This window comes from Ochotona princeps, chromosome 3 (assembly GCF_030435755.1).
Source record: "Ochotona princeps isolate mOchPri1 chromosome 3, mOchPri1.hap1, whole genome shotgun sequence".
Lineage (NCBI taxonomy): Eukaryota > Metazoa > Chordata > Mammalia > Lagomorpha > Ochotonidae > Ochotona > Ochotona princeps.
The window spans coordinates 30,979,875-31,267,577 of record NC_080834.1 but is presented as its reverse complement, the minus strand read 5'-3'; the positions used below and the strand labels follow the sequence as shown (position 1 = coordinate 31,267,577).

The 287,703-nt window shown below is 50.5% G+C and overlaps 2 protein-coding genes across 4 annotated transcripts; one reads left to right on the top strand and one right to left on the bottom strand.

Annotated features, from left to right (window-relative positions):
* The first annotated feature begins 51,782 nt into the window (after positions 1-51,782).
* On the top strand, positions 51,783-92,557 carry SIM2 (SIM bHLH transcription factor 2). Its single transcript, XM_004594188.3, has 11 exons — positions 51,783-52,000; positions 58,356-58,438; positions 61,140-61,229; positions 68,125-68,233; positions 70,980-71,065; positions 73,864-74,063; positions 79,311-79,417; positions 87,618-87,765; positions 88,689-88,857; positions 89,817-90,225; positions 92,103-92,557. The coding sequence occupies exons 1-11, from the start codon at positions 51,826-51,828 to the stop codon at positions 92,555-92,557; spliced, it is 2,031 nt and encodes a 676-aa protein (XP_004594245.2). The 5' UTR covers positions 51,783-51,825.
* A 5,343-nt stretch (positions 92,558-97,900) lies between these two features.
* Positions 97,901-279,572, bottom strand: HLCS (holocarboxylase synthetase). Of its 3 annotated transcripts, none has more exons than XM_058661643.1 (11): positions 279,339-279,572; positions 263,960-264,097; positions 251,281-251,443; positions 247,902-248,845; positions 243,598-243,780; positions 218,852-219,123; positions 108,317-108,384; positions 106,327-106,487; positions 103,221-103,335; positions 99,228-99,441; positions 97,901-98,114 (listed from the first exon to the last, which is right to left on the bottom strand). In XM_058661643.1, the coding sequence occupies exons 3-11, from the start codon at positions 251,378-251,380 to the stop codon at positions 97,943-97,945; spliced, it is 2,229 nt and encodes a 742-aa protein (XP_058517626.1). In that variant the 5' UTR covers positions 251,381-251,443; positions 263,960-264,097; positions 279,339-279,572; the 3' UTR covers positions 97,901-97,942. The 3 variants fall into 3 exon arrangements, with proteins under 3 accessions (XP_058517626.1, XP_058517624.1, XP_058517625.1); XM_058661641.1 differs by lacking the exon at positions 279,339-279,572 and adding an exon at positions 269,053-269,307; XM_058661642.1 differs by lacking the exons at positions 263,960-264,097; positions 279,339-279,572 and adding an exon at positions 269,053-269,307.
* Positions 279,573-287,703: the final 8,131 nt, after the last annotated feature.

Here is a 287,703-nt window from a genome sequence, read left to right as displayed (position 1 = left end):
TGCTGTCTCAGGTAGTCTATTTCTTAACTTCCTTTAGCGACATATTTTCCTTTTTTAATGATGTATTTATTTTTATTTGAAAGCTAAGTTTTCAGAGAGAAAAGAAGACAGAGAGCGCGGGCGGGGGGGAGAGATCTTCCATCCTCTGGTTCACTCCCCAAATGGCCTCAATAGCTAGAACTTGGCAGGTCGGAAGCTGGAAGCCTGAAGTTTCTTCCAGGCTGACATGCAGGCACAGGGGCCCAAGGACTTGGACCATCCTCCACTGCTTTCCCAGGGGCATTAGCAGAGAGCTGGATCAGAAGTGGAGCAGCCTAGACTCAAATCAGCAATGCTGGCATCATATGCAGAGGTTTAACGCTATGCCTCAACACTGGCCCATACTTTTTCCTTCCAAAGCATTGGAAACTTCAGTTGCCGTTCATACTTGTACACTGAAAACATGGTGGGTTAGTGCAGGTGCTGTTTTCTCTGTTATTCCATGTGTCTGACTCTGCTTGGATGGGCTAATTGAAAATTATGAGCCGTTCATTTGCTTTCTGTTGTCTTTATTCTTGTCACTCATCATTCACCCTTGGCTACCAGACATGCACCCATCCAATAACCCCACCAAGATTTCCCCTCCCACAGGGTGAGCCAGCCCCTATGGGGCTCTGCCAGGTCTTTCCCAGCAAGGGGACAAATGCTCAAGGAAACTTGCTTGATGCCTGCTTATCACATTGTCCAGGTGCCCAGTGGAACCCCATGGCCTGTTGCTCATCCACCACAGGGATGAGAATTTTGCTTGCCACTCCAAACAGCAATCCTGGGCACCAAGCATGCTGCTCCGCTCAGCCAACAGCGCCTTCAGAACAACAGCAAACAGCCAGCAACAGGAGAAGGGACGTGATGGCACAGGTGCTCTCCAGTGAAACGCTGCTTACATTTTACACAGTGGGAAAGCAGGGATGTTTTGAGTTCTGTGCAACCAGGGAATTCAAATGTGTGCTAGCTCCATGTCTGGCTGATCAGTTCTCCAGCTGAGCTTGAGCCAAAGTCTGGACGAAGAGTTGTATCTGGGCCTTACTTTGTCCTCCCAGCACTGTTAACTGCCAGATTTCTTGGACCCAATTCTCTGTTGGTGCTAAATTTCCCCCACTTGCTCATGAAAATTCAGCTTTGCTGTAGCTCTTCTGGGTGCCAAGCAGTCAGCTCGGTTCCTCCCTGCAGTGGGGGAGCCACGGGTCTCTGTCTTGTGCACCTGTAGGAGTTTCTGCAGGTGCCACACACTGATCTGCCAGGGGTGAGAACTGGGCATCGGCAGGTCGGTTCCTTCCTGAGGTCTCAGGGGAGGACACCACCACCTGGCTGGTGATGGCTGGCAGCTCTTGGGTGCCCAGCTGGAACCCCCGGGATTCAGTCTCCAGCCACCTTCCCCTAAGACAGCTCTGTGTTGCCCTCAATGAGGGGGTCTGCTCTGTATGTGTCTCCCTCCCGCTCTCCTCCTGTGACTTACACCCTCGTCACACTTGCAAAGACCATATGTCCTATCAGGTCATGGTCACAGGCATCAGGCATGAAGACTTAAGACTTAATCACACCTGTGGGGAGACCTCATTCAATCCACGACTGCTCATGAAGAAAGGGGAGAAATCCGAGCAGACTTGGAACAAAGCAGGAGGTTGACTCCATGATTGAAAAGTCCCCCACCGAAGGAAAGCCTGACAGCTTCCAGACTGAGTTTTGCCAAACTTCAAAGAAATTTTTTCTTCTTCATTTATTCTAATCAGAAAAGGAGCTTCTCTCTGCTTGTTCCCTCCCCAAAGCCCCTCAGAGTAGGAAGTGAGAACTTGGTCTGGGTCTCTTGTGCAGAACGGGGGGTGCCTTGGACCTGCTGCCGCTCAGGGTCTGCCTTAGTCGGAAGCTGGAAGCAGGAGCGAGGCCAGACCGGATCCTCTCACCTGGGACACAAGCACCCTAATCAGTGCCTTAGCTGCTAGGCCAGACACCTGCTCCCCACAAAACATGTGTCATAGAACTAACGCCAGTTCTTCCGCTTTTCTTTTTTAACAATTTATTTTCTTTATTTGAAAGGCAGAGAGAGGGAGAGAGATCTTCCATCTGCCGATTCACTCCTTCAGATGGTTGCAACAGCCAGGGCTGGACCAGGCCAAAGTCAAGAGCCAGAAATTTTATCTGCGTCTCCCATGGGACCCAAGCATATGAGCCATCTTCTGCTGCTTTCCCAGGAACATTAGCAGAGTGCCGGATGGGAAGTGGAGCAGCCAGGACGCCAGTGGGTGCTCATGTGGGATGCTGTTGTTGCTGTCATCACCCAAATCATTCAAACTCTTCTAAAAAAATGGAAAAGAACATTTCCAAATTCATTTTAAGATGCCAGCACTACCCAGACACCAAAGCCAGAAAAAGGCATTTGGGAACAAATATTATAGGTTAGAATTCTTAACAAACATAGGTGTGAAAATCCTCAGGAAAGTCTCACAGACCAGATACGCTCGGCACCATCCAGCAGAGTGTACCCCCACATGTGAGGATGGCTTGACATCAGATCCACAAACACACAACTTTATAATTAAGAGATATTCCACATGAATAGCATGTGAGACAAAAACCCTGTGATCATCTCAACTGGTGAAAAAAAAAAAACACTTAGCAAAATTCAACATCACTCAAGAAATGAGACCCAGAAGGAATATACCACAGCAAGAGTAAGATCGCTATGACAACCCACACCCTGCAGTGATGAAAACCACCTACTAGGTCCTTCAAGCACTGGTCTGGCTTTATCACAGCAAGTGGAGGTCCAGGACTGCTGGGGGAAAAAAGGCAACAAATTCACAGCCCATACCTGTGCATATAATTTCTAATTAAGACATCTGAGGGATAGCTCTGCTGAGCTCCACCAAAGGAACTTGCTTTTATGGGCCCCAAAGAGGCCCCAGAAGCTCAGCATTCAGTCCAAGCCCCATATCTCCATCAGCCTGAAGGTCCCCAGGCCACAGATCTTGCAGGGTCCTCCATGACACAGGGCATTGTTCCAAGGACCCAGTTGAAGGCAAATCATGGCTCTCCACAGCAGCTTGAAATGATCGAGAGAAAATTATGTGTCTCCTAGAATGTGAGCTGACCTGGGGCTCTCCAGGGATCAAGCATTAGCACCCATAGTGCCAGGCAGCCAAGGCTACAGGGCACTGGACTTGTTCCAATAATGCTTCCCACTGCACAGGTGTGGGAAAAGCATCTCCATGCATTGGTTTTTGGGGAAATGCAGAAATGAAGCAAGGCACTAAAACTGACCCAAGGCAGTGAACGGGAAGAAGAAGGAAAGGGGCTAAGAGGGAGAAGAAACATTCCACTGTGCCTCCTAAGTCCCCCCGATCTGTTGAGATTTGTAACTCAAGAAAGCCCTAAAATGAAACACAAATCACAAAGTGACCAAGAGTCGTAATCCGCATTCCTAAAGAGGTTGCCTTTTCCGGTCGTGAAAAACGAATCAGACTGTAAATATATAATATCTCTTTCCTTCGGTGCCACTTCTTTCATTGCTTTCTTAAAATATTACAAAGCAAACAAATCCTGCATTCTAATCCATTATCGCCCAGTTCCATATCTAATCAACTTGAAGTCAAAGCCATATGGACAGTGCAAACATGAAAAAAAAGAAGTCCTTCTAAGATAAGCAAACAGGAAACCAGAGGCTGCTGATGATGAAACTGATAGCCCCGTGGTAATCTGAGCAGTAAAATCACTAAAACCCTTCCTGCACCATAAACAGAGCTTTTGGGGACCAGTCTCGGCTTCCCTCCCTGGTGGTTTGCTCGTCGGCTGCAATAGTCAATGCATATCATCGTCTAGCTTGGTCTTGCCCCATGGTGTCGGAGTGGTAGCACATGCACCCAGCTTTGCAGGCTCTCCCGGCACCAGGCGCTCCCACCTGCTCACTGAATGCTGTGTGGTCCATCCAGCCTGCAGTCCCGGGTTGATGGCTGCACTTGATTTCTCAGTGTCAGCAGAAAACACAGGGTGTGTCTAGAACAGGCTGCCAGCTCCGACACCAGCCACATATTGCAATGCCTTGTCCTGGTACTACCTTGTGTGCTGAAGGGTGGCCAGTTGTGCCTGCAGCTGATACATCCTGGAGCCAGGAGCATCGCCCCTCTCATCAAAGATGCCTCTGGATATTGCCAAGTGGCCCCTAGTGAGAAGCCCTGAGCTGGAAGAAATCTTGACAGTGAAGAGCCCAAATTACATAGCTTTTGCTGGGACGTTTGTTGTGACCCTTGGAACTGAGCCTCACTCTTCCCACAAGGCTTGAGGAACTCATATGAACTCTGCAACATGGCTTTTCCCTCACAGAATAGGAGAACATGCAGTTTCAAGCCCATAAGCTTATTCGAAGGAAACTCATTGAATGCATGAACTCAGTGAAGAAATGTACCAGGCACCAAGGTCCCAGGGCTCGCTGCCTTGTCATTGCCACAGCAACCCACCTTCTCTGCTTTTCACCCAGCTGTGTCAATGCCCTGTAGGAGGCGGCACATGGGCTCCTTCCATCTCATGGCAAAGCCAGTGCCTTATTGGCTAACGAGAATCCTGTTTGTACTGGAAATAGGTGACCTGAATTGGCACAGTTAATCAGATTGTCTCATCAGTTAAGATCAGATACTTCCCCTCAAGAGTACAGAACTGATACCAAGCACAGAGGAACATGGAGGAAGAGGGAGGGATGGCCACACCAAACCACCTGCCACAGGCACAGTCTGGTCCTGCTCACCGCCAGGAACAAGCGGTCCAAGCATAGGTCACACAGCTCACAGCTTTGTCCTGCCCCATCTGACCACCCTTGAGCCTCAGGTGCCCTTGCTGTCTCTCCTTGTGTGGGCTGACTGTCACCAATCCTGACCCTCAAGGTGTCACCCTTCCCTGGAGACATCAGGACTTTCCTGGGAGGGACAGGTGTGGTGAAAGGGATCTCAGTGGATGAGACCTTTGGAAATTATTTCTTATGGCCAAACACCGGGTTAGCAGGTTTTCTAAAAACAGACCAAAAAACCCTCCTCCACCGTTTGTTAAGTCAATCTCAAGCCCCACTCTCCATTCTCTGCAACCTAACAGTGCCTGTTCCCATGAGCTACCCCACATCTGGTACCTAGGAATGTCCCAGGCTCTCCTTAGTGCGGGGTATTCACTTTTCCACCCTCACCCTCTGGCCCCATGGCTGGGAAGAGACAAGACCAGAAGCCCTGGTGGACACAAGCCAGGGTCCTATGGCCAAGGCTCTTTGTGTCCAACACTTGGAGGCTAGCAGCTGCACCTATGGGAGGGTTGGCATCTCGAGTCTTGGTTCTAGGGGATGCCCGCTTCCCTTATCTGGGCACCATAGAGATGATCCCGTTGATATGATCAATGATAACACTCTCAAGCAAACCTGCCTTGTCCCCCCGAAACCAGGCAGTGTTGGAGGGAAAAGCTTCCTGACCACACTCAAGTTCCCAGAGTTACAGCTTCCTCACCTCCTGGGTAGACTTTGGCAGGTGAGCCTTGCTGAGCCTCAGTTTACTCATCTGGAAAGTGGGCATGATGCTACCTAGCTCATGAAACCATTGGGAATGAAAAGTGATCACGAGTGCATGGTGCCGAGAGTGTTGGCAAGCAGGCAAGCATGAGCTTCCCTGTGCTGCTCCCCCCCGTCCCCTGCCACCTCTGCTCCAAGGTCACATCATCAGCTTCTTCCCTGAGGTGGCTCCTCATGCCGAGGCCAACCATGCACACAGGTAACTTGAACATCTGTTTCTCAGGGACTTGTTCCTGTTGAACCAACTCCCCAGCCCAAGCTCCCAGCTGCCTGGCTGGCAGCCCCACCTCTGGGCACACAATGGCCCTGGACAGCTGGGCCTGGGGCAGAGCTCCTCCCACCCTCTAGACCACCCAGAGGGGCTGCTTTGCTGCACTAAGTGCTCCCAGGCCTTGGACAAGCACCCTGTCCTAAGCCACCCTTCAATGTGGCAAACTCTATTCCTCTAGCACGAAGGTGCCTGTGCACATCCAAGCTGTTAGTTGTGCTGCTGGTGAACTCTTGTAGCTTCCAACCACAGGACCCTCATTGTCTCTTGTGAAGGGTTCCACATAGATGGGGCTGCTGGGCTCCACACAGTCACTCAAGCCCCTGGCCCCAGTCCTTGCGCTGTTTCCCCGTCCCCCGGTCTTCCTCATCCTGCACAGCTGAAGTGGAATGACCACCAAGACTGCATTCCAGCAGGGGTTTGGGAGGGAGACTATGGAGAGAATGAGACCTGGGCTGAGGTCTGCACTCACTGGGATTGAGTCCCAGGACCACACCTCATTGCAAGACAGGCAGAAGGGAGTTGCTTCCTCCACCAGCCTTCTCAGATTGCTGAGCGCTGAGTCTGGCTGCAGTCTTGGGTGGTAGGGACCAGCAGTATCATCATCCCTGGGCTACAACCTTGGGGGGGCACACCCCACACAGCAGGTGGCTCAGCCACTGGCACCTGGAGATGGGACCCTCAGCAGCAGATGGGAGGAACTCCTGGCTTGGTTTCTTTCATCCAAGGGGGAAGGGTGTGGCGATGGCCTCACACAGTCCTAAAGCCTTGTGTCCTGCGTTATTTCAATCCCCTGGAAAATAAATGAAACCGATCTAAGCCATTGATGGACTGTTAATTCCTGGACACCCTCAGCCAAAGTTAGAAGCACCACATGTTGGGACTGGCACTGTGGCTGTCTACAGTGCCAGCATCCCATACAGGAGCTTCTTCAAGTGCTGGCTGCACCATTAAAAAAAATGCAAATGAAACAACACCAACAAAAAAATCAGCAAATCCTGAGGGTTATGAAAGCTGGGTTCCTATGCATGACTGCCTGTCAGCGATGATCAACAAGCCTCGCGCACAGGAGCACCCTAACCATACGTACCCAACAGGCCTTGCGGCGAGCCCTTCTGCCCCGCAGCTATTGGCTCAGCCTTCAGCCACATCACCCTTGTGATCAATCCTTGTGCCTGGGGATGATTGTTTCAAAATGCCTTACACAATCCTCAAGTCTGTCTTCACAAGCTTACGCGTCTTGGAATTAAAGCCTATTTGTTTTGGAGCATAATGTTTTGAAATCCATGTAGTTTTGTTTTCATTTTCCATGAAAATGATTTATTTTGCCCCAAAGACATCATTTTAATTCCATCCTTCAAGGATGTTTTGAAATATCCTCCCATAAATTTATTGATGTGGACCCGAATATAGCACTATATACTAACAGAGATTCGGGCACTGTTGGAAATGTCACTGGATAACACGGTATTCGTCAGTTACAGACAGCAAGGATGAAAGATGTGAAAGAACCAGAAGGTGGATCCAGCACAATAGCTCAATGGTTTAATCCACACCTTGGGATCCCACATGGGCGCTAGTTCATATCCCGGCTGTTCCACTTCCTATCCGGCTCCCTGCCTGAGGCCTAAGAAAACAACAGGAGATGTCCCAGAGCGTTGGGACCCTGCACCCACGTGGGAGACCCAGAAGAGGAAGTTCCTGGTTTTGGATCAATTGAACTCCTCTGGCCTTTGCGGCCATTTGGGACTGACCCAGATGATAAAAGATCTTTCTGTCTCTCCTTCTCTCTGTAAATATGAACTTCCTTTCCAGTAAAAACAAATAACTCTTTAAAAAAAAAAAAAAGGAAAAGAAACAGAAAGCAGGAAAGCATGTGTGCTGCGGAGCAAAATGATAGAAGCGTTAGTTGCAGAAAGGTAACAAAAACAAATGTAAAACACAAGATAGTGTCACCACAGCGACAACTGCCATTTCACACGAAGCAGTGTGATTTACCTTCTTATTCCTGAAGCTGAACTGCGATCTTACAAAGGCAGTTATAGTAACTAATGAGCAAGGCATTGTATCTAGGAAAATTATACCTCCAACAGGCTTTCTGAAACATTTTAAAATTCTTTTGTATCATCATTCTCACTGGCAGTAAAAAACTAAAAAACTAAAAAAAAAAAAAAAAAAAAAAAACCAGTTATCTGTATGATTAAAACTTTGCCAAGTATCGTCAAGAATGTTTTATGTCTGTCTACTGACTCAACACAAGAACCTCTTACGCTGAGCAGCCTGCAGCATCATTTAAGTTAGTAATAAACACAGCATCTGTCGGACACATTGTGTAATAAATACATAAATAACATACCTCTTTAATGATGCTTGCTTAAAGGAAACATTCCTTTTTTAGTCTGAATAACCAAGCTCAGCTTTCTGTGGTTTTATGTTTCTATGCTTGCATATTGCATTTTCTGAAAACTGTAATAAACCTAAATTTTTACTGAAAGAATGAAAACATCCCTTTGCCACAACCTGCTTGGATCTACTCAGTTTGTTACAGCGCATGTGCTCCTATTGCAATGTTATGCTGTGCCAAGTATGCCCATTCTTCTTTGAAAAAAGCCTCTGATTGTTATCTATCCTGACTGTAGACGGTGCGTGTGCAGATGTGGAGTGCTTACACAGCAAAGCTCGGGCCTGGCAGGACCAGGAAAACATGGACAGCGCCAAGCAGGAAGTGGCATTCGTTCTCTCTGTCAGCATTTCCTCGGCACCTAAGTGCCCACACCTGTGCCGGGTGCCAAGGAAAACCCAGCAGGATCCTGCCTCCTGGAGGGAGTCTGGGCGGCATGAGTCATATTTATTTTGGATTTTGTAGTCATCACCATGTCCTGGTCCTTGAGCAGAAACTCCTTGATGATTTCTGATCACGTGTTAGCGAGCGAGACGAGCAGAGAAAGTGCGTGAGCGAACTGGCTCCCAACACAGCCAAAAGAAAACTTTTTAAACACCGAACACATCTCCAGCAGCTGCCTCGAATGCATCGCTTGGGAAGACGAACAGCTCATTTCCCCCAGGGAGCCATACGGGATTGTTTTTCAGTGTTGCAAAACCATCAACAATGATCCCCACCTCCGTGTATAAAACCCCGCCGTAATCGCTAACGCGTGTTTCTGCTTCTTGATCAGAAAAGAAAAACAAAACACAGACCTGAGAGATCATTTCATTAAACCCGAGAGGATGCGGAGGCTCAGCTTACAGACTTTATCGGCATATCTGATGGCATTTACAATCCGATGGCATGTGTGGCTGCACACAGCGCTTGCTTCCCACCAGTCTGGCTGCGGGGGATCATAGCAGCAGGGTGGGGGCAGGCAGAGGGGCAGGTTCAGGAGGGACCTTGCAGTAAGACATGGAAGAGTTGAGTAGAAAGCCCTTCATGGTCACAATGCCATAGAAACAGCAGCAGCCCTGGACGAAGTCTGCACTAAAGGACCTCCTCCTTCTGAGGCTGGGGTTACACCAGCCCAGGCTGGATAGAGTCCTCCATGCGGCATCATGGAGGGAACTCCAGGAACAATCGCTGGCTTGCCTTTCCCTTCACCTGCCAGAACCCCCAATCCCTATTTTATTTCTCTCACTTACTGTTTGCATAACTCTATGGGGTCAAAACTCTATACACGGCATGGATGGCTCTTATAAGGAGTTATTCGAATATCCCACTCTGGACCCACCTGCATTCCTTCTTCCTCACATCTCAGGAAATTCGCACCGGCCTAGCCATCTACCAATCATCAATCATCCCTAGGCATTCACCAGCAGGCACCAATCCCCTGGAGCCTGCCCTCAAACCTTCCCAATCCTGCCTCCCCACACCTTGTGGGTCTACCTGAACATAAGGGGCCCCAGGTGCCTCCATCTTCCCTTTTTACCAGCCACCCCCGCTGCTCTCCCACCACCCATCCTGTTCCTGCCCTGCTGGAATAAACCTCCTAAGATACCTCGTTGTGTCTGGTGTTTCCAGCTCACGGTAAAGAACTAGGTTGCGGGAATTAGCTGCACATAATAATATTGTAATATCATATGGAACTAGAACACTAACTTGTTTTAAATAACTAACAACTCCAAAAGCTCAAACATCTCCAGCCATCTGACTCCAGAGCCGTGAGCTTGATCCTGGTTCCCAACAGGCGCTCTGTGTTGCACTGCAGTAGGCTCTGTGTGCTCCCCGGCACGTGTCTCCTGTGTACCTCACTCTGCCCAGCGGCAGATGCAGGGTATAGAGCACGAGGGAGGAGACTGTGCCGTTGGGTCATTCCTCTGCCAAAGAAACATATCCTTTGTTGTGTGTCTGAAATCAGGCATACAATCAGCAAAACTTCCTGCTCATGGGGGACCCAGAGGATAAGGCCAAGGCAAGTTCTTGTAGAGGCCACCCTCTCTGTAGGCCTGCAGCGAACTACCCTTCAAGCATCAGAGGGAAGAGCCCTTACCCACAGAACTCTAGAACACGAGGTCCATCTTTCACTGCTTTTTCCAAGTGCATTAGCAGGAAGTAGAGCAGCTGGGACTCAAACTGGTATCCATGTGAGATGTCGCTATGCCACAACGTCAGTATCCCACCCCTCCCCATTACTTGCAATCTGAAAAGACACGATTTCACCTTTCAGTCTCATCTGGACATCTTGTAAGGTAATTTCATTTTCAAAAATAAAGCTTCTAGAGAATCAAGATGGCAGAATAGGGTAAGGACACATTTTAATGGACAGAGAAACATTTAATCAGGATGAAGCAGAGAGGACACATTCCACAAAATAGGAAAGGACAGAATAACAGCAGAGGGGCACATGGAGACTGACAGACACAGGAAAGCAACAAAAACAATGATGTGGTGTTGCAATGACTGGTATTCCAGCAGCATTCAGCTAATGGCGATCTGAACTCCACCAGCAGCCAGAATGCCACCAGCAACCAGGTGGGAAGGGACTTTCACTGGGAGCTTAGGAGGTGAACCCAGACAAAGAACTGTCCATCCTGCTGGTCTGTTTGATTTCACCAGGAGTAGAGACAGAGTGGCAGATCCCAGGTGGGCAGTGTGAGAAACAGGGTGCATTTCACAGCCCAGTCAGCCCCCTACAACCAAATTGGGCACCATTTTGCTTAGGAGGCAAAGGCAAGGGAAAGGACTGAGCATAAACTGAGCTGGGAGTGAACTCATTTCTGACTCAGTGAACTGCAGCAACACAGTATTCTATAGGTTCCACCCAAGACAGGTCTGGGTAGCCCTCAGACCAGATGACCAGCAGATCGAGAACTGTAGTAGGGGCACATCAGGTGCCATTTTGTACACTGTGGCAAAAGTTTAGGCCTGCAGGGACAACAGTGAGCTGCGGTTGTGCTGAGCTCGTGAGAACTCACTGAGTTCCGTGGACTGCACTGGTCCCACGGGAAAATAATACTGACTGTGGCATCGTATGGTCTAAATAGGTCTGTGTGGCACCCAGACCTAACTACCAACAGGTTCCAGCAAGATAACCACCACCAACAACCTAGCTATATAGGACACCTGGTGTCTCCCTAATCCTGGGACATGCTCCAGCTGGAAGGGGAAAAAGGTTGCAGAGACAAGAGTGCAACCTCAGCATGATAGCACAGGAGGTAGAGACTGGCAAGCCAGGAGCTGGGACTACAGAGACCAAGGTGGAAATCTAACATAAGAACCCAGACCTGGAACTTGCTGGAGGGAGTGGCACAATTGGCTGCAAACAAAGAGCTGTGTACCAAGCACAATAAGTAAAATTGAACTGTAGACCTGTGGGTGACACAGCTCAGAAACCTGCCCCAAGGAGAAGAATCTGATAACTAGAAGTACAATGACCAAGAGCAAAAGAAGACACACAGGCAAAAGAAATATTACTATAGACTCCCCTGCAAAGGAGCAAAAGCCTATGCCAACCTCAGAGTTCACTGAGGAAGACATCGAGAAAACAGGAGACACAGAATTCAGAAAACCCATTATAAAGCTTCTGATCAACAATGAGAAGCACATACAAGAGTTCAAAGAATATGTTACACAAGAGATAGCAGCAATAAAGCAAATCAAGGCTGATATATCAGAAATTAAGAACACAGTAGAGCAAATTAAAAGTACAGCGGGGGCCCGGCGGCTTGGCCTAGCGGCTAAAGTCCTCGCCTTGAACGCCCCGGGATCCCATATGGGCGCCGGTTCTAATCCCGGCTGCTCCACTTCCCATCCAGCTCCCTGCTTGTGGCCTGGGAAAGCAGTCGAGGACGGCCCAAAGCTTTGGGACCCTGCACCCGCATGGGAGACCCGGAAGAGGTTCCGGGTTCCCGGCTTCGGATCAGCGTGCACCGGCCCGTTGCAGCTCACTTGGGGAGTGAAACATCGGATGGAAGATCTTCCTCTCTGTCTCTCCTCCTCTGTGTGTATCCAGCTTTCCAATAATAATAATAATAATAAAAATCTTGAAAAAAAAAAAGTACAGTGGAGAGTCTCCAAAATAGAATGAAGCAAGCAGAAGAAAGAATCTCAGAATTGGAAGATATTTCCTGTCACCAGGGGGAAGCAGACAAAAAGCCAGAAGTAGAGCTGGATCAAGGCAAAAAAAAGTATTCAAGAATTGAAAGACATTATTAAGAGGCCTAATATAAGAGTTACGGGAGTCCCAGAAGGTGCAGAAAGAGAAACTGGTTTTACAGATATATTTAATAAAATAATAAGGGAAAATTTCCCTAATCTAGAGAAAGAATTGGGAAACAACATCCAGGAGGGGCACAGAACTCCCAACAAGCTTGATCAAAAACGATCTTCACCAAGACACATGATCATCAAGCACTCTTCAATCGAACATAAGGAAAAGATCCTTAAATGTGCACATGAAAAATAATCAACTGACATATAAAGCAATGCCAATTAAACTCACAGGAGATCTCTCACAGGAAACTCTACAGGCCAGAAGAGAATGGAGTGACATATTCCAGATTCTAAAAGAAAAAAATTGTCGGCCCAGGATAATACATCCAGCAAAGCTTTCTTTTGTCTGAAAATGAAATAAAATTCTTCCACAGCAAAGAAAAGTTAAAAGAATTTGCCTCTTCCAAACCTGCCCTACAAATGATACTTTAAGACGTTCTCTGACAGAGAAGAGGAATAGCACCCAACAAAACCAAAGGCAAATGTGAAGAACATCCCAGTAAAATGACAACAGAAGACTAAATCAATGAACAACCCATTGCTAACATGACAGGACCAAATTATCATTCATACATATTAATACTGAATGTAAATGGCTTAAGCTGAATCAAACGTCATAGATTAGTAGACTGAATTAAAAAACAAAACACATCTATTTGTTGTCTAGAAGAGACACACTTCACCAACAAAGATCAGCGGAAGCTGTATCGCATGAATTGTGATGTTATTGTTTTTGTTAGTTTCATCTCTTCAAAACAGTTTCTTGTGATTAAATAATTCAATGACTCAGATCACACAGTAGCATCATTTTCTTCAAGAAGGTTCTTGATTTTCTTTTTCATTTCTTCAGTGACATTCAGTAGCGTGTTATTTAACTTCATGGTGTTGTTAATTTCTTTTTTCTTCCTGATGTTGATTTTGTTTTGTGGCTTTTCATTTAAGGGGGTATATAATAGCTGTGTAATGGAGACTAGTAACATGTTATTTAACTTCCTGGCACTGTAAATTTCTAGTTTTCTTCCTGTTGTTGATATTGTATTGTGACATTCATTTAAGGGGATGTACAGTAACTGTGAAATGGAGACTAACATATCCAGATGTGAGGATACAATGTAGTATGCCTCTCCACTTCCAGACAATGAAACTGTTTACTCTATCTTGACAATAGGATGCTGGACTCTCTGCTATTGTCCATGCCCGCAATGAAGGACATATGACTGTGTATGAAGAACTATACTTCAGTAATGATATAGAGGAACTGGTGGGGGAATTGGGGAGGGGATAAGGGAAATCCCAGGAGCCTGTGGAACTGTATCAGAAAATGATAATAATAATCAATAAATAAAAGATTTTTTTTAAAGATCAAGAAAAAAATAAAGTTCCTTTCCCACATCACACAGACACATTTCTGGATTTGAGAATAATTTTTTAAAGAAAGTGCAATGGTTTGGATGTGGGCTGATAGTTCCCAAATGTTTCCTGTGCTGAAATCTGATCCATATTGAGAGATAGCAAGAGGCAAGGGCTCCCACCCACAAGGGTGCTTACACGTGGGTGCTTTGGGTTTTGTTCCTGCCAGAGAGAGAGGCTCGAGTGTTTTCAAGATTGTACTTCACCCCTCAGAGTGCTTCAAACACATGAAATGGGGACTGGAATTGTGGCATAACAAGTGGAGCCACCACTTGCAGTGCCCACACCCCACGAGAGGCCGGTTCCAGTCCCCGCCGCTCCACTTGTGATGCAGCATCCTTGTGGATGGCAGAAGTTGGCCCCACGGCTTGAGTCCCCGCCACCTGTACTGGAGACTCAAATGTAATTCCTGGCTCTTGGCTTCGGTCCAGACCAGTCCTGGTGGTTGAGGGCATTTGGGGAGTGAACCCGTGGATAGAGATTACCTTTCTCTATGTCACTCTGCCTTTCACATGAATAAAAGCAATACATTTTTTAAAAGTAGAAACAATGGAAAAATAAATAAGGAAAATTTGGCCCACAAAAAAAAGAAAAAGAAAAAAATGAGTGAGTCCTTTGGGAGTGTAAAGTTAAGTTGCTGTGTTTGTCTCCTGGTGGCTTCGTAGGTGTGGGGCAGAGATGGATGCTCACCTGCCCTGGGCTGCCCTGGGCTGCCTTGGGACCCTGCCAGCCAGGAGCCACAACAATGCACAGGCCTCCAAACCTAAAGAATCATCTGTCAAACCAGACTAGCCTGTCTCAGGGCGGGCATGGTGGCACAGCAAGTTAAGCCAGCACCTGCGGTGCCAATGCAGGCATCCCATTTCTACTGATAGAGAGACTGAGACAGGCAGCAGAACTTTAAATACTGGCCTGATTCCTGTGGTGAAGTGCTTCACACCAAGACAAACAAATTCTAATACAACAGCTACACCTCTTCCCTAACTGCAAGCTTGGTGCCTTTAAATTTGGACTATACTTTGGGCCCAGCGTGGTAGCCTAGTGGCTAAAAGTCCTCGCCTTACATGCACCGGGATCCCATAAGGGCACTGGTTCATGTCCCAGCTGCTCCACTTCCCATCCAGCTCCCTGCTTGTGGCCTGGAAAAGCAGTCAGAGACGGCCCAAAGCCTTGGGATCCTGCACCCATGTGGGAGACCCGGAAGAGGTTCCTGGTTCCCGGCTTTGGATTAGCTTAGCTCTAGCTGTTGCAGCCACTTGGGGAGTGAATCAGCAAATGGAAGATCTTTCTGTCTCTCCTCCTCTCCGTAAGTCTGGCTTTCCAATAAAATAAATAATTCTTTTAAAAAATCTGGACTATGCTTTATATACTGGATATTTCTATTTTAGGAAGAAAAACATTTTTGTTTCATAAAACTATTTGTATGGTTGTAAGGTTTTTTTCCAGAACTTACAAGTACTCAGAAAAGATACGAGTAAAGAATTAGGGGGCAGAATTGGCTTACTCATCAAATGATGTTTTAATATTTCTAAATGAGAAGATTGTCTCACTTTCAACACTAAACATGGGAGATGTTTCACAGCGAATTTATATGGAAAGATCAATGTTAAGTTGTGTATGGTTCTGTATGGTTACACATTTCTGTGTATGAAGCAGATTTGATCTTTGCTTTCTGAAATTTACCTACTTTATAGTTGTATTAAAAATATATATTATTTCAGGGATGCTTTGTTGACATAGCAGGCTAATTCTCTGCTTGCAAGCACTGGCTTCAAATATGGGACCAGTTCAAATCCCAGCTGCCCCACTCCCCATCTCACTCCTTGCCACTGGCATCAGATATGGGACCAGTTCAAGTCCCAGCTGCCCCACTCCCCATCTCACTCCTTGCCACTGGCATCAGATATGGGGACCAGTTCAAGTCCCAGCTGCCCCACTCCCCATCTCACTCCTTGCCACTGGCATCAGATATGGGACCAGTTCAAGTCCCAGCTGCCCCACTCCCCATCTCACTCCTTGCCACTGGCATCAGATATGGGACCAGTTCAAGTCCCAGCTGCCCCACTCCCCATCTCACTCCTTGCCACTGGCATCAGATATGGGACCAGTTCAAGTCCCAGCTGCCCCACTCCCCATCTCACTCCTTGCCACTGGCATCAGATATGGGGACCAGTTCAAGTCCCAGCTGCCCCACTCCCCATCTCACTCCTTGCCACTGGCATCAGATATGGGACCAGTTCAAGTCCCAGCTGCCCCACTCCCCATCTCACTCCTTGCCACTGGCATCAAATATGGGACCAGTTCAAGTCCCAGCTGCCCCACTCCCCATCTCACTCCTTGCCACTGGCATCAGATATGGGGACCAGTTCAAGTCCCAGCTGCCCCACTCCCCATCTCACTCCTTGCCACTGGCATCAGATATGGGACCAGTTCAAGTCCCAGCTGCCCCACTCCCCATCTCACTCCTTGCCACTGGCATCAAATATGGGACCAGTTCAAGTCCCAGCTGCCCCACTCCCCATCTCACTCCTTGCCACTGGCATCAGATATGGGGACCAGTTCAAGTCCCAGCTGCCCCACTCCCCATCTCACTCCTTGCCACTGGCATCAGATATGGGACCAGTTCAAGTCCCAGCTGCCCCACTCCCCATCTCACTCCTTGCCACTGGCTTCAAATATGGGACCAGTTCAAGTCCCAGCTGCCCCACTCCCCATCTCACTCCTTGCCACTGGCATCAGATATGGGGACCAGTTCAAGTCCCAGCTGCCCCACTCCCCATCTCACTCCTTCTTACAGACTGAAAAAGCAGTCGAGATTGGTCCAAGTCCTTGGAGCCCTTTGTCCACGTGGGAGACCCAGAAGAAGCTCCTGGCTCCTAGCTTCAGATCAGTAGAGTGAACCAACAGATAGGAGATAGCTCTTCCTGCCTCTCCTCTCTATATAAAAATTTGCCTTTCAGGGCCTGGCATAGTAGCCTAGCAGCTAAAGTCCTCGCCTTGCAAGCACTGGGATCCCATATGCGCACCAGTTCGTATCCCAACTGCCCCACTTCCTATCCAGCTCCCTGCCTGTGGCCTGGCAAAGCAGTCCAGGACAACCCAAAGCCTTGGAACCCTGCACCTGCGTGTGAGACCTGGAAGAGCTCCTGGCTCCTGGCTTCGGCTCAATGTAACACCAGCTGTTGTGGTCACTTGAGGAGCGAATCAGCGGACAGAAGATTTTCCTCTCTGTTTTTCTTCCTCGCTGTACATCTGATGTTCCAATGAAACAAATATATTTTTATTTTAAAATCTGCCTTTCAAATAAAACAAATAAATTTTTAAAATTTATGTAGCTATAACTTCATACCTTAAAAACTGTTTAAAATGTGATAAACAGAGCTTTGCACATAGTGAAGACAAAGTAATGTGAAAATAATAGAGTCTGAGGTATTTTTTCATGTCATAAATGGTCTGCTTTGATGACGTGCCTTTGATTTAATGTGGTTCACTTTGAGGATACTTTGTGAAAATGCTTGAAAAACTTGCAGATATGATTTTCCATTGAACCAGTCACTTTCTACAGCAAAAAAGAAAAGAAAACCCAAGGCCAGAGTTGTGGCACAGCACGTTCAGCTGCTGCTGAGTGAGTCAAGCCCCAGTGTCCCCTATGCTGCTGTCAGCACCTTGCAAGGCTTGTGTCTTCCAAGAGACGGCATTCTGCTATCACCCTTCTAGAGTGAAAGAAAGTTCTAGGACAGCCACCAAGAGGACTACAATGGACCAGTATTTCAGCCTTGTGCCGCACAGCTTGCATTCTGCCTGGCTCATGAAGGAGCCCTGGCACTTAATGACTTCCTGCTCTCCCAGGCTGGAGGTAGGGCGGGAAGTGGTGTTGTTCCCAGCTAGTCCTTCCCTAGGAAGGTTTCCTTCTTTGGGCTTCCCTGGCCTGCAGAGCAGCCCTGGCCTGGCCAGTGTGAAACCTCCCCTGATGTACTGACCAGACGCATTTTCAGGTGACATCTCAGGTTGAAGAATGCCTTCCCACCCAGCTAAGGCAAACCCATGTTATGAGCAACAGGTAGAGTGGGGCTGCAACTTCCACTTTTCCCAGGACAAGTTATTTTCTCTACTCAAAGACTTGGGTGCAGAAATGATTCTGTTACGCTTGAATGCCCCAATGTTGCTTTGCCCAGGGTGTGAGTTCCAGGGCCCTGTCCTTCCATATGAGTCCGACCTGCTGCTGGTGAACTGCCCTGGCTGCTCAGACCTCCTCAGTGACAGTGGCTCTCTTCCCCCTGCCATCCAGTGCCTTCTGTATTTCTGGCCCTGGGATGTAGACTTTTGCATCCAGAACTGTCCCATATCAGCTTGCTCAAGCACATCACCAAAACTGGGATTCATCGCAGGCGATATTGTCAACATTCAGGGAAATGCATCTTTGAGAAGTTGAGATTTCTGGCCTCTACAAACGATGCCAGTGACAACACAGAAAGCATAAACGCGGTCGCTCATCCTGTGCACACTCTGTATTTGTCCTCATCAGTCAGGAGAGAACAGCCCCGTATCACTGGCTCCCAACACGAGGTTGCAGTCCTGATCGATATCCGGCATTAGTGAGCTGACTGTGTGCACAATTACCTTTGGCTCTCGGTATAGTTTGGTGGGAGAGCAGTTGTGTTGCTGTCTGTGCCTCATAAATGTTGGGTCTGTGTGACTCAGTGGTAAATACCTTGACCGTGTGTCCCTGTCTGGTAAACAGGTATGCTGGGCTAAACTCAGATCATTCAGACTGTAAGATTTGCTTATTTCCAGTAAAGGAAAATGAAAACAAGGTGATGACTTGGACGGACAGCACAGGAAATCTTCCAATTTGCATTTCCTTGGCACACACAAGACCCCTGTTACCAGAACACAGCCATCTGATTCATTTGCTTCGGTCGTAGGCCATCCCACTTCCACCTCCTTTTGGCACAGAAAAAAAAAAACACACACACACACACACACACACATTCACAGTTTTTGGATACTTTCCTTGGCTCACTCCCAGCCCACCTCCACCTGTACCCCTCAATGTCTTTTCCCTGCCCTAGACTCAAAGTGCTAACATCTGCGATCTGCAATGTCTGGCCCACGAATCACATGGTCTGCTCATCATTCACTGGGTAATATATACGGGACATGTCCCATCATCTGTCCCAGCCCCTTCCTCTCAGAACAAACTATGAGGCCCAAGTCTACACACCCAAAGGGACACTGGATTTGGTGGAGACTCTTACCCCAAGTTACAAAGTTTGTCTTCCAGAGACTGTAGTTCAGGGTTTAGTCATGTCAGAATCAGATTTCAAGTCCCTCCTTCTTGCAGAGGTTGTGGGCTTTGTACTCTGCCAGTCTGGTGTCCAATTAGATCAAGGGAGACTCCCAGAGAGTGATAGGAGTTGGGTTTGTCAGGGAGCGAAGACACCCAAACAGGGGTCACAAAGATGGATGGATCTTGGTGGCAAAGCATTTGGCACTTAGCTGGAACTACATGGGGCACACATGGAGCCACCTGCCTTGTGCTGGTCCATGAATCACATGGTCCTCCCATCTCTGAGCTGCCCTGTTCTCTTCTTTCCAACAAATGTCCCCCTTTCTGCTTCGTTTTCCCTCCAAAACTTTCCTCCACTTCCACTGACAGCTGTGATCTGAATCCACAACACATGGACATTTCTTCACCTTAGCCCCAGGGCCATCCCGCCACCTGCACACCTGACACCTGACAGGGTGTTTTTGCCATCAAGTGGAGCCCAGAGGTCTTTTCAAAGGTTATCTCTCTTAGCATACACTGGACAGTCTGGGGACAGTTGCACTGGGAGCTTCCTTATTCATGAGCCCTCACGCTCCTGCTGTTGCTGGGTGACAGCTCCTGGCCCAGGGCCTCCACTGGATCTATTTACAGTTGTCTGCCAAGTGCATCTTTAAACAGAGGGACCCTGACTTGCAGACACATCTTCAGAATATTACTGAGTAATTTGCTAAAATGTTAATAGCTTCTGTCACTATGAATTGATCTTGATGTCAACTATTCTTGGAGTAAGGAATAAAGTTGTGTTGTCAAATTCTATCTTTGTGCTGTGCCAAGTGAGCCAAGTCGGGTGTGAAGAAGGAGTGGGGAAATATGGTACGTGGGGTCCTGCAGTTGAAGAGGAGCAAAGGAAATCTATCAGCCCCCTGATGAGAGGGATGAAGGTGGGCAAAACTGAGCATAAACCCAATACAAAGCGTGATTGGATACTATCCCCCAGGGTGTGTCTAGCTACGTCAGTCAACAATGATGATTCTGATCAATATCAATATCCTGGCTTCCCCAGGTATCCTTGGCAGTGTTCTTTGAGGGGTGTGTGTGTGTGTGTGTGTGTGTGTTAGTCCAGGTTGACAGAAGGCAACGTGGGGGCAGCCATCTTGGATTTCCTAAGACTGAAGTCCAGGGTTCACTTCCTCTGCTTCTGACCACTTCTTTTCCACCTCTGTGACCCTTGAACTCATCAACACGGTGCTTCCTGCTGTTCCCTTTGCCTGCAAAGCTCTTCCAGCCTCAGCTGTCCCACCTTCTTGTCCTCCTGCAGTCCCTTGCCTAATGTCCCACCCTGAAACAATCCCCAGCCGACCTCTGCCAAGCCCTTCCTTGGTGCAGACCTTGGTGTTTTCCCAGGCCACATCCTGCCGCAGTCATCCATGCTGTTTGTTGATCTGTATCTGCAGTTCTGCCCTTCAAGGCAGACAAGCAGAGACGTCTGTCACTTCCACCTTCTCTCACACCTGTCATTCTTCTCTGCGGCCCCAGCACCTACATTCATGGTTGTACATTGTAGACACTCAATAAACAGATAAATGGGAAAAATCAAGCTGAAAAAGACTGTTTCCCACTCGAAAAAATAACAGAGGAAGCTCTAGGAAGAGAAAGCCCCCCCAGAAACATCTCCTACTCAAAAGATGGAGCAGAGGAGACCACCTGTGGGGATGCTCATTTGGATCCCCAGCGACTGCCAGGGGCTCAACTCCACAAGGGAAAATCCAGCACACAGGTCTGGGGCTCAGGACCTGCACGCCAGGGAGGAAGGGCACACTCAAGCCCTAAGTCAACGTTTGCAGAGCAAACCCCATCTCCCTCTCAGGTCAGGGCCAAGTCCTGTTAGGAGCAGTATCATTCCGCCCGTCTGCCTGCCTGGCTCTGGCACTCTGATATGCCATCAATGGACCCATTCAGACAGAGCCCCGTTTTGCAGATTATTCTCAATAAACATTCACCATCCGAGCCATAATAGCCCTTTCAAAGGCTCCTGCTCAGAGTGTGTGCTGACAACAGAGTGCCTTGTGTGTTTTCCATGGGGCAGCACACTGGCCTGCCTGTTGACACACAGCATATATATTTATAAATATTTATCACCCAGTCGGGCTGACATTCTCAAAGTGCTGCAGTTGAACAAGACCTGGGCTTTTTTTTTTCTGTCTCCCAAGCTGAGAGGCCAGACAAGGTTAATTAATCCAATTTTGCCTAATAATGTGCAGCGTAATGATCTCCATGCCCGGTTTATTTGTCAAGGGGACGGGAGTCTGGGCGGGGCTCTGAGTGAAGGTCAAGATGACTCAAAGAGGAGGGGTCTTATGACTCCAGGCTTGCTCCCAAGGCAGCCTGGGCTGAAGACACCATGCCCACAGCTCCTCTTGGAGGGCATGGAAGAGAAGCTAGTTCCCCATGAGGCCCAGGCTGTGGGCTTGGATTGTGCCGGGGTAATCGGGAACTAGGAGTGGAAGGGGCTTCTTGTCTGAGTCCATCCCTCTCCCTGCCCAAGGCCGCGGGAGCCGCCCTGTTAGAAGCAGCCTTTCAATGCTCCTTGAGGAACTGGACTGGGACCCTTGGCTCTTGGTGCTCTGGCCATACCAGAAGGCTCGCACCAGGAGACAGAGTAGGGCAAATGTTGGGTCTGACTGGAATTGGCCAATGACAACATATGGTGTGGATAAAGGGCTGAGACAAGGGTGCCCACAACTGGACACCCCTGGGCTCTGAAGACTGCCTTACTACCCTGATCTCTCTTGAAGGTCCCAACAAGGCCTCCTGTTTCGTGCACTTTGAATCATTTCAGCCTCTTAGTCTGATCCTTGAAGACAGGAGGCTGCTACTCTGGGACATCTTGAGAGGGGAGGTCTTCAAGTCACATCTGAGTTCCCCAAGTGAATTCCCCACCTCCCCTGCTCAACTCTACTCAGCTGCAGATTGGGATTCCCCTTTGCCTCAGAATGAAGGATGTCTCCACGTCCCCTGCCATGGCTCTCACTGTTGTAGAATCTTCACCATCCCCAGATGCCTCCCAGGTGACTGGTCCAAGCCCAGCCCGCCTTGTCACCCCTGGGCTTGTTCTCTCTGACACTGTCTTCCACTCTATTCACTTTTCATCCCCACCTCTGCACCTATATTAGATCTTCGCAACTATAGCAGAATACTTGAGGAAGCTACCTGGATAAAGAAAAGAGGTTTCTCTAGCTCGGAGTTCAGTAGGTTCACAGTCCAAGAGCAGGTGGGCTCTATTGGCTGGGCTCTAGTGACAGTGTCCTTCCTGGAGACAGGGAGCATGTTTGTGTGTCATTTCTCCACCTCTGCTTATGAAGCCATCAGGACCAAGCGATGGAGAGCTCAGTTTAACAACTTAATCCAGTCTAGCCTCTTTCCAAAGACTACCTCTGAACACCATCATTGGATCAAAGTTTTGCTCTCTCACAAACTCCTGAGTTAGGAGAGGAGAATTGGAACACACATTCAAACCATGGCACTGCCATAAGTATGCCTGGGCTGCCAAATATCAATCAAAGCCCTTTAAACAAAAACCCAAGTGGCAAAGTGAATCTACTTTCAAAAATTAGGTGTAGACCAAAGCCAGTTTAGATTTTAAGGTGCATTTTCTTTGGATTACCTGTGTGCCGCAGAAGCTTGTCAATACCTAGGGCTTACCACTAATGGTGTTAGACTCATAATGGCTGCATTTCTCAAAACACCCTCTCACAATGGATTGGTGCCCGCCTGGATGTTCACTGTACCACAGGTTCACCCCTCGGACTATACAGCCAAGAGTCTGAGAGTGTAAATCACAGCTTTGTCACCTTGGAGCTGCCTGACCTTGGGCAAGTTACCTAATCAGCTCTGAAACAGGGATCATAAACTCACCCCACAGCATGGAAATGAATACTAGGTAAGGTCATTTAGGACAGCAGCTAGTGGAGGGCCAGCTCACAGTCAATTCTCAACAAATCTTTGTTGAATCAAAGTGAGTGACAGCATAAAATATAGAAATGTAGTTTACCATGGGATTCAAAAATATCATGATGGTGCTAGAGCTCGTGGGGCGAAGAAGCAGGAGTGAACATGTGATTATACCCAAAACTATTGAGGCAAAGATGTCCCCTCACTTGGACACCCTGCACTTCTTAGGTTCTCAGATCTCTGTTTCATTCCAGGTCTGCAGTGCCCCTGATTACAGATGCATGGAATTCTCCACCTGTCATTTGTCCTCAGAAGCCCTGAACCCCTGAGGCACCCATTGACATATCAGTGGACTTGGGCATTGGGCATGCTAAATGGAGCCCTTCGATTTTGCCCTACCTGCTTCCTGGGCCCTTATCTGGTGGCTCTGCCTTGGGGCTAGACCAACTTCCTTAGGTCCCTGCGATTCTACTGCTTGAATGCAGCCAGCTCCATGTCCAGAGCCCCTGACTCCTCCTAGTCCTTATGGGCACAGATGAAATCCACAGCTTGGGCTCTGGCTTCTCCCAGGCTAGGGAAGGAGCTGCATGAGGAGCTGATACAAAGGGAGTCAGCTCCCCAAACAGTGGATGGGGGACACAGGAGCTTGGAGGACTCCAGGTGAATTAATGCCTTTTCCCTTTCTCCCTCCAATGGCCCAGTCTCCCATACAGTTGCTCCAGGCTGGAGATTTTGCCCAGAGCTGACCAAGTGCATCACTGAGCAAGGCCCTCTACCTGTGTCACCTGCTGTATTGCTTCTTCCTCTTTCTGTCACTCTCACAGCCCTGAGTTAGCACCTCCCAAATAAGGCATTTACTGTTAACCCTTGCCTCAGCCTCTATTTGTTAAGAAACCAAGTTACTTGAAAGATGCACAAAGCAAATGAAAGGGAGGAAAGGGCTTTCTGAAGGAGGACCGTGTTTAAAAAAAAAAAAAAAGGCCTGGATCAGCAGTGGGACATAGCAGAAGTCCACTACCTGCAGGGCCAGCATCCGTGTGGACATCAGTTGCATTCCCTGTTTATCCACTTCCCATCCAGCTCCTACTATCCCTGGGAAAGCAGTAGAAGATGGCCCAGGAGCTTGGGCCTCTGTACCCACATGGGAAACCTGGATGAAGCTTTTGACTCTTGGCTTCAGCTTGGCTCAGCCCTCGCCATTGTGGCCATTTTGGGAGTGAATCAACAGATGGAAGATTTCTCTTTCTCTCTCTCTGTTAACTCTGAGTTTCAAATAAATTAACTAAATATGTAAAAAGAATGAAAAAAAGGCAAGATCATCCAGCCATTTGGTACATCCCCTTATATTCCCTGATGAGTAGGTCATGCCAGCTGTCCCCTTAGAGCCCGGGAAGGGAACCGAATACCTGTCACATCCTGAGTGCTGTGTGCAGCCCACACTGCAGCCCAGCGGGGCCTGCGTCAGCCTCTCTGGGTCTTCTTCAGGAGCTCTGAGTCCAGCCCAGAGAACCCGAGCAAGGGCAGGGTCTCGGAGCAGCTTCTCGTCTTAACCTTGTGCTGGATTTTAGCCATGAATGCATAACAGTCTGCTCTAGAGTAACAGTGAGAATGGGGGGTAGGGACCTGCGGCTTGGACAGGCAGGAGGTCTCCAGGCACACCTGCGTTTCTGACTCTCAGCTGGGCAAATTCCCAGCAGGGGCTCGTGGGACCACAAACATGCCACGCTCTTTGTCCACTTTGCCCACCTTCAGCAGCCAATCCTGAAGACAGAACACACCCCTAAGGTTTGCATCACATCTGATCATTTCACACCACCTCCCTCCCTCCACTTTTTTTTTAAAGGAATTGTGAAGCTTAGTCACAAACCACGCAAGCCCCACATCTCTCTCTAAGTTAAACTGTATGAAATTGCCGAATCTGTGAGGTCAGAGGAGACTGGAGGGGTCACAGTTACAGTTAGACAACCAAGGTCCACAGATTGGAGGAGCTACAGGGCTTGACAAGGTACCAACTAGAGGGATCCAGGCAGAAAGTCAAAGGAAAGAAGCAGGACATCAGTATGTCCTCCAGCTGTGCCAACCGCAGCCGCTCGTCCCTGTGAGGGGCTCAGCGGAGTGTTGTTTTGAGGTCTGGGTTCAGAACATGCAGTGCCTTTGAGAGCGACTTTTGAACAAGTCTTTGCCGACTGATGGACAAGTGCGGAGGTCAACAGCAGGCTACAGTGCTGCGGGAGGAGAGACGCAGCCGGGTTGTCTAACTGCTTGCAGGGCGTAGGCCACCATGACTTCCAATCTGGACTAATCCATCAGGTGACCTTGAAAGAGGTCTTGCTGCCATGAAAAGGAGGATAATATTTATTCCATGCAAGGTAGTGTTAAGGCAGGCCAAGTGTGATGAATGACCGCAGCTTCCCAGGAAGGAAGACGACATCATAAATACTCATTAGAACAGCCATCCCTGACTTCCCAGGAAAAATGCCTTTTAGAAAAAGGAAGGAAGGAGAGAGAAATTCCTCCAAAAAAGTGTCTCCTGGGACTGCCTTGTGTGCTGTGGGCTTCATACGGGGCGAATGAACAAATGGACAGGACTTGGTAGGAAAACTTAGATGGACTCATTGTTCTGACTTCAGTTAGTTTCATGTCCCAACTGTCAAATGCTCACAGTTCTCTATGAATATACTTGGTGCCAAAACTTGCAGGCAATTATACAATAGAAATAATGGTTAAAAATTTCATGAGGATGGGTCATAGCCAGTTAAACCCCTGCCTGAAATGCTGGCATACTTATATGAGTGCTGGTTCGAGTCCCAGCTGCTCCCTAGTAATGCACCTAGGAAAGAGAGTGGGAGATGGCCCGAGTGCTTGGGCTCCTGCCAAGCAGGGAGACCGGGATGGAGTTCCTGGCTCCTGGCTCCATCTTGGTCATTGTGGCTATTTGGGGGAGTAACTTAGCTAATGGACAATCTCTCTATTTCTTTTTCTGTAACTCAGCCTTTCAAACAAATCTATGAAAAAAAAAACTTCATGGCAAAGTGTGCTATGGAAAAAACAACGTGGAGGATTTCAAGCTTTTTTGAATTAAAATAAACCTAGTTTATGATTTCACTTTCTGTTTTTTTGAAGTCCCCTAGTGTTGTTCCCTCAGCGTCTCACAACCTCAAGCAGAGACTTGTACGCTTGCGTGAATCACCCCGCAGCTTGAGGACTCTGACCCTCCATCCTGGGATGCTCCTGGGCATCATCTGGAAAGCCCCTTCCAGGAATTTTCTAGATGGATTTGGCCTGATCCCTCCACCTCTGCTGGATTTGTTCACTGCATCTCCTCAACAGGCAACAGTTGACAATGCGGTGCCCGGGGGTATGTGGGGCTCCTGGTACTGGCAGCCCAAAGGAAGGAACACATTGGGTTGGGAAAGGGCTGACCATGCTCATGTGGACCAACTCCCTGGGGGCTGATAACTGACCCTGGGGCGAATGACACGTTGTATGCCTTCCTATCCCAGCAGTAATTGAATACATGTGAACCCCTGCACGGGTGACCCTGGAGTGTGCCACACACCTGCAAGTAGTGAGGTTCAATTAATATGTCACCACCAGTAACAGCGGCTACCAGTGAGACACGCCAGTTGGCTGCTGGGGACAAAGTGGAGGACCATATGCAGCCAGCCTGAAGGGAGGACCCACGAGCCCAGGGCTAGTGCTCACAGCCTAGCTCCTCCCTGAAGATGCACCTGCTTTTAATTACGCCCTGCGGTCATACCTGGATCTTTGTTCATCTTTCAGCTGAAGAACTAGATCTGCGCTAACTATGCCAGGAGAGACATTGAGAGGAGACAACAAGGAGACATTATATAAAGATGAGAACTTGAGCACCCTCTGATGGGAGAGACTCTTGGAGGTGGGTGGGGGATGCAGGATACAGATGACACAATCTACTACTTTATTCTTCCGCTCCTCCCTTGAGGTCTATGCTGTGCTCCCTGTGGCTGGGGCACTGCAACCGACACCTGGCCAACTCTGTCCCAACTCTGTGTTCTGAGGAACACAGCACTGGAGGCGTGGTGTGGAGGGGAGTCCAAGGCAGCCTCAGTCTGCAGTCTGGGACCAGGCGTCCTCTCAACTGAAAGAGGAGCCGGAGGGAGCCAGGACTGGGGAAGAAAGAATGTAGGGAGGAAGGCCAAGAGCCTGGGAGGCCAGAGAAAAAAAGGAGCTGCTGGGGCAGTTGGGGGTTGCAGGCAGGAGTGGCTCAAAAGCCAGTCAGGAATTTGGGCTTCTGATTTTTTATATATTTTTAAAAATTTATTTAAAAGACAAAATGATAGCGAGGGGCAGACAGACATAGAGCTCTTCCGTTCACTGGTTCACTACCCAGATGTACACAACAGCCAGCAGTAGGTGACGTCAGACACCAGGAGCCCCATCCTGCTTTCCCACACGGCGGCAGGAGCCCGGCACTTGGGCCATCGTCCACTGCCTTTCCAGGTGCACGGCAGGAAGCTGGTGCTGAGATGTGGGCTGAGGGCGCCCCAAGAGGCAGCCTAACCTGCTGCCACACCACCACTACTTGGGTTTTGCCATTTTCATACACTTTTTCCAGCATCAATAACCTTCCCGTTCCTAAAACACAGAATCCAAAAGAATAGTTACAACTGTGGCATGCTCTGGAAGGAAAGAAAAGAAAGTAGAGATAGCTTTCTATATACATGCCATTTAATTAATCCATGGACCCTCACAGCACTCTCTGAATGAGTGGGCATACACCAGAGTGGAGGAAAACGCAGACACACAAAGTGTGACAGCCTGATCCGCCTGGCCACTGTCATGTCTGTGTCCCCCCAGACCTCGTTCACAGCTGTGTGGTTTTGTCCACATCCCTTGGCTAGCCTCCTCTGCCTTGGAGACCAGGCTCGGCTGGTAGGGCGGTAGGGCCCATCTGGTCATATTTCAGTTAGAACAGGCACCTGTTGATCCCTACGTTCTCCTGACATCCCAATCAACCCAGACAGCCAAGGACCAAGGAACACGCCCACAAGGACAAGGTCAGAAGAAGTGGTAGAAGGTAAGAAAATGCCACAACCTTCAGAAGAAGACAAGTAGATGGTGTCCTACTCTTGAGAAGAAAAAAGGAACCCTGCCTGCTGCAGTAAGGCAGAGGGAGGGGTGAGGTGGTGGGGGTGGGTGTTTACAGCAAACAAAGTGACTCCTGCCAGAGAAGCCTGGAAAGGGACATCCCTCGGCCCACATAGACTCAGGGTCCTGGACACAGCTCAGAGTAGGAAGGCACAGGAGGCAGACCCCTAGCCCATCTCAGGGCACCTGCTAGGGCAACTTGAACCCAAGCTGCAATTTGTAACTTGGCCGCTTGCAAGACTCAATAAGCTGGGGCTCTCCTCACATCTGCCTGCACCTGCCACATGCATACCTTTCTTACCTTAGCTGGAGATGGGTAGGACCTGAGAGCTTTCCTCTCTTGTCTTCCGGCTGGTGTGAGCCCCTGCGGGAAGGTGTGCTGCTTGTCCCGACATCTAGTACAAGGGCAGTGCATGGGCCCTCCAGGCCTCGTTTGGTCCAGGCACCTGCTGTTGCTCCCCGCAGGACACTCACACCTCACTCCATTGGCAAGAGGCTGGGCCACGTTGCCTTGCTGGCCAAGGAAATGCAATGGGAATGGATGTGTGACACTTCTGAGCTGAAGCTCCAGAGCTTTTGCTTAACTTGGCCATGGCCATTCGCCCTTTCTTCCCTCTCTATCATGAGACCAGCTCATCCTGGATGGATGCTGGGCCTTGCTCCTTCAAGCCCCCACTGCTGGTGCCCTGTGGGAAGCAGCTATGCTGTCTTCAGGAGCAGCCTAGACAGCTGCCTTTGGGGATCTCCTAAGGATGCTTGTCCATGTGTGTACCAATCCCTAGCTGTCAGCCAGAGCTGGAGCGAGAAGTATGTATGTGGGGAGGGGGACGGGCGGATACCCATTTCTGTGGCTTGATAAATGAAGAACCAACTTGGGTACCTGGAAGGAATGCTCCATCTTGCCAGTATCAAAGTCTGAATTCAGTGAGTACCCAATGTAATCATTGCTAGATTGGGGGTGTGGGAAGCAACATCCATCATATACCTGTTATCCACTGTGCCCCAGGGAGCCAGTCTTTGCAGAGGAAACGCCCCCACCTCCCCCACAACCACTGCCCTGCACCGGAACTCTGCACACCCCCTCACCGAGTTCTCCCTGATTCACTGTGGAAGCAGTGTGCGCCTCCTGGAGATGACTGCACAGGCCCTGCCCAGGCTTGGCCCAGCTTGGCCCAGCCAGTCACTCCAGGCACTGGTGGCCAGCCACCAGTCCTACAACGCTGAGAACTGCACATGCGCAGTGAGTATGAGCTCCCACTGACCGTGGGGCAGAGGATGAAGGCTGATTTCTAGTCTTCCATACATTGGCCTCCACTAGGACACATAGCCGTTCGCCAAGAGCCAAGCGTGAGGCATCCACAAATTGAACAGCACTTGAGAAAAAGTCGGGCATCCGTAGTGATTGTGTTGTTACGCTGCTCTTCCTGTCCTCATTCCCTAAACTATGTACAGAGCATTTACGCTGCCTTCAGCCTGCTGAGTGACAGGTGATTTAAAGCACACACAGGATGTGCACCCAGGCCGCATGCAAACAGGACAGTGCTTCCTAAAACAGACTGGGTCGGTTATCCTTGGGGGAGTATCTTGGAGCTCCTGGCTGTATTAACCTTGCCAAGACCAGAGAAACTGCAGCCCTTGTCATCTAAAATATGGTCCCTTTGAAGTAAGTCTTCATATAATTCATGGTTCTCAGGTCAGTTACAAGCGTACGTCTTGGATGATTCCGGGAGCTTCCACTCCCTGTCTGTCCACTCTGGACAATGCTTCCCAGCATCGCTGATAACTTCTCTGCCCACTTAAAGCCCTCCCTGGAGGATAGCACTGTGGTGTATCAGACCAAGCCTCTGCCTGCAGCACCAGCATCCCATATAGCCACCAGTTCACGTCCCAGCTGCTCCACTTCCCATCCAGATCCCTGTTTGTGGCTTGGGAAAGCAGCAGAGGATGGCCCAAGTGCATGGGCCCCTGCACCCACACTGGATTCCTGGAAGAAGCTCCCAGTTCTTGGCTTTATATCAGTCCAGCTTTGGCTGTTGTGCCTATTTGGGAACCAATGGATGGGGAGATCTCTGTCTCTCTCTTAATGTAATTTTTCCTTTCAAAAAAATTAAATTTTTTAAAAAAATGACTAAAAAATTTTCATCCCTGTTTTGGCTCCCAGTCCATCTCACAGCCAACATCCACAAGGACCCCTCACCCCTCAGCTCTGAGCCCAAGAGAGTGGCACTGTGACCAGCCACTCACCCAGACCCCATTGGGTTGGGGACATCCAGGACCCCGCTCACTGTTGGGCGTGTTGTCTGCTTTCTCTCACACCCTTCTTTACATTCTGTGTCTTGTCTGAATCAAAAGGACCAGCACCTCATGCCTGGCTTTGTAGACTGAACAGGTAAAGCTCCCCAAAGCATGACTGTGTGCATGTGGGAGACACCTGCACACCCCGGCCCCAGCCTCCATCCAACTGAATTCCACCTTCACTCTACTTCAGCTCTCTTCTCTCCTGTAAGTCCTTCCCTCTGCTCACCGTGTCCAAAAAGAGTAACGTTCCACGTGTCTACTTCATCCAAGAATCATTTATTCCCTCTTCTAAATTCTCTATTCCTGATAGAGGACTAAGGAGGACTTCTCTTGACGATGTCTGATGAATGTGGAAGGAGAAGAGGCATTTGACCCCCCAAGGAGAACCAAGTTGGGTACGGAAGAGAAATGATACAGAGGAGGGCTCAAAGCTGCCCTCAGATCCAAGGTTTCCAGATGCACACATGCATGGATTAAACCAACCATGGACAGAAACTGTTTGGAGGGGCTAGCATTGTAGCACCACGAATTTAGCTGCTGCTTGTCACCCTGCCTGCTCACGGCAGAGTACTGGTTTTGAGTTCCAGCTGCCCTGCTTCTGATCCAGTTTCCTACTAAAGTCCCTGGGGAGGCAGTGGAGGCTGGCAGATGCTTAGGCTCCCACCACCCACATGGGAGACGAGGGTGAAGTTCTTGGCACTTGTCCTCAGCCTAGCCTAAGCCTGGATACTGAGGCCTTTTTGAACAGTGAATCAGCAATTGGACAATCTCTCTCTCTCTCTTCTCCCTACCTCCCTTTTGCTCACTCTTGCTCTAACCTTTAAAATAATATTTGAGAAAAACATGTGCCCAAATGAACGTGTACAGTTCATTATTCCCTAAGTAATGCAACATAACAACCTTGCACACCACACATTGTATCAGTTATTATTGGCAAGAGTCATGGAAGTAGCAGAGGAAATCAGAGAATTGAACAAGTGGGAAAGAGCTGGCAGGCCCTACACAGCAACATAAGCATGCCAGTTAAAATCCTGGGGTCCTGGTAGAGTGCATGTGCTTGGGACGAAGAAGGCTCCATGGTATCTTCATCTTTGAGAACCTACCAGCCAAAGAAAAAAAAAGTTGGCCTGGCCTCTAGCCTACAGCCTCAGAAGTGCTTGAGCCACATGTTGATGCCTGGAATCCATTCAACACTGCCTGCTCCTAGTCCCAGTCCCCTGCCAGCTCCCCCAGAAGTGGCCCAAGAGAGGACTCCACCATTCCCACCGTTACAAAGCCCCATCTCAGCCTCCCCATGGGTAGGGACCAAGCATAGCCTCTAGGATCCTGTTAAGACAAAGCCTGCAGCAGCTCTGGCACCCAGGGCTGACCTGACCCAGCCTAGGAAGGTTCTAGCAACTGGGAATCAATTTTGCTAACCATGCTAACTGTGCCCTGGAGATCAACTATTTGTCCTTGCTCTCTACTCGGCCTGTTGCAAGCAATAAGGTTCACCATAGATTGCCCCAGAAGTCACAAATGACCACACACACACACACGTACACACACACACACACACACACCATCACGGGGCAGCTGTGGCCACCAGAAGTGATATCCCACTTTTCTCCCTTCCTCATTCTTCTTCTCTCACTTCCCTTTCTGCTTTGCTCTGGCTTTCCTGGGGTGTACCTCCCACCTACCCTCCACCCCCAGCACCCCAGTTCATCCCATCAGCTTTGTTGCAGGCTGTTTGCTGGGACACAGGACCAGGAGGAGGCTGTGTCCCTGCTCTGAGTTCACAGATGCTCTGGAAACATCAGCCAGTGTGTTGGTTCCCATGGTGTTGTCCCAAACTATCGCACATTGATGGCTTCAAACAACAGAGTCTGCTCTCCCATAGGAGGTGCCAGCAGGCAGCATCCCCTCAGGCTGCTGGTAGCTCCTGCCCATCCTCCAAATTTCCAGACATTTCTTGTTTGGTGTCTGCCTCAGTCCAGTCTCACCTCCATCTTTACGACACCTCCAACTCTGTATTCCTGTTCAACACCCTATGCCACCTCCGCCTTGACAAGAGCACAGGGACAGCACTGCGAACTCTCCCCCCCCCCCACCCCATGCACACAGTAATCCAGGGTGACCAGCCTGCCCCCTCCAATGAATCCTACAGCTGAAACACCATTTGTCCAAATTAGTTTTGTCCACCAGCTCCCAGGGATTTGAGGCCTGGCCACAGGTGGCCTAAGGGAGATGGGCACTTTGGCATCTACCTGCCCACCTCCCAGGAACACCGTCCAGCAGGAAGCAAGAAAAAAGAAGCATTGGTGACCCTGTCTCTAACTCCACCACAGCCCGTGGAGAGGGGAAGGCACAGGGTCAAGTGCTTATGTTTCCACTTCCGGTGGCCTCCGAGGTCCCGAGGGATCCGACCTTTCATCTTCCTGTCAACGTGAGTTACTCCTTCCTTGAGAGAGAGAGAAAAAAGGAGGAATCCAGCCCTGCCAAGGGGGAAACAATCCATTTCTGGGAGGGTCACACTGGTGGCGTGCCCAGCCCTTGCCCACCTGGCCTCGTCCTGCCTACCACCAGTTCATTTCAGCTCCTGGAGCCCTAAGGGCCCTGACCTAGCCACAGTTGGGGTGGGGGTGTCAGTGTCGCTCTTGTGTAAAACCCCCTGTGAGCCACAGCCTTGGAGGGTTCATTTCCCACTGAAGGGCTGGGAAAGCCCTGTTGGGAATGTGAATACCCATGAATGTATACCAGTTTGCAGGAGTTTAGGAAGAGGGCTTTGCATCAGCTTCTTTCATGAGTACAAACAAATCCAGGACTAATTACAGCGTTCCTTCCAATGGACACCTCTCTCTGGTCAGACTGTGCAGGTACTGGCCTCTGAACCCTTCAAGCAGATCAATAGGAGCCAGAACGGCTCATAAATCCCCCATAGCCTTCCCCGCTGACTCCACAAAGCCTTAGTTAATATCCAAAATCCTGCAATCACAGCTCCCTGCCCCTGGACCTCACACTAGCCCTGAACTCTTTAACTGCACTTTTATTTATGCATTTATCTTAGTGTTTTATTTGTAACAATGTTTTTCATTTATTGATTTGAAAGGCGATGTGATAGAGACAGGGAGAGACAGAGAAATATGAGATTTTCCATTTACTCGTTCATACCCCAAAAGGCTACAACATCCCAGTCTGGGCCAAGCTGAAGCCTGGAGCCAGCACTCCACCTGTGTCTCCCAAGTACTCATATGATTCACACTGTTTGCCCAGGTGCATCTGCAAGGAGTTGGATCAGAAGTGGAGCAGTGGATTCATAGCGGTGCCCATAGGGGGTGCCAGATCGCAAGTGTAGGCTTCACCCACAACATCACGGGAGCCTCAACTCTAACATTCTGGAAGAATGATATGAAGTTGTAGTCATTTACAATGGTAGCCCAAGGGAGCAAACACAGAACTTTGGTACTTGGTGTTGTAGAATAAGAATTATTCAAAATCATCATCATCATCGCTCCCCACAACTAGAGGTTTAGATTTTAGGATTTTTTTTGAAAGGCAAAGTCAGGGAGACAGCGAGATCTTCCATACACTGATTCACTCCCCAAAAGTCTGTAACTGCCAGGGATGGGCCAGAAGCCACAAACTTCTGGGTCTCCCACCCGGGTGACGTGGGTCCAACTACCTGGACTATCTTTCTTTGGTTTCTTGGGCATATTAACAGGGAGCTGGACTGGAAGCAGAGCACCAGTATAGGAGCTGCCGCCCATTTTGGATGGTGATGTTACAAACGGCAGCTTAGCTTGTTGCACCACAGTGCCAGTCCCATAAACATAATGTCTTTACTAGAAAAGATAAGTTGGATATCCAAACAGAATCGATTTACAACACTCTGAATAGTTTGCTCATGTGTTATTATCAAGTATTTGCTGAGTAGTTGCTCTCAACCAGGAAGGGTAGTATATCAGCAATACTGTAGTAACTGAGATTACCCCATGCAAGGGGCTACGCAGGATAGTAAGTACATCTAGTTAGTGATTTTTTTTCTAATTTGTATTTTTTTTATTTCATTGTTGATGTTTACATAGTTGAGAAAGATACATGCCCGTGTGAACCACTGATTAGGTTGGGAAGGGTCCAGGATTAGGGGGAAATGGATGAGACCCTTGTTTCCACATTACTTTTTCTTCTTCCTGTATCTAGGGGAAGGTGAAGGAGAATGGGAGAAACCACACCCAGCATCCTAACCACATTAGTACTCATGGATGGGGAATGGCCACCTGATGTCATTCCAGGGTCCCCGATCTGGAGTATGCTCTGAGGGTTCTGCTCAAGTGGTTCCAATAGTTCTGAAATGCTATTGATTTCATTGCTTCAAGGATGAGAAAATCCTTCAAAGGTCCACTGGCTGACATAGTCCACTTTAGAGTCTCCATTTGCCCAGATATTTGCTGTCAATGCTTGGATGGGATAGTTGCCCAACTTGTTCTGCCTTCCATTATCTGTTACGGTATTACATGTCCTCTGCAAGCCCCAGTGGACTGCCATAACCCCCATGTGCATTTGGGTATGCTGTCCACGGCTCCATCTAAGCCACTGAGGAGGCCCAGCTCTAACACGAACTCTCCACGGTCAGACCATGGATCTTGCAATTTTCCCCACAGTCGGAGTTCTGAATCCAGTGATTCAGTTGGAGGCAGGTCCCCAAAGAAACCTCGTCTGAAGTGACCGCAGATCTGAGTCCAGTGCATGCTAGCCAGTACAGTGTCCAGCTCAGTCCATCACCCACATTAGCGTACGCACACAGGGATGGCAGCAGTTGCTGGGTCAGTTCTGTCTCCAGTTGCATCTCTTACTCAAACCAATGGATGCTGCAGCCCAGCCAACCCTGCCCACCACAGAACACCAGTGGGAACTGCAGCCCAGTTGGGAGCAACTCCAATAACCCCACCAGGCCCTCTTTCCTGCTCTGGTTCCTGTGCTTGTCGATAAGAATTAACACCCTTTTAAAGGATCTTTAAATAAAACCAAACAAAACATCAAACTGATTAAAAACTGAATTTTAAAAATTATAAAAACAGGAGCCTGGTGCCTATAGTGTTAGCATCCCATAGAAGCACTGGTTCAAGTTTTAGCTGCCTCACTTCCATCCAGCTCTCTGCTAGTATATCTGAAAAGGCAGTGACAGATGACCCAAGGACTTGGTCCCCTACCACCCATGTGGGAGACCCAGATGCAGTTCCTGGCTCCTGGCTTTGATCTAGCCCAGACCTGGAATTCGGGGAGTGGATTAACAGCTGGAGAATTGATCTCCATCTTTGTTCTCACTGTGTGTCCCTCTGCCTTTCAATAAATCATATATATATATATATATATATATATATATATATATATATATATGATAGTAAGGGTAGGGGTCCAGCATGATGGCTCAATTGGCTAATTCTCTAGCTCTGGCAATCCCATATGGGTGGCAGTTAGTGCTCTACTTCCCATCCAGCTCCCTGCTTGTGGCCTGGGAAAGCAGCAGAGGATGGCCCAAAGCCTTGGGACCCTGTACCCACATGGGAGACCTGGAAGAAGTTCCTGGCTCCTACCTTCTTATCAGCTCAGCTCAGTCATTGTGGCCACTGTGGGAGTGAACTAACGGACAGAAGATTTTTCTGTCTCCTGTCTCTCTATAGATCTGCCTCTGCAATAAAAATAAATCTTCAAAAAAATTAGTGAGGGAAGACTGAAGAGATAGCTGTGCAGAAAGTCACGACAAACAAGAGTCCTTCCTTGCAGATTTCCTAAGTACATTGAAGATGTGTTGCACCAAATGAAAAAAAGAAATAATTTAAGTTGAAAGAGAGACATGGAGAAGAGGGATGGAGGGGGAGAGAGAGAGAGAAAGAGAGAGAGAGAGAGAAACACTTAGAAACTACAAAATACCTGAGCCCCAGGAGAATCTAATGAGGAATGGGGCTGTGATGTCAGCATCCCATAGGAACATTGGTTCAAGTCCTGGCTGCTTCATTTCCAATCCAGCTTCCTGCTAATGGCAGCAAAGGATGGCCCAAGACCTCAAGAAACTTCTGGCTTTGGATAGGCCAAGCTCTGACTCTAGTAGCTATTTGGAGAGTGAACCAGCAAATGGAAGATGTCTCTCTCCTTATATCTCTCTGTAATTCTTTCAAATAAAAAATAAATCTCTCTCCAAAAAGAAAGAGGAGAGGAGGGAGGAGGGAGGAGGCAGGAGGCAGGAAGGAAGGCAGGAAGGCAGGAAGGCAGGAAGGCAGGAAGGAAGGAAGGAAGGAAGGAAGGAAGGAAGGAAGGAAAGAGAGGAAGAGAGAGAGAGAGAGAAAGAAGGAAAGAAAGAGAAGGAGGGAGAGAAAAAGAGCAAGAAAACCCTTTAATGAAATCCAACCATTCCCTTTGAGCGTTTCTGTATTACCTTCACAAAAGCCGTTGTTTCCTTTCTCTATTTCCCACCATCATTTCTAAATCAATTCAGGTGGAATGCCATAAAGGTGTCCTGGTGCTGGCAGGCCATCAGGTCTAACTGGGCCCTCGGCAGTGGACATATCAGGAGCAGGTGTGACACAGCACACATTATACAAACTCAGATGCACAACAGACAAGGACTCCTGGGTCAGGAGCAAAACTTAGCCCATCTTAGGATGGTACACCACCCTTGTAGGCATCCTGGGTCTGTGCCCAGCCACTCCTGGGCAGCTGCCAACTACAGCCCTCTTCCACGCTCAGCACAGAATTCCATGCCCTCCCGAGCCACAAGGAAGGGACCTGTACAGAGCTGTGGAAACCCCTATGGGGACACATTTCTTAATTTAGATATTTGAGAGTCAACTCAGGTCTCAGCTCAAGATTTGTTTTGTTTTATGGTTATTGTTGTAGCCTGTTAGCATTTGATGTTAATGAGTCAGAATCCTGTTAAATGCATGGCCTCAGGGAAAACATGGCAGATAAAGCATATTGCTCCTATTTCTTGAAGATCAGCTCAGGAGTCCTCCATACATGTCAGAGCAGTGAGGCCTCTGAGAGTGAAGTCCCTGGCTGTGGCTCCTGCTCCATCTGACCCGAGAAACTCACCAAGGGCATCTGCCACCCAATGCTAAAATTAGCACTTCCCGGGGCTTGCCAGGGAGCTCTGAGAGCTCAGCAGGAATTTTCCACGCTCAGGTGACAGGTCAACTGTCCCTGGCCTTGCCACAGAAGGGGAAAAAAAGAACCCCTTGCCTTGTTTCCAGCAGTCTGGCCACACACACAGCCGTCCTGGCCCTAGGGGACAACACTACTATGATCACGTTCACTCGATAAATATGAGTTGATCACCTGCATTATGCCTGGTCTAGGAGTGGAGTGCTAGGAGTAAAAAAATGCACAAGACAGACAAGAGCAAGTGCCCACAACCGGACACCTTAGGCCTCCCAGACTTGCTGGCCATGTGGCATGGAGATCCCAGACCCTGGAAGTTGGCATTCTGCCTCCCGGGCACTCAGAGATGGGTTAAATTCCCAACTCCCCTTGTCATCGCCTTGTGGCTTGAGGCTGCAGCAACTTAGAAATGATCAGAAAGGAAGAGAGGCGAGTAGGCTGAGACAGCAAGAAGAGCAGAGGGGAAACCAGATGGCCATCCTGTCTTCCCTTCTTCAAACAGGGTTGACCATCCTGCAACAGGATCAGACCACACAGGCAAGCCTCAGGTGGGCAGCGGGGGGAATCTCCCAGCAGCTCCTGCAGGATGCAAAATGCTTCCAGCACCCAGTAGGACAAGTTTTAATGTGAAACTACATGAAGGCAAAAATTTAATGACTTGGAGCTGGTGTTGCAGCGGGTAAAGCCACTGCCTAGGAAACCAGCATCCCATGTGAATACTGCTTCGTGTCCTGACTGCTTCCTGCTAACACCTGGGAAAAGCAGCAGAGCATGGCCCAATGGCTCAAGTGTTTTGCCCACATGGGATGCATGGAAGAAGTGCGTGGCTGTTGGCTTCTGCCTGGCCCAGCCCCTGCTACTGAAGTCATCTTGGGGAATGAACCAGTGGATGCAAAATTTCTTTCCGTCTTTCTCTCTGTAATTCTTTCAGGTAAATGAATAAATCTTTAAGAAAAGAAAAACAGAATGAGGCATTGATGTACAGATTACAACATGAATGAGCCTTGGGAACATTAGGCTAACCAAAAGAGGCCGTTGCAAAATACCACAGCCTACAAGATTCTCCCAGCTAAGGAGAACCAAAAGACTCAGTCAAAAGACTATTGGAACTCATAAGAGACTTTGGCAAAGTAGCAGGATACAAAATTAATGAACACAAATCAATGGCACTAGTGTATACAAATAATTCCACCGCTGAGAAAGAAATTGTAAGTACAGTTCCCTTTAAAATAGAGGAAAGGAATCTTAAATACCTAGGAATTAAGTTAACTAAAGATGTGAAAGACCTCTATGATGAAAACTATAAATCATTTAAAAAAGAAATAGAAGAAGACCTTAAAAAATAGAGAACCTTACCATGTTCTTGGATTGGCAGGACCAACATTATCAAAATGGCCATATTACCGAAAGCAATATATAGATTCAACGCAATCCCAATCAAAATCCCAGCAACATTCTTCTCAGAAATAGAAAAGATGATACAGAAGTTCATCTGGAATCACAAAAGACCATGAATAGCTAAAGCTGTCTTGAAAAATAGAAATCAAACCGGAGGAATCACAATTCCAGACCTCAAGACATACTATAGAGCAGTGGTTATCAAAAACAGTCTGGTACTGGTACAGAAACAGAGAAGAAGATCAGTGGAACAGAATAGAAACACCAGAAGGGAATCCACACATGTATAGTCAACTAGTCTTTGACAAGAAAACAGAAAACAATCCAGGTAAAAAACCGGGTCTATTCAATAAAAGCTGTTGGGACAACTGGATAGCAGCTTGCAGAATAAAGAAGCAGGATCCGCACCTGTCGCACTATACAAAAATCAGCTCTAAATGGATCAAGGACTTAAACCTACACCCAGAAACCATTAAACTACTAAAGGAAAACATAGGAAGCACACTCCAAGATATAAGAACAGGGAAAGACTTTTTAGAAAAGACGCCTAAAGCAACGGCGAGCAAATCCAAAATGAACAAATGGGACTATATCAAACTAAAAAGTTTCTGTACAGCAAAGGAAACAATTAAAAAAGTGAAGAAGCAACCAACAGAATGGGAGAAAATTTTTGCATTCTACACAAGTGACAGGGGACTAATATCTAGGATCTACAAAGAGCTTCAGAAACCCAGGGATAGTGAAAAAACAAACCCTGTAGCAAAATGGGCAAAGGAAATGAACAGACATTTCTCAAAAGAACAGATTCAAATGGCTAACAAACATATAAAAAGATGCTCAGGCTCCCTAGCCATCAGAGAGATACAAATGCAAACCACCTTGAGGTACCACCTAACTCCTGTGAGACTGGCCTACCTTCAGAATTCGAAAAACAACACATACTGGCTTGGATGTGGGGAGAAAGGTACCCTCCTTCACTGCTGGTGGGAGTGTAGGCTAGTACAATCATTGTGGAAATCCATATTAGAGAGTGCTTGGAAAATTGCAAATAAACCTGCCATATGACCCAGCAATCCCACTCTTAGGAATATACCCAACAGAAGTAAAATCTGCATATGAGAAGGGAATCTGTAATCCTATATTTACAGCAGCACAATCTACAACAGCAATGACATGGAAACGAACCAGATGTGCGTCTAAGGAAGAATGGTTAAAAAAACTGTGGTACATCTACTCAATGGAATATTATTCAGCTGTCAAGAAGAACGATATTATTCTATTTAAAACCAGGTGGTCCCAACTAGAAACCATTATGCTCAGCGAAATGAGTCAATCACAAAAGAATAAATACCATATATTCTCTCTCATTTAAGGAAGCCAACATGGAAAGGGTAACTCTAATAGTCCAATCTATACTGTTTTTTTGAGCGTCTGTTGGCTGTTTTGGCAGTGTCTCAGATGTTTTGATGTCTTTATGTCGGTTTGTTTGTTTCCAAATAATTTCTTTTCTCTAGTGGAGTTCATCAAGTGCCCATGGAGTATGCAATGGCAACATAGTTCCTAAGAGACTTCTGTGTTTCCTTTTAGTTAAGCATGTGCTGCTACTCAGTGGCACATTACTTAATCAAGGTGCTACAATTTGTTGTTGATGTTGTTGCTGTTGTTACTCATGCTGTGATTGATGTGGCTGTTATGAAATGATGTCAATCCGAAAAACAGTTAAAAAAAATGTTCTAGATATGAGAAAAAAAATGTCTTTGGTATTTTGAGATTGCAATAAGCTTGTAAATTGCTTTAAGTACGATGGGTATTTTGATGATATTAATATTTTCAATACATAGGAATTTGATTTTAACAGATAATTTTGTACTATGAATGTTTACTGTTAGTACCAGGTGTGAAATATGGCTTTTTGTTATTGTTATACTTTTGTTTTCAAAAGATTAATTTTTCTGGCCGAAAGTCTTAATTATTTTAGAGGTAATCTGTGACTACTTTGCCATGTGTGTGTTTTTCCTTTCTTCCTGCGTGTTCCATGAGGAAGATATTCTGACTTTGTAGATGAAACATGCTTATGCTTTATTGTACAAGAAGTCTTATGTTTTTAAAGCAAATAAAGGTGTTTAAAAAAAAAGATTTTATGGATACAAAAATCCAGAAAAGGCAAACTTGCAGAAACAGGAAGTGGACAAGTGGCCGGTTAAGCTGGAGGTGAGGCCCCCAGGGGTCTGGGGGCTCAGAGTGGATCCTAGCTGCTCGAGTGAACTGCATGCTTCCTTTTCTGTAAGCGTGCTAGAACCTTTCCTACTGACATTTATCGATCCCCTTCGAGCTAAAATGTGCAAGTTCCTTAGAAGGTGAGATGACTCAGTAGCTAAATCCTCACCTTGTAAGTGCCAGGATCCCATATGAGTGCAGGTTCATGTTCCAGCTGCTCCAACTCCTTGCTTGTGGTCTGGAAAAGCAGAAGAAAATGGCCCCAAACCTTGGGACCTTGCAGCTGCGTGGGAGACCCAAAAGAGGCTCCTAGCTTCAGATCAGGTCAGCTCCGGCCATTGCAGTCACTGGGGGAGTAAACCAGCAGATGCAAGATCTTTCTCTCTGTCTCTCCTTCTCTCTGTAAATTTGCCATTCCGATAAAAATCAATGAATATTTAAAAAAAGACAACAACGACAGCTACTATACCCACTGTTCAGGCAACAAAACGGAAAATTAGAGGTCAACCCTAGCTCTGGCGCCTAAGCCTGTGTCTTTAGCCGTTATTCAATTGCCCAGAAAGACCTTCCATGTACAGGGCACATTGGCTCAGAGGACAAATAAGCAGAGGAAGAATCAAAAGCTACGACCCATCCAGGACCCCCAATGCACGGAGCAGGCCACATTCTCAAAGTCGCTGTCAGTGCTGGGGACGTCTCAGAGGCAGAAGCTGGCCTGAGCCACACGAGTGCCTGGCTGGGCGCCTGGCACACTGCAGTCCCTCCGTGAATGTTTCCAAAATGAGTCACACCGTGTGTGGGAGGAGGAGTGCGTGCAGGCTCCACACAGGCGCACTCCTCCCACGGGGCCCTCAGAACAAGCAGCTTCCAAGTTTCCCCAGCTCTGCAGGGCACCTGCAGCTGGCAACCTTCCCTCTGGTTTACTCAGCCACCTTCACACTCTGGGTGAGTCCCCGCCCCTTGTTATGGTTAAGGAGAATAAGTGTGCGGACGGACTGTGCTGCATCTAGGATTTTAGGCAGGTAAACGGGAATGAATGCTTTTATAGCAAGAGCAACTGGTTCCATCTGGATTAAAAACTGCTCTACTAAACAGTGATTTTCTACATTAAATTGCCACTAATATATAAGACTTTGCCTTCAGTGCTAGCATTCCATATGGGCATTGGTTTGAGTCCCTGCAGCTCTACTCCCTATCCAAGTGCCTGCTTATGGCCTGGGAAAACAATGAAGGATGGTCCCTGCACCCACACCGGTGACCCGGAAGAAATTCCTAGCTCGTGGCTGCTGGCTTCAGCCCAGCCCAGTTTGGGCTGTTGTGGAAATCTGAGGACAAACCAGTGCATGGGAGATCCTCACCTCTGTCTCTTCTTCTCTCTCTCTGTAACTCTGCCTTCCGAATAAAAAATAAATAAATAAATCTTTAGAAAAAGAAAGGAAAAAGAACTATGCACAGGTTTCCAAAACTCTTGTACCAAAATAAGTTCACCTTCTATTTTCTAGCAACATTTTGAAGTTGCCTTGCGGTGTTGCCACGACTGATGGCCAAGGCATGTAAGGCTGTGACCCCATTGTCCCTGGAGGCTGCAGGAACCAGCACAGGACGCCAAGCAGCCTTCATAAGCCTTGCCCTGCTGCTCTCCCCACACCAACACAACCACCTGCCGTAGGCCTTGGCATCTCTTGCCCTGGGACCTCCACTGCCATGCCCTACACGCTTCAGGAAGTGCAGGGAGTATGATCTTGGCAAGTCACCATGAAGGTGTGACAGACCCTACTGCATGTAAGAGGCGGGTCTGCCTGCCAGGCAGCCATTCGCTCAGACTATCTCAGCAAGAGGATTCCTCGGGATTTCCCTAAACTGAAAAATAAAAAGTTAGTAAAGACACTCCCTTAGGGCCAATGCCATGACATACAATAAGCCAGGCTTATGATTGCAGTGCCAGCATCCTATATGGGCACTAGTTCATATCCCAGCTGCTCCTCTTCCCATCCAGCTCTCTGTTTATGGCCTGGGAAAGCAGTGGAGGATGGCCCAAGTCTGTGAGCCCCTGTGTCCACCAGAGACCCGAAAGAAACTCCTGGCTCCTGGTTTCGTATTGGCTTGGCCCTGGCCACTGTGGCCACTTGGGGAGTGAACCAGTGGATGGAAGCTCTCTCTGTTTCTCTTCTTTCTATAACTCTGCCTTCCAAAAAAAAAAAACCTTTTTTTTTAAGATTTATTCATTTTTATTACAGCCAGATATACACAGAGGAGGAGAGACAGAGAGGAAGATCTTCCGTCCAATGATTCACTCCCCAAGTGAGCTGCAACGGCCGGTGCTGCGCTGATCCGATGCTGAGAACCTGGAATCTCTTCCGGGTCGGGTCTCCCACGCGGGTGCAATGTCCCAAATCCTTGGGCCGTCCTCAACTGCTTTCCCAGGCCACAAGCAGGGAGCTGGACGGGAAGTGGAGCTGCCGGGATTAGAACCGGCGCCCATATGGGATCCCGGGGCTTTCAAGGCGAGGACTTTAGTCGCTAGGCCACACCGCCGGGCCCCCCCAAAAAAATCTTTTTTTAAAATTATTTAATGCCATCTTACCTATCCCTCGGACTTTTTCAAAATGCAAGCGTAACTTGCAATTCAACACAGAAGCTTCCTGTGAGGAGTACACATTTTTGATTTTTTTGTTGTTGTTATTTCTATCACACAAGCTATTTTTAAATTGATGAAGTGATACAAGGTTCTCCTGGCACCGTCAGCGGAAGGCTGGGAGGCAGTGCTACCCAGGCAGGTCATACTGATTTCATTTATTCCACATGGCCTGAAAGCATGTTTGAACAAAACATGCCATAATTTTTCTGGAGATTTCTAATGAATCATTTTTTTAATTATGAATAATGTTTTTCAGAAGACACTCCTGAGAAATTTTGCCCAAGGTTTCCTTGACAACCATCACATAAAACATCTCCAGCACAGCCACTTCCAGAAACCAGCTTAGAGCTCGGATTCCTAAGGCAACCATCCCTCAGGGTAGCTCAGGACCCACACATGCAGGAAAGACCGGCACGAAAGGACAAGGTCTTCACTGTCTAATCCTTGTTCCAAGGGTTCGTGCACAAACATACATTCGTCAGCTCCTCTTGGAAAATTCGTTCTTTCCTGGTCTTGGGACGTTTCTCTGTGTTGAAGATTCAGTCCAGGTACCACAGGAAAGCACTGCTGTCCCACGCCTCAACTGGGGCCACTCAGAAATGTAAACGCTTGTACGAGAGGACGGCTATGAATTTCCATTGCTGGTCACTTCCGGAAAGTTTAGCAAAGTCAGACCCATTTCGGAAGGTCCGGTGGATGGGGTTAGCCCTGGAGGTAGGCGTCTGTCCCCCACCTCCACTCCTTCCTAAATCAGTTTCTCCAAAACTAATGACGTACCCCTGGAGCTCGTTAGGGACATCAATAACTCCTTTCGTTGAAGCGATCTTTATGTCGCTCACAAAGGGAGGAATTTTCTGGCTAATTACCTTAAGTAGACTGCAATAAACACGAACATTATTCTTGAACGGGTAATCACGTCGGGGATCGTCCCTCCCAGCCCCATCCCCACACTATGTACACCAGAGTTTCGTACAACTCACAAACTTGTCCAAACTGTTTAACACCCACTGGAGCCTTCGCAGTCCGGCCGCAGCGTAGAGCAATCCGTAAACTGGAAAAGGGGTCTGGCTCTCCAAGACGGGTTGGGTCCGCCTCCGCTTGGGGGCACCTGCGGTTCTTTGCCTCTGCCCTGCGTTGTGCCCAGTCCAAAGTTAGATTTCCCAATAAACTATTCTGTTATCCACCTGCTCCTTGCATCCGTTCTCACGGGCTGGCGAACCGGGAAAACCGCCTAAAATTAACTGCGAAGTGGATACCAGCTCTCCCTCATTACAATACAGCGATTTAATTGGCTTCGGTCGTGGGGACCGCGCAGCGCTCGCCTAGTCCCTCTCAGCCTTGAGCACCGGGGTTCCCCCACCACCATCACCTCCCCCCAGAGAAGAAGAAAGAGACGGGAAGAGTCCGCGCGCTCGGGCCGAGCGATGAAGGCGCCCGAGGGTTCGCCCCACCTGGCTTGAAAGCAGCCCGAGCGTAGCACCAACAGTTTCCGTAAGGTAAAGTAGTTCTGTGTGTACACCCGCAGGCTGGCAGGAGCGGTGCCACGTATGCAAAGAACTCGAGGATTTGGTTGGGACCAAATATTTTTCGTAAACAGAACAGATGAAATTTGAAATTAATCAGCGAGCCATCATCAACGAGTTGACGCCTTTTTTCCCCCTGGGAGAAATTCTCCTGAACGGAGGACAAGGACGGATCTTTTCAATGTATGTGGCTTCACCCGAAAACGCGCTCCTGTCCAGGTCTCCCGGCTCGCTGGGTCTTCCGCGGGCATCAGAAGGGCACAGAGAGGCGAGGGGTGGTGGAGGCTCCAATCACCGGGAACCGCGCGCGGAGTCTCCCCGACGACGGCGGCGCCTCCAGCGAGAACTGCGGCTCCGGGCTGTCACCCCGCGCCCGAGCCGGGGGACAGCTCAGGGCCCAGTGCGGAAGCCAAGACGTAAGCACTGGTTTCTGATTCCCTCCAGACACCCAAACCGGTCCTGTCGTCTCCCGTCCGTGCACGCGGGTTCCCAGCTCTGTCTGGGTCCCCATTTCCCGCGTGGAAAGAATCTGCGAAGCAGAAGACAAACGAGAGCAAAGCAGCCTAGGATGCAAGGGCGAGCGGCAGACGGGCAGGGGCTGATGCGCTCATCTGGGCCCAGATCCACGCACGGGAACGCCACAGCCGCAGGTGTTCCGCACCCCACGCTCCTCACGCATCTGGAGCCACTCCCCAAGTCCACTGAGCGCGCCTCCTCCTACCCCCCCCCCCCGTCCGCATTGCGCCCCTTTCCACCAAAATCCCCCAGCTGCGTTTTTAACCACGCGGGAGGTCCGGGAACCCAGCGTGAACCCCAAGTGACACAGGCTCCGAAATAATCTTCATTCGGATCTGGGAGTCCCAAGCCGCGTTCTGCCAAATTAAGCAGACCTCTGGCGTCGGGAAAGCCTGGCCCTCCGACCTCTGAAGCCCGCGGATTGGCCTGTAACTCTTTTAAGTCCACTCGAAGAGGCCTTCGCGAGCAGGTGCAGTCCCCACCGCGGTTCGGACATGAAGTCCGGCCTTTCCCGAGTCCCGCAGGGAGGAACCTGAGTCCCGGGGAGGGTAGGGCCGCTAGACTGTGAGGGTTTCGCTCCTGGGAGCGGTGAATGCGTCCGCAGACACAAACCTCTGTCACGCCGGTCCCTGAAATAAAATCGCAAAAAATAAACGCTCACTCAAAACGGGAGGATACCCACGCCCCAGCCTGGGGCAGTCGCTCGCACCCAGCCAGGCCTTGCTGGTCGGCCCGAACTGGCCCGCCCTCCGGCAACTTTCTTTTCCAATCTGCAAGTATTCGTGCGCCTCTTTTCCCAACCGGGAGACTCCATACTAATGCCATGTTTGGACCCCAAGCCCCGGGGAACCGAACCCTACGTTATGGTCAGCCCTGTATAAAGGATTGGCTAAGAAAAAAAAAAAAAGAAAGAAAGAAAGAAAAGAAGCTGATGTTCATGCTTTCTTGGCGATGCAAACTTTTTTTTCTCTCTGGCGGATAAGTTTGGTTTTGTTTCTTAAAAGCAACTGCTGGGCTGCTGGGCCATTTCAGTAATATTCCTGAACGAATCTGTTTTGGGGATTCTAGGTGGCACTCCACGAATATGGCCACTGGAGAAATTGTGCGAGGTGGGCCTGCCCTCTGCCTGCAACCAGAGCTCTGGGTCTCCCCATGACCCCCTGGGGGGCTCTGGGGAACTTCTAAAATTTTTCTTTCTTTTTCAGATGAAGCCAGGGAGCATCTGCCCGGCCCTGGAGTTTATGCCCAGGTCCCCGTGGGGCTGGGTCCAGGGGATGAAGGTGGGTGGGAGGGGGAGAGGGGACTGCCATGTAGGAGGGTCACTGTGGGTTTGTGTGCCTCTTGGCACCTTGCCCAAGCCTGGGGGGCCAAAAGCAGAAGAGGGAATTGCTCCTGCTCCCTGAGGTTAAATTAAAAGCAAGGTCCCCACTCTCCAGGTCCTTGCAGGTGACTGTCGCTACCAGAGGCTGTTTTTGTTTCACTAAGTGCATCTTCTGCCGGGAGGGGCGAAGCAGGCAGCGGCCACCTCACTCATCAGACACTACCCTTACCTCCTGGCTGCCAAAGCCAAGTTCCCCAAGATAACTGCCAAACAGTAGCATCCTTCCTGGGATCCCAGAGAGCACCCTTTTCTGCAGGTACCACAGGAGGTGGAATAACCCCCCTACCCATCTGTCTCCATGGGGGGGGCTGAGCTGGGGATGGGGGGAACTCCAAGGACCTGGGCCCTGAACCCAGATACATTGGCGGGGGGACCCCAAGAAGAAAGCCAGACTGGTTCTCTGACTGACCTCAAAGCCAACACTTTGTTCAAAGGAGATGTTTCCCCTTACTTTTGAAAACCAAAGGAGAAATAAACTTTGCCCTATTACTTGGGCTGGGGCAAGCAGAGTGACTCCAGAACGGGTTATTAGGAAATGGCTCGGGACACCTCCCATTATGGTTCCATGCCGAGTGGTTCACGTGTGGCCCTCCTCAAGGCCCTCTCTGAACATAGCAGTAACCCCAGGGGACAAGGGGCTCATTGCCTTGGCTCAGTCCAAGTCTCCCATACTTAGTGCAGGGCGCCGGCAGCGTTTTCTGCAGTAGCCACTGCCTGCGTAGATGAGGGCTTTTAGGTCAAATAGTTTGAACCACTGCAACAGGCGATGTTACACGTAGCCTCTGCCAGGAGGGTTGTGTGTGTTGGGGGGGGGGGGTGTTGAAGCGCAAAGCTTCTGAATCCAGGACCAGGCCTGGAGGGAGAGGGGAGCTCTCCGCGCCACCCGCCCCCAATCCTTAGTGGCGAGGTCTGAGAACTGTTACAGTAGCTCCCAGGTGGACCAAGGGCGCCCACTCACGTGATCTCCCGCCCAACTCGGTTTCCGCAGCAGCCCGGCCTCAGCTGGTCGCCTGAGCGCGCGGGGCGTTGGAAACGGAAACCGGAGCAGATGCGGGACAATCAGAGCCCGCCCCTTTCCTCCTGGGGCTTGAATTTCTTCCAGATTCTTGGTCTCGTGGAAAATTCCCAGGACGTGGCGGGGGTGGGGTGGAGTATGGTTCTCTCGGCGAACAGGCCGAGCACCCAAGTTCCAGACCTCCACCACCCGCCCCTTGGTCCCACTCACCCTCTGCCTGCGCCCAACCTCCCTCCCTTCAGGCCGCGACGTGAACCGCCTTTTTTTGGAGGGTGGGGGGTGTGGTGTCCAGGGGCCCAGGAGTCCTCTGCTTGCGTTTGTGCCCCTGCCATGGACCCCACGAACTGCGTGCGTCCAGAGCAGAGGGCCACGCGTGGCAGGTGTCCCAGCCTGCGGTCACCGCAGCTGCCCCTGGTCACTCCGAGGAGCCCTTTCCGGATACTTCTCTGTTCACAAGACTTTCAGACTTCGTTCTAGGTGTGCCACACTCGGCCTGGGTCCCGCTCTGGGGACCGCAGGCTCTCCCTCCCCAAGGCACGTCGTTCCGCCTAAACTTCTCATGGACTTCACCACTTTGCGCACCTGAGGAGATTCGCACTGGGAACGCTGTCCCACAGCTGTGGGGCGCGTGGAATGCGGAGTGAGAAAGAATGTTTAGTGGAACCGGACAGGCTTGGGGCCTGTAGATGCCCCACACTGCTCCGCTTCGCCTTTTCAAGCTCCGCTTTCCTCCCTCCCAGAGCACACGGTTTGACCAAGGTTCGCAGATGCGGAACGGCAGCGACCGCGTCTAGGCAGACCAGGCCACCGAGCTGCTAGGCGCTTTCCTATCCCATGGGGGGGGGGGGCATTTGGTTTTGGGGAAAAGTTTCCACCCTGCTGATTTGTCGGCTCTCTCCCACTCACTCCCACTTGGCCGTGTTTCCATGATCTGGGTAATCCCTTTTCAAGCCTGGGCGGAATCCTCCGGGTCCCCAATGGAGGGCGGGAGGAAGAGAAGCCTTAACCCACACAACACGGCTCGGATTTGGCGGTGGGGTGGGAGTGGGGATGACTGCTGCGGCGGGGTCCCTTTCGTACCTTCAGCCCCAGGCTGCGCCCTCTCGACCAAGCCCGGATAGAGAAACCTGCCCAGCGCGGGGTTCTGGGCGCAGGGTCACCCTCAACGCCCTGGGCTTGGACACTGCGCACCCACGTCGCTCCAAGGAGCGCACTGGGGGGAAACACAAAGGAGCGCCAGGATTCGAAAACCCAAGGGGAAGTGTGGGTTCCTCTGCACCCACACGGAATCGCGGTCAAGACCGCGAGCGTTGGTGGTGCGGTAGGTTTGGCGGGACGCGAGGGACGGGAGGGTGTGAGCGCCGACGGGTTGGCTCACACTGCCAAGTCCCTGGAGCGGGTCTTCAACCGCCTCCTCCTCCCGTAGTGCTTGCAGGCTCCTGGCTTTCAAAGGGGCCCCTGGGGGAAGCGGGTAGCGCCTGCTGCGACAGACGCGGTGGTGGGAACCGGGCCTTCCCGGTGCGGAGGAGTGGGGCGGTGCAAGGCCAGGAGTGGTGCAGCCGGCTCCTCCCGCGCCCAAGGAGAACGAGGGGGCGCCGCAAGCGTAAACCGCGGGGCTGGTTCCTCTGCCCGAGCTACCTCCGTCCGTGTGGCTGCCTCCAGGTTCGCCGCTCCACGGCGGCCCGCCTACATGAAATCACCCCGAAATAACTAGCTCGTCCCTGGCCCAGGGCGCCCAGGGCGCCCGAAGAGCCAGCGTCCACACCGCGTCGCACGAGTTCAGACTCCTGGAAAGGGTAGGTGTTTGGTGACCAGCGCCTTGGTAGGGGTGGGCGGAGGAATCGGGTCTGTATCTATGTTGGGGGCTCCAATCACGTCCAGGGTGACCTGGAGGAAGACAGCGCACCGGGATGCGGGTGCGTTTACAACGGTGCTCCCCTTTCATCCAGTCGCCTGGGACCCGCCAACACCGGCCGGGTGAGGCTGGCTCTGCAACGCTCGCCCCAAAGTGCCGCCGCAGTGGGCCGGGGCTGCGCAGCCCGTGCTGAGGAGAGGCCCCGCCGCCAGCCTCGCTTCCCGACCCCTCCCTCCTTCCGCCCGGCCCGCGCGCCCTCGCGGCCTCCCTCCCAGGAAGGCGCCGGTCGCCTTTGCTCCAGGTTAGAAGGAGAAAAGAGGGCAGACGGGTCACATCGGAGCCTCGCGCGCCTTTCTGTATTTGTGTCTGTGTGTGCGCGCGCGTGTGTGTGTTGCTGGGAGTGGGATCTCTTTCCCTCCCTCCTCCCGCCTCCGGATCTCGGGCCTACGACTTGGGGACCGCCAGAGCGCTGGACCCCCCGCACGCTCGAAGGACTGGGTCCTCCCGGGACAGGGCACTTGGCTGGCTGGTCGCGCCGCCTGCTCTCGGCCGAGCCCTCCGGTGACCTGCCCGCGAAGCCACGGAGGCGGCTTGGACACCCCTCCCTCCCAGCTCCCTCCATCGCTCCTCCCCGCGCCCGGCCCAGCGTCCAGGGCCCGGGTCCCCGCGACGCGCCGGCCGCACTCACCGCGACTTCCCCGCGCCCGGGAGCGCGCGGGTCTTTCCCGGGTGACTCCCTGGGGGCAGCGAGGCGAAGGCGCGCCCGCGACTACGGGGCCGCGGCGGGGTCGGAGGCCAGATCGCCGCCCCCACCCCACCCCGCCCCCGCCCGGGCCGCGGTCCCTCCCCCTGCCTGGCCCCCCTTCCCGCCCCGCGCCGGGGCGGCCCCGTGCTCCGCCCGAAGGCGGGTCCGGCATAAACAAACGCCGCTCGGTCGCACGTGGACGGCGAAGCGGCAGCGCCTGGCCCCAGACCGCGGGCTCCGCGCGGCGCGTCTGCAAGCCCCCGGAGCGGCCCGGGAGAGCAGGAGAGCGCGCCGGGGCCGGGCTCCAGCCGGCCCGCGCCCTGCTCCCCTTGGCGCGCCTCCCGCTCCATGGCTCCGCGGCCGCCGCCGCCCCTGCGGCCCTCAGGTCCGGAGGGGCCTCGCGGCAGCGGGTGCGAATCCTCGGCGAAGGACTAAACGCCGCCACCTCCTCCTCGTCCTCAGGAAAGCCGAAACAGTGGGACGCTGGGAGCGGGCAGAAGACAGCGGGGAGCAGGGCTCTCTCGGTCGCCGCGGGCCAGCCCAGCCCAGGGCCGCGGCAGGCGGAGCGCCGGGCGGCGCCGCTGCTTTGCGCCGAGCCCCAGGGCTGGCGGCTGCGGAGAGGAGCCTCGCAGTGTCCGGGACCGACCCGCGCACCTGCCCGCGGCGCCGGCGCTCCGGAATCCCCTGGCTCTGCGAGGAGTCCTTTTCGGCGTCCCCGCCCGCCGCTGCAGCCCGAGCGGGGGGCTCCGCGGGCCTGCAGCGCGGCCGGGTCTAATATGCCCAGAGCCGAGGCGCGATGAAGGAGAAGTCCAAGAATGCGGCCAAGACCAGGAGGGAGAAGGAAAATGGCGAGTTCTACGAGCTGGCCAAGCTGCTCCCGCTGCCTTCGGCCATTACCTCGCAGCTGGACAAAGCGTCCATCATCCGACTCACCACAAGCTATCTAAAGATGCGCGCCGTCTTCCCCGAAGGTGAGGCCGCAGGTGGGAGCCTGGGGAGCTGGCGGCCTAGGCGCGCGCGGGAAGAAGCAGCCAGCTACTGGGGCAAGCCTGGCGGGGTTGGGGCTTCAACCCAGACCCCGAGAGAGGAGTCAGCACAGACAGGGCTTCGGCCATCCAGGGTCCGGTAGTAGCAAACCAAGAATTGTCCCAGCGACAACGGCCAGTTAGCTGGTCCGTTTCGGATTCTTTCTTTCTTCCTTCCTTCCTTCCTTCCTTCCTTCCTTCCTTCCTTCCTTCCTTCCTTCCTTTCTTTCTTTCTTTCTTCCCTCCTTCCTTCCTTCCTTCCTTCCTTTCTTCCTTCTTTCCTTTCTTTCCTCCTTCCTTCCTTCCTTCCTTCCTTTCTTTCTTCCCTCCTTCCTTCCTTCCTTCCTTCTTTCCTTTTCTATATCCTTCCCTTCCTTCCCCTTTTTTCTTTCCCTTTCCTCTTCTCCCTTCTGCATCTTCCCTTCCTCTTTCTCTGCCAGTCCACTCTGCCTTTCTCTCTCTCCATCTTTCCTTCTCTCCCCACCTCCTACTGAAATGCCCCTTTTACATTTTTCTCTCCTCCTTTATCCCGAACAGTCCCGCTTTTCTGGAGATACTTTCCTTTGGCCGCTCCGCACGCGCGCTCGGCTGCCCGGGAGGCACACGGACATTGCAGGCCTCGCGGCCGAGCAGAGCGCTCTCGGTGTCTTTTTGCTGTCTGCCGCCTCGGGCCGGGTCTCGGGAGATCCGGGTAGGACGGTCGGCACTTGGTGAGCTCCGATACAACCGGCAAGGGGGCGGTGGGACAGGCTTAACTGGGGGGCAGGCTCGGGTTGTCTGCTGTTACGATCCAAGAAGTGCTAAGGGGGTAGGGCGCGTGAAAGGAAAAGCGAAATGTGGAACTGCACACCAGCAGGCCTGCGGAACGCTCCGGGACACCTGGGCCCAACTGCCCAGCTGCCGAGAGGGCAAGGAAAGGGAGACAGCTCCCGTTCTGCGCGTCCGCGGCACAGGTGACAGGTGTCCCTGGACCACAGGGTGCCTCTACTGAAGCCGGCCTGGACCAGGCGCTCGACCTTTTGCATTCTCCACCAAACCAAGCCTGTCCCTCGCGGCCGGCTCTGCGCTTCTCACCGCCTTCCTAGTGGAGCACCGAGGGCCTGCGGCTGAGCCTTGGCCTCAGAGTCGAGCGCCGCCGACAGCGGTGTCACCCGGCCTCCCGCAGCTCGCGGGACGCTCGTCCTTGCCTTCCTCTCCGGGAACTCCCGCGTAGTTTTCAGCTTTCCTGCTCAGGTGGGCAGAGGAAGGCCCCTGCTGCAGCCCCTTAGGAAGCAGCGCTGATTCTTCTCTGGCTAACTTCTCAGTGGAAATTACCGGAGAATTCAGTTCTGCGCGAACCGAGGAGTGGTTTCGCTTAACTGGCTGGCTTACCGCATGGTACAAAGCAGCTGTGGAAATAGGACAGCGCTTGTAATCCTACCTTGTTTGAAACTAAAAGGATAGGAAGAAACAATCAGGAGATGAAGTGATTCCTTACCAATGATTTAAAAGAAAAAATACACTAATTCGTTGAAAGAAGGGGCCTGTGCAAAGGCTGGTAATTGTGACCCATTTCTTGTTTGGGGGATCTTCAGGAGAGCCTACTGCTTGCCTTCAACCAACATTTAACTCGGACCTGTGCCTGCTGGCTCTGGTTCCAGTCAGTAGTTGTTTGGGCCAGGGTGGCTGGGGCAGTGTGGCAGTACAAGCATGCAGTTGGGGTCCAGACCTTGAGCTGCTGGCACCTGCTTGGTGTTCCCGAGTGGGCCACCGTTGTTACCTGAGGGCTGGCACTTTGGAGGGGTCTGGAGGGAGCCGCTTCATTCTGCAATTTCGGGGATGGCCCGTAACACCAAAATTGATCTGAACCGTTTGGAATCCTGGGTGGCAGGATGTGGTCCTGGAGGGGATGAAACCAGGCTGGGGTTGGGGAGGTAGTTTTAAGAACCTGGGTTACAGCTCTCGGGCAACACCGAGGACGAAAGAGCAGAACCCTGGACAAAGACACATTTAAAAACCACTTTAGGACTGCAGGAGTCAGAAAACACCCAGTTCCAAGAAGTCAGCACAGTCAACAGGCTAACGTCCTGCGACCTGAGAACTGGGGTCTGAGTGGGGTAGCCTTTGCCAAGGTCCCACAGCCAGGACAAGGGCAGGCCACTCGCCAGCCCCCACCCCATGGCTCCTCAGACCCCCAGCTCTCCAGAGAGAATCAGATGGATGGAGAGAGAGACATCTGCTCCAGGCAGGGGCTGGTCCTGAGCCACGGTGGACACGCTTGTACACAGGTCCTCTGCTTCCGGCTGCTTTCAAATGCTACTGCCTGCTCCTTATTTATTAAATAGACTCCTGAGTACCTCTGGGAGCCTGCACAGGCTGCGCTATGATCAAGTTGTGGTGCAGGTGGAAGTCTGTGGCCTTGGCTTCCCGTGAGCTCCCTCCCCCGGCAGGGCTAAGGACTCGGCTCTGAAAAGCCTGCGGGCTGCTTTCTGGGATTCTCCCCTTCTACAGCGAAGGAAACACGGGGAGTGGATGAGACCTCTTTGGAGCTAGAACCTCAGATTGAAAATGTGTTTGTGGAGCATGGTGGGAAGTAGAGCAAACAAGGTCTGGGCACCCTCAGGGAGATGGGATTCAGGACTTTAATCAACGAGTGACAGGCAGACGCCCCATCCCTGCACACACCTGGGCACTGTAGGGGGTTGAGGCCTGCTGGCTTAGAAATTGTCTCCCCCGAATTAAAGCAATTTGATTTGAAGGATTTGGAGTAAGGAGAAACTAGCCCCACACAGAAATCTAAGTTTTTACATTTTTACAAAACGTGAAACGCCTTCAACCCTGTCTCTCCACCTCTACTTTGAAGAGCGCAAGTTTGTCTCTCTCTTCTCCCCGCGCCCCCACCAAATCGGGGAAGCAAAGACAGTCGCCGGTCTTGGCGTGCTGGTTTTAGAGGGAAGGGTGCTCCCTGGACCCTCGCAGGGCCTTGGCAGGGCGCAGGGCGCAGGGCGCAGCCGGAGTGCAGGCCGGAGCCACGTCCGCGAGTCTGTGTGCGCTGTGCTCCAGGGGCTGGTCGCTGTCGGGCGGCTGCGTGTCACACTGCGGAAGGCTTGGGCATTCGGCGCTGGCGATCGCCGAGGCCCCGCCGATTGTCAGAGCGAGTGCAGCAGGGCCTGTGGGAGGCCTTCGGGCGTTACTTCACCGCCGCCCAGAAGTGCGCGGTGGGAGCCGCAGAACAGTGACCGAGTTCGGACTCCCGCATCCGTAGGAGAGCGTAAACCGCGGGAGAGCCTGGAAAAGTGGAGGAGGAGACCCGGCCGCAAACGTGGCCGGAGGAGCAGCTTGGGCCCCGGCCCAAGCAGGTGGTCGCTCTCTGAATTGGGTCCCGACCTGCTCTTGTGTGTGGGACGAAGAGGGCCACGCAGCCCAGCCGTCTACCACATCTCCGCCTCCTTGACTTGAGGAAGGTTTCGTGTCCAGGGGTGAGCCCGAAACCCTCGTGGAGATCCCCCCGAGACTGGCTTCCTCGCCTCCTCGCGCGCTGAGGGTGGAGGTGGGAGTTAAATCGGACTTGGAAGGCTGGAGAGGGAGGGTGTGGTGGGAAAGTAAGAAAATGCATTTGCGCATTTATGTAGTCTTCAAACGACCCCATTCACAAGGTTGCCCTCCCCCCCCCCCCCCCCCCCCCCCCCCCCCCCGCTCCCAGGCTCCTGCCTGGCTGGAGCTCAGACTGCGGACTGGACTGGCTGGCTCCAGCACCGAGAAGTGAGACACCCACCCCTCGCCGCCCTGCAGCCCCTGTCCATCCCCTCCACACACACACACTCTCGCACGTCGTGGGTCCTAAATGTTTCAGCCTCCGTGCGCCCTGTTCCCGGTCCTCCTAGTCCTCCCCTCAGGTGATTTCTCCAGGTGGCCTTGAGAGACAGGCCAGTGGGTGTTCCTAGCCAACTCCAGGCCCAGGTCACCACCCCGCCCAAGGTTCTAGTCGTGTGGTTTGTGTCTGGAGGCACCTGCTGGGGGCTGGGGGGGGGTGGTTAACTGGGTTTCCTGTACCAGACCAGAGTTGTTCAAGAGCTGTTTGTTGATTGACTAATGGAGAGCATACAGAAAGGAGGGACCCCACTGAAGCAGTTTTGGGGACACTGAGCAGAATGCATATACTCCCAAAAGGCTGGGGTTCAGGGAGGGAAAGGGAGTGCTGGGTAGAGGGTGGGGGACCGTATGGGCTGGGCTGCTTTCTCCCCGACTCCAGAGTCTCCATCTTGTCTTGTGCCTGTGTGTGGAGGGGGGAGGGGGATGTCCAGCCTGGATTTTGTCCCCTCTTTTTTATCTCAAAGAAATAAGGTGCTTTGTGAGGCCCAGCTGGGGGCCACCGGCTCATCCGCTTTTGGGCAGTGTGGCTCACTTTACCGAATTGAAACAACTCCTTCGCCTGCAAACTCACTTTTATGTAGCCGCTGCCTTCAGCCCAGATTCAATTTTTATGGGCTCAGGAAAAGGCCCTCGTCCACAGTGGTTTCTAATGGAAGAGCTGGCAGAGCCCCCGGCAAAGCTGAGGTGATGGGGGGGAGGCAGGGAAACTGCCCCCGCGGGGGGCCCCTTTGGATAGGGGCGAGCGGCCAAAGCTTCGCCAGCGGGGTGTGGGGAGAGGATGCTGGAAAAGGGACCCCATGGCGAGGGTGTTTAAACAACGCGGAACCGCTCGGATTTGAGTGCCGTGCAGGTCGTCCCGCGCGCCCGACGCGCGATGCGCTTTGGCCGGTGAAACCAGGGGTGGCTTCACGGGAGCCTTCCCACTCAGTTCTCCCAAATCGTTCTGCCAGAACTGGGCGCCAGGGCACCGCGGGGGCAAGAGCAAGTTTGCGTGGTCCCGAGCCTGGCCCGACCCCGGAGCCGCCCACCCGCCTTCACCTGGGAAGGCAGAGGGGCAGAGGGTGCATTTGTACACGTTAAGGGGGGAGGGGAGTAGAATGCTTGAATCCTTAATAAATTGTTTCTTCACCGAAGCTCTAGCAATTTAATTTTCTCTCCCTGGTCAAACGGAGTCACCGCCACCAGGCTGCCCGCCGGGGTGTAGCTGAGGCAGGACCTGGGCTTGAGGGCGCTGGGCGCGGTGGATCGAGTGGGATGGTTGAGTTGTGCTGGGATTTCTGAGACCCCCTCCAGCCGTGGGGGAGGCCGAGCAGCCTGGAACCATGAGCTGCTGTGGAAACTAGCCACTTCCCGTGGGGCGACCAGGACAAGAGAGGGAGGAAGACTGGAGGTCCCTGCGCCCTCCGTGGTCCTGCAGTTTCTGGGAAGGGTAGTAAGGGTCTTCCCCTCCCGTCGCGCGGGGTGCGTTTTTCACCTCCTAACTGGGAGGTCTCCAACCAGGGAGACTCTCCCGGGGTCGGTCCCGGGAGATTCCCGGTTCGCCCCGGCTGGCCCGGCTCCGCGCTCGCTCCGCAGTCGGAGCCTGCGGGCCCACAGCTGGGAGCCGGGGCCTGCCGACCGCTCCCGGCCCGCGAGGCTGGGCTCGGGGGCGGCCGGCAGCCTTTTGCAGCTCTGTTTCGGCTCAGAGCTAGCAGCGAGCATAGCCACCACTGCGTGACTTGCCCAACCCCTAGTGGCAGGGCCGCTGGGCTGAGGGCGCACGGAGAGGGAGCGAGGGTGGCCCCAGGGCAGGTGATGAGGAGGGGTCAGCCAGGGAGCGAGGAACTAAAGGACCACCGATTGTATGAGAGCAGACACCACCAGTCCCCCTGAAGTGTGCGCTTTGCTCTGGAGGACGGATTGGGGATTTGCTGGCAGCAGGGCCCTCTGGGGAGTCCCTCGTGAGCTGTCGGGTTGGAAAGCGGCGGGCGCTCCCGGAGATCGCTCGGGAAAAGTGTTTGGAGCCGGAAAAACCGCCGCCAGTGCAGCTGACGCTGTGTGGCCGCGGGGGAGGAAGGGAGGGAGTGAAAGGAGGGGTCCTTGGGGAAATTGTTAGGGGTCTAATCAGTATCCCCTTTTGGCTGAGAGGATGGCCGATTTCAAAGCAGATTGGATTACTCTGTGGCATTTCCAATAAAAGTGCAATTTCAGAGCCGGGGAACACGTGGGCGAACCTCTGGAGCTGTGGACCCGGCGGGTTCCGCGTGCGCACCCTGGCACCCTGGATAAGGCAGGGTTTCCTCCTCTGGCATTTTTTTTTCCTTGTAGCTGAGGGCTGGGGGCGAGGCGAGAACGCCAGCGGCAGTCTGGGGAGATCTTCGAAGCTAGGGTAGCGGTGGGGATGAAGGGTGGGAAGGGTGCGGGGGTCCTGGACGCTGCTGTTCACTGGTTTGCTTTATTCCTTGTGCAGGTCTAGGAGACGCGTGGGGCCAGCCCAGCCGCGCCGGACCCCTGGACAGCGTCGCCAAGGAGCTGGGATCGCACTTGTTGCAGGTAGAGCCTCGCGGGCGCGAAGCACTGGGGCCTCCCTGTCAGTGTTGTCACTCTCTCCCCGCCTCCAGTGTCCCACCCTCCAAGGGACTCCAGGCAAATCCGAGGCTGCAGAGGTCGCCTGGGGTCAAGGGGAGGGAGGGGGTCGTAGCGCCTAGAGAGATGGGACTGGTCATCACGCTCTACGCCGGAGGTACTGCCGTGCTCTAGCACTATACCAACCCTGCGTCTCCCGCTAGGATCTGGGGACTTAGCCCACCCTAGACGTAGGGCTAATGACGTCCTTGGACGTGGCCAGTTCCCCCCACCCCCGGCCTCACTTTGCCCTAGCTGCGTCCACCAGCGCTGGAGTAGGAATGGGAAGGCTCCAAGCCACGGCATCCGCTCTAAGCGTTGGGCAGCTGTGTCTGCTCGCCTTGGTTCCAGGATCAAAAGACTACATCCGTAATAGGATCTTTAACAGTTGGTTGCCACAGGCCAGATTGCTTTCAAATCTCAGTCGTGGCGTCTCTGCATCGCTCACCTCGGGTGGGTTCTAGGTGGAGCTGTAACTCTGTTCCCCCACCCCCACACACCCCCCCCCCCCCCGGGGAGGAAGTTGAGGTACAAGGAGCTTAAGGAACTTGGGTGTGCAGACTGGTTAACCCTAGCGGCTGACGCCCGAACTCGGCCTCTGGGCTCGTTTGGTTCTGGCAGGGCTGGAGCTCGGGCGCTGCGCCCCCTGCCCAGGGGCTGCCAGCTGAAAGCGCAGCTTGGGCACTGGGCGTGCACTTGGGGCTGGGGACGGCTGCGAGCGCGCGTGTGCACACACACCGGGCCACTTCCAGGTTGACCGGCGGCTGTCGCTGGCCAGATTCACAGAGTCGGTCCTAAAGTGCGTCCTAGAGCCTCTTGAAGGCCCCCATTCATCCCCCCTCCTCCTTCCCTCGTTCGTCTCTGCCACCAAAAAATGCCTGCCCAGAGCTAGTTTGCATTTCGTCCTTCTCGTTGTGTTTGCTCTAAAAGCCAGGGAGAAAAAAAATAACCTGGCTGAGGGACGCGGTCAGCCCGGCGAGGGACACCTCAGAAAAGTAGATCTTTGCAAATCTCTCGTGTGCCCCAGCGCCCCTGTGGGATTTCGTTTAGAACGTGCTTGCGCGGTGTGGCAGCCTTGCGGGGAAGAGCGCGCCAGCATTTTGCGTGTTTCTTTACTCTTTGCGAGTGAAGCTACTAAGCTCGGGGACCCCAAAGTGCTGCTGAAATCCTGACCAGCAGCGCCCTCAGTCCCCCACTGCACCTTAGACTCATTAATTTGGGAGCGGTAGCGGGCACGCGCGAGGATAGTCAGCTGGAGCTAGGAAGACACCCTGGCCTTCTCCGTTAAGAATAGTATTTTGGGGGTTGCTGCGGGCAACCTTAAGAATCTAACTATGATTTTTGAAAATCCTTCACTCCTTGCCCTAGATAGTGTAAAACATGTATTCCGTGAACTCTGAATCAGTAACGATTCTGGAATAAAAAGAGTAGGCCGAATGTGCCAGAAGGTTTTCAACCTTAGAAATGGCTGAATAGTTTGTTTCTGAAAAGCACAAGTTTGGTACAGAGAAGTAGCTCCTATTGGCGCAGGAAGCAACCCGAAAGTAAGACTTATCGGCGGGTAGAGAAAGGTAGCAAGGGATCGTTTTCTTGGCAGAGAATTTTTGTAATAAAAGTGTTGGCAGCGGCCAAAAGTCAGGTATCTTTCAAGTTTCACTTCCACTACTTTTTTTAATGCCCCCCTCCAACGTCAGGCAAGGGACTGTTTGAAAAACCAAAGGTGATCTGGATTCAATTATATGCTGTAAAAATAGAATTTGTGGCCAGAAATTAATTTGGAATATTTTTATGGGGGCAGCATTGTGGGCTGTACTGGTCTTTCACCGACTTTCCTGTGGTTCTGGAGTTTAAAAAAAAAATAAAAACGAATGGATAAATAAGGGTTACCTTTTCCAACATTATTTGATCGGTTTTGTCCTTGCCGTCCTGTAACCACTACCTTTTTATTTGTCCTCCTGACCCCTTATAATTTCGCTCCGTGTTTTTAAGCTGACACAAGCAACACTCACAGCTAAATTGGGATAGCGTTCCGTATTCAGAAGTGGCTTCCTTGAATTTGGCAAAGGTTATTTGATCTATTAGACATTCAGAATAATTAATTCTGTAGACACAAGCCTGGTTAAAAAAAAAAACCAAGTTTCCTGTTATAGTTCCTGGGGAGTGATAGGGTTCAGACTTTATTATGAAAAAGTAACTAGGGGGTAACTAGAAAACTGTGGCAAATAAAGCCTTCATCCTAGTGGTCCAAATGATTGCCAGTTATGCCATAAAATGGTCCGTAGAGTGGCCGATCTCTCCCTAAGTGCCATAGAACTCCGGATTTGTGCTAAGTGCTGAAATAACCTCAAACAATAAAGCTACTACATTTCAAGGAAGCATGAGAGGAATTCTCAAATGCTTTGCGTGAAGTGTGTGTGTGTGTGTGTGTGCACGCGCACACCCTATGCTCTGAAAGCCTTAGAGAGCCTGGCCTGGGAATTAAACCTCGAGTGTCTTTCTTAGGGTGCCCTTTGGGGTTGAAGGAACGTGTGTGTTCTTTATTGTGGGATTCACTCCTCGGCAGATTCACCACCAGGTTTAACTGCAGTGGGAGCACTGGGCTCTTACCTTGTGCTTTGTCTGTTGGCAGACTTTGGATGGATTTGTTTTCGTCGTCGCATCCGATGGCAAAATCATGTACATCTCCGAAACGGCTTCTGTGCACTTAGGCTTGTCCCAGGTAGGTGCCACCTGCTCTCGGGGTTGGACCTGGAACAGTCAAGGAAGTGGTGGTGTGTCTCCACAGCCTTCCCTAGCTGGAAGGTGAGTCTGTTCTAACAATGGAAGATAATCCAGAATTGCCAGATCTGCTTAGGGTGTCTCCCTGAGGGTGTGTGTGTGTGTGTGTGTGTGTGTGTGTGTGGTGGGGGGTGTTATTCTCAATGTGTGCCTTGCTTTTTCCTTTTGGGGTTCAGGATCAGTATATTTTTGTGGCATTCGTGTCCGACACACCTGGGCTACTTGCTTAATGTTAGGTGCCCCCTGGAAAGAGCTCTTCCAAGGGAGACTTGGCCATCTGTGCACACTGGCTGCTCTGCCGGGTGCTTTCTTGCCTAGCTGTGCAATGAAAGGTAAGTTGATGTAGCCGTGGATTTTATACAGAGTGCCTTGGGGAGAGCCCAGGGGGAGTGGGAGATTTACGAGTGTTCCTGTGGAATTCAGGGTCGTTTTGCTGGAGTTGTTCCAGTTCAGCGGTCGTTTCAGTAAAGCATTTTATATGCTTGTGATCGAAAGCCATAAACCCCGGTTTCCTACTGTTTTTGCCCAGCAAGGTTCTGGTTCCTTTAAAATATCTAAAGATGACCGAATATCCCGGATTGAGGAAACTGGAGTTGGTCCGTTCCCTGAGTGGAAAGTGAACCTAATTTTTACCCATCAAGCCAAGAGTTTTAGAAGAGGAATTGGCTGCCGCCAGGGCCCCCCAGTGGCCCATCCGCACAGCGGGGAGCCTAGTGGATGGTTCGCATTCTAAAAGTCACCTGACTGTTTCTTTATGTTCTGTGATGTTTCCCCCACAACTGAAGACACCGGGGAGTTAGTGAAAGATGCCAGGAGCAGCTGCAGGCTGGCATCTGCCTAGTCTGCCTTGTGCCTGCTTTCTGGTATGGCTAAAAGCGAGAAAACTTGCCAGTGAATATGGCGGCTGGAAGATTTGCACTGAAAACCAAAATTACCAAATTTGGAAATCTGCATTGGATATATTCTTTGTTTTCCTCTTGCCAGTGCCATTTTTTAAAAAAAAATCTTATCATTTGTTTACAATTTTAAGTGCCTTGTCCATGTGGATTTGTAAACCCCTATGAAATGAATCCGGTAGGAAAGCTGTTTGGATATTTCTCTTCTCGCCTCCTCCTCCTGCTGCTGTTAGCAAACCGGATCGCACAGATATAGTCCATGGGGTTTGGCCTTCACACCTGCATGACTCATGGTCATGGGGGTAGAGTTGTAGGATGGGAAATGCTGTTGAGAATATGAAATTCACTGTGTCCACGATTTTCTTTTTTAATTTCCATCTTGCCCTATTTGGAAGGTGTCTAGCCTTCTTCAGTTCTACCCAAGCTGGTTTTTATTCTTGAGCTGACACATGAATGAATGACCGGGGTTGTTTGTTGCCTTTTTGTTTTTGGTTTATAAACCCTTGGATAGCCTTATGATGATGTCAGTAACACAATGCAATGTTGTGCATACCTTTAAGATCCCTGGTCAGAACATGGCTAAAGTATGTAAAGTCAGTCATGCTGAGTATTTAATGTAGATCTGAGCTCCCTAGCAGACCAAGCAAAAAAACCCCACTCTGCTGTATGGTTTTTGTTGTCTAGTAGGGTAGACACTGAACCTTCCAGAAGCATCACTGCAACAAAAAGATAATGCTTGCCAAATTGGGGATAATGGTGAGAAATGTACCCAAGTGCCCACATGACCACACACAAACTGGGCAGCACTGTAGCTTGATACAGCAAAGGTGCACAGAGACTCTGGTGGACACCTCTGAGGGCTGCCTGGTCACTGGGATAGCCCAGCAGGTCCTTAAAGCCCACTGACACATGCCGAGGCAGCCTTGCTGGTTTGGCCAGGCTGCTCAATGAGCATACTATGCTTGTCTCTGTCATTCTGCCCGTCCCCCCACCCTGCCAGTTTTGAGGGGAACAGTAGGATGGCTTGATTAGGAACACAATAAGTGTTGGCTAGGTGACAGAAAATGCCTCCCCCCATGACAACTGTCCAGCAGAAACGCAGGCATCATGGCAAGTTAGAGTATTCTGTTCGCTTGTGCTCATCATGCAGAAATAAAGCCTGGTGTCACCCATGCCACTGTGCCCAAGGAAGTAGAGAGTTCCCTGAGAGAAGGATAAGGCAGCTGATTGCATGGAACAGTGCTTGCTTCCCCTGGATGCTCGTTGGCATCAGCCCGTAACTACAAAAACACTTTCTCATGTTGGAGTCCCTTAGAATGTCTGGGAGCGTTTGGCGGTGAGCTGGTTAAAGAAGCAGCAACAGACTTTCGTATGGTTCGCTTGTCTTGAAGAGTGAATGCAGCATGTTGAGTAGGTGAGCCACTGGTCCTTGGGTTGTTTATATATTTTTTTGGCATATGTGCTGCCGAAGCGAGCACTGTGACTACTTTTGATAGAAGTACAGAGTCTTAAGCTAATAGAGCAAACATGGAAATGTGATGAAAATGGAGCATTTATTTATTAAAAAAATCACTGGAGAGAAAAGTGTTCATGAAAAAGAGCCATCTTTGGAACAGGTTTTCTGATGTCGGTGGTGGCGGCACTGGCCTACGCATGCGAGGTGTTCTCTGTTGTAAGAACTTTCCATCACTCTCCATGACATCATCTCAGGAGGGGCCAGTTTCTCTTGGTGAGTCAGGGTGAAGCTGCTTGTTAGAGGATCGCAGGGAACCTAAGCCTTGAGGTCTGCCAGCAAAGTCATAGCGTGGTAGTTTCTGTTTCATTTTGTTTGGGGTCTGAACTATCTTGCTGAAGTGTCTGAAGGTGTAAAAGTGTTTCTTTATGTGTTATAAGCCCAACTAGTGGGAAGCTTTTTATTAACTTTAAATATGTATTTATGGTATTTATTTGAAAGACAGAGAGAGAGAAGGGGGGACAGAGATGATCCGTCCAGGTTGCTGGTTCAGGTACAGACTGCTAGGCTTCTGCTTCCTGCTGGTGCGCTGGGGAAAGCAGCTCAAGATGGCACACGGGCCCCTGCATGTGGGAGACCTGGAAGAAGTTCCTGGCTCCTGGCTTCGGCCTGTCCCTGCCCTGATCATTGTGTTGAGGAATGACCCAAGAGATGGAAGATCTTTCTCTTTTTGTCTCTCCCTTTCTCCTTGGAATTCTGCCTTTGAAACAAATAAAATAAATCTTTTAAAAAGAGGGATTATCCACTGGCTCACCCCCAAATGCCCACAACGGCCATGGGTGGGTCAGACAGAACCCAGAAGCCAGCAGCTTCATCAGGGGTTCAAGTGCTTGGGCCATCCTCTGCTGCTTTTCCATGTACATTAACATGGAGCTGGATTGGAAGTAGAGTAGCTGGGACAGAAAGCAGCACCCATATGGGATGCTGGCATCAAAAATGGCAGCTTTACCAGCCCAGCTACTCCACAATGTAGGCACCTTTCCTTTTTATTTTGCTCAAGTGTTAGAATAAGACACCTACTTCATACCTACTTCATATGAGTTTATTAGTTTATTTTTGCTTTTAAAGTAGGAAACAAATGATCATTGCTATCTAATTTTTATACTTAAAAATTCACAAACCACAAAATTCAAATTGATTCCTTAAGTCGGAGCCCAAGTGTTAGGAAATAAAGGTGTGTGGTCCCCAATTTCTATTTGACGTATGCATACCCATATGAGTACACACACGTGCTGCCCCTCCAAAACGGCCCAAGCTGTTGGAGAGGGAAGAGCTGGAGAAAGACGCTGTACCCAGGCCCGTTTGCTTACTGATTTCACTCCATGTCTTCTGATCAGCACAGTTATTTGACATCTGAGGAAGGGAAGTACAAAGTCCTGAAGATCTGCTGTATGGGGAACTTCAAAAAGTTCATGGAAAAATCAATCAAAATGTTTGTTACGGTGCAGAATATTTTGAAACCTGTGCGTGTTTTTTTCATGATAAGCATTTTCCATAAGCATTTTGTTAATCCCTTGAATATCTAGACTTCCAAAAATACTTACACCAAAAATGAAAGTATCTTCTAATTACATCTGCCATAGACTTTTTTTTTAAAGTGCCTTATATATTTTTACATATCCTCAAAGTTCCAATTTCCTTACCAAAGTTGCAACCATGGCACAGCATTTAAGTAGCCGATATACATTTTAAAAATAGATACAGATAGAGATGCAATTGCTGTTTCTGAGATGCGTAAAGAAAAAAGTGACATTTGAGATTCTGCAGAAAAAAATAGAACAAGCATAGACAAGGAGACAGCACTTCTGGGAGCCACTGCCGACTTATCCTTTGCACTTTTGAAATCAATAGGAAGGACAGCGCTTTCTGTGTTGACGTAACTTGAACCCTGAAACTCAAACCCACCTTCTTCTAAAACGCTTAATTTATCGTACTCAGAAAAACACCCCAAACAGAAGAGCATGCAGTTTCTGAGTGCTCAGTGACTCTGTCCTTCCACACAGAATATATCCATTTAGTGCTGTATTTATCATCTGGAATTTTCTTGGCAGGAGGAAAAGCCATTCAGCAAAACATAAAAAAGCTCTTAGGAGCAAAGTCATTCATTTTGTAGTTAGCGGGGTTTCGCAAATACTAAAATATCACATCGAAGGTCTGTTTGAATAAGGCCTGGAGAGTTTTACAGTGACAACCATAATTTAAAATAAAAAAAAAAGTTTTTCGGTGAGGCAATCCCATACATGGATAGAAATGTACACACAGAGTGCACCCGGTCAGTCCTGTTGAGCACTGGCTGATCATCCCACCTCCTTTTACGCAGCTTTGGGGGCTCTCCCCCCTTTTGAAAGCTGCCCTCCCCAGCACGCTCAAAGTCTGGTCTTTTCATTCGTCTCGTGTCCTGGTTGCCTGCGACAGAATGGCCACTTTGAAAACACCACCGCTCCGTGGGGACTGAAATGTAGATGATTCAGCTCTGATAGGTACGCATGCGTGCCAGTCTAGCTGGCGTATGTGCGGGCACGCCTAAAAGTGCGTGAAAGAAATGGAATTAGAACAGATGTTTATTCTCACTCAGAAACCTTGAAATCCACGCCAGTGTTTTAATCAAACACATTTCCAGAAAGTTTTCAAAAGATCCCCGCTTGCATGAGAGTGTAGATATTTTTGTATCACAATCAATTTGTCTTTTAATTCTATTTTTGTATGACTTTTTGGATATGCCCTGGTGAGATGAGAACTCTCAAAGGACATCACTTGCCTGCTTTTTTTTTTTTTTTCACTGAAAAGCAATTTCTAGCAAATTGGAATGATTATTCTATGAATCTGTGGAGAAGAGAGAATGATTGGCTCATTTTCTTTTTTTCTGTTTTTTTTTTTTTTCCAATTTTCCATTTTGTGCTCTTCCTTCCTTCCTTTCTCTCTCTCTCTCTCTTCCTTCTTCCCTCCCTCCCTTCCTTCCTTTCTTGTTTTCTTTCCTGTTAAAATCGGTGGCTTCTGAAGCCAGCTCATACCTGTTGCCCTTCATCACACCCATTTTCCTGATGCTTCCTTCAGGAGAAACGAGGAGCCCAAAAGACTGCCTTCAGTGAGGCTGGCAATCTAAGCCACTAAGAAGTAATAGGCTTCAAAGAAGACTAATTGCTTTAAAAAAGATTTTTAAATTTTTACTGGAAAGGCAGATTTACAGAGAGAAACAGAAAGATCTTCCATCCGCAGCTTCACTTCCCCAAGTGGCCGCAACAGCCAGAGCTAAGCTGATCCAAAGCCTGGAGCCAGGAGCTTCTTCCAGGTCTCCCGTGCTGGTGCAGGGTCCCAAGGCTTTGGGCCGTCCTCGACTGCTTTCCCAGGCCACAAGCAGGGAGCTGGATGGGAAGTGGAGCAGCTGGGACATGAACAGAGCCTATATAGGATCCCAGCACCACAGGGTGGAGGGTTAGCTTGTTCAGTCCTGGTGCCGGCTCTTGAGAAGACGTTTTTATCCGTTATTTTTAATGTACTAAGGTGACGACTCCTGTCAGATGCTGGAGTCCAGCTAAGCCCTGGGGGTTCAGTAGGTAGTAGGTGGTAGAATTTTAGTCACTGGATTCTGTCTGTTCTGGTTGCATGCTATTGGAAAGACACATTCTATGAATAATGCAGAAAATGGAGCGGTGACAGTCATTTGGTGGGCCAGCAGTGTCATTTTATTCAGAGAAAGGAGGGCCACGCATGCGTATTCACCTACCGGAAGAATCAGGGGTTGGAGTAGCAGGGGCCGCTCCCTCTAGGACTCTGTGGTTCTGCTCTGGGAGAGCTGGGTTGGGACCGTGCCTGGGACTGCTGGGCTGTGCCAGGTGGCACTGTGAGGGCTGCCCCTGTCCTGGATGACCTTGTGTGTCCCTTGCCTGTGGCCACCACTCTCCAATGAAACCTCTGCTGCGACACACACTTAGCAAGGACCAACAGTGGCCAGGGGTGGGACACTTCGCACAGCCTGCTCATGCTGTCTGAGATCACCCTGTGACACACTGGACTTGGGGGACCATCACTGAGAGACAGGGATCATCACTGCTCCTGGGGTCCCATTAATGATGGTAGCTCTAACAACATATGCTTTGGTGGTAGTGATGACTTCTAGAACATTCTGTGCCAAGGTGGCTGAGAGGTGTGCTTGAGACCTGTGGCCTCCTGTCATGTTGGGGAGGGCCTGCCAGGACCTTGGGTGGAAGGTCAACCGTGGCATCTTCCAGTCACCTGTTCCTGCTCTGTTCTTTCTGCAAGGTGCAGCAGTGTCCAGAGCTCCGTGGTGTGGTGCGGGGCATTGTCAAAGGTGTGGTATACAAGCCGAGCTCTGTGGGGAGCAGAGCTAGGACACACCTTGCCCACCTGCAGCCAGTCCTGGAGCTGCAAGTGACATTTCTGTCCTTTCTTCTCCCCTACCACGGCAGGTGGAGCTCACAGGCAACAGTATCTATGAGTACATCCACCCCTCCGACCACGACGAGATGACGGCTGTCCTCACGGCCCACCAGCCTCTCCACCATCACCTGCTCCAAGGTATTTCCTCCTGGCCCAGAGCAACCAGAAAGACTACAAGCACTTGTTCTTGAACTTGACCCGAGGGCTTCCCATGCCTGCCAAGGGGCTGAGGTCTGAGGAGGACTGCCCAGCTCAGGACAGTCCTGCAAACACTAGGCTTGGCTTTGAAGCCTCTTACCATCCTTCTCCACCCCCTGCCCCCATTTCACACTAGGTGGGAGGCAGACGTGACCCAAAGCTGTTCCCCTAATGGGCTCTTGATTTAAAAAATTGGGGTATCATATTCCGGGGATAGGATCCCTGACAGGTGTGCAATTACTCGGGTCAAATTCCATCCAGAATATCCAAGCTGAAATTCAGTGCTTCCCCTGCTCATGGCTGTGGACCATAAACCATCCTGAATGACCAGTCCCTGTGGTCCTGCCAGCCACAAGCATCACGGGCACTTCCTCTCACATGGAGACTATTGTGGCCATTTAAACCTAGTGTTTAGGCCTGTGGCTGCGTCAGGATTTGAGGAGTTTCTGAGACCTGCTTCTGAATCATCTTCTTTAGTAAGAAAGACCAAATTTCTATCCATGTCATGACATGTGCAAGTAGCTGGAAAATTAGTTTGCAACATCAGCAGGTTTTGTTTTTTTTTGGTGTGAGTGGTTGTTTTAAAGGTTATTTATTCATTTTAAAGTCACAGAGAAAGAGGAAGAGAGAAAAAGGCAGGCAGTCCAACTACCGGATCACTCCCCAAGTATCTGTGTCAACCTGGGCTGGGCTGGGCCGAAGCCAGCCGTGCCCAACTCCCTCCAGGGCCTGCCATGTGGGTGGCAGGGACCCAAGGGCTGAGGCGTCCTCTGCTGCTTTCCCAGGCGCATTAGCAGGGAGCTGGATGGGAAGTGGAGCAGCCGGGTCTGGAACTGCTGTGTGTGTTGTATTTTGCACATATAACATTATACTGTCTGTGGGGTTTCCATCCTGGCACAAATCAGTGAAGAAGCCTTAGTTATTTCAGATGACACTGTAAATTACAGTTGCCTGGGGAGTGTCCTCCAGAGGCCGTGGCTGCCTCATGCCCCGTAGCCTCTCCTGCGGGCAGCAGGCACCTGAATGCATACTTTGGCTGCAGTGCCCAGCTTGGCTAACAATCTCCAGTATAACACAGTGCAAAGAGGGCCTTTCTTTTCTTTTAAAATTTCATTTATTGATTGATTGGAAAGGCTGAGTCACAGAGAGAGGAGAGACACACAGAGAAAATTTCCTATCTTCTGGTTCACTCCCCAGATTGCTGAGACAGCCAGAGCTTGATCAAGCTGAAGCCAGGAACCCAGAGCTGCCTCTGTGCCTCCCACAGCAGTGCAGGGACTCAAGCACTTGGGCCATCCTCGGCTGCTTTCCCCTGCACACCTGCAGTAGCTGGATTAGAAGCGGAACAGCCAGGACATGACACCAGTGCCCATGTGGGATGCTGGCATTCGGGGTGGAGGCGTAACTTACTATGCACAACACCAGCCACCAAAGAAGACATTAGGAGTGACTGACACTAGGCTAGTTTGGGCTGCCTCCTGGGAGAGTCATTCTAAGGCCAGGAGGAGAGACTGTCATTGTCACACCTGTAAACAGGTGCAGTTCTGTGTCGCCAGGTCTGGCTATCAGGATAAGTCTTGAAGTGTAATGGTTCGCTGAGATGAGGTGCAGGTTGCAGGGTAGCCATGGCTGGGGACTCAGTGCGTTATGTCTCTCTTATTCTTCAACCTGCACCATGCTGCACCTTAGGGCAGTCTACATTCTCCTGTCTGCCCTGGTTTTGCTTTCCTTTTCCCAAGTCCTAACCTAAGCCAAGGTAGCTGGGAAGATCACATGACCTCCCAGCCTCAGGTCCTTTGAGCTGTCAGCTGGAGCTCATGTGCAGCACAAGAGGGGAGAAGTCAGGGTGGCAATGTTGGGGTTCCCTCCCAGCGCTCCCATAGCTGGACAAGGGATCCCCTAATTCTATCATACTTACACACTCACAGGTTTATTGTCTTGTGGTACCTGAACAAACTTCCCACGTTTTATGGCAAATGGATGAGACCTCAGCAGTCTCCAAAACTGGATGGGTCATGAACTCAGGATGGTTTTAGGCCACATTCAGGGCTGACCTGGAAATGCTTCCAGCAGGTGGCCTGCTGTTGGGAGAGTTGTGGCTACAACATGGTGGCCGCCACAGTCAGGGCAGGAAGCCGGCTCTGCAGGTAATTCCCTGCCTGCCACAGGGCACTGCCCTTGGAGAGCGAGCTGCCAGTGCCGGTGCAACAATTCTTTAAAGGTTGATTTATTAACCTGCGCCGAATGGCTGTTTATTTGGATCAGAGCGCCCCTGAGCTGGCCCCAAGGTGTGCGCCCTGCTTTGTTGGGGCCTGAAACGTTTCTTAGGGGACTCATTTACATCTACAGTGGGGCTTGCAAGTGCTGCCTTAGGATGAGTCCGATGCTTCCAGCCTTCATGGTGGCCAGGCGGTTATCCTGGGTGGTGGAAGTGTACCTCCGTGGGGCTGTTTCCAGCCACCTCCTTGGGACCCTGGAAAGCCACGCCAGGCCAGGATCACTCTTTCCCCTAGTCCCCTCCCGACCTCAGTCCCAGGCAGGTAGATCTGTTTTCTGGGGCCAGGGTCTAGGCACCCTGGGCGGTCCCTGGCTGCAGAGCTGGCCCTGGGAATTCCTGGATGACCTAGGGAACCGAAGGCAGGGGTGCAACTGGTGGTTGCCAATCTAAGCTCGCTCTTGCTTTCAGAGTATGAGATAGAGAGGTCGTTCTTCCTCCGGATGAAGTGTGTCTTGGCAAAAAGAAATGCGGGCCTGACGTGCAGCGGATACAAGGTAGGTGGAGTGGCCGGTGGAGCGAGGAGGGAGGACTGAGGCAGGGCCTCTTGCTGTGTGCTGTTCATTCTGCTTTCTGCTGGAGATCAGAAGGCAGGGCCCCAACCTGCCCTGCCCATTAGGTCAAACTTCCTAGTCACACCGCTCATCAGGTTCTTGAGGTCACCATGGACCTTCAAAAGGCAATTCCAAAAGGATCAGCTGACCAGCTGCTCTGTGGCTTATTGAGAATGCATGTCTGTGGCCAAATCCTAGGCCCGGGGGCAGCATTTGGAGCCCCAAGATGCTGCTGTGATCCCCAGTGGCCCCCAGTTCCAGGCTCATGATGGTGCTGGGCTTGGCAGTGACCCCAGAGCTGCCCCAGGTACAGAGCCTCCCCTGCAGGTTCTCACCTGGTCCACCTGGAGCCACAGCAGCCCTTCCAAGTCCTTCCACTTCTTGCTATGAAAGCAATTTCATGTATTGGAAAGGCAAATAGAAAGAGATCTTCCATCTACTAGATTACTCCCCAAGTACTTGCAACAGCCAGGGCTGGGTCAGGCTGGAGCCAGGAGCTCCATCCTGGTCTCCCATGTGCAAAGACCCAAGTCTTTGGGCATTACAGGCTGCTCTCAACATGTGCATTAGCAGGAAGCTGACACTGGAAGCAGAGCCAGAACTTGGATGGGATGCAGGGGATGTCTTAACAACTGCACCATTGCCCTGCCCTGTAGTCTGGGCCCGGAGCCGGCGGAGGCAAAGGATGGCAGTAGGATGACCTCTGGGCCCAGGCTGCATGCCTCTGCCTTTCTGGCTCCTTCCAGAATCCACGGGGAGGGCTGGGCTTCAGCGTCAGTCGGCTGCTCCCACAGCACAGGGCAGCTCCCCAGCTGCCTCTCTGCAGCCTTTGCTGTCCCTTCCCTGCTTGGGATTCCCTGTCCCTTCTCCAGGGCACTCCAGTGCTGTCCCCTACTTCCAGAGAGAGGACTTCTGCCTGCAGCCCTGGAGCTGAGGGCTGCTAGGAACTGTCTAGGAGTGTTTGTCCCTGAGAAGGGAGGCAGAGGGTGTGAAGAGGGGCCACTGTGCTGCTTCTGCTCTGTTGTCCCCTGTTCCCGACACTCTGGCTTCTCTGAGCCCCACAGTTCTAGGCCTCCCTTCCTCCAACATCTCTCCATCCCCCAGTCTGATTTCCCTCCCCCACCTTTTTTTTAAAGATGTATTTATTTTTATTGGAAAGACAGTTTTATAAAGAGAAGGAAAGACAGAGAAGATCTTCTATCTGCTGGTTCACTTCTCAAATGGCCACAATAGTTGGAGCTGAGCTGATGTGAGGCAAGGAGCCCAGGAGCTTCTTCCAGGTTTCCCAAATGGGTGTAGAGTCCCAAGGTTTTGGGCCATCCTGCACTGCTTTCCCAGGCCACAAGCAGGGAGCTGGAAGGGAAGTGGAGCAGTCGGGGCATGAACCAGGGCCCATAGGGGAGCCTGCACTTCAACGGGGAGGATTAGCCAATTAAGCCATTGCACTGTCATCCTCCCTTTGACCTTGACTTCGCTGCTCTGTTATCCCAGACTCTGAGGAGTGCATTTTTTTCTCACTGTCCCAAGCTCTCAGGTTCTCTGGACCAGAGTGGGGAGCACACTCACCCCAACCCCACGATGGCCCTGCATCTGCCAAGACACTCGAGTCTTGACTTGTTCCTGCCACTTGTTAACCTAATTGTTGCCTAATTGTAAGCTAAACATGCCACCTCATCCTCAGTTACTTCATCCATCAGAGGGGAGAATGGACTAGAAGGATTTTAGGGCTAGAGTCTATGACCACATGCACGAATGTCAGCAGAAGAGTGTTGGAGAATTTAAGGCTGAAATTCCAGCCTCTTGCCATCACGGCTGCCGGGATGTTCCTGACCGCACTTGTGTCGTCACTTCCAATCACGAAGCTTAAGGCCTTGCAGGTGTTTCTGAGTGATGCAGGAATATGTGTGTTTCCTCCCATGTGGCTTTTGGTTAAAACAAGCAGAAGTGCATCTGTACAGCCATTCTGGCTTATGGCTTGTAAAGAGAAGCTGCCGTCTTGAAGTGTTGAGTCAATATATAAAAAATATAAATATGTTTAAAATGAAAACATTTCAAAATCAAACTCTGAATCCACTGGCTCGGCAGAGCATGCCAAGTGACACAGGTGTCCAAGTCGATCCCGGGCTGATGTTCTGGTGCAGTGAGTTAAGCCACTACTTGTGAGGATGTCACCCCAGATCAGAATGTTGTCTCAAGTCCCAGCTACTCCACTTCCAGTCCAGCTCCCTGCTGATGCATCCTGGGAAGGCAGAGGATGTTGGTGCAAGTACAGGGGCCCCTGCGACCCATATGGGAGACAAGGATGGAGTTCTAGGGTCTTAGCTTCAGTCTCGGCTGTTGTAGCTACTTGGGGATTGAACCAGGAGATAGGTGATGACTGCTCACTTTTCAAGCAGATCCTCACAGTAAATCTTAAAAAAAAAAAATCACTCACACTGGACGGTGGGAGGCATTGTAGTCAGTGCAATTCCTTCGTTGTGTTTCTGCTCACATCACAGCAGAGTCCACTGTGCAGGAAGCCATCATGCATTAGCCCTAATTTGTAGAGTTACTTGTGCATGGCCAATTGGATTGCACAACCGTAGTATTTCATTACATCTGATTAGTGAATGGGGCATGTATCAGCAGAGGCAGGACTGCGGAATATTCCAGCACCTTGGAGAGAAAAAATGAGCCAGCAGGAGGAGGTGCCAATCTAAGACCCAGGCTGCTGGCATTGACCTTGCCCTTTGCTCTCCCAGGTCATCCACTGCAGTGGCTACTTGAAGATCAGACAGTACATGCTGGACATGACCCTGTATGACTCCTGCTACCAGATTGTAGGGCTGGTGGCCGTGGGCCAGTCGCTGCCACCCAGTGCCATCACCGAGATCAAGCTGCACTCTAACATGTTCATGTTCAGGGCCAGCCTCGACTTGAAGCTCATCTTCCTGGATTCCAGGTGGGTTTGGCTGAGGTAGGGTCTGGAAGAGGCCGGCAGTGGAACTTGGCCCCTGAGAGCTGTGGTGGGAAGACAAACCAAAACAAGGCACTAGTCACACGAGGAAGTTGCATTAGAAAGGCCAGAGGCCAACACTGTGCCACAGTGAGCTAAGCCTCCATTTACAGTGCCAGCATCCCATTGTGGAGTGGTGGTTCATGCCCCAAGCTGCTCTGCTTCTGATCCAGCTTGCTGCTAATGCATCTTGGAATCAGCAGAAGATGATCCATGTACCTGGGTTCTGGCCACCCAGGTGGGAGACGCAGATGAAGCTCCTGGCTCCTGGCTTCAGCCTGGCCCAGCCTTGGCTGTTGTGGCATTTGGTGGGGGGAGTGAATCATTGCAGTAAGATCTCTCTCTTTCACACATATACACACATTCTCTCCTTTTCAAATAAATACATGGATATTTTTAAAACGCGGTTTTAGTGCACAGCTCCCACCTGCTGATCGCCCTAGCTGGGCCAGAGCTGACGCTGGGAGCCAGGATCTCCATCTACGTCTCCCATTGGAGTAGCAGCGGCCAGTGACTTGAGCTGTCGTGGCCACCTCCTGGCATACATACTGACAGGTCGCTGGAATGAGCTGCAGAGGTAGGACTCGAACCCAGACACTCTGATACAGATGTGGGCATCTTTGACCAGTAGGCCAAATGCCCACCCATGCTGTCAGCATTCTGTCTCCTTTTTCTATCAAGCTGGGACGCCTTTGATACCAAGAAAAAGTTTTCATGCAGAGAGAGCAGTGTGTGAGTAGGGGTGGCGGGACACCTTGCCACTGCGGCTGGTGTGAGGCCCTTGTTGCTGGGCTGGGGTCGGGCTCCATCTGCATCTGGGCCGGGAGAATGGGCTTCGGACAGATGTGTGGCAGCATGCTAGCTAGGCCTGGGAGAGGATCTGCTGGGGAGGCCTTCACTACCGTGGCTGGGGTTTCCCTCTGGGCAGGCCTGGGGCTTCACAAGTGATCTTTTTTAATGGCCAGATAATAGCCACATATGTTAAAGAGGTGCTGTGTGATGTTGTGATCTACGGACAGTTGACCCGTGTCGACTGACCAACCTCGTATCAGACACATCGGGACTGAACTGAATAGATCTTTTCTTGTCAACGTTCCCTAAGTTTCACAATTCCCCAATTATTTGCTGAGGTTTTATGTTGCCTTAGATATTTTAAACCATCTAGGGAACATTTAAAGCATATAGGTTCTTTTCAAAAATCAAATGCATGCATTTATCTGAAAGGCAGAGAGCCAGGCAGACATTTTTCATTAGCTGGTTCACTCCCCTGCACCCCCAAAACCTACAACAACCAGGACTGAGTCAGGCTGAGGGCAGGAGCCAGGGCCTGGAGCAGGCCTCCTATGGGGCAGCACGGACCTGCTGCTCGAGCCATCATGGCTGCCTTCCCACTTGCATACCAGCAGGAAGTTAGCATGGGAAGAGGAGCCAGGTATTCAACCCAAGCACCCTGATGTGGGAGACTAGGGTCCCATGTTGGCAGGTTAATGTGCTGAGCCACAACACCTGCCCTACACCCCCAATCACTGAGCAAGACCGTGCAGAGGAAGGTGAAGGCACAAATCCCCTGAGGTCACGGTCACTGCACCGCAGAGCTGCTCAAAGGCAGACAAAAGACAGGCCTGGCCTTGCAAAGTGGCACTTGCCCTCCTAGAAACTCCAAGCCAAGAGCGAGTCAGTCCAAGTGCAACCGTTTGGGTGGTGGCGGGCTGGGGGTGGGTGGGGCTGCTGCCCGGGACTGGTGGGCAGGGGTGGCCAGCCAGGCAACTTGCGTCAGAGCCCGGGTGTGCGGTCACAGGGGATGCACTCCTGACACAGGAGCCACTTCTGGAAGTCGCCTGGAAGGAAGTGAGCTGTCCACGGCCATTGCTGAAGAAAAGTGGGGAGGGGCCAGCTGGGCTCTCCCTTTTGTCATCTCCTAGTGTTTTTCTGATGGTTCTACAAAACCCCCTTGGGGACCCCAAAGTCAAGGCCTCCCCAGAGGTCAGAGGAGGTTTGTTGGAGTTGTTGGGTGCGAATGGCATTGAAATGAGGCGGGTCTTTGCAGCTGAGAGAGGAGGCCAGCTCACCCTGGGCTGCTGCCCACAGGGCGCCTCACATGCATCTTTCCCGCTGTACCCCACATGAGGGCAGGAAGGAAGAAGGGTGATGATCTTGAAGGAAGCCTCTGTCTCCCCCAGAAGTCTGCATCTCTCTACTAGGACTTGGAAGCTTCTAGAAAAGCTGTAGGGGAGTTTACAGAACTTGTCACACAGCAGAGGCATGAAGGTGGCCAGAAGCATGCTGGAGTGTTGTCTGGCACCCAGTGGTCTTCAGTCTGTGTGGCTGCGATGTTCTCAAAAGGCCATTGGACCAAGGGATCAGGGGCCCTGGGTTGGTTCTACAAAGCCCCCTTGGGGGCTCAGAGCAGAGCAGTGGTCAAGTGTGATGGGGACATGTTGAGGACATGTTGGCTTTTTGGGCCTGACCCCAGGAGCTGCGGGGAGGGGTTGGCAGGAGCGAGGCTGGTGGCCCCACAGCCAGCTCGGTGACAGATACAGCTAAAACCTAACCTGAAATTGGGCTCCTAGGAGCTTTGCGGTATTTCACTTTGAAACTGGAGCTGGCGCTTGTGCTAAGGATGGGTGAACCGCCTGTGTCTGGGGCTTGGCAGGTCCATGGGACCCGTCTTCAGACAGTAGAGGTCTGCGGAAAAAGAAATGATGGCGTCCCGCCAAAGCCTTCCCTTTCCCTTTAATTTTTAAAGCCAGCGGGTACTTAGAGAAATAGAATCCGCACATGTTCCTGACTCGTTCACACATGTGGGTCTGTCACTCTGCCGCTCATGTCAGGAGGGCCTGGGATGTGGCTTGCCTGCCCATCACGCACATGCCCGCGTCCCTCTATCTTGGGAAGACAGCAGAGGGCTCAATTTCTTCCCCACCCCTGCCCTGGACCGGTCCCTTGGCTGCTCCTTGAGCCCTGACTGAGTCTGCCAGGCAAGTTCCCCTCCCCATGCCCACCTCGAGTTTCCTACCCCTTCTTCCCGGACAAGAACTCTCTGGGGACACCATTCTAGGGAAACATGGAGCCCTCAGAGACTTACAACGCAAAGCTGGAGCAGAATGTGACAGAGGGAAGCAGGCTAAAGAATGAAAGTGGGGTCAAGTTTCCCTGTTTGATTGACAGCCACTGTTTCATATCCTGGTCAGCAGAACCCCCAGTTGCAATCATGCCCCACTGCAGGCTGATTACTCAGCCAACTCATCTCTCTGGATGAACCCTCTTTAGGTCTCTCTTTCATCCGCTGTTGGGTATCTGTCACCAGGAAGATCAACTCCGCCTCTTCCCAGGGTGTGGGCCCCTAGCCACGATGCCCATGGCCCTGGAGGCCACACTCATGGCACCTGCAGCTTTCACCCATGGACCGAGTGGCCCTAAGCCTGCTGACGGTGTGGTCCAGGATGCCCAGGAGGGCCACTTTGCTTCAAAGAGCCAAGGGGGGAAATTAATATGCCTGGGGCTCGAGGAGAATAAAGAGGGACTGTGTCACTTAAGCCCTGGGAAAATGTTCCCACTGTCAGGGGAGAGCTGGAGGTTTACCTTGTAGTCAGGGCATTTGGGAGTCTCCCTGGGGGGCCTGGTCTATGTTTCCCTTGATCCCGGGCTTAAAGAGCTCCAGTGAGGCCCTAATTCCCCTTAGCTGGAATCACCCAGCCGCCAGTGTCCAGAGCCCAGCTGTGCTAATTAACAGCATCCGGTGTGGAAGGGATTGGAGCGCTCTCTCACACAATAGCCAAGATGTGGAAGTGAGCCAAGCATCGCTCAACATGGGAATTGCACAAGTACAGTTGCGAACACGACACTGACAGACGATAACATGGCGCCCCTCCCAGGCCAGAGGCCAGATCGCAAGGGCCACAGACCTTACCCTCTGCTCAGGAGGTGGCCAAAGCCAAAATCTTAGGCAAAGAAAGTAGAATAGCACTTTCCAGAAGCAGGGGAAGTTAGTGTTCAGTGGGCTTGAGGTCTGTTTTTCTTCTTAAAGATTTATTTATTTGGGGCTGGTGCAATGGCTCAGTTGGCTAATCTTCACCTCTAAGGGTGGCATCCCATATGGGTGCTGGTTCATGTCCTGGCTGCTCCACTTCCAATTCACCTCTGTACTTGTGACCTGGGAAAGGCAGTGGAGAATGGCCCAAGTCCTTGGGACCCTGCACCCATGTGGGAAACCTGGAAGAAGTTCCTGGCTCCTGGCTTCGGGTTGGCTCAACTCCGGCCATTGCAGTTATTTGGGGAGTGATTTCTCTCTTTGCTTCTCTTTGTAAATCTGCCTTTCCAATGAAAATAAATAAATCTTTAAAAATTATTTATTTGAAAGGCAGAATTACAGAAAAAGAGGGAGATACAGAAAGAGAGAAATCTTCTGTCTGATGATTCACTTACCAGATGACCGAAGACATGAGCCTGGAACAGTACACCATCTCCTGCATGCTGGGCGGGGACTCAAGAACTTGGGCCATCTTCCATTGCTGCCCAGACACATCAGCAGGAGCTGGACTGCAAACAGAGAAGCTGGGACCCACACTTGTGCTCATATGCGATGCCGGGTTGGCAGGCTTAACCCGTTGGCCTTTGAGAGCAGTCCCTGGGCATGGGGCTTCTGTGTGACATCAGAAAAAGTGTGGAAAAGGTGGTGGCCATGATTGCCTTACTGTGTAAGCAGAGTCACCGCCCCTGAACTGCACCCACAGTGATGGTTAAAACAGTATGTTCCGATTCATGCCTGTGTTTTACCAGAATAGTTTGTAAACAGAGTTTGCCCAGGGCTGTGCGCCACAAAAAGATAATTCTCCCTCTCTGGGGAAACTTTCTCCCAGCATCGATTTCCAAGCTCGCTCTTGAGCGTCTCCCGGCTAAGCTTGACCTTGAATGAGGCTGCAGTTTGAAGCCATCCCAAACACACTTTTAGCCAGCGGTTTCAGAAGAACATTCCTGCTCGCGAATAGCACTACATCCTGGCCCGGGCTGGAGTTCAAAGACTTTCTTCTTGTTAAGAAAGAAAAAAAAAAAGATCATTCTCGACTTCCAAAATCAACATCCCTCCACCCCACGAGCCTTTTAGCACTTGATTAGTTGGCAAAACCAATATTAGTTTAAATGAAAAGTAATCTGCAGAGCCATGTGACTCACAGAGCCGCCGTCCTCCCCCAGGGTCACCGAGCTGACCGGCTACGAGCCACAGGACCTCATCGAAAAGACGCTGTACCACCACGTGCACGGCTGCGATGCCTTCCACCTGCGCTACGCACACCACCTCTGTGAGTAGCGCCCCCTGCCGGCCGGGGAGCGAGTTCTGGATGGGGAGGTGGTGCCGGGCTGTGGTCACTTCCCTGCTAGAATCCTCACGCAGGCAGGGACTACCTCAGATGCAGCAAAACATCCCATTGTGCCGTACAGCTCTGCGGTGCCAACCGCTGGGTTAGGCGTGCTGGAGCCACACTGTTGGCCTGGCCATCGGGCATGGACTGGGGTGTCACAATTGCTCTGCTGTCCCCAGTGCCACTGGCAGAGACCTGAGACCACCTAGGTTTTGGGCTGGGCTTTGGAGCTTGCAGTCCCCTGTGTCCCCCACTAACTGGTCTCAGAACCCCGGGGATCCGGCTTGGCAGGAGTCCCCGTCTTCCCCAGGAGGTCTGGCTGAGTCTGAGCAGGCTTCAGGTGCCGCTGGGAGGAGAGAAGGCAGGCCCAGGCTCCCGTGGGACATGCAGCAAAGGTCAGAGTGCTGAGGTTCTGGGTGGGACACAGCTTTCTGTTCCACGTGGGCTGGGACTGGCGAAGCCGGGAACACAGGAAGCAGTGCCATGGACACAGAGGGTCCCAGGGGACCCCAGCCAGGCTTGGCAGAGTTCATTGTGGCTTGAAGATCCCCTTCCCCCCTCCCACCCTCATGGGCCCCAGATCTGCCGTCTCTCTTCAGGATTCTGTAGGTGTGTCAGGAGGGTGTGGCAGCAGGCATGGTCTCAGAAAATGGGGAGTGTCTCAGCCAGCATTTTGGGACTGTAACAGAATGCCCAAGGCAGGCTGAGCTTGTCAAGGAAAGGGCTTGTTTGGTCCCTCCTCTGGGAGGAATCACAGCCCAGGATGGGACAGGCTGCCCACTGGTTTGGCCCCTCCAGATGGCCTTTTGCTGGCAGGGTCCCCAGTTGGCGTGTGTGGCAGTATGTCTCCTTCCAAAGCCACCTGAACTCAGGCACATGCACCTCACCCCAAAGACCTCATGCAAACCATTTGGGTCCTGAGGGCCTCCCCAGCAGACACTGTAAACAGACTGAGATCCCACCCTCTTCATGCTGTTAACTGCAGCTTCTGGGGACCAAATCCAATTCCTGGCTGGAAGTTTGTATGCACCTGCGGGGCGCAGGGGAGAGGGGTAGATTTGTTTCCCATGTTCTGGCCATGGGGCCAGCATTACGGCCACAAGGGGCCCTGAACAGTCACCTGTCCTCCCCCTTACCCCCTCACCCCCCAAAAAACTAGCCATGAGTGACTCAGAGCTGGTACTCACCCTCCTTGCCAAAGCAGCACTCTCACAAGGGAAAATGAGGGGGTAGGCTGTGTGACTTTTAGGGAGTCGGGCTTTGGGCCTCACTGTCCTCCCCAAGAACATGCCTGGGGCAAGGAGGTCCCCCCTTCCAGGCCTTCTGCTCCTGGTATGGTAGGAGCCAGGGAAGAGGCAGAGCCCCCAGAGGGAGTGTGGTCTAGTGGCTGCTGCTCTGGGCAGCTGGCAAATGTGCAGTGCTCCAGAGAGAAGCCCAGGTATTCGTGACCTCAGCTGAAGATGGTGCCGCCCCTGGCTTCTTCCTGCAGCTGGTCACGGTGGACAATACCCGTGCCAGGCCCCAGGAGGGCAAGCAGGTTCGTGCAGGTATAGGCTGCTGGAGGCCGAGTCAGGGTGAACCTCCCCATAGCCTCCTTTAGTTTGTTCACCTCCTTGGTGAAGACCACCTGGACCCCCAGTCCCATCTGCCATCTCTTGCATGTAGAGACCCCGCTCTGGGGAGGTGCCCCCTCCCCGTCCGGGGGGTCAACAGCTACATCCTCCCAGCAGGCTCATCCCTAGGAGAGCCAAGAACAGGCCGTCCTCCCCTCTGTGTTTCCAGCTGGGTGCCCATGGCTGTCTCTCTTCTGAGGACAGGTGTCCACCTGCTCCTGGGACCCCAGAGCCCGACCCGAGTGGCTTGTGTGCATGCTGCCAGGCAGCGCTGAGCCACCGTGTCAGAACCAAGCAGCGTAGCTCAAGCTGCAGCCACAGACATGGTTCTCTCTGGTTCTGGGGGCCTGGGCTCCCGTTCCCAGGCAGGAGGTGGGTGTGGGGGCTGGGCTGTATCCCCTGAGGCTGTTCCCCTCTGCACGTGTCCTTGACCCCTCTTCCTGCCAGGGCCACAGGCTGTATTAGATTAGGGTCCCCCATACTCAATTTAAATTGGTTCTTTACAAGCATTAGCTCCAATCAGAGGCATATCCTGGGGAACTGGGGCCTTTGGAACATGGACTGGGGTGGGGGCGGTGCCCAAATCAGCTCATGGCAGGGATCTTCTGTATTATACATTTGTTTATCTGAAAGACACGGTGACAGAGAGAAGAGAGATCTTTCATCACCTCCCACAGGGCTGTAACAGCTAGGGCCAGACCAAAGCCAGGAGCCAGGAACTCCGTCCTGGTCTCCCGTGTGGGGTGGCAGGGAACCAGGGACTTGAGCTGCCTCCCAGGTGCAGGGACTCGAACCAGGCACTGACAGGGAGACTGTACTTCAATGCCTGCCCTAGGTTCATTCTTTAATATCCAGAGTCTTCCACTGGCCTGCCTAAGATAGGTGACGAGTTAAAAGACGGGAACGGGCTGTAGGAAATGTGGTGTTCTGGTGGCAAAAAGGAGGGCCGCTAGGCCGGGCTCTGCATCCCAGCCTACGACCCCGTGAGATCCCCCGGAGTCCATGTGGCCGCCTGCCTGGCACTCAGGCCCTTCAGTCCTGCCACCTGCAGGCTGCCCAAGAACTTGGCTGCCTCCCTTGCACCCACCACAGGTGGCCCTCCTGTGAGATGGACAGACACCCCCAGGTTAGCAGCTGATGAGGCCTTGGAGCACAGGGCACAGGCCGGGGCAAGGCAAGCTCACCATCATGTCATCTGGCTGCATTTTCACAATGGAGCCATGGCCATGGGCTTTGCGCAGGTCTTGTTGGGCATCCAGCAGGGCTCTGGTGGGCGTTCCTGGCGCTGGAGTGGATTCCATGCCTTCTTCAGGATGTGTCCTAACTGGAAATGTGGGCCATGGGCTGCAATGCCAGCATGGCCCCCAGAGGACAAAACTGTGGCCTTCCAGAAGGGCGGCCTTAGGCAGGGTGAGCTGTTCCTAGGATTCCTGAGGGCAGTCGATGCTGGGACGCCTTGGCCCAAGGAGGATCCGCATGTGCCTCTGGCTGGCATGGGCCCAGGCCTCCCTTAGCAGGGGAGTGGTCCCTGCTACACCTGGCCCAGGTGAGCCTGGAGGGTCAGTGTTGTGGCGTGGTAGGTTAAACCGTCGCATGCAGCACAGGTATCTCACAGGGCGTGGATTTGTCAGTGTCTCAATTCTCCACTTGCCCTCCAGTTTCCTGCTAATGTGCCTGAACAAACAGTAAAAGATGGTCCATGTGTTTGGATGTCAGCCTGGCCCAGCCCAGCCATTGCGGCCATTTAGGGAATGAATTACAGATGGATAATCTGTGTCTCTCTCTCTCTCTCCCCCTCTCTCGGTGACTGCCTTTTACATAAATAAAAATAACAAACCTTTAAATAAAAGAAAAGAAGAAAGCCCAGATCCTCAAAACAAGGGCTTCTGCACCCTGCTTCTGTACCCCGACCCCAGCTCTTTCTCTGTCCACTGCTCTTGGCGGCTAGGGCAGGCCCCTGAGAAGCCACCCACAGCCCCGGGGGCCTGGGGACGGCAGCTGGGCCTCCCTCAGCTCCCACCCTGCTGCAGGTGTTGGGAAGCTTCTGGCCCACAGGTGGGCAGGTGAGCTGGCAAAGCTTGCACCCTCCTGCCCTGAAGGTGGTGAGAACCGGCAGAGCCCAACCCCCCACTAAGTGCACAGGTGGGGTGGGGTCAGAGTCGGGAAAGCTGGCCGTGTGTCAAGGGACCCCGGATGGACTGCTCGTGTCCCTCTGGTTTGGAAGAAGCGTGATGTCCACGTGCTGTTCTTGCTAAGTGGTAGCAGGGGCCACCACTTGAGACTTCACCCACTGCCTCGGTGGGAAGCTGGAGACAGGAGCCAGAGCACTCCGCCCTGGGACATAGACATCTCAACTGGCATCCAGCCCTGGGTAGTTTATAAAGAAGCAGAGTTTATGCGGCTTAGGTGCTGGAAGCTGGGTTGTCCAATGTCAGGGTGCTGGCATCTGGGGAGCACATCCTTGCTGTGTTGCGAAGTGGCCGAGGCACCTCATGGTGAGACAGAGAATGTGCCAGCTCAGGTCTCTTTCTGTCAGAGCTACTGACAGTATCTTGGGGACTATCTCCCCAAAGACCCCATCTCCAAATACTATTGAGATAGGAATTCGGGGGTGAAGGTCACAGATGTGAAATTTTGGGGGACACCTTGAGACTGTGGTGCTACCGGAGGTACTCTGAATTATAACACCAAGCCACCCCTGAGCATGTCCGTGGGCACTTTCCAGTGCAGCTGTGGGGGCAGGGCCGAGGCCATGCCATTGAACATCGTGACATCGAATGCCCATGGTGTTTTCGAAGCTTGGGGCGGGAGATTGGAGTGACGGTTCAGGAGCTGCCAGACACAGCTGCTGCCCGTGCTTGGTCCTGGGTGGAATTGGATGATGAAGTGTGGCTCCTACTTCTCTCGACTTGTCCTTGCCTGTGGTTGCCTGGGAAACTGTGCGCAATGAATCAGGAAATGACAGCATGCATGACCCAGTCCCCGGAAGCAGGTTTAAGACAGTTATGGATGTAGAGTGTCCCTTCTGCTCTGTATGCAAGGGGGCTCGGTGGGTCAGCCTGCCCCTCAGTGGGTCCATGTCACTGTGGAGCCCTTGCCCATCCTGCCCTAGGCACTGGCCATGGGGGGATGCTCCTGGGAGATGCAGGTGTATCGGGAACCCCAGAAGGAGCTGGATGTCCAGCTTTAGTGTCACCAGCTGCGTTCACGCCGAGGCCTCGCCTGGCAGAAGAGACGGGGCCTGAGCCAGCACTTTTGCTCCCTCTGGGGTGATAGACCCTCTCAGGGCTGCTGGAGTGGAAGTTTCCCCACAGTTGAGATCAGATTAAGGGAAGGGTTCTTCCTGCTTCCTCCAGCTCTCTGTGGCCACAGATGCCTCTGGCATAAAGCTCCCTCATTTGCACCCCAGTGGCTTCCTCCCCTTTGCATCTTTGTCTCTGGGGGACACTTGTTCCTGCATTTAGGGCCCAGTTGGGTGACACCAGCTGGCCTCAGCTTAGGATCCTTGACTTGATGAAGTTGTTCAGACCAGCGGTGGGTTCTGAGGGTTAGAACGTCAGGCGAATCTTTGAGGAGGACACCATTTCTTCAGCCCGTGCCAGGCAACACCGACATCCTTTTGTCCTTTACAATGTGTCACATAATGCAATGTAATTAATAATAATCTAAAAAATCTGTAACAGAAACCAGAGAGCTGAGCTAAGGTCCAGAACCCACCTTCCTCCCTGGAGTTGGCCTCCAGAGGCATTGCAGGGGAGCAGGGCAGGCTGTCTGCTCTTCCGAATGGTACCCAAAGCACCTCAGTGTTGTCAAAGGGGGCTGGGTGGGGAGCTTTTGGCGCAGCAGTGAAGAGGCCTGGGTCCCCTATCAGAGTGCTTGGGTTCAATTCCCAGGGTTGGCTCCAGGTTCCAGCTTGCTGCTACTGCAGACTCTGGTAGACAGCAGGTGAGGGCTCAGGTCGCTGGGTCCCTGCCACGTGCAGGGGAGACCTGGGGGGAGTCCCTGCTGTCCTGGCCCAGCCCTCACCATTGTATACCTTTGGGGACTGAACCAGTGGGTAGGCGCTCTGTCTCTGCCTCTTGAGTAAGTCCTTTACAGTTCCTAAACATTGTTTTTCAAAACAAGTTTGTGGGAAATGGAATTGAAAGATGAATTTATTTGTGTGCACAAAAAGCCTGACGTGCATGCAGTCTGTTCGCAGGGTGCATGTCCATGAAACTTTTTGCATATCTTCTCATATCATATGGAGCCAGAATTTTTGTCCCAAAGTGTCATGGCCTCAGACAGTCAGGATCGAGGCTTTGGTAGTAAGAAGGAGCCACCTTGAAGCCAGGACCATCCCGGTCTGGGTGGTCGGAGGTGATGATGATGCTGGAGATGGGTGCACGTCGCGGTGCCGAGGGGCAGGGCCTCTCGGCCTTGTCCTCCCTGTCAGTGCCCGGAGAAGGACCTTGCCCCACAGCTCTGCAGCCAGTTAGAGAAGGCAGGCCGCCGGCACAAGTGCAACACAGCACAGAACGTTATGAGTCAGTGTCTAGGATTCCGGCTTGCATTGCTAGGGGGTCTCCTGCCACGGGTCACGGAGAAGGGGAAATGAAAAGTTGGGTTGCCTGTGTCTGTCTGGTCCCCTGTCTGAGCTGTCATCACAGCGGAGTCTCCAAGAAAGTCGCTCCACATTTTTTTTTCTCTTTTTTCTTTGTGTGTGTGTTATTTGACTCGAAATGTTTGGGATACACTGGATTTATTTTGTACAGCTTAAGATAGTCACAGAGAGGTTGCAGGAATGTCACAAGTAACAAGAGAATGCTTAAAGGATAAGATAAGGAAAAGGGAAAGTGTAGGGTCACTTTGTCAGGGGCTTGGCAAACCCTGCCAGGCCCCGATTTCTGATCTTCCCTGGGGTTTCTGTTGAAGACAGTATACGTGGCATCTTGGTAAATCCACATGGGGCTGGCCTACCTGATCTTGTTACATCTCTCCATCATTTTGGAGCCACCAACATGTGAACTGTATTGCTCTGAGCCTCCCTCCACCTCCGTAGCCAGCTAGAGAACTTTCTGGAAGCCGCTGCTCTTTCTTCCACAGAGAACCACTGGCTGGGGGCCCTCGGTCCTTCAGATTTGTTGGCCCAGTCTCATAGTGACGTCATCATAATAGTAAGATGGGGCCAAGTAAGTGAATGAGTCAGGTTTTCATTAAACTCACTTCGTGTACAGCGTTGGAGGCCCAAGTCCAAGGCCGTGCAGCCCCACTGGTCTGCCCTCTGGCGAGGGCAGTAGATGACATTGGCCGGCCATGTACGTGATCACAGCTCATGCCAGGAAGCCTGGGGGGTGGCTGATGAGTCCCAACTCTGCAGGTTACACAAGGGCAACATTCCCAGGGCTCCAAGGGATTCCAGGGCCACCCACTGGACCCGGTCTTCTTCAGGTGCCAACCCCTCCCAGTAGCACTACCCTGGGAGTGGGGGGACATCCACTTTCCAAACCGCTTCAGTGTGGAGCAGTGAGAGCTTAGAGCTTGTTGTTGTTAAAAATGCAAACCTCAAAAGGAGAAGCATAGTTCCTCTCTTTCCTCCTGCCCCGTTCACCTCTTCAGCATGAATCCTGTTTGTGCCGTGATTCTGTTAGATGTGGGTCAGGAAACAGCTGGCCTGCACGCTGTCCACAAGAAGCCGCCTCCCCAGAGGCAGGTTGGGGATGGTCGTGGGCATCTGAGCTGTACCCCTCAGGGCCGTGCGGCCTGTCTGCTTCCCAGCCCCTATGCCAAGGAATATATCTCTCCTTGTAAGACTCAAACCCTGATGGGAACACCGAGCCTCCCCAGCCTGCCTCTGACTGCAGCAGCTCCCTTCTCTGAAGTCTGAGTCAATCTTGGTAACTTGCAGAGCACCGATTCCTGGAGTGCAGTCCCTGGATCCCAGGGATCCGAGCCATGCATTGTTGTGGAGAAGGAACACGCTGATCCCTTAGCACAGCCACCCAGGCTTAGTCAGCATCATCTGCCAGTATGGAAACAGATGAAGTCATCCAAAGGGGCCATTTGAACCATCCTCTGCTGGTTTCTCAGGTGCATTAGCCAGGGAGGAAGCTGGATCACTCTTGAACCAGAACCTATATGGGATGCCAGAGCTGCAGGTAGTGGCTTAACGGGCTATGCCAGCTCCACTCTCACTTAAATAACAATATTACTCACGCCATTGCTCAGTGGGAGTTTGGGGGATGAAAATTCTGTAGTGTCATTTTGGAAACTAACAAGCAAACTTCACTCTGCCAAGAACAGGTGTTGAGTTGGGGCACATGGTCCTCCCAGAAAGCAGTGAGTTGGAGTTCCCAACAGAGCCCTGGAGGTTGTGAGCAGAGTTGGTGTGTTTGTATGTGTGTGTGTGTGAGTGTGTGTGTGAGAGAGAGAGACACAGAGAGAGAGAGAGAGAGCATGCGTATGTGTCAGGCTCTCACAGGTAATGGTGACAGAGGGTAGGCCTGGAGGCGGGGCTGGCCATGTCATCCTGTCCCTTGTGCTTGCAGTGCTGGTGAAGGGCCAGGTGACCACCAAATACTACCGGCTGCTCTCCAAGCTGGGCGGCTGGGTGTGGGTGCAGAGCTACGCCACGGTCGTGCACAACAGCCGCTCGTCGCGGCCCCACTGCATCGTGAGTGTCAATTATGTCCTCACGTAAGTCAGCCGCATTTGTTTCTCTCCTTGTCTCTCCTGCTCCCCGCCCCGCCTCGTCCCTCCTTGCACCTCGCCAACAAGCACCGTCTCTCTCTTCCTCTCTCTTCTCTCTCCAAATTGTCCATATGTCTCTTGTGTTGTTTCTACTTGAACAATCCATCCTTTCTCTGTGCTTAGTGGTGAGGGCCGAGTGTTAATCTGAAACGGGCGGGTGAGGAAGGAGGGACCCAGCACAGAACCCCAGTGAGGGACATGGGGGTCGGGGACAGGTGGGAGACACCCCCATTTTGAACAGGTGCACATCAGGAACACACGTAAGCTGTTCCTGTTCATTAGGATCACTAGGGCATCCTTGCCATTCAGGTCAGAGGAAATCTTCCATTAAGCGTGTGGCAAATAATAATGAATATCTGGTCCCCTAAAAAACTGGAAAGTCAAGTTCAGTCAGGAGGACGTTTTAAGGCCAGGAGAGCAACAGCACACCCACATCTGTCTGGGGAGCATCTCTCTCCAAATCGTCCAACAGAACACAGGAAATGTGTGTTGCAAAAAAAAAAAAAAAAAAAAAAAACCCGGCATGGATTTCCAAGTTTTGAATACCAAAATGAACTGAACTTTTCGTTATACTCTCCTGGCACCCCAGTTTGGGCTGGTGCTTTTTGCATTAAGAAGGAGCAGTACTGAGTCCTCTCCATCCCGCCGAGCATGTTTTGGGGTCACTGGCGCAGGAAGCTTTCATATCCATGGGGAACTGGCCTTTCCTCAGATGCCCCTCCACAGCCTCCGTCCTGTCATCCAGTCCCAGCCCCTCCAGGGGGCTGACAGTGCACCTGCTCAGGGGATGCTGCAAGGGGAGCCACCCTCCTGGTCACTGGCACCTGCTGCACCTGCTGGCGATGACTCGCCGCGCTCTTGCCTTCCAGGGATATCGAATACAAGGAACTCCAACTGTCCCTGGACCAGGTGTCCACATCCAAGTCCCAGGACTCCTGGAGGACCGCCTTGTCTACCTCACAAGAAACTAGGAAATTAGTGAAACCCAAAAACACGAAGATGAAGACGAAGCTGAGAACAAACCCTTACCCTTCACAGGTAATACACACTTGCGCGCACACACACACACACAAACACACAGCAAGGGTGTCACGAGAAGCCAGACACACTGCTGGGCTCAGGCTCAGGACCTGGGCATGTTACAGCAGGGGCCTCCCAACCCGGGGCAGGAGGACTGTGCAGTGAAGGAAGGCCCTCAGGGATGTCTGTTTGCCTGCATTGACAGAGCCTGGGGCAGGCAGCTATCAGGTAGACCGCTCTGTAACAGGGAAACACACAGGATACCGAGTACCTGAACCATGCCCTGCAGCTGCCCAGGGTGTGCAGGGAGCCAGGTCATGGGTAGAACCAGAGCTAGAGCTCCTGGCACTCAGACATGGATTGTGGACCTGTAACTACTAGGCCAGAGGTCTACTCCTAATAGTATTTTAAAAAAGAGATTTATTTATTTTTATTTTAAAGGCAGACTGACAAAGAAGGAAAGACAGAGAGAGAGAGAGAGAGAGAGAGAGAGAGAGAGAGAGAGAGAGAGAGAGAGAGACATTCCATGTGCTGGTTCACTCCCCAAATGCCTGGAGCTGAGCTGATCTGAAGCCAGGTGCCAGGAGCTTCTTTCTGGGTCTCCACATGGGCATAGAGTCCCAAGGCTTTGGGCCGTCCTCGACTGCTTTCCCAGGCCACAGGCAGGGAGCTGGATGGGAAGTAGGGCAGCGGGGACATGAACTGGCTCCCATTTGGGGATACCAGCGCCACAGGTGGAGGATTAGCCTGTTAACATCACTGTGTTCTCCTGATAGCATTTTTAAAATGAGAACCTTCTCTCTCCTTTAAGTAGTTTGGGAGCTCTTGGCAATGACACTATGTAGCCCAGGGCTTCTGCGCTTGTCCCAGGGTGGGGGCGATGTGGGCCTGGGCCCCTTGCGGTGAGATCTCACCAGGCTGAAGGCAGTGTGCTTTGGCCCCTGGGCTTTCCTGTCACTGTCCTCTTTGCCTTGCAGCAGTACAGCCCATTCCAAATGGACAAACTGGAATGCAGCCCCCTGGGAAGCTGGCGAGTCAGCCCCCCAGCTGGCACCGCGGCTGCCCCGGATCAGCAGCTGCATTCGGAAAGCAACGAGCTGCTGTATGCGCCCTCCTACAGCCTGCCCTTCTCCTACCGCTATGGCCCCTTCCCCCTGGACTCACACGTCTTCAGTGGCAAACAGCCCATGCTGCCAGCCAAGTTCAGGCAGCCCCAGGGAGCCCCGTGTGAGGTGGCACGCTTCTTCCTGAGTGCGCTGCCGGCTGGTGGCGAGTGCCAGTGGCATTATGCCAACCCCCTCATGCCTGGCAGCCCATCTCCAGCCAAGGGCCTCTCGGAGCCACCCCTGAACACCACCCGGCATAGCCTAGTGCCAAGCTACGAAGGTGGGTCTGTTGGGTGTGCATGTGGGGGTGGAGTGGGGCAGCCAGAATAGAAGAAGTGCGTGCTTCAGGAAACTGTTTCTTTGTTGCTAAGCAGGGCTTGTGCTAAGCATGCCTGCTCCCCATGCTAGCATGGTAGGCACCCATGAAAGTACCAGGGGGCCCAGCAGCATTCAATACACAGGTGTGTGCGCATACCAGGCAAATGCAGGAGGCCCAGGCTGGCTGCCCATCTGAGCATCCGGGGGAAAGGGGTGGGGCAGAAATGCTACTTGCCAGCCCAGGGCCAAGGATGTGAAAACTCAGGTCAGTTTCGCCATCTGTCAAGTGGGATCCTGGTGCTCCGGCCCAGCACACTGGGTCAGGGCTGGCTCACAGCCTGCTAGCCCAACCACAGCCAGGCACAGCCTTGGAGCTTTCTCCCCCTGGTGGTGGGCACGTCCCCTGTGGAGGTGACATGGGTTGCTCAGGGCACAGACTACTGCTTGCTCCTTACCAGTGCAGGTGGAAGGTGAGGATTGAGGGTGAAGCTGCTTAAAACAAATTCATGTTTGCATTCAGCCCTCACTGCCCCCTGGAGTGCAGACAAAGGTAGTGCAAATGTCCTGTGGGCAGCAGGGAGACACACACTGGACAGGATGACATACTCTCCTGGGCAGAGTTGCACCATCCCCGAGGGGAGGAGGGCTCCCTGGAGTCAGTCTCCTCTCCTCCCCTCCCCTCCCCTCCCCTCCCCTCCCCTCCCCTCTCCTTTTCTCCTCCTCCCCTCCTCTCCCCTCCCCTCCTCTCCCCTCCCCTCCCTTCTCCTTTCCTCCCCCTCCTCTCCCCTCCCCTCCCCTCTCCTTTCCTCCCCCTCCTCTCCTTTCCACTCCCCTCCCCTTCCCTCCCCTCCCCTCCTCTCCCCTCCCCTCCTCTCCCCTTCCCTCCCCTCTCCTCTCCTTTCCTCCCCCTCCTCTCCTCTCCCCTCCCCTCTAATTCTCTTCTTGTTTTCTCTGCACATCCTCCACATCTCACTCTGTTCTAATCTGAGCGGAGGGATCCCTCACTGGAGAAGCCCAAGGCTTTCCAAAAGAGGCAGCCAGGGCTGCTGACCTGCACGAGCCCCAGGTGCCTGTTTCATGCCCCTGACGCCCACGGGTCCCATGGGGGGGACACATCCGGACATGCAAGGAAAGAAAAACCAAGCCAAATGACAAGGCTGACAATCCTGCTGGCTCCACGGCGGCTGGCATTTTTCTTTGGGAATGAGCTACACGAAATTTTGATATTTTTTTTGTTGCCATTTTGAAAAAGTTAACAGGTTATTAATCACTTGCTTGTCACACTTGGTTTAAAAAAAAATGCACCTTTGAGGTCCATTATGAACCATTTGCCAGCCTTTGGGTATTGGAGGAAGTGGGGGTAGAGGGGGAGGGGAAAGGAAAAGAGAAAAAAACATAGTTTTTAAAAATGAAGGAAGCAAAGGTTTGTTGTGACCACAGCAGTACTAGGAGAGCTGGCTTGCGGCATGTAACTGGGGGGAGGGGACAGAGTCCCTTTCATTGGGGGATTCCCACGAGGGATGCAGACAGGGGCCATCTCCTTCTAGGGCACTTGTGTCCCCCTGCGCGGCCTGGCTGATGCTGCAGGTGTGCCCAGACGGCGCAAACTGGTCTTTTTAAACAGTAGCGCCACGTGGGACTAGCTGGAAAAGAGTGGCATCCAATCAAGGACCTCTTGGGCAAGCGTCCCAGCTGCTGCCCTGTCCTTTCTCAGCGTGGCTGCCGCACGGATCAGAATGGGAAGGTGAAGGGAGGGTGGGGATCTGGGGGTGGCGCTGTTCTGGGGCGCGCCCCTCCCTCTCTCGGTGCCCGTGTCTAACGTGTCGCTTGTCCCCGCAGCGCCCGCAGCCGCCACAGCACGCAGGTTCGCTGAGGACACCGCGCCGCCGCTGCCCCCGCCGCCGCCGCCCAGCTTCCCGAGCTGCGGGCACTACCGCGAGGAGCCCGGGCTGGGCCCGGCCAAGGTCGCCCGCCAGGCCGCCGTGGCCCGTGACGGCGCCCGGGGGCTGCGTGCGCCCGAGTGCTGTGCGCCCATGGCCCCCGAGCCCCCGGGCGCGCCGGCGCAGCTGCCCCTAGTGCTGCTCAACTACCACCGCGTGCTGGCGCGGCGCGGGCCGTTGGGAAACGCCGCGGACCCGGTGCCCGGCCCGGCCGGCGGCCCTGACACCGAGGCGGGGGCGGCGGGTACAGCGAGTGGGCTGCGGCCCCGGCTCCCCAGCCCCGCCGGCCCGCCGCCCGGCGCGCCTCGGCCGCACTACCTGGGCGCCTCGGTCATCATCACCAACGGCAGGTGACCCGCCGGGCTGCAGGGCCGCCCGCGGGGAGAAGCCCTAGGCCAGGCCTGCGCAGCAGGTTGAGGAGGGGCGAGCTGCATATGCACGATATAATTTAATTTATACAGAGACGACTATTTTAATAAGACCCTGCAGCCGACTTTAGATTTATTTTTTTTTTTCCTTTTTTAGCCGTCGATGCTGGGAGAGCACTGGGGTTGGCCTCCTCCCTGACCTGGTCACCTGGCCTGGTCTAAAGCCCTGTCCTGAGGGGGTTGTTGAGAGGCCCTAACCCACCCTTCAGGGCCCCTTTTCCATTCTTGGGTAAAGGCAGGATTTGGTGATGCCAGGTTCCACCCATAGACAACACCACTGTCTTTAAAAGTCACTCAGAAGCCACATGCTTACTCTCCCCACCCCTTGTACAAAACTAGGTATGGGGGGGTGACATGCAATTCCGCTGTGTGCCCGTGAGCTTTGGGGTGCACCCCAACTCCATTAACCAGCTCTTACTTCCCTCCCAACCCCTGTAAGCTCTGGGGTAACACCAACACTAGCACCTTCCAAAAATCCCGAAGAGACATCAAATGCTATCAGATACATAACGTTAGAGATACTTGATGCAGCGAATGATCCTGCCTAGCTGGACTCTGCACACCCCCTCCATGACCCACACAGACCTGTAGCTCACCGAGGCTGGTGTTGGCTGCAAGGGCTGTTACAAATGTGGTGACGTTGCAAGTGCAATATGAAAACCGGAAACTGGCTCACCTGCGTCTTGTGGGAGAAACCAAACGTGCTTCTGGGACGTGATGACAACCATGCAGACACTGCAAGCCTTCTCTGTATTTGATGCCCAGCAAGAGCACTTCCTGCAGACATGTCAGATGCAGAACCGGTCCCCGGGAGCTCCTTTACCAGGCACCGGCAGGGTTTTAGAAAATAAACGTCCATTTGTTTTTATGGCTTTTTTTTTCTTGAAGATGTGATGGAGAACAACTTTCAAAATGCTTCAAAGCCCTCAAACTGAGTTAAACTTTCCACTTTGCTGAATGGCGAGCCCCTCCCCCCTCCGTTTTTTAAATGTATCATCTTAGAATCAAAGCATACCTGACCCCAAGCATGCTCAACCTGTGAGCTGACCCGGGGCGTGTCACCAGCGGGGACCTGACCCTCACTGGGTTCCTGTAGGGTGCCAGCCGGACAGCTCCTGGGGGGCATCATCATTTTTTTTTTTTATTCCACACGTCTAGTGATTGAACTGGCTTTCTGGAAGGTGTGGGTTTGATGACGCAGGCGGGTCTAGTCTGTGTTCACCCCCAGGCTGGATTTAGTAGAAAAAACATCACGGAGGCTTTCGGAAGCAGCTTAAGAACCAGGGGCTCTGCTATGGGGGGTCGGCGATAGAAATAGGCACCATGAAAAGTACACACCTCGCCGGTGAGCGCGCCCTTGTCGAAACTGACAGGGTGAGTTTTCACCACCTAGAACCTGAAGGCTGATTCCCTGGGAAGCTGGAGCATGGCCAGCCAGCCAGGGCCCTGGGGCACCAGGAGCCGTTCCCATGGCAACCTCATATTGGCATGTCCATCTCTTAAGAGCGTACACAGCAAAGCTGGGATATTGTTTCTTGACTTCTGTGAGGGGGCTCAGGCAGGGAAAGGGGAAGCATTTTAATACCTATGCCTTCTCTTTCACACACACACACACAAAGAAAAAAAGTAGTGAGCCCTAACATGTACCATGTTGACAAAAATGCCAGATCAAATGGATTTGAGGAATCGGCTCAATTCAAGACCGGCTCAGCCCTCCCAGGGAAAGGAATTCCTTTATGTGTTTGGAAGCCCATTTCCAAAAAAGCCATTCCATTCATACCTTTGTAGAGAAGTGAGCAGCCTGGGGGAGCGCCTGCTTCTTCCAGCACCTGCCCAAACCCACTCCACCTCCAGCCTCCTCCTTTTTATTGTTTTAGAAGTCCCATCACCCCTGCCTGCCTCCCTAGGGTGGCAGTGGGGCACTGGGGTGTGGGAGGTGTGTTGCATAGTCAGCCTACGGGATCTGTGCAAGCTGGTGGGGTAGACTGGGCGTGGGGGTGTTGGCACCGATGGCTTGGAAGTCTCAAGAATGATAGCTGCTCCAGCTCACAGAAGGTTTATCCACAATGCCTTCTCCCAGCTCTCCCCCAACCTACAACATACTTTTTTGGGAGAAAAAAAAAAAGTTTCCATAAACTCAAACACCGTAAAAGAACAGAATCACAAAGCTATTAGATCAAATTTATTTTTGATCTCCTTGAAAAGGAATTTTTTTTAACTTTTTGCTAATTTTCCATCCTTTGGAGTAATACAATTTCTCTTTTGTAAGACGCTTGCTACCTTTGCTGAAAGTACATCAAAGATAAACACGAGCTCTTCAGTACTCAGAGATACGTATTCCTGACTATGTAAGACAATATTTATTTTGTAAAAATATGTTTAAATATGAATTAAAAAATACTGTAACCCTGAACCGTGAGTTGCATGTTTTTCACCAGTGAAACTCGTGGTTCATCCACCAAGGAGCCCACGCTGGAGGACATGGTGAAGTTTATTCAGTTGACTTGCTTTTTTAAAGGCATTGGTTCAAAGTGAGTTTCCCCCTCCTCCATCCCAAGATGATTTTTTGAAAAAAACTGAAAATGTAAAAAGGGTTACACTTCCTGGTATTTCAAACTGCATAGTAACCACTATGAATAACGACTCCCAGACAGAGGGGCACATACACACACACCTTTGCATTCTATGTACCCCACTAGGGTTAGGGGTGTCCATGCTGTGTGTGTCAGGGGGCAAGAAATGATTCTCCCACCCCTTCCTGGCGCCTCCACCCTCACCTGCGCCTGTGTCCCTACATGCAGGTGCTGCGTGAGAAGCCCACCAAGAAGGTTGCAGGACATACAAATCCTTCTTACTCCAACCCCTTATCGTGCCCCATGGCAGACTCCTAAAACTGCTCCAGAAGTGCCCAGTTGTCACTGTGGCCAGCGTGGGGGGGGCACTTTCTATGCATCCCCCCTGGAGCCAGCCAGCCCCAGCCCAGCAAGGAGAGGCACCTTCTCTTTTACAGAGCTTGGGGGTGGGGGCAGATGGCAGCATGCCACTTCCAGCCAGGGTTTTGGATGGCCACACAGGTCCCCAGAGAAGTGGTCACATTTCAGAGAATTGGAATACGCAGGGTTTTTGTTAAGACATTCAAGCTCCATAAGACCCCAGATGGCAGGGACTTGGTGGGGGCATCCCTGCCTTCAGTTGTGGTGGTGGGGGGGCAGTGTTGGGGATGGGTAGCAGGTAGAACAGTTTCCCCAAGTGGTCAGAAAAGGGCCTGGCTTTGGTCGGTCCCAGCAGAGCAGGAGTCCAGGGTCTGGTCTGTGGGCACCAGGACATCTGCTTCTGCTCTGTTCCATGTCCCTGCAGGCGTCGGGGGTGCCCTGCCACCTCGCAGAGGCCTTGCGCAGTGCCTGTGTCCCGATGCCGCTGCACTTTGTTAGTTTTCGCTGACAAAAAGGAAATGAAATGATAACATTTCCCCCTCCATCAAGCAGAACTGTCCAGAATAGAACTTCAGTTTAAAAACAAAGCCACGGCATGGTTCATGTTATGACAGTGTGAGGACCGAAACCCATGCCCTTAGGCCCCTGTGGTGTCCTGCAGTCGCCCTCTCTGGGTGGGCCCCTTGGGCCGTTTCTTTTGTGGGGGGACTTTTATTTAAACTTGGTCCTCATTCTGAAAGAGGGTGTTTAGGAGAGAGTGACTGACTTTTTCCTTTTTTGGGGAGAAATACCATTCTAACTGAAGTCTTACTTGCCGAAGTTCTTTTGAAGATACATTTCCAAGAAACGCAGGTTGGTTTGGTGTACCACTCGTGTTGTGTTTTTCCTTCCTTCCTATGGGGCTGGCGGAAGGTAGATTTTATATTGCAAACCACAAGTTCCTGGAACCGGCTGGGCTGGCTCAGACCTGGATAAAGATGCTGCTGGTTTACAATGCGGGGATGTTGTTCAAAGCTGAGCGCGCCCTGTCAAGCTTTCTTTGCACTCATTTCAGGATTGGGGTTGGCAGGAAGGCAGGGGAGTGGACAAAACAGACAAACAAACAAACAAATGAAAAAACTGGCCTTTTAAGGCTGCAAAGTAATGGGCCGGCTCTCAAATTTAACAGAGATAGGAGCTGCGTGGAGAAAGCATGGGGAACATCTGGAAATGGCAAATGGTTATCAAAGGCTTGCTTTCTTTGTTCTGCCAGGGAGACTTGTAGCGCATCAGAATTTGAACGTCATCGCTTAAAGCTACACACACACACGCTTACACAGAGGTGTTTACACACACAACCCTCCTCCATACAGAAGATGTTTGGTGTGAACATCATTTTTCTTTCTTTGCCATGTAGGGAAAAGCAAGGCAAAAAAAAAAAATGCTTGCAAATATAACACTAAGGATCGTGCCTTCCGGGTGCTACACCTTTTGGGTGTTGTACCGCCTGGCTGGGAGGCCCCACGTGTCGGAGGGAGCGTGAACCTGGAAGCTCCCAGCAGCCCAGTGTGTGGGCAGGAGAGCCAGCCTTCACCAGCATCGTCCCCATCTCTGCCCGGGCACACGGCACCCCGTTAGTGCACTCAGGCCCATGACCCTGAGCCCAGCCCTACAGAACACACAGTGAATCTGCACACTGACCAAGCAGCACTCACAGCATAGGGCCTGAGGGGTCAGCTGAGTTCACTGCATGGTCACTGCCACGGTTGCTCGCTGCAGGTGTCCAGGGACCGCAGTGCTGGGCAGAGGGGAGGTCCTAGAGGTCTGGCCTCTTGCTTCCGCTCTTGCCACAATAACACCCATTAAGCATCTCTGCATGTGCGTGTAGGACAGTAGCCTCTCTCTAGAGGCCGAACCACAGGGAACCTCCACCCCTCTCACCAGTGGCCTGCACCCAAGCGTGGTTTCGTGACTATTTCTTAGTGATCTAGCAGTCGGTCTCCACTCCTGGGAAACCCCTGTCTGACCCCATCCTGAAAACTCCTCCTGACCCCAAGCACAGGCTTAGGCTGGGAAAGTTGGGGGGACTCTGCCCACGCGGGATCTTCATTTGTCAACTCTGTATCTGCACGCATCTGCAAATATCCACACCAATGGCAACATCACAACAATCCTAAGGACACAGGGGAAAAAAAAGAAAGCTCCAGAGTCCACAAAGAAATTGGAGGATTAAAAACAAAACTAAAATAAACAAATCCATCCGAATTAGTTTTCCAGGTTCACTGAGGTGAGCAGCACACTTGCAGTGTGTTGGAGCTTCCTGGCTCATGCACCAGTGAGGAAGGACGCCTGGTCCGGGGCGGCCAGTGCCGGGGATAATGAGGCTCCGGTCCCTGTGGCTACTGGCCTTTGGGCACGAGCAGGTTCCGCAGCATGTCAAAGGAGTTGCCATCCGGGTGCACACTGACCACCTCTCCGTCCTCCCTGAGCACCTGGAGGAAGCCGGAGTCATCCAGGCCCACGATGGAAACCTCAGGCCCCTCGGCGCTTCCAAGACGCACCTGCTGGCCACTAGAAATGCAGGGAAGCCAGCGGTTACTGGAGCTTGTCACGAGCAGAAACAGGCCTGAGGTCCCCCGCCCCCACCCTGGCCCGGCACTCCGCCCTGCAGGGACGGCCTCTGCAACAGCCGCAGCCACCACCCAGGTGCCAGGGATGCCCACGTCTGCCTTGTCTTCCCAACCCCACCCCGCCACTCCCCGGCAACTCAAGAAATGTGGGGGTGTCTCCAGGCCTTTCCCTTGGGACTAGGGGAGAAAGAGGCCTCATGGAAAAAGAGATCTCATCTCCTAGGATGAGGCCAGGTGGCACGGGTCGCAAGAGGGCCTCACTGGGTGTTTCGTCCCATGAACAGTTCTACAGCACAGGACTTCACCAATGTTGATTCTGAAGAATTCCACATCTACAGGAACGCTGGATGAACCAAATTTCCTTCACATCTGTTGGTACCAAAGGCCATTTTCCATATTTGCTCCCTGTCTGCATTCACACACACACATATACACATGTACACATCATGACCACACACACGTGACCACAAGCATACACATAAACTTGCACACATGAGTATACAACATGCAACCATGCACAGTGCACACACACATGCACACACTTGTATACACATGCCAGGAGCACACATGTGGACAAACACACTGGAGTACACAGGGGCACACCCCCTCACCCACATGCACACACACACATACACGTTTCTGAAGGCTGCTCCGTGCCAGCATGGTGAACTCAGGAGCTGAAGCCTCCTGCACGCTGGGGACAAGGGCCACCTCCTGGGAAGCTGTCTGTGCCACGACCCTGAGGAGGCACATCCTTGAGGCGGCAGCAATGGCCGAGCTCATCCGCAGGCCACGGTCAGCCTCTACTCCCCCGTTCCATGACTAGCCTCATGGCCACTCCCGGCCACCTCCGGGAGCTGATTCTGGCTCACACATGACATTCCAGTGTCCTCAGCCTTCTCTCCTCTCCAACAGTCCTCCCGGCCTTCTGTTTCAGGACTAGGTTCTCACACTTCAGCTGCCGGAGAGTCTCTGAGGCTCTCAGAAGGCAGAAAGGGCTGGGTTTTGATAATACTCTGGGTCTGATAGGGGATGACGCTGAGCCAACACTGACCTGTGCACCCAGTATTTGTAGTAGACAGGAAGCACGCCGCTGGGCCCCTGGGCCTGGAACGTGTCCACCAGCGTCTCCAGCGCCGTCAAGGCTCTGGCGATGAGGACGTCGGCTCGTAAGGGCTTCAGCGCTGCCTGATGCTGCCTGTTGTACTCGGCCACGAGGTCATTGATGCATATGGTGGGGTTGCTGTTCGTTACATTAAAGCCACAGCCTGGACGACAAAAACCAGACGACACCAAAGTGAGCTGATCCAGAGAGCAGGTCTGTCATCACACATTGCTCCCCCACCACCACTGTGGAGGAAGTTACACTTATTATCTTACTACCCCATGCCCTCATTTTAAGTAATTTTTTAAAGATCATTTTATTTTGAAAGGCAGAGTGACAGAGTGAGAGGGAAAAATAGAGAAAGAGAGAGAGAGGTAAGTTGTTTCATTCCCTAAATGCCTGTCAACAGTCAGGGCTGGGCCAGGTCCAGCCTGGGACTGCATCTGGGGTCCCCCTCCCCTATACAGGGGACAAGAGGCCCAAGCACTTGGGTCCCAGGCACCTTAGCAAGGAGCTGGATCCGAGGCAGAGCAGCTGGGACTCAGACCAGCCCTCAACGGGACATTGGCAGTGCAGGCAGCAGCCGTCAGCTAGCGGTGCCGCAGACCACTCCATCACCCCAGAACTGTCCTCTCTGGCCACCTAGAGATGAGCGTATCTCTGAGGCCGTCTTCCTCCCTGTCCTTCCATGATTCTTTTTGTTCAAGCAAGGAGCTTCTGAAGCTGGCTACAGACAAAGGAGAATGCCACACTCCATCACCCCAGAACTGTCCTCTCTGGCCACCTAGAGATGAGCGTATCTCTGAGGCCGTCTTCCTCCCTGTCCTTCCATGATTCTTTTTGTTCAAGCAAGGAGCTTCTGAAGCTGGCTACAGACAAAGGAGAATGCCACACTCCATCACCCCAGAACTGTCCTCTCTGGCCACCTAGAGATGAGCGTATCTCTGAGGCCGTCTTCCTCCCTGTCCTTCCATGATTCTTTTTGTTCAAGCAAGGAGCTTCTGAAGCTGGCTACAGACAAAGGAGAATGCCACACTTCGATGTAGTTCCAGAGGAAGCCAATGACAGGCCGAGACCTCTGTAACATTGCTTCTGAAAACAGCTGCCCTTCAAGCCCAGGCTGCAGCTCTGCACTGAACCCACAGAAAATACCATCTCTGGTTTCTTTTTCACTTGAACACAGGCTCAACACTCGTATATTTTGTTCAGGTCTAAAAGAGAAAAGTCTGGATTCCCAGATTTCAACCCTTTGGTCATGGCCTAACCTCAGACACATCTTTTAATCTTCCCCCCTCTTGGAAGTCCCTGGGGCTGAGGTTACACCGCTGGCCAGGAGCCAGACACAGAGTGTGTGTTATCAGGGCCAGAGGCTGCATCAGCTGCTTTGTGCGGAGCGGGAGACCAAATCCCAGCACTCTCACAGAGAGAACTTAATGTCTGCAAGGGAGCCAGACCTCAGCTTCCAGAAGGGGCCCTGGGCCAACCTCAAAGAGGGCCTGGGGGAGTAATGCATGACTGCAAGAACAGGCGATGAGGTAGCTGTGGGGGGCGCCTCTGAGGACCAACTGCCAGCTCCCTTGCAACCACGCCCTGGGCAAGGGTAGCTGTCTTGCCCTAAATGTTCTGCTTTTCTGCAGTGGGGAGGGGAAGATGGCTTGACCTCAGATTTCTTTTGTTTAGAGCAGATTCATTGCTAAGACGCTAAGCATGGCAATGATGTCTACAAAAGCCAGTACTGTAGTCATGGGGCAGGACGTGGCATAATTGGCCGGGTGTTCATGTAAGCTACAGTTGCAATAATTGCAGCTGCCTGCTGAAGGAGAGGCATTCAGCACTAGAGGGCTGAAAGCTGTTCTTTGCATTCAGAAAATGCGAGGTCCTGAGGTGGGTGTGCGGAACAGGACGGATCCCACAGGAGGGTGCCTTGGTTCAGGTTCCAGACTCAGCTCTGCCTCTCACCCAGCTTCCGGCCAATGAACATCCCAGCAAGCAGATGACGGCGCAAGTACTTGGGTCCCGCCACTCATGTGGAAGACCCACTTGAGTTCTTAGCTCCTGGCGTTGGCCCAGCCTGCTCCACTTCCAATATAGCTCCCTGTTAATGCACCTGGCAAGGCAGTGCAAGAAGGCCCAGCTGACATGAGGTCAACTCCGGTCTGGGAGCTGCAGCCATGTGGGGAGTGAATCATGAAAGAGCTCTCTGTGCTTCTGTGCTTGTGTCTCTACCTTTCAAACAATAAAATTTCAAACAATAAAATTAAAATAGCCAGAAAGAAAATGGCAAGTCCTGGGGGAAGAGTGAATTTGACCATCGTCAGCAAAGACCTTGTCCTTCCCAGCTGCCGGGGGCACCTCTGTTGGCAACTCTGACTCCAAGTAGTCCCGACAGCCTTCACCTTTGATGAAAGCTATGGGTTCTCCCTGCAGGGTCATGTTTCATTTCCCTGGTGTTAATGAAATTCTTGAGCTTACTGAAGCCATTGGTGCGGACCCTCGTAGGAGTGTCTGCCTGCAGAGGTGCCAGTGCCCGTCTACACACAGCGGGCAGGCCTGCAGGGGTGGGGAGTGGCTTGCCTGGAAGGAAATGTCCAGTTGGGAACAGAACTGCCTGTACTGCATACACCCGGCACACTTGCTACTCTCTGGCAGACACTTCTGACACACAGTCATGCTCTGTCTACCCACTGCTCACTGCTGAATGCCAGTGGAGACTACTGGACTCCAAGATCTCTGGAAGGGCCTCTGAATCCCTCTCTGTGCCTCATCTTGATGAGCTGTGGAGCAACAGGGATTCTGTGGGCTGGAATTGTGGAGCAGCGGACTAGACCAATACTTGCAGTGCTGGCATCCCATATGGGCGCTGGTTTAAGTTCAGGCTGCTCCACTTTCAATCCAGCTCCCTGCTAATGCACCTGGGAAAGCTGTGGAAGATGGACCTGCTACCCATGAGTCCCTGCTACTCATGCAAACACCTGGATGAAGCTTCTGGCTCTCAGCCGCAGGCTGGCCTAGCCTTGGCTATTCGGGTCATTTGGGGAGTGAACCAGCAGATGGAAGATCTCTGTCTCCATCTCTCTCTAACTCTGCCTTTCAAATAAATAAACACTAAAAAAAGAAAACAGAGATTCTGTACCTAGGCTTGACTATCCAGAAGTTCCTTCTGAAGGTTATAAAGAAAGCAATTTTTCATGGCCCAGGAAGGTAAAACAAACAATGCAAGACCACTGGAGAACTAGCTTAGAAACCAACTTTCTTACAACAGAACGGTGTATTCCATGTGTATTTCACCATTTCCAGCGTAAAGAGAAGCAGGCACATGGAAGGCTTCTGCGATGCCGATTCTGTGGTTTCTGGGACGGTAGACAGGACAGGCTAAACACCCTTGAAGCAATTTCAGCCAGTCCCGTTCCCTTTGAAAACTTGTCATGCGCTAGAAACCACAGAGGAAAAGACAATCCGTGTGATCCTCTGCTCCTCCCAATTTAAGTGGACACGGATCCCTTTCATCCTGGCTTTAAAAATCTAAAAATACCAGGGCCAGTGCTGACACAGTAGGCTTAGCTTTCATTCATGGCATCGACATCCCATATGGGTGCCGGTTCACAGCCTGCTGTTCCACTTCCTATCCAGTTCCCTACTTGTGGCCTGGGAAAGCAGTGGAGCACGGCCAAATGCTTGGGCCCCTGTACCATGTGGAAGACCTGGAAGAAGCTCCTGGCTTCTGGCTTTGGATTGGCCCAGCTCCAATTTGGGGAGTGAACCAGTGGATGGACGATCTCTCTCTCTCCCTCTTTCTCTCTCTCTCTCTCTCTCTCTCTCTCCTTCTCTCTCTCTCTCTCCTTCTCTCTCTCTCTCTCCTTCTCCCTGTAATTCACCTTTCAAATAAAAATAATTCTTAAAAAAAATATATAAAAGTACTGAGGGTAAGGCTTTGAAACTCACCAATGAGTATATAGAACATTTCTCCCAGGAGCACTGAGTTAACCAGAACTCCGCCGATCTTCATGAGGTCACTGTAGTAAATATCGTTGGGCCACTTCACTCGCAGGTTGATATCCTAAAGGAAGGTGTGCACATTACTTTACAGTCACAGGACTCGAGAGAAGCAGGCCACGGCACTGGCTATGTAGATGATGGTCTTGAAACAGATAGGACATGGACCTTGTCTTTTCCTTTAGACACTGAATCTGTGCGACACCCCGATATTAAAGCACTTGTTGGGGGATCAGAAAAGGAAGCCCTAAAGAACCCATTCAGCATAAATCCTGGAACCTCTCACCACCCCCATCCCTGTCTTTCATCATCAAATACATTTTCTGTTTTGTTCGTGAACGACCTCAAGGTCAACCAACGTAGGTGATCTACTACATCCGGTGGGGATCATTCACTGTGGGCGTCGTGATCGGCCGGGGAAGAGCAATGCTTCCAGTGTGTTTTTCAAACAGGCCCCAAATTCACCACCAGCCTTCAAAGTCTTCTGTACGACCCAGCTATCCCACTCCTGGAAATATACCCAAAGGAAGTGAAACCTGCAAATCAGAAAGTGACCTGCAGCCTTATATTTATAGCAGTACAATCTACAATAGTGAAGACATGGAAAAATCCAGATGCCTACTGAAAGAGAAATGGATACAGAAACTCCAGTATATATGCTCTGTGGAATAATACACAGCCATTAAAAAGCACAAAATGCTTCCACTTGTAGGAAAATGGTCCCAACTAGACTATTAAGCTCAGTGAAACAAGCCAATCCCAAAAGAACAAACATCATGTGTTCATTCTGATATAAGGCAACCCTCATGCAAAATACAGGATCAATAGATATTTAAGTAAACATGTATATACACATATTCATCTAGAGGAACTGTGCAGTGGAGACTAGCATACTGAGAAGTGAAGATATGTTGCAGTATGCATCTCTACTCTGAGTGAAGGAAAACTCCCAAGGAAACTGTTAAATACACCTTGACAACAGAATACCAGGCTTCCCACCACTGTCAGTGCACGTAAATGCAGGATGATGAACTGCTGCTGGAGGACTATACTATGTAATGCTAAAGGAGGAAACAGTGGGCAGAGGTGGAAGGGGGATTTCTGTGCCTATGGAGCTGCAGCGTGAAAAAGAAAAAAGCAGATGGAGTCGCCTTGAGCAGAATGCCCTGGAGATCGAGTTGTTAGAGAAAGCTGTTCTCACAAAGCCACCAAGAGACAACATGGGTGATGGCCATGAACTGATCCATGACCTCTACCTCTGCATCCTGAAGGACTGGGGGGTGACGGGGAGCTGTGCCTGGACTCCAGGCAAAGTGCAACCGATGCTGCCTTGACCAGAGAGACCTCTGCCTGCCCCTGTCACTGTAAAGTTGGGATAAACACACTGGGTCAGACCAAGGGGGTGCCTGGGGCTACTGCCACGCAGGGCCATATCCAGCAGAAGGAAGCCCCCCTACAGAGGCCCTCTGCGCCACAAAGCTTGGAGACCAGAGAAGAGCCAGTGGCCTCCACACCCCTGGTGCTGGCTTCCTGCGCTGTGGCTGGACTCAGCATTCACTTGCCTCTCCATGCTGGCCTCCCTGGGCCTTGCACTGACCCCGGGGATTGGTTCTAGCATCTCCCTAGGGAAAGAAGAGGAAGACACTGAAGCTTGCAGAGGTCATGTGGCACATAGCCTGAAGCTGCACAACTTGTAAGTAGCAGAATTAGGATTCAGAGCTGAACTTTTGGGAGCTGGTGTCTGGCTCCAGTGGCAAAGCCACCAGTCGGGATGCCAGCAAGTCCCAGTTGGGCTCTTGCTTCCAGCTTTCTACAAATGCACCCCTTGGGAAATAGGGTTGATGGGTCAAGTACTCGGGTCCCTGCCACCCACAGGTAGGAGACCTGGCTGAAGTTCCTGGCTCCCAGCTTCCACCCCCATCACTGCAGGCATCTCTGGAGTAAGGCAGCAGCTGGTGGACTGTGTCTCTCAAATACAAATACTTCCTCTACCTGGGCCAGCGAGAGTATACAGCTGCTCTATGCAGCTGCCAGCCCGGGGACGGCGGTCCTGGGCCAGGACAGGAAAGCTCCAGAAGACGAGCAGAGCAGAATACACAGAATGTTGGACGCTCACAGTGGCCCCTCAGGGATGAGGGACTTTCTGTCTCTTTTCTGTCTGGGATGGGGCCATCCTCTACTGTTTTCCTAGGTCATAAGCAGGGAGCTGGATGGGAAGCAGAGCAGCCAGGACATGAGCCAGTCCCCATGCGGGATCCCAGCACTGGCAAGGGGAGTATTTAGCCAATGGAGACGTTGCACTGGGCCCTTCCCTTGACAGTAAAGCAGTCAGCAGTGACAACATTGCAGACACACCCTTCCTTACAGTTGGGGAAGAGGGTCCTAAACCAACCTGGGTGTTGAATTTGGTCAACCATTGATAAAGGATGGCTCACTCTGCTAAGCAGAGACTACAAGCTGTAGGGAAGGTCAGGAACGGGAAAGACTCTTAGGGCCATGAAATAAACATTTTTAACAGAAAATACAAATAGCTGAAATTTCATCTAACACTTTGGTGTTGTGGTGTTATGTCGGAGGGAGGTTGCTCCATTTCTAACCCAGCTCCCTGCTAATGTGCCTGGGAGAGCAGTGGCACGTGGCTCAAGTGACTGAGCCCCTGCCACCCACATGGGAGACCCAGATGAAGTTCCAGGGCCCTTGGCTTCAGCCTAGCCCAGCCTTGGCTGCTGTAGCCATTTGAGCAGTGAACCAGCGGTTGTAGGAGCCTTTTATCTGTTTCTCAGCCTTTCTCTGTGTCACTCCACCTTCGGCTAAAATAAATACAATGTTTCACTTTTTTTAAGTGTGTCCTTATTAGGATGCTTGGGAAACAATAGGCCATGGGTATCTACTGAGCCCGAGGCAGGCAGTTCCACCCAGGATGTTTCTATAGCTGCAAGAGCACCTGCTAACCAGATTTAGCAGGGGCAGGTGGAAGAGGTTCAATTCCATCCCGCGACCCTTGCCAGCACAAGTTCTACCTGTAAGGAGTCAGGTATGGTCCCATTACACCCACCTGGTACTCGGGGATGGTCCTGACGGCCTCCACCACAGCCAGCGACATCAGATGCTGCACGAACGGGATCCTCTGGCCCAGCAGGGACCTCAGCGGGACGGAGAGCAGCAATGTGCAGAGGGCGCACCCCACGGGGCTCAGCCAGGCATTCTGTCCCCGCCCTGCAACACAGCTCCTCTTGGGACTTCTGGCTTCTCCGGGGACACCCTCACACAGGGCTGCAGTCAAGCACCCGTCAGTCCTCCTCCCCAACCGGAGCCCGCCTATACGTCTTACAATGAGTGCGAATCTGCCAGAAAGTTCCCCGTCAGGTGTAGGATGTCCCATCTTTTCAGCCTACCATTTTGGCTGTCATGATTTAACATCTTCCAGCCCGTGTGAATAACCTGTTAAAGCTTCAGTGCCCACCACGGGGTGGTGCGGGCAGCAACAGAGCGGCTGGGGAACCTCCAGTGAAACCACACCAACCCTGGGGAAAGTTCTGGGAATCACATTTTAAAAGTGCATCTCCCAGCGAATCTACTTAAAAACCAGTCGCATACCTTAGATGGAGAAACTGGTACATGAGCTACATTCCAGTAAAAGTGGATTCCACGCCCTGCTAGTGCACACTCTGGGTGACAGCAGGGGGTGGCCCAAGGACCCGGGCTCCTGCCACCCACATCGGAGCCCTGGATGGCACTCCTGGCTCCTGGTTTTGGCCTGGCCCAGCCCCAGCTATTTCTAGCATTTGGCAAGTAAACCAGTGGATGGAAGATTTCTCTCTCTCCTTTCTTTTTTTTTTTTTTTTGTTTTGTTTTGTTTTGTTTCAGTTTCTGTGCCTTCCAAATTAAAAATAAAAATAAATAAATGGAAAAGGAGTTTTTCTAAAAGATCCCTCACAATAACTCTGGGTTGTTCCTTTTTCTTTTTTTTTTTTTAGAGAGAAAAACCCGTATTCATGCTGGGAAGAGCATTTTTTTTTTGTAAAGATTTATTCATTTTTATTACAGCCAGATATACACAGAGGAGGAGAGACAGAGAGGAAGATCTTCTGTCCGATGAGTCACTCCCCAAGTGAGCCGCAACGGGCCGATGCGTGCCGATCCGAAGCCAGGAACCTGGAACCTCTTCCGGGTCTCCCACGCGGGTGCAGTGTCCCAATGCATTGGGCCGTCCTCCACTGCTTTCCCAAGCTACAAGCAGGGAGCTGGATGGGAAGTGGAGCTGCCGGGATTAGAACCGGCGCCCATATGGGATCCCGGGGCTTTCAGAGCAAGGACTTTAGCTGCTAGGCCACGCCGCCGGGCCCTGTTCCTTTTTCTTGAAATAGAATTCGAGGAAACAAAATGATGGAAAGGAGAGGTACCATTCACTGAGATCTACACTGAGACCCAGACTTCCAATAAAATAAGTCTCTTTTTTCTCTTTCATGTTCCAAAGAAGGAACTGTGAAACAGTAGCTTCCTTATTTCTTTGCTTCCTTTAAGAAAACCACAGGGATCTCTAAGAGCTAAAAGTCCATTTGGGTGGGCCTGGTGCTACTGGCCAAGGGCTGGCAGGGGCAGCAGGCAGCCGGCCACTGGGCCACGGCAGGTCCCCCTGTACACAGGCCGAAAAAGGCCCGGCCTTTGGTGGGTTATGGGAGGGCATGCAGGGGTGTAATCCCTGGGTGGGGCTCTGCCTTCTTCAATCCGTGGGCGGGCACGGGTCAGGTGCACAGAGACTCCACATGGCTAGGCCGGGGACTGACTGGTCAGAGGCCCCTCTCAGAGAACTTCCTGAAGACAGCAAAGGCCCTGGCACACAGTCACCATCCGGGAACTACAAAGCCCAGCATGTAGGTAGGCGAGGAGAGTCCTCCAGGGCCGGTATCAAATGACTGACAGGCACTCTAGCTTAAAAAATGCCCCCCCCCCCGCAATGTGCTGAGGCTAACCCTTCTGCCATAGACTGCACACGAGGGCCACAGATTCCAGGAAGGAAAAACTGACAACAAGCAACAACTGACCTCTGCCCTGGGTTTGCCGGGCTGCGATGGCTATTAAACCCATCTCCTGCGGCATCTCGAACATCAACCTGCAAATGGAGGGGGAGAAAAACCAGTCAGCCAAAACTGCCAGGGGACGGAGACAAGCAAGGGTGTGCAGAGGGGGGCTGGGGTGGGCGAGCATCTGTAAGGCTGTTTCTGGTGAAGCGCCAGCTTCCGGCTTCTGTCACAGGAGTCTGTACCTCCTGGGGACCTCTGTGGCGAGAATCGCTGCAAAGCAGTGAGTCAGAAAGGCAGGACAGGTACAGAGCCTGACTGTTTTCCCTGCGGCCAGGTTAGTGGACGTTTTTACCGGACACATTCTCAAGGTACCCTGCCACTGCGCCGCACCCTTGCCATGGCCCTGTGCACCTGTGCGCCTTCTTCCAGTGACAACTCAGCTGTGGCTGACATTTGTCCCTACTTACGGTCGGTCACATTTCTGCTCCAGTGCGGAAATCCAACCACTGCAGAAGTTTCTGATTACTCAGAAAGCCAATATGGTGGGCATAAAGCTGTTTAAAAGACACACTATCCCTTGAGAACTAATTATGCTTTCACTCTCGTAAATAAATCCACACCTTCCAAGAACCATGGAGAAGCCCGGAATCATTGGAGGCTGCACGCCTGCGCCCCCCCTTTTTAAATGGTCTCATTTCAAAGAACACAAACTTCCCTTTGGGGGATAGGCCGAGACGCCAGCTCCATCTCCATTAAGTTCCTTCCAATGCAGGCATGATACCCCAAACCCTCCCTTGGCCCTGCCTGCAACTTCCCCTGCACGGATTCCAACTCCTTGCGAGCACAGCATGCTCTGCGCTCTGGGCGGGTCCTAATCGGGGACCGAGCACACGCAGCCCACAGCACTACTGATTAAACACAGCCCAAACCAGATCAGCTCATTTGTCAGTGCAGCTAGAGAGGCCGCTCGCAAAACAAACTTGGAAGGGGAGCAGCAGGACCTCCAGCTTAAGACAACCCCAAGGTCATGGGCTGGGCTGGGCTGGGTACAGCAGCTGCCTCCACATCCAGCAGCCCTGGCTGCTGCAGGGCAGGCACCGGGCGCTGGGCTGGGGCGAGCCGACTGCGTGCCAGTCCCGCTTCCATTGCACATGAAATACAGTCCAGGACATATTTCTCTTGGACACCATGAATAACTCATTGAGACGGGGTGTGCCCATATGCTGCCGGGTTCCCGGAATAAAGTGTCCTTTTCTTATGCCCGCTGGCAGCAAGTCGTAAGAAAGATTCTTTGTCCATGCTCGGGCGTTTACATTGTCTTCTAGGAATGCTTGCCTTCTGGGGGCTGTGGGAGGAGAATACAGGGGGAAACACACACACACACACACACACACACACACACACACACGTTGTGCACAGATTCCAGGACATCTAGAATGTTTTTAAAGTAAACCATGAGACGGTCGATAGAGGCTGCAGCCAGGGACAGTGACGACGTGAGCAGGTGGGCAACAATGTGGGGCAGAGGTTGGTTCTAAAACCAAACAGACTTGGGGCCCAGTGCGATAGTGTAGTGGTTAAGGTCCTCACCTTGCACGTGCCAGGACCCCATATGGGCGCTGGTTCTAATCCCGGCAGCTCCACTTCCCATCCAGCTCCCTGCTTGGGCCTGGGAATGCAGTCGAGGACAGCCCAAAGCCTTTGGACCCTGCACCCATGTGGGAGACCCGGAAGAGCTCCTGGCTCCTGGCTTCAGACTGGCTTGGTTCCAGCCACTGTGGTCACTTGGGGAGTGAATCATCGGATAGAAGATCTCCCTCTCTGTCTCTTTTCCTCTCTGTATATCTGCCTTTCCAATTAAAAAAAAAACTAAACAAAAACAACCCGACTTGGAGAGCAAGGGAATGATGACAGGAACCTGAGTGCTGAGCCGCCACTCCCTCGGTGGAACCTGAGTGCTGAGCCGCCACTCCCTTGGTGGCGGAAGCTCCCAGGGCAGACTGCACAGTGGACGGGAGTCGGCAGCAAGCTTCCGCAGGGAAAATTGGGCGAGGAAGATGAATGGGCATGTTTATTTGAGATCACTGGGGGCTGTGCCATATTGGTCTGCGCCATTTTAGGTGACTCCGGGGCCACCAACAAAGATGTACTGAGGGCCTCTGGCAAAGCTGGCGACTTGGAGAACCAGGCCACCGCCCCGGGTCTGCTGTTCACTAAAGGGAGATACTGGGCATGCCTTTTCACCCTGGGGTGAAGGCTTCTCACACCAGAAAGAGAACTCAGCAGTTCGCCTCCCACTCATTCCGACTCATCCTGGGCATCAGCCAAGAGAAGTTGGTGGGAAAATATGAACGAGCAAAAACTTGTAAATTCTGGTCCAGTCTGGTGTCCACTCTGGGGAGTCGTACTGCGCGCCAAGAGGCAGCGTTTATCAGCACGTCCTCGAAAGAATTTCGGAAAGAGCCCGGATGTTCAACAGGGGAATTCTTTAATGTGAGATGCTACACGCAGCTGGTCGGGGGTAAGCTGTAGTCACTGGAAATGACCCAACACACTGAAAATGATACAATACGCAGTGAACATAATAAAAGAGAGAGAACGAGAGAGCAAGGATATAAGCTACCAGAGGTCTCATTCCAGCAGCATAAAATTCACTGAAGGAGGGAGGGAAATTTGACAACCTGTTAACAGTAGCCATAGTGGGGGTGATTCTTTTGTTGGTTTGTTTGTTTTAAACTTCCACCATGATTGGTTTCCTACTGATTTAAAAGTTACTTTTCAATTGTTGAGGGGAGAGGTAAGAAGCATGGTTATCACCTGTCGATGTAGTACGTAGCTATTCGTTAATATTTCTAAGTCCAAAAGATCTGTTTTAGGAAGAAGGCAGCAGGTTACCGGCAGCACCTGTTCTAGAGCAACTGCTGAGCGAGAGCCACCTGGACAGTCACTGGCGAGGAGACACTCACCTCTTCGTGTTCACGCCACTGGGGACTTGGAAACCTTGTGCTTTCTGACCTAGTGCCTGCACCTCTAGACCTGCACCCTCAGGAGTATATGCAGACAGGGAAATAAAACAATTTTGGAACTTAACCTCTTGCAACAGCATTACTCAGACATGGTAGTAAACCAGAAATAATCAAAATGTTCCAAAATACAAGAGTGAAAAAAAAAATCATAGCATCCTCACATGAAACTGTGTCACACCACTCGCCAGTGACGATTAGGTGATTTCATCAGGATGTTAAAAAAAAAAATCCTACATCCAACTTGATTTCAACAGTGCTTTAAAATCAAATTTTAGCAAATCTTAGGAAAAGGGCTGAAACACTGGCATATATCTCAGGGAGTAGAAGTATTTGAAAACTACAGAAAAATACAAAGTAGAAAATGAGGGAGCTTCAGCAAGTTTATGGCAAGAAGGACATCCGTCTGGTAAGGTCACGGGCATCAGGTGCCAACCTGCACAGGTCCCTTCCCTCTCTTAGCACTCGGAGAAGACATGCACTCTCGGGCTTCCCCTCAAGTTTTCCACATGTGAAAAAGAAACCACACCTGGGGGCTGGAGGATGAGGCAGAAGGGGAATACAGGCAGAAAGCTTCCTGCTGCTCTAAAGGCAAACCGGAGCTTGAGTGTCTGTGTCCACAATGGCACACACTGCTGTGTAGTTCAAAGGGAAATGGCCTTCATTGCAAAACTACGTTTTAAAAAAGATTTCTTTTTATTTGGAAGACAGATTACAGAGAAAAGGAGAGCCAGAGAGATCTTCCACTGCTAGTCCACTCCCCAAATGGCCATAATGGCTGGAGCTGGGTTGATCTGAAGCCAGGAGCCAGGAGCCAGGAACCTCTTCCAGCTCTCCCACGTAGGCGGGTGCAGGGGCCCTAGATCTTGGGCTGCCGTCTACTGTTTTCCCAGGCTACAAGTAGGGAGGTGGATCAGAAATGGAGCAGCCAGGACATGAACCAACACCCACTATGGGTTGCTGGTGCCAGAGGAAAGAGACTTAGTCTTCTACACCCTGGTACAGTCCCTAAACAATAATTTTTTCAAAGAAGTATTCCAGGGGCTGGTGTGATAACTCAGCTGCCTAACCCTTTGCCCGCCAGCACCAGCATTCCATATGGGCATCACTAAAAGTTCCAGCCACTCCATTTTTGATCCAGTTCCCTGTTTATGGACCAAGAAAGCAGCAGAGGATGACCCAAAGCCTTGGGACCCAGCATTCACTTGGGAGACCCAAAAGAAGCTCCTGACTCCTGGCTTTGGATCGGCTTAGCTCCAGGCATCGTGATCACTTGGGGAGTGAACCAATAGATGGAAGATCTGTTTCTCCTTCCCTCTGCAAATCTGCCTTTCCAATAAAAATAGATAAATCTTTATAAAAATGTATTTCACTGTGAACACCAACCATTATATAAGGGTAGGACTCTAAAAAAGGCTTAACTGTCAAAATATGCTGTTGTACAAACAATGCCTTCCTCTAACAATACAATTGATGCTTCTGTAAACCTACGGGAGCTGGGACAGAAGGCAGACTGAGATTTCTGCCTCAGCATTGCTGTGTGGACTGGAGCGAGGCACATGGGCATGTGCAAACAGGGGTGTGGCCTGGGACAGAGCAGGGCTGCCCTCTGACCAGCTGGCAGCCCAGGCAGCAGGTTCCACTGAGGGACCCTGGGCACTAGGATTACTGGCAGCCAAGGAGTGGGTTCCCAAGGAAGCTCTGGAACAGCATGACAGGATGGAGACCATGACTGGGAGCCAGACCCCGTGTGAGTGCTGATGGGAGCGAGGGACTCCGTCTCGCACTCTCTCCTGGGTCCCCCGAAAAATGGAACATTGGATGCAGAGGTGGTAGACAGGAAAAAGGCTGTGCACAGCGGCCTTTGTCAGGCAGCCCTTAGAGCCTTCACTGCCCGGAGACCATTGCCTCCTTCGGGGGATAAAGGGAGTGGCGGGGGGCAGTTGGAGGGCAGGAGGAAGAAAGGGGAGGAATGGGTGTGTTTTAAAACTCTAGAAATTCCAGATACAACTCTCTCCTCTCTAATTCTATCCTAATCTCTAAACACAGAGGGCAGAGAACTAAAAAACAAAACAAAATCTATAAAAAAAACCCTATAAAAGCTATAAAAAACACTATCCATCGGGGATACCCAATCTTATGTTTTAATTCTAGGGTCTCCGAACCCACTTAGCAAAGGTGTGAGCAGCTGGCTGGACCAGCCTTTCTGTTGATACTGGCGGGAGAAACACAGGCACACGATTAACCAGTTTTGCTGATTCTTCCACTGGGTTCTGGATTTAAACATTGAAGGTGCATTGAGCCCATCAAAACCCATTCTTGCAGCATGCCAGATTATATCGCCCTTTCCTTTCTTGGTGTATAGCAGGGGGAGCTTTCAGTCTAACGGGAACTTGGGCTGTGCAAGAGGCAAGACCAGAGTTCCTTCTGCATCCCCTGGACTCAGAATCCCATTGCACGTATGTGGAAGGATGCCTGGGGGTCAGGTCCTCCCAGGATACACCTGTCTGATTCCCTTGCATCCCACCCACTCACAGATTTTCTTGCTTTCTCCCTAACCCCCTCATCACAATCACATCCACTCTACAGTCACACCATCCCACTGCTCACAATCCCAGCTTTTAGAATGAGGTACTGTCTAGTAGATCAAGTGTTTCTTGATGTAGTTCTGTAGTATTCAATCAAGATGACACCTGAGCACCAGTCCTGGGCATCTGAGTATCCGTTGTCCTCTACCTTCCTCTGGTGTCACCAGGCAAGGACGTCTGCATACCCTGAATGGTACCAGCTCCCTTGGCAACAATGCTGCTGGTCCTAGGTCCTTGCCTCTAGTGCCTTCCACAGTGAGCCCCAGCCATCCCTCCCTGTAACAGAATGCAACCGCAGCCCGACCCCTCCCTGGTGGTCTCAGGAGTTCAAGATCATCAAACTCATCAATATGTCCACCATCTCCAGCTGGATGCGAAGGGACTCCCGTGCAGAATACCCACAGGCCACCTGTCCATCACGGCTGCTGCTGAGAATTGCTGCTGTCATTTCGGAGGACAAACATCGGCTCCTCTGGATGCAGTGGCGAGCAGACACCTGGGAGCCATCTTCCTCCAGGCAACAGGTCACAGCAATAGGGCCCAGTGGGTCACCTGAAAGTGATGCTGAGCTCCTGTGCACACGTGGCACTCGGCCACACACATGGTCTCACCAGAGCCTTATCAAGGTGAGGAGCACTTCCCACTCACTCACCCCTTCCCCTCTCTCCCTGGCCTTTCCTGTAGTTTTACATTTCACAGGTTACTGTACAGATTTTACTCTTTTTAAACATTTGTCAGCTACTTTAACGTAAAGATCTTTCTTGGCTTTCAAGTGACACAAACATTAGCCGTAGGCCAACTCCGGTTCTAACAAAACTTAGACACTGATCTATGATTTAATTCATAGAATGTATTCCAACTCCATGCACTGTCTTCATAGCACTCCTTGGAGTAAAACAGCTTTTCTGCTACCAAATCTCACTCAGGATCCTGGGCCTCCTCTCCTGTAATTCAGTTCTTCAGTCTTTCGTGGTGTAAACAATCAGATTCAGCTTTGCACTTTTAGTGGTATGCATAGAAACGACGCTGTGTTTTTTCCCCATGCCTGGTATCAGGAGGAGCCAGCTGGTGCCTGTCTCAAGACGGGTGCTGGGAGTTTGGAACCGCTTGGTTTGGTGGCAAGTGCCAGGTCTGTCCACCACTGTTTGTAGTTAGCAAGAACATGTTGAAAGATAAATACGCTTCTGATAAAGTTTAACTCACTAGGGACTCCTAGTATCCACCTATGATTCTTGCTTGAATCCACTGCTTCAATCCAACAGTGAGTTTTCTGATTCCCTTAGTTCTTCTGCTTCTACCTGCTGGGATCTCCTGAAAAGAAGAGCTTTTTCCGTCCTCTCCTTGGCCCTACTTACTCATCTTTGAACTTATACATGGTGAGGGACTTACATGTTCTTCTTTTATTCAACACATCGGACCTCTTCCCACCGCTGATTTTGACAATGAGATGGTCCCAAATCTGGCAAGATAGAGCCTATCAGTTAACACGTCCCCGTCACCACTTCTGAGACGGGCCCAGGTTCACCTTCACCTTTCTCAGCCCCAGCCACAAGATTAGCTGCTTCTTCAAGGAACTCTGGTTCCTTTGGTGGGCAATACTCTTTAGAGCAAACTTGGTCCTCAGGGTCGGAAAATATGTGCATGAGTGTGTGTGTCTCTACACATTTCCAAGTCTACCTACCTACCCACCCATCTTAAAAACCACAAGTTCTTTGAAAACTCCTCCTCTCACCCAGCATCCCAGGGGTCACTTTAGTCTTCTCCTTTCTGTATTCATAATTTCTTTCTCCAACAGGGAGGCCCCTGGTTTCCATCACCACGTGTATCTCTGCTTTTCTGCTCAACTCTCTAACACAGGGAAAGGGGCCTCTGAACTGCTGAGCTATCCTACTGTGAAAAATCAACATGCTCAGACTGCGGTTCAGTCTTTGCTTCTGGTTCTTTCTCGCCCTTCACACGAGGGAGCATCAGGAAGAACTGTGCCTCAGTGTCCCCTGGGTTGCCTTTTCCCCTTCACTTCAGCATGGCTCTGCCATTTGTGCGAAATAGGTCAGTGTCAGTGCACTGTGGTGTCCCATTTTAGACCCCTCCTTCCTCCATCTTTGTTGTTGCTGTTGTTTTAAAGGAGGTTCTGGCAGTCAGAACTCTGAGGAGTGCCACCTGCCCCGGCCCTCCCTCGACCTGCTTGTCCTAGTCCTCACTCTCTCCTACAAAGCACTCACATCTCATCTGTTTCAGGCTTATTCCTCTTGTGTTTTTTATTCTCACCTTCTCAATGGAACCTTGCCATTTTGTAGTCTCCCCTGCCTCTCCCTCCCTCGCTCCCCTGTAAGCTCAGAGCCCCCTCCTCCCTCCCTGCAGCTGGGCAGTGCTGTGTGTGCGCATGTGGAAGCTCCTGCTGCTACCCTCCTAAGCATGGGCACTCACAGGGACCAGCACCCTTCTAGGTGCACTGTGCTGAAGCACTCAACAAGGTTCGTGTTCACGGTACATTGTGTAATGTTCAGATCATGGTAAGCATATCTCTCCTAAACACCTCAATGTATACATATTATACATATTATATAAAAATATAGTGGGGCTGGCATGATGGTTCAACAGGCTAATTCTCTACCTGCAAGCACCAGTATCCCAAATGGGTACCAGTTTTACTTCTGGCTGCTTCACTTTCGATCCAAGTCCCTGCTTGTGGCCTGGAAAAGCAGCAGAGAATGGCCCAAAATCTTGGAACCCTGCATCCACATGGGAGACCCAGAAGAAGCTCCTGGCTCCTGGCTTTGGATCAGCTCAGCTCCAGGCATTGTGGCCATTTGGGGAGTGAACTAGTGGATGGAAGATCTTTCTCTTCTTCTCTCTGCAAATCTGTCCTTCCAATTAAAATAATCTTCAAAAAACTAAAACTACAAAAATGTACTATACATTCTCGTTATCCACAGTTCCCGTGCTACACGCCAGAATACCACAGCTGCCTTTTCCCATCTAATTGTACCGTGGTCCCTGTCAGCTTATCCCCTCACCCAGCCTTCCCTTCTGCCAGGTCTCTGGCAACCACCACTGTGCCACTGCTATGAGCCCACCTTTGTTTGATTCTACATGACAGACAACACACAGCATTTGCCTTTCTGTGCCCGCCTTCCCTCTCAACATGCCTGCTTCTGGATTCACTCCAGAGCAGGGCATTTCACTCCTTTTTGATGACTGGGTGGTTTTCCAGTCTTGCATGTGACCCCATTTTTTATTCATTCATCAGTGGAGGGACTCTGAGGCCGCCCACATCCTTGGCCTTCGTGAACAGCGTTGAAACACACATGGATATGCAGATGTTGCGCCCCCCAGTGGCTCTGCTGCACCAAGGACTCATTCTATTTTAAATGCTTAGATTTGGAGGCACCTCCAAATTGTTTTCCACAATGGTGGTACCCCACGTACACGTCACCCATAATGTGCGGGGATTCCCATTTCATCACATTCCCAGTGGTCATTTGAAAGCTGAAATGCCACCAAGTCTTCTTCTAACACACATCTGTGTTAGGTTGATGGTCCTGGAGGTCACAAGGGTTTTTTTCTCTGGAAAGTTCTGGACATTTGTTCCCACCCACCAATAAGTTAAACATTGCAATATCTGCTGGGGCATGCAGCAGATCGGCCACTTCCCCGCCTGGTACACGCTCTATTCCACATGTGCCCAGCTCTCCCCTACGAAACTGGCACAACAGCAGAAGCTTCTCCTACCCACGAGGCCACGGGACTGCTGGCACATCTGGGTAATGAATTTCTTCCTCTAGAAGAAGGAAGGCCCTCTGTTTCCACTCCTGGTGCCTGGCTGCTTCAGGGTAATTACAGGGAAGAATTAGCTGCTGGGCCAGCTGGCCCCAGGTACTGCTCTTCCTTTTTCCTGCCCCCAGCCTCTCTCCCCAGCCTTCCCTGCACCCTCTCTCCCCACGTGCCAGGGGTTGGCCTGCAGAAGCTTAGCACCAGCTTAACTCTTCACTCTGTGGGACAAGGGGCCTCTTTCTTCCATGCAGGGCTTGGCTCCACGAGACGTGGGGTTTATAACGGCCCCCATGAACTAAACCAGGGTTGGAATCCAATCCGCCAAGATTTTCCTTCTCCTCCCTTCCAATTCCACTTTCCACTCATCTCTCCTAACTCTGAGGTGAAGATGCTCGTCTCCTGCTTCGCTCCTGCATCCTTGTACTCATTACACATTCCCTAAGGTTGGCCAGGCGCCCTGCATGTCATCCACAAGCAGTCTGCTGGAACCTCCTTTACTTCCCAGTCCATGTGGGGTGGCTGACAACTGCAGGACGAGGTGAGGTCCAAGTGGAGAAGTGGAGATGTGCACATCCAAGGCCTTAGGCCAGGCACCATGGGGATGCTCTGGTGGGAGCCCTGCCCCCTCTGATGGAATGTTGGGCCCAGTCCTCAGCAGCCCACTGGCTCAATCCCAGCTCTGTGTTCTGGAAAGTACTACCTCCTCCCTGGCCCTGCGCATGACCTGGCAGAGCTGGTGTGTGGGGTAGCCCGCCAGCCTGCCCTCACTTGCGCACCTCCCCTTTGGCTTAGCTGGATTCTGGATGTCGGCTCAGCATGATGGTGGGGGGCTGCAGCTTGGCCCCTTCCCCCGCAGAACCCCTCAGGGAGGGGACCGGGCAGTGAGGAAGGAAACTTTGCCCTTTCCTGGGGTTTTCTGGAACATTTTCCGCCCTGGACTCTTTGTCTTCACCCTGCCCTCTCCTCCTCCTTTGCAGAAAAAAGTGAGTTCTTCCCACTGGTTCCTGTTGGAGAGCGTCTACTGCTCTCTTACTTTGCCTGACATCTTATAATCAACCTTCTGTCACTGTTTCTATATGCTTTGCTATTGAAACTTTTTAAACTTTTTTTTAAATCTAAAAAACACCATACCATACCGCCAAAGGTGTCAGGAAACACGCTCAAATAAGGACAGGCTCCCAAAGCTGCGCTGCCAACAAAATGCCAGTAAAATCCGAAACCCCAGGCTCAGACACACTGGGAAAGTTCCAAAACTTAAAACTCACAGAACTTCTTTATTCCAGTAAATCAGCTTCCCTGCGAATACCATCAAAATCCCGGGCCCTTAATGAGTGAGGGAATATCAGAGGAAGGGGAGGAGAGGAAAGGATTTGGACGAACACAAAATTTAATTTAAAAACTATTATGAGAACTTTAATTTCCTCCTCACCCCTCCCACAAAATACATAAATCTTTTCCATGCATTTTCTTTGTTTCATTTTTTTTTCCCCAAAAAAGCATGTGAAACAGCAACAGAGTGAGTCGATGGGACAGTTTTTTTTTTTTTTTTCATAACAAATACTTATCTATCGGAGTCCTGACTCTTACAAAGCCACATCAGTCACGTGGGAGAAGTCAGCCTGACCAAGCTGCATTCTCACGGAACCACTAAAGGGATGACCAAACCAGGGAGAAGAGACAGAGGGCAGAACAGGCTGCTCCAGGCACCCCCTCCCAGCCGCAAAACAGAAGGGTCAGGGGTCAGGGCTCAGTGTTCACCCCTTGAGCACGGTGGGTAGTGCGCAGCAACCCCCACACTTCATGAGAGATGTGAATTGACATTCGGGCAATAAAGTCAGTCTCAGGGATCCCAACCTCAATTCCTCTCCACACTTTAGTGGGACAGAGCAGGGCCAAGGGGCACGGAACAAAGCCCTGCTGAAGGGTGATGCTCAGGTTTTCTTCCGTGTGTGTGTGTGTGTGTGTGTGTGTGTGTGTGTACATGCATGTGTCAGTATGCCCTGCCCAGCATGGCACCTTCTGATGTGATGTTGTCGTATGTCCATGGCAGGTGTTCACAGTGGCATGAGGTACATAACTCCTTAGCCTTGTCAGCTGGTACCGATCTCTTGGGGGAGAAGAGCAGGCAGCCACTCCAACTCTAGTGTAACCACCATGGGGCAACGCCTTGCTTTTCCTGACCAGCAAGGAGCTTCCAATTCAAGGAACACTGCACAGCCCAGGCACACAGAAAGCCCAGCGGGGGCATGTGTGTGTGTGGGGGGGGGGTGTGGGCTGTCACCTTCTGCGCTTGGAGATGGAACTCCGCCACATGCCCGTAAGAGTGCATGGCTGGACCAAGAGGGGGCAAGTGGCTGCAGTGGCCATCTGACCTCCGCAGGTTGCTTTCCTCCTGTCTTTCCACCCTCTCACTGGGTCCCTTCTGGGAGAGGACACGGTCACTCCACAGGCTACCTGTGTCCCGCTGGTCTGTGAGCTACTCTGCTCATAGAACATTCTGGACAAAAGAGGCTTCCTCTCTCTCCCTCTTCCCTCCTAGGGCTGTTGGCAATCAGGGAGACATGAAAAGAGCAGGTAGAGCTACCATGACTGCGAGAATTCCCAACTGTCGCTACTGACCCTGGGCCGCCCCGCTGACGTCCAGGCCAAAAACAGGCACAGCCACCCAAAGACTGTAGGTTCTCCCAGGGGAAGGCTGCTGCCTTGCGAATTCTTTTTTTAAAAAGACTTATTTATTTCTTTGAAAGGGAGAGAAAGATCGCTCCTCTATCTGCTGGTTTATTTCTCACTTGTCTATAGCTGACCAGAGCTAGGCTAAGGCTGAACCCTGGGACCAGGCATTTCATCCGGGTCTCCCTCATGGGCGGAGAGGCACAAACACCAGACCATCCTCTTCTGCTCTCCCCAGACCGTTAGCCGGGAGCTGGACAGGAAGTGGCGCAGCTGGGACTTGAACAGGCACCCAAACAGGATGCTGGTGTTGTGGGCGTTGGCTTTACCTGTGAGGCCACCACATGCGCTCTCCCCTTCCCTCCCTCACTCCCCGCACCCCAGCTGTCACCTCTTGATCTCCTTGGCTTTCCCATCCCTCCACTTGGGTCACTGCTCTCTGCATTTCTATTTCTCTAGCCCCACACCACTCCCTCGGGGCCTCTCCAAAGCCCCTGTTAACTCCCTGAGGCACGTGGGCTTCATGATGCTACCCTGTACACAGGCCCTTTCTGCACCCAGGTGAGGCGCTTGGAGGGTGTCTCGTAGGAACACAGGCCACAGCGCGCAGGGCCCAGCTGGTGGGTAGACAGGGGGCCTCGATGGATTCCCAGCCTGGCTGAGGCACTGTAACATGGATGTTAGCAATCTCCCGGAATCCAGGTTACCGCGTGTGCTCGTGGAAAATAAAAAAACTCAAGCTGCCTGGAACTTCTCATAACGGTTTTTTACGATGAGCATTAAAAATGCAAAGAGGAAGATTAAAGAGCCTGCTCTGGGGCAGGCCTGTAATGAGTGGGCAGCGGGGAGGAGGGGCAGGCCTTGCAGGCTGGTCCGCCGGGGGAGGTGTTCATGTGCTGCATTACAGTTGGATATTATTATATGAAATGAGTGTGTTATTAAAAGGATCCTGAAGTTATAAAAACTCAAAGGGACTTTGGGTGAGGATGAATAACTTCTTTGGTAAGGATGAATAAATGGTGTTTTCTATGGACTGAGCCAGGGAGAGGGAGAGGATGAGGAGTGGCGGATCATGCTGCCGCTCTCCCGTTGCCAGTAGCCAGTTACCTCCGTGGGTGGGTGGGTGGGTGGGAAAGCAGCAATTGGGGGCGTGTCCTTTGAGACATTCCTGGTGGGTAGGAGTCCCTCTTGGTAGCAACCACGTCCTTCAATCATCCCTTTAGAACAAAGCCCCACACAGGCCCATTGTGCATGGCCACGGAAGCCATATGATGTGCCTCCTGCTGCTTCTTCAGTGGGGTACACCACCTCATCCATCTAAGATGACATTAACATCAGTGACCAGGAAACTGTAGCCTGGAGTGGGAGTTTGTGGCTCGGTGGTTAATCTATCACCCAGGACTTCAAGATCCTACATTAGAGTGTGGGGTCAGGTCTTGGCTGCTCTGTTTCTGATCTAGCTTCCTGCCAATGTAGCTGGCGAGGCAGTAGAGGATGGCCCAAGTACTTGCGCTCCTGCCAGGAGTTTCCACGTGGGAGACCTGGATGACATTCTAGCTCCTGGCTTCAGCCTGGACCAGCACCTGCTATCACTGGCACGTGGGGAGTGAACCAGAAAATAGATCATCTGTTTGTTTCTCCCTTTCTCTCTGTTGTTCTACCCTTCAAATAAATACAGAAGTATATCTTTGACATTAAAAATTACCTGATAGGTAGAGAAACAGGTGTTTTTGTTGTTGTTTTTGTTTTCTTCTGTTTTTAATGCAGGCCTGCAGCTAGCATGGCGGCACAGCAGGATAAGCTGTGGCTTGTGTGGCCAGCATTCCATACCAGAGCACTGGTTAGAGTTCAGGCTGCTCCACTGCTGACCCATTTTCCTATCAGCACATATGGAAAGGTAGTGGAAGATGGCCCAAGCACTTGGCCCTCGGTCACCCATGTGGGAGACCAGGACGCAGCCCGAGGCTCCTGGCTTGGTCACTGGGCCCATGGGGACTGAACCATCAGCTAGAGTGCTCCTTCTCTGTCACTCTGCCTTGCAAATTCTTCTTTTTCTTTAAAAAATGCAATTATACATCTTCCAAATATGCTCAATTAATTTAAATTGTTCTAATGTATAACCTCAGGCTTGATTTACACACAGAATTTAAACATTTTTTCTGTAATGTCTTGCTGGTGCCCATAAGCTACAGATTTCACTTTAATCTCTATCAAGACAATCACCATTTTTAAAGTAGTGAGGACTAAATTGTTTCCTTTACCACGTTCAGAAGGTTTTCAGATATGAATTTTTTTAAATGATGCTGGCTTTATATCACAGTATGGAGAACACTGTCACTATTAAGTTGTAAGATTTTTTGTGTTAATTATTCCTCTTTTTACAGTAGCGAGTCTCAGCACTGCTGTCTTGCTACAGTCTTCCTGCTGGTGAACAATTTGGCATTAAGGAACAAGATACAACATGATTCCCTACAGCCCTTCCTGATGTATCTGATCACTTCTCAGGGTGGATGTCTAGATGGATTAGCAAGTCAGGGATAGGAGCTGCTTACAACCCCTGGTGCCTACTAGAAACCACTTTTCAAAAAACATGTTTCTAACTGACATTCCCAGCTGCATTTGAACCACGTTAGAAAGCACTTATTCCATTATGTGCTTGATCACACAGCGTACTATCACTAGACAATTTTGTTTGTTTGCTACTTAAAAAAAAAAAAAAAACAGATTTAATCTTGTTAACTCAAAAGATAGAGTGACAGAGCCAGATCTTGTATCTGCTGGTTCACTCCCTAAATGGCTGCAATGACCAGGGCTGGGCCAGGCCCGAGCGAGGACCCTTGAAGTCCATCTGGGACCCCAGTGTTTGGGCTGTCCTCTGCTGCTTGCTCAGGTACCTGAGCAGGGAGCTGGACTGGAAGTGAAGCAGCCGTGATGCTGGTGTCACAGGTGGTAGCTTACCCACTGTGCCACAATGCCAGCCCCTGCTGGCTGTTTTAGTGGGTAAAGACAGTGGTCCCCAAACTGTGAAGTGGGGCTGAGTGACACTATTGTGGCGTCTACATTCAGACCAAAGATGTAACACAGCATGCCTCTGGGTGCCTGTCTCGGGGCCATGGGCTCCTGCCTATCCCAGTAGGATCTCAGATGGCAGGGGGCTTCTGTCCATTAGGGTCTCACTCCCATCCCCTACAAAGCGCTGCAGTTGCTGGAAGTAGGAGGCGACAGGATTTTGCTGCTTCCTCCAGTTAAAAAGATTACGCAGCGGGCAGCACCTGCTTCAGCTGTTCTGTTCACCAGCCTCACCGATCTGTCCTGACAAGCACTGGCATGGCTTCTGATCCCTGGGTAAGCAAAGAGTCTGGGTGTTAGGCAATGGGGCTTCGTAAACAGAATCAAAGGACGTATCTCACGGAGGCATGCCTTGAGTGAGCTTGTGTGTGGCGGTATGCTGGGTCAGATATGCCTTATCTTCATAATGGGAAAGAAGCAAATAGCAAAGTATGGGCAAGTCCGAAGCACCCTGCATACCTTGGGGTGCCCGCAAACACTCTCAACTGGGACCGGCATTGTGGTACAATAGGCTAAGTTGCTGCTGGCATCCCCTATAAATACTGGTTCAAGTCCTGGCTGCTCTACTGCCAGTTAAGCTCCTTGCTGAAGCACCCGAGGAAGCAGCAGAATGTGGCCCCAGTACTTAGACCCCTGAATTCATGGTGGAGTCCTGGATGGGGTTCCAGGGTCCTTGGCTTCAATCCGGCCTGCCCAGCCCTGGTTATTGCGCTCATTTAGGAAGTGACCCAGGGAATGGAAGATCTGTTTTTCCCTCTTCCTGACTCTGACAACTCTCAATTGCTTAAAAAAAAAATCAAACATGTACCAAGTAGCACAAAAGCATAAAGAAGCCCCACTTGGGCTGCCAGTGACCCTGATGGGCTAAAGGCAGGACCCCCTGGCCCCTCACAGAGCCCAGGATACCCCGCTCACCCAGCAGCCAGCACGTCTCTGACACGCAGCTTTCAGCTCCTGGGAGAGGCCTCTCCACCAACTGCTAAATCCTGCTGTGCTGGCCAAGAGGCAGGAACCCCAAATGAAAAAACACCAAGGGTGTGTTTTGTAGAAGCAATACATCACACGTGGAAAAAAATGAACCCTTTTGTGGGACTGCTGGAACATTCGGGGCCAGAGCGAGAGAGAAGAAACCGCTTTCCCTCCCGGGAGGAAGCAGTTTGACCTCACCTGTGACTTCTCTCTTACGGTGTGGACTTTTCTCACCCCATTAAATGTAAGCGGCTCTAGGTGGGTTTGCGCTGCGTGAGAGAAATAGAGTGATGGGGAACATGGCAGACAGGTGGGCGGGGGCCACACTGTGGACACTGACGTGGCAGGCAGGCTCTGGGGAGCTGCTGTGTGCGCTAGACGTGCAGGGTTACCTGCCTGGCTTCAGGAACACTGCACTCCCATCACACATCCCCACACCAGCCCCTCCCCTCCAACCCCAAGGCACAGGAAGAAAAGCCACAGAATGAAACCAGGACTGGAGTCCGCTTTGGAGACCACCACAGACCACAGCAAGCACAGCTGAAAAGCCACGGGGATGAGGCACTGTCCATAGTCAGGGCACTTGCAATGTGGTCACGCAAAGAAGTAAAGGACCATCTCAGCCTGGTCCCTGGGTTCTCCTGGCCCTTAACCGGTTGCCAATGCGAAGGGAAAGCTGTGCAGGTGCCCTGGGGATGGCACCTGGCACCGAGCCCTGGGAGATAGGCAGACCATTCCTGTGTCACACAGCAAGAGCCCACTTGGCTACCCATGTGACAAGGGATGGCCGCCACCTGCTTAATGCTTGTGGAGTGGCGGGCCCAGTGGAAGCAGCAGGTGCGAGCACTTGAAACTGACATTAGACTGCATCTGGACCTGTGAAACAGCATGGGCGGAGGGGTGGAGGAAGACCATCTGTGGCCGACTTTATTGCCCCAGGCCTGAGGCTGCTGCTTGGAGACTTCAATCCCAGGACAGTGCTCCCAGGAGAGGGGTCTATTAGTGTCCACTTGAGGATGAGAAGCACCTGCTCATAGAACCAAGTCACTGGTCCAGGGCCACACAGCTGGCAAGCGAGCAAGCGAGCAAGAGGCATGCTTTGCACACACAGGAAACTGCTGCCTCGTGAGGACACCACCACCAGGCTGTCTCATCCTGGAACCACAGGCCTGCTAGAATGCATGGTGCCTCCTGGATCAGCAGCTGAGCAGGGCAACAGGAAGACACAGGGAATAGCTCTGGGATGGCTGCTTGGACAGCGGAGAAGACATCCATCATGGTGCCCACATCCGGTATCAGAGCACCAGAGTCCAAGTTCCAGCGACGACTCCAGTTCTAGCTTCCTGCTATCGCACACCTTGGAAGGCAGCGGTGACGGCTCAAGGTCAGGTCTCTGCTGCCTGCACCAGAGACCCGGATTGAGTTCCATCTAGGCTCCTGGCTTTGGCCAGATGCAGCCCAGGTTGGTGTGGTCACTTAAGGAATGAGGTCTCTGTTTTTCTCTCTCAAATAAAATGAAAACAAAGTTTTCTTTCTGAAAAAAAAAAAAGTCAAAAATCTATCTACACCTTACTTTACCGCTTGCCATTCTCATTTGGTCTCATGTTTCTCTGGCAGTCTGGTGCCGTCCAGGTTAAATACCCGCTGTGGGAACTGCGTCTGTGGTCATCCAGAACCAGGTCTGCAGGTGCACTATGCCAAGGCCTCAATGTTTGCCTTCCCACACTCAGAGGCAAGGATTTAATCTCTGAAGTTGCATGTTAATGTATTAAGAGGGTGGAAACTTAATCCAACTGCTGTTTTTTTTCTTAAAGGATTTATTTATTTATTTCAAAGGCAGAGTTACGGAGACAGCTCAATCTGCCCCTGATTCACTCTCTAAATGGCCAAAGCAAGGGATCCAGGAATGTCTTCTGGGTCTCCCACATGGGTGGCAGGAGACAAAGGACTTGGGCCATCATGCGACTGACCCCCCAGAGAGAGTCTTGTGCAAACATATGAACCCTGTCTCCCGCCGTGTGGTGCTAGCCCAGGACAGTGCCAGCCAGAAGCCAGTACCAGATGTGAGCCCTCAACTCTGTGCCTCCAGATTTGTGAGCCAAAGTCAACGCCTTTCCTTGGGCAGCCTGCCTCATCTCGCTGCTCAACAATGCAGACTGACTGCTGTAGACCCCTGGCCTCCTAAACTTCCGTCCCAGATTCAAAGTCCCAGCCTCAAGTTGAGCGAGTTCCCGCTAACAGCAGAAATCCTGAGCTTACTTAGGGAGGTCAAAGATTAATATTAGATGGGTCCAAATCCCAGAAGCTGTACTTGGATCTGGCTCCCAGCTAATGTGCCTGAGAAAACAGCACAAGATGGCTCAATTCCTACGTGGGTCCATGAGGTGAGGAAAAGCCCTGGGTGTCGGCAGGCCACTGAAAGGGTTCTAAGCTGTCTGTTTATTGGTTTTTATTTATGTGTCTGAAAGCAGAGAGAGTGTGGGCAAGTGCTTCTACCCATGAGTTCACTCCCCAGATGCTCACAACAGCTGAGGCTGGGCCAGGCCAAACCAAGAGCCCAGAATCCATCCGCGTCTCCCACGCGTCTCAAGCACTTGAGCCATCACCTGCTACACTACAGGGTGTGCATTAGCAGGAAGTCTGACCCAAAGTGGAGCTGGGACTCAAACCCAGAGATGTAATGAGATATGTGGACATCCCAGACACCCATGCCAGGGCTCCAGGGCTTACCATGAGTGATCAGAGGATGTGCTGAACCATTCTAAATGGTGGGATGATATAACTCACTTACATCTTAGAGACTCACAGTTGAGAGTAACAGATGCGGGGCCTTGCTGTTCCCAGTGTCTAGAACATTCCTCTTGGCCATGTCCACAGCATACCCTCTCGCCTGCTGTCCTCTGAGCTGAGGATTTATCAGAATGGTCTCCCTGGCCCTCTGACTCTCATCCCTCTCTGTCCCCTTCCTCTGCTTTATTTCGTCCCCACTGCATTGACACGTGTTGCCTTTACCTGAGGACCAGGCCCTGTGTCTGCTCACACACTCACCCTCACACACACCACATTGCAGGTGAGAAAGCAGCTATCTGGGCCCAGGTGGGAGCGCAGATGGCTGGAGCAGTGGGTACACTCTGTATTTGAACCTGAGACCTGCAGGATTCAACCACAGACTGGGCTCCCAAGGGAAGGACCAGGTCAAGCACCAGTCCTGCACAAGCAGAGGTTGGGGCTGGGCAGGCTGGAGGGCGACACCTGGTGTTGGGGCTGGGGAAAGACATGCCTACCAGGGCAAGGGAGCCTGCTGAGGTCTGCAGAGGAGACAGGGAGTAGAGACGGTGTTTGGAGCCTCCAGGTCAGCTAGGCGACTGGTCACATGAAGCCTGACTTTGCTTTCTGCCTTTAGGATCCCAGGTAAAAACTTCAGAAGTTTGGGGCCGGTATGGTGACTTAACAGGCCAATCTTCCACCTGGCAGTGCTGGTATCCCATATGGGCACAGGTTTTAGTCCTGGCTGCTCCACTTCCCCTCCACCTCCCAGCTTGGGGAGCAGAGGGTGACTCAAAGTCTTGGGCCCCTGTACCCCACATGGAAGATCCAGAAGCTCCTTGCTCCTGGCTTCGGACTGGCTCAGCTTCAGAGCCATTGCGGCCATTTGGAGAGTGAGCCAGTGGATCGAACACCTTTCTTTCTGACTCTTCCTCTCTGTGAATCTGTCTTTCCAACAAAAATAAAAATAGATCTTTTTAAAAATTTCAGAAGCCCACCTGCTGGCCACCATCATGTCTCAACAGGACACTCAAGCTGCAGAGTGGGAAGGGCCTCTCCCCATGCTGAGACCCCAGGCAGCAGCAAGACCATGGAGGGCAGAAGGGACGGAGCAGGGGCAAAGAACACCAAGGAACCCTCCTGAGTGGCTCAGGCCTCTCAACACTCCCTGAATGCATCCAAAGGGGCCAAAGGGAGTCAACAATGACACCACGCCCCTTCCAAACACGGAGCCTGTGACACAGCTGAACCAGATCTCGACCTTGATGCCATCCCTACCACCTAGCACAGGGGAAGCATTGTGTAAACGCCTGATGAGTGAATAACTGTCCACATTTCTAAACGGAACTAGAAAATTGGGAGCCATGCCCGCTTTCAGCTCCAAATACGCTAAATGATCATCTCCCCAGGGAGAGGCATCTGCCGGCCCCAGGCAATGTGCCTCTCTGAGTCGAGGAAAGACAGCCTCCTGCTACAGGAAGTGAGTTCCGAGCAGCTGTGGCCAAGTACAGCTCCCCTGGTGCAGGACAGGAGGCCCTGGATTGGACCTCCAACCCCATGCACGTAAAAGGTCCACAAATCCAAATAAACATCACATGGACGAGCAAATAAATATTCATTAGAAATTAACCGGACAGTTAATTTAGGTCACTCACTGGAAGGAAGAAAAACATTGAGCCCAGAAATGTCCCTTTCTAGTTTAGGGGGCTAATTAAGGACAAGGTTTTAAAGACTATTTCGGTGGCTTAAGTAAACCAAGCTCAGGTGGGTTCGAAACAGTTACACTCCTTACCTCTGAGAACTTTCACCATGTCCATAAATTAAAAGCGGGCAAAGGCTGGGAAGCATTTCCTGGCTCTCACACAATCTTAATTCTACAACCAGAAAGTGAGAAAAGTGAAAAGGCCCAGATATACTTAGATGTGGAAATCCTCCCTGAGACTCCAGTGCCCTGGATATAATGCCACATCCTCTGAACAATGCGTTGGCACCACGGATGCTGTTGCCCTCAGACGCACGCCACATCCTCTGAACAATGCGTTGGCACCACGGACGCTGTTGCCCTCAGACGCACGGATGGTTTAGCATCTGGAAAACGAACCAGCATAATTCTACATCGTAAGTGTGCTGCCTGAAGGCCATCACAGAATCTCCTCAAATGATGAGGCGTGTGACTGATTTTAAGCGGTCCTAGGTCAGTTTTTCCAAAGGCTCATTAAGTCTCATGGTCAACTTTCTGATATTATCCAAGTTTCAGATTCTCCAAAGCATGCTTTGTTATGATGCAAACATTTATAGCACTCCTATAGAGAGTGCAAAAAAAATGTAATACATAGCAGCAAAACGGACATCCTGAGCTGTGATTGCTATTTAAAGCCCTCGTGTCAGGCTCCTAGAGAACACATGGTCAGGCTGCAATCCTCAAGTACATTCAAACATCTTCAGCAATGTTACAGAGCAATGGTGTCGGGAACTAGTGCTGGGTGCCGTGGCGACAATTTTCCCCACATGACCGCAGTAGTCGGGACTGGTCCAGGCTGAATGCAGAAGCCAGGAACTCCCTCCTGGTTTCCCACATGAGCAGCAGGGACCTACGTCCTTGGCCATCTTCTGCTGCCTTTCGAGGCACATGAGCAGGGACGAGCGAGGATAGCAAGGTGCTCTTACTTCGGGTGCCAGTGCCCAATGAAAGGTACTTTAGCAGCACTTCAGTCTAACATTTTGCAACTTGTTTCCTCCTAGCCTGGCCTTACTCATATCCTCATCAGTGAAATGAGGGCAGCCCTGATGAAGAATTGTCACACTGGGCCTCCCTGCACAAGTTTCCCTGTAGGACACTCTGTTTTTCATACCTTTGTGAAAACACTCAGAATTTTCCAGTGACTGCATTTGGCCATACTAAATTAATGAGGCTGTACTGCCTCTGCACTTGTAAGACCACAGCCTTTCTCCACCCTCGCCTGGGCCAGGGCCTGCTGGGCAGGCCAGTGAACCAGAAGGCAAACGGACAGCCGTGAGCATGGCTGCAGCATGGGTGCACCCGCATGGGGCAAGCACAGCTTGGACCCGCATCCTACTCCTGTCGCCAGCATTCCTGACCCTGTGCGTTTACAGATTCACTTAACGGGTACTGACTGAGCACTTAGTATGGAATAGTGCGGTAGGCCCGAGAAGCACAGCAGTAGTCAAGACAGGTGCACATTCTTCCAGGAGGTAGACACTCGGCACACATGCCAGTTCCTGTGGGAGAGATGGCAGGAAGGGCAGGAGGCAGTACAGGGTGGGGTTGAGGGGAGGAGGACAAGCCTTTTGAACATGCTGACATAGAGACCAGAGAGAAGTGAGAGTAAAAAAGAAATCTGGGGGTTAGGGTGGGGCTTGTGGCATGGGTATTAGGCCCAAATCTCCGATCAGAGTGCCTGGTTTGAGTCCCAGCTACTCCATATTTCCCAACCAACTTCCTGGTAAGGCACCTGGGAGGTACTGGTTGATGGCCCTGCTATCCGTGTGGGAGATCTGCAGCCCTGCAGCTTCCTGCTACCGTGTGCCCAGGAGCTAGCCATGATGGTTCCTACCGCCCATGTAAATCGAGTTTTCCGGTTACTGACACAGGGTGGAGTTCACTGCTGCCATTTGGGAACTGAACTTCAGGAGTGTTCCTTGCTCATCTTTTTCTCTCTGCCTCTCCAAACAAACAAGCACCTCCTGGCCACATCCACGTGAGTCTCCTGGACGCTGCTTGGTGACACTGATCCATATTCCCACCCAACATCAGTACCCACTGTCCTGAGGACGGGACAGCCAATGCTTCTAGGCTCAATGAGAGTGTGTTTATAATTTACACCTAGGCAGAAGACAAAGGTAAGGAATCTCAATTTCAGAGAAGGGATAAGGGGACTATATTTTGGGAGTTAATATTCAGAGTCATGCCACAGGACACAGACACAAGGGTGGGGCCGTGGCCTGGCCACACCCACTGAGTGTCCAAGAACATGTAAAGTACAGGGTCTCCCCTAAATCTCTGACCTCTAATAATTAGGGTTCCAGCAGCAGCAGTCCTCTGCAGTCTGATCAAAATCATATCTCCCAGACTTTCCGGAGCACAGCAAGTTGGACCCCAGGAATCCCAAGTTTAGCCTGCTCTTGCTTTCTAAGTCTCAGTTCTCAGATATGGAAAAAAAAAAAAAAAAAGGAAAGAAAAGAAGAAAAAAGTTGAAGTTCAGTGACCAGCCCAAGCCACAGTGTTGTTTGTGGGCAATGAACGCACAGAAAATGTTGACATCCGGGCACGCCAGCCCCACAGGGGAATGTGAGCCACCTCACTTTTTAAATCGGGGTTCCTTTCCATATTTATGAGCTGTGCTCCGCAAGAGCTGCACTGGACACACAGAGTGGCCTCTGGAAGGGTCATTGTGTGCTCGGATGTCCCGCAGGCTCCGAGGCCAGCCTGACCTCGTCCACAGCATCATCAAACAGGACTGTGGGGAGGGGCTTGCAGGAAGAGGCAGGACACAGATGCTGCCCTCTGCAGAGGCCCTGCGGGACATGGACACGCACTGAGAAGGGACTCCTCGCAGACCCCTGAGGCCACAAAGACCCAGCATTCAGGGAACCACGGATGCCCCGAGAGAAAACAGACAGGAAGCCGGACAGGCAGATGCCCGTCTTCAACTCTTCCAAGTACGGTGAGGGCGGACCTCACGCCTGGGACAGATGCAGCTACAGAGGGAGAAATCCCAGGACAGCTGAGGGCCTGCTGCCTTGCTAGTCCCTTGCTCAATGGCTCAGGCGAAAAGGCTCACAGATCTTAGGAGATAGTGCTATGAGCTATTTAGACTGTGCACCTTCATTGAAATATGTGTGTGTATAAGTTTTATTTATTTTCACTTTTTATGCACTCCACAGCCACGGCTGGGCCTGTCCAAAGCCAGAAGCCTGCCCTTGAGGCTGCTCTGCCACATGGGTGGTGAGGACCCAGGTCTGAGGAGCCATCTCTGCTGCCTCCCAGTGTGTGCTCAGGGGAAGACGGGCTGAAAGCAGAGCAGCCGGGGCTTGGAGACCCAGGCGCTCGGAGGCCAAGTGCAGCTGGCCACAGCAGCAATGTACCCAGCCACTGTAAGTCCACTGTGGTGCTGATGGAACAGAATAAAGTGTCCCCATTTTAACAGATCTGGAAATGCAGGCCCCCGATGTGGCTGGGCTGGGGCTTGAACTGGGTTCCTGGCAGTGGGATCCTGCCCACCTCCCGCTGTCAGCCACCCTGCTAAGTTCTCTGTCACCTACAAGCATCTTCTGCTCTAGTACAGGGTGGTATCTGGACATTCCCATCCTGCCCTTTGCCACCTGGAAGCTACCTCAGTGCTGAAACTTCAAAGCCAGGTCCGGCTCTTAGTGGAATTCTCTGGGTGCTCTTTCCTCGCAGTAAGTTCGACCTGCTGCCTTTCGGGAGCGGGGAGTAGAACCTGAGGTTCTTCAGCTTTTCCTTTTTACCCAAAGACTTATTTTATTTATTTGAAAGGTAGAGTTAGAGAGAGAATGGAGAATTAGAGATCTTCCATCCACTAGTTCCTTCCCCAAATGGCTTGTAACAAGCACAGCTGAGCCAGGCCAAGTCCAGGAGCCAGGGGCTTCATCCTGGTCCCCATGTGAGTGCTGGGGATCAATGACTTGGGTCGTCTTCTGCTGCTTTCCCAGGCGCATTAGTAGGGAGCTGGATCAGAAGTGGAATAGCACGAATTGAACTGACATCCATATGGGATGCAGGTCTTACTAGTGGTGGGGTCACCTGTAATACCACAATGCTGGCCTCGGAGTCATACATCTTAAAGCATTTGTAGCAGTCGAGGACAGCTCACAGCCTTGGGGTCCTGCACCTATGTGGGAGACCCAGAAGAAGATTCTGGCTCCTGGCTTTGGATCAACTCAGCTCTGGCTGCTGTGGCCATCTGTGGAGTGAACTGGCAGATGGAGGATCTTTTTATCACTCCTTCTTTTCTGTAAATCTACCTCTCCAATAAAAATAAATAAACCTCAAAAAAATTTGCTTTTGTGAACTAAAGGATACTCTAGAACTGTGACTGAACAAAGCAGGCTAATGTTAGTAGAGACAACTGCAGGCAGGGGCCCAAGACCAAGGCCAGTCACGGGCTCTCCCCAGCCGGTGAGTCAGGGTCACGGGCCTCTTCCAACCTGTGATGCTCCACATTCTTGCCTGCCCTGCAGATGGCCACAGGATGGGAGAGGGGGACCCAGCCTGGAAGGGGCGTGCTACACAGCACTCTGCCATGTCCACACATGCCACCAGCCAGCTTGAGGGCACTGGGCACCAGAAGCAGGAGGAGGAGACAGGTTGGGAACTGCGGACACCCTCTCTGCCTACAACACTCTCTACACTGGCCATTAACTCTTGTCTTTATTCCACAAACATGTGCACGGCATTGCTGGCTCTGCATCATTTCTTCACTTGCTTGTCTAGAAAAAACTGGAAAGCTGCTGGTGTCACTGCTAGCTTTCGGATGGGGTCTGGGAAGCCATCTCACCTCCAAGCAGAGGAGGTGGCACAGCAGCAGACTTGACTTCCTGTCCTGTGTTGGGACAGCTCGGTGAGTCAGGGCTATTTTCCTGTCCTCAACCGGACTCTGTAATGTAATTCCCTAAAAGCAGCCTGAAGCTCTTAGTCGCCAGTGGGGCATCAACACAGCGGCCTGCGGTCAGTTTTCATCAGTCCACAGCCGCCAGCAACCTCAGCAGGGAGAAGGAATATGGTAACAACCCCAAAATAAGACCCAGGCACTGGTAAAAGTCAGGATGACTAAAGTGAAAACAACAGATGTAAAACAAAAGCCCAGAGGAGAGGAGGGAGTGTTGGGCACAGGATGGCCACATCCCACACACAAGTCTCAACTCTTCTTCCAATTCAACTTCCTGCGAAGCAGCTGCCATCCCGGTGGGAGACCTGGGCAGTTTCTGGCTCTTAGCTTGAGCCTGGTGCAACCCGGCTGTTACAAGCAGCAGATCTCCATTTCTCTGCCCTCTAAGCAAATGAAACAAATTTACAAACTTTTAAAAAAATTTTTTAATGAGAACTTTGGGGTTGGTGCCACAGCATACCATGTTATGCTTCAATCTGCAGTGCCAGCATCCCATATGGACATCGGTTCGAGACCCGACTGTTCCACTTCAGATCCAGCTCCCTGCTAATGTACCGGGGGAAGCAGCAGCAGATGGCCCAAGTGTTTAGGCTCCTGTACCCACATGGGAGACCAGAAGAAGCTCCTGACTCCTAGTTTCAGACTGGTCCAGTTCTGGCTGTGTAGCATTTTGGGAAGTAGATCAGTGGCTGCAAGATCTTTTGCTCTCTATTTCTCTCTCCTTTTCTTTGTGTAACTCTGAATTTTAAATAAAAAAATGATCTTTAAGAAAAAATCAGAGCTTTGGAGATTGTATCAATAGTGTTAAGCACTAAGCCCATCGTTTGAACTAAAACAGAGCCCAAGTCTAACACCCACTGTCATGGTGACACCATGAGAAATGGAGCTTGTTGGACAGGCAAGCATACACCTGCAAGTGCCCCTAAAGGCCAAGGTACCATGAAGCAGGCGGGCGTGGAAGTAGCCATTTGACACACTGGCTGCACTGCCAAGCTGGTCTTCTGGATCAGGGAGACATTTGCAGACCACCTTAGCCAAGGCTGAGGGCAGAGCCACACAGGTGCACCGCCTACTGGCACGATCCTCAGGGCCATGTCTGCAGGCAACCATGCTTCCCTGTTCAGCAGTGGACAGGCTGAAGTGATATTTAAAAGCAAGGATTTCCTCCTTTCAAAACAAGGCGTAACATGCAGCCCCAAATCTGGGTTCCAGAAGTTCTTACACAGGGTGACCTTGTGTCCAACAGTTTATTGCCAAGGTTCCAGTTTATGCCTACAAGGCATATGAGGTGAGGTTCCTGCATGCAGCAGCAGCTTCTGGCATTCCCGTGACGGGGCTCCTGGCTCCAACAAGTTTTGACTGTGAGAATATCCCGTGAATGATTTATTCCTCAATTTCAATTCTCCTCTACCCTATGTTAATTGTTGCCATGTTTCCAAGGGAAAAATGGAAAGGAAAGAAAAAAAAAATCAGAAATTAACAGGGAAAAGCCTGGCGCAGTAGCCTAGTGGCTGAAATCCTCTCCTTGCACGTGCCAGGATCCCATATGGGCACCGGTACATGTCCCGGCATCCCCGCTTTCCATCCAGCTCCCTGCTTGTGGCCTAGGAAAGCAGTCGAGCATGGCCCAGAGTCTTGGAATCCTGTACTCATGTGGGAGATCCGGAGGAGGCTCTGGGCTCCCGGCTTCGGATCGGCACAGCTCCAGCCGTTGTGGCCACTTGGGGAGTGAATCATCAGACGGAAGATCTTCCTCTGTCTCTCCTCCTCTCTGTATATCTGATTTTCCAATAAAAATAAAATAAAATCTTAAAAAAGAGAAATTAACAAGGACAAAACCCCTGCTGAAGTGCAAGGATGGATTTGCTCAAAGACCCATGGCAGGAGACCAGGAGAGAAGCCAGAGAGCGCAATGGGCAATTGGCCTGCACAGCCCGCTCAAGAACCACATCTTATGCACACAGGTACACACGCATACATGCCTTCCCAAGCCTGCCACCTCACCAGAGCATGCACTTTGAGTGAGAATATGAGCACCAGCTGGGAGGGCAATTTCTTTGCACTTTCCCCACCTAATGCTTCATTACACCAAGACACAGCACTCCCTGATCTGCCAGGAAGATCTGGAATAAGGGTGAAGATTTACAGCAGCCTTTAAAACACTAAGCATAACATCTGGAAATGAGTGGATGTGTGGCCCCACGAGACCCTGCACGGCCTGTCCTCAATTTTCCTGACTCAGCAGGTCTTCCATGGGGGCCATCAATTCTTCTCGGCTGGACCCCGGGATCTGTGTGATGCTCCTAGCAGGTGCTGTAATTGGCACTCATTGAAAAAGCTCCCAGGTTGGACTGTGCTTCACTGGCAAGGGCATGGGGGAGATGCCTCTGATTTTGCAGAAGGGATTTCCAGCCTCTCAGGCTAAGCAAATCAAGTTACGCCTAGGCTGGGGTCAGGGTCACGGTTGAGCTCAAGCACATACCCTCAGAAGCTGGGCTTTGGCCAAGGGGTGTCAGAAGGAGTCTGCTACTGACCTATACAACGTGTTACCCCAAATGACCTGCCCCAGGCCAGGGAACAGACAAAAAGACATGGTCCACCTGCAGCTTCCCCAACAAACGGTGGTGGTCTCTGCTGACAAGCAAAATGCCACAAGGAACTACTAAGCTCTCCCACACCCTTCTCCCAGCCACCCCAGCATCCGGTCCACCCCAGCACCCAGTCCACCCCAGCAGCCGGCCACCCCAGCACCCGGTCACCCCAGCACCCGGTCCTCGGCCTGAAGCACATGGGCAATCTCTTGGCTAGAACTTGGAGAAGTGCTTATATTTCTTTGCCAATCACCAAACGCTGCAATAGTAGATAGCATTTTTAATCAAGTGCCAGCCTTCTGCTAAGATCCTGTTTTTTTTTTCCTTTTGAAGCTTGTTTGTATTCATTTGAAAAGCAGAGTGACAGAGAAGGAAGAGAGAGAGACAGAGATCTCCTGTCAGCTGGTTCACTCCCCGGATGGTCACAAAAGCCGGGAAGCTGCAGCTCCATTCTTGTCTCCCAGCTGGCTGGCAGGAGCCCAGTGACCTAGGTATCTTAGGAGGAAGCTAGATTGGAAGTGGAGCTGCTGGGACTCAAATCAGGGATGTCAGGATCACGGGTGGCCACTTGAACCAAATGCTGGTCCCAAAACCATGTCTGGTGATCCATAAGCGACCAATTCCAAATTTCTAGTATTAAAAAAAAAAAAAGCAAAATCTGCCAATTCTCTGGGTTCACCCTCCCTCTTCTGTGAAAGCTTTGCTTTTCTGTCCCATGGAACCACATTGGGCTGGGGTCTCCGGAGGCTGCTTGCCTGGGGACACCTCCCTCCTCCCGAGGCTTGGTTTGTGTGTGTGCACGTGTGTGTGTGTGTGTGTGTGTGAGAGAGAGAGAGAGAGAGAGAGAGAAAGAGAGAGAGACAGAGAGAGACCGTGCACGTGTATGAGCAGGGCAGCAAGCAGGACATGACCCCGCCAGCCCCGTGGCGGGTTAAGCAGCCTGATTGAACGTGGCTGCTAATGAAGGGCCCCTCTCGTCTGGCAGGGCCACCGGGGTACCTTCTGCACTTGTTCATGACCACAGCACCTCACTCAGAAATTAACTCCTGATGAGAGCAGACAGGGGCCCAGCTGGTCCTCCCGGGTCCTCCCAAGGAGATAAATGAAGTGTAACAAGAACGCTGCTGACTGCCGCGGGAAGAGGGCCGCTCTGTGACCTCTCGGTAACACCCAGGCTATCCTCGCGCTGTGACTTAATTCATTGCACTGGAGACGCTTCATGCAGCCAGGAACGGGGTGAATAGACCAGCAGCCCCAGGGGCAGTGCTGAGATGTCCGTCACTTAATGTCCACTTTATGAAGGGCTTGCTGAAGGAATCAAGAGGCGCTTTGCCAGAAACTTGCAATAGGCAAGTATTTTCAAGAGCTGAGATGTGTGACTCCTCTTCGCGGTTTTTTTTTTGGGGGGGGGGTCATTTGCTCACTCCTATCTCTGGTTGGCACCATCACACCACTCAGGTGTAAAACAGTAAATGCTTGTTTTCCCATTTTCCTGGGCTGGTGGCATCACTCCCCACCCCCAACTGCCTCCCTAAGGATCCGTTTCAGGAAGGACACCCAGAGCCATTTCTGATACAAAAACCAGGCAGCGAAGTGGATCACAGCGCGGAGGGTGACTGGGATGCCCAAGGCCCCGGGACCTCACTGCTCTCAGGTGCAACAGGCTCCACCTTGTCCACGTGCAGCGAGCTAGCACGTGGACCCACCAAGCAACCCCAGCTTGTCTCCCCATGTGACAAGGGGACAGCAAGAGGTTGTGAGCCACTGCTCAGGGCCCTTGGTCACAGCGAGCCACGCTTCTCTGCCTCTAGGACAGATAGAAGGGAAGATGGCCAGGGTCTGCTCACTATCTAACTAGCAGAGCAAGAAAGCAGACACCCAACTGAGAACCTGAGAGGTGGAGCAATGAAGAAATGGTCAGCAGTCATTTGGTGCCTTTATTGTTATTACCTAATACATTTCTTAAAGATTTATTTTCTTATTTGAATGGCAGAGTGACAGACATAGAGAGAGGGACAGGCCTTCCATCCACCGATTCACTTCCCAAATGGCCACAACGGCCAGGCTGTGCCAGACTGAAGCAAGGAACCTGGAACCTCCTCTGAGACTTCCCCGTGGGTGGCAGGGGCCCAAACACTTGGGCCATCTTCTGCTGCTTTCCCAGGTACATTATCAGGGAGCTGGATTGGAAGTGGAGCAGCCAAATCCCAAAGCAGCACCCACGTAGGATGTCAGCTTTGTAGGTAGTGACTTAACCTGCCACGCCACAGTGCAGGCCCCCTCACTTGGTGTCTTAAGGAAAATTTCCCAAAATAAAAGTGTGCCACAGAGAAGCTGGTCCAATTCCCTAAGCAACACAGGTAGAAGAGAGGAGATGAAGTGGATAAAGTGGGCATAGATAATTGTTTCATAGAATGCATTTATCACCTACTGCTGTATAATCAACGAACCCCAAAACACAGCAGCCTATGACAACTCAGCCTGACTGCCTCCTCATCTCTGGGGTCCAGGAGTCAGCACAGCTCTGCCAGGGCTGTGTCTCCCCAAAGCTGTGAAGGCGTCAGTTGGGACTGTAGCGACGCTCCACTTCCAGCTTAGTCCAAGGCTGCCAGCAGCCTTGGCCCTGCTCTTGCTGTAATCCTATGGGTCTCACCATCAGGATACCCACAGCATGGCAACCTGCTCGTGCAAGAACAAGGGCAGGTGGGAAACCCCTGGCCTGCAGGCCAAATAAAGTCTGCAAAATCATTTGGTTGGCTCTGCTGGGGCAATTGTAGGAGGGGCTGGAAATTCAGTAAAATCTACACCAGGTTGATTTCTTTATGTAGGTGGTTTTGTATGGCTCCTGCATGAAGTTATAAATACCCAAATGGCCCTTGGCCAGAAAAAAGGTCTCCCATCCCTGTCCTATAGCTGACAGAGAGAGTTTGGGGACAGAGAAAGAAGTCACACGGTCCTTTATGTAACCTGTTCTAGGGTAGGACCCTCAGTACTTCTGCCAGACAATTTGTGCAAAATAGAATTTATAGGTAAGCTTATCTTGGTGCCTCCCCACAAAAGGGAAAAACTCAGGAACATCAGTGGGTCTTCAAAAAGCTGCTGGAGGGGGCTAGTGTTGTAGCATTGCAGGTAAAGCACCACCAGAGATGCCAGCATGCAATGTGGGCACCAGTTTGTGTCCCAGATGCTCCACTTCCAATCCAGCTCTTTACTAACGTGCCTTGGAAAAGCAGAACATGTTCCAAATATGTAGGTGCCCACACCCACACGGGAGACCTGGATGAAGCTCCTGACTCCTGGCTTCAGTACAGCAGCATTAGCTGCTGCAGCTGTCTGGGGAGTGAACCAGCAGATGGAAGATCTCTCTTTTTCTCCTTTTTCTGTCTCTCTCAACTTCAACTTTCAAAAATTAATCTTTTTTTTAAAAAAGTCCATGAAAAATGAGTATTATAAAAACTATGCATAGATTTCATTTTTTTTTGTACCAGAATAATCTTACAAAAAAGATTTATTTTGTTTATTTGGAAGGCAGAATTACAGAGAAAAAGAGGGAGACAGAAAGACCTTCATGCCCCAAATGGCTGCCATGGCCAGGGCTGGGCCATGGTGAACCGGAACCTTCATCTGGGTCTCCCACATGGGTGCAGGGTCCCAAGGCTTGGCCATCCTCTGTTGCTTTCTCAGGCTCATTAGTAGAGAACTGGATGGAAAGTGGAGCAGCCAGAACTCAAAGCAGAAAGTACTGCAGGCAGAAGCTTAACCTGCTATGGCACAGTGCCAGCCCCTAAACTTACCTTTTAAAAAAAAATTATTACTTATTTATTTATTTTTATTGGAAAGTCAGACACACAGAAACAAGGAGAGACAGAGAGAAGATCTTCTGTCCATTGATTCACTCTCCAAGTGTCCATAATGGCCAGAGCTGAGCTGATTTGAAGCCAGGAGTCAGGAGCTTCTTCCATGTCTCCCAGGCAGGTATAAGATCCCAAGACTTTGGGCCACAAGCAAGGAGTTGGATGGGAAGCAGGGCCTCTGGGACACGAACTGGTGCCCATATGGGATCCTGGTGTGTGCAAGGTAAGGACTTTAGTCATTAGGTTACCATGCTGGGCCCTAAACTTATCTTATAATTCAATTTGCCCATAAGCATTTCTGTACTCCCTTTACTTGATTTTGCTGGAAGTGTGCCAGTGCCCCCCACCCACTGCACTACAGACGCTTGAAGAGTAGGAAGACTGCAGGGCAGAAGCCGCAACAGCCACAGTTATATCCCGGGGAGAGCCTGACGCTCCCCCAGCGAGATGAAATCATGCCATCGTGAAGGCACCTGCTTGGCGGCGCATCAGACTCTCTCCCATTCCCCTTCCATGCAGAGTCTATCAGGCGTGCAGTCTTAACATCAGACCAAAGCAGGTGTTAGGCACAGCTGCCGGGGCTGACTGTCCTGGGGGAGGAACTGTCTCCAGGTCCTCTGGAGTGTGCCTGCAGGCAGGTGTGGCTGTCATTCATTCCTGTCCCTCAGGATAAAAGATGTCCCCAGAGACACAGCCTCCCAAGCATCGTGGCTGGTGTTATCTGAGAGCAGGGAATGGGCAGGTGATGTGTCTTCCTGGCATTCACACATCCAGTCCTTACAGAGACCGACACACAGTGACGTGGTGAACTTGCGGGCATGACTCCCCATCCTGTCGGAGCCTGAGCTCTCAGGGGGTACCCCGGACTGCAGGACACCCACAGATCTCGTGACCCAACTGCTGTGCCTTGTATACATGGTGTGTTCATGCACAGAAAACCCCAAAGCAAGCAGAAGGAACCCCACTTCCCACCGCCAAATCCGAAGCAATTAGAACAGTAAGTCCAGGAAGTGTCAAAATGAGGATGGAGAAATTTCAACTGTTATTATAAGACCATATATCAGTACTAGCTTAGAAAATAAATTCTGTTAGTAACACAGGCTTATAGAAAATTTAGAAACTATGGAAAATTAAGACTCAGACATTAGGTCATGATTCTGCCCCCCAAAAGACATTTTGGCATATTTCCCTTCATCTGTTCTTCTAGGGCATCCGGTGTGTAATACATCAACACATTTTTCTATACTGGCTGCATAGTCTGCCTTTCCCACTTAAAACAGCACAAGGATTTTTTTCCACGTTCATAAATGTCCCTCAAAAAAAATGCTTTTTCATGGTTACTCACTAGCTCCTCACGTTAATTTAAAAAAACCAGCTTCATTTACTGATTTAACAGGTCAAAAAAATCAATTTTTCTTTCTCTATTCCTCATTTCCTGCTTCTTAAAGAATTATTTGAATATCAATTGCAACTTTGCCCTTGGCTTCTAGCCATATTTCTTTCCATTTTCAAGCGCTGCACCAGGAGTTACAAATACACTGTAACTTATCATCATTCCACCTACAGTTGATCCTATGTCACTTCCTGTAAGATTCAGACATTTTGCAACCCAAGTGGTCCCCAAAGGGAGCACTCCACAGTGGCCTGAGGGGTTAGGGAGGCAGCAGGGACCTCCTTGAGGGAACCCCACTGACTGACAGCCCCCAGCTGCTGCCAGGACATACGGCGGGACTAGGCAAGCGTATCAGGTGCTTAGGAGGGCACGCTGAGTTCAATGCAACAGAACTTCCTGCTGCTGCCTGCCCCAGGTCCCCACCTCGAGATAACTACGCCGCTCGCACAAGTCTCAGTTCTGCTTACCTAGGGCTGCACGCACAAATCAGCCCAGAACACAGCCCGTTCTGTCTACAAATCCGCAACTTGGGAAAGATTAAGGCAGATCCCTGCATGGAGGTTAGGGGGATGCAAGGCTTCACTTCCAGCATGGCGCATGTGCACGGCTGCTAAGGAGGTGCAGCTGTTAGGCAGTTTCAGTTCTGCTCCATAGAACAAGAGCTTCCTCACAGCATGACGCCTCCAAGATGAAGTGCTTCAAGCCTCTGAAGACCCAAGCCCAGAATCCAGCACACTGTCACTTCTATCTTAGTCTACTGGTCACGGTGGACACAGAGCCCATCCAGATGCAAGGACAGGACACAGACCTCATCTGCTCACAAAAGAGGCCATCCTGGCCACCACTTCTTTGTTCTGAACCATGCTGTTTAAGAAACCATAGTGTATAGTATTGGCTGCCTAGAGCTTGGTAAGAAAGTGAGGGTTTTCTTTTCCAAGTCAAGAATGCAGGAGGAGTCTAGCTCCACAGTGAGGACACCCTCAACCCACATTGCAATGCTTGGGTCAGCTGCTAGCTCGAGCACCTGGCTCCTCCTTCCTGCTAATATGGGTCCTGAGAGACAATGGTGAGGAATTTAATTCCTGCCCATGATACATATGGGAGACCCGGATGGAGTTCATGGCTACTGGCTTCAGCCTGGCCTGGTCTCACTCAGCTGTTGGGGGTATTTGGGATGTGAACCAGTACGGCAATGCTCCCGTCCTCTCCATCCAGGTCCATCTATGTGTACGGTCATCCCTCTCTGTGTCTTTTCAGAGCCTACCTCTCAAAGGAAATAAAAGAATGTATACTGTCTTGTGGGGTAAGAGTAAAATGACGAAAGTCTTTTCAATTAAGCCAAATGTCCATTCACTTACTCCACGTTCAGTGGGCAACTACTATATACCGTCCTAGGAGCTGCTGGGAACACAAAGACCCACTGGGGTGGTCAACATGTTCACACGCTGTGTAGGGAGTACCACATGCACCGTGTGGGTGGAACTCACGGATGCCAATAGTGAGCAAAGCCTGTGGTGCCAAGGGGAAGGAGGTGGGCAGGCAGAGCGGGGCGACCCTTGCCTCATTCGCCCCGGCTGGGGTCCACTCACATCTGTGTGCCTCTTGGACATCTGCAGCAGAGAAGGGCTCCCAGCCCCAGGAATTCTCAGCTCTAAACATAATAAATTTAGGATTGCTTCATGTCACACATCCTGAATTACAGCCACATCATTTGAAAAATGACCATTCGTTTTAAATGCAGAAGCCACTGGATAAGGTGTTATGTGGCTATTCAGGCACTGGCTGCAGAACCTACCAACAGCAATTCCTCTCTCAATCCTCCACCTGATCCTGCCACCCACTATTCACAGGACTGAAACCCTTCAGAATAGTCATGCAGACTACCTGCTCCGAAATCAACTGTGGCTCAAACATCAAATTACTACCCAAGTAGAGATGGGCAGACACGGTCTCCTGAGGAGGGGACCCTGGCACCAGCCAACAGCCCTGCCTGTTTCATCTCCAGGGTCAACACTGGGACAAGAGCTGGAACGATAACAATTGTCACGACAATCGGAACCTGAAGGGCTTTAGTCCTTTATTTGAGGGGTTTGCCCTTAATCCCCTCTCGGAAGGATGCCTCCACAACCAGCAGGAACCATTTTGCTCTGCATATGCGCCACCCCCCAAGTGTACACCTTCTATATACACACGATGAATCTTAAGAAATGTTTAAAGGCTTAGTTACCAATTGAGGACATCCAGGACTCTCTGACACTCCTCCCACGAAGTGGGTGATGGGAGTTCTCTCCCAGGTGGTCTGCCTGAGACAGCTGTGCCACACGGGCTGTGTGGGGGCTCGCAGCTGGACGGAGGCTGGTGGCTCCCTGCTGGCACCTCCCACCAGCCCCTCCGCTCCCACCTTCCCACCTTCCCACCATCCCACCAAGGTGACTCCTGGATTTGAATAAGGTCATCTTGGCCTCTCCAACCAGTCTGTCCAGCAATGAATAAACAACCTCGGCCAACACACACTCTGCTGAGCCTTGTGCAAATTCCTCACCCAGAAAAATCACAAGATAGCACAACATTGTTGTTTTAATTCTTGGGGTTCTTGAGACCATTTGAACTGAGGCAACAGATACCCAGAACAAACTTTAATTTGGAAACTAAGCCATGTTGCTTAAATGTAGGTCAAAGACTAAAGTCTGATCACACTGCAGCTATAACTGAATAGGCTTCCTGCAGGAAAGCTCCCCTGGGCTAGAGCAACACAGATGGGCTGCCACTTCGGTCTGTCTTAGGGTCTCAAATAATACATTTCAGAGTGGGAACATAAGTACCATTTTTGTATATTACCCCTGGAATGCCATTCATAGTGTTTCCTAGTTTTTATGCTTAGGGAAAGAAAACCCATTTGACAGATAAAATTGTATGCATGTATTATGTACAGCATGATGTTTAAAATAAATATACATCGTGAAATGACCACAACAAGCTTCTTACCATATGAATGGCCTCTTCAGTCTAATTAGCATAAGTATGATCTGGTACAATTGCCGCGTTCCTGAGTTTTTACGTTGTGATCTCATCTATGTTGAGACCCTGATTTCTGGATTCTACCAGAGACAACGATCTCCTTGTCATTTTTTGGTTCCCCCCCCCCCAAAAAAAATAGATTCATTTATTTGAAAGGCAGAGTTGAGAGAGAGAAAGAAGGATCTTCCGGCTGGGCTGCACCGAAGCCAGAAGCCACGTGTGCCATCCAGTTCCTGCAGGTGGATATAGGGGCCCAAGCAGCCAGTTCAAATGTTGGCTGCTCCACTTTGAATCCAGCTTCCTGCTATCCATGTGAGAGACGTGGACAGAGTTCCTGCCTCCTAGCCTTCAGCCTGGCCCAGCTTTGGCTATTGTGGCCATTTGGGGAGTAAACTAGCACATGAAAAAATCCCACTCTAAATAATCTTTTTACTTGTTTTAAACATGTTGTTTACACTGTATAGGCTTCAGACAGCCAGCAGGGATGCCTTTAGGGAAGGTGGTTTTATATTCCAAATACCTGAGGTTGTATCAATCTTTTTCCAGACTCTAGAGGTTCCTTCATTTCCTATTCAGGCCTGGCTGGGACCCCCGGACACTGGGCTGCTCCTCACCCCCAAGCAGGTCACTCAGAGGAACCACTTCTGGCCTCGGGGAGTCAAGGGGAGGCTGTCCTCATGCTAAGCTCATGGTCAAGGTGCCAGCACTGCACGGCCAAGGGTAACAGGATCAGCGCTGTACCGACATCTCGTGTCTCTGCCCTCTCAGGACCTGAGCAGATTGGGAGTGACATCCTTCGGGAAGGAAGAAAATGGCTGCTTCTACAGCATGATTTGTACCCGTGCTAACACCTGGGTGTATTCCCTCAAGGTTTTAAAGCTCGGTATCCTTCACAGGACTCTCCGTTCTTTGGCTTCTTTTTTCTTTAATCAACTGTTAGTTGCAGAACCAATGCTTAAGCAAACAGTAACATTTAGCAAATGACACTTCATAGAATTTTAATCTTACAAGTATGAAGGAAATTTTTAACTTTAAAATGTACTTATTTATTTGAAAGTCAGAGAGAGAGAAAGAAAGTCAGAAAGGCAAGTGGAAATAAAACTCTACTATCTGCTGGTCCACTCCCCAAATGTCTGAAACAGCCAGGGCTGGGCCAGGTAAAGACCAGAACCCAAGGTTTCCATATAGTGGCAGAAACTCTGGTAGTTGAGCCATCCCTGGCTACCTCCCAGTGTCCGTGTTACCAGGAATCTGGAAACGAAAGCAGAATGGGAATGTGAAGCTAAGTATTCCAATACAGATTGTGGTGCTCTGATCAGCATGGGCCCACTAGGCCAATACCACCCCCAAAAGAAATTTTATGTAAGACTTTCCAAGCACTCCCTCTCACCCGCAAAGTGAGGTTACTCCAGAAAATTAAGTGGGAAAACGGAAAGCAAAGATAAGTGTGTTGGGGGCAAGCATGGTGCAGCGGGTTACGCTGCCACTTGGGGTGCCCATCTCCTATCCCGGAGTGTGTGGCTCAGGTCCTGGCTGCTTGTCCCTGGTACCGCACACTGTGGGAGGCAGTGAGTGACGGCTTGGGCTCCTGCCTTCTGCCTGGCCCAACCCAGGCTGTCGGTAGGCATGCGAGGAAGTGAACAAATGGATCAAAGATCTCTCTCCCCCATGGGTGTGTGCACATCTTTCTATCATTCTGCATCTCAAACATCTTTTTAAAATAACCCTATTGTGTTATACGAAAGTTTTGAGATTCGTGCATATACAGCTTTTAGAATATTTTCATAAACTTTGTGAGCCTCCACAAATACATGGATTTCCCCACCCCTAATTTTCTTAAGTACTTCGTAGCTCTTGGTATTTTGCCTTCAACAGCTTTATTTAAATTGCTGAGAGTCTTGCAGCCAAGTAAGAGCAGAGTACGAGCAGTGGGGGGTGGGACTCTTGGCAAGACAGGCATCTAGAAAGTTCCTTTCACTCTCTGATCCGGCATCCGAGGAAAGGAGTGCCACCGAAGCTGCAACAGAAGGAGGCACTAGGCATTTCTAGCAGAAATCTCAGGACCAAGCACTGCAAGCAACTGAAGCAGGGCTGGATCCGGCTCTCCCAGGGAGGGGAGAGACGCAGGCAGGCAGCATGAGAGCTGGGGATCAAGTGCTTTCCCTAGGCAGGCACCAAAGCAGTGCTGGAAGAAAGGATGCATGAAACAACAAGGCAGAAAAAAGATGGAGAAAAGAAAAATAAAAACGAATGCATTTTCCCTCTCTGACTTTTCTTCCCCTCAGAAAGAAAATTAAGATACACAAGAAGTCTTGGATTCCTGTTTCCTGGCATTATACTCCATGTACACAGTAAACAGCATGTCAACTCCAATGACCATTTGGCTTCAGCCAGACATGCCACTTTCCCAGGGCCTGAGTACAGTGAGCACTCCTCGGTGTGGCCGCAGCGCACAACACTGAACAACACAACTGGGGCCAGACAACTGCACTGGGATGGCCCTGCTTCCGCCTCCGCCACCACGCCACTTCCTGTCGTCGCTTCCTTCACGGGGGGTGGGGGGCAGACATTCCTATTTCTGCTTGCCAGGTCAGAATGCCAACAGTGAGAAGCGCCTGTTTTTGAACGGCTAAGCCTTCCCAGGGCTCCTGAAAACACTGGACACACATTGCCTACTTGTCAAGCAAGAATACTGTCAGAAAGCAAACTTCTTAAGAACACGGTCGTCATGCCGTTTTCAGTTAAAAGCACTGAGAGATTTACAATGATCAAGTGCTACGCCAAGTCTTTTCAAAGGATGCCAACACTGGATGCCAACACAATTACAAGCTGGAAAAATGTGTCACGAATAAGGCAGCTCATAATTTCCCCGAGAATATGCATGTACAGCTTCTTCAGTGACATAAAACAGCAAAAAGTCATGGCAAATACTCAGAGCTATAATCTGAGTTTCATGGTTTTGGGGCATTTGCGTCAGACCCCGTCATCTGAAAGTACCTTAACAATACCAAGCATTAGGTCATGGCTGCTTTGCAGCACCTGTAGGGCCTTCACCTAATGAGGCGAGAAACCAGCACTTTACGTTCCTCATCAAACAAGGAACGCTCATAGCTCAATGTGACCTAATAAGCTCAAATGTGAGCCCTGCAGAAATTAAAACGCCCATACGCCTGCCATTTTCTCTTCCAAAGTGTCGACTCAGCCAGCCCCTTCACCTAAAGCCAAGGCCACCTGGTGGGAACTGCCTCCCGCAGCCTCCTGCCCTCTCGCTTCCAATGCCAGCTGTGCTTTTTGGGATTTTCCAGGGAATGGCAAATTGACTTGTCGGTCTTTGCGACCTCACGGGAATAAGGCAGAGTTTTCCTCCAATGTCTCCGCCCCCTGCCCCGGCGACACACACACAAAGGTTCAAAAACAGACTCCCGGCATTGCCCTCAAAACCCCCACATCCTATCCCTTTCAAGATCTCTGCCAGACTAATGGGGTGGGGGGTGGGAAAGGGATGGCCCTCCAGGGACGCCCTTCTAAATTCCCCTGTATAACATGTACACTCTTTCTTGCTGAAAGCTAGCTAAAGACGAGCATCTGACCTCCAAAAACTTTCTGAGAACCAGTGCAATATCACGCACACGGAGTATTTCACACCTGACTTTGTATGAGATTACAGTCAAAATGCAGGTGCACCAAAAAACGCAGCATACAATTACCTTCAGGAAAGCAAGGGCTCAGTTCAGCAGTTAAGATGCCCAGGTCCCACACTGGGACTCGGGCTCCACACGGGCCTCCAGCATCTTACTAATGCAGACCCTGGCAGGCAGCAACAACTGCTCACGTAACTGGGTCTCTGCCACCCATGCGGGAGAGACCTGGGCTGCGGCCACAGCTTCGGGCTCCAACCCTGACTGCTGCAGGCGTTTGCAAAGTGGTCCAGCAGATAAGGAGCGTTCTTCCGAGTCTGCTTCTGTGTGCCCAAATACATTGTAAATCAAAAACCAAACAATTTTAGAATTGCTTTCGGGCAATATGTTGTCTACGAAACAAGATATATACATATATATATACATATATATACATATATACGTATATATACATATACGTATATATGTATATATATATAAAAGATAGATATATATATATATCTTTTTATATATGAAGACATTTCTCAACAATGAGGCCCAAACCACTACTTTGTCTTGTTTCGTAGACAACATATTGCCCGAAAGCAATTCTAAAGTTGTTTGGTTTTTGATCTGGTCTCTTCTGACATTCCTTCTTCTTCTTTATTATTTTAATATTTATTTATTTCATTTGAAGACCAGAGTTACAAAGAGAATGGCAGAAACAAAGAATCTTTCATCCACTGGTTCACTCCCCAAATGTCTGTAACAGTCTTTTGTGAGCACTCTGAAGCTGGGAACCAGAAGCTTCTTCCAGGTCTTTCATGTGGGTGCAGGAGCCCAGGATTTAGACCATTCTCCATTGCTTTCCCAGGCTATTAATAGGGTGCTGGTTTGGAAGTGCAGCAGGCAAGACTTGAACTGGCACCCTTACTGGATGCTGGCACTACAGGTGGAGGATTAGCCTGCCACTGTGCTGGTCTCTGATTTCCTTTCTTGTCCTTCACTATGACAAATTACTCACCATTGTCATAAGATGTGGGTTTTCCACAGGAGCGTGCGTGCACACACACACACACACATACAAAACAGAAGCATCCTATGGCTTTAGACATGGTGCACTCCCCATGTCACTGACCAGGAACAGAGGAGCACATTAGAGAATCCAGCACAAAAGTCTTGTCATATCTGGACAACTTGGTATAGACTCCCCAAAGCCAGCTTGAAACCTCAGGGTGTGGCCATTAGTTGGCCCTGGGTGATGCAGCACCCACCCCAATATGGCCATACTTGGTACCTTAGAAAACTCATTTGGAGAAAAGTGGCTCTTGGTTCTAGGTCAGTGGCTTGTTAGGGAGGTCAAGGATGGACACCTTGAGGCTACAGGGTCACTAACACAAGAATCTTAGAGTTTCCTGGATGCCTCTGGTACAAGACAGAATGAAAAAATGTCCACAGGGCAGTCATGGAAGTGTTCCTGTTAGCCATTCAGTCTCCATCCTACCGCTCACCCTGTTGATAATGAGTAGGATGTAACTTCTTGGTGACTGTTTCCACCTGGCTCAGGGGTCTCTACAACGTAACAGTTTGGACCACCCCAAAGGAACAGCCACTGTATGGTACAACAAGTTAAGCCCCAACTCAGGACCCCATCCTTCCTTAGTGGGGTGCCTGATTCAAGACCCAGCACCTCCACTTCCAATCCAGCGTCCAATTAACATGTACTCTAGAGGATGGATTTGTCAGGGACTCAGTGAGGTCCAAAGCTCCTGGCTTCAGGCTGGCCCAGCCTGACAGGGGGCAGGCATTTGGGGAGTAAATCAGTGAATGCACAATCCGTCTGTCTTTCTCTTTGTCTCTGTCTTTCAAAAACTAATGATTTTAAGAAGAAAATATAATCAACAGTTAAAAAAAATACAGTGCCCCAGAGTCAGGCTGCTTGTGCCAAATCACGACTCTGGCACTTGCCATCTGGAATCTTCCCTGCCTTGGTTTCCATCTCTACAAAAAGATGTAAGTAAAAGTGTGCCTTCCCTGAGGGTGCCCTAAGTGGCAGATGGACTGATGCATGCCAAGTGCTTGGCACAGTGTCCAGGAAGAGTTTAATAATGCTTCCTCTTAATACCTTGAGATTACTACTCACAGTAACTAGTTTGTGCTACAAGGCACAACACGAATTACGAACACCCAACGCTGGCCTTAGGCCGTGTGGCCAGTGGCCCACCAACAGATCACTTCCCTTCATCTAATCTCCCTCCTGGTCATTCCACGTCCCCAGGAAGGACCAAGCATGCACATCTGCAAAGACAACACAGGGATCTGGCAACAGACATGGAAGGTAGGCTTTCCCGAATGTTTATTTTAGGAAGTGGAGATGCATGGTCTCAGCTGGCACGAGCAGAAGCGGCTCCCACCGATCCCAAGGCACACCCAGAGATTCACTGAATTACCAGCGTCAGAACCCAACACTGCAGATGCAATTAAGAATTCACCCAACTGATTTCAGGAGTGGGTTGTTTTTATCCACCTAATGACTGGCTATTAAGCACACAAGAGATGACATCCCAGAGGCAAAGGGGCCATGTGGGAGCTTGCCTGTATCACCAGCCACACCCAGAAATGTGAGTAGCAAGAAACCCTTCCCAGCCTGCCTTTCACCAGGGGATGACACTGCTGGTAACCCTAAGGGGGCCTGGCTTGGGAGTGCTGCAGAAGGACTTCAGCTGAACCCAGACAAGGATCACTACCTCACCCCCTCATGTCTTGCACCCCAAGTCTCCAGAGGCCAGAAGCCCACAGCGACTCTCCTTTTATCAGGCCCTTTTATGACAGCCACACTTGGGCAGGTGGTTACTTCTCCCTTTTCCATGAAGAGGAACCTGTCCAGAATCCACTTGCGCTGACTCCAACTGGGGAAACAGAGAGTGCAGCTGCAGTCAGCTCTCATCCTCACCGCTGGCCAGATCCAGCTTCCCTCTTAGCAGGCGAGCATCCACAGCAGCCACGGTTAGCCGCCACGCACTGTGGCTGCCGCAGGAACGATACTGAGCCAAGAGCACGCACTTTGTAAAGATTCAGGTGAGTTGAACAGGGTGTATCACCTACCACATTACCTCCCAAGATGGGAAGAGAAAATCCTCCCAAGAAAGGTTCCCGTCATGGAACCCTTCGACATAGAGGGAGACAGCACACATACTGATGCTTTCTCTGGCCTCAGAATTGACAATGACTGTGGTCTGATCATCTGTACCTTTGTTCAGTCTGGATCTGATATGTTGCTCTGCCCAACCTCCCACACAAAATTGAGTCTTCTCACCACGTGATCCTGCAGTCACCGGAATCTGAGCTTCTGAGTTCATGGGGTTTTCACCTTCCAACAATCACATGACTTCCTGTGTGCCACACTGGTGATCACTTCTCTAATATTGGCTTGCCCAAGGCTTGAGACTCTAATTTTTTCTCTTTTAGTGGAAGAATTGTGATCTCATCATTCTCGAACCCTCACCTACCCTCCACCCACTGGACATCTCTCTGGCTCGCTCACCCTGCTCCTCCGCCAGCTTCTCCACCGGCTTCTCCACCTACCACGCTGGGGATTCATTGCCTTTGACGTGGGGCCAATTCCTTGGATAAAGGAGACGGCAGTTTTGTTACCCGTGAGACGAACTTTACATGAGACATCCAAACGGTGTGGATTTGCTATAAGCCTCTTTGAAAAAAAGTACTCCTCCATTACGGGGAATGTTTACGCCTAAAAAGAAGATTCTGTGTTCTATTGTGTCAGAAGCTTTCAAAGTGCAATTGTTCAATTTGCAAACTGCAATTGGTTAACCAAGCTAAACTTAATTAGTCCAACGATCCTCCAGCCCACATCAAACCCCACTGTTTGATGTATTCTGTGAGATGTCCAAGCCGCCTACAGCTGGCTAGGGGTCACAATGGAAAGGCCGCCGGGCTTAGCTCTGGGAACTGGAATGGGCTGCTCTAAGTGGAGCTTTTCTTCCATTTTCTGAGGCTGCTCCGCTCTGACCTTCTCCAAATCAATCCTGGGCGGATTAACATGTAAAGCAGTGTCGAATTAATTTCAGAAAGGGAATATGAGATCAGCCCGGGATCATACAAAACATCTAACTCCTAAATACACTAATGCTTCTGCCCATTCAATGAGAAGCTGTCAATAAAAGGAGCGGCGTCGGGGAAGGGGCGGCCAGGAGGATTTGAAGGTGGGAGCAATCTATCAGCCGAGTTAGCGCATCGCCTACTTCTGTGGCATGGCTAATGCATTCCTCTAGAAGTTAATCCTATTTCTAAAGACCCTCCCGCCGGGAGCACATAGGCCGTGCTGAATGAGAACTAAAATGCATTAAAATTCTCAACAACTTCACCAAAAGGCATACTATTAGATCCTGAGTGTCTAAAATAGGAACGGTTCATTAAAAGCGCAGGTCTCAAAGAAGCGGCTTGTGTCTCTGCACCGCTGGGGACAGAGGGGGCCCTGGTGTGTCGCTGGCAACACCTGCAAGCCAAAATAAGGAGACGTGAGACTCTCCACTATGGTCACATGAAACGGCCGGGGAAGAAGGCTTTTTGGGCCAGCTAGCTTTAAAACCATTCTTACGTGCCGCCGACGAAGCTGAGCGTTTCCACGGCATTAGTCACACAACGGTGTCATTAAACCCACTTGCTAAAAATCAAACATGAAAGAGCACTCAATTTCCCTTGAAGAAGTGGACGGTGTTTGAACACTTCTCTTTCGTGCTCATTGTATTACGCTTGTACTCAATTAAGAGATAATTTAGCCGTTTATCAAGCCGTGGCAGGGCTGAGCGCTTAGGCAGGACGCCGCCACAGCCATTCTCCAGGGTGGAAGTCTAGCACTGTCTCTCCCCTCACAGTTGGGCAGGACCTGCAAATAGCATCTTGATGTCGAGGGGCGGCATCAGGGATGACTGGGACAAATCAGGGAGCAATGTTAACTCCAACATCGGGAGTGCCCAGGATGCAACCCCTGAGACACTTGGGACTGGCAGGAGGCAGGCAGGCTCCTGAGACAAATCCCAGAGGAGGAAGCCACACCTAGAAGGAGGTGACTCTGCATCATCGGAGCTTGTAGAATGACTGACTGCAGTCAGACCGGGCCGCTGGGATCCAGCCATTCACGGGGATCCCAGTGGACATGGGGGATTTCCTCTGGGACAGGCACAGGTGCAAGGCTGCAGCCTCGGCCCTCCGATCACCGCTTCCACGCTCCCTGACACACACCTCCACCACATCACTTCTTCAGGATGAATCAAACATTATACAGGAAAAAATGTTTTTCAATTTGTTCATTTACTTTATTTAGAGAGAAAGAGAATGACCTTCCATACACTGGTTCACTCCTCAAATAAATGCAACAGCCAGAGCTAAACCAGACCAAAGTGGGGAGCTGGTTTGGTTTTCCATCGGTTTTCCATCGGTTCAGGGGCCCAAGCACCCAGGCCAGTCCCCGCTGCTTTCACAGGCACACCAGCAGTGAGCTGTGGCAGAGGTGGAGCAGCCAGGACTTGAACCAGTGCCCATATGGGAGCCAGTACTAAAGGCAGCAGCTTTACATGCTATGCCACAAGGCCTGCGCTACGCCAACAATTTCTGAGAACAACTCACTCCTGACCCTTTATTTTCACATCATCATCTGTCACTTCTTCGTGAAGTACACAGTTTACCAGTCATATACTCCGTTGCATCTAACCAGGATAACAGTAACGTCGCAGATTTATGGAGGCTTCTAATACGGCCATCTGTTTAACATGACTCCTTGCTAATCCCTGCTATCTCTCAGGCAGGCAGTATCTTTTCGTCTGAGGCTCAGAGAGGGCCAGGCAGCTGCTAAAGGTGGCACAGCTAGCAGCCATCACACAGAGGATTGAACTGAAGGTTGTCAGATTCCAAAACTCAGGCCCTTATCACTTGGGCATAAAGACACAGCACACAAGAAACCGTCACGCTGGCAAGTGGCAGGAGGCACCAGGCTGGGAGGCTGCACAGCTGAAGGCCACAGGATCTCCCAGACTGCAGTAGTGAAGCTTTCCTTGGGCAGCTTTATTTGAAGGGATATCAGGAGCCACCAGAGCTGCAACAAAAAAAAGTCTGCCCTGGGGTGGCTGCAGAGAGTGAAGGCAGACCTGGTACTCCCATGCACGTCCCACGTATAGGACGGCCATGGCCACGGCCCGGCAGCCCTTTCTTCAAAGACAAGGTGGGTCCTTGGCCGTCAGGGTGAAGAATGGGAAGGGGTGGGACACAATAAAAGCGGGATCCCTGAGGACGTGGCCTGACACCTGCAAGATCATCCCCCGCTGGCTGACTGTGCAGCCTCAGTCAGCAGGCCCAGCAGGGCAACATCCCGGACCCAGGGCCCAGGAAGACACAGACATGGGGCTGGGGAAACCAGCGGGGAGAGCGGGGAGCACCCATGGGACTAGCTCTCCACCTGGAAATAGTGAAGAACATTCCAGGGTTGGAGTGGCTGTGACATGACAGTTCGCCAGGACTAGTGATGGGACAGCAGATAGGAAGGAGTGTATCCACCAGGATACAGAAGGATCGGGAGGCCGGACTGGGGTCCCCTTACTCTCCTTCCCAAATCTTCCACCTGCCAGGTCTTGGAGGGCACCTTCTGAGGTGATTCACACAACCCTGGCAGAGAGAAACATGCCTCGAACCTCCTCCTGCCCCAACTCTGGCAGAGTGGGAGGATCCCCAGCCAGAAAGGAGGGTGCCGAGTAGGAAGTGTGGGAGATAAACAGATGGCCCAGACCCGGGCTGCCTGGGATGCCAAGGGGCCTGGTGAGAGTGTATGAAAAGAGAAACCGAGAAACCGACCAAGGGTGCAGGAGGCAGACCCTGCCTGCAAGCTGGTGGGAGGAGCCAAGATCCTGCTCCTCTTTCCCGGGAGGTGGAGGGGCCTACTTCACCAGAGGTTATGCCATCAGCCTAGGCAGGCTTGCCTGGTCTCTGCACTCCCTTCATCTGCTCTTTTGTGTGTCCCAAGCACACTTGGGGATTAGCAGGAATGGAGAACAGTTTCGCAATGGTTTTGCTGAGCCACTGCCAATAAGCCTTAGGGGAGCGAAGTGACTTACACTGCTGGACATTCAGGCATTCTTTCATCCAGTGAGCTGGCAGCCCCAGCTAAGATGATTACCACGTCACACTTCTCCAGACGTTGTTCTGGGAGATCTGGCCCCCACCAAGCCTGCAGCCACCTCCTCCCCCAGCACCACGTGTTAGGTTGTGCTCTCCCAGGAGCTCAATGACACAATTTTAAAACTAGGTTTCAGGACTTCTTGGTTCCCAATGGTTCATACTGCTGCTTCAGGGTACCTCCTCAACGTCTTCTCTGATACCAGGGAATCTCAAACAGTTTACGAAAAAATGAAATTAAAAGACAAATTTATTTTTACGTAAAATTATGAAATCCATGCAGTTTTTCCATATATGCATTTTTCATACACTTTGAAAATTCCTCATTTGCATAGATTTTTTTTGTATCAAAAAAAAAACCACTTATTTTTAAGTCCATTTTTTCCATGGATATCTTGAAGTATCAGCCACAAAATATACCTAATCAATCTGATGAGTTATTTGAAAAACAAACTTTTGGGATACTTTTTCAATGACACAGAAGCCGCAGTTCTGCTCTTTCCAATGGGGGAGGCCAATGTGAAGGGGTGCCAGCACACACACATGCTCTTCAAAGCCACGCACAACCACTTGATCAGGGAGGCACACACCTAGACACAGACGCAGTGCACACACAGGAGAGGGGGAATCCTTGCCATGAATTTCATCACTCATGACATATCCAAAATACAGTTAGACCAACGAGCCATGCCTGGAAAACCCTGGAAAATGGAAGAACTGGAACAGAACTAGATCTAACGATTTAATGTTGAACTAGTAATAGCAGAACAATTTTTAAAATGAAGATGGCACTCTTTTCAGAAAGCTAACAGCCAGGATAGCATTTCATCCAGAGGAAGGTCAAAAGAATCACATTGCCAAAGTAAAAGTTAAATGCATCACACTCACTGTAATTACTGATCTATTGATTAGGGCCAAACCACTCAGGTTTTCTTGACCTGTCATGTGTGGGGGGGGGGGGGGAGAGAGAGAAACAGAGAAAGAGAGAGAGAGAGAGAGAGAGAACAGCCAAATAAAAGAAGGAGCGATAGCTTTTAAAATTCATCCAAGACTCCCCACGTTCCAATTTCAGATGTGTTAAGATGTACACTTTAGAACTGATCAACAGTGATAAATCCTACTGAAGCCAATCACAACTAGATCTCGTCCTTTCTTGGATCATGATGTACAAGGCCTAGGGGAGAGCTGGGAATAGGCAAATATTTACTGGATCAATGTGTGGGCAGGAGGTGACAGGCACCTGCTAACTTGAGATTGCCTTTAGTTTGCCAACACTCCATCCCTGCCCCCATCACCACTACTTGCCAGGGGTGCCCCTCCCACCCTGTGGGTGACGAGAGACAATCAGTTCAATCATCATGTCTCTCTTCTCACCATGCTTGACATGACCACTTCCATGTAAACTAGCGACACTAACTTTGTCACTTCTTTCAAGGGTACAAGGAGATTCTGGAACTCATCCTGTCTACCCAATGCTTGCAAACATGTAGATGTGGAAACTGAGGTTATGTCAAGGCTAACAATCCTTGATCCAACTTAAATGCACAGATTTGGGGGGGGGCAGGAGGGGTCATCTGCCTCCACCTTACCCCATTTCTGCACAGGGTAGAGGCGTGTGTGTGTGTGTAACAATGTAAAGGTATGCTTCAGAACAAGGCATGTGCTCTAGATTCACTTAGTCAGTTTATTATCACCCATCAAAGGGCGTCAAGATCCCCTGTGTAAATTAGCAGCAACTGAGTTTTGTGCTTGCATTACCTACAATTCTTTCTCTGCATTTGAGCTGTGTAGACCAAGCATATTTAGCTGACTTTTCTCTCAACCAAACTGTTGCCCTGGAGGACAGATGTCAGGGATGGGCAATTGGCCTGGTGGTTAAAACCCCACTTGGGATGTCCACATCTTATATCTGAGTTCCTGGGTTCAAGTCTTGGCTCTTTTCCCAAGTCCAGCTTCCGGCTAATGTACAGCCTGAACCCAGCAGGTGGCAGCTCATGGAGTTGACTCCCTGACACTCTCGTGGGAAACGTGCCTTGAGACTGATTCAGGACCAGCTGTTATGGGCATTTTGGGAGAGAACCAATGAACAGGGGATTCTTCAACCTTTCACATAAAGTTTTTAAAAAGATGCAAAATTTTGAAAACAAGAAGTCAAACAGTACATGGACACTGTGCTTGCTGGAATTCAAGAACGGAGGACAATGAGCACAGTTATACCTCTCTTCCCCAGGGTTCGAGTCCAAGCTGCACCACTTCTGATTCAACTCCCTGGTAATGCACCTGAGAAAGCAGCATAAGTCCCCGGGCTCCTGAACCTCTGCGGGAGACCCCAAAGAGGCTCGATTCTAGCTTTGGCCTGACCTACCCCTGCCATTGTGGCCATCTGAGGCATGAACCAGCGAGTCAAACACCTCTTTCTCAATTTCAGGCTCTCTTCTTCTCTAACTCTGCCTTGCAAATAAATTAATTATTTAAAAAAAACCAAAATGTCTTTTGAAAGAAACAGATGGTTCTAAGAAGTATCTAGAAGGTATGCCAGAAAATTGTGTCCAAGGCTCATGTTGGCCCAGGTACACTTCCCAGGTGTACCTAAATGAACTCCAGGGAGGTTCCAGTGGGGTTTCCCACTGCATGAGTTGGAGGAGCAGCCAGGCTAAAGCAAGGCCTGTGCGGTAGTCAGGTGCACCTGTACCACTGCAGCAGGGGCTAGATTAATGGTGGGGCGGAGAGAAGAGTTGTCCACCTGCAATACAATCTATAGAGGCCAGCAGTGTAGCACACTTCTAGTCAAACCTGGCGAAAAATACGCAACACATAGCTCCACATCCCACATCCAGGTGAGAACATAACAAACTCTGCTGATGGACGTGGAAACACGAAAACAGCTAACACATTTATTTAACTGTTACCAGGGAATTTATTTCTCAAGAATGTTACTTTCATTACAATGCAGTGTCTCCAATCAATAAGAAATACTTCAAGGCCTCATCAACCAGGCTCCCCCAAGACTGATATGGCTCAGTCATTCTAAGGTTTATGCCTCCTGGAAAGTTCCAGTAACTGGGGTTTCTGATCCTCTCCCACCTATGCTCCTCTAGTAGCTAACATCACTATTCATCACCAGTGTTGCCGGTTTTCCTGAATAATCGGTGAGTGTCCAGGCTGCGCTGATGCCTGACCCTCACCATAAACAAGGATTTTATTAGTTATCTTATTTTGGAGAGGAGATTGCTGGGACTTAAAAAGATCAGCAAGTTACAGCTAGTAAATAGATGTGGTTCCATCTGAATGCTGCTTTAATAGCTTGTCTATAAGCTCTTTTTTTTTAAAAAAAATTATTTTACCTTTATTCAAAAGGCAGAGACAGAGAGGAGAGAGCTTCCATGCATCCACTGGTTTACTTCCCAAATGTCTGCTAGGGCTGGAGCTGAGCCAATCTGAAGGCAGAAGCCCAAGAACTTTCTCTGAGTCTCCCACACGGGCGCAGGTATCCAAGGACCCTGGCCATCCCAGGTCAAAAGTAGGGAGCTGGATGGGAAGCAGAGCAGCTGGAACATGAATCAGTACCCATATAGATTGCCAGCACTGCAGATAGAAACTTAGCTCACCACAACCTGGGGCCAACCTGTGTTATAAGCTCTTAACCAGCCAGGCAGAGGTGAGCAGTGTCTGGTCAGCTCTGGCCTTAGACTGGCCTTGCTGAAGCACAGGTGAACACATAATGACATAGGTCAGATGACCTGGAATAGCATCAGAACTGAAAGAACACAGCCAAGGTCAGTGTCCAGACAACTGCCTCACCTGGCCAAAGCCCAGTGGAGTGCCCAGGAGGACTGCAAGGTGTCTCGCAAGAGGGCGTGTGGCCCACTTAGCGGGCTGATGCCAACGGCTCAAGGGAAGTGGTCTTGCGCTGAGCTGTGTCCCTCACCCACCACCCGATACCCGAGAATCATGTTTGGGAGTAGGATCTTCACAGAGGTCATCAAGTTCAATGAGGTCACTAAGGTGGACCAATGTCCACATAAGAAAACAGAGAACTCAGCCAGAGGAATGATAATGGAAAACACATTAAGACAGCAATACCATCTGCAGCCGAGGGACTTCAACTAGGAACGGCAGGAAGGACCCTGGCCTGGAGCTGTCGGAGCTGTCCGACTTCACGCCCCTACAACTGTGAGGCAATCAATTGCTGTTGCTTTATGAAAACACTGGCCATTATAAAACTCTGAAAGCTTACACTGCCTTTACTTTTACATTATAAATAATCATAACATTTGTGTCAACCAGTTCTCAAGATTGGTTCGGTGTGTGTGTATACGTACATACATGCACACATGCATACAAGGGGTATTTAAAAGTTCCTGGGGAATATATCCTACAAAAAGACAAGATGTATGTGTTTTTTATTTTTTTTGGGGGGGGCAGCAAAATATACTTAACTGTTCATTCCATTTTTTTTCACGAACCTTTTGAAATACCCTCACTTATACTGTTTTGAGGGATTTTTAAAAGGTATGCCTCTTGGGCCTCCAAAAAAAAAAATGTCAGGCTTCTTTGTTTTAATTTGAATGCAGAAAACAGGTCTACTTCTGCGTGTCCTGGTTGGGATTTATGGCAGAATCCCTGAGTCACCAGTCCCAAGATTCACCAAGCCGAGCTAGCATAAGTTGGGGTGCAGTTCAGAGTATAGATCTACATCCCTCACGCTCACTGCAGACACACATGGCTGGCGTCCAACACAAATGCAGCAAGCCAGGAGTCAGGATAAAAGGTGGCCACCAGTGAAATAAGATTTTGAGTAATAAATACTACTGACCAGTACTCTGGCCAGTAGAAGGACGGGAGGTGGGGGCAACACAGCAAAAGGTAAGAGCATGGTCTTCAGACAAGAAAGGGATGGAAGTATCTGGAAAGGGGGCAGGCACTTGGAACGATGAGTAAGACACTGGATCCCAATCCGGAGGGACTGGGTTGGAACCCTGGCTCCTCTATTTCCCATGCAGCAGGTGCAAACCCCTGTGTTCCCGCCACCGCTATGGGGGCCTCAAGCGGGGATCAGGGCTCCCGGCTTTGGCCCGACCTGAAGAGCAATGAAATAAAATGAAAAAAAAAAAAAAATAGAAGGAAAGGTTTTTCCAGCTGGTACAAACAGAATAACAAGTGATTTTTTTCCCCTAAAACTTAGGGGGGGAAATGAAAGAATCCAACTTTACTCCGTGGACTACGATTTTAGTGGAAGAGGGACACACACAGAAAATCGAACACACGCTGCGACTGGGCACCATCCTGCTCACTTTGGGAAGTGCTGCCGGACAAGCCTAGACGAATTTCAGATCTTTAAGCCAATATTTGTGATACATAATCACCTTTTACTATTATTGGTTTAACTGCTTTTGCCAAAGAATGAATCTTTGACTCTTTCCACTTATTTTTTTCTCTCTCCCACCCCAGTCTTAATTTTTCTCACATGCTTAGCACTCTAGGTGAGGCATCCCATGAGAGACGCAGAACGCTCTTCTCCAATTTTCACATGGTGGGTTTTTTTTTTCACATCATGACATTTAGGACTTGGTGCTTGGTTTTGTTCTTAATCTATTTTCCTTTCTATGACCATGTTGCTAGCTGTTTTCCCAAACACATTAAAAGCAGAGGTCAGATCCCGAGATTGGGGTAGCTCTTTAATAATGGTATAAGAAATAAATATTATGAGAAACCTATGCACCAATTTTGAGGTTTTTTTGGAGCAAAATGAAATTGTTTTTTAATTCTAATTTCCCACCAACTTTTGAAAGTAAGTTTGTAATAATTTGCTCAATGAAAAATCAACCCCATACAAGTTTATGATCATTTAACATGAAAACATTTACTAAAACGTGACTGGAATGTATTTCAGTTATACACACACACACACACACACACACACACACACACACACAATGGTAACTAATGTCTTTTTATTTCTTTAAAAAGTTTGCTTATTTACTTGAAAGGCAGTGAAGGAAGGAATATCTTCATTCAATGGATCACTCCCCAGATGGTGGCAACTCCCCAAATGAATGGAGCACGCTGAAGCCAGGAACCTTGGAATTCCACCCATGTCTCCCACATGGGTACAGGACCCTGAGGATTCGGGTCACAAGCAGGGCAGTGCACCAGAAGCGAAGCAGTGAGGATTTGAACCAGCGCTCAGCAGGGATGGCAGCAGGCAGGATGGACCTACCAGCTGCACCACTGCAGCAGCCCTGGGGCTTTTTCACTTATGAACTCTCTAGTGGAACTTGTAGTCTTTGGCTATAATGCAAATTAAATGTGGAAGCTTCAAAATTTAAAAAAAAGAAATAAAGGAAAAGGGAAAGAAGGTGGTAGGGAGAGAGAAAGAGGGAGAGGAAGAAAAATATTCTCAAAATTCTATCTATAAGCTACACTGAATGTTCTTTCTTTATCAATATTGCGTTAACATGGAAACTGATGAGAAGCTGTAGTAATTGTCATGCATTTGCTGGAAACCTGAGCATATTAATAAATCAATATCAATAAAATTAATTATTACCAATAATTAACATTATTAGCATCAATAAACTAGTGGATATTGCTAAATTAAATTGGTATTAGTAAGTCCCTTACAAACAAAAACCAAGTGTGATCCTTCCTCCTTGGAGGACCCAGAGAATGCCAATGACTGGTCCAGGCACACCTGCCCTTGCTGGGCTGCTGGGAGGGCTGATGAAAGAACTTTCCAGGCATGTGGCCATGCTTCTACAGTGAGGGTGCCTGGACAAGACTGGACAGGCACATGAAAGCCACTGGGCACTGCAGCCCAAGATGAAAGGGCGTGGGCAAGTCTGCAAAGGGAGCAGCGCGAGAGGCGTTAGATCTCCGGGTGCTTTCAAGACGACAGGAGCAGCTGGGCTCTCCTCCAGAGCACCTGGGAGATCTCCCGGCCACGCCAGGAGAAAGACGGCAGGGGAAAGGAGGGGTCCCGGGCCGGCAATGAGGCACACCTGTGATGCCAGCATCCCATGTAAGCACCAGTTCAAATCCCTTCTGACCCAGCTCCCTGCTAAAGAGCCTGGAAAGGCAGCAGGAAAATGTCTCCAGCGCTGAGGCCCCTGCCATCCACGTGGGTCACCTGGAGAGACCTCCTGGCTACCGCTTCAGCCCGTCCCAGCCTTGCCACTGCAGTCATCTACAGAGTGAACAGCAGGCAGAACATGCCCCTTTCTCCCTCTCTCTCTCTAACTCTCGCATTCAACTAAAGAGATTTTTAAAAAGAAAGAAATGAGGGGGCAGGGAACAGAAAGGGTCTTTCCTGAGAAAAACTTTTGGAATATGGGAAGCTGCACGAATGGCAACCCAGTAGGACACGGCAAAGTGGGATGGACTGCGTGCAGCCAACCTAGACCATCGCAGGACTCAAAGCCCATACCCCCATAAGGTGCCTCTGCTGACCACCTGGAGCCGATCCCCCAAGCCTTCCACTTGCCTGGAACAGGGTGTCTTGCTGGCCTGCAGAGGTGAAAACATTCCAGTGGCATTCCCCCACTCCCTGCAGACCAGCTCCGGCGGCAGCAGACACCGCTCTGCCTGTTAGACATGCTCACATGAGATTCAGCAGGAGAGAAGCAGAGAGCACCCTTCCGCTCCATTCCTTGGGCTGTTCAATGTCCAGCTGCAACAGAATGGCCCAAACTATAGACCATTAGGCTCAGTGCAAAAGGCCAATCCCAAAGGACTACTATCATATGTTCATGCAAAATGCAAGATCAATAGATACGTAAATATGTATGTACACACATTCATAACAGGAATTGTGTAATGGAGACCAGTGCACCAAGAAGTGAAGATTCATTGCAGTATGCATCTCTATTCCCAAATAAAAGAACTTTCAATGAAACAGTTAAATATATCTTGACAGTGGGATGCTGGGCTCTTGCCATTGTCCATACCTACAATGTCAAGATACACTTAAATAGCAGAATGATGAACTTATGACTGTTTATGAAGGACTGTACTATTGTAATAATATAAGGAAAATCAGTGCGGGGGGGATGGGATTGAGGGAGGGGATAAGGTAAATCCTAGAGCTTAAGGAACTATATTATAAAATAATAATAATAATAATAATAAAGAAAGAAAATATCCATTTAAAATAAAAGACCTGCCACCAAGCATTGATCATCTCCAACTTACAATGGGGCAAGCAATGCTGTTCCACTGCATGGAATTTTCTAGAATGCTTATATCAAGTTATAATTCCTGCTGCATACTATTAATGAATGTCTCGTAGCACCATTAAAGACATATGCAATATTATTATTCCCATTTTACCAATGAGGAAGCTTGGCCAAGCTTGGGCACTTGGCAATGGAACAGCAATTCCTGTTGGGTTTTTTTTTTTTTTAAGATGTCTTTATTGGAAACGGTTACAGAGGGAGGAAGAGAGATATAGAGAGACTGCTCTTCCATCATTTCGCTTACTTCCCAGATAGCTGCAATGACCAGGCTTTGGCCAGCAGTCGGGAGTTTCACCCAGGTCTCACACATGGGTGGCAGGGAACCAAATGCTTTCGTCATCTTGCCCTGCTTTTCCCCAGCCATTCTCAAGGAGGCGGATCAGAAGTGGAGCAGCCAGAGCTTGATCTGTTGCCTGTATGGGTTACCTTCTCTCCCCTGCAATTCCATTTTGCTATTCTGTCTTGCAAAGGACATTTACACAATGGATTTACACAAATGCTCAACGAAAGGGGGAAATTAAAGTTACACAGGATCCATCAGTGGCTTAATGAGCATAAGCATGATCTGAGCAAGTATAGAAGCAAAATAACCAAAAGCGAAACGAAGAAAACTCAGTGAATGGAGTGCCAAGAGTACAGGGCCTTCAGGAAAGTTCATGGAAAAATCCAGTATAAAAAAGTATACATGGATTTCACTTTTCTGCACCAAAGTAAATTTATCTTTTAAGCTTTATTTTATTATCCAAGAGGTAGAGAGACAGCCAGAGAGAGAAAAACAGACAGAGATTCCATTCATTGGTTTGCTCCCCTAGATGCCTGCCAAGAATGGAGCCAGAAGCCCAGAACTCGCTCCGGATCTCCCACGTGGATGGCAGGGACCCAACTACAGAAGCCATTACCTACTACCTTCCAGAGCACACATTAGCAGGAAGCTGGACTTGGCAACTGGACTCAAACCCAGGTACCTCAATATGGGGTACAAGCTCCTTAACCACTAAGCCAAACACTCGCTCCTAACCGCTATCTTTGAATTCCATTTTTTCACAAACTCTTTTGAAGCACCCTCATTTAATGAATAACTTAGATCAAGGAGCTGGGAACAAAAGAGAACAGTGTGTTACATGGGAGAACCAGGACAGCAGGAAAACAGATGTTGGCTGGCAGGCTGGGAAATGGAGGCGCCTTACAGAACCCAGAGAGCTTCTATCTGAGTGAAGCACGTTCTGATGGTAACAAGCGATGGGAGACGGAAGTTGAAGGACAGCATGAGGGGTCATCAATATTTTTTTCAATGAACATACTCAACCAGTGAGTCAAAATGATCACCTAGCTCCTAGAGACAAACACCTAGTTCCCACAGCAGAAGCAAATAGTACAGCCCATTCACTGAAGAACTCGTGGTGAGTGTGAGTGCTTCCCTTTAACTTCATTATCTTTCATGCTGTATTTAACCTTCAAACTCAGTAGCAAGTAAGTTCTACTGCTGTGTTCTGAGGACCAGAGGTATTCAATTTTGCTGTAAAACCAGGGCACCACTACAGGGAATACCAATGAGGGTCCTGAGCCTCACCAACAGGGCTGAGTCAGAAGCAAGCACTTGGGGACTGGCATTGTGGCCTAGCAGGTTGGGTGTATGTCTCTGCTGCCAGAAGCACACACGGGCACTGGTTCCAGACCTGGCTGCTTCACTTTCCCTCCAGCTCCCTGCTATTGCGCCTGGGACAGCAGCGGAAGATAGTCCAAGTGCTTGGGCCCCTGCCGCTCAGGTAGGAGATCTGGAAGCTCTGGGCTCCTGGCTTTCACCTGGCCCAGCCCTGGCTATCGTAGACGACAAATGATGTCTTTCTCTCTGTAATCTTTCCTCTCCCTGTAACTCTCACAAATATAATTCTAGAAAATCTAAAGGGGGCAAAAAATACAGAAAAAAGTAATTCTACCTGCAACCGCAGAGTGGGGTACCTGGTACCTGATGGTATTCAGGAGTCTGTGGAAGGAATAAAAGAACCCACAAATGGATGTGCAGTGGACAGAATTCATGCCCTACAAATGGTGAAGAAGGCACGGCTTTTCAAAACTCTGCTTTTCTTCCTTTTTTCCCTGGGAGGACAATGGCTGATTCAGCAATTCAATTCCCAACACTCTCACCCGACCCGTTAACATCATATCATATTTTCACCAACAGCAAAAACAAGTCACATCAGAAGCGGTTCTTCCATCACTGGAGTTAATTTTTTAAGTGGATAGGCAATTAAAGATGCCAAGTAGATTAAAATTGATCCCTAGCATCAAAGACATGATCAATAAAAAAACCATCTGTAAATTTGATTGCATAAATCCTTTTACTTAAGTCCGCCATAAGCATAATTTTCGGGAACACTACTTTGATCTCACTGAAAAAGAAAATGTAATGAAAATGCTGCTGCAGAACACACCTTTCAGAAAATGACAAAACAGCTACTTTTATATTTTGGACCACTCACAGAAGACAAATGTACAACGATCAGACTATGCTGCTCATCAAGGAAAATGCACGAGTCAAAGGCCTCTGGGGTCGAGCTAAGCTCTCCTACAGAAACTGGTATGAAAACCACTCTCGGAAGACGCAGCTTGTTGTATTTAACTGGTTCTATAAGCCCCTCGCAGTGGCTTCCTCGGTTTGGCAGCTTTCTGCATTGTCCGCTGGCTTCTTGCTAGGGGAATTTAGCTCACACATCATCCATCTCTGCTCGCCCTCACCCAGTCGGGCAGCTGTCACCAGCTCTGCTGAATCCCTGTGAATCTCCCAAGAACGCACAGAAGCCCTCTGACTCCTCCACCCCACAAAGGTCCTGATGCTGGGCTGGAAACGGAGGCACACCGACGCTCAGTGTTTCAGTCGCTTTTCCCGCATGCCTTCCCTCCTTTTATTACCAGTGGGCCAACATCCACTCAATTCAGTAGAAACTGCTCTATCTTTTGTGATCTGTCTACAGATTCATTCTAGAAGTTGACATTTACCAGCACCAATGTTATGACACATAAGAGTTCAAGTTACAGCATTAACTACATGGATGTTACCTATTATGATACTACGTAGATATGAACAGTACACTAAGGGCTTTTATTACGTATTAGCATACCTTATGGATATTAACTATTTTACATTAGCTATTTCTAGACTATATAGATCACATAGATATTAACAGAACTTGGAGATACTAGTGCTAACATACTATATAGATATTATTCACAATTCCAGCACATTGATTATACTCATATACTCTGTCCAATATGCTCTGTGTGCATCCAGTAGGGAATATTTCTAGTATCCAAACCAGATTCTTTCTCTATCTACTACTGCTGCTTCGTAGGAGCACTTCACACAGGGTATGGGGAGGTGGGTGTCCAGGTTAAAGCTGCAGGCTCCTGTTGCCCCCAGCAGAGTGCAGCAGCCGGAGTGTGCTTCCGGCTGTTACCTGCTTCCTGTTAGCGCAGACGCTTGTGGGCAGCAGCGATGGCTGATGGGAGACCTGGATTTAGGCTCCTGATTCCTGTCCTCAGCACTGTGGAGGGCATTTGGGAGTGAACCAGAAGACGGGAGGAAGTCTTACTCCGTCTCTCTTCCTACCACTCAGTTAAAAAAATATATTCCATTGAAGATGGCGTTCACATTTTTTCTGGTGAAAAAAAAATTGGCCATCTAGGCAAAAAGGTGGCTTTCAAAAAATTCATGGAAATTTACACTATAGAAAAAAAATCATGAGTTTCTAAATATTTCTTAGATACTTGACTTTTAATTTCATTTTCCATGAATTTTTTGAAGTTAATGGTGGCCCTCAAAAGTTATGTCCATATCCTCATCCATGGTACCCAAGAAAGCGATGCTATGTGGAAAGAAACTTCTTACAGCACTCTGTCCCATTCCGCTCTGAATGCATTAAACCAGGCCTCCTCCATGCTGCCTTCCTCCACGTTGGCTTATCATTTGGGAGGATCCTTTGATATCTGGATGCCAAGACTTCATCTTCCTTGTTTTTCTTCTTGTTTCACCACAGAATCTCCTCAAGTAATCAGCTAGGAAAGGAAACTAGTGAAGCTGACTTTCCACGTCCTCCAGCATCTCCAAATTTCTTTATTTGTTTGCAAACATAATTAATTATTTGGGTAGAAACATAAAAATCATTTTTCATTGCACTTCAACAGAACTGGTTCTCATTCTCCCATAAATATCTCAGCTTACCCTTTTCCAGAAGCTTTCAGAATATTCCCCAGTTACCTGAAACTTCACAGTGGCATGTCTACTTATGCCTTTTTAAAATCCATTCCAGGACAAGCCTACCGTACAGGCATCATGGTAGCGAGGCTGCATATCTGACAAGAGTGCCCGGTTCCAGCTTTCTGCTAACACAGACCCAGGGAGGAAATGATGACGGCTCAAGGAATTGGGTTCCAGCAAGCCATGTTGAAGATCAGGATTATACTTTCCGTCCTGGCTTTGTCATGCACGTCCTGGCCTTTGCACACGTTTAGAGCATTAACTATCTACTGGGCACTCAGGTAATAGTGTGACAAGAGTTGGTAAAACTCAAACTGAAGTGGCCAGTGCCAGCATTCCACATGGGTACCAGTTCTTGTCCTAACTGTTCCACTTCTGATCCAGCTCCCTGCTTCTGGCCTGGGACAGCAGCAAAGGATGGATCAAGTTGTTGGGACGCTGCACTCATGTGAGAAATCCGGAAGAAGCTCCTGGCTCCTGGCTTCAGACCAGCTCAAGGCCAGCCACTGTGGCTGTTTAGGGAGTGAACCAGTAGATGTCCATCTCTCTTTCATTCCCTCTGAAACTCTACATTTCAAATAAAAATAAAATTAAATTTTAAAAAAAGCAAGCTGACAAGCACACATGGGCTCCAGCCTTCCCAACCTCACTTAGTTTGGACAAAGATTCCCACAAGACACAGCATGTGCCAGGCAAAGTCCTGCACTCTTTACTGCTGTAGTTCATTCAATGCTTGCAGCACTAACACTCACAGGATGCTTCCTTCGCAGACCAGAACAATGAAACAGAAAGTAAAAGTGACTTAGCCACACAGCCCCTGGGGGGGGCGGTGCGCAGAACTTCTGATATAATGAAGAGGAAACCAGCCTGCGGGTGGGTGAAAACCAAGCTCACACGCAGGACACTGGTGGTCCTGCAGCAAAAACACAGGTTTCATAGAAGCAACAAAGTCAGGTAGATGAGAATGGTGAGGATAAGCAAGGAGATAAGGAACCGCAGGCTGGGTTGTCACAGCTCAGGAAGTTCCCAGGATTGCCACAGCCCAAAAGCTCACCTGCTGTGTATCTGTTTCTGCATCCTCTTTCACTGGCACCTGTCAGCGCTAAAAATAGCTCATGCTTGTCAAGGTAATCCATGCTGGTGCCCTCCAGGGTAAATAAAGGTTCATCCTTTCCACAGTCTCAGGTGGTCAATTTCCATAACGCTAACACACTAATCAGTTCCCTGTTTGCTGTTTCCTTTAATACCCAATTTTGGCATTACTGGCTCTCATTGAACAAAAGAAATGACACACTAACTCAAGATCTTGTCAGGGCCTGGTGCTATGGCTCATTTGGCTAATCCTCCTCTTGCAAGCTCTGTGACCCCATATGGACACCAGTTCATGTCCCGGCTGCTCCACTTTCCATCCAGCTCCCTGCCTGTGGCCTGGGAAAGCAGTAGAGGACGGCCCAAAGCCTTGGGACCCTGCACCTGGGTGGGAGACCCGGAAGAGACTCCTGGCTTTGGATCAGCTCAGTTCCAGAAGTCAACCAGCAGATAGAAGATCTTTCTGTCTCTTCTTTCTAAATCTGCCTTTCCAATCAAAATGATAAGTAAATCTTTTTTTAAAAAAATTAAAAAATCTTGTCAACGGAATGGCAGCAGGAAAGCACAGGTGGCTGCACCTTATTTTCCAGAAGGTGCCTCAGAGGCGCCGTGCCACACAGAAGGCCTGGCTGACAAACTCGTGGAAACAAACAGATAAACACGCCTCCTTCATGGGTTCGGGTTCTGCTGGGAGAGTGCAAGACCTGGTAAGGGCGGAGGGCGATGTGGGGAGACTCCGTGCAAACAGGCGGCGACGGAGATGAAACAGAGTAACAAGCTCCCAAGGGGTCACTGGGGAAGCCCACGCCCCAGAAACCATGGGAACAAGCACAGCTGAGAATGTCTGAGGGACCCAGCTCTGCTCGCAAGACAGAGGCGCATGCGCTCTGAGGGAAGAAGCTCTGCGCATGTGCCTCAGGACAGGCATTTAGCATCTGTCACCTCAGACAGTGGGCACCTCCCCAATCCTGGGCACTGGCATCACCCGCGTGGTCCCTAGGCCCCACGGGCACCAGCTTCTGAACGTGGCAGTAATATTCTTTGTCACAAGGTTTGAGACAGAAAAGGAATTGAGCATGAGAGTGCCTGCGCACCAGAGGCCGCGCTTGCCTGGGAGGGGTCTGCGCATTGAGGCCATCTGAGGAGATTCTTCCAGCAAAAACGTCGAAGGCTTCTTCTTCCAAATTCAAAAATCAATGTTTCTTGTGTGTGGGTGTGTTGGGGGAGGGAGGACGGGATGACACGAGAGCCGTTTCTTAGGAAAAAGCAGTGCCCGCGAAGAACCATGCGCAGGCTGGGTTCTGGTGGGTGCCGCGGTGCTGGTTAGGAAACAGTCCTGTTGAGGCTGCCCTCCTGGTGGCCCGAATCAAGGTCGCTAGCCGTGCCTCACCACTCCCTGGTGTCCAGGTGTGGATGGAGCCCCCGGGGCTGCGGCAAGAGCCATTTCCACTGGGCAGGCAACGTTTCCAAGACTTAATGCCACTGGGCATCTGATTTTGGATTATCAGTCAAGAGGCAACTTGGCCTTTCCTAAATATGGTGATAGAGATTTTAATTTCTCATTATGTCAGGAGCCCTGCGGAGCCAAGCAGCTTTCCAGCACTGAACACGCTTTTCCAAATCCCACAGAAATCATCCTAATTATCACCTTTGGGGTCACACATTTGATTAAAACCAAATGACAACTAAACTGTGTTTTATTAGCAGGAAGATTAAATCCAGAGCATGTGTAAAAGCTGAAGTATGAAGTCACAATTTCTGCAGATTACGGTTGGAGGCAGTAATGTTATCACTCTGTCCCTCCCTAGCCCATAAATCCCAATACCATTCAGACAACCACCCTGGACGCAGGCAAAACCCCTCGAAGGCCCCCTTTCCCCGGAAGGGCCCCAGACTTCATGGCTTCCCGCCACTTCTGCCCACCCCCTTCTCCCCACGGACCAGGCGCCTCTCCAGCCCTGGGCAGGGAGTACAGGGCTTGACATACTCTGATCAGCTGTCTGGCAGCCGCACCAGGGAGGGGCTTACGGAGCTGTGATATTTTGCGAGCAATAATCCAAACTAATTTTAGATGGACAAACATCCCATTGGGCACATCAAAAAGTGGGGGCACCCTTTTCCTGTGGGTCTGAGCTGCAGGCCCAGCCACAAAAGAGCTGAATCCAAGTTGTCAATTCAACCAGGACTCCCCTGGATTACGATGACTGTCACACTCCGCAGCTGCACCCTTGCCCTCTCCTAAGACACCCATCCTTTGACCCAGGAAGGTCATGGAAAGCTTCCTGTGGTCTTTCTACTGCTTCTCTCTGCCAGGCCATTGTCTGAATCCTCATCCTAATGAGGATTTTCTCCAAAAACACAACTAGGATGACCCCGGCCCTCCAGGTCATATCATCAGCCACACTGAAGTAGCTCAACTGGGAAGGATCTCAACCATCCACCCAGGCAAATCACTCAGCCTCTCCCATTATATGACAGGAGTACGGACTACGCTACCTGGGGCTCTAACAGGACTATGGTTTTGCTCAGTGGAGCACAGGAAATCCTGATGGAATTTTTAAAAGCCATTTATTTGAAAAAGTGACAGAGAGGGAGATACACAGAGAAAAAGCCTTCCACTTGTTGGTTCACTCCCCACAGTGGCAATAAGTTGAGACTGAGCCAGGTCAAATTTAAGAATCCAGAACTCCATCCTGGTATCCTTCGTAGGTTGCAGGGATGCAAGCAGTTGGGGCCACCTTCTGTTGCTTTCTCAGGGACATTGGCAGGGCACTGGATTGCAAGTAGTACAGCCAGGACTTGAACTGGCACCCCAATACGGGACAGGGGTGTCACAGGCGAAGGCTGAACTGGCAGTGCCCTAATGCTGGCCCCTTGCTGGAATTTTTTTAAGATTTTTTTTTTATTAATTACATTGCATTATGTGACAGTTTCATAGGCTCTGTGATTCCCCCAACCCCTCCCTGAGCCCTCCCTCAATGGTGGATTCCTCCACCTTGCTGCAGTATTACAGTTCAAATTCAGTCAAGATTCTTTCTTCGCAAACATATACCAAGCATAGAGTCCAGCATCTTATTGTCCAGATAAATTCAATGATTTCTTGGGGAGACCATTTCTGGTCTGAAGGCAGAGCTGGCAGAATATCATCCCGATCAATTAAAAGCCCCAACATAACATCAACAACAATTTACAACATTATGGAATTAATTGACACGGTGTTGAGTAACCAATATGTTAAAAAAAAAAAAAATGCAAGTTCTTAACCACATCCTGTGACTACTTCATTGACATTTCAATTTTAGTTTATATACAGAACCGCTGCTATGCATCTTAAAATGGCTATAGGTTACCATTCAGCTGTCTTATGTCTAATTTCATTTTAGTATTTACTTGCTGGAATTTTTTAAAGGCAGTAAGTGTCAAGGTGTAGTTTTTTTTTTTGCTGAATTTCAAGTGTACAAAATATGAACGGCATCCGGCATTGGGACTGGGTTCTGATCTGCTTCCTACTCAGGAAGCTCTTTACAAGGCCTCTGTACCCTGGGGAAGAAATCAAGGGATTGCTGAGGATCCTTTCAAATAGAAATCTCCAATAACTAGGTAATCTGAAATCACCAAAAAACACAAGGTCTGTGACAATCAGGCATTTAAAAACACAGCACAATACATCACATCCCAGCCACAAATATCCCAAGGCAAAATTCAAACAGAATAAAAGCATCTAAATTATAAATCCCTACCAAAAAAAAAAAAACTTTATCAAGGGGGAATTGATGTTTAAGCTATCCAGTGAGTGCTAGACTCACACTTTCTTAGTACTGAGCTTGCAAAATTACCCACAGGAATATTATAATTGCTTTTGAGGAAAAAAATAAAGTACCTCCTCTTCCAGTCAGGCTGGACCCTATAGGAAAAAGCACGCTTGGGATGCACAGAGGTCAAACAGAAGAAATGAGTGATAATTTTTACAACCTGGAAGATTGAGTTTTTCATAAAAGCATAATTTTAGAGAATTCTACAAGTCGATTGTAATCACCAACATTGCATCAAGCCAAATCATGGAAACCAGTGCTTCCTAGGTGGGCAGGGGCCCTGCCTGCTCTGCAGCCGACCACCCTGGCATAAACCAGGGCACGCAGACGAACATCAACACAACAGCAATTAAAACTAAGCCTAAATCCGAACAACCCTCGGGTACTGTTTATATTCTCACCAGCTTCCCAAGATTTTCTTGCAGTAACATGGGAGTCTGAGCCAATGTAAAGCAGGGAAAGCAGAGGAACTATTTTTAGGTCATTCCACACTGGTTTTTGTCAACTGTGTGCCCAGAGCAGACTGGCTTGAAAGGGGCATGAGACGCCCTGGGCCCTCCAGGGTCCAGCCCCACATGACGAGCCACCCTTCCCAGAAGCTGCCCGCTGCATTCCAATACCCTCCAGCCATGGTCAGCTCCTTGAAGACTGGAGTTTTCTGGCACTGTGGTGGGCTGAATGGCCATACATTATATATATCAGTACAAGCCCACACCCTCACAATCATGACTGCTGACTTGGGTGGAAAATGGGGTTTGGCAGATGCAATTAGGGTAACAATCCTGAGGTGAGATCACCCAGGGTTGCTGGGGTGACAGGTACCCTTACAAGAGACAGAAAAACCGAAGGCACAGCCACACAGACAAGGCAGCCACATGAAAGCAAACGTCATAATGGCAGTGATGCTGCCACAGGCCAGCAATCCAGGACTCCTGGATTGGAAGGGAAGACAGCCCCCAGAGGTTCGGTGTTGGACCCTGGCTCCCAGGGCAGCAGGAAGATTCTTTGCTGTTGTCTGAAACCAGTGAGTTGTGGCATGTGTCACAGCAGCACTCAAAGACACATGTTCCAGGTACAAAAAGAGGTATCCTGGTTCCTAAGCAACAAGGGAGCACCCCCCCTGTAAAAGGGATGTGGTCTCTAAGAGATTATGGGATGGAGCTCAGACACTGCTTTCTGTGTTAAACTGCTATGCCGATCCACGTAGTTGAAGGATACGAGAGGAGAACTGCCAGCTTTTGTGTGTTGGTCTTCAAAGGAAAGATGTTTCTCGGTGTTGCTTCCATAACAATTACACCCACTGAAATGTGGATAACTTTGTTTTCAAAAACAATCTGAAATTGCCCTCTTCTTGAGATTTACCCCTGAATCTTGAGGGGGCAGGTGGGTAGACCTGTGACCCTCAGCTCCCCCTCTCACACACATACTTTCCCCACTCAGGACTTGATGAGAACTTGTTTTTCCTTCTGCAGACATCCACAGGTACCCTTTGGCTTGATGAGGTGGTAGATGCAGGAGGAAGCAGCCCAGCAAAGAAGAAACAGGAGCAGCGGAGACCACACTGTAGCCAGAGGCCCAGGGACCAGCTGTGTGTGTGACGGCCTTCAAGAACTTCCAAGCTGGAGCCCAAGGCACAGGCAGAAGCGTTCCCAAGAAGATTGCACAGCCCACTGTCCACTTCTTATCTGTGTGTGTTTTTTAATTTTCAGAATACCTTAAAATACAAGACTCCACGAACCCAAATATGAACCTGCAGTGACGGTGCAGTGCGCTTTCCAAGCCAATGACATTCACGCAAGTAAAACTGAAGACAGCTGAGGCACAATGCCTGCCCATGAACTTGAACACAAATTCTAGCTAAAGCTTACTTCACTTCTGAATAACCAAAGTGTTATTTAGCTTATAAATGGTCTACCTGTAATTTATTAGCCCAATTGTGTAGGGGTGGCATTACAAACACAATTTAATCTCCAATAAAGCTCTATCTCCCATAATAAAGCTCAAAAAGTATCTTAAATATCTCATAAATATTAAAAGCAAGTGTGGATTTATTTAACATATACACTTCTTAGAATTTCATTGCTAATTTCTACATTCTTAGAACTGAGAAAATCATTGCATCTAACATTTATATTTCAGGGCAAAAAAAATTATTACAAAATATAAAAATAACCTATGAATAAAGAAGGTGACATTCAGTTGATCTTTGCTATTGAAGTATTGCAACCACCATGATTGATTGGGACTCAAAAAACAACTCCCACAAAATTATATGCCAGCATCTACTAACAGATTCATCAAAAGAATTTCTGTATTACTGATTTCCTTTTAAGCATGTTTTGGGTATCTTACAGTGAAACGATGAACTATAAAAATGTGTGTCCAGCGTGGTAGCCTAGCGGCCAAAGTCCTCGTCTTGCATGCGCCGGGATCCCATATGGACGCTGGTTCTAATCCTGGCAGCCCCACTTCCCATCCAGCTCCCTGCTTGTGACCTGGGAAGGCAGTAGAGGACGGCCCAAAGCCTTGGGACCCTGCACCCGTGTGGGAGACCCAGAAGAAACTCCTGGCTCCTGGCTTTGGATTGGCTCAGCTCCGGCCATTGTGGTCACTTGGGGAGTGAATCATCAGAAGATCTTCCTCTCTGTCTCTCTTCCTCTCTCTATATATTACTTTCCAATAAAAATAAATAAATAAATCTTTTTTAAAATGATACATGCCCTCAGATTTTGAAGTTAAACCCAAGTAGTGACCCATCATCAGAGCAAAGGTTATAAAACAATATTCCCAAATCACGCAAAGGCAATGTACACTGCATTATAATATTGCTTTTAGGTTAAATTTGTGACTTTTGCTAAGAAAATCACTTTTCAGAGACTTCAGGCAACAGTGAGTGATAGAACAACAAAACTCTTTGGGGGTGGGTAAACTGTATCAGGTGTAAATTATACCTCTAAGTCTCAATTACACTAAATTTTTTAAAGGAAAAGCGTCTAGGCATTAAAAAATACTTTTGACCTTCAGTTATTTGCACCCTTCAGTCACAGTTTGCCAAAAATATTTCAATAGAATTTCCTTATTCTTAAGTGTTAATGGACCAGATGTATCAACTAGGGTATTCTGTTGGCTTCTAAGGTCACTGTTCTCTCTGCAAACAAAACCCTAGCCACTATCGCAACAGTAAGAATGAACTATCATGTGTGTGAAGATTTTGAGTGCATGAAATCTGAGAACCAGCAGCTCTGAGCCATCAGGGCTGGGCCTTTTGCGACAGCGGTAACGGTCAAGGGCCGGGGCACTTGAGGCCTCCAGGCAGGAAGCAGCTAGTGGGCTCCACCATGTTCCAGGGACTCCCTGGACACTACTCCTCTGGGAGGAGACAGGACCTTGTATGAACATGAATGTGGCAAAGGCTGGGGCCTTACTGCACAGCAGCCACAGGGCAGGAACAGGAGGCTGGGAGGTGGGCTCAGTCCTCGGCAGCCTCAGACCCTAGACACAAGGACATCATCTTTGTCGCAGTCTTGTCGACTGTAAAATGGGGCAAGTGTAATCGACAGTTTTTGGGAACGGAAGTGTGGGAAAGCATTAGGCCAATGCCTGGCACACAGCGTGTGACCAAGTATGATTTGAGTGCCTTGGTTGGTTTGGCTCTGTTCTTCAGCCCAAGCTGGGCCACACATTTAAAAATGCCAGCTGTAGGGGCATGCATTTAGCCTAACAGCTAAGACATCTACATGCGACATCAGAGCGTCCAGGTTCCGAGCCCAAGGCCAGCTAATGCAGACCCTGGAAAGCAGTGGTAATGGCTCCGTGATGACCTTCCCGCCATCCACAAGAGAAACGTGGAGTAAGTTCCCAGTTCCTGGCTCTAATAAATGGTACATACATTTGGACAGTCAACAAACAGGTGGAATATCTCACTACCTGCTTACCCGTCCTTCCCTCTGTCTCTCAAATTAAAAAAGAAAGAAAGAAATGCTTATTCTTGACTACAAGGGGCCATCAAGTGAAAGCTAGTATCAGTCCTGGAAACCTACCGACTCTGCACTCTCATGTATGCTAAAAGGGCAGAGGCTTGCCAGGACCTGCTGAGGCAAATAGATGCGGATCTCACCACCCAGCATACATCACACCGCAACAATGTTAGTGAGGAGTCATAAGTAGGTGCAATATTATTTTAATATATAGCATGTGAAAAACAAAGGTCTTTGAAATTTTATATAACTACTTCTCAAATGTCAACAGGACTGTTTGGTTCATTATACATTCCTTCCTAAAGTCAATACATCCTCATATTTCAGGAGGGGAGTTCAACGCAATGGTTAAGGTGCCAACTGAGGGGCCTACATTCCATATGGCACTGCCTGGGTTTGTGTCCTGGCTCCACCCTCAGTTTCGGCTTCCTAAGCCCCATCAAAGGCAGCGGGTGATGTCTCAAGTAACTGGGACCCGGCCACCCACAGGGGAGATGAAATGGCACACATTCATGCCATTACACATTTGGCAAAACCCATAAAGAAAGAACAAAATGCAGGAAAACCCTATGGTAAATAATGGGTTGTATGATTATTTATGCGCACGGGCTCATCAGCCATAGCCACCTCAGCACCCTAAAGGGAGATGGAAGTAACGCAGGACCCCGATGGGAGGCCTGCAGGGAGTCCAGGGAACCTGCACTTCCAGTTCACTTTTCCTGTAAGCCTACAAGAAATGAGGCTTCCTACTGGACAATAAGATGCTGGACTCTATGTTTGGTATACGCTTGCAATGGGGAAATCTCAACTGAACTTGAGCTGTGGTTATGCAACAAGGTGGAGGAATCCACCATGGTGGGAGGGTTTGGGGAGGGGTGGGGAGAACCCAAGCACCTATGAAACTGTGTCACATAATACAATGTAATTAATGAATTACAAATCATAAATAATAAAAAAAAAAAGAAAGAAATGAGGCTTCCACCCTTAAAAAGCTCCTCGTGGACAGATTTGCAAAGCAAGGTCTAGCTCATGTCACGCAGGAGAGAACGAGAACATTCGCGCATTTCCACGGGCTTGCCTTTGATATGCAAACATACTCCACCCATCACCATGACTAAAATTTACTATCATATATACATATGATCCGCCCTGAACTGGCATACCATACTTCTGTGGAGGAGAATACAATGCAAAATGTATCCAAATAAAAGCGAGAATGAGGGCTGGCTGTAACACCCCGGGGAGAAATCTGATCAATTGGGTCCATAAGGAAAGACGTGTGCATTAGGTGCTCCCTAATTGCCACTGCTTTGGTGGGCAGCAGCGCTGGCGAGCCAGATGTGGGAGCCCTATTAAAGAAGGGGTTTCAAACATCTGCTTACAATTTGAAGGCAATTGTAAATACAGCAGGGAAGGTCAATTGGGCCAATTAAGGCCGATGTGCAAATCCACCTCTGCAGGTTTCTTTTCAAGCTTACATAGACTTTTTTTTTCATGCTTCTATTTGCTACAAGTACATTTTATTCCTAAACACAGGAAATAGGTTTAATAACAACTTTTGTCCGTTTTGATTGTGATTTTTCTTTCTTTTTTTTTTTAAAGGCAGCAAATTTTCTGTTCGCAGTAGTCGCTGCACACCTTCAGCTTGGTGAGCACTCAGCTTGCTAAGCCCCCACGCTCATGCCTGCTGCTCCGCTGCCATCAAAGGGGCCCGCCACGGCATGCCAGGGAGGAGAGCGTGGGCCTCCTTTGCTTGCAGGAGGGAGGCAGGCAAACGTCACTTTCAGAGAAGACAGCCCTGCCAGCACCAGGCAGTCCTCCGCAGTCACGTAGCATGCCATGGGAAGGGCATTCTCTCCAGCCTCTGCTAGAAAATCCTGATGGTTCACAGACTGCAGGGCAGCAGCAGCTCTCACTGGTCTTTTAGTCAATCCAGGCCAAAAAAAAAAAAAAAAGTGTTCCCTGCCCTTATCAAAACCTCATCCAGTATCAGAAATGATGCCGGAGACCCTTGCCTGGAAATTCTAGACCAGTGTTGCAAAGAGCAAGCCTTAGTTGTGCCCCAGGCAAGGCGGGAAGACTCAGGGAGGGAGCCAGTATGCCAACCTGCCTGAGACCTCAAGGTTTCATTGCTGGGATATAAACTCCGACACGGGAGGGAGGGATCCCAGTGTGGCTTCAGTGACGGCTGCTGCAGTGTGGCCTAGACCACTACCGTGCTGTACTGATAGAGACAAGCAACCCCGACAGATCCAATTTCAGATTCTGCACTTTCCACCCCAGGGACTACAAAGCCTCAGTTTCTTTACCTGTAAAATGGAAACAACACTGCCACCTTCTAGAGCTTTCCATGTCCTCATCCTGACACCTGCCAAGACCTCAACAGAGGAATGTTATGGTGGGGTGGGGGGGTCTGGTTTTTGTGTGACTGATGTTTTCATTATTCACTTTGTTTCTGATGGGAACTGAAAGAGAAAAGCTACGGAATGCACACAGCAGGCTCTGAAAGAAGGTGACCACAGGCCAGCCGCAGAAAGGGAAGACACACAGTAAGAAAGGGCAAGTGGCTGAGGGAAAGTCAACATCCCACAGAAATCAACGGCCAGAGGAGGCCCCCTTCCCTGTGCCTTTTTTTAGCATGTAACCTCCAGGCTCCACTCCCTCCCGTCTGAGCGAGAATAGAAAGTCCCGCTTGTCTAAACAGCCACTAAAGCCGAAAGCAAACAGCTCAACCCTGTGTGCTCTTCAGCGATGCTCTTGTAGTTAAGCCCTGTCTCCGCGTGATTGGCCCCACAATGCAAGACTTAGAGCTGTCTGCCCGCCCTTCCTCCAGCATGCAAGGGGATTTTCAAAGGGCTCTTCCAAGAAGGGCACTTGCAACTTTTGTAGCTTTTTGCCAAGACACAAACATCTCGTTCACTTGGCTCCTGGCTTTGGCCATTTGGCATAAACTCATTAAAAGAAAAAAAAACTCCTCCCCCTCTTTTGTCAGTGGTGATGTCCATGATCTAAAAGAGTTGTATTTTTATTCCCCTATTGCCATCAGACAACCATAGTTTTCTAAAGCTTCAGACAGAAACCTCAAGAACAAGCACCGCAAACTGCCTGTGCTTTGGAAGGCACATACAACATCAGCCACAGCAACGGTTTTGAATGTTGGAATAGGAGCTTGGGGTACATCATTTCCTTCCTGAAAAAAGCGTCTAACAGAGGGCCTGGGCAGCATGCGATGGGTGAGCCAAAGCCAAGAGCCGTAACAGTGACCAGGATAGAGATCGGCACCGGGACTGCGTGAGTCACAGAGATGGATTTCTTTTTTTTTTTAATATTTATTTATTTTTATTGTAAAGTCAGATATACAGAGAGGAGGAGAGAAAGAGAGGAAGATCTTCCATCCTCTGGTTCACTTCCCAAGTGGCTGCAACAGCCAGAACTGAGCTAATCCAAAGCCAGGAGCCAGGAGCTTCTTCCACGTCTCCCACATGGGTGTAGGGTCCCAGGCTTTGGACTGCCATCTGCTGCTTTCCTAGGCCACATGCAGAGAGCTGGATGGGAAGCGGAGCAGCTGCGACACAAACCGGCGCCCATGTAGGATTCCAACACATGCAAGGGGAGGACTCTAACCATTAGGCTACTGCGCCAGGCCCACCAAGATGGAATTTCAGTGTTGAGGAGCCAGCTCAGGACAGAGTCAGCAAGGCGGGTGGGGGAAATGTAGATATTAGTGTCCTGTGTTTCTCCCTAATGCCTGGCCTCAATCTGTTGGAATGGCACATAAGCTATGCCCTGACCAAAAGAGCCTGTAGGTGGAAAATTCTCAAAAGTAGTTTTTTTGGGGGGGGGCAGGGTGAGGTGGCAAAGTATTGCTTATGGTAAACTGGAAGGCCGCAATACTATTCCATCCCAGAGTCCTAAGAGCTGAGCCGACACTCCGCTTGAAGGAGCAGAGCAGCAAGCGGGGTGGTGGGGTCCTTTCCTGGCAGCTATACGCCCAAATGTCAGCAGCTTCTTGAAGTAATATTCAGTGCTTCCTTCCTGTTTTAAGACAGCAATACATGCTCTTGGAAAAAACTAGAACATTAAAAAAATAAAATCGGGCCCGGCACTGTGGCCTAGCAGCTAAAGTCCTCGCCTTGAACGCCCTGGGATCCCATATGGGCGCCGGTTCTAATCCCGGCAGCTCCACTTCCCATCCAGCTCCCTGCTTGTGGCCTGGGAAAGCAGTCGAGGACGGCCCAAAGCATTGGGACCCTGCACCCGTGTGGGAGACCTGGAAGAGGTTCCTGGTTCCCGGCATCGGATGGGCGCGCATCGGCCCGTTGCAGCTCACTTGGGGAGTGAAAACATCGGACGGAAGATCTTCCTGTCTGTCTCTCCTCCTCTCTGTATATCCAGCTTTCCAATAATAATAATAAAATCTTAAAAAAAAAAAAAAACAAAATCACTGAGAAGAGGAATATATATCTCTTACAGTCCCATTCACCAAAGAGATAAGGCCTTGTAATATGAACTGATCAACTTCTCTCATTGTCCTCTGATGCCTGCACAAACCTTTTGATGCACTTGTTGTAAAAACAAACATTTGGTCATATTGGAGGTATTATTTAAGATCCTTTAGTTTCAGGTTTTTGTTTTGATTCAAGAGCCAAGAGAGAAAGAAAGAAGGGAGGAGACACCAAAGATACACACACACACACACACACACACACACACACACACACACACACACACACACACACACAATCTCCACCTGCTACTTCACTCCCCAGACACTCCACTTCTGATTCAGCTCCCTGCTAATAAGCTTGGAAAAAGTACTAGAAAACAGTCCAATTGCTTGGACCTCTGCCACCAACATGGGAGACAAACAAAAAGTTCCTGGCCTTGGCCTGGCCTAGCATTAGCTGTTGTGGCCATCTGGATAAAGATCTCTCTCCCCCCGCCCCTCTCTCTGTAACTCTTTCAAAGTAAATAAATAATTTTTTTTGAAGAGTAGGAACCATGAACAGCCACACATACCCAGGTCTATCTCTGCACCTTTCCCATCTTTTTGAAATTCCTACAAACTGTTGAGTCCAAACATATTCAAATTTTTTAAAAATATATTTATTTTTATTGCAAAGTCAGATATACAGAGAGGAGGAGAGACAGAGCAGGAAATTTTTCCATCTGATGATGCACTCCCCAAGTGGCTGCAATGGCCAGAGCTGAGCTGATCCACAGCCAGGAACCTCTTCCGGGTCTCCCACACGGGTACAGAGTTCCAAGGCTTTGGGCCTTCCTTGACTGCTTTCCCAGGGCACAAGCAGGGAGCTGGATGGGAAGTGGGGCTACTGGGATGGGAATCAGCGTCCATATGGGATCCCGGTGCATCCAAGGCGAGGACTTTGGTCACTAGGCCACATATTCACATTTTAATGTGTGTGACATGCAAGACACATGAGATGGGCTGTGCTAGTTCTGTACACGCAGCCTCTATGCCTCACACCTTGACTGACTCAAGTAAAATTTTTAAAAGTCACTAATTCTGCAGGCAAAAAAAAAAAAAAAAATTACCATCTCATTTCCATTCTCATTAACAATGATAGTGCAATAGGCGTTCCTACACCTTTAGTGGTTGCTTCATCTGGGACTGACCGTTCAATGCCTGGGTCCATGTTTCTTTTACGAACTGGTTTTGTCCATCAGTAACAGTGGCCCTCTGGTTATTCCACGCCTCTCATTTCCCCCACAACAAGCACCTGATGACTTCACAGTGGGCGTACAGGCATACACATAGACCTCCATTAGAACAGACAAACCTATCAGCCCCTTCCTGTCATCGTTTTTCCTTGGATTTCGAAGCTAGCAAAGGCATTCCCTACCCCGAGAACAATCTGTTTTACATATTGAAATCATCATACGGGGATGGTATTGATTCTGATTGCAATGACGAAGAGGGCAAAACTGAATTGGCGAAACAAAGAGAAAAAAGAATCCCCAAAGGAGCGAGAAAGAGGTGAGAAGGTTTCTAAAACCAACATTTGGCAGACATCGGCTAAATGCAAGTCTAATTTGCTTCTTAGTTAATGAAGGAGAAAATGGAGATGGCGAAGGAATAAAAGGGCCTTTCTGGAATGGCAATAATAAAATCCCCTATGAAGACAATAACAACATTCTTGTTATACTCAGAAATCCAATCCTAAAATAATAAAGGATATATCGATGTAATAGCACTGTGCATAAATTCCATTTAAGCTCTGTTATTTTAACAATGACCCAGAAAATGCTGGATTGAAGTAGCATGGTGCAAGCCCAATTGCATGGGCTCCACTTGGAGCACCCCAGGTTCTCCCAGAAGCACTGAGGAAAAGGACCCTTTTGCATGTCTTTGATCAATTCATCAATAACTACGTAAGCAAAGGCTGGCATGAGCCCGGCTCAAGGGCATGTGCACAAACACGGGCTCGGATGGACACTGTCAACTCCAGTTATGTGGGGTGGTCACTAGATGGAATCACCTCTTTGCTGGAGTCCAACAGAAATGATGACTTCAGCAGCTCTCTGCTAGGCCCCAGCTCCTCCCTGTCCTGTGGGTAGAAACGCAGCCTTGGGGGCGGCTGAGAGGGAAGAAGCCACAGGGCCCCAAAAGCTCTTCCTCTAATCCACCCAGGGTAGCCAACACCTGAGGGCTGGGGCCGAGCTGAGAGACCAGCTGCCACCTCTCCAAAACTCTCCAAACTGCTCACCCCTCACTCTGCCCACATTTGGTTTCAAGCTTGCATTTCTAACCTGGTCCTCTGAGCCCACCTCAATATGCTTCCTACACAAGAGGACTTTCAGACGGTCATGGAAAAACACATACTATGTATAAGCTATCCCCAGGATTTCTAAAACATTTGGAAACATCTTTTTTGATATTTTTTTTAAATTTTATTTTGCATGGAGCTTTGGGAAGCATTGTGGGACAGGTCTGTTTGGCTGAGGTCAGCTGAGCTGGTTCTGCTGTTTGTGCTCAAGACCCCTGCCTTGGACAAACTCTTCCGGGTTTTTGATGTGGATTGAAATGTGAGAGGAGCTGGCGTGGATGCAAGAAATCCCCAGGGTGAAGCACACAACGCAGCGGAGAAAGCTGCACTGCTCGCAGCCCACATCAGGGCACACAGCTGGTACCGTCAGGGAAGGCTCATAACCTGCTTGGAAAACACGGCACGAAAACAGGTGTCTGAGTGTCCTCACCTCCCACCCAGCTTCCACCTTTGCTCACCCCAGCCAACGCACACTCCACCTCCTGCTTCCCCTGTTCGGGATCTGATAGGAACTGGGTGCAAGCACTTCTGTGACAGGGCAGGGCAGGAGAAGGGGAGGGAAGAAGCAGAGCATAAGGCCCCCGCGTCTCATTCACAAGGCAGTCTTCGCCCGCGGTGTGTGGCACGTGTCGGGAGACCACTGCGATGAACTGGGACTTGGCAATGCCCAGAAATCTAGGCACTTCCTCACGGGGGAACGCATCTCCCTAAGAGGGCATGCAGGCAACAAAACCCCCAAGAACTTCCTCTAAACCAGTCTGCTCTGGGACATGCTCCAAGTCCACACACGCGCAGGACCTGCCTTTAAACCTTTTCTTTCTCACTCTGCTGCTCTATCCATTAAAGCAAGAAATCATTATATAGGGCCCGGCACTGTGGCCTAGCAGCTAAAGTCCTCGCCTTGAACGCCCTGGGATCCCATATGGGCGCCGGTTCTAATCCCGGCAGCTCCACTTCCCATCCAGCTCCCTGCTTGTGGCCTGGGAAAGCAGTCGAGGACGGCCCAAAGCATTGGGACCCTGCACCTGAGTGGGAGACCCAGAAGAGGTTCCTGGTTCCCGGCTTCAGATCGGCGCACACCGGCCGTTGCGGCTCACTTGGGGAGTGAATCATCGGACGGAAGATCTTCCTCTCTGTCTCTCCTCTTCTCTGTATATCTGACTTTGTAATTAAAAAAAAAAAAAAATCTTAAAAAAAAATCATTATATAAAAGAAAAACAGAACAAGGGGCTGGGCATTGTGGCACAGCAAGCTAAGCCACCCCTTAGCATCCCACACTGAAGCACTGGTTCAAATCCCTGCTAATCCCATTTCTGACTGAACTCTTTGCTCAAGTGTCTAGGAAAGCAATGGAGGACAGGCCAAGTGTTTAGGACCCTGCCACCCACTGGGAGACCCAGATGTAGTTCATGGCTCCTGGTTTCAGTCTGGCCCATGCCTAACCCACTGCAGCCATTTGGGCAGTGAGGCAACAGATAAGATATGCTACATAAGATAAGAGATGCTACAATCTCTCTCTTGCTTTCTCTTCAAAGGAATAAGAACATATTTATATTATCAGAAAGAAAAGAGAGAAACACCTCTCTTAAGTAATCACATTTCTCCCACATGACAAGGAAAGACAAACCTGCCACCTTCCCTGGCAGTGACCTTGGCCAGAGCCTGGGAGAGTAAAAGCTCCAAGGTGGCAACGAGGGAACAAAGCAGGCACCCCTCTTCCAGAACACTTGGGACCAGAGGCCTTTCCGATTTCTGAGCTTTTCTTTTTTTCCAGATTTAGGGATAACTCTGTATCTATGGTGCAATGCCCTGACTGCCGTCCTACACAGAACACAGAGGAGGAGGAAGGGGAATTTTGCACTTGTGGTGTCAGGTCAATCCTCAGAAAGCTTCAGAGTTTGGAGCACTTTAGATTTGGGGTTAGTGATGCTCAGCCTGCAACGCACACCACTGATGACTGTTAAAGATCCTTAGGGCCAGTGTGGAGCCGGCTAATCCCCTGCCCTGCAGCACCGCCGTTCCATGGTGGTGTCAGCTCGTGTCCTGGCTGCTCCACTTCCCCTGCAGCTCCCTGCCTGTGGCCTGGGAAAGCAGTGGAGGGTGGCCCAAAGCCTTGGGACCCTGCACCCGTGTGGGAGACCTGGAAGAAGCTCCTGGCTCCTGGCTTCGGATCGGCTTGGCACTGCTGTTGTGGTCATTTGGGGAGCAGTCCAGTGAATAGCAAACCTTTTCTATCTCTCTCAGGCTCGTCCAAGACACCAAGGTTCGGGTGAAAGTAGAGGTAAAACAAAGGAAATAATAAACACGGTTTGCTTAGAGAACACACAAGGCCACCTCACAAAGCTCCTGCCAAATACAACAAAGGGAAAGCTTCATTTCTGGTGTACAGAAGTCTTCATCATGTTTACGGGAAACGCCTATTCTTCTGTTTCAAGTTCAAAATCTTGTGAACTATCTACAAATACAGGTATAATTACAACACTTTGCTGAGTCACAGTGAAGTTTCCGATGCACAACCCTGATGACCAGTAGCAAACTATTTCCCAAAATCAAGTGGGTCTCAGCTCTCTGCTTTTAACACACAACAGGAAGAGACAATCTAAGTCACAAACCCACAGCTCACTGATGAGTGAACAATGCAGTATTTTTTTATAGAACCTGAGTGGCAATGCCATTTTAGAAATTTTTTTCCCATTCTGATGAAACTAGCATGCACTTTTGTTGTTAAAAAAAGTATTTGAGGGCCTGGCACTGTGGCCTAGTGGCTAAAGTCCTCGCCTTGAACGCGCCAGGATCCCATATGGGTGCCGGTTCTAATCCCAGCAGCTCCACTTCCCATCCAGCTCCCTGCTTGTGGCCTGGGAAAGCAGTCAAGGACAGCCCAAGGATTTGGGACCCTGCACCCGTGTGGGAGACCTGGAAGAGGTTCCTGGTCCCGGCATTGGATCAGCGCAGCACCGGTTGTTGCACTCACTTGGGGAGTGAATCATCGGACGGAAGATCTTCCTCTCTGTCTCTCCTCTCTGTATATCTGACTTTGTAATAAAAATAAATAAATCTTTAAAAAAAAAACTATTTGAAAATATTTAATAAGCTTTCCAAGCATAAAAGTGTACTGTGTAACTGCAACATTCTATGAGGAAGTATGAGATCAAGGAGATAAAATAACAATGCCAAAGTCTGACTGTTTAAAAGGGACCTCAGGCAACCTGCAATGGGTGATAGGGGGCAGCAAACAGGTGTGGTGGGTGTGGCCGGCAGACACGCCCTAGAAAGAGGCCACTCCCATTGAACTTCACTATTTGGCATATGTTAAAATTTCCTTCTTTGCAGTTTTTTTTTTTTTATTGCAAAGTCAGATATACAGAGAGGAGAAGAGACAGAGAGGAAGATCTTCAGTTCCAGAACGGCGCTGTGCTGATCCAAAGCCAGTAGCAAGAAGCTTCTTCCAGGTCTCCCACTCAGGTGCAGCGTCCCAAGGCCTTGGGCCACCCTCAACTGCTTTCCCAGGCCACATGCAGGGAGCGGGATGGGAAGTGGAGCTGCCAGGATTAGAACTGGCACCCATATGGGATCCTGCGCATTCAAGGCGAGGACTTTTAGCCCTCAGCTCAAGTGCCCTCAGCCCTTGCTGTATATCGGGCCACCCTCTGAATATTCCAGCGATATTGACACCATGTGAATCAGAAGACGGATTTAGTCCTATTGATTTCCAAAACTTGCAAGGCACAAATAACTGTTTCATTTCCAGCTCCTTGAACAGGCGGCTAGGAACAAATATTAGTATGCATATTGTTTTACTTTAATGCTGTTTATTTCTGTCTTACAATGTTTAGGATATTACATACTGATATTTTTTTAAAAAAATATTCCTTCAAATAATTTAGTAAGTCCATGCATTTACCTTCAAGAAGCTAAAGAAAGCAGTACAAAAAGTATTTGCTGGAAAAACAGGATGGCCGTGGTGGAACACAGGTGCACTTTGAAAACATTCTACTAAGTGAAAGATGTCAGACAGGAATGTTTGATTCTGTTCAAAGGAAACTTCCAGAACGGGCAGATGTACAGAAACAGAGGGGATGGTGGTGGCTTCAGCTGGCGGTAAGGAGCGAGAACAGGGAACAAGTGTTACCAGTCACAGCATTTCTTTTGAGAGTGATAACACCTGCATTTGATTGTGGCCATGGCTGCCTGAATGCTTCATTAAAAACCACTGAATTAACGCCTATTTTACAGACAGCTAAAATGTGAATTATACTCCAAAAAAGATAAAAAAAAAAAATATGGGTCTCAGTGGATTGAAAGTCACCACTTCAGTGCACAACACTCTGGCACAGTGGGTTAAGCCTCCAGCAGTGCTGCCTGGGAGCACTAGTTTTGAGTCTCGGCTGCTCCATTTCCAATTCAGCTCCCAGCTAATGTGCCTGCGGAAGTGGTGGAAGATGGTGGAAGTCCTTGAGTTCCTGCCACCCATGTGGGAAAACTGGATGGAATTCCAAGTCCCTGGTTAGGCCTGGACCAGCCCAACCTTTGAGGCCATTTGGGGGAGTGAACTACTAGATGGAAAGTCTCTCTTTGTAACTCTGTCTTTCAAATAAATAAGTCAATCAAACAATAATAATGTAAACCACTCATCTCAACTCTAGAGCGACTTCCATAGCTTAGAACCACCTAGGGAACGGCTGGTCAGTTATCTCTTTCTAAATCTTGCTGTGGAGAGAGAGAGAGACAGAGAAACTCTTCTAGTATTCAGACAGTAGAAGGCTTGAGTTTTAAAGCACAACAACCACAGGTAAGATTTCTAAAATAAAATCTGCCTTCTATTACAAATAAACACCATTGGGTCACGTGGGTCAGGGAGACATAAACGCCATATCCCACAGCCATAGGCTGGAGCCCTCCAGACCCAGGGAGCACACCGAGAAGAACATTCAAGCATGACCCGTGGTAAGAAGTCATCACCAGGCATGGAATACAGTTCCCACGGCAACCAAAAGAGAACCAGAAAGGAGGGGAAAAAAACCACGAATGCCCAAATAGCACCCACCACCAATAATCACCTAGTTAACCGAAAACCACATCTAGGGATCGTGTTCCCTCACCTCCAGCCAGAAGGTGGACCCGAGCCAGCACATGGAGTGGCAACTGTGTCCTAGAATGACGGAGCGAGAGAAGAGCCAGCGCTCATTAGCACGCGTACACACACACACACACACACACACACACACGGCAATTTCCACTGACAGTGTCGTACTCTGATTAGCATTAATTTATTCAGATGGGAGTTCTCGCTGTGCACTGCCCCAGGTTACCTGGAAAGCATGCACACTGCTCAGAAGCAGACCCAGGCAAGCCGTGTAAAGAGAGGGCATAGATGTGCCAGGAGCAGGTTCCAACATGTACGGCGTCATGCCAAGTAAGAAACGCCTGCACTGAGAACAGACTGTCTTCACTCATGTGGGGACTGTACAAAAGAACAGCTCAGCTGGCCCAGGGACTGGGGTCCAAGGCAGGTCACACACGGGGGCCTGGGGCAGGTGCACCGATGGCACCTGGCAGGCCAGGTACCTGACACTTCCTTAACAGGCCTGTGGCCACTGTGCTACACTACAGGACTCTGGGAAAAGCAGATCTGTGACCTGAGAGGTCCGAGGCAGTTGCAACCACACCAGGCCAGGGGTCAGAGGCTGGGGGACCTGCAGGAAAGCCCTACTTTGATGGCCTTTGGCATCAGCAAGGAACTCAGGCTTTCACATCTCATCGGCCCCAGAGGCAACAGGACCTCTGGCCTCGTGTCCTGGCATCGGGACACACAGCACATCTAGAGCGCCCCCTCTGCTGTCTCCTATACAGCGAGATCATGCCCGTCCCTGTTACCCAGCTTTTGTGAGCCTGGGAGGGGCAGTGATCACATGACGCCACCGTCCAGGCCCAGGTGAGGAGGAGCACAGCTTGGGGAAGGGGTCCTTCCACCTTCTGCCTTCCCATCTCCAGCGCTCGGATGGGACAGGCTAGAGAAAGGCAAGGAGAAAGGATCTTGACGGTCTGTGAGTTTCTTCCCTCGGGAAAATCAGCGCAGGAACTCATGCAGACCGCGGTACCTGTAGCTGCTGAGCTGTGCCTTGGTGGTACTGAGCGGCCCAACAGCCTTGGTCAGAGAGTGAGAGAGAGATTATTTTAAAGGTGAGGAAATTACAGAAACCCAATCAGGGATGTAGAGTAGGCAGACAGGGTAATGAGGGGAGGGAGACGTGTCTACTCTCACCATGTGTCCACAGGGCATCTTAATGGCCCAAGCCCTGGGTGCTTCACCTGCTCCCCTCCCAGCCCCCCCGCCAGTCAGAGGAGACAGACTCAGCCCTCAGCTGGTCATCACTCACTTCAGGGTCCTGTTTGTTTCATTTATTACTGCAGAGAGCTCAGGAAGAAAACACCTACCAAGCCTCAGTTATGCCAGGAGCATAACTGTCTGCAAGCCACACATTTGCCAACCAATATTCGTGTGTGGAGCCCGCCACAGGGCCAGATTCCAGCAAGAATACACAAGTATAGGTGCCCTCTACACAGTATATGCTGAGTAGGATTTTTTTTTAATTCACCTTTTTGTTTGTTTTGGCAAGGCAATGAGAGAGACAGAGAGCTCCCACTCACTGGTTCATTCCTCAAATGTCCACGGAGACTGGGCTAGGACTGTGTCAGAATCCAGGAATGCAATTCAGGTCTCCCGTGGAAGTGACAGAAACCCAACTCCCTGAGCCACCATTGCTGCTTTCCAGGGTGCTGCTGTCTTTGCAGGAGGCCAGAGCCAGGAGCTGAAACCAGGAACAGACACTGTCGCTCCAACGCAACCCGTGTCTTAATCCCAGGCTACATGCTGACTCCTGAGAGGGTTAGTGCTCACAGAGCACCTGGGCTGCTTGATTTCATCCATCCTCATTCTCGCCAAGAAGATACTATTATTCCTGTTTTTATCAGATGAGGAAAGCCACAGGGGTCACAGAATCTTGTGACCCCAAAGCAAGGCTCTTCCAGGAAGCCACGCCCCTCCGGGAAGCCACACCCCTTTAGGAAGCATACCATCCAGGCAGCCACAGCCTCTCCCCCAGAATAAGGAAGAGGGAAAAGACCCATCCCCCAAGAGCAATGTACAAGGAAGCTACTGACGTTTGTTGTTGTTGCTTTTTAAAGATTTATTTATTTGATAGACAAACAACAAAAAGTAGAGCTTGAAATCTGACAGGAAAGAGCTGGCATGGATTGGCTAATGCCTCGCTGGGTAGGACACAAAGATTAGTCACTCCTTACCATGGTGTTGGGGACTTTCCTGCACACCCCCCCCCCCAAAAAAAAAATGTTCTGCACCTTAACTGCTGACAAATGTCTTGTTAGAGTTACAAGCCAGTCTAGATTATCCTAAAATCTGCCAAGATCAGCAAAATTATACTTTAACACAACAAATGGCTAAATACTAAAATGAAATAGACACGAGACAGCTGAATGGTACCTTATAGCCATTTTAAGGTATATAGCAGCTGGTCCTGTGTATGAACTAAAATTGAAATGTCAATGAGCTAATCATAGGTTGTGGTTAAGAACTTGCTTCTTTTTTTTTTTTTTTTTTTTTGTTTGTTTTATTTTGTTTTTTTTTTAACATACTGGTTACGCAAAACCTTGTCAATTCCATAATGTTACAAATTGCTGTTAATGTTATATTGAGACTCTTAATTGACTGGGATGATATGCTACCAGCTCTGACTTTGGACCAGAAATGGTCTCCCCAACAAACTGTTCAACCCATCTGGACAATGAGTAGCTGGACTCTATGCTGGGTATATGTTTGCAAGGAAAGAATCTTGATGGAATTTGAACTGTAATACTGCATCAAGGTGGAGGAATCCACCAGGGGGGAGGGGTGTGGGGAGGGGTGTGGGGATTCCCAGAGCATATGAAACTGTCACATAATGCATAATAATTAATAAAAAAAATTAAAAAAAAAAAAACAATTGAATCAGCACTAGGTGAAGGTGACAGTAATTAATACATGATTTGATTATAAGATTTAGCAAAGAATCTATGTTATATGCTTTTATAAAATCCTTTCATTTATGATCTTTTAATTCTGCACTCTTAGTATTTTAAGCAATATTAGTTAGTGTTTAATAAAAATTGATTTTGAGTATAAGTAAACCACTTGTCGCTATGTAACCGCATGTACTGCCAACCGTGGAGTTCTTGGCTTCAGCCAGGTGACTGCAGGTTTCAATGAGTAATGATTTGTTGAAAATGTTTTCTTTAGGATTGTTTTTTGTATTCTCTTAACCATGAAGTAAAAATGAAACAATTGGATATTAAAAAAAAAAAAAAAAAAAGATTTATTTATTTGAAAGGCAGAGTTACAGAGGCAGTGTTGTGGGGAAGGCTGAGAGAGAAAAAAAGAGAGAGAGAAATCTTGCGTCTGCTGGTTCGCTCCCCAAATGGCTGCAATGGCCAGGGATGGGCATACCAAAGCCAGGAGCCAGACTTTATCTGGGTAACCCACATTGGTCCTGGGGCCAAGGACTTGAGTCATCTTCTGCTTTTTTAAGCACATTAGTAGAGAGCTGGATGGGAAGTGGAGCAGCCGGGCACCAATGGGCACCCAGAGGGATTTCCATGTTAAAGGCAGTGGCTGTACTCACTGGATCACACCACTGGCCCCTGATATTCTGCTGTTAATGAGACCGCAAATCCCATTTTTAAAATTTTAAGCTATTTTAAGTAAGAGAGATATACTGTAATGCTCATCTTAATTTTTGAATAAGCCAAATAAATTAGGCTAAATCACATCTTTAGCTTCATTTTTGAACACGCTGAAGAAAAATGCAATGAAAAGGAAAGAGTATTTCTCTTTGAGATTCATCTGGTAGAGGGATTACTACATATTGTGACCCATGTCTAGTTCAGGCATGGCACATTGGGTGTGACAGATGCTGTGTATGAATGGAAACCAGTTTAGAGCAATAAATGCTTTCTCAGCGTTAAAATAAACACCTCGGGGGTTCAGAGGCTGGCCAGGCCATTTTGCCACAGTAGGAGGTACTTAGCTACTTTCACACGCTGCTACTTGAAAATTATCACTCAATCAATTACCATCCACCTGGGTTTATTTTCACAGACAGCTTCAATGAAATGAGTGTGAAAATAAGTTAAACACATTCTATTCATTTTCTCCATTTTTCACCTCTCCCTGCGGTGGGTACGTTGACAGAAAAATGACTCTGTTTTATTTCAGTAAACATTTATGGAATGTGGGCCAGGTCCTGGGCTGTAGGCTGGGAGTGACAGGTTACGACAAAGAGGAACAACATGTGTCCCTAGCCCCTGGGACACAGGCCTGGTGTCTCCACAGCCCTAAGAAGGCAGCCACAAGGAAACTCTGGGCCCAGCGCTGTCCACAGCTCCCTCACTTTGCTCAGATAATGTTCAGGGGGTGGGGTGGCCCCCCCATGCAAAAGTCAGGCCACTCTCGGCTGCTTCCAGATATGGAATCACCCTCTCTTGCACTGAGGGATGTGTGTTGCGCTTGACTTTTTAGGGAGAACACTTCCTTGTCACATCACGTCTGAGTGTCCGTACCACCCATTTTGTTCTAAATGATAGCTTTACAGAAACCTAATCTAAATATCAGAAATTCACCCTCTGGAAGTACAAGCTGCAGCCCTCTAGCCTAGCGGTGGACATGCCCAGGTACCCTGTAGAGTCAGCGCCGGCTCTGGCTCCTAACTCTGACTTCCTGCCAGTGCAGACCCCGGAGGCAGCAGGGAGGGCTCACGTCACCGGGTTCCTGCCTCTCAGGCGTGTGCCCTGGACTGAGTTCTGAATTCGCAGATCCAACCTCTGCCCCTGGCTTGACCATCGCAGGCATTTCAGGAATGAACCCGTGGGTAGAAGCTCTCTCAGCCTATCTGTATCTCTCTGTCTCTCCAATAAAAAGGACGTTAGGGAGTAATATTCAGAGGTCTTAGGACATTCCCAGAGGTATTCAGTCATCACTGCCATCTATCCCAAACCACTCTCATCACCTCCCTAACACCTAGGCAGACACTCTCCATCTCTGCTCCCCACACAATCCTGCCAACACCCTGGCAGCCACTAACCTCTGGTCTGTTCTGAATACTTTCTATAAATGCAATGTGGCCTTTTGTGACTGACTGCTTTCACTGCACATGATGCTCTCAAGAGTGATTCACAGGTAGCAAGAGTCAGGATTCTACTTCTGAAGGTGGATGAAGAAAATTCCATCATAGGTTCGACCACATTCCCTATACCCATTCATTTGCTGATGGGCACCTGTGCTGTCTCTACCTTCAGGATCTTGTGTGCAGTGGTGCTATGCACACCTATGCAGAAGGCCCCGTGTGGGCTTCTGTCTTCATTTCTCACAGGGAGATATCCAGGCCTAGAACTGGGGTGCCACATGGTTAACTTTCCATTTTGTTATTCAGGGATCCAGCTGACCATTTCCCAACGTGACTGCACCATCTTACATTCCCACCAGCAGCGTACGGGGTTCCGATCTCTCCACCTCTTCTTGGGCACTCCCTCACTATGGTCATCTCCATGGGCATGACAGGTATCCCACTATGCTTCTGATTTCTGCCTCCCTGATGGTCAACGATGCTAACATGATTCTGATGTGCTTTCCCCACAGAACATTCTCAGGTGTTTATAATAATTTCCACACTGCTGTACTCTGGTCCTGAAACTCCCAGCACCCACTCCTACATCCCCCAGGCTGGGGCAGGCTTGCCTGTTTCCCGCCTCCCGTAAGAGGGTGTAGCAAGGTGGCTATTGAAGTGTAGGCAAGCTACGATTCTTACAGCCCTGCAGTCTAGTGTCTACCTTTTTAACTGCTGCTTGGCATATTACACTGGCATGCCATACAGATGCAAACTCGAGTCCCAGCGTCTCTGTTTCAGTCCAGCTCCCTGCCTGTGTGCCTGGGTCAGAAGTGGATGATGGCCCAAGTGTTTGGGAGACCCAGGGAAGGATGCTGGTTAGGGCCTGGCCTAGGCCTGGCTGCTGCAGCTAGCTTGGGAGTGAAGCAATAGATGGAAGATCTCTCTCTCTCTCTCTAACTCTTGCAAACAGATAAATGAATTTTTCAAAACACACACACACAAAGGCAGAACAAAACAGTGGTCAGCCTCTGTACTGCCAGCCTTCTCCGGCACGCTGAAGGTGTGAAAGTTGCAATTCTGCCAGCAGGACACAGAAGGTCTGTGAGTATCTGACAGGCACACACTCAGATTTGTACTTACAGAACTCTGCCAGCAACTGTGCCTCAAATCATAACCGATCTGATTTTACAGGCCTAATGAAGAAAACAAAGAACTACTCCAAGAAAATACCCATAAAATTGCTCAGGATTCTGAGTCTGTGTTTTCCTGGAAAACGTTCAACAATCCATCTCAGTGCCCTACCACAGCACTGAGAACCACGCATGAGGGTCGGCCTTAGAGAGCAGAAAGTCAAGTCACCGCACAAACACCAGAGTGAATTCTGGCTGCTCCAGTTCTCATCCAGCTCCCTGCAAATGCACACAGGAAAGCAGAAGACAGTCCTGGTGCTCAGCCTTGCCACCACATGGGAGACCCAGATGGAGCTCCAGGCTCCTGGACCCGGCCTCGCCCAGCCCTGGCAACGGTGGCCATCGGGGGGGCGAAGCAGCGGATGGAAGATCTCTGTCTCTATCTGCTTTTCAAATAAATCAATCTTAAAAAGAAAATGAAGAACTGCACAGAACCTTAGGCCCACACAGCCCCACAAAGAATCCTGAGAAACTATGGAAGCCTTACATAGGAGAGTTGACATAGGAAATTTTCTGAGTTGGAATGATTTGAATTTCTGGCTTAAAAAAAAAAAGCATGATAACACTCTGAAATGTGTTCGAAACAACAGCACCCCACAGAATGGTGTCACCTCCCATCAGCTATTCTTAATGTCTAGGAACAAATTCTTCTTGGGTCAAACATTAGTGTTCCTTTTTCTCCTTCGAGAAAATTCTACTCCACCCCCAGAATCCCATCCCAATTCTGCTTGAAAGCCCTAAGTCTGTGCGCTTCACTTATCTACAACACACACACACACACACACACACACACACACACGTACATCAAGACTGACATTTTAATTATTTTACTTTCCTGTCATTATTTTCTAGTGGTGTGACTGGTGGATATTAGAGCTGATCAGAAGGAAAGTATTTCAAATTTTGTAAAAAACGTTACCCCCATTAAAAACCTGAACTGCATTAGAAATACATCTCTTGGTGGGATGCCTGGGCATTCCTCATTGGCTCCACGGGTGAAGATTCCTTATTGCGAGGAACAGACAAGGCTCAATCAGTATCTACTTGTTCTAATTCTCTTCTACTCTCCCATTGAACAGGTGTAATCACTGAGTCCTATCCCACCAACTGCACTACAGAGAAACAGGGAAGTTTTCCTGCCGCAACATCCCTCAATTCTTTAAGCTCTTCCCAACCTCTTGACCCAAATCACACCCTCACTGTGGACCCAAACGTCCTTTAGGACTATCTCTTGGCTGGCATGGTGGATGAGTTCCTGTCGATTCCAGCTAAAGAAATGGGAACTCCTGAAACGTGCTGCCCAGTGTCACTTCTCACAGCGACGGTGCACAATGTCCTGTTGTCTGCCACCCTGAGGTTGCTCCACTGCACACAAGACCCGCCCTTACAAGACAATGAGTGGTAGGACTGAAGGGCAGAAGAGGGCTGGCCCAGCAGCTGAGATGCCACATGGGAAACCAGCATCAGACCCCAGGGTCCCTGGGTTCAAACCCGGCTCCATCCCCAGTTCCACCATCCTGCCAGTGCACACCCTGGGAGGCAGTGGCTGATGGCATGGGTAGCTGAATTGCTGCCACTCAAGTGGTAAACTCCTGGTGCCAGCCTGACCCAGCCCCACCCACTGCAGGCATCTGGAGAGTAAACCAGAGGATGGGGCTCTGCCTGCCCATCGGTCTCTGCTCTTGGTCTGTCTGCTTCTCAAATACACCCAGCAAAGACATCATTGTTTTTAGAAAGGTATTTATTTTACTTAGAAAGTCAACAGTTGCACAGAGAGAGAGACAGAGAGAGATCTTTCACCCACTGGTTCACTTCCCAAATGACTACAATAGCCAGAGCTGTGGTGATCCGAAGCCAGGAACAGCACACGGGTGCAGGGGCCCAGGCACTTGGGTGATTCTGCGCTGCTTTCCCAGGTCACAAGCAGGGAGCTGATTGGAAGCAGAGCAGCCAATGCATAAACTGGTGTTCATATGGGATGCTAGCACCAGTGCAATCTCACTGGCCCCACAAAGACGTGATATTTTTAAAAGATTATATGTGAGTAAAACAGGACATGAAGGGGCATGGCATTTTGGGTAGGGGTCAACAGGTGGATGAACCCACCCCAGGTGACTGCGTGAGCATATCAGCTTGAGTAAACAGAGTGTGTGGAGGCTGAAGGTCTGAACGCTACACGGCTCTGCACATAAGAACACACAGACCCCTGAACTCTCCTATCCTGCCCCCAACCCCACCTCCAGTGAACATCATGCTGCAGGACAAGCGGGCAGTCCCCTGGGCCCAGCACGCTGGCTAAACTCTGCAACAGATTCTGTTCCTGTGGAGCCCAAGACAGGGAGGGAAGTAGCAAAAAAGCAGACTAGATGCCGGAGAGTAAGAGGAAAAAGAATCAGAAAATATGCTTTAAAATATTTATACATAAATAAGAGACACAGGAGTGAAGCCTGTGTAAATTAGACTCCTGCAGCTGGCCGCCCACAGAGCCCAACGGGTCAGGGGGCCGACCGAGAGCCAGTCCCTCCCACTCCTGGCTCTCCCTGAATGCGAGCCCGCACAGGGTCACTTCAAGTCTCTGCACGCACTTTAAACTGCTGTGCTTCCATGTATATTTTTTAAAGCAGGGGGTCGTCATTTCAGTCTGGATTTTTCCACAGGACTTGTTGACTGCGACAGAGAACTCGGAGTGTTCCACCACCCACTGACCCTTGCCATTCTGATCCGGTCTAATAACTCGAGACGGTTCCCTGTCATCCGCGTTTCACATGACATCAGCTCACACACAAGCCTGAAGCCACGGAAAGCAGGTGGCCCCAGCCGTTCCTCTTCTATCTCACATCTGGTATTGTACTCCGCATAAGGTGCTGAGTCGGTTTTTTAATAAAAACATGGCCCGAGCTTGTAAAAGTTCAAGTAAAAATATACCTTTAAAGTCGCTGTATTTAATTTCCAGTCATGAAGTCTAACGTTATTGTAAACTAATATGCAACCTTCTTTAAGGAGTCATTCAATGGAGCTTAAAACTCCTTTGCTTTCAGAGAGGAAAAGCGCTTCATAACCAACAGCTTCCTGAACTCACACGGGCTGCCCCACCTTGGTGAGCCTGAACTACACATACTTTATAACCCTCCAATCTGGACTAAATTACCTGGGTGGGGAGTGCAGAGCAGCAACGCACTGAAGTCTGGGTGGGAGGCTAGATGGCAAAGGCAGGAATGATGAAAATTCAATTAAGCCTGTAACCTGGAACTTGGAGGGACTGCTTGGTTTGTTCAGTTTATCTCAGAGGTGGGGGCGGGGGGGGAATCTCCAATGTACTGGTTCACTTCTTAAAATCCCACGAAACGGGCAGGTCAAGTCTGAAGCCTGGCCTCAACCAGGAACTCAACCGGAGTCTCCTACATGGATGGCAAGGACCCAACTGGTTGAGTCATCATCTGCTCGCTCTGTGCCAGGGTGTGCAGAAGTGGGCAGCTGGAATTGCGAGTGGAGCCAGGACACAAACTCGGGCACTTTGATAAGGGCTGCAGGCTCCCAGGCAGGTCTAAGCTGCTGGGCAAACACCCTCCTGGGAGCCACTTTATTATTATTTTTTTTCTCAAAACCGACATCCCAACAAAGGAACAAGAGATCATGAAACAGTCTTACGCCTGAAGAAACAAGTGTTTTAAGTATCATTACCACTACCTTTCTACGAGGTTGGTGCACAAGTACAGCTACAACGACGGCTCGCTAATCGTGGGCCTGCCTAGATAGAAGCTGCTGCACCAGCGTCCACCTGCCCTCTGGCCTGGGAGAGGTGGGGTCCGACTGACTTAAATCACTAGGTTTGATACTGCAGCCAATCCACAGCGGAAACAAGGGCTCGCCTTGCTTCCATAATAAATTCCTCAAAGGCAATCTTGTTTCAAGTCAGCTGGCTCTAAATCAAAAGGTAACTTTCATTTCCTTTAACTAATTCGGTTTCATCTTTAACCAGCATCCTCAGCCGCAGATTCTAAATGGATACTGAACTGGGTAACTAAGTAGAAATAAATGAGCAGGAGATGTTGCCTATAAAACAAAGCCAAGAACTTGAGTAGTTCTTTTTTAAAAAAAGAATTCTGTTCTCATGATTTTATTCAAAAATAAATATTCCCCCCAATAATGTTGACTCTGGTATTCACATTTTGGGGGGTGGGGAGGGAGTACCCCTTTCCCTTGTCATAATTAAAAATGTGAAAATCAGGGCTGCTGTGTTGCAGCGCCATGAGCAAAGCCACCACATCTTAACACTGGGATTCCGGCACAGAGCATCGGTTTGTGTCCTGGCTGCTCTGCTTCCAGGCCAGCTTCCTGCTGGTGCACCTGCAAAGCCAGTGGCTGACTGTCCCTAAGGCCCTGGGTCCCTGCCGTCCAAACAGGAGATCCACATGGAGGCCCTAGCTCTCGGCTTCAGCCCAGTCCAGTCCTGGTTGTTTTAAGTATTTGGCAACTGAACCAGTGGATGAAATCTTCCCTCCACTACCACCACTATCATCACTTTCCCTTCCAAATGAATCTCTAAAATGTGAAAGTCAGCCTAGAGCAGAAGAGAAAAAAAAATCTTCCCAAGTCCCAAGGGTGTGCAGGGCCAAAGAGAGGGGTGAAGTGGTCCAAGGGGACAGTGTAACAACAGCTGTGCAAGCCAAGGATGCATCCTTGATGGCCTGGGTCCTCCAGGAAGGAAAGAGCCCACACATGGGTCCCTGGTTCTATTGGTCACATGATGGAAATGAGCCCACTGCCCTTTAATGTGGAAGTGCAATGAGCAGGTGGCCATCAAGAGGGATGCACTAGATTGATGATACTCCAACCCAAGCCAGTCTCCAGCATACTTGGCTGTAGGATAGAAAAATGCATTGGTTGAGGCACACAGTGGGCAGTCCACCCAGATCTATACTCCCCTAGGGGCAAGGGAGTAGGTCTGCATTTACCTGCCTGGGGCCTCTCCTTACTCCACTGCTCTCAGCCAGGATGGAGACACCTGGCTCTTGCCAAAGAAGCACATCACTCCAGCCTCACCTAAGAGAAGAATCTCCAGCGCCCCATTTAGTTAGAACCACCCTTTGGTTCTATCCATTGGCTGCGATGGTAATGACCAGACTGCTCCAGGAAGCCATCAGACAAAGGAAATAAAGCCACCATCAGCCTGGGTCCCTGGGTAACCACATGGAAGCATTGTGGCCCTGGGTCTAAAACTGCCCACCCTGGATCACCGTGAGGTAGAGCCTGTCTTCCAACAAACAGCTGTGGGGTTTCCTCTGATTGCAGCTCCTCTTATCCTATGATTTGGAATTGGGGTCAAATGAGGATAGCTTTTATATGGCATTGCAGAGAATCTTCAAAAACTCATGGGGCCTAGCATGATAGCGTAGCAGCTAAAGTCCTCACCCTGAACGCACCCGGGATCCCATATGGGTGCTGGTTCTAATCCCGGCAGCCCCACTTCCCATCCAGCTCCCTGCTTGTGGCCTGGGAAAGCAGTTGAGGACGGCCCAAAGCTTTGGGACCCTGCACCACGTGGAAGACCTGGAAGAAGTTCCCAGCATCGGATTGGCTCAGCTCCAGCCGTTGTGGTCGCCTGGAGAGTGAACCAGTGGACGGAAGATCTTTCTCTCTGTCTCTCCTCCTCTCTGTATATCTGACTTCCCAATAAAAATAAATAAATCTTTAAAAAAAAAACTCATGGACTTGAGAAAGCTCACCCACCCAACAGTGACTGCAGGGTGGGAACGAGGGATGGGAGAGGTTGGGGCAGAGGAGGTCAACAGGATCTGGGTGCACCTTATCCTTGCCTGTGATTGTTCATTTGTGTAAAGATAACATACTTTGTGTATTACTCACATAATTGAAAGTAATAACACCTGCAGGATTTCATGATTTCTGAGAAGTTATCCCATTTTTCCTCTTAATGTTACCTTGAGCTTAAATTTTGATTCTAAGAGAATTCCAGAGACATTTGTCCTGCAGAGTGTTAAAAAAAAAAAAGAAAGAAAGAAAAAAATTATGATCCAAATAAAAATTCTAACAGAGAAAAAGGTGTTAGGAGGACACTATTTGTCTACCACTCACACCCTGCAGGAGGGAGGGGCAACTGGCCAAAGGACTGCCTCCCTAGGGAGGCAGGGCCTGTCCGTCATGCCCCTGCCAGGCTGGGGTCTAAGCTTGCACAGCACATCTCCACGCAGGCGCAGCTCTAGCCACTGGAGCTGGTGCCCCAGGGCTGCACTGGGCTGGGTCAGGCTCTCAGGGAGCACCTTTATGGGTATTTTCCTGGAGTAGTTCTTCGTTTTCTTCATTAGGCCTATAAAATCAGATCGGTTATGATTTGAGGCACAGTTGCTGGCAGAGTTCTGGCTCCTCCCCCAGGGTTGTGTTGCTCAAAGTAGCTCTTTTTCTTCCACCTGTTAATTTTAACTATTTTTTTAAATATGTATTTATTTATTTGAATGACAATGAGTTACAAAGAGGGGGAGAAGGTAAAGGAATAAGGGAGGCAGAGGAAGGGGCAGCAGAGGTCTGCCATCCACTAGTTTTAATGACTATACGGCTAAGGCTGGGCCAGGCCGAAGCCAGGGGTCTGGAATTCCACCTGGGTCTCCCACATCGGTGGCTGGGGCTGTCATCCCCTGCTTTCCAGGACTTGAACCAGCGATTGCATGGGTTGCCACCGTTACAGGTGCCACAATGCCTGGCCCTGAGAGCTTTCATTTCCAAAGCTCACTTCATTCCTAAGGATTATATACACATGCTCACCTTTTTGCATTTTCCAAGTGCCCTTTGCTTTATGAAGAGGACTGCGAGAACATAAGACATGTTTAAGAAACTTCAGGAAATTAAGGGGGAAAAAAAATTCTACCTTGGATTATTCTCATCTTTCCCAGACTCATTTAGTCCTACTAAATCGTCCTGCCAGTAAGAACTGGTGCTTTAGATACCATAGCCTGATTTCATTAACCCTTCATTTCAAGTTTACTGGCATTCTGATTGCTGTGTTTCTCACATCTGGGTTAAAACCAGACTCCCCCAGTTTAGGCAGCACCTGAGGGAACAACCCCCGGCCCCTTACCAGATTTCCCCAGCGAGAATCACTTTACAAACTCGAGTGTAACTTTCACACTGGGGGAGAAGCTCCAGATTGCCAATTTGACATCTTTCAGGAGTGGGAACGGGATAGCAATAGGAGCAAACCACCTAGAAGACAAGACCCAGGTAGCCTGGTTATGTGACCTTTGAAGGGCAAAGCCCCTGGGGGGGTAGTTGTTGGTTGCAATGCTAACCAATGCTAATCAATTCCACATCTGTGTAAGTGTGTTTTCCATCCGAGAGACTGCAGAAGTGGATACTGAAGGACTGTCAGCTTCGGCGGGGTGGGGCCCCAGTCCTGCTGAGGAGGACACAACCCTGGCCTCACTGAGCGTTTGGATGACCACGCCTCCCCGGGTCCCCCTTCTGCTACCCTGGAGGCCGTGGGGAAGGGCAAAGGGGATACACAGGAAGCACTTGCTGGCAGGCCCAGGCCAGTCTGAACCAACAGCCACTCTGTCTTCTTGATAGATTTCTTTATCTGAAAGGCAGAGCATGAGAGAGTGGGTGGGAGAGAAACGGACAGAGAGATCTTCCATTTGTTGATTCACTTTTTTTTTTTAAAGATTTATTCATTTCACCACAGCCAGATATACACAGAGGAGGAGAGACAGGAAGATCCTCCGTCCGATGATTCACTCCCCAAGTGAGCGCAACGGCCGGTGCGCGCCAATCCGAAGCCGGGAACCTGGAACCTCTTCCAGGTCTCTCACGCGGGTGCAGGGTCCCAATGCTTTGGGCCGTCCTCAACTGCTTTCCCAGGCCACAAGCAGGGAGCTGGATGGGAAGTGGAGCTGCCGGGATCAGAACTGGCGCCCATATGGGATCCCAGGGCTTTCAAGGAAAGGACTTTAGCTGCTAGGCCACTGTACCGGGCCCCTGATTCACTTTTGAATGTCTGCAACGGCCAGGTCTCAGCTAGGCAGAAGCCAGAACTTCATCTAGGTCTCCCGCGTGGATGTCAGGAGTCCCGGGACTTGAACCAAACAGCGGTTTAACCCTCCAGACCGCATGGCTGGTGCTACAAACTGCCACGTGAACATCAACTCCTTTCTATAAGCTCCCTTCAATCACTAATGTGATTGTCACGTGCACACATTTCTCCTTCCGGTTTCTTCAAATATCGCCCAACTCAAAACAAGATGCCTCTCCACACAAACCATGTCACCACCTGTGCTGTGCCTCACCTGTGCCTGGCACTTGTGCCACCTTCAAAGCCAGCAGGGGGCCCATCTGGGCCTCTGTCCAGAGACCCCTGTGAGTTAAGCACCCACAACTGCTCCTAACAGTGGCCAAGAAGTCTAAGGGAGGCAGGGAAAGGGCAGAGGGCTTCAGGGCAACTATCACATGAAGAAAAATATCAACTGAATGCCCATTCACAGGGAGAATTTACAATGAAATTAGGAGCCAGCAGGAAGATTAAAAATAAAAAGAAGGTGCTTGCACCCGGCACAGGTCCGGGACGACAGCTTTAGGGCACCTGGGCAGATGGCTGAGCCAACATCCTCCTGGAAGGGCCTGGGCTCTGACCCCTGCCCAGCGCAGAGGCTCTCCCAAGCAATTCCAGGGCAAAGTTACATCAGAACACGAGCATGAACAGCTTCCAGAGGGAGAGCATGGCTAATTAGATCTTCACTTTTGAAGGTGCAGGGCCTTTTACAGTGGCCCCGGGACAGCTGTGTGCCCGGCAGGGAGCCCCAGGTTCTGCGTTGTATGAGGTGTGAGAAATGAAACTTTATGTGCATACAAATTTAGATTTTTCAAATATTTTCACGAGGGCCCTGAATAACTGGAAACGAGACCACTGGGGTTTCAGAGAACGAGAATACAGACTATGATTTCTTGTCTTAAATTTTAGTAGCGTACCCAGTACCCAAGGAGTGAATAGTCCAACAAGTCACCGGAAGTCACACTTCGGTTTGGAACGTCACACTTTTTTTTATATAATTTGACTCTTTTGTCTAAGGAAGGAGAGAAAATTGTGGCTAAGTAAAAGCAAGAGGGGAGGATAGTTTGTGAGCACTAGGAATACTAGATATTTCACTTTTGATGCGGCTTTTATGTACAAATATAAGGGCTATATAAATCCAACTTCCATGAATTCCAAAATTTTCAAGTATACTATCCTGGGGCTGGTGCTGTGGCATAGCAAGTAAAGCTGCTACCATTCTACAGGGGTGCCAGCACGAATCCCAGCTGCTCCACTTCTGCTCCAGCTCCCTGCTAATGAATGGCCTGAGGAAAGCAGGATAAGACGACCTGAGCGTCCAGGACTCTACCATCTACGTGGAAGCTCCTGGTTCCACCTGGTCCAGACTTGCCCACTGTGACCACCTGAGGAGTGAACCACCACACAGAAAATCTCTGTCGCTTCCTCTAACTCTGACTTTCAAATAAATAAATCTCTTAAGAAACTATATATGCCATCATGGTCATCACTTTAAAAAAATAAAACCTTCCATAGTGATCTGTTCATTATAAAAATATTGACACACACTATAGCCAGCCTGAATTGTATCAAATAAAGACCCATAGATCCACTGCTCAGGCTTACCATTAATATTCAATTTTGCTTTGCTCTAATATATTTCAACCCATCCATCTGCCCTTCATCCATCTTACTGCTCCACAGACAGTCCCCTGCATACAATCAATAAGAGCTCGATATTCTAGGCAAATTCTTACATACAACTGATCTGTAATAACCCAAGATCTGCTGAGTCCCAACACCCGTGTACACCAGGTTCTCCCAGTCCCTAGCAAGGCAAGATACATGACGTAGGAGGACGGCGCTTCATGCCCCTTCCTGGTCAATCCACCTGCAGACCCCCACTCTGCTGCCTGCCTACCAACTTCACTGATCCTTTCCTGTTCTAGAACTTCACCAAATGCAAGCAGTGCACATCAAGTCTATGGCATCCTTGCAAGTAGGTCCATGGGCCAGTTCCTCCTCTTGACTGCTAAGGAGTATCCAGGGTGCAAAGATGCCATAAGGTAGCCATTCAGCTGCTGGTGGTTGGGGAGGGGGGCGGCCTCCAGGTTTGGACCACCACAAATCAAGCTGCTGGGAGCAGTGGTGCTAGCTGTTACTATGTAGATAGGTATTTTCTTTTAAGATTTATTTATTGTTTCTATTGGAAAGGCAGATCAGATTTATGGACTGAACGGGAGACAGAGAGAGAACTTCCATCTTCACTTTCCAAATGACTGCAACAGCCGGAACTGAGCTGATCCAAAGCCAGGAGCATCTTCTGGATCTCCCACATGGGTGCAGGGTCCCAAGGCTTTGGGCCATCCTCAACTGCTTTCCCAGGGCACAAGCAGGGAGCTGGATGGAAGTGGAGCAGCTGGGACATGAACAGCATCCATAAAGGATCCTGGCACTTACAAGTTGAAGATTGAGTCACTGAGCCATCACCCTGGGTATATTCTCCTGTCTTGGATACATACCTGGGAGTAGCTTAGAATTACAGGTGTTTCACCTCACTGGTATTTGCTGAAGCCAGTCTCTTCACTCTCCATTCACCCGCTGTAGCTACACCTTATTGTGAACTGTTCTTGCTTTTGCTGTTTGAGAGGCAGAGCAAAAGAACTGCCACCTGGGAGTTCACTCCACTGATACTTACAACAGTTGGGACTGGGCCAGGCTGGAGCTGGAAAGTCAGTCCCTCCCAGCCAGGAGGCAGGGACCCGATCACTTGAGCCATCACTGCTGCCTCCCACGGTCTGGCATTAAGAGGAAGATGGAATCCAGGAGCAGAGTTAGGTGTCAGAGACTGGCTTTCCAAGATGGCACACAGGTATCTGAACCATTATGCTGTATGCCTAGCCCTCACTGTGGCTTTTATTTGCATTTTTCTGGAAATAACTCATGCTAAGGCTCTTTCCACATGAGTATTTGGCTGCTGGCATTTGTAACTTTCAACATGGTATTCAAATCTCTTGGCCATTTTTACATCAAGCTTTTGCCATTTTATTGTGGGACTGTAGAAGTTCTTTTCTCCACGCATGTCTTTCGTCACAGGCGTGTTCTGCAGTTAGGACCTACGCACTTCGTGAGCTTGCCGAGCCATTCCATCATCTGTGGAAAGATTGTTGGTAAAATCCTCAGCTATGACTGGGGACTTGTCTGTTTCCTTTCTTCTATCCATTTCTGCCTCATAAATTCTGAAGCTCTGATACTGGAAAAACAAAAAACTTCTCTTTAATCATTGCCAAATAACCTCTTTACCTTTGGGATTCTTGGTCTGTTTTATCTGTAATGTTCAAGAAAAATCACCCCACGGTCTATCTTTTTGCTATCCTTTGACTTCTAATCTGTGTCTATAATTAAACCGTGTCAACGCACCAGCATTGTGTGCAGCAAGTTAAGCCACACCATCTGCGATACCAGCATTACCACCTAAGTGCCATTGGAGTCCTGGCTGCTCAGCTCCCAACCCAGGTTCCTGCTACTGTACCTAGGAAGGCAGTGGAAGGGGGCCTGAGTAACTGATGCCCTACTATCCACCAGGGAGCCTGGACAGTGTTCATGGTTCCAAGCTTCAGCCTATCCTAGCCTCTGCCACTGTGGCCAACTGGTGAGTGAACCAGCAGATAGAGGATCTCTTCATATCTTTACCTCTCACATAAATAAATACATCCTGTGGTTTAAATGTGTCTTGAGGAGAAAATATACTCAAGTTGTGCTTCTTTAAAGATTTATGTATTTATTCATTTATTTGAAAGGCAGAGTGACAAGAGGGGGAGAGACACGCACACTGAGAGACAGACAGAGAAAGAGGAGGGAGAGATATATGGAGAGAACATCTTCCATCTGCCAATTTATTCCACCAAAAGTCCACCACAGCCAGCTCTGGGCCAGACAAAGGTCAGAGGTCAAGAACTCCAACCAGCTTTCCCACAGGGATAGCAGTGACCTAAATAACTTTGGTCATCTTTCTCTGATTTTCAAGGTACACCAGCAAGAAACTGGATTGGAAACAGAGTGGCCAGGTGATACATCACTGCTGCAAGCAGCTGTTTTAACCCATTGCACACAAACACTGGCCTCACAATTAGTTTTATAATCACACTTTTATGTGTTCAGTGGTTACTCAGCATTACAATACATCTCCTTAAATTAGTATTCACTCTGTCATACACATCACATGGATTGCAGAAATGTTACAATCATACAGGTCCCACTGACTGTCTTTTAGCTGTCCTTTACACTAGATCTTTCATGTGCATTATGTGAACTTACACAAATCATGCAAGAGGATGTTATAAACATTGTTTTATGGGGCCAGCATTGTGGCACCTGTGATGCCAGCAACCCATATGGGCACCAGTTTGAGTCCCAGCTGCTCCACTTTTGATTCAGCTCCCTACTAACTGGCCTTGGAAAGCAGCAGAAGATGGCTCAAGGGCTTAGGTCCCTGTACCCACGTGGGTACATCTTGGCTTTCATCTGTCTCAGCTCTAGCCATTACAGCCATTTGGGGAGTGAAATAGCACCTGGGCAATTCCCCTCCACCACCATCCCTCTCTCACTCTTCCTCCCTCTGAAAACCTGCCTTTCAAATAAATTCTTTTAAAATTTCGCTCTAAGTGCACACACACAGAGCATCCTAAAATGTCTCAGACCTTGAATATCCACATAGGCTTTACCAGTGAAGCAGCCCTAATCCACAAGTCCAACATGCTTCCAGTCCAGAGCTCCTGAAGTCACATCTGCACCCAAAAAAGTTTCAGAGTACTTCCAATTCCTGAGTGTCAGATTGGAGATAATCAGTGCGTGTGTGGGGAGGGTGCAACATTATATACATAACATATAATACTATATATAATATATAATACTTAATTATATATATAGAATTGTGTATTAAAAAGCGTTTTTAATCTACCCTGTTAATCACAGAGACACCCTCTCTCAGTGAACACCAAAGTTGGCTCCTTTCACCTTCGGACCCTGCATTCACCTTTCTTTCCAGCAGCCCTCAGGGTTCTTCCACCTGAAGATGCATTTTGCCTCCACTGTGGAGGCAGATTATGTGGAGCACGGAACTCTGGATTGATAAGGTTCTCGTCATTAAGGCTTCTGAAAGGCATGCTCCCCATTCTCTCCTGGCCTCCATAATCTCAGATAGAAAGTCCCCAGACGCTGAAACTGTTCTTCTGGGCATGCTCTCAGCATCTCCCTTCTCCCCTTGGTCTCCGGCTGACTCAACAGGATGTGCTGGGTGTGTTTCCACTGTATTTATCCTGCCGAGGGTTGGTTGGATTTCCTGAACCTGTAACTGTATGTCTACAAACTGGGGAGACATTTGGCTCTTATTTCTTCTCCTTCTGGAATTTCACCTACATGTATATAACACATTGTAATATCAGCCCATAGGACCCTTGGGGTTTGTTTTTCTTTCAAGTCATTATTATTAACTGAATATGAGAACAAGAATGACATAATTCACTAAGGTGGATCTTCAAAGGGTTACCGCGCACTAGGCAGAGGCTGCAAGAAAACATGCAGTTCCAATTTTCAAAAGGAAATACTGCTAACTAGAGATGTCCTATCCCAGTGGGATTCAAGGGATAAGGAAACTCCTCCTGGTGTCAGACAGTGTGCTGGCGCTTTCATACTAACCCTGTGTCTAATCCAGCTCACACCCCATTAATATAGGTGGCACTGCCCATGTTTTGTAAGTAACGGTACAGAAGAACCAGTTGGTGATTTTTTCCCACTAGTAAGTTGGTGATCTGAAACTTCAACTCAGGACTCTGATTATAGCTCATTCTATTACAACTTCCCACTTAAAAAAAAAAATCATGAGAATCGCCAAGAATTAGACATGTCAGCTAACCTGACTCCCTTCTGTAATAGGATTACTAAGTAAGCCACTTCTGGAAGTATGACGGATGTAGCAAATTACAATTTCCACAAAGCATCTGCTGGAAGCAATACAGAGTTAGGGACTAAGGTTAAGGCTGTTAGGAGAGACGAACCTTTGAAACTGTTTCTGCTACTCCTTCTTTTTGTAATTGCAGCCAAGCCACTTAAACTAAGCAATAGCTCCCCCAGTTCTTTCAAGTGAGGACTAGTACAGTACCTTCTCATAAGGATTTGGTAAAGATCGAGCGGGGGCAAATACAGGATGTATTCACCACAGCGCCTACTGCCCAGTGAATGTTGAGTGGACATGTGCCGTTATTACTAAGGCGTCACATCCTTGTGGACAAAAGAAGGACTACTGTGGACAGTCACATGATGCTGAAATAATATCAAATACATACTGTATTGCAAATAATATCAACCACTCAATATCCCCATTCTGTTCAACTTCCACATGTGCCTGCTTTGATTTCATAATTTTCCATTCCAAGCCTGAAAAAAAAAAGATTGTTATGGGGGGGGGTCACTAAAGAATTACACACACCCACTGACCCAAAAAGGAACATGCTTATTTTTTATAATAGGAAAACACTAGCAAGGACAGGAATGCGTTCATAAGGGATCAGTTAAATAAATTCTGGTCGGTCGGACCATATGCACCTAATAACAGACATGGTTTTGAACACACCAAGTGATTGCCTGGGAAAAAAAAAACTTACTTAACTTCCAAAATAAGTCCAACTTTGCAAACATTGTGCAGGAGGAAGGAAGACTACAGGGAAACACATCCCAAGATGGATAGGTGGGGGGGGTTACAGGGACTTTGATGTCCTCAGCACTTACTCATCGACGCATTTCTACATTTTCTGACATCTACAAGAATTTCTTCTAAAGAAAAACTGTTTTTAGAAAATAAATCTTTGTAGTTTTACATGCCCTGACCTGTCCTATATCCAGATGCCTCGCTCTTCCAATCTCAAGTTTTCATCCCCAGTACAGGGATGAGAGAAAAATGTTTAGATATTGTTCAGAGGAGAGACAAGATGAGGGCACGGCAAGCTATAGCAACTACCTACAAGTACCTAACTACTTCGCAAATGTCATAGCAGCCATAATGTTTCCCCCCTTACTTGGTTTTGCAGTCAGATCTCCACTTTGGAACGGATGGGTCAACAGTGATCCAAATAGCTACCCTAAGGGGCCTGGAGTGGGCTGTGAAAAGCAGCAAGGACTCAGGCAGTGTGTGCCACCTGCACCAAGGGCAGAGCGTGTCTCAGTACCAGGTACTTGGACACACAGCACACACAGGGCATGGGGGCGGGGAGCAGCAAGATAGGGACTGGCCTTGAAGGCCCTGCCTAGCTCCAGGAGCACTCTGTTTGAGATAGGCTGTCATTTGAGTAAACATCAGACCTCTGGTTCAGTGAACTGGACCCATTTGGTCTGTGTTGTGCCAGTTCTCCAGGCATCAAGACAAAAGGCAAAAACTCTCTTCCATCTCCACTCCCCTGGAGAAAGGCCCCAGGAAGGCCCAGCAAGCCCCAGGAAGGCCCAGCAAGCCACTGAGCAGTGGGGAGACTACGCTTTGCATCAACAAGAGAGGGAGAGAAGAGAAGGGAAAAAGATAAAATTTGGAGCTGGCACCATGATGCCACCTTAGTGCTGGCATCCCAAATGGGCACCAGCTGCTCCACTTCCAATTCTGCTCCCTGCTAATGTGTCTAGGAAAGCAGCAGAGGATGGTTCAAGTCCCTGGACCTTGTAGCTGTGTGGGAGACCCAAAAGAGACGCCTGGCTCCCACCTTCAGACTGGCTCAGCTCTGGCCACTGCAGACATGTGGGGAATAGAATTGGCAAATGAGAAGATTTCTCTCTGTAAAACTGACTTTCTCCTGGAGCCCCAGATGTCTGTGCCCACAGAGAATTTTCTTCTCACACATCACTCCACTGCAACAGAGGGCATCTGACTGAATGCCCATCTAGACAATCACTGTCTCCCCAGAGACAGGAGGCACATGGTTTAAGAGAGGCATGGAGGGTGCGGCACTGTGGCCTAGCGGCTAAAGTCCTCGCCTTGGGAGCCCCAGGATCCCATATGGGCACCAGTTCTAGTCCCGGCAGCTCCACTTCCCATCCAGCTCCCCGCTTGTGGCCTGGGAAGGTGGTTGAGGACGGCCCAGTGCATTGGGACACTGCACCTGCGTGGGAGACCCGGAGGAGGTTCCAGGTTCCCGGCTTCAGATCGGCGCACACCGGCCCGTTTCGGCTCACTTGGGGAGTGGATCATCGGACGGAGGATCTTCCTCTCTGTCTCTCCTCCTCTGTGTATATCTGGCTGCAGTGAAATGAATAAATCTTTAAAAAAAAAAAAAAAGAGAGAGAGAGAGGCATGGAACCTACTCAGATTCTCCCCAGGGGTTCCATGGGCACTACCACAACTCAGGCATCTCTTACAGTGATCAGGAAATGGCCCTGGGTGATGCAGTCATCTGTGATACAAACCTAACAGCATTCACCTGCCAGCCAATAGCCAAGGAAACAGCGTGGCCCTCTGAGGTTGCACAGCCCCTCTGGAAGGCCGAAAGAACAAGACTATATCTCCACAGTTCTGAAGGCCTTTCAATAAAAGGTAGGACATAGGAGAAGTGATCAAGACAGCCAGCTGACAGCCACTGACACTGTGACACGGCAGGCTTTAACACCAGCATCCTAAGCTGGAATGCCGGTTCACGTCCCAGCTGCTCTGCTTCTGGTCCAGCTCCCTGCTGATACATCTGAGAAGGCAACAGAAGCTGGCCCAAGTGCTTGGGCCCCTCCCACCCACGTGGGAGACCAAGGTATGGCTCCTGGCTCCTGGCTCCTGGCTCCTGGCTTCAGCCTGGCCAGGCCTAAACATGGTGGCCATTTGGAAAATGAATCAGAGCTCTCTATCACTCTGCCTTTCAAATAAATAAATATAAATCCTTAAACATAAATAAAAGAACTGCCCTCAGGTTAGGTGAACCCAAATGTCTGAGTAGGAAGGACCTTGAGCAACCTTCTGCCCAGTGACCTTGACCCCTATATCCTGAAGAGTCCGGGTGCACAGAAGGCTCCCAGGGGGCGGAAGGTAGAAAGGGGGAGGGTGGGGAAATCCATGTTCCATCGTCTAAAAAGGAGCTGCAGTGTTTGCAACACAAAGAACACTGCACATCTCCCAGCACCCTCTCGCCTTACAGAGGAGCAAGCAGCCCGGGGAGAGGCGGAGGGGATGGGGTCTTGCCTCTTACCCATTCCCCAACCGGTGTGTCACCAGGACACAAGCACGGGTCACGGTCTAAAGTTTCCTACGTGTGAATGCCATCACCCCTTTTTAGGTACATTCTGTCCCCAGGTCTCACCCAGTTTTAAACTGAGAAAGTCACATTGCATCCAAGGCAGCCTTTGGAGGCAAAGGGCAAAAAGAGAGAGGAGGAGGCTAAGCACGGGGCCTCAGGGCCTCACCATCGTTCCTCCCACCTCCCTTGCCTCCTCTCCCTTCCCACATCCCCAGAAAATCTTTCTCCACCAGGCAATGACCTCATCACTTTTTCCCTCTCGCTCATTTGAATACTCTGCTGGGAAAGTCAGAACATTAAAAAAAAAAAAAAAAAAGAACATGATGAATAACTCCTTGTGCAATGCAGGAAAAATGTGCACCAGGTTGTCCGAGGGCCGGGCCAGCCCTCCTGCAGAAACAGAGCATGCGCCAACGTGCAAACAGCTTAGCAGGTCCACGCAGGGGCCTGGTCCAGGTGAGGTGTGCAAAAGCTTTTAAAGGGGCCCAGGAAAGCAAATCGACCCTCACCTCCGAGGCAGGTGTTTTCTGAGAAATGAAAACAAAGCCACGTCCAGGGAGTAATGGAACCAGCGAACAGGGACTTAAAAAGTAGAAAGGAAAATAGATGCTAGATTCTGAAGTTTTTTTTTTTTTTCTTTTGTAAACCCAGAGCTCAACCTCTTATCTCCATGTGCCAGGTACACAGGTGGCCAGGGGCCACACCAGAATATGCACTGAACTCCAAGAACACACAACCACGCTCGGCTTTTGCATAATACACATCTTCCCCAGGAAAAACTCTGAAAGACCCCTCCTATGTCTGGATTTCAATTTGTTTGTTTGTTTTTCTGCAGTAAAATAAACTTATCCTTTTCCGAGAATTTTTAAAAGGCCTCTTCACCTCTAAGAAGTTTCTGGTTAGAAACCCCTGTGTGGAAATGCAGTTCTGACCACCTCACATCATGAGAATCCTGGGCCAGGTCGTCGGTTTTCATGTTTCCTAATTCCCAAGGAGGTGGCTATGGGTAAGGCCCAGTGAGGGCAAAGGACCTTAGTCAGCAAAAAGGAGACCAAAGCAACACCTGCTCACCACCCGCTCGCTGCAGGAACCGGTGCGAAATGCTAACACCCTCTGACCCTCTCAGGGTGAGTGGTGTTACCAAGAGTGGCCACTGCTATAGTCTTTGCCATCTGTTAAAAAAAGATCTATTAAATTTTTTTTAAATTGGAAAGTCAGATTTACAGAAAGGAGAGACAAAGATCTTTCATCTGCTGGCTCACTCCCCAAGTGGCCGCACTGGCTGGAGCTAAGCAGATCCAAAGCCAGGAGCCAAGAGCCTCTTCCGGGTCTCCCAGGCGAATACAGGGTCCCAAGGCTTTGAGCTGTCCTCCATTGCTTTCCCAGGCTACAAGTGGGGAGCTGAACATGAACCGGCGCCCATATGGCATGCTGGTGCATGTAAGGCAAGGACTTTAGACACTAGGCTACCATGCAGGGCCCAGTTCTTACCATTTTAAGATGAAAGCTTCTGGCATTCACCCCAAGGCAGGAGCCTGACCCAGGAGAAAGCCAGGTTGGAGGACACTCCCTCTGGGTACCCCAGGGCATGCAGACGGCACTGCTGGTCGAGGCCTAGCTGTGGTGCACTCCGTGCGCTGGACTGACACACTCCCACCCGGCAGAGGCTGCGGCTTGCTTCTAAACCACAGTCAATGCTGCGCCTGGGGAAAGCTTAGAGGAGCCCGTGGAAGGACTGCCTTTCAGAGCCCATCCTTGCTTTATTGGCTTCTGTGGTCTCTCACGCCTTGCTTCAACTGAACAGAGGCAGCTGACAAAGTAAGCCTCCAGGAGCGCGTGCGGTCAAGCCGGCCAGCAGAGTGCTAACTATCTGAGACGTCAGGCGGATGTGTGTGCGACGGGCACGGGAGGCCTGGGCTCTCAAGGACGCGGTGGGTGGAGGCCTCAAAGGAAGATGTGGGTAACATGCAGGGCTTACCCACGGGCCTGGGAAAATGATCCAACAGTTGGAGATTTGGCTTGTTCAGACCAACTGTGAATGACCTGTGAAAATGACAGATAACGTGCTAAGACTGTCAGAGGAAGTTTAATGAACGAATGCGCCTACTCCACACGTTTTCAGGGAAATATGAACATGGACGATTGACGATGTTTTCTCATCATTCAAGAAAAAGCTAGACTGAAAGAACACATTTTGGACCAAATGGTAACCAGCAATGAACCATCACACTTCTAGTATGACGAGGGCAGGGGAAAAAAGTGTCAAAATTCTCAAGAAAAATCTATCGCATGACGATGTATCCCACACCAGCCATGTCGGTATATCTCATGGCCATCCACAGGGCCACTCTTGAAGGTAAATATAAAAAAAAAAAAAAAAAAAACCACCAGAAACCCAGGAACTGCATGCTAAGCTTAGACAATGGTGATTCGAAAAGAACTCACTACATCCTGGGAGCTTCCCCAATGTATTTCAGCACAGCCTCATCCTACCTGGGGAGGCTCCAGGAGGAAGCGCCTCCTGAGACAGCAGCAGATGACGGCCCAAGTGCCTGGGCCCCTGCACCCACTCGGGAGACCAACCTGGTCCCGCCCTGGCCGCTACAGTCATCTGGGGAGTGATCCCGTAGATAGGTCTCTCTCCATCTCTCTCCTTCTCTCAGTAACTCTGCTGCTCAAATAAGTAAATAAACCTTGAAAAAAATAAATCACAAAAGTGTAAAACTTAAACATCCCGGCATACTAGAAGTTAGCACGAGAGGCATTTCTAACAAATGAGCAGACTGCTAAATAATGCAACCTGCGGAGTGTGGCATGTGAGAGGTTAACCTAGCCAGGTGTGGGATTGGAACACCACCACCAGAAAAATGAAGCTGACGGAGAACCTGCCAGAGTAACCTTTCAGTCCTGCTGCAGCCGAAGCCAAAGCCCAGAGTTAAATTCTAAACTAACCTACAAGTAAACACGAAAATGAAGGGAAAATTCTCCAACAATTTTCACTTTTAAAGTACCAAATTGGCCCATAAAAAAAAACTCGTGCTAATTATTCCAAAGCAATCAACTTCTTAAAAAACCCTTTATTTCACAAATTGCATTAATATCCCATTAATTTGGGACACTTACCAATGTGTTTATTCTTCGCTCATTACCTCCGTGCACATTAAGAGTACACCAATAACACAATACAGGCATTAATATGTAAAACATCAACAAAAGCCATCTGGAAAGCTAATGAATAATCAAGGGATTTCAAATTAAACTACAGAATTTTCTCTTAGAATCTTTAGGACAACACTGTCAAGTTCAATCTATTCACTTCGCCTCCAGAATCAATTTTTCAAACTTTATGACAGCCCTAATCGCTTCCACCTGTGCCTCGAGCTTGACTCTTGACTGGCATGCTACCAGCCAGGGTGGAAATGTAGACAAAGACCCCTATTAGGATCCGGCTGTTTCTCTACTGTGAGGTCACTCAGCCATTAAATTAGTTCCAGCCCAGTGTCGGTCCTCTCAGGCCCCGGCTTCAGGGAAGGAGGGTGCAGTCTTTCGGCTGAGTTCACCGAGCAGAATCAGGAGGGAAAAGAAGGGTGAGGAGGTGGCTGGGACCAATTAGATATGTACACACAGGGCTGGAGGCTGGAGTTGGCCCCAATGCTACCTGTCCCTGAATGATGGCGGTCATTGTCCCCAGTGCAAACCACACTCCCCTCCAAGCCCCCATCCATTTTAAAGACCATGTTATGGGGACTGTGTTTTCTCTGCCAACTGTCCAGTCCAACTAACACGGGACTGATCACAAGCTTGTCTAGGCCAGCTCAAGGTGCTAGGCAGGGGGGCACCAGGAGACAGAGGATGCTCAGTGGCCACTCTGAAATGGGGCCACCCCGGGCCAAAGGTGAGATGAGCTGAAGGTACATGAGGAACATCTAGTGGGTCAGTGTCAGTGACCTCGCGGCTGAGCCAGGCTCTGGAAAGGAATCTGGCCAAGTTCAAGGAGTTCATTGGAGACAGAATCTTGCTTCCAACACTTTCTATGCTAGACTGGGAGTTTCCTGATATCACCAACCAACCCAATATCAGGAACTGCCTCCCTCCCTCCATCGTGTGGTCCCCAGGTCCAGTTCCAATCCACTCAGGTCCCCAGCGCTCTGAGCAAGAACAGCGCACACAACTTGGGGAACCGTAACCACCTACCAGGACCTGTCGGTGTGAACACCGCAGGACACAAGGACCGTGCCTCATCTACAGCGGTACCAGCCTACACGAGGTACCCCGTAAATGCTGACCCCATAGAGTGATGTAGGCAGACTTAAGCCTGGGAAATCCAGGGGCTTAAATAATGATAGGGAAGTACACTTATTTCATAAAGAGATCCGAATCCCTCATTGCAAATAAACAGCCAAGCCCTGGACAGGTTGTTCACAGTACATGAGCATGCAAAGGAAATCAACAGAAGCAGGCTTCCATTCCTGTGCTCCACACCCTGTGGTGCACACAGTAGCTGTTCCAGAAAAATCTCACAGACGGGGCTGGCGTAGTGGTATATCATGCTAAGCTGCCACCTGCAATGCCAGAATTCCATATGGGAGAGAGTTTAAATTCCAGCTCTTCCACTTGCAATCAAGCTCCTTGGTAATGTGCCTGGGGAAGCAATGGAAGATGGCCCAGGTCCTTGGACCCCTGCACCCATGTGGGAAACCTGGAAGAAGCTCCAGATCCCTGGCTTTAGTGTGGCCCAGCTCTGGTTGGTGCAGCCATTTGGGGAGTGAACCATTGAATGGAGGATCTCTCTTGCTCTCTCCCTACCATCCTTCCTCATTCCAACCCTGACTTTCAAATTATATATATTTTAAAGAAACAATCTCATAGGCTTGGTATAAGTCAATCAAAGCAGACACACTAGGGACAGGCATTCTGCACAGTGCTTAACTTGTCGTTTAGGACACCTTCCTCCCATGTGACAGTGCCTAGCTAGAGTCCTGGCTCCTCCACTTCCGAGCCAGTTTCCTGCTGATGCACACCCTAGGAGACAGCAGGTGATGGCTTACACACTTGGATCCCTATCACGCAGAAGGGAGACCAGGACTGAGTTCCAGGCCTGGCTATCATGGGCACTTGGGGAATAAACCAACAGATGGAAGATCTCTCTGCCTTTCAAATAAAATCAAAAACAATTGAAAAAATCTCTTAAGCTATGAATACTATGAGTCTAATAAACAGTGATTCTAAAACCACCTCCGAAAAATAAAAATCAGCTCTAGGATTCAGTTACCCAAAGCTCTTAGCCTCCCTGGCCTCTTAGCCCCATAGAGGTGGCTCAGCCATTGCTTATCTGGAGATTAACAGAATGTGACACAAACTCCACCACACTGGAGCACAGAAAGCACTTGGGGGTGCTTTTCCAGGATCAAGGAGGAAGGCAGGGGCAGCCTGTTCACACCCCCTTTGCCTTGATAGCCCAGCCCCACCAAGAACTCACCCAGAGCACAGTCAAGTTCACGGGCCAGAATCAGGGCTTAGCCCGTCTGTGCCCTTGGCACTCCACCCAACAAGCTGAGCTAACCTGACACAGGGCCATCCCCCAGGAAACAGAAAGAGAAGCCAGCCTGAGGCTGAAGGAGACCAGCCACAGACTCTGGCACCTGGAAGTTGACCCCGGAATACAAGAGCATCTCCGGGTGAGATTTGCTGGAGAAGACAGTGAGCACGGGGTTGATCGGAGGGGCTGAGGGGCAAGGCAAGCCAGACCACCTATTCAGAAACCAGGTATGGCAAGCCCCCTTCCTGGCGCTCCACACACCGGTGTGAGGCAAGCATCTGCATCTGTCCATTGAAGACCCTGACGCAAGAAACGACGACGCGTGGGACTGGTAGACTTGTGTGCAGCCCACCCGTGAGAATGGGCTACTAACACAGCTTCTTACCTTATGGTCTTTTCCCACATTGAGAGACGATGCTTTCCTTATTGTTATTGCCCAATTTCTCAAACTAAAATAGGTAATATTCTTACTCATTAGGGAACTGAACTTCCTTTTATCCACTTTCATTGTTAACTTTTAACCAAACCCCACAAAACTGAACAAAAAAGGAAAACTTGCAGTAAGAGTCAACTTCAAACATTTTTACAAAGTATGTTCAGTTCAGGTAAAAAATATAGCTCCAATGTGCTCAATTAACACAGCTTACGTGTCATTCGAATTTGCTTTTCTAAATGCTCCTCCCTGCAAAACAGCCTGAATTAAGTCTTCCGCACTAGTCCCAACAGCACAACAATACGATGATCATCAGAATTACGATAGCACCAACTACATTTTGTGCCTTCCAGAATGAGCTTTTTATCCCAAGGACTTTCTGAAAGGCATGCTTACAACAGAAAGCGACACAAGGCAAAACATCTCCTGTTCTGTGTGTGACACATGAACATTCGGTCAAAGAACTCTCTTCCTAACACTTGAACTCTGCTAGGACAGGAGAACTTACACAGTGCCAGCAGTTGTGTTAAGAAAAACTATTCTACTCTCCTCCCCAAGAAGTAGCAGTATCCATGAGTCCTCAGAGCAGGTGTCCTCCAGGCCCGATCAGAACTCACCCGTCCAGCAGGCTCATGGTTGTGGGGGTCACTTCGGCGAACAGCACCGTCCTTCCGAGCTGCCGAGTCTGCAGGTGTTCTCGGTAGACTTCCAGGTCAAAATGTTCTGACGAGAAGGTCTCCACATCAGTGACCACGGGTATGGAAGATGGGGATATCTCCATGTCAGGTGCGCAGGATGAAACGAACTTAAGGGAAACCTTGCTGGACTTGATTACTCCATCAGGATCCACTTGCCGCTCGAGCCACTTCATCAGAGGATCCCGGATTTCCTGTGTCATCAGCAAAAGGATTCAGTAGGTGATGGCAGATTTCTCTTACAATCCCCTTTCGGTCATGTAAATACTTCCCAATGCACAAGCCAATAAAAGTTCAATTAATGCAATCTATACACAATGTGGTAACAAACATGCTAGGTGCTAAGTTCGCTCCCCAGAATTCAAATGTTGACATGGAGGTATTGGTGATCGGGTCAAAAGGACTCTGCTCTCATGAATGGATTAAGTCATAGACTGATGAACTGATGGGGCATTGGGCAAGTGGGTTCCTTATCACAAGCAGTTCTGCTAGAAAAGCAAGTCTAGGGTGTTGTAGCCAAGCAGGTGAGGCCACCATTGGAAGATCAGTCCCAAGTCCCAGCCGCTGTTTCTGATCCAGCTCCCTACTAATGTTCTGATTAGGAAGGCAGCAGATAATGGCTCGAGTACTTGGGTCCCTGACATCCAGATGGGAGACCAGGATGGAAAGCCTGGCTTCTGTCTTCCACCTGGCCCAACCTTAGCTATTGGCACCATTTAGGAAATGACTCAGTGAATGGAAGCTCTCCATCTTATTTGATTTCTTTCTGTCAGCACCTCACTCCTCTCTTCTTCTCTCTCCCACTGTTGCTCTTCAAATATATATGCACATATTTTTACATATACATTATATATATACATACTATATATATACACACACACACACACACATACTATATATATATATATGTAAAAGCCAGCCTGGCCATCCTCCAAAGTGCCCTTGTCATACCACATCCTATGCCAACTCAGGACTCTGCAGAAAGTTACCATCAAGGCCTTGGGCCCCTGTAACCACATGGGAGATCCTGAAGACACTCCTGGCTCCTGGCTTCGGATCAGCCTGACTCCGACTGTTGTAACATCTGGGGAGTGAACCAGCAGATGGATAAAGTCCCCTTCTCTTTTTCCCTCTTTCCCTGCCACTCTTGCCCTTCCGCCTCCCATGCAGCAAGCACATCTGTGCTAGATGCTGGCACCTTCACACTCGACTTCCCAACTTCCAGAACTGCAAGAAGCAAACGCTAATTCTTTATAAATTACCTAGCCTGTGACACTTCGCTATCGCAATCCACAGGGACTAAGACATAAGAGAAGGAAACTAACTCACCAGGCTTGTCTTCACTCTACCAGTGACCATGAAGACAGTGTGGAAATGCCAGCCAAGATGAAAGACTTGGGCAAATGGGCTGATAGGTGGGGCGTAAACACACTGCCCAGGACCATGCCTTACCCAAAGCTTTGAATTCAGCTACCAGAGCACAGCTGGCACAATGCTTCTTTTTTAGGGATGGCCCCTTCCAATCCTTCCTTCGTAAATTCTTACCACTTAGTGCTTGGCACAGTTGCAATCACGTGATTTCTAAGCTGCTTATTCAATGCCTTCATGTCTTGTTAGGCATCAGCTTCAATGAAGACAGGGTATTCCTGTGTCTGTCTTATTCTAGCTGCATCCGTGGTACCTGGTACCAGTCCAGGCAAACAGGGTATGCCCGATAAGCACATGCTACAAAACAGCATGCAAATTCCTTCCCAAGGAACATTCCACAAGCACCAGATAGCAAGGGGGAACAAGAGGTAAAACTCAAGACTGGCAGTGATAAGAGATGGCTGTGACATGGACTACATTAAGCATGGAAAAAAATGCAACATGTTTGCTGTCCAATCAGGGACAGTTTTGATGAAAGCGGTCACCACCTCCACAAGGTTTATGAGATCCTAAGTAATCTTGATATTTCTATTTCTCACTGAGTATATTATCTTCCTGTAAGATTTCAGGTTAATTAAATACCATTTGGAACCTTAGAAGGAACCAATGGCTGAATGCATTATAGTCACGAAATGCAACCCTTTTGGATCAACCATCACACTGGGAAACTGGAGTCCTTCTCATGGAGTAGGGATACATCTTTGTTTCCTCTCAGGACGTGTAACACACAGATTCCATTAACAACACAAGAACCAAGTGAGGTTAGCAAGGACTTCGGAACAAAAGGCAGCGTACTTCTATGTACTAGCAATGAATACCTGGACACTGATATTTTCTAAAAATCCTTTTCTGTGGCACCCATTGGCCTGAGGTATTTGGGACCAATCTAACAACTGACGGGGGGAGAATATAGATCACTCGTTACCTGAGGATGGGTGTGGACGCGGGCAAGGGAATCAGAGCTGCTGCGAAGGGGAACAGGGAACCTTTTCTGGACACTGGCAACGTCCTGTGTTTAAATTGCAATGGTAATCAAACATGGTATAGACTTGTCACAGTGGATCTGAAACAGGTGGAATTCCATAAATATGAATCTCACCTCAAATTGATAAAATTCAAAAAAAAAAAAAAAAAAAAACAGGGAGCAGGTGTTTAGCCTCCCACATCAGGGAGCCTGGGTTTGAATCCTGGCTCTGGCTGCTGACTCCAGTTATGTGTTAAGGCGCTGTCTGGGAGGCAGCAGCAGCGATTCAAGAAGCTGGGTCCCTGCCGCCCACGTAGGAGATGTGGACTGTACTCCTGGATCCCAGTTTCAGCCCTGGCTCAGCCCTGATCTTAATATGTATCTGGGGAATAAATTAACAGATGGGAACACGGATTCACACTTTCCCTCTCTATCAAGTAAATAAAGAAAAAGAAAATGACAACAAGCACAGGCAACAACTACAGTCCAAGAGACTCAGTACGCATTAATGCCCAAACACCACCAGTACCTCAACCACTATGGAAATGAATGTGTGAGAGCTGCACATCCACAGGGGTGACTACTGCGAGGCCATCCTGATACAGACTGCAACCAAAATGGGAGGCCACACTGTGGCACACCCCTCCAGAGCTGCTCCCCCGGGCACCTGGCACCTACAGGCATTAACCCCTAATAAGACCTGTGGTGTAACAGTGTGGCATGCGGTAACACCTCCCATTCAACATTTCACTTATGGTGTCTGTTACCACCTCAGTTGTTTGGGCAGCTCCCTTCCCCAAGAATCACAAAATTAGTGGTCTTAACCCACAATGGTGTTTATCTTAGTCACACTGTAAATAATCAGAGTAGCTATCTGTCAGTCATATTGCTATAACTTGCTAGACAACCAGAAGACTGGTCATTGGAAAATGAATCATCAAACACCCATCCCACCAGCTCCTTGGCCGGCATCTCACTCAGTAAATACTCTGAAGGAAAGAAGCAGGTGTACATGTACACTTGGCTGGAGCTCACACGTGACAACTCGATTCTCACACTCGTCACAGGTGACTTGCCGTCACTCAGTGCGTAAGCTCCTGTCGTGGAAACACATGCAGCCTCGGCCTGGTGCCAACTCCGCTGAAGCCAGATGGGCCAGCCCTCTGGGCGGCCTTGGTGTTGGGCACTAAGGTGGAACACTGGGACCAAAGCTCACAAAGGTTCCAGGCCAGGGCTGAGGTCCTGGACGCGCATGTGTGTGTGCGCGCACCTCCTCACCTGACCTGAGCCCCAACCAGACACTGTGTTACTCAGTTTTTTGTTACAATCACAGAACACCTGAGAATAGCTACCTGGGACAGAGCAAAGGATAACTTGGCTCATGGCTTTGGAGGTCCCCAGCCAAAGGTCAGGTAGCCTCACTAGTTTAGCCTCTGTTGGAGGCAGTGGGTGGCAAAGGTGGAGACTGCATGGAGGAAGGACTGTATATGAGCTGGGAGACGGAGAGAGAGAAAAACAGCAAGAAAGGCTGGACCACCCCAGCTTGACAGCCATCCCGCTCATGAAAGCAACCCTTCAAAAGCACACCCCCCTGACCTAACCACCTCCTACCAGGCCCTCCCCTCACCATCATGGGGTAGGTTAACACTCTACCCTCTTTGTACCACTTACGGCTTTGGAGTTTAAATATCTCTACAAGTTTAAACCATGGAAGGATTCATTTTTGGGCAGTTAAAAGTTAAACAATGAACTGATACATGACCGAGCAATTCCAATCCTAGATATATAACATTACTTTTAAAAGTACATGAGGGCCCGGCGGCGTGGTCTAGTGGCTGAAGTCCTCGCCTTGAAAGCCCCGGGATCCCGTATGGGCGCCGGTTCTAGTCCCGGCAGCTCCACTTCCCATCCAGCTCCCTGCTTGTGGCCTGGGAAAGCAGTGGAGGACGGCCCAATGCATTGGGACACTGCACCCGCGTGGGAGACCCGGAAGAGGTTCCAGGTTCCCGGCATCGGATCGGCGCGCATCGGCCAGTTGCGGTCACTTGGGGAGTGACTCATCGGACTGAGGATCTTCCTCTCTGTCTCTCCTCCTCTGTGTATATCTGGCTGTAATAAAATGAATAAATCTTTAAAAAAAAAAAAAAAGTACATGAAAGGGGGCCCAGCAGCGTAGCCTAGTGGCTAAAGTCCTCGCCTTGAACGCGCTAGGATCCCATATGGGCGCCAGATCTAATCCCAGCAGCTCCACTTTCCATCCAGCTCCCTGCTGTGGCCTGTGAAAGCAGTTGAGGATGGCCCAATGCCTTGGGACTCTATACCCATGTGGTAGACCTGGAAGACCCTGGCTCAAGGCTTCAGATCGGCATAGCATCGGCCGTTGTGCTCACTTGGGGAGTGAATCATCGGACGGAAGATCTTTCTCTCTGTCTCTCCTCCTCTCTGTACATCTGACTTTCCAGTAAAAATAAAATAAATCTTTTTTTAAAAAAGTACATGAAAGGGCCTGGTGCAGTCGCCTAGTAGCTGAAGTCCTTCCCTTGCATGTTGAGATACCATATGAACACTGGTTCATGTCCCAGATGCTTCATTTCCTGTCTAGCTCCCTGCTTATAGCCTGGGAAAGCAGCAGAGCATAGCCCAAAACCTTGGGACCCTGCACCTGCATGGGAAACCCGGAATATGCTCCTGGCTGCTGGTTTCAGATCTGCTCAGCTCTAGCCATTGTGGCCACTTGAGGAGTGAACCAGCGGATGGAAGATCTTTTTCTCTATAACTCCTTTCCTCTGTATATTGGCCTTTCTGATGAAAATTATTCAATCTTTAAAAACTGCAAGAAGGATGTAATTAAAACATGTCAATTTTGGTGCAAAAGTTGAAGTCCACACAGCCCCATATACCCAAAAGAAGCAGGTGCGAGCATTGTGGCAAAATGGGCAAAGCTACTACATGTAACACCAGCACCCCACACAGACACTGGTTTCTGCTCCAGCTCCCTGCTAATGGCCTGGGAGAAGCAGAAGATGGGTCGAGTGCTTGGGCCCCTGCCATCCAACTCCAGGCTCCAGTTTCGGCCTGGTCCAGATCTGTGGACCGTAGCTATCTGAGGACTGAACCAGCAAACTCCAGATTTCTCTTTAACTCTGACTTTCACAACAGCTAGAGCTGGGCCACCCTAAAGCCAGGAGCCTCCTTCCAGGTCTCCCACATAGGTCCAGAAGTCCAAGGGACTGGTTCCCTATCCAAGTGCAGCAGCCAGGATACAAACCAGTGCTCATATGAGATGCTGGCACTATAGGCAGCAGCCTAGCCTATTGTGCATGGTGCCAGCCTAATTTATGTCACTGGGTTGTCCATTTAAAGACGGTTGAAATAGCCAGCATAGGGAGCCAGTGCTGTGACACAGCAGGTCAAGATACCACCCATGGTACCAGCATCCTCTAAGGACACTGGTTTGAGTCCCAGCTATTCCACTTCCAAGCTAGCTCCATGCTAACGTGCCTGAGAAAGCAGTAAAGATGGCCTAGGTGCTAGGGCTCCTACACCCACATGAGAGACCAAGATGAAGCTCCAGACTCCTGCCTTCAATCTGGCTCAGCTGGTCATTGTGGGGAATGAACCAACAGACAGGAGACCTCTTTTTCTCTCTCTGCCTCTTCCTCTGTGTAACTCTTTCAAATAAATAATTTTAACATAGCAAACACAGTTCATCTATCTTTGAACACAACAAAGAGGGGAAGAAGCCTGTGTAACCTCAATCCCTGTTCTCCCGGGCCGATGCAATTCACCAACACGTGCCAACAGTGTGCCCTGCAGACCCAGACAAGCAGGAGGGCAGCCTATGCTGCTAACTGCAAGGCCATACGAGGCTTCTTCGGGGTTCCCTCTGGCTCTCCCCCAGTACCGCCCAGAGAGAACCTGAAAGAAGTGCTCAGAACCAAAGTCTCAACCCACCACAACGGACACATGACTGGCAGCTCCAGAATCACCCAGCAGTCTCAACAGCAGCACGGAGCCCAGCCGTCTGCCGCATGCCCTGCACTCGGGCTTCAAGCCAGGGTCCCCCGTCCTAGCCAGGTGGGGCCTCTGCACTGCCGACCCCTCCCCAGGAGAGGAAATGGGACCTCAGGCAGCAACACTTGGCACTCTCACCCGCGCCACCCAGGAGTCTGGAAATGGAACTTGTGAAACCAAATCTGCCTGGCTTCCAAATCCTTGCTCTAATTCCCTCTCCCACAGTCCTCAGCGTGTGGGCCGAGCTGAGCCACACGGGAAACGTCTGTGCACTGTCACCAAGACAGGGAGAAGGTGTCGCAGAGAGAAACGCCAGAATATGCAACACGAAGCAGGGGTAAAATCACAAGTGCATCTCTCCAAGCTCGGGTAGAAGGCGGGAAGGAGGCAAGAGAGGGACAGCACAGATGTTGGATGAGAGGGACTTGAACTTGAACCTTGGTTTATAATCCACTAACTGTCCAGGGAGACAAGGCTCCAAGGGGACATTTTCCACAAGGAAACCAACCACTGTCCTCGGAAACTGGTCTCAGTAGGAAAGGGATGGCATCAAACAGAAGAAGAGTTCCCGGGAAGGGCCATTTACAGAGCTGTGGGTGGGCACTGCTTAGAGTAGCCCAGATCACCAGAGACTGAAAGAGGCCCAAGGTCAGAGTCAGTAACAGGAGCCAAGGAAACCACCTCCACCTGTCACCCCACCTCCACCTGTCACCCCGCCTCCACCTGTCACCCCACCTCCACCTGTCACCCCCACCTCCACCTGTCACCCCGCCCGCATAGCCCAGCGACTGCAGAGAGAACTGCCAGGACTCGGCAACCTGCTGCTCAGGGCTGACAGGGCAGGTTCCCTGGTGGTCCCGGGGATCTGTCCCACGCACCAGCTCAGACCAGCAACAATAGGGATCTCCACGCAGCCTGACCCCTCTTCACCAGGGCGACAGCAAACTGCAAAGGTGATTCTGCATCTCCCACGCATAGCCCGTCCCTGACCTGGGCCAAGTGGATCCCAAGAAGACAGGCTACCCCAGGCAAGGGACACAGCAGGTGCTCAATATATGTCTGCTATGCTGTCTTCCTTTTATGAGGTCAGGTGACAGCTGCTGGGCTCCCTGGGTTAACCGCCGGGGGTACGCCTATTTGCCTGCCAGTGGTTGAAGGCCACAAAATGCTGGAAGGGTCCATAAAAGGGAGGGAATGGGGTCCAGCGCAGTAGCCTAGTGGCCAAAGTCCTTGCCCTGCACACGCCGGGATCCCATATGGGTGCCAGTTCGTGTCCCAGCAGCCCTGCTTCCCATCTAGCTCCCTGCTTGTGCCTTGGGAAACCAGTCCAGGACAGTCCAAAGCCTTGGGACCCCGCACCCACGTGGGAGACCTGGAAGAGGCTCTCAGCACCTGGTTTCAGATTGGCTCAGTTCCAGCCATTGTGGCCACTTGAGAAGTGAATCCATAGATGGAAGACCTTCCTCTCTCTCTCTCTTCCTCTCTGCACATCTGATTTTCCAAAAATAAATAAATAAATAAATCTTTTTTCTTAAAAAGGGGAGGGAATGAATCAGCTGTTTTCTAGACTCACATCTCCCCTGGGCTGAGCTGGCTGCAGTTTGGAGGAGAAATTTCTTGCAGGAGACACCGCCGTTTGTCCAAGTCCAACACTAATGTGGGCTTCTGATGGGCAGGAAGTGTGGGAGTACAGGTGAGGCACTTGCGGGATGGCCCTGTTTTGTTTCTGGCTTGCTCGCAGCACACAGGCATGACGGTCAACACCTTGTGACATTGTATCAGTGCGTCTCCCCCAAGGTGATGTACCAGACCCTCGTCACCCAGGGCACAGTGGCATAGGCACTGGACGGTCCTGAGTGGTCCCTCTACCTCCCGGGCTGCTTCTCACCATCCAGAGACTGGGTTCTTCAGGCTCAGCAGCGAGCTGCGGCAACGCCAACCTGCCCCCCTCTGTTCATCTCTGCCCTGCCCACATGCCTGTCCTTCTGCCCTCAAATCACGGTTCCAGGGTTCCCTGTACCAACCAGCCCAGTGTTTCATTCCAGTTTCAGAAAACAGCCTGGGGACCATCCTCTTCCTCCGCCACCATCCTCCACCACCTGTCTGTCACCTGAGTGCTCTGCATGGCACAAGGGGCCACAGCATGGGAACAGAACAGCTCTGCCACCTGCCAGCAGTGTACTCACAAACAAGCTGGGGTGGGCCTCAGGGCACAGCAGGTTAAACTGGCCACTGGGGACACCCCCGTCCTATATCGGAGTGCCAATCTGAATCGCATGATCTAGCTCCCTGCCAATGTGCTTGGGAGGCTGTGCGCAACCGACTAAGTGATCCTGGTTCCTGCCACCCATGTGGAGGATCAGATGGGATTCCTGGTGTGGCCTGACCCAGCCTCAGTTGGTGAGCATTTGGGGAGCACACCAGAAATGGAAGAGGGACAGATTTGGGGAGGGAATGCTCATTCCCTTACCATATGGTCACACAACAGCAGCACTTTGTCGGATGCTGGGAGCCTTCTCTGGGTCTCCCCTGTGGGTGCAGGGGCCCAACTCCTTGGGCTATCCTCTGCTGCTTTCCCAGAGACATTATCAGGACGCTGGGTCAGAAGTAGAGCAGGCAGGACTGAGATCAGTGCTCCTACGGGATGCTGGCATTGCAGGCAGGAGTTTTGACAAGTGTGTGGGTCCCTGAAGATGGATCTTTGCATCAGTAAAATGAGATGAGCACGGTCTTTCCTGCCTTCAATGTTCAATGTTTAGCCTCCAACATGTATTTTCAGTTGACATTTCAACACCATGTCTAGAATTCTAATACTAAACACACAGCACGGGGGTGGGTGTTTGGCATTTGGTATAGCTGTCTGGATACGGCTCAGGACGCCCACAGGCCACATTGCTGTGCCACGCTTGCAGTGCTGGCTCGCCCTCAGTCCCAGCTTCCTGCTGAGGAGCCCCTGGGAGGCAGCAAGTGCTGGCTCAACGAGTCGGCTTCCTGCCCTCCCCCCACCCAGCACAGACGAGGACGGGCTTCAGCAGGGCCCAATCCTGGCTATGGCAGCATCTGGAGAACAAGCCAAGAGACAGACATTCTCTCTGTGTGTCTCTGTCTCTCTTCCTTTCAAAATAAAATTAATAAAAATGAAAATGCGTATATACTAGGGTACAGCAAAAGGTTCTTAGGAGAAAGAAATGAAAAAAATTTTGTGCAATGACATCTTGAGACAACTCTTCCATACTACAGGTTTGCCTTGAATTTTCTCTCATACATGTCACCTGAGATGTGGCCCAGCACCAAGACAACGGCAGGGAGAAGACCGTGCGTCTCACCCCTCGGCTCTTATTTTAGTGAAGGTTGGTCTGCTGACTGTCCCCATGCAACTCACTCCAGGAAAATCAGAAAACCTTAGTAGGGAATAGCGTGGGGGGAGGGGGATGAAGTGTAGGTAAGGGGCCTGGAGAGAGGAGGCGACAATGTGGGACTTGGTCCCCTAAGTGTGCAAGGTGAGGGCAGACCCAAGCACAGAGTTCTAGATATGTGGTCCTTGTGACCTCCAGTTTAGACAGAACCCTGCTTCCAAGGAGCAGCTGAGTGGCTGTTTACACGTGTCTCTACACAGTTTCTTTAACAAAAGATTGTTTCATTTGAATGCTGGAGTTCCAGAAATGAAACGGGGGAAGCAGAGCGAGGTCCTGATTCGTTCCCCAAGTGGCCACAAAGTGGACCAGAGCTGGACCAGCCCAAAGCCAGGAACTGCGAGCTTCCTCTGGGGCTCCCACATGGACAGAGGGACCCAAGCACTGGGACCACCTGCTGCTGCTTTCCTAGGGGCATTAGCACCAACTGCATTAAAGTGGAATAGCAAAGACTCAAACCAGTGCCCACAGAAGATGCCAGCATCACGGGGGCGGCTTAACCCATCGCACCACAAGGTCCTTCTTAACAAACAAAATTCCTCCAACTTTTGTCAGTTTCCACCCAGCTGATTCTGGGAGTGTGGAGCTTGTTATGATGCATTTTCTGTTTTGCCCGAGTCAAGGCCGACAGCAGGGGCAGGGCCCGCCAGAGCGTACTCCACACCCTGTGAGCGGCCAGAGCTGACTGCTCTTCCAAAGATCACACCGCACCTGCTTCCTGAAGGCCTATGTTGCACAGAATGCTATGCAGAACTCTGGAGAGAGGTCAGAGACGGGCCACACATGGCTCACCCTGGCCTGCAGAGCAACGAGCCACAACAGCTTCAAAAGCAGACACCAAGGTGCCAAGTCACAAAACCTGGGTTAGAAAATTGGAGAGAGAGGGGGAAAAAAGTAGTTCCTGTGCCACTTGGGCGCCACTGTGCTAGGTCACAGCACGGAATCCTTCTGCTGGACATACGGGGTCACTTCTTCAGCCTCATAGCACCTGGCTATAGGAGTTCTAATTTTCTTGCTATTATTGACAACTTCACACACGTGTGCTCCATACAAGCTGGCTCACGTGAAGAGCGCACACACAGCCCTCGCCCAGCAAAATGGCAACCCAGCCACAGAGTACCCTCGTGGCATTTTAGCTGGACCACAGGGATCCCTGGCAGGGGTGGCCGAGGCCACGCTGGGGCGGGCAGGAGGGCCTCCGTGTAAACACGGGACATCTCCCCCCAGGTACAACCTCCAGCGCGCTTCATGAAGCTTTCCAGTCTGAGAGGAACTGGCGTATTCGTAACAGCTTATTGGCACCGAACGAAAAACACACAAGTCTTTATCTTGAGTCTTGGAGCTCATCCAGGTCCTGCGTCATCGCTGGCTGCCAGGGCTGTGGCCGCCGAGCACGCCTGGTGACTTGCGAGCTGTGTCGTGAGACCTGAGTCTTGAAACCAGAATTGGTAGCTTAACAAAATTTACTGGTTGTAGCAAAAGTTAAACTTGCCCCGGGGGAGGTGAGCTCAGCCTCACCATTCTGACAGCAGCCCCTGGTGGCCAGTTCAGCAAGAAGTGTTGGCACGGCCTGCAATGCCATGACCTCCTCCTCCTTAAGGAAGGTGGCTGTGGGCAGACAGACCCTTCCAGATAACAGCTGGGGGTGAGGATGAACATGGGGAAAATCCAACCTGAGGGATGTCTTTGGGCCATATAAATTACCACGTCAATATAGGACCCCTCTCTTGCATAAAGAGTATTACCTTTCAAAAGTAAAAGGAAACGATAAGGAAGATCTATTTTTAGCGCTGAGTCATTACGCAGATTAATTCATGGGCCCTTCAAAAAGTTCACAGAGCCTGAGGTTGACAGGCAAGTTCAGGGCTGGGCGTGGTGGCACAGGGTTAGTCCAAAGCTGGCATCCCACGATGAAGCCTGTGCTCCACTTCCATCCAGCTCCCTGCTGATGCACCTGGGAAAGCAGCAGAGGATGGTTGGAGCACTGACGCCCCTGCCACTCACAGGGGAGACCCAGACGGAGTGCATGGCTTCTGGCTCAGGCCTAGCCCAGGACCAGCCGTGTGGCCATTTGGGGGAACACAGCAGATGGAAGAACTCTGTCTACCTCTCTATATAAAACTCCGCCTTTCAAATAAACAAATAAATCTTTCTTTTTAAAAAAAAAAAAAGAAATCTTTTTTAAATACTTAAAGGAGTCTTCAAGAAGTTCATGGAAAAAAATATATATATATATGACAAAACAAGGCATAAAATTCAAGTCTTGAAGTACCCCAATACTTATTGGTGTCAAGGAAACCCACACGCTTTCTAGGCATGGATTCTTGAACAAAACAAGGCCTAGTCTGTTGCCATCCGCACGCAACTTCATGCAAGCCAGTGTACGTGTTCCAAATGCTGGGACAGCAGGCTTCGCTCTGTGTGGCAGAAACTTCTAGAAAACACTGCTCTCACTCATTGGGGAACAAAACGAAAGCCGGGCAGCCTGTAAGTGGGGTGTGCTTCCCAGAGCCACCAATTCACACCACTGCACCGGCTATAAATGTTAGAATGATCAGAGGCTTCAAAGACAGGCAGCGCCGACAAGTAGGAGCCCGCAGTCAGGGGCCAATTTCTGCGTAAGGTGCACTCGGTCCTCGGCCACGAGAGAAAAATCTGGAAGCAATCTACCGGGGCAGCTGCTCTCATCAACAAACTGTTTATTGTAAGAAAGTGGCTGGGTCAAAGGCTAAACGCCAACCCGCACCGATAGCATACGGAGGGAGCAAAAATCAATACCATCCCTGCTGAGAAAACCCAGAGCCGGGTGTGCAGGGCAGCAGGAAGGCCACGGCCAGCGCCCCGAGAAGGGGCAAGGGGACACAACCCCCGCACTCCTCAGGCAAGGCTGTTGAGCTGGCTACTGCAACTCATGGCTCGCTGCTATTCAGAAGGGTCTTGCGAGCACACGGGAAACAAAAATCAACTTTCTAGATCAACACTCCCCACTCTTCCACCGCCTGGGAAGGGGAACCCAGGTTCCTTGCCACGGCTTCCTTCTTCTATTTGTTTTGCTGGAGTTCTGAGGGGAAGGGTAGCTAAAACGTGCTTATACACAGTGTGCGGGTAACTCCGCCTGGGTTCTCCAGCATCTCATTGGACACGACGAGGCCGGCAGGCTGGAGGTGAGGTTAGGGGAAGGAGCTGTCCCTTTTGGGTGTGGCGGCCACATGGTGGCTACGCTGGGTCAGCAGAGCCGACGCCTTTTCAAGAGGCGGAGGGATGCTGAAAGACTCAGAGGACACGCAGACAGATACAAGGTAGGCAGGACGAGATGAAGCAGACCAGCCGGAAACGGGTAACAACCGAAAGAAGGTGCCAGAAGGGAATGGGGAGGTTCCATCAAAATGCTGCCTTGGACTTGTGCGTGTAGTTCCACAGCTACTCTGAAAGAAAAGACGATGAGTTCTTGAATACAAACAACCCAACACAGATCTGTGAACTTCCCCCTAGAAGATGCGTTCCTATGCGCGCGCCACAGTGTTTCTGCGTGCGCACGCGTCTGGGACACAGCTGTCGCTCTGCGAGCCCAGGAAAGCTCCGTGCGCCACCGCTGCCTGGTGGGTTGGGGCGGAATGTGATACCGTGGTCGCACCGTGTTAGGTCGTGACCAGCCTGAAATGCCATCCCCAACCCCTACAGCGCAGCACGAAAAGCTACTGGAAGACGAGAATCTTCAGGATCACAGACTTCCAACTTAAAAAAAGAAAAAAAGAAAAATTTAAATCACCAAGCATGTGTCCAGGTTGCCCATGGAAAGTAAAAATTATCCACGTGATTCTGAGCAGAAAGAATTCAGATTTGCCCCCAATCTTTTTTTTTTTAAAAGATTTATTTATTTTCATTACAAAGTCAGATATACAGAGAGGAGAGACAGAAAGGAAGATCTTCCGTCCGATGATTCACTCCCCAAGTGACCGCAACGGCCGGTGCTGCGCCGATCCGAAGCCGGGAACCAGGAACCTCTTCCAGGTCTCCCACGCGGGTGCAGAGTCCCAATGCATTAGGCCGTCCTCGACTGCTTTCCCAGGCCACAAGCAGGGAGCTGGATGGGAAGTGGAGCTGCCGGGATACGAACCGGCGCCCATATGGGATCCTGGGGCGTTCAGGGTGAGGACCTCAGCCGCCGGGCCCGTTTTGCCCCCAATCTTTCCCAAAAACATAAACTCATTTTTTTTAATTTATGAGATCATTGCATGGTATGGCTTTCACAAGACATAGTTCCTCATTTACTGAGATTAGAAACAGCAAGGGCAACAGTGCCGCTAGCCTCCAACTTCTCCCCAAAAGCTGTGACATACAGGACGCCAGCTGGCCAAGGGCTGTCCTAGGGCACAAGAAAGCAGCGCTCCACAGGCCTTCCGCAAAATAGCCACATTTAACTGTCACATCTCTAACTTTGGCTTTGCCTGCAGGAGGTGGGATGGTGTTAGTTTGGTGTCCGTAGCTGGTGACAGGGTTGTGGGCTGTTGGCACATGGACACCAACCCCAGCAGGAGTGCCTACAGAGGTGGGGGTGCCCGCCATGTGGGTCCTTCTGTGGCTCCTGCTGAGACCTTGAACTTCTGTCTCAGAGCTGCACCCTGGTCTGGTACCAAAGTTACCACCCAAAGGACACAACACACGGAGCACTGTTTCAACGGCCCCCCTCAGATATTCTAGCTGAAATCTTTGCTCAGACTCCAAGCTCAATGCGGGAAGGACCACGCTCTGCAGGTCCTCGCTCAGCCATCTTCCATGTTCTTTGAGTTTTCTAAGACATATGGTCTTAAACAAATAAAAGCATGTAAAAGCCTGCATGCACGCACACGTGCACACACACACACACATATACACACACATACATATACACACACACAGGGTGCTTCAGAAAGCTAGTAGGAAAATGGCATAGAAAAGCTTTTGGTCAAAAAAAGAAAGGGGGGGGGAGGCTCCAATCAGAGACACAACTTGTCCCTCAGGCGCATTCTCCATGCGCCTTTTCAAGACCCCTCATATGTAGATGGCTTTCAAAAATATCTGCACCCAGACTTTTAATTCCATGTTCCCCAAGGTTTGTGAAGTACTTTCACACATCTTCTTAAGTCACCACACATGTGAATACAGGGCAGAACTAAATGAAATTTTCAACTGTCACAATGCAGTATCAGCTAAGCAAATACCGTAAGGACGCTGTTTGGAGTGGCTTTCCCTGAAAGGCACACTCTTCAGCTGATGAAACAGGGTTTGGCTGCTAGCACTGCATTTACTGCTTCTTTTTTACCATTATCTCCAGAGATGGACAGGCACCGAAACGGCCATCTTCAATGTCAGCATTTCTGTACTTTGAAATTTTGTTGAATTGACCAGTCAAACCTTTGGATGTGAGAAGACTCCAAAAAGTCTCTGAAACACAGAACTATAGGTTTATGTAGGGGCAGGAAGATTCTGAAACCTGCACATGGCTTCTCTAGCATCGGCACTGAACCTCAAACTTTGTGAAGGCCTTGTGTCTTTACGGTGGATGACAGCAATGTCTGCGTGAAAGCAGATGCGGAGGCGGGATGACCCTGCTGCTTCTAAGATGGGCTCTGTTTTAAACGAGGGCCTGAAAACTTTGTAGAAGAGACACTGCCCACAGCGCCAGCAGAGGAATCAAGTGGACCCTGGAAGACAGCACTGAGCACAGCTAAACTAAGAAACCGGGGGCACTCTTGGAAGAAACGGACAACCTGACATCTGCCTGCCCCACCACCTGCTAAGGACCCCATCTCCCTGCTAAGCTCAGATGCAACAACAGCTCCCCAACCCTGCCCCAGGCACCCCACGTTGTCTCCACACTTCCCATGCTAGTTGTGGACACAGCAGATTAAGGGGCCATTCAGGTCCACGAGTTGCCTGTCAGGGCTGAAGCTTCCCCAAACACAGCGAACGGGCACCACTGTCACATTATTGGCATGAATGGCACAGAAACTGTTTCCAGATTGAATCCGCAACAGCCCAGAAGTGAATCCGAATGAGGACCTCGGACCCAGCCCTCCGGTGCTGACAGCAGTGGCCTGAGAGAAGGACACATGCTGAGCCACCACCACCACCAGGCATACCACCCCCTGGATTTGCACCTGATAGCCGGGAGCCCTTTGATCATGCCCTTGAAATCTGCCAGGGCCTCACTTTGTAGGACATGTTTTGGGGGGAAGATTTGAAAGATTTAAGGGAAAAAAAAACCTCCCAAGAACAGTGCAGACTTGGCAGCACTGCCTTCCCCTGCCCTCCCCAGGAGGCAGCGCAGCGGCCCTCACCCTCACACATGGCAGCAATTAGGGCCGGGTGCAGAGGACGGAAAGCGTTTGGTCCTGGAGCGCTTTGTATTGCACAACAGCCTGTTTCCCATCCACGGGCTCACGACTGCCCCCACGGGGGCTATAGTCAGATGGAGCAGCGTGGGTGCCACCCCAGTGAGGAAGCCTGTCCAGCCCCCTCATCCCCCACAGGAGGCAAGATGTGATGGCAAAACTTTCTGTAAGTGCAAACGCAAGCAGCGTCTAGCAGGTCCTGGTCTCCCTCCCCGTGCGGCCGATTTGAACCCCCGAGAGATGGATCCCCGCAGAAACTGCTGGAAACAAGACCCCAGTGAGGAGGAGGGCAGGGCATGGCAGGGCAGGACACCAGAATAGCTGCAAAGCCTCCCCTCCCCCAGGAAGATGACAGCCTCTGAAAGGGAGCGAAAGCAAACAGCCCCGCGGTTACTTCTTTTGTACCTTCCCTCTTGTCATCCTTTTGCTGTGGGCATTCTGCTTGATAACAGGAAACCAGTCAGAAGGAACAACAAAAAAAAATTCCAGTGTAGGTGAAGAGAGAGGGAAGAAAGGAAGGAGAGAAAGGGACTCTTGTATGAAAGACCCTTTAAAACATTCACGGCCGTAAAAGCTTTTAAACATGGGCTTTAATCTGCAGCTGCGCTGAGCTGGCCGCGTCCCGCGAGCTGCCACCACCAGACCGCCCCTGCCATGTGCTAGAAGCTACTCTGCACACACCTGGAATTCTCTCTCTTTGGAATCGCCAAAAAAACAAAACAAAAAAAAAAAGCTTAAACCTGAGTTTTAGAAGCACACTGGGAGTCCTTCGCTCACCACACAGTCACAATTCAAAACAAAGATTAAACGGCTGATGGGGGAAGAATCATGACAAATACCTTGCTGGGGGAAAAATGGCATGTAAAGGACTTTTCTTTCTTCATGGAATTCTCATTAGAACTTGCTAGAAAAAAGTACCTCCTTAGACACAGTGCAGTGGCCTCTTCCAAAGGACGTGGAACCGCTGGCCTGCCTGGTCCCGGGGGGGGCCGGTGTGACAGCTGCAGGGGCCCAGGCAAGCCACAGCTAGAAAAAATGATCTCCTGCTTTCCAGAAGCTTCTGAAGTGAGGTCTGGCGCCTATAGGCCCTAAGGTGTCCACTCACTGGAGGGGTCAGTCAGGGGAAGGGGTTAGTCTGGACCATGTCCTCTGACTTTCTCACAAGGCCGTCCGTCAGGGTCACTGGCACCTGCGTCTCTCCAGCAGGGAGCACAACCTGAACATGGACCACACAGGGTGACTTCTGAGGACAGAATTCCCTGAGTACAAGTGACTAGGTTAGGGGTGTCTCCGAGACATTTACAAACATTGCCCAGGTACTCACCAGCAAATTTTTGTCATGAAACAGGGCAGAAAAAGGTTTGACAGTAAGTAACTTTCAGTGGAATCAAAAACTGAGCAGTTAGAACTTGTCCTTAAGGCTATAGGACCATTCCAAATCTCCCACGCTACACACACACACCACACACCACACACCCGTTATCCTGCCCCCTTACTTTAATAACAAACCCGCTTGTCACTTCTTGTTACGCTCACACCCTGACCCAGCGGGGACAGTAACCAGACACCCCGGAGCAGGGCTCCTGCCAAAAGGCCAGCCGCTGTTGCTTCTCAGCCCCAGTGCCCTGACACCATCCCAGGCTCTGTTCGCTTCTGGGGGGTGGATACAAAATGCCGGTGCTCCCTCCCGGGGTTAAGGCTGCAGGTGGAAGGGGGCGGGGGTGAGAGGGAGGGGCCGGCTCAACCCCCATGCACAGGTTTGGGGGTGCCAGTCCGATCCCAGGCACCGCGACCCCGTCCCTGGGGAACTCTTCATGTCCTCTCCCCCAGAAAGAGTATCCAGTGTTCCTGCAGGAAAGAGAATTCAGTCTGAAAAATAAAATCTACGACATCTTTTTCTATGAAATCTGAAAGAACAGTATTTTTTCCTGTGTTCTTCAGGAGAAGGGATCACGGGTTTGTTTCTTATTCCACTCAAATCAGGGTGTGTCATAAACACTATCTCCTCCCCTAGGTCACAGGAAGGTGTGTTCCAGCTCACTTCTGGTCACCACCAGTGGCCGCCAACCATCCCATTCCACAACAGCCTGCAGGCCGCCACACGACCACCTTCAACCCAGTGACCAGTGGCCATCTTGTAGCTTTTCAACACACAAACCATGCACAGTGTAAACTCCTCCAACATGATTATTAAAAGCATCTGAGAGCCCAGTACAGAAATGAGCCCTCCGCGTAGGAGTCCTCACGTGCGTGGTCTGTGGTTCAACGGGTGAGGACTGCTCCAGGCCCCTGACAGCCCTCTCCCCACGGGGTTAGGCTACCCCTGGAGACCTTGGGGACAGGGCGCCCAGCTGGGCCTCAGGGTCTGCGCCTCAACACAGCTTCGCTTCCTGTTGTTGCGTGCCTTGTCAGGGAGGGGTGGGGAACATCTGGAGCCTCCCACCACTGGGCTTTGTCGTGGGAATGACAGGCTATCGTGGTGCCTGGGCATCACCAAGGGTGGCCACTGGGGCCAGCTGAGCCATTCCCCATTCCTATCACCTAACAGAGACGCAGGCGGGAGCTTCATAAATCTTCGGTGCCGTTCGCCATAAAGAGCAAGTGTTGGGGGCTCCCGTGTGCATAAACACAGCTGGTCTAGCGGTGAACTATTTAGATAACCGGTGTATTTATTTTGTTCTTTCATACCCCCACACCGTAACAAGACTTCGGAACTCTGCGGGTGTCGAGCCAAAGACGAATGTTATTGACTGTGACGTGGACATCAGTTCTACAGGCCCTGAAGAAAAGCGCCACCGACATCAAGGAAAACTACAGAAGTACACTAGGAGAACGGCCGCATCGGGTGGAAATTAAATCTCTCCATGGCTGCAAGGGGTCTAGGGGCTGGACGCCAGGCAGCCTGGCTCAGCAGTGACACCTGCTGGTGACAGCTCCGAAGGCATGGGCGGCGCCCATCCAGCCTTCCACCCCAGAGGGATGAGATCTGCCACAGCGTGCACTTGTTTCCAGCGCCTGACTGTTTTTTTTTTTTTAAAGATTTATTCATTTTATTACAGCCAGATATATACAGAGGAGAGACAGAGAGGAAGATCTTCCGTCCGATGATTCACTCCCCAAGTGAGCCACAACGGGCCGGTGCGCGCCGATCCGAAGCCGGGAACCTGGAACCTCTTCCGGGTCTCCCACGCGGGTGCAGGGTCCCAACACATTGGGCCGTCCTCAACTGCTTTCCCAGGCCACAAGCAGGGAGCTGGATGGGAAGTGGAGCTGCCGGGATTAGAACCGGCGCCCATATGGGATCCCGGGGCTTTCAAGGCGAGGACTTTAGCCGCTAGGCCACGCCGCCGGGCCCAGCGCCTGGCTGTTAACAACCCCTCCACAGCCTGCGCTCGGGGAGAACCTAAGACCTGGGGTTTTCCAAGTAGAGCAGTAAACGTGAGGAAGTGCATGTTTGAAGCCAGACCCCAAAGGAAAAAAATAACACATTGTCTCTCATTTGGGGTAGTTTTAATATCCAGAGATCTACTCCTACAGTTTAATGATCTGTGATTATCTTAAAAGTAACTTACAAGTAATAGGAGAAACGAACTTTTCATTTAATTATCATTTATTAGCCTCTGCCTGCACTCCTTTTACTCTTGTTAGTTTGTGGAACCTACTTAGTGGAGCATTAAGACTTTGACCATAATGTAAATTAGATTATCTTGGTGGCCGGTGCGATGGCTTAATTGGCTAATCCCCCACGTGCAAGTGCCAGCATCCCATATGGGCATGTGTTTGTGTCCTGGCTGCTCCACTTCCCATCCAGTTCCTTGCCTGTGGCCTGGGAAAGCAGCAGAGGATGGCCCAAAGCCTTGAGACACTGTACTCACGTGGGAGACCCGGAACAAGCTCCTGGCTCCTGGCTTCAGGCTGGCTCAGCTCCAGCCATTTACAGAGTGAATCAGGAGATGTAAGATCTTCCTCTCTGTAAATCTGACTTTTCAATAAAAATAAATAAATATTTAAAATATATACATGGTACCCCAAAAGTTTTAAAAAGAGAGTATTCTCAGTTGTATCTGTAAGCTACACTGAAGCTGTTCTCTGTGGTCATGTCACATTAACATGAGGATGGGGCTGTAATTATGCTTTTCCTATGACCCTGAGACTCTAACCTCGGAATACATTCCTTCAAAATGGATATGTACAGCTCCTGGCCCCAGAGCCAGCCTTGCCCAGCTGCAGAGGCTGCCGGCAGTGGGCAGCAACACCTCAAGCTCTCTCGTTCTCTCTTTTTTCTCTCTTCCCTGTCTCTCACATAAGTATATATACAAAAAAAAAAAAAAAAGAGAAGAAAAAACCCAGATCAGAGATACCCACAAAAACCAACAAGGTCAACTGGAAGATGGAGACCAGGAAGGAAACACTTCTGAAGATTTTCTTCTCAAAAACCATTGTGTTGGGCCCGGCGGCATGGCCTAGCAGCTGGGGTCCTTGCCTTGAACACCCCGGGATCCCATATGGACGCCGGTTCTAATCCCGGCAGCTCCACTTCCCATCCAGCTCCCTGCTTGTGGCCTGGGAAAGCAGTCGAGGATGGCCCAATGCATTGGGACCCTGCACCCGCGTGGGAGACCTGGAAGAGGTTCCAGGTTCCCGGCTCCAGATCGGCGCGCACCGGCCCGTTGCGGCTCACTTGGGGAGTGAATCATCGGATGGAAGATCTTCCTCTCTGTCTCTCCTCCTCTCTGTATATCTGACTTTGTAATAAAAATAAATCTTTAACAAAATAAAGAACCATTGTGTCATAAGAGGCTCGTTAAGGGGTGCTTATAAATGTGTTTATGCAGAGCCGATACGTCTGAATCATGTCCATTTCATTCCCACGATTCTTAAAATAAGATTCATCTTACTTATTTGAAAGACAGAGTTACAGAGAGAGAGAGATGCCGAGAGAGGTCCTCCATCTGCTGGCTCACTCTCAGTTTGGTTGCAGCATGGGTGGGCAGGCTAAAGCCAGGAGCTTCTGCAGGTGTCCAGGAACATGGGCCATCCTCCACTGCTTTCCCAGGCCTTAAGCAGGGAGTGGGATCCTAGTGGGATAACATGAACTGGTGCCATGTGGGGATGCCAACACCACAAGGAAAAGCACAGTCTACTACTTGGTGGCACTGGCTCCAGGTTGGTTTTTTTTTTTTTTTTTTTTTTTTTTTGCATTTTTAGTTATTTATTTGGGAGCCAGAGGCAGGGACAGAGACGGGAGGGCTCTCATCTGCTGGTTCACTATCCCAGCGCCCACAGCAGACAAGGCTGGACACAGGAAGGTGACTCAGGTCTCCCACCTGGGTTGCAGGAGCCCAACGACTTGAGCGACCTCACTATCTCCTTGTGTGTGCATCAGCAGATGGCTGGAATCACCAGAGTTGGGGACCAACACCAGGCGTTCCAACAAGGGCCCAGGGCATCCTGTGCCATGGGTGCCGAGACCAGGGGACACAGAACACAGAGCCCTGCCTGGGGAGCATCCTGAAGAATATGCCAAAAAGGGCCTGGCAGCATGGCCTAACGGCTGAGGTCCTCACCTTGGACGCACTGGGATTCCATGTGGGCGCTGGTTCACTTCCCATCCAGCTCCCTGCTTGTGGCCTGGGAGGGCGGTCGAGGACGGCCCAATGCATTGGGACCCTGCACCCGCGTGGGAGACCTGGAAGAGGTTCCAGGTTCCTGGCTTCAGATCGTTCGGATCGGCGCAGTACCGGCCATTGCGCTCACTTGGGGAGTGAGTCATCGGACGGAGGATCTTCCTCTCTGTCTCTCCTCCTCTCTGTGTATCTGACTTTGTAATAAAAATAAATAAATCTTCAAAAAAAAAAAAGAATATGCCAAAAAAAGACCAGCATTCTAATCCTCTGCTCTCAGGAAGAATGCCTGAGGCCACGCATTCCTCTGCACAGCCACGGCCACAGGGCCAGGCGTCCAAGAACAGCACAGTTGGGGACTGACCAGAACATGACCAGCTCGCCTCCCAGGCAGAGAGCCGCACCCAGGCAAGCCCTGCCTTGGCCTCGCCTCTCCACCAAGAGGCCAGAGACCACGCGGGAGCAGCTCCCCGGGGCCCAGTACCCACATCCACGTGTGGCTCCGTCCCTCTGGCACTGAGAGCTCTAAGGAATGCCTTGATTCTGAACATTTTTGGTGTCATAACCAAGAGGGATGGGCGGTGCTGCGGTGCAAGTTAAGCCGCTGCATTCAATGATGCTGGTGCCCAATAGCAGCGCCGACTGAAATGCTGGCTGCCCCACTTCCGATCCAGCTCCCTCAAATGCTCAGGCTCCTGTCACCGACATGGGAGACCAGGAAGGACCTCCTGGCTCCAGCCTGACGCAGCCCTGGCCACTGCAGCCATGCGGGGAGTGAAACCACAGACGGAAGCTCTCTCTTCTCTGTCTCTCCCTTTCTCTCTCTGTCGCTCTAATCAATAATGAAAGTTTTTAAAATGTGGTGCTTTTCTCTCTGTTAACTACTCATATAAAAGCAGAGAGAGGTGACCTAGAGCTGTAAGTTCCTGAGACAGTGGTACCAACAAGTCACTCCACAAACCACACACACAAAGGTGCACACGGCAGTCACAGCACGACTCCCACGGGTGCTCATCAAAACCAGCACCACGCAGCTTCAACTGTGCAGTATACACAGAAACAGAAAATCTCCAATAAAGAAAATGTTTAAGGTAAAAATCCCTTGCTGTATTGCTTCTTAAGTTAATAGAAAATTAACTGTATCAGCTACAGCCTTTTTACACAGCGCCAAGCCAATGATGCACTTTTTACCCAGTCCACTGCTGAACTACCTTGCGATAACTGCACTGTCATTTCATAACATGATCAGACAGAACAGTCACACACCCTCTCCTCTAGTCCTCACACCGTGCTGGGAGGTCTCCCACCCCCAAATCTGCCTGCTCTGAGGAAGCCTCTCACAGCCCAAGAGCCCTCAGCTCTGCTCTCCTCTGCCCACGGAGGTTGCCAAGGGCCAGACAGAACCCAAAAGAAAGTGCGTCCTGCTTTTAAAATGTGGTTCGGGCTGGCGTTGTGGTGCAGTCGGTTAAGTGCTGCTTGCAATGCCAGCATCCCACAACGGATGCCAAGTCCAACCCCGTCTGATCCACTTCTGATCCAGCACCCTGCTCATATGCCTGGGAAAGCAGCGGAAGATGGCCCAAAGGGCCAGGTCCCTGCCACCCATGTGGGAGACCCTGAAGAAGTTTCAGGCTCCTGCCTTCAGCCTGGCCCAGCCCCAAACTCCCACCTTAGTGAGGGGGATGAACCAGGGAATGGAAGACACTTCTCTTTCTCATTGTCTCACCTCTCTCTGTCACTCTGCCTTTCAAATTAGTAAACGTTCTTTTAAGAATATATGTGCTAAGGGGTGTCCTTTCTTCTTTCCAGGGAAAGTGAGTACGTCTGGGGTCCATGAGCACCTGCTGCTACAGTCACAACATTCACAAATTCACCTCTTCAGGGATGACAACAAAAACAGGTCCACAAAAATGATTTTGCTGTAATGAATGCGACAGTGACAGTGAGGCGAGCGAGGGATTAGCAGGAGCACACACCTGGAGAATCTGGCAAACCGCCCACAAGCAGGCATCAGTCACAGGCAGCAAACACAGACACGGGGCCGCACAACGCCCCAATACACACATGCCCCACCCCGCCATTCCCCACAGCTCCCAGCGTGTTCCCGCTTCCTACACAACCCACCTGCAGGAACGGGCGCCCAAGACCTGTCCTGCCACCAGGTGGCAGACGTCAGCACAAGTAAAACCAAAATTGTGGGGTTTTGTTTTTTGTTTTTTTTTTTCCCACTCAAAGGCTGATTGAGAAAGTTCCCCAATCAAAGCGAGTAAACACATTTTTGGGTCTCAGACAAACTCGACTGCCACCACTTGCAGTCCGAAGGGAAGGGGATCCATGGTCGTTTCCAAAAAACACCGATGGCTGGTGCCTGCCCACAACCCACCTGCGTCCCCATCTGTTCTGAGCCTCCTCTAGACGGCCCCTAAGACCTAAGGCAGTGCAAACGCTCTGGAAACAATCAGTATGCTCTATCATTCCGGAAACAGTGGCAGGGAAAGTTTGCACATGCTCAACACAGAAGTAACTCTTTCCCTCCTCCCCTCTCCTGGCCAGTATTTCTGACCCAAGGGAAGTTGAATCCAGGGATATGGAACCTGCAGACCCAGCTGGCCGGCTGGCCTAACCCACAGCAGGGTCCTCTGCCCCTTAAGCGGAAAAGCCAGAATTCCCATACCCTAGTCTCCCACCCCTAACATACAAACACCAATACAATTACGCACTTTCCTAATGTTCTCCAAACCATCCAAAGTCAAAAGAGGAAGAAAAAAAATCAAAACCAAGGGAAATATGAGATTTCCAGTAATGGGTGCCCCACCTGAAGGCGCCCCTGCCAGGCGAGGTGCCAGCTCACCTGAGTAGTCGGCAGAAGGTAAACAGGAGTTAAGGCAGGTGCTTGCTTCCTGTCACAGCTGAGGCCCAGGGTCGTCAGGATCTCTAGCAGGACTTCATACCGTGAACTGTTGCTTGATTTGAGCACATTGAAATCTTCTGGAGTTTGCACCAGGGAAGAGCTGGGCGGCAGTTCTAAGTGCACCTGAGGGAAAAGAGAGACGGTCACCACGCCATGTGGGGATTCAGGGCTCTTGCAGACACCTCGCTGGTCTTTCTGAAAACTTGAACATGAGCTCCTAAGTACCAACAGCACTTAAATTCTGCACCTGCACATTTGAGAAACAGCAGCTAGCAACCAAAAGGTTCGAGGGGTGGGCACATGGCACAGTGGTCAGAATGTTGAGTTCCCCTCCCCGGGAGGCAGCGTGAGGGCCAAGTACTCGGGCCCCTGCCACTCAGGTGGGAGCCTGGCTTGTTTCTAGCTCCTGGCTTCAGCCTGGCCCAACCACAGCTGTGGGCATTTGAGCAGTGAACCAGCAGATGGAAGATCAATCAATCTCTCTCCCCGCCCCCTCCCTCTCGAATAAAAAAAATCATTAATTAAGCTAAGTCATTCTACATCTTAGCATGAAGCAATGGACTAGAACTGCTGGCTCGCTTCAGTCAAGCCAACAGGGCATGAGCACCAGGGGACAAGCACGCATCTGCCCCATTTTGTCTTGTCTTGTTTTTACCTGTTTTATGTGGCACCAGCCTTCAGTCAGAAACCTCTAGATTCCCACGCACAGCAGGACCAAGCCAAAGACTTGTCCCAATCTGCTGTCTGCCTTGGTCCAAGTGTCACGCTGAGGCTGACTGGCACCAGGCCTAGCCCACTCCCCAAGCTACAGCTGGCTGCTGCAGGCCGCTGCTTCACTGAGACGCAGCACATGGGTCAGGGGTCCCAGACAGACCTGTGCCCAAGGGGCCCTGGAGAGGGAACAGCAGGGTGGGCCACAATCCCTGCCTTCTCCGCTCCCCGGGGGCCTCCCTCCCAAACGCACAAGCAACACAGCAGCAGCTAGGTCCTGCGTTAACTTAGCACACCACCACCTGGACAGGATCCTTACGGGGCCTGAAAGGGAGTGAGCAGAGGTCTGTGCCCACCTGTGCGCACGAGCAAGCGGAGGTATGTGACTGCGCATGCACAGACTCCAGACACAGAACACCCAAGGAGCCAGCTCACATGCACTGAAAGGCACTGACCCATGCTCACACTAAAAAGATACCGTGCGGAAAGCAGTAACAAAGGGATCAGCAGGCCCTGGCTCTGTGGTCCATCTCATGTGATCCAAGACTCCCGCAGCAGGCATGGCACCCAGCGGCACACCAAGCTGGTTATCACAGTGATGGCCTATACCCAATTTGGCCTCTGAAACTAACACTCACTAGCTGGACGGGATGCCAGCACCCAAAGCATTTCCAGCCACAAAACGAGAAGATCAGTGCCCTCTGGCTCATCTTCCTTGACCTCTTAAGACAACTGCTGACCACAAAGAATCACCGGGCCCCAGATGTCAAGGGCACCTTGGCCGAGGAACGCCACGGTCAGAGAGGAACCCCCCACACACTTCTGCCTTGTGCTAAACAAAGAGGCCAAACCTCTTAGAGTCCATGTGGACCACTTCGTATGCACTCCTGTTCCATCTGACGGTCCCAATGTCGGCGTGTAATTCCCACCGTGAACTGGATCAGTGCAGCCAGCCCTGAAACAGCTTCCCCTCCCATCCCCACCGCCCGCCTTGGCAAAGGCATCAAAAGGCAGCCTGCAGGGCTGCGAGCCCAGCACCCAGGGCGCGGCAGCTGCCCAAGGACTTCCAAGGTGCCCAGCCTCCTCTCACTGGGTTACATCATTACAGGATTGATTACACAGATGAAGACTATGAAATTGAGCAGGGAAACAGGAAACTAACCAGCCTGTGATCATATTTATGGCATGGTCTCAGGGAGGTTTTCCGCAGGCCGCACGAGGCCTATGGAGAAGACGGCGACCTTGTTGTCACAGACAATCACCGAAAATCAAAACTGACACTCTAACCCTTCAGCTCTGATTTGTGAAGCTGCATCAAATGGCCCTTTTTTCTCCCCCTCCCAGGGCAGGGCACTGCAGTATCAAATTTTATGATAGTAAATGGGGTCAATTTAAATGGTGTGGCAGACAGACTTGCTACATAACTGAGAAACGGCTCGCGACGGTGCCGAATCAATTTTCGAGGACAAGTCTGCATGCAGAAGTGGTAAGCCAAAAAAAAAAAAAAAAAAAAAATCCTCTCTTCAAAACTGAAATATGGGCTCTAGGAAGTCAGCTCTTTAAGTGGATCTTCTGAGAATGCACAGTTGCTATCGTTAACCATATTCGCAGAGAAAAAAAAAGATAAGAAAGCTGTTCATCAGCAACTTCGGAAACAGCCCATGTGGCTCACAGCCCTGCAGGAAACCTGCTCATCTGCTCTGACGTCGAGACTTCTTAACTTCAAGCATCTTCGCCTCAGTGTCATCTGGAAGCAAGGAAGTGAAACGACAGATCCACACCCTCTGAGGAGCACTTGATCACAAAACTCAAAAGAGACTCGAGGGCTGGGAAGAGATATGGCGTTACAGAAGGAAAACCAAACAGAACCAGAAAGCAAAACAAATTACTAAAAAGATGACAAAAGCTGTGGCGCTCAGCTGGGCCCTCTAATGGGGGGCAAGGACAGACTTTCCTTAGATCCCAGCACCCCTGCCCCTCCTGGGAAGGCGACATCTAGATGTCTGACGTCTAGATCTGCCACATCGCGGGCGTCCTGCAAGTAGCAGTCACACTGCCCCTTTCAGCAAAGGACAAGAAGCAAGTAACTGTCCACACTCGGTGCGGAGCTGAGGTCCATGCTGAGCACCCACAGACACTGAGAGTCAGGGGGCTGGCTGCGTTAAATCCTCACACCAGCAAAGACCTATGCCCTGTACGATTAAAAGGACAGGCAGGAACAGGGCAGTCTACCCTGCCACTGCTCACTCCAATGAATGAAAGCTATACAGAAAAGTGGGGGTGGGGTGGGGAGTGGTCCAAAAGACAAAAAGGACCTGCTCCCAGCATTCCCCTTTGTCCCCATCACTCTGCTTTCTTGTGCAAGTACTACAAGGCCATACATGCTAAAAACTGCAGCAGCCTCTCCCTGCAAGATCTTCACGGCACTGTGATTTTCAGAGAGGAAGGAAGCGAGGGTTTGAACACAGGTTGACTGTTAGCCACCTCAGCAGTTGGCAGCAGCCTGTTAACGCGGATGCACACCACCACTTGTGACCACTTCTCCCAAGCCACTGTTAAATACAGGCTTGCTTCCGTTAAATACAGGCTCCAGCACAGGCATCACAGGGTGCTGCACACCAAGGAAGTCAACGGGCGCCGCCTCCAACCTTCTGAGGTGTCTTCCTCCTTCCTGCCTCCTCTTACTAATTATGCTTACCTTATTCGGATGGCAGAGAGAGGAAGCTAGAGAATGGCCTCTTCTCTCCAGGTTCGCTACCCAGGTGCCTGCAACAGCGGGCCCAGGCTAAAGCCAGGAGCCGGGAACACAACCCACGTCTTCTGCACAGGAGCCCGGTGACACGAGCTATCACCCACTGCCTTCTGGGGTGTATGTCAGCAGGAAGCCGGAACACCGAACGGAGTCAGGTCTCCAACCCAGGCACTCGGTGATGGGCCGTGGGATTCCCAGGCAGCCTGTTGACTGCTGCACCAAACGCCCGTCCTGATTAATGGATCTTACAAAAGTTATTACCAATGGGACAGCAAGGTAGCATATCAGACTAATCCTCCGCTGTATGGCGCAGGCATCCCATATGGGCACCTGTCCATGTCCCAGCTGCTCCACTTGCATAAGCTCCCTGCTTATGGCCTGGGAAGGCAGCAGAGGCTGGTTCAAGTCCTTGGGCCCTTAAACCCGAGTGGGAGACCTGGAGGAGGTTAATGGCTCCTGGTTCCTGGCTTCAGATTAGTTCAGGTCTGGCCGGCCATACCAGCCATTTGGGGATTAAACAAAAGGACAGAAGACCTTCTCTAGCTCTTTTTCTCTCTATAAATCTGGTTTTCAAGTAAAAGCAAATAAATATTTTGAAAAACGGAAAAATTATTACCATGAAAGGCCCCAAACTAAACGAAGCACGGCACTCACCATCAAACACACACACACCCCCCAGAACTTGCCAATGGCCAGCCTTGCAGAGACCTCACGCCCTCCCCAAAATGCCCAAAGATGAGCAAAGTCAGCCCCCCACCCCCATGCCATCTCACCCCAGTACCTGACAAAGAACCGCTTCTCCTCCGCAGGCTCCATAAGGCACTTGCACGATCAAGCGGTCCTCGTCCGCATCCTGCAGGTGGCCCCGCAGCAGGCCAGGGCTCAGCCGCTCCTCAGCACGGTCCTCATAGACATGGCCGCTGCTCAGGACGCTGAGCCGCACCTGGCTCCCGTCAGCCTTGGAGAATACCAGCTTCTGCACCGTCCCCCACGGCGTGCCCTTGTTGGTGACCTCCAAGCCATCAAGTGTGAAGGTGGAGCACAGACCCAGCACCTTCCCTCCCTGGGAAAGATAGGCCAGGAACTTCTGGGACAGGTCCTGGGGAATGGCCTCCTGTGTGGCCACGACCAACAAGACACAGTTGTCCAGCCATGGGTCCCTGCGGGCGCTCTCCTCTAACAAGTGGTACAGCGTGTAGCTGTCGGGGTCCACGCACTCAGCCAGCACGCAGCGCACCTGCTGCAGCCGACTGAGGGCCTCCTGGGAGTCAGAGCCCACGTAGAGAAGGATGTTGGGAGCCTTCCCCGTCACGTTGACCTTCCTGCCCGCTCTTGCAGTGGAGGGCTCAGCAGTGGAGCCCTCGGCACTGCTGCTGGCATCGTACGGGAGGTCCGGAATGTCCTCTGAGGAGGCAAACTTGATGGACTCGATGGTGCTGCTCTCCAGCTCCAAGCACTCGTGGCAGCTAGACAGGTGGAGGTGACAGTGATCGGTGCAGCCCCCCACTGCCTCGCTCTCCCCCGAGGCAGGCTCACTCCTGGGGGCGCTGTTCCTCCTCTGTGCGGGGGAGCCCTCACTCGAGTCCTCGTTGCCAACGGGCTCTGTCACTCCCTGAGCGGGCTCCATCTCGGGAGAGGGTTCGGGGCTCGGCTGCAGCGGCTGGGCCTCTTCACTGAAGGTGTGGTCCTTGAGTTGCTTCAGTGTGGAGTCTCTCAAGTGCACAGCTAAGGCATGCATGGAGGACAGCAACAGTCAGCACTTGGCAGCCAAGGAGCCACTGCATCCCACCCACCCACATGCCCCACTCACCAGTGAGCACCACCTCGCCTGCACCCCTATCTCAGCTCTGTCTGATGCACAACCGGTCTCACGCATGGCAAATCAAGACACTAAGTGATTTGTATAAATTTCCAGAGCTCCGTGAATTCATGTTATGAATAAAGACTTTCGTAGACACAGAAAACCTTTACTTAAGTTCAATTCATGGTGCTGAGAAAAGATGTGTCCAAAAGTGCCTATGACGCAAGTTGAGCATCTCTTGCCCAAAGTGCTAGGCAGGACGAGTGCTTCAGATATGAGACGTTTTGGAATCTGGAATACTCTCATGCGCCTAATTCTCAGGAACAGGACCCAGATCTAAGCACGAAATGCATGATGTTTCATTTACGCCTTCCCCACAGAGCTCAAAGGTTTTCAGGGCACCTGAAACCTATCAGCTTCTAAACCATTGTGGATTTCAGATTAGTTATGCTGGACCTATGTTTATATTCTTTTAATTTTTTTTTTAATTTACTTTGGGCGTGGCATAATAGCCCAATTAGCTAATCATCACCTTACATGTGCCAGGATACCATACGGATGCTGGTTTGTGTCCCAGCTCCTCCACTTCCCATCCAGCTCCCTGCTTGTGGCCTGGGAAAGCAGTAGAGGATGGGGATGGCCCAAAGCCTTGGGACCCTGCACTCATATGAGAGACCCGGAAGAAGCTCCAGGCTCCTGGCTTCGGATCAACTCAGCTCCAGCCAGCTTTTGCAGCCACTTGGGCAGTGAACCAGAGAATGGAAGATCTTCCTCTCTTTCCTCCTCCTCTCTGTATATCTGACTTTCCAATGAAAATAAATAGACAAATCTCTTCAAAAATATTCTATATCTTGTTTTCAGTGGTGGTTACCAAGGTCTTTATGACTCTTCACGTTTGTTCAGCTGAATACCTAATAGTTCTATGATGGTTTCATTTGTGCTCATTATGCCTGAAGAATTTAGATATGAGAAAGGAACCATTTTGAGGGGAAGACCTGTTTAACGGGTGCAACGCCCTCCTGTGTGATCCGTCTCGCATTTCTCCACAATGCTTCTGCCAAGACTACAAGATGCATGAGTCATGTCACATCCCCTCTCGGCGCACAGCCCTATTTGAAATTCCTAGAATTCTGCTCATAAGAAATTGTTTTGAGTCATACACACAGGTAGAACCCTTCATACCGTCTATGTTGCAATAGTTTCCTAATGAAAAAGAGACCATCTCAAGCTTGAATCCAATGACAAGGACTGGTCTGATTCTCCTCTTCCATTACCAAGGACACAAAAAATACAAGCCTTTTAAGCTACTGACCCAGTTGCCCACGCCTTGGTTCTTCCCTTTCTGTCCTGTACCCTGCCCCTGCCTTCAACTACTGCTAGAGACAGTTTCAAGAAACAGCCATATCTGAAACCAAAAATATTAATAAAAACAATAAAATAATCTGAGGGGCTGGCACAACGACTCAACTGGCTAATTCTCTACCTACCAGCACCAGTACATATTTCAGCTGCCACTTCCAATACAGCTCCCTGTGTATGGCATGGGAAATCTGTGGAGGATGGCCCAGGGATTTGGGTCCATGTGGCCAGGTGAGAGACCTAGATAAAGTTCCTACCTTCAGATGGGCTCAGCTCTGGTCACTGTGGCCATTCAGGGAGTGAACCAGCAGGTGGAAGATCTCTCTCTCTCTCTCATTCTGTCTCCCCTTCTCTCTATAGATCTAGGAAGTCAACCAGTAGATGAAGAGTGTGTGTGTGTGTGTGTGTGTGTACACCAGCAAACGAAGAATCTCTCTTCTTCTCTCACTTCATCACTCTCCCTGCTCCCTTCTCTCATTCTCTGTAACTCTCATCTTCAAATAAATAATCTTTAAAAAGAAATCTAATAATCATCAAAGAGATACCTCCCGAGAAAAATCCTCACTGGTGTGTATGAAGTTAACATCATGATGATCAAAGTGAATCTGCTGACAGCCTGGTGCTGAGACTATGCAAGACCCTCACACTTCCAACACGGATGCTTGAGTGCTCCAGCTGAAAACCTGGGACGCAGTCCTCAGACAGAGCCCTGGGACAGAGCCCTGGGACGGAGCCCTGGGACAGAGCCCTGGGACAAAGCCCTGGGACGCAGTCCTCGGACGCAGCCCTGGGACAGAGCCCTGGGACAGAGCCCTGGGACGAAGCCCTGGGACGAAGCCCTGGGACAGAGCCCTGGGACGAAGCCCTGGGACAGAGCCCTGGGACGCAGCCCTGGGACAGAGCCCTGGGACGCAGCCCTGGGACAGAGCCCTGGGACGCAGCCCTGGGACGGAGGGCTGGGACGCAGCTCTGGGATGCAGCCCCCTCTGCAGTTACTTACAGACAATCTTCTGGGGCACCAGGCCGTCGTCCATCTGCAGCCGGTCTTCCATGAACGCCACACCCAGCTTGCTGAAGTTGTCCACGCTCGCTTCAGCCATGAGCCGGTAGGGCTCTCCAGGGTGGCAGGCCAGGGGCAAGCAGTAATCCGACCACCTGACAACCTGTGGGGAAACCCCAGCAGGCCAGAGGAAGGGAGAAGGGGAGACGCTGAGCTTTCTCCACGCTTCCAGGCAGGCTACTGCCACCAAATCACAGCTGCACGGAGCAAATGATTGCCTGTGGCATCTTAACAAATCCTTTCGGCTCAGACATTCTCACAGCCACCTGACGGTGGTGCTCACAAAGCACTAAATAGAACTGCTTGCTTAAAAGTAACGTTGGGGGTGGCACTGTGGCCCAGGAGGCTGCACCACGAGCTGCAATGCCCATCCCCAGGAAAGGTTCATGTCCCAGTCATTTCCACTTCCGATGCAGCTCCCTCCTAAAGCTCCTGGGAAAGCAGCTGAGGGTGAGCCCAGCGCTTGAGCCCCTGCACCCACATGGGAGACTCAGCTGGACTTCATTCTGCTAGCTTCAGCCTGGCCCAGCTCCAGCTGCTATGGCCAGTTAGGACATCAACTAACAGATGGAGATATTTTCTCTCTCTGTCTCTCTCTCTTTCTGTAACTGCCTTGCATTTATTTTTTAAACATTTATTTATTTATTTGAAAGTGTTACAGAAAAAGACAAGGAAGAAAGAAATAGAGAGGGAAGGAGAGAGAAAGACATCTTTCACTCCCTAGACTGCCACAACAGCCAGGGCTGGGCCAGGCAAAAGTCAGAAACCCAGAACTCCATCTGGGGTGAAGGGTCCAATCCTTTGGGCCATCTTCCACCACTCTTCTCAGGTCATCAGCAAGGAGCTGGGTTAGAAATGAACAGCTGGGATACAAACTGACACCCAATGGGACACTGGCATTGCAGGTGGCAGCTTTGCCCACTATGCCACAACACCGGCCCCATAACTCTCAAAAAAATATATCTTTTTAAAAATTCAAACAAAGAAACGGAAGTCTCAACTTCTTCAATGGGCTGGACGGAAAAGGACCCATGCCATACATGAGAAAAGCCCCTGCCAAGGTCCTCTGGCAGAAACAGGAGGGCACAATACTTCTGTGACAGTCAGCAAGGGCACGCATGACGTGCGGCATGGCTTTTCTCAGCCTGCGATCCAGGACCCACGGCCACAGTACTAACCAGCATCACGCCACCTTCAGATTGTTTGGCACAGCATGGCTCCGACTGCCGTGTGCCACTCTGGAGCCCGGGCTCAGGAATCAGCATGACCTTTCTGGTCATTTACTGATTTGGAAGGCAAACTGAAGCGAGAAAGAGGTAGCATCTGTCTGCTGACCACTCCCCAAATGCCCACGAAAGCTGGGGCTGGGCCCAGACGGACCCGGGGACTGGGAACTCCACCTGGCTTTCTCGTGTGGGTGACAATGCCCCCGGAATCTCAGGTTCACCTGCTGCTTCCCAACATGTGCATTAGCAGGAAGGCAGATCGGGAACAGACTTGACTGCATCCCAGGTACTCCGGCATGGAATACAGGTGTCCCAAGCAGAGGCTTAACCCACCGTACCATGATGCTTATCCAGGAGTCAGAATGACCATATGAGAACAACTGCCAAGGACGGTCCAGATGGTTCCACCCTACCAGGAAGCTCAAGTTTCCAGCACAGGAGAGATGAAGAGGACCTGGCACAATGGCTCAGTGGTTAAATCCTTATCTTGCAAGCAACAGGATCCCATATGAGCACCGGTTTGTGTCCTGGCTGCTCCACTTCCCATCCAGCTCCCTGCTTGTGGCCTGAGAAAGCAGTTGAGGACGGCCCAATGCATTGGGATCCTGTACCACATGGGAGAACTGGAGGAACCTCCTGGCTTTTGGCTTTGGATTGGCACAGCAACTGCCATTGAGGTCACTTGGGGAGTGAGTCATTGGACGGAAAATCTTCCTCTTTGTCTCTCCTCCTCTCTCTGTATATCTGACTTTCCAACAAAAACAAAAATGAATCTTAAAAAAAAAAACCAAGGTGACGTTATGGCACAACAGGCATAGTCACCTCCTGTGGTGTTCGTTCGAGCCCCAGCTGTTCTACTTCCAATCCAGCTCCCTGATAATGCACCTGGGAAAGTAACGGAGGACGGTCCCAGTGCTTGGGCCCCTCTATGCATGTGGAAGATAGAAGGAAGCTTTGGTGCAATCAAAACACTGAATAACAAGGGCTCTGAATGGGGAGAACCTGGACCGCTCAATACTGCCGGCAGAAATGCGCCACGGTCACTGGTGGGCAGTCCAATGGCTCCTCAAAATGTCAAGTACTACTCCCACAGCAGTTCCACCCCTAAGAAAGGTAAAAACATACAACCTCTCACAATGACTTACAGGGGCCGATGGTGTGGCACAGTGAGCTGAGCTGCTGCCTACAATGTTGGCATCTCGTAGCAGGGCACTAGTTCAAGTCCCAGCTGCTCCACTTCCAAACCAGCTGCCTGCTAATGCACCTGGGAAAGCAGTGGAGGATGGCCCAAGTAAATGGGGTCCTGCCACCCATGTGGAAGACCGAGATGGAGCTGCTGGTTCCTGGTGCTGTCCTGAGCCAACCTGGCCAATCAGGTCATTTGGAAAGTGAACCAGCAGATGGAAGATCAATCAATCAACGAATCAATGATATCCCTCTCTCTCCTTCAAACAAATAAATCTTAAAAAAAAAAAAAAACTTGCGGGCCCGGCAGCATGGCCTAGAGGCTAAAGTCCTCGCCTTGAACGCCCCGGGATCCCATATGGGCGCCGGTTCTGATCCCGGCAGCTCCACTTCCCATCCAGAACCCTGCTTGTGACCTGGGAGGGCAGTCGAGGACGGCTCAAAGCCTCAGGACTCTGCACCCGTGTGGGAGACCTGGAAGAGGTTCCTGGTTCCCGGCTTCAGAATGGCATAGCATCGGCCATTGCGCTCACTTGGGGAGTGAATCATCGGATGGAAGATCTTCCTCTCTGTCTCTCCTCCTCTCTGTATATCTGACTTTCCAATAAAAATAAAAAAATAAACCTTTTGGGGGTGGGGGGAGGGTTTGGGGAGGGGTGGGGGGAATTCCAGTGCATAAAAACAAATGTGTCACATTATGCAATGAAATTAATAATAATAAAAAAAATTGCACAAAAAAAAAAGAAAAACAAGTTGATAAAACCGTATCCAATAAAATCATCTTCATTTATAGAATTACAAAAAAATAAATAAAAAAATAAACCTTTAAAAAAAACTTGCAAACAAGAGTTCATATTAGCATCATCCCATCTAGCCAAAATGAGGAAACAATCCACACTATGCATGGACAGATGAATGGATAAAGCATGGGCATCCACCCAACGGGCTGCGATTCCGCAACAAAACAGAAACTGAGCAGACACCTGCTACGATGTGGGTACATCTCCAACATGTATGTGAAGTGAAAGCAGCCAATTAACTAAAGCTCACACACTACACAATTACATTTCTACTAAACATGCAACCTGGGCAGATCTACAGATTCAGAAAGGAGATGAATGGGGTCAGAGGCTGGGCAAGGGATGAGTGGGTGCAGGAAGTGACCACAGATGGCTGCAGGGTTTCCTTTTGGAGTGTCAAGACTGTTCCAGAATTTAAAAAAAGAATGTTCCAGAAGCAGGTGTGTGATAATGTTTTCACAACCCTGTGACTACCCTAAACTTCACCCAGTGCTCACCATGTATCTCAATGGAGAAGTTTTACGATATACATGTTATATTGTGGTGTTTAACAAGGAAAGGGCAGAGGTCATCTGTTTGTTTCTGCACTCCCCAGAGTTTGAGTCCTGGACAGCCCTGCTGAACAGCTGTGTGCTCTGAACAAGTCACTCAACCTCCCTGGGTGTTGATTTCCTGTCCAGCAAGGAGCAGGTGCACTTAGGAAAGTCCTGGGAGGATGAAATGAGAAAGTCCAGCAGAGCCTGCCTGGCCCCTTTGGGTGGCGGTTGGGGCGGGGTGTGGGGAGGACACCCTCATTGTTCCACAGTGGTGGGGTTCTGAAAAGCAGGTGTTCTCCTGACAAGACCCTTCCCCCTCAACTGGTCAAAACCCAGTTCTTGCAGGCTTGGGAGCTGGTCTCACCCAGGTACTCAACCTGCCCGACACCTCAGGAGGATTCTATGTGCAGCTGGGCCAGAGGTGTGGGACTCTGGATGAGGGCGAGTGGGACAGACAACCAGATGAGCTCCTTCTGGCACCAGCTCAGGGCGCCGCCACTCCTGTAACTGCCACCCCCAGCAGACCAAGGGCAGGCCTGAGCAGTTGTTAAAACACTGATCTGGCCTCCCGCTGGGGCAGGCCCCAGCTTAGTGTAACAGGAGCCAATAATTAAATTCTCACCCAGTTCCCGGGAGGCAGCAGATAAACAAAGGAAGAGGGAAGCCAAAAAGAGACCAAACAGCCAGGGGGACACACTGCCCGATCAGGTTTCCCACTTGGTCAACTGCTTCCTCCTCTAAGTGCAGGTCCTCTGTCTAGGAACATGCTCCAGGGTCCACTGGCCATGCAAGCCAGGGTGCCAGGATCAAAGCCCAGCCGCCCAGTCACTGACAGCCCCGCGCTACCTGCCGCCCGGTGGATGGAAGCAAACAGGGATGCTTCCAAATGTGTATATTCAAACAAAAACAAAAGGGGCAGAGAAAGAGAGGGGCCAAAGCGGCTTGTTCTCCCAGATCAAAGCCAAGGAAGCTCTAAACAAAGAGACTTCCTCTTACAATCTGCCCAGTGCCCCACGCCAGGCACCTGATGCTCCATCGCAGGACGGCAGGGCAGTGAGCATGCTTCACTCAGCTTCACACTCAGGGCTGAGACAGGAGACTGAAGGAGCTCGGGACCAGCCAGTCCAAGAACAGAAAGCTCAGCCTGTCTGCCACCATAAGGCAGCAGGGGATGCTGCTGGCTTCTCTTCAAACCCATCCTCCTGACACTGTAGCTGCAAGTTCTAGTCGTTGTGGCACAGCCTGGGAACCCACCACATGCAACACCAGCAGCCCCTAATGTTGCAGTTTGCATCCTGGCTGCTTCACTTTCCATCCAGCTCCCTGCTAATGGCCTGGGAAAGCAGGGGGAGATGGTTCAAGTGTTGAATCTCTTCCACCCACGTGGGAGACTTGGATAAAACTGCAAGCTCTCCGGCCCAGTGCGGTGGCCTAGCGGGTAAGTCCTCGCCCTGAACGCCCCAGGATCCCATATGGGCGCCATCCAGCTCCCTGCTTGTGGCCTGGGAGGGTAGTCAAGGACGGCCCAAAGCCTTGGGACACTGCACCCATGTGAGAGACTTGGAAGAAGTTCCTGGCTCCTGGCTTTGGATCGGCACAGCACCGGCCGTTTCGGTCACTTGGGGAGTGAGTCATGAGACGCAAGATCTTCCTCTCTGTATATCTGACTTTGCAATAAGAATAGATAAATCTTTTAAAAAAAAAAAAAAGGTAAACTCTTGGTTTCCACCTAGCCCAGCACTGACCACTGCAACCATCTTGGGAGTGAACCATTGCAGGGAAGAGCTCTCATCTCCCCCTCTCTATAACTCTCAAATAAATGTATATTAAAAGAAAAAAAAATCTAGCAATAAATTAAGTACATAAAATAGGGTACAGAGGGCCCAGTGCAACAGCCTAGCGGCTAAATTCTCGATCCCATTTGGGTACCAGTTAGAGTCCTGGCTTCTGATCCCTTTCAAATAAATAAAAATAAATGTTTCTTTAAAATTTGGATCTGTACAGGAAGAGATCGTTCTGGATTTTTGGTTAACCTCCCTAGCTGAAGCCCAGGTTTCAAAACCGAGCGGACAAAGGAGAGTTCCAAATGGTTCCTTCTATTCACTGTTACGAACAAGACATTGTGCCTTAATGGCGCTTTGAAGAAAAGGACATTACGGGCCAGTCGGCAGTGCAGCAGGCTAGGCCACCACTTGCGGTGCCAGGCACTGCTGAGAGTCCCGGCTGCTCTGCTTCGGATCCAACTTCCTGAGGATGCACCTGGGAAGGCAGCAGACAGTGGTCCCAGGCCCCGGGCCCAGATCTGCATACTGCAGGCACTGGCGCTGCAGAACCAGTGAATGGGCCCTATCTCTCCCTCTCTCGGTCACTCTTTCAAATAAATGAATCTGTTTTAAAAAGACGGAACGAGAAGGATATTGGGAAAACAAGAGGACAGTGATGAGGGCCATCCCAATCCCACAGCGAGCGAGAGCTGCGACAGCAAACCAACTGCAGAGGCAACAAGGGACCCGCACAGCCATGACCCACAGGCGGATAAGGCCGGGGTCTCCCCAAGAAACCGCTGAACTTATCTGGACAATAACATGCTGGACTTTATGCTTAGTAGATGCTTGCAATGAGAGAATCTCAACTGAATTTGAACTGTGGTAATGCAACAAGGTGGAGGAATCCACCATGGGGGGGTGGGAATCCCAGTGCCTATAAAACTGTCACATAATGCAATGTAATCAATAAAAAAAAGAAAAGAAAGAAAGGCCGGTGTAGTGAGCTTGGGGTTGTGGGGAAATGCAAGCTCTTGGGGAGACAGAGGCAATGCCCTGGGTGTCACATGAGCTGCTCTGATCAGAGGCCCAAGATCCACTTGAGGTCCAGCGGCTAAGCTGCGTGCGCAGCTTTCTGCATCCTCAGCTGCCACCTTCGCAACCCCACTACCCCACCCCACTGACGGACACTGGAGAAGAACACAGCTTTAAGGGACACCTCTGATGGTCTGTGGTCATTGTGTTGTAACAGAGCACCCCAAACATCAGGGGCTGAAATGGCACTTTTCTTAAATTTTTATTGGAAACAAAGATACACAGAGAGGAGGAGACACAGAGAGGAGGAGACACAGAGCAAAAATCTTCCATCTCTTAACTCACTCCCTAAGCAGCACAACAGCAGGAGCTCCGCTAATCCAAAGCCAGGAGCCAGGAGCCTCCTCTGGGTCTCCCACATGGGTACAGGGTCCCAAAGCTTTGTGCCATCCTCTGGTGCTTTCCCAGGCCAAGCAGGAAGCTGGATGGGAAGCAGGGCCACCAGGATTAGAATCAGTGTCCATGTGGGATCCTAGCACATGCAAGGCAAGGACTTTACCACTAGGCTACTGCGCCAGGCCCGAAATGACTTATTCTTTCTGCTCATGATCTCAACCTGGGCAGGATCTGTTCCAGGTGTATCGTGTAGGCATCCAGGGACTCACAGGGGCACAAGATGCACCTGCAGGATGCCCTGCCTCCAGCCTTGCCCCAAGGAGCACAGCCTCTGGGCAGGAGCTCCCCACCCAGCTCTCAGCACAGTGCACACCTGGCCCACTCAGAGCATAGGAGCTGGGCTATAAGACAGAGCGCCCCGAGAGTCTGGGAGGAAGCCATGGGACTGAATCAAGCTCAAGAAGTCTCCCAACATCACCTCCACCATGTCCCAGTGGGCAAATGAGTCACCATGCAGCCCACCCTTGGGGGAGCTGGGTGCCAGCCTCCATCCCCCAACAACGACTTCCTGACAGGAAGACAGGACTGGCGGCCATCTTCACTGCCCAGGGAGGTTTTTGGTCTCTCCCTCTGCACGAGAATGGCATGTCCCTCACGGCTGCGCTCCTGCAGGCGGGAGTAGGGGGTCCCTGCCACAACAGGCCACAGCTGCAGAGGGAACCTGCAGGGAGTCTGTCACTGCAGCTGGGCCGACTCATGTGAGCTGCAAAACTGCACTGCTTACCCCAAGTCCTCCGGCTGCCCTGCTCTCCTCCAGGAATGGTGCACCAGCCACCTCGGGGCAGTGCCACGAAGCACCGGCCCTTCTGTCGCCATCACACTGCCAGCAGCCATGCTCCTCAAGGCCTGTGTCTTCCCCTGGCGGGTCACGTGGGCCCCAGGCCTGCACCCCTCTCCTCCGTTCTCCAGGCTGCCCGCCTGTTATCTGCTCATCACTCTGCCTTCTTCTACAAAGCAACTGCTAGGGATAATGTCTGGATCCCTAACTCCTACATACGGAACCTTTTTTTGATTTGTGTATTTGTCATGCTATTTAAGAACATTTAGGGCTGGTGCCATAACACAGCAGGCTAAGCCTCCAACTCTGGGGCTGCCATCCCCTACGGGCACCGGCTCATGTCCTGGCTGCTCCACTTCCCATCCAGCTCCCTGCTTATATGTCTGAGAAAGCAACAGAGGATCGCTCAAATGCTTGGGCCTCTGCATCCACTTTGGAAACCTGGAAGAAGCTCCTGGCTCCTGGCTTCAGATCAGCTCAGCTAAGGCCTTTGCAGCCCTTTGGGAAGTGAACCAACAGATGGAAGATTTACCTTTCTCTCTCTAGAACTCTGCCTTTCAAATACATTAGCATACTTGAAAATGAACAGAATCCCACAGTCCTTCCAATGGGGGGGATGTCTCTGGGAAAATACACATAATGAAAAAAATGTGCAGAGGTAAAGAAACGTATTGCACCCAAATCAACTTGTCCTGTCAATCTACTGTCACAGGAACTGCTCGGAGAGCCCTTATACTCGACCTGGCACACGAGATAAAGAGCCGAGCTTCTCCACAGGTCACTGGTCACATCACTGTCACAGCATGCGGCCCCAAGCCACTGTATAAAAGCCAGTGTGGGGCCTGGCGGCGTGGCCTAGCGGCTAAAAGTCCTTGCCTTGAAAGCCCCGGGATCCCCTATGGGCGCCGGTTCTAATCCCGGCAGCTCCACTTCCCATCCAGCTCCCTGCTTGTGGCCTGGGAAAGCAGTCGAGGACGGCCCAAACCTTTGGGACACTGCACCCGCGTGGGAGACCTGGAAGAGGTTCCTGGTTCCCGGCTTCGGATCAGCGCACACCGGCCCGTTGCGGCTCACTTGGGGAGTGAAACATTGGACGGAGGATCTTCCTCTCTGTCTCTCCTGCTCTCTGTATATCCGGCTTTCCAATAATAATAAAAAATAAAAAAAGAATATATTATAAAAGCCAGTGTGTGCTGGCTACGGGCTCCTGCCATTTGCCGGGCACCTCATTTAACTGTAGGTCCAGTCCTCAGAACCAGCAGCCAAGGCTGACTGAGCAGAGAGCGAGCAGGTAAACCAGGGCCTGTGTACAGCACTGCCCGGCCCGGGCTCTTGGGAGGGTCATCCCTCAGTCAACTCGGATCGCCCCCTTGGTTTCCTGCTGCACGCCTTGAACTTGTGTGAGCAACCATGTGGTTCTGCGTAGCTCAGCTTGGTCCAGCAGCCTCTCTCAGCCGCGACTGCGCAGAGAGCCTGCCAGACCACATCCTCAGAGGCTACCCTGCATCAAAATGAACCTCCCACACGCCACGCCACCACCAGCTTCCAGTGGCCTTCTGGAATGAACACACACACACACACCACAGGTAAATACAGACCTAATCATGGTACACACACACACACACACATCCTATCACCACCCCTGCAGCTTAATACAGACCCAATCATACTGCAGCATCTACAGGGTTGCAGCCACAAACACTCTCTGCTTAGGAGCCCCTTTCCTCCTCCACCGACTTCTTGTTCTCCCTTAGAGCTCACCAGCACCTGCCCTGAGTGCTAAGCAATAGCCCCGCCCCACACTCCCCAGCCCCACCTCCGCCTTCCAGGGCACCTGACACTGAGAATGGCAATTGTTCATTGACTTAGTTCTGTGCTCTCCCATGCTATAAGCTCCTGAACGACAAGGGCTCCCACGTTCTGCATTCAGCACAGTGCCAGCACTATCTGCCATAAAGAGGCACTCGAGATACTGGGCTGAGAGGCAGATGCTGTGGTGTAGCACGCTCACCTGCCATGTGGGGTATACCCACCTCATACCAGAGTGACCTAAGATTGGGTTTCCCCCTCTGCTTCCAGTCCAGTTCCCTGCTACTGCCTGGGGGTTAGCATATCATGGCCCAAGTACTTGGGTTCCTGCCACCCATGTGGGAGACCCAGACGGGGTTCCTGGCTACTGCCTTCTGGTTGGCCCAGCATCCATCACTGCAAGCTTCCTTGGGGAGTAGCCAGTAGACAGACTGTCTGTCTGTCTCTCTCTCTCTCTCTCTCTCCGCCTTTCCAACAAATCAATTTAAAAACTTTGAAGAATAGATATATAAACCTTGGATGAGTGAATGAGTGTCTTGAGAGAGTACAGGAAACATACAAATTTCCTGCAACAAAAGAAATATGTAAGTTTTTTGGGTCATCAATCCCTCCTAAAAATCCACACTAAACAGGGCTGCTGATACAAGTGCACAAGACATTACAAATCGAGCTGGCTGCCATCGCCTGTCAGCATTTATGATTGCACCTAGCAAAATAACTGCAGATGTTTAATAAATACATTCAGAAATGCAGGGCTCAGTGAATACGGGACCATCTGAATGTTCCATCTCTTCCCAACTGCCTTCCTCGGATTCAATTATTTGCTGTTGAAGGGTCTGCAGAATGGCCACAAATCACAGCCCCGGAGATACCCAACATTTGAAAAGACCATTTACACACCTGGCACAACTACACAGTCTTCGAAATGTGAGAACTGACGATCCCACATTCAAAGCATGTTATAAGCAGCATTCTAGGATGCTATCAGATGCAAACGGCCCTAGCCTCGGGGGAAACATGCACATACAACTTTCCAAGGGCGCCCCAAAACACAGAGCTGCCTCAAGCAGTCAACCTAACTGGGAAGCACACACAGCAGGCAATGGAACCAATCAGAGGTCAAAGATTGCCGCTGGAAGCCTCCAGCTCCTGAGCCTACTCCTCAGACCCTCAGTAAAATGCTGGGAGTGGGCCAGCATTGCCTGGGGGTCAGGCCTCCTTCCAGCCCAGGAGACTCAAAACCAAGCAGCCAGGGCAGGAATCAAGAGGAGGAGCCTAGGGCCCATGCCCTCTGGTCAGCAAACAGAGACTCCCACCAGGGGCTCTTACACTGCACTTCACAAGGCCAGTCTAACCTGGGGTTGAAATGCCTGAAGCCGGTCCTGGTCCCCACCAACGCCTCCATTTTCTTGGAATTCCCCCACTCCCAGGAACACCCCCAAGACTGAAAACTGTAGGAAGCCCAGCCTGCTGAAAAAGCAGACCTCTGCCACGTGGTCACTCCATCCACGCCCAGGCAGATAGCCACTTCTCTGAATTTACGAATCTCTAATACCTTCAACGTGGCTGAGAATTTGATCCCCATTTCTTCTGTTTGTGCGCCTCTCTCTCATCATCTGGTGGCCCTGTTTCTGCGTCACTTTCCCAACAGCCACCGCCCAGCAAAGGGGTCTTCACTCTTAGGAGATGCTACCAGAACAGCAGCAGACACCCTAATTTCTGATTTGATTAGACAGAAACGCATATACCTTTATCTCCTCCACCTTGTGTGTAAACAAAACCCTCATGTTTTCGCTGAACCAGCTGCGGCCCAGCATGGAGCAGCCACTCTGACAGCTAAGGCACTAAGGGGCAGGTGTGGCGTGGGCTATCCCTGGTCACGATTTTGGAGGAGGAAGTTGCATTCCTGCCTTACCACCCTTTCCAGCGCTAAAGGCTATTGCCGCGCGCGGCAATGGCAGTGAGGGAGGGGCAGAAGCAGCTTTTTCCCAAGACACACAGCCACCCCCTGGGACTGCAGAGGGAGAAGGGTCAAGCAACAGACAGGAGGAAACGGGGCCCTGGCTGCTCCCCACCTATCAGAGCCCGCTCCCGCGAGAAGCCAACCCCGGGCTTGTTGGTGCCAGCCATTCCGGGCATGTGTGTCAGGGCAGCTGAGCAGGTGAACGGCACACCCAGCACAGGCACGGGCCTTCCACGCTCTGCACGTCTTGTGAAAGATACTAAAAATAATGACAGTTCTTAAATATTTCCTTCACTACTTACTTATCTGGAAGGGAGAAACAGAAGAGAGAGCTTCCATCCACCAATTCCTGGTGGGGATGGCCCAGGTTAAAGCCAGAAGCTTGGAACTCCATCCTGGTCTCCCACATGAGTGACAGGGACCCCAAACTTGGGCCATGCAACCAGTCATGTTAGCAGAGAGCTGAATCAGAAGTGCAGCAGCAAAGGCTCAAACTGGCACTGCCACTTAGGATGCCCATGTCACAAGCAACAGCTTTCTGTGCTGTGCCACAGCAATGCTGGCCCTAAACTTACCTTTAAAAGAAGAAAAAAAAATACATATTTAATTTTATTGGAAAGGCAGATTTACAGAGAGAGAAGCAGAGACAGAACAATAATCTTCCATCTGCTGGTTCACTCCCTAATGGCAGTAATGGCCGGAGTTAAGCCGATCCGAAGCCAGGAGCAAGGAGGTTCTTCCAGGTCTGCCAAGTGAGTGCAGGGTCCCAAGACTTTGGGCCATCCTCTGCTGCTTTCCCAGGCCATAAGCAGGGAGCTGGGTGGGAAGCAGAGCAGCCAGGACTCGAACCAGTGCCGATACAGAATGCCAGTGCTTGTAAGAGGAGGATTTGCCTGCTGAGCTACTGTACCAGTCCCTCTAAACTTACCTTTCCCCTTCATTATTCCAGGAACTTTTTGAAAGTCCCTTGGTATTTTATGCCACTCAAAATGTCCCAGAAGAACAGGGAGCCCCAAAGGCACGCATGGCTTTCACAAGGGGAAGGCTATGGGGAAAGGAGTGACTTACCGTTTCTGCCGAGGAAGGCGGCCTCTGCACGCTGCCCCCTCGGACCCAGATGCTCTCGGTCACAAACGCTACGTGCTCTGCCTCGAGCAGAAAGGGAGAGACAATAAGCAGGGCCCATGTGTTCAAGTCATCCACCGACTGCGGAGAGAGAAAGACGAGGACTGAGTGTCACCTCCAGGCACATCCAGCACACTCCAGGGTTGCCTTCTTGTCTAAACTTTGATTTACTCAAATGCAAGCCAGGGCTCCAATTGCTTGAGCCATCCACCGCCTGCTTCTTCCTCGAGTGCGCATTAGCGGCAAGTCACATCCAGGCCCTCTTCTACAGGACACAACGCCCACCCCAAGAGCAAAACTAATGTAGCATTTCCACAGATTGACTTATTTATTTGAAAGGCAGAAAGAGAGAGGTTGTCCCACTGCGGCTTTACTCCTTAAGTGGCTGCAATAGCCAGAGCTAGGCCAGTCTGAAGCCAGGGGCCAGGGACTTCTGGGTCTCCCATGTGGGTGCAGGGTTCCAAGCACCTGGACCATTCTCGGCTGCTTTCCCAGGTACATTAGCAGGAGCTGGATAAGCAGTAAAACAGCCAGGATTCAAATTGGCTCCCTTAGGGATTCCAGCCTGACAGGCACTGGTTTTACCCACTTAACCACAGCAACGGTCATAATTTAGTTCTTTCTAAAGCAGGTTAGAACCAAGATGGTTTAGCCAATTAGATACAGCTGGCAATCCTTGGGGGTCGGGGGGTTCCTATCCCCGAATCCCACCAATCTCCTATGGAAAAAAAATTTTTTAAATACCACACCTAAACTGAACTTATCAATTTGATTTTTGTCACTATTCCTACACTTGATCTTAGCCAAAAGGCTGAGAAGTGTCACTGTTCCTTACATTACACAGCACACCACTAGTCCTACAGCATTTGGATCAGGTATTACACATCATCTAGGGGCAGGTCAAGGATACGCAGATTCCAGATGAATAGTGTGTATTTTTTAGAGAAACGGCAAGAGTATCCAGAAACACTTGTGTCCCAGGACCTCCTAGAACCAACGCCCTGCGGACTGCCGAGGCCAACCCTCATATCCACGTATCTCTCTTCTCCTTCCTGAAACTTGCTAAAAAAAAAAAAAAAAAAAAAAGACAGCCACGCACACACACACACACACACAAATTAACAAATATTAAAAGGCATGTGGGTCAGGCCCCACTGCGTCATCATCCCAAACTGGCCTCTGCCTGAAAAACTGGAACAACTCAAGCTTTCATAAGTTTTTGGGCCTGGCACAGTGGCCTAGCGGCTAAAGTCCTCGCTCTGAACGCGCCAGGATCCCATATGGGCGCCGGTTCTAATCCCGGCAGCTCCACTTTCCATCCAGCTCCCTGCTTATGGCCTGGGAAAGCAGTCGAGGACGGCCCAAAGGCTTAAGACCCTGCACCTGTGTGGGAAACCTGGAAGAGGTTCCTGGCTCCCGGCATCGGATCGGCGCAGCACCAGCCGTTGTGGTCACTTGGGGAGTGAAACATCGGAAGGAAGATCCTCCTCTCTGTCTCTCCTCCTCTCTGTATATCTGACTTTGGAAAATAAAATAAATCTTAAAAAAAAAAAATTTCATAAGTTTCTGTTGAACTAATTAACAGTGTGGGAGTTCCGCCAACCAGTTATTAAAACAGAAATACTGTGGGCCCGGCGGCGTGGCCTAGCAGCTAAAGTCCTCGCCTTTCAACGCCCCAGGATCCCAATGGGCGCCGGTTCTAATCCCGGCAGCTCCACTTCCCATCCAGCTCCCTGCTTGTGGCCTGGGAAAGCAGTCGAGGACGGCCCAAACCTTTGGGACACTGCACCCGCGTGGGAGACCTGGAAGAGGTTCCTGGTTCCCGGCTTCGGATCAGCACGCACTGGCCCGTTGAGGCTCACTTGGGGAGTGAATCATCGGACGGAAGATCTTCCTCTCTCTCCTCCTCTCTGTATATCTGGCTGAAATAAAATGAATAAAATCTTAAAAAAAAAAAAAAAACAGAAATACTGTGCACTTCACTGAGACACTGAACGTACATTGAAAGTGTCCAGTTTGTACTGAAGTGGTGGTACTGATTAGATTTCATTTCTGATGGGACAGTCGGTGTAGACATCCAGCACTCGTGTATGTGATCTGAACTGCACAAGCTCTGCTCCTCAAACAAATAAAAGTAAACAGCAACAACAGAAATAAGTGGGAGACCTGGACTGGGTTCCCTGCTCCCACCACAGCCTAGTCCAGGGCACTGTGGCATCTGGAGAGAGAACCCATGGATGGAAGCTCGCTTGCTGCCTCTCAAAAAACAAGTGCTACAGGTATGAGGCATGACGTTCAGGTCTGTTTTCAGCATTTGTAGATTAACAATGAGGCATCCACACAACCATAGCATCAGCCCAGTAATGTAAATCTTAAAAAAAATTTTGCTAATCACAAATTGTCAAACTTTCTAACCATAGGCTTTAAAACAGCCAAGTGAAGTTGTGGCACAGTGGGTTAAGCCACTGCCAGCAACACTGACCTCTCATATGAGCATTGGTTCTAGTCCTGGCTGCTCCACTTCCCATCCAGCTCCCTGCTAATACACCTGGGAAAGCAGTAGATGGTCCAAGTATTTGGGCCCTTGCTGACCGATATGGAAAACCAGGATGGAGTTCCACGCTCTTGGCTTCAGGCTGGCTCAATCCCAGATGGCAGAGCTATGGGGGGAGCTTACCAGCACACAGAAGCACACTTGCTCTTATGCACACACTCTCTCTCTCTGCAACTGTGCCTTTCAAATAAAACACAATAAATCTTTCAAAAAAAGAAACCAGGGCCCGGCACAGTGGCCTTAGCGGCTAAAAGTCCTCGCCTTGAATGCACCGGGATCCCATATGGGCATCAAATCGTGTCCCAGCTGCCCCGCTACCCGTCCAGCTCCCTGTTTATGGCCTGGGAAAGCAGGTGAGGACGGCCCAGGGCCTTGGGACCCTGCGCCCATGTGGGAGACCTGGAGGAAGTTCCTGGCTCCTGGCTTTGGATCGGCGCAGCACCAGCCATTGCGGTCACTTGGGGAGTGAATCATCAGACGGAAGATCTTCCTGTCTCTCCTCCTCTCTGAATATCTAACTTTGCAATAAAAATATATAAATCTTAAAAACAAACAAAAAAAAGAAACCAGAGCTTCAACTCAACAACCACTAACCACATTTCATTCCCTGAAATTGCCAGCAACTATTTCAGGTCAAGCTGCTGAGCTAAACAGGCTGAGCCCCTAGCGAGAAGACAACTAAAACTAGAACTAGGAACTGTGTCTGCGGCCCCTGAGGACAGGTGCCGTCTGGCTGGGACAGTTGGAGAGCTTGCCCTGATTCAGCTGTTCCCTGAGCAAAGCTTCAGTGTGAGCCAGAGCGGGAGGGCAGGGAGGCAAGCGACGAAACATTAGAACAAGCCTACCTAACAGAGCATCCACAGGAATTACAGAAATGTCAAAAAGTCGAACCGGAGGCGGACATTTAGAGGGCTGTGATGCCCACGTCCAGGGCTTGGCTTTCAGGCACAAGCAGGTAAAGCCACACTTGCAGCACTGGGGTTGCCTAGGGGCACCCCTTGTTGTCCAGCAGCCCCACTTCTGGTCCAGGTTCCTGCTAACAGACTGCAAAAGCAGCGGAGGCCGGGCACAGGGCCTGGACCCTGCTACCCATACGGGAGCTAGGAGGAAGCTCCTGCCTTCAGTCCGGCCCAGCACCGGCTGTGGCAGCCACTGGAGAAAGAGGCAGCAGAGGGGAGACCGTCTCTTTCACCCCCTCTGTAACTTACGTAAAAACATAACTTTATGCCCAAGTCCACATCAGATTGGCTCTAGCTCCGTTCTGCAGTTTCCTGCCAATGCAGACCCTGGCAGGCAGTGGTGATAGCTCGGGCAACTGGGCACCCACGTGAGAGACCTGAATTGATTTCTCAGCTCCAGTCTACCCAGTCCCCGCCACCACGGGCACTCTGGCAGTCAATCAACAAACAGGTGTTCTCTCCGCTTCTCTCTCTCTCCCCCACCCCATTCAGGTAAGTTTTTTAAAAAGTAAAACTGTCCAGAAAGTTATGTATCTATGTTTTCCTGTGTTCAAAGTTTCTACTTTGCGCTACACATAAAAATGATTATTGTTTTAATGAATCGACCTCAGCTTGGAAACCACTACAACAGAAAAACCCATCAATCCATTCTTCCTCGGGTTACATTATCTTCCACTATCAGGTCTCTAAGAGACTTAAGCTCTTAGCAGCCTGGGCACCCTGGCATCTGGGTGGTACTAGTTATTGCTAGGCAGAACTAGTTATGCAGCTGCCTAGCAGAAAACAGAGGCTGGAATTCCGCCGTGTCACAGCCCAGGAAAAACAAAGTGGATTTTTTTTTCACCAAGTGACAAGACTGCAACCTCCACCTCCAACTCCGAAACAAGATTGTTCACTTCCACCTTTACGTTAAGACCTCACGTCCTCATTCAAGACACAGAGGCCCTGAAGACCACAACACTTCGGGGAAGAAAAAAGATCATCACGCAAGACCAGGCAACCGCGCTCACAGAGCCGCCCTAGGTCCACGCTGCGCATCGGCTGCATGGAAGAACCATTGTTCCCTTCCACAGCCAGGGGGCCCCGGGCCAAGCCACAGAGCCCGGATGGTGCCTCAGCGCACGGAGCTGGTGTCAGCGAGCCCTAACACAGGCTGTGACCCGCACGGGGCCCCGGGCGCCACTGACAGGCTGGACAGGGGCCAGGCTGTGTCCCCTCAGGAGTCCCCGACAAGCCCGGGGAGGCCCTTCCAAGTCCAGGTTCACTCAAACGCTAGCGGACCACGCAGGAGAGGATGTCCGGGGTGCGCCCGGCCGACGCCAGAGTGCCCACAGCCCCTCACCCCGGTCCCTGGAGCTCCCCGGCCCGGCCGGGGGAGGCTGAGACGGCCCGGCTCCCGGCGCCTTCCCGGCTGCGAGGGGCGGAGCGCGGGGGTCCCCGGCGTCGCTTCCGGCCGGCGCCCAGGCCCCCGCGGCCCGCCCGCCGCACGCCCCACGCCGGCCCTCCGCGCGCGCACCGCCCACCTGGCCCTCGGCGACGCAGAAGACGCGGCCGCCGCGCCTCAGGCACACGCGGGCGTCGCGGGGCTGTGCGGCGGCGCCGCAGAAGGTGAAGGAGCAGCGCGAGGCGCGCAGCCGCCGCACCGTGGTGCGCACCAGCTCGGCCGGCCGGCGCCCCCAGCGCGCCCACAGGTACAGGTAGCACAGCGTGATGAGCATGGCCGGCGCCACAGCCGCCGCCAGCCCGCCCCGGGCGCCGGCCCCGCCCCGCCCGCCGGCCGGAAGAGACGCCCGGGCCGCTCGCACGCCCGCTGGGGCGCGGTGGAGAGGGGAGGGCCCGGGAGCCGCCTCCGGGAGGCTGAGGCCGTACGGAGGCCGAGGCTGCACCGGCAGAGGCCGCTGGCGGGGCTGGAGTTGATGGCCTAGGCTGGAGGTAGGAGGGAGTTTGTGGGCGCCGAGGCCGCGCGGATGGAGGCAGGGGTCGTGCACTTCTGCATCCACAGCCCACACGACTTCTTGTACGGTAGAAGCAAGCAGGTGCACCGCTTAGACCGGTCTTCATTGAATTCAAAGATAGACTTGTAAAAGGGCAGGCTTTTCGCCTAGTGGTTAAGACACCCAAGGTCGCCAGCGCTGAGGCATAGCGGCTGCCTGCAGCACTGACATCTTGTATGGACACCTTTTCCAGTCCCGGCTCTTGGCTTCTGGCTTTGGGGGGGCAGCTCAACCCCAGTTGTTTGGAACATTTCAGGAGTGCACCCGTAAACTTGGCCTCTTCCTGCCACACCAGCATCCCATATGGGTGCTGATTAGTGTCCAGGCTGCTCCACCCCCGATTCAGCTCGCTATGTATGGCCTGGGAAAGCAGCAGAGGTGGTCCAGCTGTTGTGCCGGATTTTGAAATCCCCAGTAATCATCAAGTCTGAAGTCGATGCTGAGGCATAAAGGTGGTTTATTCAGGTTAACCTAGGTCTCCCAGCCACGTCCCCCAGCCCAGCATGGCCGGGCGGGGGAGGGGCAGCAGCAGGGAGGACAAAAAAAAGCACAGGAGCCAGAGAGAGAGAGAGACTGTGCCCCCCCCCCAGTTCTTATACATTTCAGGCTATTAATTATATAGTCATGATTTAGCAGGCTTCTATTGGTGGGTTTGAAGCAAGCAACTTTCAAAAAGTACAAATCGCTATAGGGAGGTGAATCTTATCAAACACCAGGCACCTCCTTCCTGAGGAGTGGTCTGCCTACGTGTCCTGCCGAAGTGCCTGGAGTTCACACAGCCCCCAGCCAAGCCATTAAGGCAGAATCACAAAAGACAGAAAACATCCAGGTTCTTCACAGCGACTTTTGCTGCTGCACCCACATGGGGGACCCGGAAGAGTGCCTGGCTCCAGTTCCAGCTAACTGGAGAGTGGACCAGCAGATGGGCGATCTCTCTGTTAACTGTGCATTTCAAATTAAAAAATTAAAAATTAAATTCTTGGGCCCGGCAGCATGGCCTAGCAGCTAAAGTCCTCGCCTTGAAAGCCCCAGGATCCCATATGGGCGCCGGTTCTAATCCCGGCAGCTCCACTTCCCATCCAGCTCCCTGCTTGTGGCCTGGGAAAGCAGTTGAGGATGGCCCAAAGCTTTGGGACCCTGCACCCGCATGGGTGACCCGGAAGAAGTTCCAGGTTCCCGGCTTCGGATCTGCACGTGCTGGCCCGTTGCAGCTCACTTGGGGAGTGAAACATCGGATGGAAGATCTTCCTCTCTGTCTCTCCTCCTCTCTGTATATCCAGCTTTCCAATAATAATAAAAATCTAAAAAATAAAAAAAAAAAAAAAATTAAGTTCTTTTTTTTTTAAGTGAAATTACAACTTAGAACGTGCACGCTCATGTGGGAGACTGCCTTTGCAGCTCTGCCTGCTTAGCCCATAAGGTAGGCCATAGGTGCTCGGCCACGGTGTCCCTGGTGGAACCCCCTGACAATGGTCTTGGCTAACCAAGGCCACAACCCAGCTTATTCACTAGGCATGCAGCGAGAACCCTGGGCTGCTCCCTAGTCTTCTCTGTCCTTGGACAAGCTTGCTAGGACTTCCCTGGTAAACAACTCTAGAAAGTTAATTTTAACACTCATCCTGTTTTTTAGCCACATGTAATGAGTCTGCCAAGAAGGTGACCGACCTATAACTTGATTGGAGGGTCTAGAGAGATAGACATGCCTACCTGCCAGTCATAAGGTCATTGTTGAGTGTTAGTACTGTTGGGACCGCCCTTCTGCCTGCCCCATTTCCTACTGTATATAAGCTTGTAACTTCTTCCAAATAAATGGACATCCCTCAGCAGTTTGTCTCTGGTGGTTCTGTGGCCAAAGAACTCTGTCACCTCACCCCTCCTCAGTGGTCTTAGGGCCTGCTGGACAAAAAACCCCCGGGACTCAGAACCTCAGGCTTCTGCTCAGATGACTTGGGAAACACTCATCATCGCATGTGGCAATGATTATTTAAAGAGCACAGGTGCAGTGGGCTGTAGGCCCCGGTCTCCCAAGGGTTAACTCCACAGCTTAGCTTTTTTCTAAGGGGTAACAGAATGGGCAATCTTGGCCTGATACATTTAGCCCCTGGCTTGAATGCAAGTTCCTCTTCCTTACTTCCTCCTTGTTAAGATGCCCCCAGGGGAGCTTAGGAGTTGCTTGAACATTGAGATAATACTGGGAGGGACTAGGCAGACTATAAAAGGTGCAGGCTGACCCCAAATAAACTTGGCATTCTGTTTACAAGAGTGACCCACTGCGTGTTGTCTTGTGTTGTCTTTTTGTAACCCTAGTCCCTCCGCTCGGCTCAGTACGCGGGCGGGCGTTGCCAGCAGTGGGCTAGAGACCCAAGACAGTACATCATTGGCACAGCTGGAGCCTGCACGCCCCAGCAGCAAGTGACTGCCGAAAAGTGGGTTCCTGTGTGCTGACGAGACCTGACAGGGTTTGCCTGGAGAAGCAAAGAATTGGGCCCCTTCAAGGTGCCACAGGGCTACCAGAACCTGGAAAATGACAAGACCAGCTGTCTGGGGACAGACACTGTCCTGTAGAGCGGCTCTGAGTTTGCTGATTGTGGTTGTAGGAACCACTCCCCGCGCCTGCTGGTGTGGAGAAGTATGCTCTTGGTTGTGCAGTTTTCATTTCTGAAAGGGTCTCACAGGCCCCTCCACCCCAGACACCCTGCCTCCTCCTGGCCCTTGGGCCCTCTCTGCATTCACCGTCAGCCATTCCAAGATGTCCTGCTCTCACAATACATCTCGGGTAAATTACGCATTGGCATCAGTCCTGGGTACCAATTCTAAGTTCTAAGGATGGGGATCAGTGCAGTTCAGGGTGAACTGAGGAGGGGTAAGGCTCCCCTCGTGACGCTGACGGTAAGAACACTCAAAGGAAAGATGGTGGGAGGGCCACAGGAAAAATTAAACAGAGTCACAAAACCAGCTTCGCTTGTGTTCTCATCTAAAAGGATGAGGCGGGTAGAGTTTAGCTTCATGTGCCCAGATAGCAAAGGAGAAGGGGTAGGATGTAAGCATCAGAGGACCTGACCACCCATCAGGTGACTTAGAGCAGCTTATGGAGGAACAGGTGCAGTGGCACAGTGGGTTAAGCCACCACTTGCAGCCCGTCTTGCCTGGTTCAAAATCAGGCTGATTCACCCTTGCAGTCCAGTTCTCTGTGATGCATGGGGAGGTAGCAGGTGCTGGCCCAGGTACATGGGTTCTTGCGCCCATGGAAGTTGGATTCAGATCTCGCTTCTGGCTCCTAGCCCTTGCTGTTGGCAGGTGCTTGTAGGGTGGATCAGTAGGTGAAAGTTATCTCTCCTTGCCACCCCACTCCACACTCTGCCTGCTCACTGTACCTTTTAAATTTTTCAGGAAACCCCGCAGAAAAAGAAAAAGAACATTTATATGTAAACAGCTTTGAAAACTGTGGAATTTTCTCCATAAAGTGCATTTCCCATGAACTTTTGAAATTTTGTTTGACAAACACCAAGGTTTTTTTTTTTTTTTTTTTTTTTTTTTTTTTTTATTAATTATTATGCATTATGTGACAGTTTCATATGCTCTGGGAATCCCCCCACCCCTCCCTACACCCCTCCCCCCTGGTGGATTCCTCCACCTTGATGCAGTATTACAGCTCAAATTCCATCAAGATTCTTTCCTTGCAAACATATACCCAGCATAGAGTCCAGCCACTCATTGTCCAGATGGGTTGAACAGTTTGTTGGGGAGACCATTTCTGGTCCAAAGTCAGAGCCGGCAGAATATCATCCCAGTCAATTAAGAGTCTCAATATAACATTAACAGCAATTTGTAACATTATGGAATTGACAAGGTTTTGCGTAACCAGTATGTTAAAAAAAACAAAACAAAACAATACAAAACAAAAAAGAAGCAAGTTCTTAACCACAACCTATGATTAGCTCATTGACATTTCAATTTTAGTTCATATACAGGACCAGCTGCTATATACCTTAAAATGGCTATAAGGTACCATTCAGCTGTCTCCAAACACCAAGTTTTACACCAAAATGATCTTAGTGTGATTGCAACTTGTAAGTGTGAAGAGCCTGGAAGTTTTCTGCCCTTTGTGATCCTGCCTTGATGGCTCTGCTGGGGGCTGTGTGGATTCTAGGCCTGACACCCAGCAGGACACCTGGCAGGTCACGTAGGCAGACCACTCCTCAGGAATTTGTACTTTTTGAAAGTTGCTAGTTTCAAACCCACCAATAGAAGCCTGCTAGATCATGACTGTATAATTAATAGCCTGAAATGTATAAAAACTGGGGAGCTTGGGCTCTCGGGGTCTTTTCCTTTCTCTCTCTCTGGCTCACGGGCTTGCGGATCCTGCAGCGGCTGCCCCTCCCCCGCCCGGCCATGCTGGGCTGGGGGAGGTGGCTGGGAGACCTAGGTTAGTTCGAATAAACCACTTTTATGCCTTAGCACCGGCTTCAGACTTGATGATTATCTGGGGATTTCAGAAACCGGCACAATAAGTGCTCACATTTTCCAACACATTTTGGTGCACATACTGCTGAATATGCACAGACACCTTCCAAGCCCAGAAATAGGAATTCCTGATTTTGCTCCTCCAAGGCTTCCCACACGTGCAGCTGACTGCACTAGGCGAGGGGTCCTCTCTGGAACACACCAACTGTCCCGTTTGGCTGGGAGCCTTTGTTCTCAGAGGGTTTTACAATTTTCTTTCCTGTATATTCTGGGAGACAGTGACTTCACACTGCCATCCTATCAGTGTTCCTGTAATCCCAGAGTGTGACCCCTTCTCCAGATTCAAGTTAAAACATTATAGTAGAGGGTAGAGATTGTGGTTCAGTTGCCCATATTGGAGTACAGGGGCTTTAAGTCCCAGCTACTCAGAGCTTCTGATCCAGTTTCCTGCTAATGCTTCTGGGGGCAGTGGATGACAGCTCAAGTGTTTCAGCCCATGCCACCTGAGTGAGATGCCCCGATGGAACTCTTGGCTGTTGTTGCAAGCATTTGGGAAGTGAACCACCAGGGAGAAGGTTTCCCTCCATCCCTCTGCCTTTGGAATAAAACACCTTTTACCAAATTATGGTAGTTCCCCCTGCTTATGTGCAGGAATGTGTCCCAAGGCCCTCAGTAAACACCTGAAACTTTCAGAGTACTGCTTACATATCTGCCAGTTTTTCTCCTACACATACACATTGTGGTACTGTAAGTTATAAATCACACAAGAGATTAGCAGCGACCATATAAGACAAGACAGCTGTCACAAGCGGTTGTAATACAAGTGCCAGCATCACTACTCTCATGTTTTAGGGCTGTTACTAAAATAAGGATTACTTAAAGCACAAGCATTGCAATGCTGCAACAGCCAGTATGCTAAGCAGGCAGGCTCCCGGCAAGCATACAATGGACAAGGGGCTGATGCACACTCTCAGTGGGCTGGGGCAGGGGGGTGTGAGTCCATCACACTACTCAGAATGAACCTGTTTTTTCTCTTAAAAGCATGAGTTCAAATTAATGTTGCTAACAACTCTGAGATGCTTTAACGTATTTTTTTTAACTGATTTTTATTGGAAAGACAGATTTACAGAGAGGAGAGATAGAAAGATGTTCATCTGCTGGTTCATTCTCCAATGGCTGCAACAGCTGGAGCTGAGCTGATCCATATCCAGGATCCAGGAACTTCTTCTGGAATCTCCCATGTGGGTGCAGGGTGCCAAGTCTTTGGATCATTCTCTGCTGCTTTCCCAGGCCAGTTGCAGGGAGCTGGATGGGAAGTGGAGCAGCCAGGACACAAACCAATGCCAATATGGGATGCTGGCATTTATTTGCAAGGGGAGAATTGTCTGAGCAAGTAATGAGGGGATAGAAAAGGAACTGAAGCTGACATGTTCGCAGTAGGTGCTTATCCAAGTCCATCTCTCTCTACAGTCATTTTTTGGCTTGTTTGAAAGAGAAGAGAGACCGAGGTCTTCCATCCACTGGTACACTCCCCAAATGGCCACGATGCCCAGAGTTGAACAGGTCTGAAGCCAGGAGCTCCCTCCATCCAGGTCTCCCACGCAGATGCTGTGTCCCAAGCACTCCTGGCCTTGCTCTGCTGCTTTCCCAGGCCATAAGCAGGGAGCTGGATCAGAAGTGGAGCAGCCGGGAATCGAACTAGGGCCCATATGCACTGCTGGTACATTCTGCGTAGGCAGAGCTGAACTGCACTCCCTCTTCCTCCTGCGGTGCCATTCTTTTTAAATCCAGTGTGCAGTTTTCACAGTAGTCCTGAGACCAAGCATCCCAAGGACATATAGACCACAGCCCTAAAACCACTGCCTGAGAAGGCAGACACCTGCCCCCCAAGTCCCAGCGTCCAGATGAGAACCAGCAAAGCGGAGGGTGCCACTAGAGAAAAGACCTCTCGGCTTGGCCTGTCTACCTGCCAGCACATCTCAGAGTTGAGAACCAGAAATAAAAGGCTTTTGGCCAAAGAGGGCTTGGCACATGCACAGACTCGCATCAGGATGCACCGGGCGAGAAAGGAAGCCACATGGAGAAGACACAGAAGTCAAGATTTAGAAGGTTTTTTTTTTTTTTTAAGATTTATTCATGGGCCCAGCACAGTGGCCTAGCAGCTAAAGTCCTCGCCTTGAACGCCCTGGGATCCCACATGGGCACCGGTTCTAATCCCGGCAGCTCCACTTCCCATCCAGCTCCCTGCTTGTGGCCTGGGAAAGCAGTCAAGGACTGCCCAGTGCATTGGGACACTGCACCCGTGTGGGAGACCCGGAAGAGGTTCCAGGTTCCCGGCTTTGGATCAGCGCGCACCGGCCCGTTGCGGCTCACTTGGGGAGTGAAACATCGGATGGAAGATCTTCCTCTCTGTCCCTCCTCCTCTGTGTATATCTGACTTTGTAATAAAATAAATAAATCTTTAAAAAAAAAAAATAGGCCCAAAACTAAAAAAAAGATTAGTTAAAACACAAAGAAGGGCGCCAACTAAAGTGTATCAAAAAACAATAAATAATAATAATAATAATTAACACAAAGAAGAGTGGGGCCCAGCGTGATGGGTCAGTTGACTAATCTCCCATCAGGATCCCATATGGGCAGCAGCAATTCATGCTCTGGCTGCTCCACTTCTGGTTCAGCTCCCTGCTTATGGCCTGTAAAAGCAGTAGAGGATGAGCCGAGTCCTTAGGCACCTGCACCCACGTGGGAGACCTGGAGGGAGCTCCTGTTTCCTGGTTTCAGCTCAGCTCAACATGTCCATTGTGGCCATTTGGGGAATGAATCAGTAGATGGAAGATCTATCTGTCTCTCCTTCTCTCTGTAAATCTGCTTTTCCAACAAAAATAAATAAATCTTTTTAAAAGACACTTTAGAAACAAGAACAGCTCTAGAATGAGGATAAGCATTCATAACAGAAGTAACTGGTAAAAGACTCATATCTAGGATATATAAAAAACTCCAAACCAGTAGATCCAAGAAAACCAGAAACGGGGAATGGAGATCATGGATGAATAAGCACTTGAGACATAGAGCATGCCCCACTGGGCAGGAGCGCAAGAAGGCCTCTGTCTCAGAAGGGTACCGATGAAAACCTAGCGAGTGCTGGTGTCAGCCTACCAGCCTGGCCACAACCCCCTTTCAGCCTAGAATTCTGGCTTCCACCATCTTTCCTTGAAGCCGTTTTCTATTTCACCCCTGGCCATAGTATCAACAGAAGCCACTAGACACTCGCAGAGCAGGTATATCCAAAACTGGCCACTGCATGATGCTCACGCATAGTCCCTGGACGTGGGCCAGGGAAGCCATGCCAGGACTAGACCAACAGTCTCTGCTGCCCACAGGGCTGGGGCAGACAAAGCAAGTGGAATTTCCTTAGCCTGAGACCAGGGTATTCTGGGGGCAGCTGGAAGTCACCATCCTGTCCTGTGGTGGGCACCAGTGGAGGAAGAGGGATGCCCAGCCTTCTGCCTCCTGGCGTCTCCTTGGCAACAGCCTCCCTGGAAGCTGAACATGCTGAGGAGCCTCACCGAGGCCAGGGGCGAGAGGGAGGCAGCAAGAGGAATGCAGGGGTCTTCTCTGGACTCTTCCCTTGGGTTCTTCCCAAATTCATTATCCTGTTTCTGTCCCCATGTGAGCCTCATGGCATCCCTCCACCTCCTTGCGGAAGCCCTAGTGCCCAGCAGTACCCAGGCATGTGGCCTTTAGGGTCAGGGTCATTCAAGAGTGCCTAAGGTTAGAGGAGGCCAGTGGGTGGGAGCCCACCCCAGGAGGGCTGTGTCCGTGTGAGAGGAGGAGTTCACGACACACATGGCTGGCCACATCAGGACCCAGGCCCTGCAGGAGAGAAGTTTGAGGTGGTACCTTCCTTGGCAGCACCTTCACCCTGGACCGTGGTAAAGCACGTCGCTGGGTTGAGAGCCACCCAGTGCCATGTTTGTCATGGCAACCCTGGGACAGTAACATGCCTGTTCTCAGGATCCCCTGCCCTGTGCCCTGCTAACCCTTCTTTGGAACCTTCAAGCACCAGTGGGTCCCTACCCACAGCCCATAGCAGAGTCCATGGGTTCAAGCCCCAATCCTTCCTCTTCTGATCCAGCTTCCTTACATGTTCCCTGGGAGACAGCAAATGGCATTCAGGAAGCGAACCTCTCTGCATTTCAAATAAAATGAAATTAAAAACAAACCAACAAAATGGGCTGTGGCATGCAGGTGAAGCCATCACCTGTAATGCCAGCATCCCATCCCATATGGGCACCAGTTCATCTCCTGGCTGCTGCACTCCCGAATCAGGAGGACCTCGGAGTCCTAGCAGGACCGCGGAGGGCGGCAGCTGCCCACCACCCATGCGGGAGACCTGGCCGCTGTTCCTAGCTCAGCACTGCAGCCCTCCAGATGTAGAGTTGGAGGAGTGAACCCACACATGGGGGTGCTCTCACTCCCTCCCAGATACTAATTTTGGAAAAGCAGGTTTCTGTCCACCATCAGTAGCACCTACCACAGACCCATCCTCCCCTGTGAACAGGCACTGCCAGGGAAAGGGCACAGGGAGTCGGGTGCACACTGCATCCCTGCCCCTTCCTCCTGCATACTGAGATTTCTGAGCTTAAGGAACACCAGTGCCCACTTAACAGCAGTGTGTATGCGGTGGGGGCAGGTTTCATATCTATCAGAAACCTTTGATGCTGGAACTTTGATGTATTGGAATATTCCAGTGGAGAGGAACAGAGCATCCCAGCCCCTACAAGGCCCAGCAGGGAAGCAAGCATCAACCTCTGCACCGTTTTATTTCCGTCCTGGCACCCAGTATGTGATCCCCAGAAAAGTCCAGGGAAGCTGCATGCCCTCCGGTTCGTGGCCCTCGCTTTTCAGGTCAGCTTGTGGTTCTTAAAAAGGGTTTATGCAAGCCACGGCAGCAGCTGGAACAGCAGTAGAAAGACGCAGGTCAGTACCTGCATCTGAAATAGTGAAGATCCTAAAACAGAGCGAAGAGACTGAGTCCCTGAAGATCCTGAGAGCAAGGAGTGGCAGGCTGCCTGGAACTCTGTGCAGCCCAGCCCCCCAAAGGACAATATCCAACCCTGACCAGGCATCTCCAATTAGAAAAAGGCAAATCTACAAGATCAGACGGCATCAAACCAGCCTCGTCTATAAATAACTCCCCCTGGAGGAATAAACAGCGAGATCAAAAGCAGGAAACCCAAGCCAGAGAACCAGGCCTGTCCTTTGGATCCCATGATCCCTTCCGGAACACACACGTGGGAGTCACAGCCCCAGGGCACCCAGGAGCCCAAAACGAGCTGTGTGGCACCTACCTGCAGACCCGGCCCACTGCTTGCTTCTGGCCCCTCACCCGGACGGCCCAGGGGGCGGGAGGTCAACGCTGAGATGGGGAGGGAGTCTTTGCCCAGGACTGCGCAGGTGGCAGATGGCTAGCCAAAAGCGCACGCAGACGCAGGCTCTGGGCCTTCTCCTGACCGCCTCCTAGGCGCAGTCCCAAACCTTGGCCACTCCCCAGCCTCGCTCTGGCGGGTGGAGCTCCGGCCACACTTGGCTGTGACTTCTGGCTCCCACAGAGCTGGCTGCCGGCTGCCCTCCTCCACTGGCCTGCTCGCTCTGTCCCGTAGCCTAGCCTAGGACGTTCAGAACTCCACCTGTCCCCAAGCATTCGGCCTACACCAGCCCATCTTGTACTGACTCTGCTGCCCACATGTCTGCCTTCCCACTGGCCCTGGAAAGCTCAAGGGACAGGCTTTGTGTGTTCCTGGCACCCAGTGAGACTGGCTGGCAGCTTTGCTGGCCGGGAGGAAAACAAAAGAAAAGAAACCAAAGAAGGCTGGCCGTGATGAGGGCAGAAATTAATTGCTCTGTGGGTTCCTTACCAGCCCTCCCTGACTAGAAACAGTAACCAAAATTTGTCTATTAGTTTCACTTTTTCTATACTAAGGGCACTACCACATCTCTACCATAAGGATGGAATATTACTATTGTTATTCTGCACCGCCACTGCGCACCCTAAGAGATGCAAAGGGTGAGAGGTGCTCTCTCCTGCTGGCTCACTCCCCACGCACACAAGAGGAACTGAGAACTACCCTGCTACCGCAGCCACCCCAGGGTCTGTGGGGCAGGAGACAGTCAGCAGCCAGAACTGGGACTGGATCCCAGCCCCTCCAGGCAGGGACACAAACCCTAAATGGAAGCCTTCCTTGTCGTCACAATTCAAAGAAAGACTTGCGGCCTTCCATTCTGTTTTGGGGAGCGATCGGGATTTCTTTGTTCTATGCTGAGACACAGACAGAAACATGGTGGTGGTCAGAATACACTCTACCCATGGAAAGGGTCTGTGTCTGAGTGCCAGAGCAATGCCTATGGGTGGGGTACACAGAGTAACCACTGCGGGGCAGGGAGGGAGGGAGGGAGGCACTGTGGTGCAGTATGTTAAACCACTGCATGCAATGCCAGCATCCTGAATGGGTGCAGGTTCAAGTCCTAGCTATCCTGTTTTCAATCCAGCTCCCTGCTTATGCCTAGGAAAAAGCCGCAGAGGATGGCCCCTGCACCCACATGGGAGACTTGGAAGCAGCTCCTGGCTCCTGCCTTCACGTCAGCCCTGCTCCAGCCATTGAGGCCATTGGGGGAGTGAGCCAACAGATGGAAGATTCTCTCTCTCTCTCTCTCTCTCTTACTCTCTCTCTCTTTCTCTCTTTGTAATTCGGCCTGCAAAATAAAAATAAATAAACCTTTAAAAAAAAAACCTGATTTTTGATGGCTGCAGAATGCCCATGTTTGCTTTCATTATTTGTCTAGCTGGCCTTCAGGAAGCGGACCGTGGTTCCGCCAAGTGTTGGCTCTCATAGTACTGAACTGTCCTGCCTCCCGCTGCCCAACATATTTCTGGCCAGTGTTTAGGATAGATCCCTGTGTTCATATAAGTGAGTTTACTGGACCAAAAGCTATAAAATCTTTTTTAATTGTATAAATTTTGTTTTTGATAATTTTTACATATTTGATTAGGGTGTGAAGGGTCAAGGGCTAGAGGAAAGTAGATGAGACCATTGTTTTCACATTCTCTTTTTTCCTTCCTGTATCTGAGGGGAGGGGAGAGATGAGAGGAGAAGCCACACCCAGCCTCCCAACCACCCCAGGGTCCGCAATGTGGGGCCTGCTCCCAGGGTCCTGCTCAGGTGATTTCAATAGTTCAGAGTTCTGAATTGCTGCCGATATTGCCACTTCGATCACGATGAAATCTCTCCAGAATCCCCTGGCTGACATAGTCCACCTTAGCGTCTCTGTTTGCCCAGGTGTTCACTGCCAACTCTTGACTGGGGTAATTGATCTATTTGTTCTGTCCTCTGTCCTCTGTCCTCTGTTATGGTACCAGGTGTCCTCTGCAGGTTCCAATGGACTGCCATATCCTCCATGTGCAACTGGATATGCTGTCCACTGCTCTGTCTAAGCCACTGAAGAGGCCCAGCACTGACACATGCATTCCACGATCAGATCAAGGAACCTGCAATTCCCTTCATGGTTGGAGTTCTGAGTCCAGCATTCCAGTTGGGGGGATTCCCAAAGAAATTTCATCTGAAGTGATCCCAGACCTGCTTCTTTTGTGTGCATGTCAACGCAGGGTCTGGAACAGTCCGCTTCCACATCAGCCTACATGTGCCCTGTTGGTTGCAGTTGCTGTCAGTTGTCTTCAGCCCTGTCTTCTACACAAACTAATGGATGTTGCAGCCCAGCCAGGTCCTGCTTACTACATACTCGCCCTTCACGTATACCAGTAGGAATGGCCGCCTAGTCGGAGTAACCTGCAATAACTCCTGCCAGGCCCGCCCCCTACCCTGGTTCCCGTGCTTGCCAGTATGTACAGCAGACTGATCCTGTCTGTCCCACAATGCATTCAGTTCTCATACATGTCAATGAGCATTGAAGCCTAATTCAACCCAACCAGCCCCCCTATCCAGCCCATGCATGTGCTGGTGGGTGCCACTCTCTGTCTAGCCGGGCATGTCCCAGCCCTGGTTCTCCTGCTCACAATGGGAGTAGCAAGTCAAGAGGGAGGAGCCCACTGTTTCCCTACTGGCCCACTCCCACTCCTGGATCTCACACTCTCCAGGTGGTACTGCAGTTTAGCTCGAGAGAGTTTTCCCCCGTGCCCGCATCTGCCAGCTGATGCTATGACAAAGCTCAACCAACTCTCACCCACTCTGGCTTATTCATGTACCAGTAGGTACAGTCTGCCCAGTTTGGCTTGTCTTCGATCCAACTTACATTCAGGCCAACAGGTGTTGTAGCCCTCTGTGGCCTGGCCTGCCCCCAATTCCAACTCTCACGCTCTCCAGTGGGAATAGTGGCCTAGCAGGGGAGCTCCCTGCAGCCCCTACCAGGTTTGCCCGCTCTCCCCTGGTTCTCACATGTGCTGGTTGGGCACTGTGGCTCAGTCTGGCATGGCCTGCCTAGGCATTTGCCAGTGGGTGCTGTAGCCTGGCCCAGCCCGGCCCGCCCCCAGCTCCAGCTCACATTAGTGGGGACTACAGCCTAGCCAGCCCAGCCAGCCTGCAGTCTTAGCCCTAATGTGAACCTGCTGGTATTGTGTCCTGACCTGGCATGACCACACAGCATTCTGGCTCTTGGATTTGCCAGCTGGTGATATGAACTAGCCCAGCCTGGTTTGCCCCAGGCTGAGCCAAATGTATGCCAGTGGGTACTATTACCTGGCCTGGTCTGGGCTGCTCCCTTTCTTGGTTCTTGCACTCACCTGCAGGGACTGTGTCCTGACAGAAGAGTTCCCCAAGCTCCTCCATCAGAACCTCTGTTAACACCAGATCTCACGCACACTGGTGGGTCCATGGGCCAGCCCTGCTTAGTCTACTTCCTGTTCTAGTAGGAACAATGACCTTTCCTGACTGGCCCATACCCATTCTGGTTCTTACTATTAGGTGCTACAGCCCAGCCAAGCCTAGTCCACACCCAGACACAGCTCACACATGGCTCCGCAGGGAAAGAGACCTATCCCAGCCCATCCTACACCCACCCTGGTTCTCACGATCACCAGTGGGTACTGGAGTCTAGCCCAGTCTGGTACACCCCAGACCCAGTCCACAACCGTGCCAAGGGAGACGGCAACCATGTCCATACCAGACCACAGCCCCCACTCTGGCCCCTGCATTCACTAGTGGGACCCATAACCCAGCCAGGATATCCCCTTAGTTCCCCAACTAGGCCTGATGCCCAACTAGGCCTGTGTGCCAGTGGTTGCTCTGACCCAGCTTGGCATAGTCCCTCACCTGTCTTGGCCTTTGCCTTCGGATGCTGCAGCCTGACTTGGCCTAGCAAGTCCTCAGTCCTAACTCTTGCTGGCAGGTGCTAGCACCTGGCCCTGCTCAGTTGCCTTTCATCCCTGACTCATGTAAACCAGTAGGTATGACAGCCTAGCCCGGCATGACCTGTACTCTATCCTGGTTTCTGCACTTGCCAGTGGGCTATGGTTTGCTTGACCCTGCTCGGTTCACCACTTTCCAAAACCATCCACACTTTCTGATGGATGGAGCTACCCTGCCCAGCCTATCAACACGCAGGCCTGGACCGCATGCTCATCAGTGGGAACTATGACCCACTATGGGGGTTTCCCAGGTTCCCCCACTTGAGTCACTACCAGACCCAGATCTCACACATGCCAGCGGCTGCTTGGCCCTTACATGGCATGGCCTGCGCTATCCGTCCCAGCCTTTGTATGACCTGGTGTGGCCCGGCCTGCCCCATACCCTATTTTAGGGTGCCCATGCAGGTGCTGCAGCCTGGACCTGCCCCACTTGTTCCTAACGCCAGTACTAGTGAGCATCAGCAAGTTCCATGGTCATGCCTAGCTCAGCCCGTCACCATCCCAACTCTCAAACTAACCAGTGGGAGTTATAGTTCCATAGCGTTGGGTCCGCATATCCCTCACAGAGTCTACCCCTGGACCTGATTCTCTTGAATGATGGTTGGTGTCATGGCCTGTTAGGAGCCACAGACTTATGGTCCTTAGACTTGACCCACCTGACAACCTGTTGCATTGCAAAACCTACCTTGGGCAAGCAGGACCACAGCAAGTAGGATATTGTGGCCAGTCCATCCCATGCAAAGCAAGCAAAACGGAACCTCCACCGTTGTTCCTGTTCAAATAATTAGTTCCTCCCCTGTTTCAATATAGATGATTAGTTCCTTCCCTGCTTCAATGAAGATAATTAGTTACAGGAAATCCCTCCCCTTCCCCTCCTCCCCTAGAGAAGAAGGTATATATATGAGGAGCAAAATAAAGAACAGGAGACACTCTTTTTCACCAAGTATTTGTGTCCATGTGTTTCTTGGGCCAGTAGGCCAGGGGCTAGCAGCTCGGCATTCCCAGTCCACCCTCAGGGTTTGAGCGTCATGTCCTGCAGGTCGGGACAAATTGGTGGCCCATACGTGGAACATGATACGGTGGAGCTACTGAGGAACCTTGCGGTGAAGACTTTGACCGAAGCATTTGGGGTGCGAGGCAAATAAGGTGAGTCGACAACTGCCTCAGACATTTCTAAGAAAAATGTTGCAGGGGCATAAGTGATTCCATCCCCAGACCCTCTCCCCGTCCTGGGCACAAGGGATAATCTGAGGGACCCCTGGAACTCTGGAGGGGCATGGTTGATTTCATCCCCAGACCTTCTCCCTGTCCTGGGCACGAGGGATAATCTGAGGGACCCCGGAAATCCAGAAGCAAGCTTAGAGTTATGAAATTATCAAAACACAATGGTAATCTACTCCCACACTGTAGTTACTCCCTATTCTTCTGAAAATCTACAGTGGTTGATGTGTGGTGATCTGGACTGGGCTGTTTTACTCCTGTTCTGCCAGGCCAAGTTCAATACATGTTATCCCCCTTCTCCTATTCTTCCTTTCTTAAGGTTCAATCTGTTGTTTTCCTGAGAAAAGTTAGACCAACCCCTGTTAGCAATGCTTTAACAACTCATAATCAAGGATTATACTGTTGGGATGTCCATGCTAATTATAAACAGCCTTAGCAAGCCAGATCACATGTGTTTATCTTTATGACTATAGAAACATTGAAAGTTAAGACAACACATTAAGATTTTCACATTACATTGAACTGGTAAGAAGGGACATTAGTTTGTTCGCAAAACAAAAGACATAAACTTGATCATGGCAAGTACATGATTTTAGCCTTTGTGGCAAGGTCCATGGATGCTTCCTAAGAATACATATATAAGTATGTAGCAATCCACCCAGCTGCTAATATCTGGCAGCTAGGTGAGTTTGGAAGGGGTTCGGGCCTTGGGATTTGGGGGCAACTGCCGCTCCTCACAGTGTGGCGGCTGTGGGGGGTGCCCCTGCCGGGTCGGACCCAATGCTGGGGGCTCACGCCAAAGACACTGCCGCAAGGCAGTGAACGAGTCCTCGGCCTCATCCAGGGCCGGGAAGCTCTGGGGTAATGGATGTCCGAATTGCTGCTTAGATAGCTCTAGGGTGACCCCACTGTTTCTGGGTTCTGAGTCAATCCTAAAGATTCCCAACGCCAGTGGCTCTTCTTTTGGAGAACTTCTAATCACTCAATAATGCTGAGCTTTGAACACCTATAATGCAGAAGATAACCCCCAGATTGTCTAGCAGGATATTTTTTTGCCTGACATGATGTTGGTTCAGGAGACTGGTCACATTAGGCAGGTCCATAATTTTAACTAGCACTCTAGAACCTTATCCTGGGGTGGACTCTGTGCAGGATGTGTGGGCCACACCCTGTAGAAAGTTTGGCCCCACTGGTAAACCTAAATTTTAGGTGGTTATGGACTAAGCTAGGTGTGACCAAGGAGCCTGCCATCAATCACAGGTAAAGGGATCCGCCATAGACTGGACTGGGCAAGGCAGCAGCACCCAAATGTGCATCCTGAATAGGTTGTGGGGTGGGCCGGGCTGCAACATTCACCAGCTCATACAAGGCCAAATGGGAGGCCAGAGTACACCGGGTACTGACCTAAAAACCAATGGCATGTATGTAAACTGGGTTTGGGAGTGGATCAAGTGGAGGTACTTGGGAAGCTCCCCTGGCGAGTCATAGCTCTCGCTGGTGAACATGCCGTCCAGATCTGGGGGTCGGACAAGCAGGGCATAGTAGCTCCAAAATGTGTAAATTGGTAATGGAACGTAATGTACTGGGCAGGACTGAGCAAACCTTTGTTTACAAGCAAAACTAGAAACCAGCATGGAACACAGGTCATACCGAGCTAGGCTCTTGCACCTACTGGTCCTCAGAGCAACCACGGGCAGGTGCATGATTTATAGCTAGGAACAAGCCCAATCGGGGAGGTAACGGGACACCCTAACTAGGTTGAGGTTCCCACCAAGGGGCGTATGTGCTAGAATTGGGGTTGCGTTCTATCTAGGAAACAGTTGCAGTCACCTGAGGCACTAGTGTGGGCTGGGATTGGATGCACCAGGCCAGTTCAGACCCCAACACCATCTGGTGTCATGGAGAACCAGGGGGTAGATGTGGGACTGACTAGGCTGGGTCTCAACCCCCTACTGAGCCATGCGCGAGCTGTATGTGGGTATGGACGAGCCATGGCCGGGCTGAAATATCCAACAACAAGAACCAGAATGGGGTGAAAGCCAGCCAGGAAAAGCCACTGTCCCTGCTAGGACAGGACGTGAACTGAGTTGGGTTGGCTCAAGGACCCCCTGGCATGCGCAAACCTGCCATTGGGAGGGGTTCTGATGGAGGAGCCTGGGCAACTCCTCTGGCAGGACACAGTCCCTGCAGGTAAGCGCAAGAAGCATGATAGGAAACAGTCCAGAATAGGCCATGGAAAGTTTCCCACTGGCACACATTCAGCATGGGTCAGGAGCAGACCAGGCTCAATCAGTCCATATCACCCACTGGCAAATCCGATCACCAGATCAGAGTGTGGGATGAGCCGGGTTTGGTCGCGACAAAACCAGTACACATTATGGAATGCCAGGGCGTGGTTGCCTGTACTGGATATGAATGCAGCACCCAACCAGCACACATGAGATCCAGGAAGGGAGGGGCAGAACTGGCGGGGGGATTAAGCGGCTGGTTCCCTCGCCGGACAGCTACTCCCAATGGAGAGCGTGGGCTGGGATAGAGACAGACCAGACTATGCAAGGCTACAACACCTGTGCGCTGCATGTGGACTAGATCAGGGAAAAGCCAGGCTGGGCTGATTATTCCTGCTGGTGCAAGCATAAATTAGAGTGGGTGAGGGATGTTTGGGCATAGCAGCAGAAGCTGGCACTGGGGACTAATTCTGTCAAGTCAAATCACAGAACCACCTAAAGAGTGCATAAACCGGGACAGAGAGACCTGGGAGGGAAAAAGTGGGTTCCCCCTTCTTGGGTCACTAGTCCCGTGGGAGGGCATGAAAACTAGGATGGGGGCTGGGATGGCTAGATAGAGAGGCACTCAACAACACCCATGAGGGCTGGATGGTTGAGTTGGTTAGATAGAACTAAGCTTTAATACCCATTGACAAGTACAAGAGCCAAATGGGATGGGGGACAGACTGGTCTTCTGCTACACATACTGGCAAACCAGGGGCGGGCCGGGTGAGGGTTACCGTGGGTCGCCTCAACTAGGCTGCAGCTCCCACTGGTTAGTGTGAGGGCCGAGTACGTGCTGGGCAGAAC

What these genes read in the sequence shown, in the direction of transcription:
- HLCS (XM_058661641.1), bottom strand. Translation starts at nt 269,247, where the DNA reads ATGCTCATCACGCTGTGCTACCTGTACCTGTGGGCGCGCTGGGGGCGC. An exon ending in GGTGCCCCAGAAGATTGTCT is followed by an intron (nt 248,846 to 251,280) that starts GTAAGTAACTGC and finishes TGCATGCCTTAG; the next exon opens with CTGTGCACTTGAGAGACTCC. An exon ending in AATGTTCTATATACTCATTG is followed by an intron (nt 99,442 to 103,220) that starts GTGAGTTTCAAA and finishes TTTGTCGTCCAG; the next exon opens with GCTGTGGCTTTAATGTAACG.
- SIM2 (XM_004594188.3), top strand. Translation starts at nt 51,826, where the DNA reads ATGAAGGAGAAGTCCAAGAATGCGGCCAAGACCAGGAGGGAGAAGGAA. An exon ending in GCGCGCCGTCTTCCCCGAAG is followed by an intron (nt 52,001 to 58,355) that starts GTGAGGCCGCAG and finishes TTCCTTGTGCAG; the next exon opens with GTCTAGGAGACGCGTGGGGC. An exon ending in CAAACCCTTACCCTTCACAG is followed by an intron (nt 88,858 to 89,816) that starts GTAATACACACT and finishes TTTGCCTTGCAG; the next exon opens with CAGTACAGCCCATTCCAAAT.